General features: G+C 44.0%; 3 protein-coding genes and 1 non-coding gene across 7 annotated transcripts in view; 1 reads left to right on the forward strand and 3 right to left on the reverse strand.

The window, feature by feature from the left end:
* The first annotated feature begins 11,461 nt into the window (after positions 1-11,461).
* EIF3D (eukaryotic translation initiation factor 3 subunit D) lies at positions 11,462-48,939 on the forward strand. Of its 2 annotated transcripts, none has more exons than XM_040359446.1 (17): positions 11,462-11,644; positions 16,888-16,984; positions 22,868-23,000; positions 23,261-23,306; positions 23,939-24,075; positions 26,413-26,498; positions 26,588-26,660; positions 26,846-26,967; positions 31,115-31,247; positions 38,074-38,221; positions 40,168-40,298; positions 40,387-40,472; positions 45,020-45,149; positions 45,289-45,431; positions 45,620-45,812; positions 46,009-46,099; positions 48,822-48,939. In XM_040359446.1, coding segments are annotated over exons 2-17 (1,668 nt in total). In that variant the 5' UTR covers positions 11,462-11,644; positions 16,888-16,982; the 3' UTR covers positions 48,836-48,939. The 2 variants fall into 2 exon arrangements, with proteins under 2 accessions (XP_040215380.1, XP_040215381.1); XM_040359447.1 differs by having other exon boundaries at positions 11,464-11,644; positions 26,852-26,967.
* A 15,147-nt stretch (positions 48,940-64,086) lies between these two features.
* LOC120945342 (store-operated calcium entry regulator STIMATE-like) lies at positions 64,087-166,037 on the reverse strand. 3 transcript variants are annotated; one of them, XM_040359450.1, is made up of 11 exons: positions 165,735-165,983; positions 126,966-127,014; positions 122,862-122,957; positions 120,743-120,864; positions 117,301-117,413; positions 117,017-117,097; positions 109,982-110,131; positions 95,337-95,447; positions 71,683-71,700; positions 70,569-70,683; positions 64,087-65,607 (listed from the first exon to the last, which is right to left on the reverse strand). In XM_040359450.1, exons 1-11 carry the CDS (start codon positions 165,880-165,882, stop codon positions 65,498-65,500), a joined length of 1,113 nt encoding a protein of 370 aa, XP_040215384.1. In that variant the 5' UTR covers positions 165,883-165,983; the 3' UTR covers positions 64,087-65,497. The 3 variants fall into 3 exon arrangements, with proteins under 3 accessions (XP_040215384.1, XP_040215382.1, XP_040215383.1); XM_040359448.1 differs by lacking the exons at positions 64,087-65,607; positions 70,569-70,683; positions 71,683-71,700 and having other exon boundaries at positions 92,834-95,447; positions 165,735-166,021; XM_040359449.1 differs by lacking the exons at positions 64,087-65,607; positions 70,569-70,683; positions 71,683-71,700; positions 95,337-95,447 and adding an exon at positions 104,747-105,090 and having other exon boundaries at positions 165,735-166,037.
* Positions 149,600-149,706, reverse strand: LOC120946344. The gene has a single exon (XR_005750679.1). It is a non-coding gene; the product is annotated as a U6 spliceosomal RNA (small nuclear RNA).
* A 49,053-nt stretch (positions 166,038-215,090) lies between the features above and the next one.
* SFMBT1 (Scm like with four mbt domains 1) overlaps positions 215,091-288,358 on the reverse strand; it is a 144,261-nt gene continuing 70,993 nt past the window's right edge. The window contains exons 7-22 of the mRNA XM_040359451.1: positions 286,918-287,158; positions 286,368-286,462; positions 283,775-283,876; positions 283,325-283,478; positions 272,577-272,659; positions 268,420-268,546; positions 260,115-260,228; positions 258,172-258,211; positions 256,728-256,783; positions 252,049-252,185; positions 251,028-251,137; positions 249,416-249,591; positions 238,246-238,424; positions 224,261-224,455; positions 221,452-221,580; positions 215,091-216,520 (exon numbers count right to left, since the gene is read on the reverse strand). Coding sequence (XP_040215385.1) covers positions 216,380-216,520; positions 221,452-221,580; positions 224,261-224,455; positions 238,246-238,424; positions 249,416-249,591; positions 251,028-251,137; positions 252,049-252,185; positions 256,728-256,783; positions 258,172-258,211; positions 260,115-260,228; positions 268,420-268,546; positions 272,577-272,659; positions 283,325-283,478; positions 283,775-283,876; positions 286,368-286,462; positions 286,918-287,158 — 2,079 coding nt within the window. The 3' untranslated portion in view covers positions 215,091-216,379. The remainder of the gene's footprint in view (positions 216,521-221,451; positions 221,581-224,260; positions 224,456-238,245; positions 238,425-249,415; positions 249,592-251,027; positions 251,138-252,048; positions 252,186-256,727; positions 256,784-258,171; positions 258,212-260,114; positions 260,229-268,419; positions 268,547-272,576; positions 272,660-283,324; positions 283,479-283,774; positions 283,877-286,367; positions 286,463-286,917; positions 287,159-288,358) is intronic.

Raw genomic sequence — 288,358 nt, forward strand, 5'->3', positions numbered from 1 at the left:
CTTTTACTTCCTTTCGGACCCCTCAATGAGTTAAAATGTATGAGCAAATGGGAAAATTAAACAGGGAGCTCAATCTCATTAGTTAAATGGAATAAGGCAATTTCCTTGACACATAAAATGTCGATAGCGGTTAAACATCAAGAAAGAAACTATAAAATTATGATTAGATGGTATTGGAGCCCAGTAGAGTTACATAAAATAAACAGAGACAACTCGGAAACATGTTGGAGATGTCTTAAGGATAGAGGAACAATGACACATATTTGGTATAATTGTCCAATGGTGAAGGATTTCAGGTATGAGATATTTAATATTTATCAGACGATGTCGGAGCTCTGAGATACAACCAAGTATTAACATCTCAACATTATCCATTATTTCAGGATCAAGGCAAACTATTAATACAGACATCCTTCACCATATAACAACTGCTAGGACAATAATAGCTTGAAATTGGCGAAAAGTAAAAAGTCCTACAATAATAGAATGGGTTTTCGAGATGAGCGAAATACAACATATGGAGGAAATGATAAGGGTTGAAGAGAATTTATGTAATCAAATAAAAAATTTGGCAACCAAGGGAAGAGTTTAGGTCCTCTGCAGTTTTTATACAGTATTTATGAAAGTGAACGTACCACCCCAATGGGGTTTTTCTTTTTCTTTTTTGTGTGTGTATATATATATATATATATATATATATATATATATATATATATATATATATAATGAGATAGTGTTTTATCAAAATGTTTGTGATGAATGGAAGAGAGACGACGTAATGAATTGTATATATGATTAAAGAATAATTGATTGGTATATAATCACAAGATAGAAATGACTTTGAGAAATGCTTGCTCTTTGTTAAAGACATAGGGCCAAATCCACAAAAGGGATACGACGGCGTAACTACTGTTACGCCGTCGTATCCCTGTTCCTAACTATGGAACTGATCCACAGAATCAGTTTTCCATAGTTAGGCAGAAGATCCAGCATGTGTAAGGGACTTACACTGTCGGATCTTAGGATGCAGTACCGCATCCGCCGCTGGGGGCATTTCGTGTCGAAATGCCGCCTCGGGTATGCAAATTAGCACTTACGGAGATCCACAAAGCTTTTCAGCTTCGTTTTTTCTCCGTAAGTTTTAGTTTGCAAATGCAAAATTAGGGCTGCTTTTACAAGGTGTAAACTGTTTACACCTTGTAAAAACAGACCTTTCTGTCCAGCGACGCAATTTTTTTTTAATTTTTTTTTTCGCGCCGTATCTTTTTTTTTCCCCGACGCAACTTTATTGACCCGTCGCAATCCACAAAGCTCGGCGTAACGTAATTTCGCGCTATGCACGTCGGGAAAATTACGTCACGAGCATGCGCAGTACGGCCGTCGCGGGAGCGCGCCTAATTTAAATGGGAATCGCCCCCATGAAAATAGGAACGCCTTGCGCCGTCGGAATTTAAGTTATACAGCCCAAAATTTCTAGGTAAGTGCTTTGTGGATCGGGCACTTAGGTAGAAATTTTAAGGCAGTGTAACTTAAATGGAAAAAATTAAGTTACGCAGGATCTTTGTGGATTACCCCCATAGGGTATTTTTTTACTTTATAAATGGAGGAATGTGTATGTATTTGTATTAACTGTTCTTAAAATTAATAAAAAGAGATTTGAAAACAATCACATTTGGATTCCTTCTGCCATTATCCTATTTTTTTCAGCTTTACTATGAATTGGGAAAGAAGTATAGAGAAACATGTCCCAAGAGACCGGTCATGAGATCCCTTACCAAAACTCCATTTACAAGTTCATCTGGGGGGGACTTCACCAACCAATTGTTGGACTATTAAAGATTTAAATAGAAACAGTAGGGGAGAGAGTTCACCAAAAATTGAAGCACTATAAGAGAAGGTAAAAATAGGAATGCTGTGATTGAGAGGGGACAAATTCATGGATAAACAGTCCTATGAAGGTAGATGGTGCAGAGACTACCCATCAGTTTTCTGACAAGGAGCTGACAGGAAAGTGGAATTTCAAGCAAAACGTTTTTTGCCTAGGTAGATTGGGAAGATCTGGGTAATTTAGGGAAGACTGAAGTCCTGTCTGTATCTCCATTTGGGTAGCTTACTACCCTGGTGGTAGTTGTCACCAGGACAGAAGTTGAGACATTTTTTTAAGGCTGCTACCAGAGCAGATGTAAAGGGTAAATCTAACAACAGAGACACCTGCTTAAGTGAAAACTGTTTGAAGATTTTAGGGGAAATTCTTACTTTGGTAAAAGCAAATCAGCCATTTGAGGTAAAATAAAAGCTGGTATGTGTAGCAAAAGCATATTTGCCAAATGTACTAGATCATGCAGGACAGTCTTGTGATTTTTGCACATGATCCCACAGTGTTTGCAATTGCAAATATACTCATACATCTGGCAGAGTTATGTCCTTCCTGACAATGACAGCATAGTTGAGTTGGAGAGGAGAGGAAGAGCAGCAGTGTGGGAAGATGTGATGAGGTAAGTAACCAATTAACACCAATGCCAGAATGGTGCTTAATTTACCGTACTTTCAATGCCACCAATATTTTGCTCCCATTGATAAGAATGATGGGCTTATTTTACTCCCAGGTACTCCAATGATGTATTATGCTAGTTCTGACATCACTGGTGGTACCTATTTTACTTCCACTTTTTCCTTGGTGACCCAAGAGCCTATTTTGTCTAAACAGAGATGAAGGGTGTTAGACAAAAACCCATGTTTCTTCTTGAACCTGAAAGGTGGTTTTCGTATTTTTGTATTCAAATGTTGGAAATTTGTCAAAGGTTGAAGCTCAGCTCTGGGCTCCCCCTCCTGCCCCCAGTCATACTCCATGGACAGACTCCCCCCGTCATTGTATGTGATGGGAGTGCCAGGTACCATGGTGACAGGTTTATGAGGCTCTTCACTCACAGGGTGCCCTCTTAAGATGTACTCACATTGGCAGCTGTAACCATACCAAGCCCGACTTACACCTCCCCCACCCCCCTTTGGGTCTTTTTGTGTAGTGCGAGTGCAACTGTGCCCCCGTACAGTTAAAGTGGTTGTAGCCCTGTTAAAAAAAAAAGAAAACCCTGAAAGACAAAGGCATAATGAGCTAGTATGCATAGCATGCATTACTTACCTTAGATCGAAGCCCCCGCAGTGGTCCTCGTCCCCCCTCCTCCGCCAACATTTTTTGCGGGGGTTACTTCCAGCGCTTTGATTGTCCGGAGCTGAGATGACATCACTCCCGTGCATGCGCGCGGGAGCCACCGGTAACGGCACACTGACTGAAGCAACGGCATATATGCTTCAGTTTGCTTTTGCCATTGCTTCAGTTTGCTTTAGTGAGCATGTGCCGATGAGATTGGCACATGCAGAGGACAGGGGATATCATTTAGCCCAGAACACACCTAATGGTAGAAAGGAGTTAGTGCTGGGGACAGTGCAGAAGAGGTGGTGAGTAGTGTTGGGCGAGCCCATGCTCGGGCCGAACATTGGCTGTTTGTCCCATTCGTCCAACACCCGAATATGCAGGGCGTTCGGCAGGTATTCACCCCGCCAATCGCCCTGCAATGCACTGCACGCTACACAGTTTTTTGCGCCCTGATTGGGAAAAGCTTTGCCCAATCAGGGCAAAATATAAGCTGGTTGTTAAAGAGACACGGCCAGGAAGCCGACTGTGGCATCCTTAACAACCGATGAGTCAACAGCTGTCAATGGGTTTCCCGTTTTTTTTTTAGGTTGCCGGTTAGAAAGTAAAAGAAAAAATTAGCATGGGGTCCCATGTTTAAGGGGAACCCCATGCCAGAATCCACACCAGACCCTTATCTGGCCATGCAGCCTGGCTACTAAATCATACCAGGTCACATGCCCTCAACATTTCCAGACCTCCATACCCCTTTTATGGCCAATTACTTGCATATAAGCCTTCAAAATGGGCACTTTTGTTTTTTTCTGTTCGGCTCCCATAGGCTTAAAGTGGTTGTAACCCCCCCCCCAGGAAGTTACACCTACAGGTAAGCCTAGATTAAGGCTTACCTGTAGGTGTTTGCAATATCTCCTAAACCTACACGGTTTAGGAGATAATTTCCAATAGGTATAGACTGTTGTCTACGGTGCATGCGTGAGAATCCCCTTTGAAAAAAAAAAGGCAATGTCGTATCTGCCGGCTCCTGCGCGGAGTGACGTCTTCGCCACTCCAGCGGCGATACCCGGAAGTAACCTTCCGGGTATCTGTGGAGAGATGTCTGCGGCCGGAGGGGGAGACGAGGACGGCTTCGGGGGCTTTGATCTAAGGTAAGTAATGCATAATGAGCTAGTATGTTAGTCATACTAGCAGCTCATTATGGCTTTGTCTTGCAGGTGTTTTTTTAATTTCCGGGTTTACAACAACTTTAAATGGGGTTCACTGTTGAGGTTCAAACCAGGGGTGTGTTTGGGCCATCTCTAGTGGTGAGTATTGCAGCCAGAGCTGCTTTGTTATTTTAAAATAAAGTATAACTAAAAGGCAAAATGTTTTTTTCTTTTAGTTTTGGATACAGTGGAGAAGGATTAAAACACCTGAGTTTTTCCAACCAGCCTAGGCCTTGTCAATTGACCCCCTCTATCCTCCCGACCTGGGGGGAACCTCTCTCTCTCCCTTTCTCCCACTTTTCCCATTTGTTTTTCCTTTGTGTTTTTCCAGTTTTATTTTGTTTGTGTGTCCCCGATTTTAGTTTTACTTCCCACATTTTAGGGGATTACTCCATGCCTTACCCTCTGAGCAATAATGCTCAGTTACTCTATGTTGACCCCCGGTCTAGGCCAGAGGGCTGTTGATGCCTGATAACTCCCACTATCGAATATGTTTTTAATGTGCACTATTTAGCTGTGCCATGTTATGTTTATTGTTTATATCCCCTGCGTGGGATTATTGCAGTTGTTCTCACTTCTCAAAAATTTTAATAAAAAAAGATTGTAAAAGATAACACCCGAGTATTTATTGGTTTATGTGCTCCCCATTAGAGAGGTTCATCCTCTCTATTGAAAGTGAAAAAAAAATACCAAATTTGGGATTGTAATCAGAGTAGAAATAGAGGGGAAATCTTCCACTAGTTCTGGTGACAACCAAGGATTCCATCACTTTCGTAGCATTCCTCTCATGTCCAGTTTTAGCTATGGGACCTGAAGTGACAGGAAAACTTCCCAATGGGAGACAAATGACAAAAAAATTACAGGGGTTATAAAACATTTGATATTATTGGGATCTGCATAGAGAATATAAACTTCCATCAAGTAGATGCAAAAGAAAAGGGAAAGAGCAAATGATTGTAGGATTATGTGTGTTATTCTTGTCTTTTTATAGGGAAAATATTGTGCACTAACTACTTGCCGACCAGCCGCCGTCATTTTACGGAGGCAGGTTGGCTCCCCTGCGCGAGAGCCCGTAGCTATACGTCGGCTCTTGCGCAGGCCTCTAGGGGCGCGATCGCTCGTTACAGAGCGGGGACCGGGAGCTGTGTGTGTTAACACACACAGCTCCAGGTCCTGTCAGGGAGAGAAATGCTGATTTTCTGTTCATACAATGTATGAACAGAAGATCAGTCATTTCCCCTAGTGAGGCCACCCCCCTACAGTTAGAACACACCCAGGGAACATACTTAACCCCTTCCCCGCCCCCTAGTGTTAACCCCTTCACTGCCAGTGGCATTTTTATAGTAATCCAATGCATTTTTATAGCACTGATCGCTATATAAAAATGCCAAAGGTCCCAAAAATGTGTCAAAAGTGTCCGAAGTGTCCACCATAATGTCGCAGTACCGGGGAAAAAAAAAAAAACCGCTGATCGCCGCCATTACTAGTAAAAAAAAAATATTAATAAGAATGCCATAAAAATACCCCCTATTTTGTAAACGCTATAACTTTTGCTATAACTTTTGCGCAAACCAATCAATAAACGCTTATTGCAATTTCCTTTTAAGAAAAATATGTAGAAGAATATGTATCGGCCTAAACTGAGGAAAAAAAATGTTTTTTTTATATATTTTTGGGGGATATTTATTATAGCAAAAAGAAAAAATATTATTTTTTTTCAAAATTGTCGCTCTATTTTTGTTTATAGCGCAAAAACTAAAAACCGCAGAGGTGATCAAATACCACCAAAAGAAAGCTCTATTTGTGGGGGAAAAAGGACGCCAATTTTGTTTGGGAGCCACATAGCACGACCGCGCAATTGTCAGTTAAAGCGACGCAGTGAGCCCACTGTTTTGTTGACGTCTCCTCCGGAACCTTTATTTTATCTAAACCTCCCACCCTTTCCCGGGTAACTTGGCTTACCCGGCTACATTTCTCAAAGTATTGTAAATTACTTCATGATACAGGACAAATTCATAGACCTCTGACTGATTTTGAGCAACTTTGTTTGCTCCCAGTTACATACCCAGTTACATACCCTCTCTCAGATCTATAAATTGATCCTGGACTACACACATAAATCCCTACCTAGGTTCACTGCAGCTTGGTCGGAGGACCTTGGCAGAGATATTAGTGAGGCAGATTGGCGTAAATCTTTTTTTTACACACATAAGTCTTCCATCTCAAGTTATGCTCAAGAAAAGAATTATAAAGTATTGTCAAGGTGGTATCGTGTTCCGGTCGCCCTCAGGACCATGTTTCCATCTGCTTCTGACTCTTGCTGGAGATGTGATAAGACCATAGGTACGTACTGTCACATATGGTGGGAGTGTGACTTAATTCGCCCTTTTTGGGATCTCATCTTCCAGATCTATGTAGACCTCTACGATAAACCACTTGCTCCTTCCCCTTTTATAGCTCTTCTTTCCATTCTTCCAGGCTCTTTTAAGTTTGAAAAAGATACCCTTTTGAAATTTTGTTTGAGTGCCGGCAGACAATTGATTTCCAGACATTGGAAATCCCCAACTCCCCCAACCTTAGCCGAATGGGTATGTGAGATGAACAATATTATGCTTATGGAGGAGCTACAGGCCAAATCCTCTGACACCTATGCCCATTTTTTCTCTACCTGGAGTCTATGGAAGTATTATTCCACTTCAGATAAGTTAAAATCTAGACTGAATCTATTTTAAATTTTTGCTTAGCATAATGTGTCGGTCTACTCCACCCTATGGGTGTAGTGGGCCGTCCCGAAAAGGAGCACGCCGCTCCCCCTTTTTCTTTCCCCCCCCTCCCTTTTTTTTTTTTTTTCTCTCTTACTCTTTCCTTTTTTCTTTTTTCTCTTTTTTTTTTTTCTAAAAATACTTGATATGGTAATTTAAATGTTTCTTGTTTTATCGATATTATGATATTTATGCTTTTTCCATTATTCCATTATCAATCGGTTTACCCGCTGTCGGGTTGATGCTGACATGTTTGTCAAAAAATCTTTTGATAATAAAAATGTATTGAACCTTAAAGCGACGCAGTGCCGAATCACAAAAAGTGCTCTGGTCTTTGACCAGCAATATGGCCCGGGGGTTAAGTGGTTAATAGCATAACATTACTGAGCACATGATGATATTTATCCTCAGGCCCCATTCACACCTGCAGGTTTTTTTTTTTTTCATGTTTTTCATGTAACAGCATGGGGCAGCTCATATACTTATGCATGACAAAAGCACCAAAAGAAGCTCCTGCAGCTTTTCAGGCGTTGAGCGCCGTTTGGCAAAGCACACATTTCCGAGCTGCATTTGGCATGCCATTTACAATAAGGTCGCATTAATACTTGCACAACACATTGCTTTTTTTTTTTTTTTTTCGTATTTATCATACAACAGCCCATTCACTTGAATAAGCTGCCATATACGAGACTAATGCAGTAAAGTAGCTCCTGCACTTTTTTTTTTTTGGAGACGAGCTTCACACGCTTGTAAAATAACAAAACACACATTTTCTAGTCATGTTTGCAGCACCCAGTGTTGCCAAGCGCCTGTTCATTTACGGGCAGCCTGAAAATATCAGCCCATTTTCGGGCTGCCCGTAAATGCCCATAATGAGCAGCGGTGCCCATAAACAAGATGGCTTGCGTGCCGACAGCGCAATTCTGCATGAAAGAACCTGCGTCTCAACCATGGGAGCCAAACTCTTCTATATGGGAGAACTGAAGGGATTCCTCCTATGCACTGGTGGCCACTAATAAGGAGGTAATGAGGAGGGGTGCTCCAGCCCAAAAAACCTGGTCAGGGTTTTATACAACATACAAAACATATTTGGGGTGCACGCTCATTCTCGGCAGTCACGCCTCGCCACAGCAGAGGACATCGGTCTCTGCCTGATTGTGACCATCCAGGGCAGACGTGTTGTGTGATGATCAGCCTCCACTATACTGAGTCAAGTATGGAGGAGGAGGGAGGAAAGCTAGAGAGAGCAGAGCCTCCGACCCCTCCTGTACCATGTCCACACAACCTCCGACCCCCTCCTGTACCATGTCCACACAACCTCTGACCCCCTCCTGTACCATGTCCACACAACCTCTGACCCCCTCCTGTACCATGTCCACACAACCTCTCACCCCCTCCTGTTCCATGTCCAAACAACCTCCGACCCCCTTCTGTACCATGTCCACACAGCCTCCGACCCCCTCCTGTACCATGTCCACACAGCCTCCGACCCCCTTCTGTACCATGTTCACATAGCCTCCAACCTCCTCCTGTACCATGTCCACACAACCTCCGACCCCCTCCTGTACCATGTCCACACAGCCTCCGACCCCCTCCTGTACCATGTCCACACAACCTCCGACCCCCTCCTGTACCATGTCCACACAGCATCCGACCCCCTCCTGTACCATGTCCACACAATCTCTGACCCCCTCCTGTACCATGTCCACACAACCTCTCACCCCCTCCTGTACCATGTCCAAACAACCTCCGACCCCCTTCTGTACCATGTCCACACAGCCTCCGACCCCCTCCTGTACCATGTCCACACAGCCTTCGACCCCCTTCTGTACCATGTTCACATAGCCTCCAACCTCCTCCTGTACCATGTCCACACAATCTCTGACCCCCTCCTGTACCATGTCCACACAACCTCTCACCCCCTCCTGTACCATGTCCACACAACCTCCGACCCCCTCCTGTACCATGTTCACACAGCCTCTGACCCCCTCCTGTACCATGTCCACACAGCCTCCGACCCCCTCCTGTACCATGTCCACACAGCCTCCGACCCCCTCCTGTACCATGTCCACACAGCCTCCGACCCCCTCCTGTACCATGTCCACACAGCCTCCGACCCCCTCCTGTACCATGTCCACACAGCCTCCGACCCCCTCCTGTACCATGTCCACACAACCTCCGACCCCCTCCTGTACCATGTCCACACAGCCTCCGACCCCCTCCTGTACCATGTCCACACAGCCTCCGACCCCCTCCTGTACCATGTCCACACAACCTCTGACCCCCTCCTGTACCATGTCCACACAACCTCTGACCCCCTCCTGTACCATGTCCACACAGCCTCCAACCCCCTCCTGTACCATGTCCACACAACCCCTCCGACCCCCTCCTGTACCATGTCCACACAACCTCTGACCCCCTCCTGTACCATGTCCACACAGCCTCCGACCCCCTCCTGTACCATGTTCACACAGCCTCCGACCCCCTTCTATACCATGTCCACACAGCCTCCGACCCCCTTCTGTACCATGTCCACACAGCCTCCGACCCCCTCCTGTACCATGTCCACACAGCCTCCGACCCCCTCCTGTACCATGTCCACACAGCCTCCGACCCCCTCCTGTACCATGTCCACACAGCCTCCGACCCCCTCCTGTACCATGTCCACACAGCCTCCGACCCCCTTCTGTACCATGTCCACACCACCTCTGACCCCCTCCTGTACCATGTTCACACAGCCTCCGACCCCCTTCTGTACCATGTTCACACAGCCTCCGACCCCCTTCTGTACCATGTTCACACAGCCTCCGACCCCCTTCTGTACCATGTCCACACAGCCTCCGACCCCCTCCTGTACCATGTCCACACAGCCTCCGACCCCCTCCTGTACCATGTCCACACAGCCTCCGACCCCCTTCTGTACCATGTCCACACAGCCTCCGACCCCCTCCTGTACCATGTCCACACAGCCTCCGACCCCCTTCTGTACCATGTTCACACAGCCTCCGACCCCCTTCTGTACCATGTCCACACAGCCTCCGACCCCCTTCTGTACCATGTTCACACAGCCTCCGACCCCCTTCTGTACCATGTCCACACAGCCTCCGACCCCCTCCTGTACCATGTCCACACAGCCTCCGACCCCCTCCTGTACCATGTCCACACAGCCTCCGACCCCCTTCTGTACCATGTTCACACAGCCTCCGACCCCCTTCTGTACCATGTCCACACAGCCTCCGACCCCCTTCTGTACCATGTCCACACAGCCTCCGACCCCCTTCTGTACCATGTCCACACAGCCTCCGACCCCCTCCTGTACCATGTCCACACAGCCTCCGACCCCCTCCTGTACCATGTCCACACAGCCTCCGACCCCCTTCTGTACCATGTCCACACAGCCTCCGACCCCCTCCTGTACCATGTCCACACAGCCTCCGACCCCCTTCTGTACCATGTTCACACAGCCTCCGACCCCCTTCTGTACCATGTCCACACAGCCTCCGACCCCCTCCTGTACCATGTCCACACAATCTCTGACCCCCTCCTGTACCATGTCCACACAGCCTCTGACCCCCTTCTATACCATGTCCACACAGCCTCCGACCCCCTCCTGTACCATGTCCACACAGCCTCCGACCCCCTCCTGTACCATGTCCACACAGCCTCCGACCCCCTTCTGTACCATGTCCACACCACCTCTGACCCCCTCCTGTACCATGTCCACACAGCCTCTGACCCCCTTCTGTACCATGTTCACACAGCCTCTGACCCCCTCCTGTACCATATAAATGGAGAAATGTTTTTTTACTTTTGTTTACCTTAAACACATTGCTATAGCACTATCTACGTGTTTATAGTTTAAATACTGATATTTGCACTGACTGAAAACTAACATTTTAGGTACTTTTTTGGAGTGTCAGTAAATTTCATGATTTTTGCCAGTAATTAATGGGTGCTGTTTGTAAATTTTACTTCGGAGTGTTGACAACACCATTAACAAATAATTGCACTGCAAGTACAAAACACGTTTTCAGGCATTTCTGTGTGAATCCTGCAACGCACCAATGTGAAAGGGGCCTCCTAGTTCTCTATTGCTGATCTCCCTGTCTCTCCTTTACACTGCCACAATCCCTGTCCCAGTCATGTCCAGCCTCATTCCATGAAATACATTGTAATTGATCTCCTTCCACAGAACGCTCAGCTGACATCACACCATCTCCTCCAGCTGCAACTCCTCCTCCCTCTCCTTCTCCGCCAGCTCCTCCTCCACACGATCCTCAAACTCGATGGTTCGCACGCTGGCCGCTCTAGTATAGAGCTACGCTGTCTATAGTTTGCACGTAGCGTTGAGCGTAACACCTTCTCACGACACTCCTGGCACGTTTTCCAACTTTGCGACAGTACTGGCGTGTCTGCCGACGTAGCGCGGCCTCTTGGATTTTCCTGTGCAAAGCGCCGGTATGCACCGGTATCAGGGACCGGCCTAGGAAGAATCTACAGCCATCCGGAGGAAAGCACGGCGGGAATAGGTAAATGCGGCGGCAGGGAACGGTGGGAGAGACCGGCGCAGGGCTCTGACTGGTTATTAGTGTGATGTGTGTGTTCTGAGGTGATATACGGATGCCGGAGGCCTAGTCTTCCTCACAGGCGCTGGGAGCGGCCATGTTCCTCCGAGGTAACAGATGTGAGGTTTCGGGTGGAGATGAGGGAAGGAGTCCGTTCTCTGTGAGGAGCAGTCTCTGGTCTATACGGTGTAGGCGCCTCATCTAGGGACAGGACTAGTGTCCGGAGGAGGAGGGGGGGTGTGAGTTGTGTTCAGGTGACAATCACTTTATCTGCTTGGTCATTATCTGTATAGGAAGTGTGCAATTTAGGGGTGAAAGAAATCACTGCAGGTAAATGTGATATTTTATGTGCTGCTTGTCCTTTGCTCTCCTCCTGCACAGGCGATGTCCTGACAAAATAGGCAACTCAGCAGAAAACTGAACCCACGTCACTTCCGCTTTCTTTAAACCATCAGTAATTGCTGATTTGGACGATTTGGTGTATGGGAACAACAGCTACCCAATACAGTCTGGTAAAATATGATTTTTTTTTTGCTCTTTTCACAGCACAGCTGTTAAGGAGGACAACGTTGTCGCTGCCTCGGAGGCGGCCATTTTCTCGGTTTAGGAGCGGAGTAATAATCTCATGCACCAGACTCTACTCTTTTACCGGTGTTTTGTCAACATGGTTCCCTATGGGATTGGGTCCGTCCTCGACTGTGCAGTCAGATGCAATGGAAATCTCTGAGCCTGAACAGCTGTTCGTCAGCTGTAGAAGGAGCATGCGCGATGAACACAGCGATTGCTCGGGGCTGGTTCTACACGCCGCTGTCCGCTCGCGCTATACAGCAAGGGGCGGATATGGTTATAAGATGCTGCATGATGGCCAGTGCTTTGTGATGCTCAGTACTTTTCTCAAAGGGGCACATGTAATATTGAGCAGCCCTTTTAAAAAAAGCGATGCCCTTCATAAAGCACTGGCCATCATGCCTCTTCTAACCATATCCGCCCCTTTCAGAAAACCATCCGCCCCTTGCTGTATAGAGCAAGCAGAGAGCGGCGTGTATAACCAGTTCCAAGCATCAGGAGCGAGCGCCCTGTTCATTGCGCATGCTCCGTCTACAGCTGTTCAGCCTCGTAGATTTCCATTGGCTCGGATTGCGCCTGGGCACTCCAGCCCGGACCCTATCCAATAGGGGAACCATATCGTTGGAACACCGGTGTTGTGTCCAAATAGCAATTTGTCAAAATATGCAATTTATGTTGGTTTTTAAACAGGGATCTCAAACTGGCGGCCCTCCTGCTGTTGAGAAACTACAAGTTCCATGAGACACTGCAAGGCTAACAGTTGCAAGCATGACTCCCATAGACAGAGGCAGGATGGGACTTGTAGTTTTGCAACAGCTGGAGGGCTGCCAGTTTGAGACCTCTGGTTTCAAAGAAAACGGAAGTGACGCGGGTTGCTAATTTTGTCAGGACACCATCCCCCAGCAGGGTCCTGTGGTGACCCCCCTGTGTGTGCGTACTCCTCATGTCCAGAGAAAGCTGGATGGGGTGTGCAGGCTCAGTGGTGCTTGGTATTATGGGGCATGTAGCCCAAGGGGGGGGGGGGGTACAGAGACTTTCAAAGATGTACAGATTGTGCTCTTAGCTGGAAGTTTGGCACAGACCCAGAGGCTACGCCAGCGATCACTTGTAGGGCCTGTTCACATACAAACGTGTATGAAAATGCTCACAAAATGGATGTGCATTTAGGTATCTTGTGTCTTTGAAGCAGTATTAAACCCAAGAGCAAACTTTTATTGTATTGCAGTTCGCCGTGGTGGCTGCGTTTGGTTTTCTGTTAAAGGAATTGTAAAGTCTAGAGGTTTACCTTAAAGGGGTTGTAAAGGTTCGTTTTTTATTTTCTAAATATGTTATTTTAAGCTAGTGCATTGTTGGTTCACTTACCTTTTGCTTTGATTTCCCTTCTAAATGTTTTTTTCTTTGTCTGAATTTCTCACTTCCTGTTCCTCCTCAGTAAGGTGTTCAGTAAGCTGTTCTAAATGACTTTCCACCGCTCAGATGATGGTGGAAAGCTTACTGAGGAGAAACAGGAAGTGAGAAATTCAAACAAAGAAAAAAATTTAGAAGGGAAATGGAAAGAAAAGGTAAGTGAACCAACAATGCACTAGCTTAAAGGAACCTATTTAGAAAATAAGACGATCCTTTACAACCCCTTTAATACATTAAGGTGAAAAACCTTCTGTGCTGCAGCTCACCAGTGCGGTCAGTTCCAGTGCAGAAAAATGTAGAACATACTGCATTCTTTCAGCACAGTGCTGTACTGGCACACATCAAAATGCTTCAAAAAACGCATTACAGGGAGAAAAAAATACAGGAATCTTTGGGGGGAAATGCATTGAAAACACAAAGTATAGTATACAGAAACTCATCCGGGCTGCGTTTCTGTGGTGTCAACCGGCCCTTAGGCTTTTTTATCCACCTAGTGATCTGCCCAGTAAGTCTGTTTTTCACAGGAACAAGCTGCTCTGCCAATGAGTGTTTAGACAAACCATTTACTGCTGTTGGGGGTGCTTTTATTTCACCTTAATGCATTAAGGTGAAAAACCTTGAGGCTTTACAATCCCTTTAATACAGAGCAGCAGTTCCCAACGTTTTTGGACCGGTTTCACGGCAGCCAATTTTGTCTGTGGGCTGGGGTTGGTGGTGTGTCATCAGCCCACAGCCTCCCTTTTTAATATCGGTGTCCACAGTTCCCCTTCACATCACAGCCACCCTTTACATTACAGTGCCATCCCCTTTACATTGATGAAAAGGGGGGCTGTGATGTAAAGGGGACTGCGCTGTAAGGCCCCTTTCAGACAGTGGATCTGCCTGCTCAGCGGGCTATCTCTACGGGTCCTCTATGCGACGGTTGGATTGGATGGAATCGGACTGCATGTCTGGTTCCATTCAATTGCCTTTCCCGTCCACCCCTGACAGATGGCAAATCTATCCACATTTGTCTGTTAGCTGAGTGAATCCGATGTTGGTGGGTGTCGGCATACACATGCCCGCCACCCCAAATAGATCAATGGGTGGTCCAATTGGGTCGGCCTGATTATTATTATTTTTTTTAATAGGCAGACCCAATTCGGTCCGCTGGTGTAAAAGGGGCACTGTGATAGTGTGATATAAAGGGGACTGCTGTCCCCTTTACATTAAAGTGCCCCTAGCCCCAGCCTCCTCCATCACAGTGCCCCTGCAGTCTGCCCCCCAGTCGGACTCCCCTTTCTTCTTGCAGAGGCTGTGATCAGTCTGTGTGTGTCCTCTCCCAGCTCCCCCACCCACCTGGTTGATATGTCATTTTATCTAATCTGGGAGATGGGACACAGGCATGGCCCCACAGTAGGAGGTAAGTGGCAACCGCAGTCTGATATCACTGTGCAGACCATGGTCGCTGCTCATCTCCTGTGGCCCGGTCATCAACAGGCCGCAGACCGGCTCTGGTCCGTGGCCTGGTGGTTGGGGACCTCTGCCTTAGGATTGTAGACCCAGAAGCATACAGAATCCTCAAAGGGTGTGTGGTTTTGGTTAAGGTAGTAATTGCCAATGATGACACATAATCGGGTTGAAAAAAGACACAAGTTTATCTATCGACCAATAAAAAAAAAATACAATTCCATAAATAGCAACTTCTTCATCTCCTGTTGAGGGATTCCCTTGCTGTGGTGGCTCCCTCGCCAAACGGAAAGCAAGGACTAAGGACGTAAATGTTGTATTGCAACATACAACTCGTCTATACCCTTATGGTGGTAGTAGCCAACAGGTGGTAGAAAAATAAAATAAATTCCCAGCAAAGCAATGTTTTATAATGTGCTAGTATGCTTTGCATACTAGCACATTATGATAGTCTTACCTTGGAACAAAACCCCTCCAGTGCAGCGATTTCACCTCTGAGACGGTTGACCTCTTCCTTTGGGGTGACGTCACTTCCGTGAATGCGTGTGGGAGCGTAAGCCGGACCTTTAGAGCGCATGCGCCAGTGATGTCATCGGCTGTGTGCACTTTGAATATCTCCTTAACTGTGCAAGTTTAGGAGATATTCACAGGACCTAGAAGTAAGCCCTATTATAGGCTCACTTATAGGGTAAAAGTGGTGTAACAGAGTTTACTACCAATTTAAAGTGGTTGTGAAGGCAGAAGTTTTTTGGTCTTGATGCATTTTATGCATCAAGATAAAAAACCTTCTGTGTGCAGCCCCCCCTAATACTTACCTGAGCCCCATCCCTATCCAGCAATGTGTACGAGTGTCTTGGCCGCCTGGGACTCTCCCTCCTGATTGTCTGAGACACGGCAGCGGCGCCATTGACTCCCGCTGCTGTAGGTCAGTTAGCCAATCATAGTGAGAGGGGATGGGGCCGAACAGCAGAATGGACACGTGGAGCTACGGCTCAGATGCCCCTATAACAAGCCGCTTGCTATGGGGGCACTCAGGAGGAAGAAGGGGCCAGGAGCGCGAGGGACCCAAGTATACAATTTTTATTGGGGGGGACAAGGGACATTACTTTAAAGTGTTTGTTTACCTAAATAAAAAATCCTGTTCCCTTAAAGCAGGGGTCTCCAAACTGCCGCCCGGCGGCCAGATGTGGCCCTTTGCTTGTTTTTATCAGGCCCTTGGGGCACTCTTGCATCCACTGATTCCAACAATAAGGTGTAATCCCTCCTCAGTGACACCAATGAAGGAGCACAATTCCTCCCAATGATGCCAATAATGGGGCACAATTCCTCCCAATACCATTAACTGGGACCAATTCCTCCTGCTGACACCAACGATAGGGCATTGTTTTTTCCCCACTGCCTTCTGACCTGTTCCACTCCCAGTGACCACAGTCCGGCCCCCCTAAAGTCTGAAGGCCTGTAAACTGGCCCTTTGTTTAAAAAGTTTGGAGACCCCTGCCTTAAAGCAATGTTGTACAGCGCAGTGTGTTTGTGCTGTGTCATTTGATGCACTTATCAATGTATAAACGAGACTGGCAGGGAAGGGGGACAATTAAAGGGTTAACTGTGTTCACTGTGTGTGTTCTAACTGTATGGGGGATGGGCTTACTGAGACAACAGAGATCACTGTTTCTGATCACTAGGAACAGCAAATCTCAGTATTGTCCCCTGTCAGAACGGAGATTTGTCTTGTTTACATAGGCAGATCCCCAGTCTGCCTCTCTGTGTTTTTTTTTTTCCCGCAGGCTTTCTGTCGTCAAGTTCCTGAGAAAACGGTAATCCATTACGTCCGTGTGCAGTCGTCCTTCATTCACCCGTGTGCAACCATCCTTCATTCACCATGTATGTCAAACTTTTTGTTTTATTTTTTTGCCAACGTTCCTAAACTCAACTACATAAAAGCCTGTGTCTCCATGTACACATGGGCTTTTAGCAGCGTTTAGGAGTTACCATGTTTAGGCGAGGTTAAACCTCCCTCCTGAATGTGGAAGAATTGCATTCAGGACAGGAACATTTTGGCTGCCGGCCACGGGAAAACGCAAATTGTAACAAAATCACGTTTTTTGTTGTGTTTTCCCACAGCCGCGGTCCGGGTAGGCCAGTATACATGTAGCCTTGAAATTATTCTATAGCTTTTTACAGCGCTTCCAAACCACCCCAAATATGTTGCTTACAGGACTTTTCGTAATGTCCCGCAAGCGCACCGCCCCCGTGTGAAAAGAAGCACTGCAATGAATGGGAGGTTGTTTTCGGAGGCCATTTCTAGCGCTAAAGTGCCTGCAAAACCACCTCAGTGTGAAAGTAGCCTTTAGGTAAGGAATCTTGCGCCTTTAGAATCATTTTAAGCAGTGAAGGTGACAGTTCAGAGGCTGCATTGACCTGCTTTGTGCTGTGCTGTATTTTTTGAAAGGAGCATGTGCTTATTCGAGTATCAAATGAAGGCAGAGCAGTTCAAACAGTCTTTTGTCAATCAGTGTTTGAAAAGAGACCTAAAGCTTTGTGTACACAGGTGTATTAAAATACTCCTATCTACGCTGGATCTTTCTGACCGTAAAATACATTTTATAAAACTTGTTTTGGCACATAGTTGTGCAGGTTTACAGGCATATAGTGTTTTGATGTGCATAACCATAAATTCACTCTGGCCTGAATATTTCTTCTAGCCACTAGAATAGATTTCTGTGCATAAATTATGTAGGTACAGTCCTCTCCAAACACCACATTGTACAAGAAATGGAGCTGCAATTGGAGGTATAAAACAATTAAAAATCCTTTCTTTCGTTCATTGACGGACACTGCAATCCATATTTAGAACCATAGGCTTATATTGCCCCCTACAGGGGTTCCTCCATTCCCCTAGTGGCTACCTGCTCCCAGAATGCTTTCTGAACGTGGGTCTTGTGGCGCTTCTACTGCTGTCGCCACGGCGCTGGTGGACAAACTGGTTACCTCAGTGCAAAAGACCTTAAAGATGGCTGAGGCGGATCTGGCGTTTCCCTTTGGCATTCACAAACCATCTCGTACGGCTAAAGTGTTTCCTTATCCATCATATTTTGACGAATTTGTCTACAAAGAACGGAAGCGCCCCTTTGTGGTCCCTTTTTGAGGAATTTCTTCTGAAGCAGTAAAACGTTTCACTAGTGGTAAACAAACAAAGCAACCATGATCCCGGTCAAGGAATACCTGGCTTTTAAGGACCTGGAAGTTGCACATCTATGATGCCCTGCTGCAATAAATGGAATGGCAACCTCAACCTGGACTCTGACCAGGCCAGACTCCAATGCGTTTCACTTTGCCTTCTGGAGCTTAGCCGGAGCCAGGACGAGCTCTATCCACTGTCGGCACGCTAGCAGCAGCTGCGGATGCACTGTCTACATACCCCCTCCCTATCAAGCCTGAGCGATGCACACTTTTTCTAGGTGACAAAAAAGCATTCTGGCCTGCAACATGTTTACCATGCTAGCTCGGCATTGCGACCGGTCCTGGCCACTGCCCTGGTGTCTCAAACTTTAACTGGGCAAAAACTGTTTTGCCATGGTCTGGGTAGTGAACAGATTTCCCCTGCTTATGTTGAGTTAGCGGATCAGTTGGTCCAAGGGCTGCAATTTGTGTGTGATGCTTCTTTGGATGCAGCTTCCTTTCCAAGATCAAACCTCCAAGAAGACTCTCACTGATTTGGCCTTTTTAAGGCGATCACTTGTTTGGGGCTACTGTGGATGACAACATTAAGAGTCTCACCGGGGGGGGGGGGTGTGTACTTTCGTTAGGAGCCTCTGATAAGGGTTCAAAACCTTTCAAGTCCTCGGGAGGTTCCAAGTGGCCCTTGCCAGGCAAGACGAGAGTGGGTCTCTCTAGACCTACGGACAAGGCCCCTTTTGGCATGAAGGTGAGCCCTCACCCATGTGCCTTGGTTTGAGGGACGTCTTCGCTGGTTTCCAGGCCCATGGACCTCCTTGGTGAATGACAAATGGATTCATAACATGATAGTTTCGTTTTTTTCCTTCCAATGTACGTCTGTCAGTGGATTGGCTGCAAGCTGATTCCAGTATTGGAACAGTTTCAAGGTTTTTATTCAAACCTGTTTATGGTCCCAAAAAAGGTGCACAAGGCCCTGAACAGTTTTCTGCGGGTACAGAAACTCAGAATGGAGTCAATTTAAACGGTGGTGGCATCGCTACAACAGGGGGATTTTTTTAGCCTCTATCAACATCACAAGTGCTTACTTTCAATATGTGCCCAACGCCAGCATTTCCTCCTCTTTGCTGTGGGAGAGGAGCACTATCAGTCTGTGGCGTTACCATTTGGTATCGCCTCCGCTCCTCGGTTCATCACAAAAGAATTGGCCCTTGTCTGCATTGACGGACGACGTGGAGATCACTATCCAGACCTTGCAGGAGTTTTGTTGGCTTCTGAACTTCCTGAAGTCTGCCTTGATACCGTCCAAGAAATTTGATTATCTGGGTCTGACTCTGGATTCAGCTCTGGCCAGAGTGTTTCTTTCTCTGGACAAACTCCAAAAGTTGCATTCTGTGATTTTTACCTGTTGCTGTGCCACAGGTGGTCCTCCCTCCAGGCTTGCATGCGAGTGCTGGGCCTGATGTCTATCATTCGAGGTGGTCCCGTTTGCACAGTTCCATAGGGAGATCCTGGTAAAATGGGACAAGTGTCCAATGTCTCTGGACAATCTGATTTGTCTGAGCTGGGAAACAAGGGGTTCCCTGGTCTGGTGGCTTCGTTCTCCGAACCCTTCCTCTCCTTATATTGGACAGTGGTCATGGCGGATGCCAGCCTGTCTGTGAGGGGAGGTGTCCTGGGGCTGAGCTGAGCTCAGGGTTGCTGGACGGATAGGCTCTGGGGGCTCCTGGTATGGATCCAGTCGGACAATGCCACAGCGCTGGCTTATGTCATTCACCAGGGCGGAACCAAAAGTGTGTTTGGCTCTGAAGGTTTCTGGCATTCTTTGGTGGACAGAACGCTTTATTCAGGCCCTCTCTGCCATGCACGTTCCAGGTATGGAAAATTGGCAGGCATTGGACCAAGGGGAGTGGCTCCTTCATCCAGATGTTTGACATGTCTGCAGTGTGGCACCCCCGAGGTGGGCCTGTTGGCGCCTCGACTCAACAGAAAAGTTCAGAGGTTTGGGGCAAGGTCACAAGATCCTTCTGACAGATGCTCTGGTGGCCCAGTGGGTCAGTATTGTCTGATTTAATGCTTTCCCTCCTCTCCAAGCTTCTTCCACGGTTTCTGCGCAGGATCGAGGCCAAAGGGATTCTGGTGGCCCTGAACTGGCCTCCCAGGTCTTGGTACGCCAATGTCCCTTGGAGGCTGCCTCTCAGGGCCAACCTTCCATCCTGCTTTGCAATCGCTGGCTTTGACAGCCTGGCTGTTGAAAGTCAGGTGCTGAATAATAGAAGTTTGTCTGGGTCAGTGGTTCTAACTATGCTGAAGGCGAGGAAGTCTACCTCTCTAGAAAGATTTACCATCTTGCGTGGAAAGCATACATTTTGTGGTGTCAGTGGATTACAGTTCATCCTCCTATCTTTCTCGATCACTAAAATTTTTACCTTCTTGCAACGTTGAGTAGAAGTTGCCCTTGAGTGCCATCAAGTGCCAGGTGTCTGCCTTGGTGGTCTTTTTTCAGTGACACCTGACTCTGCCAGTGCGGTCTCTTTTAGCGCCCTGGGATTTGAATTTGATGTTGTCAAGAAACCTCTTTGAGATTCCTCTGCTTGCACTGTCATAGAAGGTAGTTTTTTTTTATTTTTTATTATTATTATTTTTGTGGCTATCGCTTCTGCTGGTAGGGTATCGGAACTGGCGGCATTATCTTGTACTCTCTACTTGGTGGTCCACAAAGATAAGGTGGTTCTTCATCCACGCCCGTCGTTCCTACCTAAGGTGGTCTCTGACTTCCATTTGAAGACATTGTGTTGCCTTCCTTGTGTTCCAGGCCTTCTCACTCCAAGGAATTTGTGTTGCATGCCCTGAATGTGGTTTGGGTGTATCTGGCAGCCACAGAGTCTTTTCGGAGGTCAGAAACTTTTTATTATCAGACGGGCAACCCAATGGGTTATCCGCTTCTTCTGCTACCGTTTCCAGGTGGATCAGGCAAATGGTGATTCAGTACAATAAAATCCCACTAGATGGCTCGACACCATGTAACAGTGGCAAATGGTAATTCAGGCCTATTCTATCGAGGGGTGGGTTCCTCCCTTCCCTGTGAGGGCACTCCTCTACTCAGGCACATAGTTCTTCTTGGGTCTTCTGTCAGGCGTCCGTGGTGCAGTTTTGCAAGGCGGCCACCTGGTCGTTGGTGCACACTTTCTTGAAATTCTACAAAGTGGATGTTTTGGCCTCTGTGGCTGCTTATTTTTGCCGGCTGCTGTTTTAGAGGGTCTGTTCCCTCTTTGGGGGTGTATTGTTCAGAGGGTGTGTCTTCTCCTCCCTCTCCATGTTTTTGGCACTGGAGCGTTGTCTGTCAATGAACTCATAAACTCAGTAATTTTTTTTTCTGACTGTTTTAATTAGCGTAGTTCCACCCAAAAATGTAACTTCCGCTTTTCGGAACCCTCCGGTGTCACATTTGGCCTCTTTCAGGGGAGAGGGGGGTGCAGATACCTGTCTAAGAAAGGTATTTGCACCCACTTCTGGGAACAGACTCGTGCGGGAGTCGCCCCCCTACGCGCACTCCTGCTGTCTTCTGGAAACCGCACTGTTCCCGAGCGAGCAGGGAACATGTGACGGCGCGCAGCGCTACTCGTGCATGCACAGTAGGGAACCGGGCAGTGAAGCCGCGACTCCTTGCTTCCCGATTTCCTCACCCAGGATGGCGGGGGCAGCTGAGAGACTAGCGACTATGTTGGTACACACTGCAGCAGTGCGTACTAACATAGTTGCTGGCCGTGTTACATTGCAACTTGGCAGTGCAGCAGAATTTATACAAACGGTCCTTTTTGGCAGGGAGTTCCGCTGTCGTGACAGATTCAGGTGAGTGGGGCCTTGCTGCAACCAGGTTTATTGGACGCACTTGCAGCATGGTGCTGTGGGCTTTCAGTGGTTAACACAGGTGGTGAGGAGATGACGTGTCTCCCTGAGTCGCCTGTCAAATGCAGTCGCACAATTAAATGAGCGCTAAAAGCTTGGGGAGCAGGATGGCCAGTTTACCGGTCACACGAATGGTGATTAGTCATGAAGAACAAATTGTCTATGTATTACCAGAGCTGAAGAACTACTGGTAGAAGCTTTAAAGTGGTAGTAAGGGTTAACTTGTTTTTGTCCTAAAATTAAAAAAGATGTTATGCTTTCCAGCTGTGTGCAGTGATATTGCACAGCCCTTCCTATGGAATGCCCCCTCAGCAAACCATCTCCTAAGCACTTGTGCATGTGCTCCTGAGTCACTTTGTGTGTCCAGCTTTATTCGATTTGATTAAAAATAAATTTCACTTTAAAAAGGGCATTTCTGCTTCTCCATCACCTTCCTCCTCCTATTACTAGTGGAAGCTTTTCTGGTAGCCGGTATGTATTTTCTGGCAGGTACTTGCTCCCACTTCCTTCGACTTGCCTAGGCGAGCATAGTGGAAGTTGCCCCCCAAATTTGTAACTGACCTTTTTTTTTTTTTTTTCCAAACTAGAGATCCTCTTTAATTTAAAGTAGCACAATAATGCAAGTTTTGATCATTTGTTTAATTTTTCGTTATATATGTTCATGTATTTTATCTTTTTCAGGTCTTCTCCAATGGCTAAGTTTGAGGCGCCAGTAATCAATGATAATGCGTTGGGCTGGGGTCCCTGTGCTGTACCTGATCAGTATAAAGACATGCCTTATCAACCCTTCAGCAAAGGAGATCGTCTAGGAAAGGTACTTTTTTTTTTTTTTTTTCTCCTGTTTGCCTTACATGAGTTGGAAGAATTATATTGTGATGTCTGTGGTGGATATAACGCAGTGCTCACCCCATTTCATTAAAAGCATGCAGAGCACGTACATGAACAATGTGAGAACTTGCCTGTTCTCTTCAGGCTCTTAACTGCTGCTTAAAACTGTACATAAAGTATATAACAATGTTTTGCAGCTGTTTAAACTTTAATGGGGAGTTTAATTTTGTGCTTTTCATTGATCAGGTTGCAGACTGGACAGGAGCCACCTATCAGGACAAGAGATACACCAGTAAGTATATGTTCTTTCTTATCAGTTTTCTTATTGTGTTGGTAGATGCTGTTTGCAATGACTGTCGCCTGTAATCATTGTGATACTGCACCATTTACAGGTTTGCCAGCTTTGTTCTAAATGTTTTTTTGTGCTTGTAGTGCTGGGGTGTTAGTGAATGTTTGTTAGAGATAACAAAAATTCTAAGTAATATCTGTCTTCACAGATAAGTATTCTTAGCCTCATGCACACTGGACATTAATAAACACCAATAGCTTTAGCTGTAAAATGAGATTAGTGTGTTTTTTGCAATAGTGCTCTTCAGCTTTTTTTTTTTTTTTTTTTTTAGTTGGAGCGTTTTTACAGCTGGAAAACCTCCTTAAAAAAAAAAAAAACACTAATTGGGGGGGGCTGGAGTTCTTATGACAGAAAATTCTGATAACAGCCTATGTGTGCATGGACATATAGGCTAACATGCTGGGGAGTTTATTGGCTGCAGAGAAAATGCCGGAAGTCAAAAACGTTCAGTGTGCATGAGGCCTTGTGTAGATATTTGCAGTGACTGTAACCTGTGATCATTTTTTTGTGCTTGTACTGTGGGGTTATTTGTTTGTTTGAATAACTAAAATTCAAGGTAATATCTGTCTTCACAGATAAATATTCTTCTCAGTTTGGTGGTGGTAGTCAGTATGCATATTTCCACGAAGAGGATGAAACCAGCTTCCAGTTGGTGGACACAACAAAGATGCAGAAGACTGCATACCAGAGGAATAGGCTGCGATTTGCCCAGGTAATTGAGCAGTAAAAGTGTTTGGGGGGGGGGGGGGGACGACTACTTCTAATGTCACATCACTCATTGTCCAAGCATATTTAAGTGTCTTAAAGGATATTCACTCCTTTTTTTTATTTTTCTTATTATGTTTTTTTTAATGAAAATATTTTATAGTACAGTAGAAAACAGTACAGATAAATTCTGTTTTTGGTTTTCACTTGTAAAATTCTACATTTTACACCCGTGTTTAAATATCCCAAAGCTCCACTGTCTACTTCAGAACTTCTTAAAGCGGGGGTTCACCCTAAAATACAACTTTCTACCATGCCATTCAGCATACTAGCGTGAGCTACAGTATGCCTTTATTTATTTTTGCGCTGTACTCAGTTTAATCGATTAGTTTTGTTTCAGACTCCCCGCGGGGAGTAGGCGTTCCTATGAAGAGGGGAACATGATTGACGGCCGGCTATGGCGCGTCACGCTTCCCGAAAGTAGCCGGAGTAGGACTCGGTTCTTCACGGCGCCTGCGCACAGACTAGGAGCTGACTGCGCAGGCGCCGCGAAGAGCCAAGTCCTATTTCGGCTATTTTCGGGAAGCGTGACGCGCCATAGCCGGCCGTCAATCATGTTCCCCTGAGGGCTTCATAGGAACGCCTACTCCCCGCGGGGAGTCTGAAACGTAACTAACGGATTAAACTGTGAGTACAGCTAAAAAAAAAAAAAGGCATACTGTAGCTCATGCTAGTATGCTGGATGGCATGGTAGACAAAAACAAAAAATCTTTTTTAGGGTGAACCCCCACTTTAATGCTAAATAACGTCCAGTGTTAGTATGGAGTGTATATATAACCGCGCACAAAATTTGCAGTGTTGCGGAGTATGTAAAGTATTGCACAGTGATTTGAAATGGGCCAATTTGGAGCAATCTTTAAGTGGTTGTAAACCCTTACCGACCACTTTAACCTACAGGTAAGCCTATATTAAGGCTTACCTGTAGGTGCAACAAATATCTCCTAAACCTACACGGTTTTAGGAGATATTTGCAGAAAAGACTGCAGCGTAGACAACTGCACAGGCGCACTGAGCGAGTGACGTCATTGCGGCTCCAGCCAATCACAGCGCTGTGATCCCCAGAAGTCACTCTGGTATCATGGCGGCAGACGAGAGGAACGAGAGTCGCTTCAGGAGCTTCGATCTCGGGTAAGTCATAATGAGCTAGTATGCTATGCATACTAGCTCATTATGTCTTTCTCTTGCAGGTTTTTTTTAAAAGAGGGTTTACTTCCTCTTTAATTTTCTGTGGCTTCTCTGATATAAAGCTCAACCCACTTCCTTGATATCACTCCCCTGCCACTCAGTGCTAACCGTTTTCAGACTATTCTGTTTCGATGTCGACCGATGTGGGGGTTTTCTCTGGCCGTTGCCGATATTTAGAAATTGCAGCGGCCGATTATATGATGCCTATTATAAAATCTAAGTTAAGTAATAAGTTATACAGAAAATGTCTTAAATGAAACATTTATTAAACACAACAAGCCTCCAATCAGTGCACTTGTACGTATAATTTAGATTAAAAAAACGATGATGTAAATTAAATACACAAACGGGTAATCCAAAACTTTTGTACAAAACAAAATGGGCTAACTACTGTTTTTAATGAATAAAAAAGAAAAGTGTATTTTTACCCCAAAAAATTGCATTTGAAAGACCGTTGTGCAGATGCTGTACAACATAAAATATTGCAACAACCTCCATTTTATTCTCTAGGGACTCTGCTTAAATATATATGTTTGGGGGTTCTAAGTGATTTTCTAGCAGAAAATACTGGAGTTTTACTTGTATGCGACACATGCCAGAAAATATTTGGTCTTTTAGCCTGGGCTCACACAAAAATCGGCCAATATATCGGTCGACCTCTAATTAGGTTATATGATGGGTGGAGTTGTTACTTTTCACTTCTGTTTTTTTTTTTTCTTAATGTATAGTGGAACCTCGAATTACGAGCATAATCCGTTCCAGGAGAATGCTTGTAATCCAAAGTACGTGCATATCAAAGCGAGTTTCTCCATTGAAGTCAATGGAAACTAAAATAATTTTGTTCCGCATTGACTTCAATGGCATGCAATACCGCATGTGGCCATGGGTGGGGGGCGCCGGAGAGCCTTCGGAAACGGACGGAAAGGCCAGAGGAATGTCTCAGGAACTGAGTATTTCCGCTCGTCTCCAGCGTTTCCCCACCTCAGGCCAAACCCGGTACTGTCATTGGGAGACAGTGAGGGTAGTATAAACATGTCCAGAGTGGCTTAACCACTTAAACGTCTATTTAGAAGGTAATTTTCACACTTTGTATTTACAGAGAAATATGCGCCGAGATAAAGACAGAAGGAATATGCTTCAGTTCAACATGCAGACCTTACCCAAGAGTGCCAAGCAAAAGGAGAGGTGAGTGAAAATGGTAGAAAAATTGAATGGGCCTAGGTGGTATTTTGGGTAATAAAAGTTTAGCCATAACACTTTATTTGTCATCTCAGGGATCGTCTGAGACTGCAGAAGAAATTCCAGAAACAATTTGGCGTACGCCAAAAATGGGACCAAAAATCTCAGGTAACATTCTGCCTTTACATTTTTTAATTTACCAGTAATTTTTTTACTTGTATTGATCTGATCTTCCTTCTTTCTTCTTTCTTTCTTCTTTCTTCTCCTTTCTTCTTCCTTTCCTTCTTTCTTCTTATTATTCTTCTTCTTCTTCTTCTTCCTCCTTTCCTTCTTTCTTCTTCCTTTACTTCTAGGCACAGCTTAAACCAAGAGACTCCTCTGTAGAGGTGCGCAGTGACTGGGAAGTGAAAGAAGAGATGGATTTTCCCCGCCTCATGAAAATGCGTTATATGGAGGTTTCTGATCCAACGGACATGTGAGCTGCTTTTTTATTTTATTTTTCTCCTCCCTGTATTGAACCATAAATGTTTAAAATGGACAGAATAGATGCGCAGTTTATTGATTTGCCTTAATTTGAATACTGTGCTACTGTATTCTGGAGGCAAGTTTACAGCGGATCCCTTAAATTTGGTTTGTCATACATCATGGCACCCCATATATTTCCAGTGCTCACACATTCTCGAGTTTTTTAGGATTAATGATGAAAAATACAGCTTGTTATATTATCCTAAATAAACCTTTTATCCACCATCACTGAATGTTTGACGTTTTAACCACTTAAGCCCCGGACCATTTTGCAGCGAAATGCCCAGGCCAGGTTTTGCGATTCGGCACTGCGTCGCTTTAACAGACAATTGTGCGACGTGACTCCCAAACAAAATTGGCGTCCTTTTTTCCCCACAAATAGAGCTTTCTTTTGGTGGTATTTGATCACCTCTGCGGTTTTTATTTTTTTGCGCTATAAACAAAAAGAGCGACAATTTTGCTTTTTGCTATAATATCCCCCAAAAACATATCTAAAAAAAAATGTTTTCCTCAGTTTAGGCTGATACGTATTCTCCTACCTATTTTTGGTAAAAAAAATCGCAATAATCGATTATGGGTTGGTTTGCGCAAAATTTATAGCGTTTACAAAATAGGATAGTTTTATTGCATTTTTATTAATTTAATTTTTTTACTACTAATGGCGGCGATCAGCGTTTTTTTTCGTGACTGCGACATTATGGCGGACAATTTTGAGACATTTTTGGGACCATTGTCATTTTCACAGCAAAAAATGCATTTAAATTGCATTGTTGTGAAAATGACAGTTGCAGTTTGGGAGTTAACCACAGGGGGCGCTGTAGGAGTTGGGGTTCACCTAGTGTGTGTGTGCTTACAACTGTAGGGGGGGTGTGGCTGTAGGTCTGACGTCATCGATCGAGTCTCCCTATAAAAGGGATCACTCGATCGATGCAGCCGCCACAGTGAAGAACGGGGAAGCCGTGTTTACACACGGCTCTCCCCGTTCTTCAGCTCCAGGGAGCGATCGTGAGGGGGCGGCTAGAAACGAATAGCCGCGCCCTCGTCCCGGATCGCTCCCCGCGGGTTACCGACCACCGCATGTACGGGGGGGGGGGGGGGTCCCGATCGGACCCGCGGAAAGGCGGGGACGCACATGTACGCCCATATGCCTGTACGTGCCATTCTGTGGACGTATATGTACATGCGGCGGTCGGCAACCGGTTAATGACTAAATATGGGATGTAACACTACATTAGGTGTCTCTTGTAGTGCCAAGTGTAGAAAGAGTGTAACCCCACTCAGATTGAATAAAGATTTCCTCGTGGGTGCTGGACTCGGCTCACCACCGTCAATAGTAATTGAAGAAATTAGATTGGTCGCAGACCATGGAAGGAAGAGCTTCTGTAGAATAGTTTGTCAAGGTGCCAAAGGATGTTAAAGGAACATTGGTAGACCAGTTTCACGCGGATAACTCGTGCTAGTTCACAACAAAAAATGTAGCCCCAAACCTGAGCTGTTTAAATGCTCCACCCAAAAGTGATACAAAAAGCTCAGTTTGATTGGCTGACCAACATGTGTAGCAATTGGGTATAAAGTAGGGCTGTTACTGATTACAATTTTTGTGTTTGATTGTAATTGATTTTTTTTTTTTTTTTATCGATCGACTAATTTCGATTAATTATAACTCGCATACAGATCCAACTACTTTTAGCTGATCTCCTTGCAGGCTGATTTCCAGTGCAGCTACCAACCGCTGGAAAAATGAATAGCAGGATACAAAAAACACACAAAGGCAGCGCTCGATGGAAATAGCATTTAAACTTTTATAGTCTTCAAGCAGATAACAAAATAAATATTGCACTGGAGATAAAATCCATTTAGCTACATAAAATGGTGCGAGTAATACCAAACGGTAAAAACATGTAGCTCAGTATGACGCTGGTATAAAAATGTGTACGATACCACTGCTGAATCTAGATGAGGAGGGGTTAACATCAGTCCATCAGCATGTAGATGTCCCGTGAAGGGAACTATCACAACTCCCAGTGTAACAGCCCTTGCGTGTGGCAGATGGTAAGGTCCCAGATATGACGGCACAGCAAAGGAGCCCTTCAGATGGACACGGCAAGCCCCGCTGTTATCCATGACGTCACCGGATCTCTGACAGAACTCCCTGAAGGCCGGAAGCCGGCGGAGAGCTGAGTAACAATCAAAGAAGAATTTTGATCAATCAAAAAAATTAAAGATTAATCGAGGAATTAATAGTTAATTGCCACAGCCCTAGTATAAAAGAGTAAATATATGCGCTAACCTTTACAAAGTATATAGAACCGGGCGCTGCAGCTCCCATATAGCCTAGATACTGAAGCTAAAATACATATGGATAATGGAAACAAGCACGCATTCACTACTATTCTATTTAAAAAAATGAATAAATGAAAAATAAAGATACCATAAAGGCCCATACACACGATCAGACTTTTTGACAACAAAATTCACAGGTTTTCAAAAAAAAAAAACGACCGTGTGTACGCTCCATCGAACAAACTTTTTCGCTTTTCATCAGACAAATGTTCGCTCTGCAAACGGACAAACTTTTTGGCAGCAAAAGTCCTACCGTGCAAAAATCCTATCGTGTGTACAGAAGTCCATCGGACTTTAGTCCAAAGTACAAACACGCATGCTCAGAACCAATGTTAAAATCAACCAACAATAGCAGAAGTTGTCTAAAGGGTGGCGCTAAAGAGCATAAATAAACACGTGATTTGGTGAAAGTTGGCTGAAAGTCCTGCTGTGTGTATGCATACCATGGCCAACGCCCTGTGAACAAAAACTTACGGAAAAGTTTGTTTGAAGTCCGATCGTGTGTATATGAGGCTTAAAGGGGTTGTAAAGGTAAAAAAAATGTTTCCCTAAATAGCTTCCTTTACCTTAGTGCAGTCCTCCTTCACTTACCTCATCCTTCCATTTTGCTTTTTAAATGTCCCTTTTTCTTCTGAGAAATCCTCACTTCCTGTTCTTCTGTCTAACTCCACACAGTAATGTGAGGCTTTCTCCCTGGTGTGGAGAAAGCCTGTTGAGGGGGAGGGGGCGAGCAGGCAAGTCAGGACACTCTCTACTTTGCAGAGAATGGAGCTGTGTGTTAGTGGGCGTCCTGACACTCCTTCTCGCCCCCTCCCAACTCGAGGCGTTCTCCACACCACTGAATCTAAAAGTGAGAACATATATATGGATTGTGGAATAGCGATCGAATAAAATTGCATAACAAAAACCCATATATATTTTTTTATATACATCTCTAAATATATGTAAAAGTACACACAGGAATATAGACGAGTGTTTGGACATATGAGACCAAACAACCATACAAAAACAATTGCAAGAAGCAGAGATGTAAGAAATGGTATACTAAATAAAAATGAAGCAATGGATATCCAATATTCACAAATGCTACATTAAAGCAATAAATATCCTAAGGAAAATGAGGGCAATCTAAAACCATCCAAGCATCATGATTGATAAAATATTATGACTACCTTGTGGAATCCAATAATGTATGAATACTTAAAGATGGCAAAGAATGACATGACCATAAAAAATAAATCCTGGGAAACTGTCCAGCATGATGGCAAATATCTGTGCAAAAACTCAATGACAACATATCAGTGTCTAGTGTGCCTGTAGTATTTTAGTTTACTGCTGCAAGCTCTAACTTCAGTCTCTTATGCATATTTGAATTCCCAGAGAGTAGGAAGAGCAAGTAGTCCCCGGTCCTTTTAGCTGCCATTTGAGAATTGTCAGGGTTTTGCACAGAGCACCGTAAGCTGCAACAGTCTTCAGCCGCACTGCAGCTTTACGTACAATACAGCGTTAATGTCTGGAGCTTTGGGCAAAGTAGAGCGCTGGAGAGAGGAATAGGGCAAAAGTGATGGAACAATCCCAGCAAGCATTTACTATTTATAATGGGAGGTAGTTTTTATTTTCATGGAGTTTGGCTTTAAGCCCAAATCTTGGGATGCTTCCTTTTTTATCATTTTCTGTTTAAACTAATTTTACATCTCAATATAAAACATTTTGCGGTGTTAATGCTTAATATTTTATTTTTTTTTCTGTGCCAGAGAGTGCTGCGGTAACCTGGAATATTATGACAAAGCTTTTGATCGGATCACCACAAGGAATGAGAGACCCTTAAAAAGTATTAAAAGGATCTTCCACACTGTAACCACCACAGATGACCCCGTTATCCGAAAGGTGATACTTTCTATATACATTTCAAACTTGCCAGTACTTGTAAACTGTCCAATCTGATTTACTGATTATATATATATATATATATATATATATAATCAATGGAAAAAATACTGTGCATACTCTAAAGCATAATAAAGTGAAAGCTGCGACTCAAAAATGTTATAGAACGTAAACGGCAAACAAAAAAGAGAAGGAGTCGCGCTAATAATGATCCTTAATGTGGCAAGTGAAATACACAAAAAATAGACCACTGACTAGTGTGGTCAACAATTATATAAAGTGAATAGTACAGTTGTGGGAGACCACAATGAAAGAGAGAAAAAAGTCCAACGGTGTCATGTATTGACAATTGGTATCCCCAGTGAGGAGTTGATCCACAAACAGTCCAGAATAGTGATGATATAGAACCTCCACCACATGAACACACTGACTCTTACCAAAGCGAGATGATCTCTACATTAGAAGAGATCAAATAAGCATAAAACCAATGGGATCCTTACGGTGATGCCATCAAGCCAAACTGTGAAAGCTGGTGTAATCCTCAAGCTGAGCCTCGATAAAGGTATATGCAGAAAAAGAGGGAACTCGCATAGCGTAAAAACGTAAGATACTTTTATTAAAACAAACAGATTTACACTTACATCAATAATGAAGTCAAGGAGCGTTAAATAAGCCGGCCGGCCGGCTTCCAGATTGTTCAGCCCGTAGTCAGTGTGTTCATGTGGTGGAGGTTCTATATCAGGGATATGCAATTAGCGGACCTCCAGCTGTTGCAGAACTACAAGTCCCATGAGGCATAGCAAGACTGACAGCCACAAGCATGACACCCAGAGGTATGATGGAACTTGTAGTTTTGCAACAGCTGGAGGTCCGCTAATTGCATATCCCTGTTCTATATCATCACTATTCTGGACTGTTTGTGGATCAACTCCTCACTGGGGATACTAATTGTCAATACTTGACACCGTTGGACTTTTTTCTTTCATTGTGGTCTCCCACAACTGTACTATTCACTTTATATAATTGTTGACCACACTAGTCAGTGGTCTATTTTTTGTGTATTTCACTTGTCACATTAAGGATCATTATTAGCGCGACTCCCTCTCTTTTTTTTTTTTTTTTTAATGTGTGTGTGTGTGTGTGTGTGTGTGTATATATATATATATATATATATATATATGTATATGTATATGTATATGTATATATATATATATATGTATGTATGTGTATATATATATATATATATATATATATATATATATATATATATATACATACAATCTCACACACACACACACACACACGTACATAATAATTTCTCTTCCGTTCATGGACAGACACAGCAGCAATTGACCTTAGGGTTATTATCCTCCCTTTTAGGAGATTGACTAGGAAGAAAACAGCATGTTAAGTGTTAAAACACTCCACACAGTACCTCACAGGGGGCGGATCCCCTGGGTACATCCCTCACTCTGCATCATGCAGCCTGTTTTTTTCTGCCTAGCAAAAGGAGATTACATGGCTCCTCTGGGCCCATGTGCTCTGGAGATTTTTTTTAATTTTTTTTTTTTTTTCCCTTGCTTTCCTTTTTTCCCCCCTGCATTTTTGGATCCTGAGATCTTCAATCAACTGCCGACTGGGTGACAGGCTGGATCCTCGATTCTTGTAGTCACCCCCATGCTCGGCCTTCGAGCGTGTTCCGGCTTTTAGCTACACGCTGGGCCGTCCACGACATGCCCTGTTGCTCCAGGGGTGGCCGGTGAGCTATACGCTCCAGGGCACACATATGACTGGGCTCTATGTCCGTGTCACAATGTGCTGGGCCGACACCCATGCCTTAACTGCACGGACGTTGATTCTGTCCGGGATGCCTCCAGCCGGTGGTCGCAGGATAGGTAAGTAGTAGTCCCCTTGCTTTTGCATGGTGGTGCGGCTGGTGCATTCCTGGGGATGTCGATCGGGGGTCCGCCCTACTTTCCTCTTTCCCTTCCTCTCCCTCCTTCCCTGCATTCTGGGTGGTTGGCCGTGAGGTGGGGGGTCCGCCTGGGGGCTCCGTCCTGTGGCTGGGGGCTGTTGGGGGTGCTGTGTGGTTTTTATTGATGCCGTGTGTGCGGGGGGGAGCCTGCCCGGGGATCCTGGGTGTTTTACTGTGTTTCTGCACTATTCACGGCCGCCATTTTGCCGGCGCCGGGCGCCTTTGATGATCGGTACTCAGAAAATTAAGGATTCGGCGGAGACATCGGAGATGTCGGTCCCTTTTGGGTTCCGCAAGCCGCAAAAGTGTTTCCTTGTGTTCCTTATCTGGAAAATAATTTGTACAAGAAATCGGATCGGCCACAGAGTGTTTTTTTCTGTTCCGAAATGCATTGCGGTCCGTTATCCGTTTGAGGAGGACTTCCTAAAAAAGTGGACCTCTCCTCTGTCGGTGGACCCCCCTGTGTCCAGGCTGAGCAAGGCGACCACGTTGCCTGTGGAAGGGGCTCCCGCCTTCAAGGACCCCGCAGATAGAGCGGAGGCTGTGGCCCGCTCCATGTTCACAGTAGTGGGGTCGGCGGTGAGACCTGTCTTGGCCCGGGGCTTTAGTGTCAGACACTTACCGAACAGGCAAAGTTGTTGCTTCAGGAGTTGAAGGCACATGGTGCCCCTGAGGACTGTGTGGCGCTGGCCGACCAGTTGGTGCAGGGCCTAAAATGTGTCTGTGAGTCGGCCCTGGATACGCTTCCCTTGTTCTCCAGGGCTTCGACCTACGCGGTAGTGTTGTACCGCCTTGTCTGGCTGAAGTGTTGGTCTGCGGACCAGTCTTCAAAGAAGGCCTTGGTGGACTTGCCCTTCAAGGGTGAACTGCTTTTTGGGGCGTCTCTGGATGACATCATAAAAGATGCCACGGGAGGTAAGAGCACTCTGCTCCCAACATCTGATAAGGGTAAGGAGCCTCGCTGTAGGCAAGGGCCCTCCTTTACCGCCCCCAATCGTTTTTTTCGTCCGCCCGGTGCGGCAGTTAAACGTTCCCAGGGCGCTGAAGCGCCCCTGGTTCCACAAGCCTGCAGAAAAGCCTGCTTCAGCATGAAGGTCTGCCCCGCCCGTCCCTCGGGTAGGGGGGCCGACTTTGCGGCTCGGTGGAGGTCTCTTGTTCCCAACCCCGGGATTTTGCGAAGTAGTTTCCTCTGGGTGCACGATAGTTTCTCTCTTGTCCGCCAAACAGATTTTTTTCCTTCCAACCTCCAGCTTCCTCGAACGTCGAGAGGCCCTGTTTGGGGCTCTTCAGGATCTGCTGGTCAGGGGGGTGATCGATCCGGTTCCTTTACTGGAACGGTTTCAGGAGTTTTACTCCAATCTGTTTGTAGTCCCCAAGAAGGAAGGGGTCCGTCCAATCTTGGATCTCAAGGCCCTCAACTGTTTTGTTAAAGTGCAAAAGTTCAGGATGGAGTCGTTTCGCTCTGTAGTAGCGGCACTCCAAGGGGATTTCCTGGCGTCCTTGGATATCAAGGACGCGTACTTGCATATTCCCATATGCGCAAAGCACCAGAGATTTCTGCGCTTTGCGTTCGGAGAGGACCACTTTCAATTTGTGGCCCTCCCTTTTCGGCCTGGCTTCGGCACCACAGGTTTTCACCAAGGTGCTCGATCCAATTCTGGCCCTGCTGAGGCAGCGTGGGATCGCTATTGTAGGATACCTGGACGACCTTCTCCTGAGAGCTTCTTCAAGCTCAGAGTTGGAGGTGGATGTGTCTATCGCCTGCCAGACCCTCCGGGAATTTGGTTGGCTGCTGAATGTCCAGAAGTCAGTATTGGTACCGTCTCAGCGTCTGGAATACCTGGGGTTGGTCCTGGATTCCTCGGAGGCAAGAGTTTTCCAACGGAGAAACTACAGACACTGCAATCGGGGGTGCAGCGGTTGGCAACCCAGAAGTGGTCGTCTCTTCGCTTTTACATGCGAGTTCTGGGTCTGATGGTGGCCTCCTTCGAGGCGGTTCCATATGCTCAATTCCACAGTCGCGTTGAGACAAGCTCCCTTAGTCTCTGGATTACCAGGTCCGGGTGAGTCGCCTGGTCAGGTCCCCCCTAGTGTGGTGGCTGACATCTCCGGTACTTAGGGCCGGGAAATCGTTTCTGTCGTGCCATTGGACGGTGGTCACGACGGATGCCAGTGTCTCCGGATGGGGGGGTGTCTGTGTCCAGTCAGCCCAGGGGCGCTGGACTCGGTAAGAGTCCCGCCTGCCAATCAGTGTCCTGGAACTCCGGGTGATCAGGCTGTGCCTCTCCAAGTGGTCTCTGAGACTGCAGGGCCGCCCGGTCAGGATCCAGTTGGACAACTCCACAGCTGTGGCGTATGTCAATCATCAAGGGGGCACACGGAGCTCGGCTGCAGCGGCGGAAGTCGTGCACATCCTCCGGTGGGCCGAAAAAGTACGTTCCGGGTCTGTCGGCCGTGTACATTCCGGGGGTACAGAACTGGCAGACGGACTACCTAAGTCGCCAAACGCTAGACCAAGGAGAATGGTCACTACACCCGGATGTGTTTCAGAGTCTGTGTCTGAAATGGGGCACTCCAGACATGGAACTTCTGGCGTCCTGTCTCAATCGGAAGGTGTCACGGTTCGTGGGCAGACGCGTCGGTGGGGTCACTATCGCCTAATCTACGCCTTCCCTCCTCTGAAGCTTCTTCCTCGTCTGTTGCGAAGAGTGGAAGCCGAGGGGATACCAACAATCCTGATTGCTCCGGATTGGCCTTGCAGTCCCTGGTACGCAGGTCTGGTGGCAGACGCTTCTTGGCGCCTGCCCCTGCGAGAGGATCTTCTGTCGCAGGGCCCTATCTTTCATCCTGCTTTACAGTCGTTGGCTTTAACGGCGTGGCTATTGAGCCAGGTGCTGAAGGATCGAGGCCTGTCGGATCGTACGTGGAAGGCTTACATCTCTGTGTGAGATTAATTGGCTCCCCCGTACATACATGATGTCCCGGATTCTGCTGTTCTTACAGCGTGGAGTGGAGCAGGCTCTCGCCTTAAAGCGGAGTTCCGGCCACAATTTCACTTTTTAAATCTAAATACCCCTGTAATACACAAGCCTAATGTATTCTAGTAAAGTTAGTCTGTAAACTCAGGTCCGTTTTGTTAGGTTGTTACAGCATTTAGACACTTTATAAAATAGAAATTGACTGGGGCCATCTTAAGTGTGGGCATCATGAAGCCAGACTGTATGACTTCCTGGATTTCAGCCTTGCAGATCTCGCACATGCTCAGTGCTGCACAAGCAGTGTACTAGGTTTCAGATCAGGTTTCAGCACCTGTACTGTCCAAGTCACATGATTCTTCGAGACTGGGGAGTGCACAGACTCCTGGAAAGTTACACCCACTACATTCCCAGGAGTCTGTGCGGTGTAGGTTAGGAAGCTTAAGTACCTAGGTGCAGGAAGAGGGAAGATGAACTATTCTGCCTAGCAACAACACTTTGAAGAAAAACATTTTTTTTTTTTAGATGCTTTCAAGGACTGACATTTTTTAAAACTACTGATGTAATGTTATGTTTATGGGTGGAACTCCAGATTTAAGGGGCAGATTTCGGCTTTGGCTGTTTTCTTTCAGCGACCCTTGGCGGCGCACTCTCTGGTGCGTACATTTGTGCAGGGGGTTCGACATGTGGACCCTCCTGTGCGGCTTCCACTGCCTCCGTGGGACTTGAATTTAGTTCACTCGGTACTTCCAAAGCCTCAGTTTGAGGAAAATCCCTTTATTGACTCTTTCCCAGAAGGTGGTTTTTCTGGTGGCAGTTACATCGTTTCAGACGGGTGTCTGAATTAGCGGCCTTGTCTTGCAAGGCCTCTTACTTGGTCATCCACAGGGATAAGGTGGTGCTGCGTCGCAGCCGTCATTCCTTCCTAAGGTTGTTTTGGCCTTTCACATTAATGAGGACATTGTTCTTCCATCCTTGTGTCCTTGGCCGGCGAACCCAAAAGAGTCTGTGTTGCATTCCTTGGACGTGGTTCGAGCTCTACGGGTGTGCCTGTCTGCTACGGCTCTGTTTCGGAGGTCGGATTCACTGTTCGTGTCAGTGACTGGTCCGAAGAAGGGTTTGGCGGTCTCGTCGGCCACCATTTCTAGGTGGATCAGGCATGTTGTGCTTCAGGCCTATGCCCTTAAGGGGCGGGCGCCTCCCTTCCCTGTTACGGCGCAAGCGACCAGTGCAATTGGTGCCTCTTGGGCTTTCCACCATCAAGCGTCTGTTTTACAGGAGTGTAAGGCAGCGACCTGGTCGTCAGTCCACACCTTCTCAAAGTTTTACAAGGTGGATGTTAGTGCATCTTCAGATGCCTCCTTCGGCCGCAAGGTGTTACAGGCGGCTGTTTAAGGTTGAAGTTCCTCCGTTGAGGAGCTCTGGTTTGTTTGGGGGTGAAGTTTAGTTTGCTGTGTTTTCCCACTCCTCAATTTTTGACACTGCTTGGGGACGTCCCTAAGGTCAATTGCTGCTGTGTCCGTCCATGAACGGAAGAGAAAATAGGATTTTTGTAAAATCCATTTCTCTGAGTTCATGGACGGACACAGCACCCACCCCTCCTTTTGTTTTGTACTGCTTGTTTACTGAGGCTGCATGATGCAGAGAGGGATGTACCCGGGGGATCCGCCCCCTGGGAGGTACTGTGTGGAGTGTTTTAACACTTAACATGCTGTTTTCTGCCTAGTCAATCTCCTAAAAGGGGGGATAATAACCCTAAGGTCAATTGCTGCGGTGTCCGTCCATGAACTCAGAGAAATGGATTTTACGGTGAGTACAAAAAACCTATTCTCTAATAGATGACTTGTAATCTGATGACATTCTTGTTTGTCCACAGCTGGCTAAAACACAAGGCAATGTCTTTGCAACAGATGCTATTCTGGCAACCCTTATGTGCTGCACTCGATCTGTCAATTCTTGGGACATTGTGGTTCAGAGAGTAGGATCCAAGATATTCTTTGACAAAAGAGACAACTCGGACTTTGGTAAGCATTTAGCACTTTTATTTCCCAGTTAACTTCTATCAAGCTATTATTGCAATTATTTTGAAGCTGGACTGCAGGAAACTTGAACATTCTCCCCTGCAGGGGTTAACTGCTGGTTTAGTCCAAGGGAACAGTAAACACTTTTTTTCTTACCTGATCCTCTGTCATGCTTTGGCATTGGACTGTCCATTTCCCCCATCTAATGCAGACCTATGGGGCCTGCATTGGTCTTGATGACGTTGGGACCTTAGTCCACCGGAGCATAAGGGAGACGAGGAGCAGTCGATTTTGTAGCTGCAAAGAAGAACTCCGGGATAGTGATAAAATTTGCACATTTAACTGTGTATTTAAGGAGAACTACAAATGTGAAGCGAATGGGCTCACTGCATGGACACTCTGATCCGTGTTCCTTGTTGAACAGGTACACTAGATCAGTGTCCATGCCTGACGGCACGGCGATCTGCTTGTTTACATCGGCAGGCCGCCTTTCTGTCTCTGCGGGGAGCGGCCGCAGGAAGTTGGGCTTTGGAGTACATAAATTCCATCAGACACTGGTTGTTCAGAATGGATAGCACTTCTGTTGGTGTAGAGAAGATTTCCATCTTTCTAGCTATTTCTAGGCGAGTGGCTGTAAGGATATGGGATACGATTGTATGGGTATAGCTAGGCCAGAGATCAAAATCCAGACCCAAAATGACCATCTCAGGGGAACAGAGGTTGAAGTGATGAGGAAAGAAATTTTGTCAAGGATAGACTTTAAGGCTTGGACAATACTACCAGATGTGTAGAGAAGTCTTGGTGTCCAAAGTTTGCATCGGGTACACACATGTAAATTTGTGCAAGTTTAGAGGGAGTTGGGTATCAATTGTGTAACTGTTTTTCTGAGCGCATTCCCAGTGGAGTATACATCGGGAGACCTTTAGTGGCCTTTGTAGGGACTGGTACCATTGTTGAGGGGAAATAGTTGAGAAGCTGTTCCCAATGTAGCATTGCGGGAGATTTTGAGCTGTGGAGTTTGTAGATGAATGATATGTAACTTTGTTGAGGGGGGGTTTCCTGATCATAGAATGTTATGAGTTGCCAGTAGAAGGGGTTGTGGAGAGGAGGGGGTGAATGATGTCCTGATCTACTGTTTCATCAGAGGATGCCTTGCATTCATTGAAAGGTGCCAAGTGATTGATTGTTTTATCAATGTAAGAGGAGGAAAGTTCCTGCAGCATTGTTGGATGTTTAAAACATGCTTTACATTTATTTTCTCCATCAGCCCATCCCCGACAGTTATTAGCTGTTGTATCTTAGGCCCATTTCACACAGCAAGCCCACTTGGCTCTGCCTGTCCACTTTTCAGGCAGATCCAAGCAAGACATCCATTGACTCCTATGGAGAGACGGATGTCACAGATGTGTCATGCTGACACCCTTCTGGCATCCGATCCGCTAAAATCAGACGTATGGTGATACATTCGCCATATATCTGATTGGGTAAGATGTGATGAAAATGGACTTGCTGTCCGCTTTCTCCAAATGAATCGGCAGTGCTCTGACAGGCCCCCTCCCCGCTCAGCGGATCCACCTCATGTGAATGAGGCCATAGATTGTAAGCTCTAACAGGTAGGGCCTTCTGATTCCTACTGTATTGTAATTGTACCGTCTGCCTTTTGTTAAGCACTGTGTAAACTGTTGACACTATATAAATTCTGTATAATGGGTAACTACACTGACCCAATTAAAATGAATCCCCCTCCCAATGTGAGTGCTTCTCTGGGATGCTTTTGAGGACTGAAATGAAGACTGATTCAAATGCTAATTCTGTATCCATGAATCCTAGGAAAATTATACCTTTTAGTATTTAAAGCGGAACTTCACCCAAAAGGGGACGTTTTTGCTCTTCCCATTCCTGAAACTCCCAAGCCTGCCCTGTCATAACTGTTTAATGTTCCTGTATAGATCTTCTGACAGTCAGTGAAACAGCCAATGAACCTCCTCAAGATGAAGTGAATTCCCTGAACTGTCCTAGGAATTTGGCCATGGAAGCCACATATATCAACCACAACTTCTCCCAGCAGTGTTTGCAGATGGTGAGTGAAGTGGTGCGCTCGAATGGCTGTTTTAATGGCTTGTTGTGAAAGACCAACATTCTGACTGTATATTCGATTTATCCCACAGGGCAAGGAAAAGTACAAATTTCCCAATTCCAACCCCTTTATGGAGGATGATGTGGATAAAAATGAGGTGGCATCTGTAGGTTACAGGTTAGTGACTTCTCCTTCCTTCCTTCCCTCCTCTCTACTAGGAAAATCCATGTATGCGCTAGTTAAAAAACTTCATATGCTTAAATGGAATATATGCTTATTATACATGGTTATTTACTTCTGAACTCATAGCGAGAGATGCAAATGATTAACAGACTGCTTTTCCTTGGGTGTTGGCAATTTCAGGCAAGAAGTAAAAGTATTCAGGCAGGTTTGAATCTCATTCATGACTCTGCCCAAAACGCCTAAACACCCAGAACTCCAGCTATGTTATCCCAGAGTTTAAAAATGTAAGTCAAACCTGCAAAATGTTTCTTTTTGAAGCTTTGACTAAGCACTGTTGAAAGAGTGAACACGTCGGCTTTTTTTATCCTGTACCCTGCTGTGGTTTGTACTTTATTTTGCACAATAAAGGCATTTTTATTGTAGTGCGGCTGTCCAGACCTTCCCTCTTTTTAAAGTAAATCAGTGTCTGTAGCGTACATAATGTACACAGGCATGAGTAATTGCCTGAATATATATACTCGCTGGCTCCTTTTTTTTTTGGTATACATTTTTCAGTAAAAAAAAAGCATGGCAGCAACAAAATTCATTTATGCGTCTAGATGTATTGAAGACGGCTTTCTGAAGTTATTATTGGTGAAAAATGGGGCATGGGTTTTGGTGCTAGATAGGATGGTGGGAGTATTTCAAAAACTGCTTATATACTGCTATTTTTACGCATAGTGTTCTCTAGAGCAGGATTCCCCAACCCCCTGTCCGCGGCCCACTGCTGGGCCGTAGCCTATTTGCAGCCGGGCCGCCAAGGCTGCACTGTGTGAGGTGCGACGGCGGGCAAGCAGAGAGATGATATCTCAACGCCCGCCCGGATCACGGCACTTCCGCCCACACACTGCAGCAGCCTGAGCTCTACAGCCAGGCAGTGGAGACTGGAGAGAGAGGACGGAGCCGTGGCTCTGTAGGTGTCCTGGGGAGGAGGCGGGGCCAGCACTATGTTGTCCGGAGGAGACACATTCCAAGCAGCAAAAAGTCAATGGTTCCTGCTACTCTGGAGACGCAGATCGCGCCCCCCCCCCCCCCCAATGTGCCACTGGAGTGCTGCGCTGAGCAATCCCCGCTCACCCGGAGGAGGCGTACGGCACCTGTTAAGCTGAGGGCCCCGCGTGGGAGGATGCCTAACCAGGGCTGTATGAAGCCGATGTGAGGCAGGAAAGAAGGTGTCATGCCACAACCCCCTTCTGCAGCCAGCTACCATCATCGGAGAGAGTCAGCCCCCACCCCTGCTCCTCCAGCATCCCTCAGCCATTGGTCTTTATAGCCACCTCCGCTCCATCCCCCTACTCCCTTCCTCCTGATCCTCAGTGCCACACTCAGGGCAGCACAGTTCTGTGCCAGTGTGTCAACCTGTGCTTGACAGCCCCTGACCCCTCCACCCTGCACTTACCCCCACCTATGCAGGGCACCACTGCAGGGGTCGGGAGGTCCCAACCCAGTCCTGTGCTGATGCTCGGTTGTGGTGGGCCGGGGGCGCTCTGCATCCTATGTTGGCACTGCCTGCTGATTGGCTACCTCCTTTACTGGCACCAGCACCACGATAGAACACTGACACCACCCAGATAGTGCTCTGTATCTGGGTGCCGGTGTCAGTGCTCTGTATCTGGGTGCCGGTGTCAGTGCTCTGTATCTGGGTGCCGGTGTCAGTGCTCTGTATCTGGGTGCCGGTGTCAGTGCTCTGTATCTGGTGGCATGCGACTGTGGCAATCTGCATCTGGAGGCATGACTGTGGCATGTGGCAATCTGCATCTGGTGGCATGTGGCAATCTGCATTATGAGTTTAACTATTTCATTTTATATTACAATTATAATTGTAATAAAAGTAATGCGCTTCAATCATCCTGACACCATATTAACCATGGTGTTGTGGTGATTGTGGTGATTGAAGTGCCAACACCAGCCATTTCCTGACAAATTGGCCGCGAAAAACCGCATCGTCGGTCCGCATCATGATGCGGGCCTTGGCACAATTTTCATCCACAATGCCGGTCCCCGGTGCCAAAAAGGTTGGGGACCACTGCTCTAGAGTATAGAGATCATGGTAAAATTGAGAAACTATCCACTGAGCGACAATTATGTGCAGTGGCAGCTGTTGCAAACTTTTTGGGGAGGGGGGTTAGCAAACTCCACCCACACACCCCATCGCTCTCTCGATCCCTGCTTTGCTCGCCTGCCAGTTTGCCCGCCAGTCCCACTTACCCCATCAACATTGCCACTACTGCCCCATCATAGTACTCTTAAAAATCATTAGTACATGCTGTGGCGGTGCTGTCCCTTAGCCTCTGTAAACAGAACTCTGATGCTGCCCTTGTATGCTCCAGCCGCCTCCACCACCGCTGATCACTGCATAAGGGACTTTGGTAGCAATGGCAACAAAAGATTGGCTACCCTTTATTTTTTTAGTGGCGCTGGACGCCTCCTTGCATTGCGTCAGGATACAATGCAAAGCTGGCAATGATGCGAGGGGCTGCAGAGCAGTAATTAAAAAAAAAAAAAACTTCAATAAAGTAAATTTTGGTCTCCTCTGACCACCTTAAATACACCATGAAGATTCTGAGGCCACATGGAAAAAAGTGTTGTGGTTAGATGAGACTAAAATTGGATTATTTGACCTCAACACCAAATGATATGTCTCGCAGAAATCCAATACAGCGCACTATCCAAATAACATCATGACTACAGTAAAAGCACAAAGGTGGTAATATCCTGTTATGGGGCATTTTTCTGCAACAGAGACTGGAGCACTTATGTATAGAAGAAAAATGGATGGAGCATCAAATTCTTGACTAAAATCTGCTGCCCTCTGCTAGAAAGTTGTCAATGGGAGGGTTTACCTTCCAACATGACTGGCCCAAAACTCACAGCAAAAATGGCCACACAGTGGTTTATGGAGAAAAGGGTGAATGTCCTTGTATGGCCTAGTCAAAGCCCAGACTTATTCCACAGATTTTCAGACGTGGTTTGACTTTAAGACTGCAGTCCACAATCGGTCACCATTAAATGTAACTGTACTTGAGCAGTTATGCAAAGAGTGGGCAAATTGCAAAGTCTAGCTGTGCAACGCAAGTCAAGACATATCCCAACAGACTCGGCTCTGGTTCACATTGCAGCGATTTGACATGTCAAATCGCATGCCAAATCGGCGACTATTAATGGCAATGGCATTGTGTGAATTGGTGCAACGCTGCACCAATTCTTAAAAGTAGTTTCTGTACTAATTTTGGCGACTTTTTTTTTTTTTTGGCAACCCGCACAGATGTCTCTGAAAACGGCCCCGAAGTCGGGACTGACATGCGGGAATGAATTGTGCGATTTCAGCTCAAATTTCATTACCACTGTCAAGCCTCAAACACACGACCGGTTTTCCCGTCGGGAAAACTCCCATGAGAGCTTTTGGCCGGGAAAACCGTCCGTGTGTGCTCCACACGCTCCATCGCCGTTTTCCAGACAGGAAAACTGCCGGAAAAAAAAAAGAACCAGCTCTTTATTTTTTTTACCCTGCGATGGAGCATACAATGGGCCGGTATTCCCGACCAAAGCTCTCATGGAACCCCAGTCGTGTGTAGGGGGTTCTCTGGATTCCCGGAGGACTTTTTACCGCCGGGAATCCCGTACGTGTGTACGAGGCTTCTGTGTGAACCTGGGCTTAAGGCTGTAATTAAATCAAAAATGTTGTCCAACAAAATACTGGAATAAAGGGATGATCCCTTTTCCAACTCGGTGTTTCTGTTTTTAAATGGGGTGGGTTTTTCTTTTTCCTTGACATTGTGGTATATCTTTCACTTGGATGTTATAAGTTGCACTAGTAAATTCAGCTGGATAAAACAAAAATGGTCCATCTTTATTTCAGGCTGCGATTCTTTTCTATACCCGCTGTACATTTAACTTTCAGAAAATTATTTGAGTTGGGTATTCCGCGGTTCCACCTCACTACTAGAAGGCTTTTGATATGGTAGTTAACCACTTGCCAACCAGTCACATACCGGTACATCACTGGACTTCAAGTGGTTATACTGGGATAACCTAGTGGCTAACTAGGAGCTGGATAGCTTTTACCACCAATGGGAGGGGATATTAGTTTCTAATTCTGCTCATCTGAAAACTTAGAGAGGCAGCATGTTTCAGTCTCTGGCAGATCATAGCTGGCTCTGTTTGGTTTTGTCAGTCTGGCTAAAACCAGCTTTTTTAGGCTTGGTTCACACGATTGCAAATTGGATGCGAGTTTCACCACATCCAATTCGCATAGCAAAAGATTGTGACTGGCTCTCTATGGAGACGGTTCACACATTTCAGCAGTGGGTCCGGAACAAATTGCACAGGAGCCCTGTGTGTTTCTTGATCCGATTTGTGCTGAAATCGGACATGAAATGGTGGATGGAGACGCACTGGACTCCTGCTGTGAGCTGATGCATTCTCCAGTGTGAACCCAGCCTAAATGCATTGCTTCTTCTTCAGGAAACTGGCTCATTAATTGAATTTGTTTATGTAAACAGATATCGACGCTGGAAACTTGGAGATGATATTGATCTGGTGGTGCGGTGTGAACACGATGGAGTGATGACAGGCGCAAACGGGGAAGTGTCATTTGTGAACGTAAAGACCTTGAATGAGTGGGACTCTCGGGTAAACAAAGCCACATTTTTAAACTTATTTTTTTTTATTATTTGTCTGTGCCAGCTGTGAAAAATGCATGATTTATGGCCATCAGTGTTGTGGTTTTATTATTATTATTTTGTTATTCCCCCCCCCAATCCATCTTTAGCATTGTAATGGTGTAGACTGGAGGCAGAAGCTGGACTCTCAAAGAGGAGCTGTGATCGCCACCGAGCTGAAGAATAATAGCTACAAGCTTGCAAGGTGGACTTGCTGTGCTCTGCTGGCAGGATCAGAATACCTTAAACTGGGGTATGTATATGCATTTATATTGATTTTTCTATAAAATTTGTAAGGTACAAGTGCTTGGTTCATTTTTATAGCCAACGTGGAGTAACAACTATCTCGGATCTGGTTGCTAGCTGCTGCAAACTTTTTTTTTTTTTTTTTAAGGTTCCCTGAAACAGTCAGGTAAACACCAGTTTTGTTTTCCCCCCTAGATATGTGTCTCGTTATCATGTCAAGGATTCCTCTCGTCATGTTGTTCTCGGTACTCAGCAGTTCAAGCCCAATGAGTTTGCCAACCAGATTAACTTAAGCATGGAGAATGCCTGGGGTATCTTACGGTGTGTGGTGGACGTTTGCATGAAGCTTGATGAAGGCAAATATCTCATCCTGAAGGACCCCAACAAGGCAAGTATAGATTCTAGCACAGGGCCTGCTGTATTTTTGCTATGCTCCATGGTTTGCTAATCCTGTTTCTAACACGTTGGAGCCGATTTTTAAATATATGATTTAGTGTGGTTTCTGGTCTAACTATGTTATTGCGTGTGGTTTCATTAAAAGAGTGGTGGGCTTTATTTTTGTTTTCCCCTCTCTCCTTTTACAGCAAGTTATTAGAGTATACAGCCTGCCTGATGGTACTTTCAGTTCAGATGATGACGATGATGAAGATGAGGAAGAGGAGGAGGAAGTAGAAGGTGAGTACTGTGAAGTATGAACATTTAACAGATTTATTAAAACCAGGAGTCTTGTGAGTAGACCTGAAAGTCTAAGCTGCGCTGCATACTTTTTTTTTCTTGTTCCGGGTCACAAGATTCATAGACTTTTTTTTGGTTCTACTGCTGCCTACAGGGGGATTTGGACACTGGCAGACAAACAGTGACCAGCCTAGTATAACCCATCCCAATCCCAGTTTGTGTGTGTGTGTGTTTTTTTTTTTTAAGGTTATTTTTTTTATAATTTCACAAGCTGCTTGGGCTAATCTTTTTGCAGCTATTTGGATTGGTATATCCTTGGCAATAGTTTTGGAGGTTTTACCCAGACCCTGTTGGAATGGACATTACCTAGGCCTGCCTGTAATGGGGTATTTTTGGCATTGGGCTCTCCATTGTGGCACTTTCCAGACTATTGTGTAGCCACGGTTCTAGGTCCGCAGACAACCTCTGGTATGGCCCTTTCTCTGAGGACTCGTTTATAGGCCCTTATCGACTGAACAATAGGGGCCCTTTATTTTATTAGAACCATTGGGAGCCACAGTGTGTGTGTATGTGTATGTATATATATATATATATATATATATATATATATATATATATATATATATATATATATATATATATATATATATATATATATATATATATATATATATATAAAAATATATTTATTACAAGAGATGCAGTTTCACCTTGGTTAGTCCTTGCTAAAATGGCCTGGCCACCTTCCAGACTTCTGAACCTTTGTGTGCTTTTAACAGCTGGTTTGTAAATACTGAAGGTTTTACCTGATATTCTAAGCCAAGTATTCCTTTTATGTGGCTCCCCTCCTGGGATCCCTTAGAGCCCCCAAGACTTTCTTGCCTGTGTGGCTATCAAGGATGCACACTTGCATGTCCCTATTTTTCCAGCACATCAGTGATTCCTTTGCTCTGGGCCCACCAACACTTTCAGTTTATGGCCCTGACATTTTTGATCACCAAGGTTAGCCCCTCTTACATTCCAAGGACCTTCCTATTGGGATATCTGGACAATTTCATGGTAAGGGAGCAGCCAACACAAGTCTTGACCAACAATGTGACACAGACAATTGAAACCCTGAAGGTTTTGTTGGATCTAAAACCTGCAGAAGTATTGGCAATGACTTATTGTTTGGAGTGTCTGGGTGTTCTAGCCATAGCTCAGTTTCAGACTCTGCTCCCAAACTCTTCTATCCAAGAGTCTTGCAAGAGATTCATTGGACTGAGGGCAGCCTCGTTTAAGGCATTGCCATTTGCGTGGATCCCTCCAGACCCTCCTAGCTGAATATAATGTGATCTTGGGACATTTTGGTTCAGTCTCTAAACAATTTGTTGTCTGTCATCGAGGTCCGTGCTGTCTGGGCCTAGTGGCTTACAAATTCAGTGCTGAGGGGTGTTGGGGAAATCTTTTCGATAGGTTGGCATCTGTTGCAATAATCTTCGCCAAGATATCAGTCTGGCTAGTCCTGGGCACCTTGCTCTTAGACGTGGGAGAAATTTGGTCTGTCAGTCAACATTTTTGGAGCTCCAAGTGAGTTTCTGCAGCACTGCACATCCCGACAGGCGAGTCATCTGTTCAGGATCTTTTTTGATAATGCCACAGCTGTGACGCACTTACTAATTGGGAGAAATCAGACGTCTAGCAGTGGCAAGAGAAAGGAAGGATTGCATCCTAGGTGGAATTTCAAGCGATATTAACAAAGAACTGACATTGATGCCAAACTCCAGTTAACATTTTATAAGAAGTTGGAGCAGTTTTGTTTATTTTTTTGGATTAAAGGTTTTGCATAAATACAGACTAAACATTGTAAGCGCCCCCTGTCAGTGTAACTTTTTTGTCGCAACCATCTGCTACATATAGATAACGGGTGATTTCAAAAGCCTAAAAAAGAAGCAAATGCAGTCATTCCATCTAATTGGTAAGCTGCAATATGATACAGGTTTAGAGAAAGGGTATTGTTTAGGGATTATAACGGTGCCATGTATAGAAGGTTTTTTTCGTTTTAGAAGATTTTATTCTTATAAAAGTATTGTACATGGAGACACAATCGGGTACAACGTTTTTTTTGTAGATACTGCCCACGGTATCCCATTTACATCAAATGGTTATTGGTGCGTATTGCGTCCCTACATGTTTCGTCAACATTGGCTTCCTCAGGGGATTCCATAGTCTCCAATACAAAGGCTCTGGCAATGATAAATACAAAAACAAGTATCAGTCAACAAACGAAACGGAAACAAACCTGACCTCCATCCAACTCGCCAAAGGGAGCCCAAGAGGGCTCACATCCGGGCCAGTCCAAGTAATGTGGCATATAAGTACCGGGCTACAAAAGAAGAGTTTTAGACTAACAACTTTGCTGAAGGCACAAAAAATGAATACAGTTGGAGGGCTAACATGGCCTCAAATTACTTCCACAAACTCTGCTTATCAAAAAGTAATTTGAGGCTATGTTGGCCCTCTACAATGGACTAATCTATGTCCAATTGTATTCATTTGTTGTGCCTTCAAAGTTGTTGGTCTAAAATTCTCTTCGCTTGTAGTGTAGCCATTTTATTATTTTTTGTGGTGACTGGTTCACTTTTAAGCAGTTAAATGTTTTTTGTAGCTTTTAAGAAAACAAATTACATGTGGACTACTTCATAGATAGTTGGGAAGATCTAACCTTTATTTCTCATTACAGAGGAAGAGAGCTGAGTTTATGGGTGAATCTGAACAAATCCCTCTTCAGTATGCTTCATATACCTTTTGGACCTTCAAGAAAACCTATAATAAAGAACGTACAAAGATTAAAACCTTCATCGCTCGTCTTGTGTGTTTCTTATTCTCCTTGGTGTATCCACTTATAAAAGGCCCCATTGGTGGCGTTCATGTGTTCCTAACAGACAGAACTAGGAAACAAAAACTACTAGTCTGTATATTGGGTTTAATTTAAATAGGGACTTTAATCTTTTTTTTATTAATTTTTTTTACGTTTTGTAACCGCAATTGCAAAGAAAACTGAAAAATATAGCCTGAAACCAGGCCACATAAAGTTCTTCAGCACTGGTCTCTCTGTAAAACTTCACAAAAGGGGCAAATACTGGCTTCACCCACAGTGTGAACAACAGATCATCAAACCAGCAGACCCCAGAGAATTGAGTACAGGCCCACTCCCACTCGGTGTAGAAAGAGACAGGCAGTTTTCCCATATCTCCAGACATATTATACATTGCATCTCGTAGACACTGTAAGGTAGCCATTTAACCACTTAAGGACCGCCTCCTGCACATATACGTCGGCAGAATGGCACGGCTGGGCACATCAATGTATATGTACGTTGATCTATAAGCCCAGTCGGGTCCCGGTCCGAAACTCCGGGACCCGATTGCTGCCGGAGTCCCGCAATCGGTCCCCGGAGCTGAAAAACGGGGAGAGCCATGTGTAAACACGGCTTCCCCGTTCTTCACTGTGGCGGTGTGATCTCTTTTATGGAGAGCCACAATCAGTGACGTCACACCTACAGCCACACCCCCCCCCTACAGTTGTAAACACACATTAGGTGACACATAACCCCTTCAGCGCCCCCTGTGGTTAACTCCCAAACTGCAACTGTAATTTCCACAGTAAACAATGCATTTTAAATGACAATGGTCCCAAAAATGTGGCAATTGTCTGAAGTGTCCGCCATAATGTCGCAGTCACAAAAAAAATCACTGATCGCCGCCATTAGTAGTTAAAAAAAAAAAAAATTAATAAAGATGCAATAAAACTATCCCCTATTTTGTAAATGCTATAAATTTTGCGCAAACAACCGATAAACGCTTATATATATTTTTTTTTTTTCCACCTAAAATAGGTAGAATACGTATCGGCCTAAACTGAGGAAAAAAAATAGTTTTTTATGTATTTTTGGGGGATATTTATTATAGCAAAAAGTAAAAAATATTGATTTTTTTTTCAAAATTGTCGCTCTATTTTTGCTTATAGGGCAAAAAATAAAAACCGCAGAGGTGATCAAATGCCACCAAAAGAAAGCTCTATTTGTGGGGAAAAAAGGACGCCAATTTTGTTTGGGAGCCACGTCGCACGACCGCGCAATTGTCTGTTAAAGTGACAGTCCCGATTTGCAAAAAAGGGCCTGGTCCTTTTAGCTGCATTTTGGTCCGGATTAAGTGGTTACTCTGACACCGTAGATGTACTATTTATCCAATTACCCCACACTTTATCGAACTTCTGTGGTATGCCTCTAGCATATGTAGCCTTGTATAAGGCCCCTTTCACATTGAGGAGTTTTTCAGGCGGTACAGCGCTAAAAATAGCGCTGCTATCCCGCCTGAAAAACTCCTGCCCAGCTACCTCAATGTGAAAGCCGAAGGGCTTTCACACTGAGGCGATGCGCTGGCGGGAGACAAAAAAATCTCCTGTCAGCAGCATCTTTGGAGCGGCATGTATACCGCTCCTTCACATTGAAAACAATGGGAACCGCGGCAATACCGCCCGCAATGCGCCTCTATATAGGCGCATTGCGGGCGGTATTAACCCTTTATCGGCCGCTAGCGGGGGTTAATACCGCACCGCTAGCGGCTGATTTCCACGGCAATCCCGGCGGTATAGCGCCGCTCCTTTTAGCGGCGTTATACCGCCACCGCAGCTCCCGCCCCAGTCTGAAAGGGGCCTAAGAGGATGGCTTTAATAAGTGCCTTCCATGCTGGAATAGACGGGAGGCAGTCTTTTTTCAGGAAAGTTTTGCTAATTCTTGGCATAAAAATATCGTTCACAAAGTACGAGCCACTCTTTTTGGAGCAAGAGCATCAACAAGTCCTAGGAGACACGCCAACAATTGGCTGTACACTGATGGCAGTAACTTCCTCCACACACTCAGTGATTTCAGAATCGTGTCCTAAGACTCACTTAACCCCTTCACTGCCATTTTTACAGTAATCGGAGCATTTTTATAGCACTGATCGCTGTAAAAATTACAATGGTCCCAAAATGGTGTCCGATGTGTCTGCCCCAGTCACGATAAAAATCGCTGCTCGCCACCATTACTACAGTGTTTCCCCGAAAGTAAGCCTGGGTCTTATATTTTGGCAACAAAAGACACAGTAGGACTTATTTTTGGGATAGGTCTTACCATGTTGCTTTCTGAAATCCCCAGTGTAAACGGATTAAAAATGCTTATAAAAAAATCGTATAATCCACGATTACCATAGTATACAATGTGTTTCTGTAATATACTGTATTTATTGGCGTATAACACTCACTTTTTTTTACCCTGAAAATGGAGGGTAAACTGCAATTCAGTTAAAGCAACACAGTGCTGAATCGCAAAAAGTGGCCTGGTCCTTGGCTAGCCAAATGGTCTGGGGCTTAAGTGGTTAATACTGAATTTAGTCTGAATCATGGTGATCAAAAAAAGGGCCAGGTTAGGATTCCTTCATAACGGTTTATGAGGGGAAATCCCTGCATCATCCCTAACTTGGTCACCGCCCACGCTCTACCAGTTGCACGCATGGAGTTGGTGACATTGTACAGAGCCCGGCTTCCTCGTAACAATAAATGTGATAATGCTTCATAGGAGCCAACTATGGCTGCCTCCAGACCAATGGCCGCATCGTTGTCCGAGACACTAACCCACCTGTGAGCAAAAACCAACTGGCCCGCCAGGAAATAATGATAAAAATACGCTAGCCCCCCTTTGTTTTCATGGCAGTTGCAATACCTGAAGTTTGATCCTGCCACAGGAACGTTGTAACCAGCTGTTCTATACTCTTAAATATATCTCTCTGTATCCAGACGAATTCTGAAATACGAGCGTTAAAGGTAAATTCTGCCAGGCCTGTGACATTTAGTGCAATAAAATAGGACTTAGAGCTTTGCAGACCCAAATATTTAATCCTGTCCACCTATTTTAAGGGACAATTAGCAGGAACCCTACAATTAGGAGATGGTGTCCTGAGCAGGATTATTTGGGATTTTTTCTAGTTAACCTTCAGTCCCGAAAAAAGGATAAACAAATTCAAAATATCTAATGCTGCTGACAGATGAATCTGAGACACGTAAGAAAAGGACTGCATCGTCGTATAGTGCTGTGGGTTTTTTTTTTTTTTTTTTATCAGACTGCCCACTTGTATCCCCTGAACTGCAAAAGCCCTCAAAGCTGCTGCTAAGGGTTCAATCAGTAATGCAAAGAGACCAGGAGAACACAGGGCAACCCTGGTGAGTGCCCCCACCCACAGGAAAGGATTCCAATAGAAGTCCATTTAATGGCTGTAGTTGGGATCTGGTAAAAGTGTGTCGATCCACCTTCTAAATTGAGGGCCAAAACCATACACCTCCAACACTGTCATATTTCCAGTTAACAGAGTCAAAAGCCTTGTCCAAATCCAGAAAGACCCAACATCCCTCCACTGGGGGCCTAACTGAGTGTGTGTAAGTTAATGGGACTTCTTTACAAAAGGAAATCCACTTTGCACTGGAAGTACAGTCGCTGTAGATCTAAAATGAGGGGAAGCTCTGCTGATTTTATCCAATCGTACAAGCTAAAATGCTTTTTTCTCCAGTCATCTTCCAGGATGGCACAACTGAGATGACGGTCCCACCTGACAGGAAACGCAATCAACAGAGTTTAAAAGGCCCCACCCTTCCCTCTGTCATTGATTGTGTTTCCCACAGGATGGCAGCGAAAGTTTGCTTGTTTTTTTTGTTTTTTTCTGAAGTAGACTAAGGTCTGGGACCAAGGTCTTCCCTCCTTGGATATTCTGAGCAAAACAGTGGGGTTTGCGTGGACAGATAAAGGCTCTGGCTTTATTCCAAGGAGGGTCCCCCATTCTATATTTTCAGAAAAGCAAGGTATGCTGGGCTACCGCAAATCTTCCTGAAAATGCTGGAGGCATTTTGGTCACGGTGACGGTGTCCATGTCTCCAGGGACCATCTATCCCACTCTCTCCTCCTACTTGTTAGTGGTGGATGGTAAGGAGGAGCTGCTCGGATGTCCCATCGGGCTGGGGAGGAGTCGCGGGGTCTACTGCTGTCTTTCCTCAGTGTCTCTGGTACAGGCTCTGTGAGGATTAGGCACAGAGAAAACTTTTCTCAGAGCTGTGCGGGCTTCAGCGTTGTCAGGATTCCACTGCGCATGTCTGGAAGCCTAACGAGTGGTGCGCCACGATTACGTCACTTCCGCACACCTGGGCTACGCCAAAATGGCCGCGACCAGCGTGCTTCAGGCCTCAGAGCAGCAATGGAGCGTGGGTTCACAGTCCTACATCTCCCCCCACCCTACACTACAGGCAGTGATCCTTTGCCTACGGCGGGGTTGCTTTGAGCAAGATGGAGGATGGATCGATTCCAGCAACACAAGTCGCCACAGGGGGTGAGTGACTTGGCTGGTGGGGGTAGTGATTCTGGGGTGGCCCTTTATTCACTCTCCCCCAAGGGTATCTCATGGGTAACAGGGTTTCTTATGGTTTGTTTTTCAGAAACTGAATGCCCTGCCCAGGAGACTACCAATAAATGTAGGGGCAAGTCATCTGGCAAATCTAAGCGCTGTGGGAACTGTGGTGATAAGCTCCCACAGGACCATACAAAACCCTTCTGTTTTAAATGTATTTATAAGTTAGCAGGTAGGGAGACAGCGCAGGCCATGAAAGAGTGCAGAGCTTTACAGACTGAAATGCTCGCTACTCTACAATCCTTTAAAGCAACGGTGGCAAAAGGGGATTTAGCCCCCCCCCTAGGTACGGAAGATTCCCCTTCATTGGTGGAGACCCAAACTAGTATTACAGATGGGTCTCGGGGGCCGTCTTTGACCTACTCGGATGAAGAGTTAAAATCCCCGAGTCAATCATCTCAGGAAGAGGGGGAAGATTCTGACCAGAGTAGCCTCGGGCATACTAGACCTGGCAGCCACCTCTTTTCTGCGGAGGATATGGAGGATCTCCTCAAAGTGATTTATACTTCTGAGGACATCCAGCTGCTGCCCACGCAGATCTCGGTACAAGATAAATTGTACAGGGGACTTTGTAAAGCACAAACCAAATCCTTTCCTGTACATCAATCTCTTAAAGATATTCTCTTAAGAGAATGGAAGGAACCGGAGCGCAGGGTGTTAAGACTTAAGACCTAGAAGCGTAGGTGCCCCTTCAAAGCAGAGGAAGAAGACAGATTCTTCAAAGTCCCGCGTTTGGATGCTTCTTTAGCTCAAGTATCCAAACACTCGGATCTATCCTTTGAAGATTCCGGTAACATTCGGGATCCAATGGATAAGAAATCCGAGACTCTGCTGCGCAGAGCATGGGATGCCAATGCAGCTGCTATGGGCCCTGTGTTGGCCTCTGCATGTGTCGCTAGAAATGCAGACGCTTGGGTCTGCAGATTAATGGACCACGTAGCACAGGACAGCAAATCCAAAGAAGTGCTAGACTCCCTAGAAGTGGTGGGGAAAGCAGTGGCCGATATAACAGATGCCGCAGTGGAAACAGTCAGAACTACCGCCAAGTCAGCAGCTCTTTTAAATTCTGCCAGAAGAGCCCTTTGGGTAAAGACATGGAATGGAGATTTCACTTCCAAGTCTCGCCTCTGCGGGATTCCCTTCGAGGGATCTCTGCCCTTTGGTTCTGCCTTGGAGCAGGTACTGTCTCGTTCCACAGAGAAAGGAAAAAAGTTCCCTGCCAAGTCCAGTAAAGATAAAGGGAAGACATTTTTTCGAGGCCCCTCCTTCAAAAAAATTTTTCAAGGGTAAGAAGGAGCCAAAGAAAAAGTGGGGATTCGGTAAAGGCAAGGAAAAAGGCGGAATCCTTTTTTTCGGAGCCTCTACTTCCAACAAAGAATCCAAATGACGCCAGCATAAAAGTTGATGGAAGGCTCTCATGGTTTCTCCCTCAGTGGGAAAATATCACGCAGAGGCCTTATATTCTCAATCTAATAAAGGAAGGGTACAAGTTAGAATTTCTGTCTCCCCCGCCACTAAACTTTATCCTGACCCATCTCCCCAAGGACCCATTAAAAGCAGAGGGGACCTATTGAAGAGTGTTTGGGAACTAGCGGAACAGCGGGTTATCATCCCTGTTCCAGTAGATCAAATCGGCCAGGGGTTTTATTCCCGCATATTTGTGGTACCAAAACTTACGCTTACACAAACGACGTTAGCGACGGTTAAGCGATGCAATTTTGTTCGGGAATCGGCGTATCAGGCTCATTTGCATAAACAAATGAGACCTGAACGTAAACGCCACCTAGCGGCTGGCGGCGAATTACATTTAAGATCTGACAGTGTAAGTGACTTACACTAGTCGGATCCTAGCCTAAATCCGGCGTATCTTGTTTTGTGAATACAAAACAATGATACGCCGGTGGGAAATTCGATTTACGCCGGTGTATCAGTAGATACACCGGCGTAACTTGTTTGAGAATATGGCCCTAAATTCTTAAGGTTTCTTGGCAGTCACTTGGCAACTTGAAGTTTTTAGCTTCCTCCATACATTTTTTGGCTAGGCCACTTATTGTGCTTCTTAAGCCACTCCTTTGTTGCCATGGCAGTATATTTTGGGTCATTGCCATGCTGGAAGACCTATTCACAACCCATCTTCAGTGTTTCTGGCTGAGGGAAGAATGTTCTCATCCAAGATTTTACAATACCTGGCCCCCGTCATGCGGCAAAGTCGGGGCCTGTAGCTTTAGCAGAGAAACTGCCCCTAAGCATAAGGTGTTCCTAGGTTCATAGACCGTATTTATCTTCCTCCAAACACAGTGGGCCAGATTCAGGTAGAGATACGCCGGCGTATCTCCTGATACGCCGTCGTATCTCTGAGTTCCGTCGGTCGGATCTATGCGGCTGATTCATAGAATCAGGTTCCGCATAGATCTCCCTAAGATCCGACAGGTGTAAGTGACTTACACCGTCGGATCTTAGGCTGCAATCTCACGCTGGCCGCTAGGTGGCGCTTCCGTTTGTATACGTGAGGAATATGCAAATGAGGAGTTACGCCGATTCAGAAACGAACGCCGCGACTTTACAGGCAAGTGCTTTCTGAATTAAGCACTTGCCTCAAAAACTTGCGGCGGCGGATCGTAAATCAGATCTAAAGATCCGCTAACCTATCTGAATCTAGCCCAGTAAATTGAGTTAATGCCAAATAGCTAAATTTTGGTCTCCTCTGACCACAGTACTTTCTCTTAAAGGGGTTGTAAAGGTTTGTGTTTTTTCACCTTAATGCATCCTTGGCCTTAAGTTGAAAAAACACCTTACTGTCACAGGCCCCCCCGAGCCCCAGTTTTACTTATCTGAGCCCGTTCACCTACTGTGCGCCTACCCTGGCGTCCTCTTCTTCACTGAGTCTGGCCATTGATTGGATAGACTGATAACAGTGCAGCCATTGGCTCCCACTGCTGTCAATCACATCCAATGATGTGGCCGCCAGGGGGGGCCGAGTCATACACTTGACGTCTATGAATTCCAAGTGTATGACACAGGAGCCCACCTGCCAACTAACCCCCTCAGGATAGAGCTTCCCAGAGGGGGTTAGCTTTATCGGGGAGGAGCCGAGACAGCTGCCGTGGGCCCCCAGAACAGCAGGATCCAGGCCACTCTGTGCAAAACGAACTGCACAGTGGAGGTAAGTATAACATGTTTGTTATTTAAAAAAAAAAAAAACCCATACAAGCCCTTTAATCCAACTTCAGATGGGCCTGTACATGTACCTTTTTGAGGAGATGGGACTTTGTGGGCACTGCAGGATTTCAATCCATGGCAGCATATTGTGTTACCAATGGTTTGTTTGATGGCTGTGATCCCAACAGCCTTGAGATCATTCACAAGCTCCTCCAGTGTAGGGATGAGCCGAACACCCCCCGGTTTGCTAATATGCAAGTTATTGCTTTAAAACGTGTTTGGGGACCCGGGTCTTGCCCCAGGGAACATGTATCAATGCAAAAAAAGTTTTAAGAACGGCCGTTTATTCGGGAGCAGTGCTTTTAATGATGCTTTAAGTGAAAATATTCCTTTAAATATCGTACCTGCTGGGTGTCTGTAGTATGCCTGTGAAGTGGCATGTGTTTTCCGTGTTTAGAACTGTCCCTGCAGAAAATGACATTTCTATAGAAAAAAAAGTCATTTAAAACTGCTTGCGGCTTTAATGTAACGTCTGGTCTCAGCAATATGGATGAAAATCATTGAGAGTCATTACCAGCCCCTTTGGCCCTATATACTTTGAACAGCAGTATACATATTCGTGCTATCAAGGAGAGGGATCATTACTGGCTGGCAACCCTCCTTGATCCACGTTACAAGAGTAAGGTTGCAGACCTTATCTTGCCGGCACAGAGGGAGTAGAAGATGAAACATCTTCGGGAGGCCTTGCAGAAAGGTCTGTGCAACGCGTTCCCAGAGACTGGGAGGTTACAAAATCCTGGTCCTGGACAACGTATTGCTGAGGCTTCGGTCAGTCACAGAAGGAGCGGTGGAGAAAGTGGCCGTCTGACCGATGCGTTCAGCCAATTTTTTAGTCCGCAGCCCCAAGGTATGACCAGTTCCAGCAACCATCACCAGCGTCTGTTTTACATGGTGCGGGAATACCTAGGGGCAAGATTAGACTTGGACACCTTTCCCACCGAAAATCCTCTGGCTTACTGGGTCTTGAGGATGGATCACTGGCTAAAGCTTGCACAGTACGCAATTAAGCTGCTGGCTTGTCCTGCATCCAGTGTTCTTTCAGAACGCACATTCAGTGCTGCTGGAGGCTTTGTAACCGATCACAGGGTGCGCCTCTCCACCGACTCGGTCGATCGACTGACCTTCATAAAAATGAATCAGGCTTGGATTTTTCTGCCCCTGTTTAACAGGAGCATGTAATTACAATTTTTGATGCAATACTTTGCAGCGAGCTCATTCCTGCACTCCAACTAGAGTATCTGTGAGGGGTTGCAGTGTTGTGGCACCATCAACACCACCACCACCAACAAAGGCCCAATTTTTCTGCCCCTGTTCAACAGGGGCATGTAATTACAATTCTTGATCTAATATTTCACAGCAGGGCCCATTCCTGTGCCCACCAAGAGTAAATGTGAGGGCTTACAGAGTTGTGGCACCAGCACCACCACCAACAAAGGCCCAATTTTTCTGCCCCTTTTCAACAGGGGCATGTAATTACAATTCTTGATCTAATATTTCACAGCAGGGCCCATTCCTGCGCCCACCAAGAGTAACTGAGCACTTACGTTGGCACCAGCACCAGTGCCTAAGGCCCAATTTTTCTACCACTGTTCAACAATGGCATGTAATTACAATTCTTGATATAATAGTTCACACAGCAGGGCGTTCCAGCGCCCACCAAGACTAACTGTGAGGGCTTACAGTGTTGTGACAAGACCAACACTTAAGCCTCGTACACACGATAGGTTAACCAGAGGACAACGGTCTAAAGGACCGTTTTCATCGGTCAAAACCGATCATGTGTAGGCCCCATAGGTTATTTAACCATAGGTTAAAAAAAAGACAACTTGCTTTAAAATGAACCTATGGATTGGTAACTGATAGGTCAAAACCGATCGTTAGTAGGCACGACCATCGGTTAAAAACCCACGCATGCTCAGAATCAAGTCGACGCATGCTTGGAAGCATTGAACTTCGTTTTAGTAGTATGTTGTGTTTTACGTCACCACGTTCTGACACGATCGGTTATTTAACCTATGGTGTGTAGGCGTGACGGACCATTAGTCAGCTTCATCGGTTAACCTATGACAACAGTCCTTCAGACCGCTGTCCTCTGGTTAACCTATCGTGTGTACGAGGCTTTAGGGCCCAAATTTCTGCAGAGTATATACGGCAGGCCCCTACTTTCAAACATTCAACTTACAAACGACTCCTACTTGCAAACGGAAGGCGACAACAGGAAGTGAGAGGAAATCTACCCTTAGGAAGGGAAATTCTCTTCTGTAAGAGATGTCTCCTGTCCTCTGATGCTTTATCACCAATCCTTGTTTCACTAAAAAAAATTTTTTTCAAAAAATCATTTGTCATTGGGACAGAAAGTGAATTGCAATCTTCTGAACAGATGCACACAGACAGCAAAACAAATGTTACAGGGGTGATAACCCTTCTCTATGTTTTCAGAAAAGCTTTAAAATAGATTTTATGGCTGGCGTTACACTGTAAAGAAGTACCAGTTCAAAATTATAAACAGATTTTACTTAACAACAAACCTACAGTTCCTTGTCTCGTTTGCACTGCCTGTATACTGCTGTTCAAAGTATATAAGGCCAAAGGGGCTGGTAATGACCTGGGGGAGGGGGGCGGGGAAACCCATGCTATTCTTCTCAATGATTTTCATCCATATTGCAGGGACCAGACATTAAAGCCGCAAGCAGTTTTAAATTACTTTTTTCTTATAGTAATCTCATTTTGTGCAGGAACAGTTCTAAACATGTGCCACTTCACAGGCATACCATAGACACCCAGCAGGTACGATATTTAAAGGAATTAAAAAAAAAAATGTTTTTCACTTTAAGCATCATTAAAATCACTGCTCCAGAAAAAACAACCGTTTTTATAACTTTTTTTTACATTGATACATGTCCCCTGGGGCAAGACCCAGGTTCTCAAACCCATTTTACGACAATAACTTGCATATTAGGCTTTAAAATTAGCACTTTTGAATTCGAACAGTCGAGTCCCATAGACTTCAATGGGGTTCTAAATGTTCGCGCGAACGTTTGGTCCGTTCAAAGGTTCTGGTGCGAACCGAACGGGGGGGGGGTGTTCGGCTCAATCCTAATGAGGATGAGGACGGCTTGGTCATCCACTCTACCAAGTGTTCGTCATGTTGCGGCTCAACACGGTCAGCATCCGAAAAAAAGGACGAGCGTGTCCCACGGCCATGTGCTGATGAGGATGCACCGTGTCCACGATCAGCACTGCTTGCCCTCTTTTATCAGCTTGTGACTCTCTGCCTCTCCTTGTTATCCTTCAGGACATACTAATGGCCTGCAGGGAGATGTAGCTGCACAAATACTGACAATACTTGCTGATCACTGCCTGTTGTATTAATATGAGAACATCAGCAATTGTATTCACTTAGCTTTAGGTGCACACTGTGCAGAGGACACACTACACCAAGTGAAAAGACTTGCATATCCCTGCCTGTGGTATTAATAGGAGAACACCAGCAATTGTATTCACGTAGCTTTAGGTGCACACTGTGCAGAGGACACAGTACACCAAGTGAAAAGACTTGCAGATCCCTGCCTGTGGTATTAATATGAGAACACCAGCAATTGTATTCACATAGCTTTAGGTGCACATTGTGCAGATGAGACACTACACCAAGTGAAAATACTTGCAGATCCCTGCCTGTGGTATTAATATGAGAACACCAGCAATTGTATTCATGTAGATTTAGGTGCACACTGTGCAGAGGACACACTACACCAAGTGAAAATACTTGCAGATCCCTGCCTGTGGTATTAATTTGAGAACACCAGCAATTGTATTCACGTAGCTTTAGGTGCACACTGTGCAGATGAGACACTACACCAAGTGAAAAGATATGCATATCCCTGCCTGTGGTATTAATAGAACACCAGCAATTCTATTCACATAGCTTTAGGTGCACACTGTGCAGATGAGACACTACACCAAGTGAAAATACTTGCAGATCCCTGCCTGTGGTATTAATAGGAGAACACCAGCAATTGTATTCACGTAGCTTTAGGTGCACACTGTGCAGAGGACACAGTACACCAAGTGAAAAGACTTGCAAATCCCTGCCTGTGGTATTAATATTAGAACACCAGCAATTGTATTCACGTAGCTTTAGGTGCACACTGTGCAGAGGACACAGTACACCAAGTGAAAATGCTTGCTGATCACTGCCTGAGGAGGATGCCAGAGGTGCCACACAGGGCCCCGGTAACCATTTTTCAGCCCTCCCTATCCACCCCACCCCCCCTTTCCTTCTTCTCACCCCCTAACCTCCTCCACTTCCCCCTTCCCCAAAAATGTTCTTATTAATAATCATTCTACAGTCTTGTCAATCAATTTTGTAGGGTCCTCTTATTTTTATGCCTCATAGTGTCTCTTGACCCAACCTGGCAGGTCTGGTACCTGTAAATTACATTTATTACAAAATCCTGCTAATTCTTCTGGGAACCTTAATCTGGCTGATTTTCCTTCTGTTTGGCCTATAAGACAAGCCAGGAATCCCCAGTTATATTTAATGTTCTGTGCCCGCATTTGCTCCAAGAGTGGTTTCAGGTATCGCCTCCTTGCAAGTGTTTCTGGTGCCAAATCTGTGAACATTTGTAACTCAGTTCCTTGGTACTGAATAGGTGGTTTTCCCCTTAATTTCATCCAGATTTCAGTTTTTACTTCATAGAACCGGAACCTTACTATTATATCTCTCGGCCATTCAGCTTCCGCACTCCTTGGTTTTCCAACCCTGTGTACTCTCTCGATCTTAAGGGAGTCCTCTTTTCCTTAATCTAAAAGGGGGTTAAAGATTGTATTCACAATTTTCCTCAGGTCTTCCCCTCTTTCCTCTGGGAGCGAGCGGATTCTCAGGCTTTGTCTTCTGTTTCGATTCTCTTGATCTTCTAATCAGTATAAAATGTTCCTCTGGTTTTGTTGCGATAATTTATTTATTTCCTGTTCGTGTTTGTCTGTTCTCTCTTCTATCACTTCTACTCTTGTCAGGAGGTACCCTAGGTCAGTTCTTAATGTATTAATTTCTGCCTTGATTGCGTTTTTCCAATCTCATGAGCATTTCGTTAATTTCCCCCTTTGTTGGAACTTGTGCATCTGCTCGATGTTCATCCGTTCTACATGTTTCTAATTCACTTTCTGATGTTAAATCGTCCCTGGATTGATCTAATGTACCCCCTACAGTCAGGCCCTTCCCTCTGGACACCAGCGTCACGTCCTCACGTCCATCCCTCAACAGATTGTATTCTGATCTCTTTCTGTAAATGCCCCTTCATGTTAACCCAAGTGTCAATGCACAGAGAAAAAAAAAAACACTGCCAGCGCGTCCAGCAGTGCAAACTTTTGGCAGAAAAAATGTTTGATACATGTAAACGCTAGGCGCGCGTAGCGCTTGAGCATTAATTCATTTATGGGCAGAATAAATTATTATTCTGCCCAATGAAATTAATTAACGTCTAGATGCGTGTCAAGTGTTTTTTTCTGCCAAAACACTGCTGCCAGGAAAAAAGGTATTTAAGAGAATTGGGTAAATGTTCTTTGTGCATGGGGACCAAACAGTTGTGTTTTAGGTATGGCCTTTGAAGATTAGGGTAGGAAAGGCTTAGACTATACTATAGTATGAGATTGTGTGACTTGGGCCTAGAACACGTGGGCTTCAGTTTGTGTAAGAGAAGTGTGAACACTAAGCTTTCAGCAAACGTTTGCAATGAACTTGTGAAGTTTTCAGCATGTTTGGTTAAAGCTTTTAAAGCACCAATCAGCTCCAGTTTGTGAATGTTAAACAAGTAGCGTGTCCGTACAGCTGCTGCTGCAATAGACATAAATAAAACTGCCTGCACACGGGCAAATATGGACCTATGCACAGATGCTACGCTTAGATATGCCCATGTGAAGGAGACCAAATTGTGAACTATGGTATTGTTACGAGAACATTTCAGGGGATGTGTGTGTGTGTGTGTGTGTGTGTGTATGTATAACATATTTATTACACACACTTATATTCTTGTAGCCCTGATAAGCCAAATGTGTTGCACTGTTTGGAACATTTAACGTATGTTGATGACAAAGTCCTTGAAATATTTATAAGTCTATGACCATATTATTATTATTATTTTAGGCACTTTTATAGCGCCGTCAAAAAAATTTACGCAGCGCTTTACATATACAATGTACATTCACATCAGTCCCTACCCTCAAGGAGCTTACAATCTAAGGTCCCTAACTCACATATACTAGGGCCAATTTAGGCAGAAGCCAATTAACCTACCAGCATGTCTTTGGAGTGTGGGTGGAAACCGGAGTACCCGGAGGAAACCCACGCAGGCACAGGGAGAACATGCAAACTCCAGGCAGGTAGTGCCGTGGTCGGGATTCAAACCCGCAACCCTATTTACTGCTGGTTCGAGTGGCTACACCACTGATTTACATTTACAAATACATGCAGATATTGGGTTAAAGTTGTTTTTCAGAACTGTGCCAAGAGTTCCCCAGTGTATTCTGTAAAGCATTTTATTTTGGTATAATGTAATTACGGAGAGCATGCTGAGCAGAAATTGGCTGGCCTGAGAAATATTCCACCTGAGGTTTCCCACATATTTAGCCTGCTTCTCCAGCTGTTTATTCCCATCTACATTCCATCTAATGATCACACGATCCCCAAGAGACTTGTTTTCTTTGGGGCTGACTGGAATGTCTGTTAGGCTAAAAAAACACATTAGAAATAAATAACTATATAAAGTCTTGATCATTGGAATAAAAAAAAATGTTTAGGACCCTAAACCAAAACGAGTTAGTCATATAAATGTAACAATAAAAACATTTGAGATGTCTGAAAACAGAGAATTGAAAATCAATTACATAATCAGACCTAGATCAGGAATCGTAGAGCGATGCCAGAGAGATGGTCCTGTAGAAGTTTGTGGGACTTGTAAGGAGTTGGGACTTCCCAAGCATAGAGAAGATGTTCAGCGAAGGATGTAAACATTGTGGGAGACCGTGGCAATGGAATGAAGCATGCAATCTGGGATGGGTGTGCTACTTTACATTGGCGGAGGGCAAAAAACCTAGAGGCACCTTGAAAGTGTACTTGTTCTATAGGCCTATTGTAAAATCAAGTTGCTGTTTCACACTGAAATATAATGTGAGTACCAATCTGTATAGGAATATTTACATGAAAGGTAGGGAAAGGACATAGATGTTTTATCAACTTAAATATTAAAAACTAAAAAGAAAAATGATTTGATATTTGTAATGATAGATTGATGGCACACATTCACAACAAACCAAAAATGTATTTATTGTCATATGTAGAAAAAACCACTTAGAAAGTAAACACACAATAATGAATGCATTTAATTAGGCAAGTACATTTTATATAAAGTGTATTTCCATGTTTGCAGCCAGGTTGGGATAACACATACCTTATATTTGTTAAATGTTCCCATTCACATAGTATAACATGAAAAGAAAAAAAAAGTTGCAGTTTACCTTTTTTTTTTTTTTGCTCTGAGGACTCCAGCACTGAAGTATCATACTTGGTTTTCTGTTGTTTATGAAAAATCTGGGGAGCAGTGCATGCCATCATTAACACTGTCCTATCTCATTATAATTTGTAAGCTGGATTTGAACACTGTCTGTCCTTCTTCACTGTATGTTAATGAGAGGGAGTCCAGCCTGTCCTATAGCCCCATACACATGATAAAAATAACATACAAAAAATACCGCTTTCGAATCGATTATGCGATAATCTAATCGTTGGTACACCGCTTTCGTCTGAAATTTTCCAAAGGAACAAACACGAAAATTTTGCTCGTACGACACCAGATCGTATGCTTATCGTTTAATGCACACAGTTTTTGTCCAAAAATACAATCCAAATACATTACATCACTTCTGAATTTGTATTCTGTCGTACGAGAATTTTCATACTTTACTAACCTATTACTTTTCCATATAGTGACTAAAATGCAAAAAAATACGATCATTCGTCCGATTAATCTTATCGTGTGTACTAGGCTTAAGCTTTTCATAAGCCTAGTACACACTCTTCACTCCAAACTTCAGAAATGCTTGTACTCTGCCAACACCTTCTCATTAGAAACCTCTAAATAGTAAGAAACATTTTTTTTTTTTTTTTTAGGTATGTTGTGTGTATGGGAACATACAAATATATAGTGGGGTATTCTCAAATCTGACTGTAAAAATGGAAATACACTTTAAATTCTTGAAATAATAAACAGTGACCTTAAAGTCTGGATATGGATTTACAAGCTTGTAGCTGTGACGTAACCAAAAACCAATAAGGACTTCACTTCACTATGAATTCTGTCGAACATTGGCATGAGCGATTGCTTGGTAGGTTTACCTTAACCTCCACTTTTCATTACTAAATCACTAACCTGAGACTTCATCAATAATCCTGCATCTATAGTACTGCAAATTAAAAAAAAAACTTTTTTTATTTTTATTGGCTTACCTAAATGTATGGTTATAGGTCAACAACTTCTTCCTATACTCAAAATGAGATTGACTGGTATCATATCAAACCATGGGGTGCAAAACGCATTTCAAACTTAAAAAACAAAAAGTAGAAAATATTTTTTTAAGACTTGATAAATGTCCATTTCAGTTAGAAGTAGGAGGAGGTTACGATGAAAGAAGCTTTTAATTTATTTAATGTCCATCAGCCAAATACACTCTTCGCTGGTCCTTCATTTTGGGGCTTGTCGAAGGCTGTTTCGTCTCCTGTCCTAACTTGACTAAACACAGATGGAGCTGCACACCCAGCTTGCTCTGGAAATAAGAGACACTATTAGAAAACATATTTTCTCTTCTCCATTTGCTGCTGCTTTTAGCCAACAATTTAAAAAAAAAAATATATATATATATATATATATATATATATATATATATATATATATATATATATATATATATATATATATATATATGTGTGTGTGTAAATGACAGCTTTAACAAAGTATCCCAACTTTTAAGAATTGTGATTCTAGAAGTTGGGATACACATGACCACCTCTATCTATATATTACACACACAGTATCTCACAAGAGTGAGTACACCCCTCACATTTTTTAAAATGTTTTATTATATCTTTTCATGTGACAACACTGAAGAAATTACACTTTTCTACAATGTAAAGTAGTGAGTGTACAGCTTGTATAACAGTGCAAATTTGCTGTCCCCCTCAAAACACACAGCTTTTAATATCTAAGCCACTGGCAACAAAAGTGAGTACATGGGATACACAACTCAACACTATACTTGTAACTGTGCTTGTCAGATAAAGCTTGTATATAATAAGATTGTACATTGTTGTCACTACCCTTGTAGTATTAGTCACTGACCTAAATTTGTTTTTACGTCTGTTTGATTTTATGATATTTCATATTCAATAAATTTCTAGTTTTCTATACCAAATCGTACTGTGTGCCCTCAAAGCCCAATCAATAGCTTTTTCATCCAAATTCTCGATATATCGGGGCGTTGGCACATTTTATACAAGTGCATTCGCGGTATCACCACGCGACATATGCACATTAAAATAGGCTTTTTCTCTTTTTGCAAAAGTGAGTACACCCCTAACGAAAAAATTTCCAAATTGGTCCCAAAAGCCACCATTATTTTACAGCACTGCCTTAACCCTCTTGGGCATGGAGTTTGCCAGAGCTTCACAGGTTGCCACTGCAGTCCTCTTCCACTCCTCCATGATGACATCACAGAGCTGGTGGATGTTGGAGACATTGTGCTCCTCCACCTTCCGTTTGAGGATGTGCCACAGATTCTCAATAGGGTTTAGGTCTGGAGACATGCTTGGCCAGTCCATCACCTTTACCCTCAGCTTCTTTAGCAAGGCTGTGGTCGTCTTGGAGATGTGTTTGGGGTTGTTATGTTGGAATACTGCCCTCTGGCCCAGTCTCCAAAGGGATGGGATCATGCTCTGCTTCAGTATGTCATAGTACATGTTGACATTCATGGTTCCCTCAATGAACTGTAGCTCCCCAGTGCCTGCAACACTCATGCAGCCTCAAACATGGAGGTGGAAACATTATGCTTTGGGGCTGCTTCTCTGCTAAAGTTGCAGACCGACTTTGCCGCATTGAGGGGCCAATGCGTGCAAACCTGCCAACAAGGATTTCTCCACCAAGTACTATTTTGCTTGGGGATCAAATACTTAATTTAGTTAGTGAACTGCAACTTAATTTGTAGCATTTGTTTTATTTGTTTTTTTTTCTGGATTTTTGGTTGATATTTTGTCTCTATGATTTAAAATTATAGTCCCTTCATTCCTTTGTAAGTGGGCAAACTTACAAAATCTGCAGGTTATCAAACAATTATTTTCCCAACTGTATATATAATACACACACACACAAAGGACAAGGAGAACTCTGTTCCTTAACCACTTCAGCCCTGGAAGATTTTACCCCCTCCTCATTTTTTTAACTTAACGTGAGTTACGTCCATCCCTATTCACGGACGACTTACGCAAAAAAAAAAAAAAATTTTGACGCGGGAACGACGGCCATACTTACATATGCAAAATACCAGCTTTAACTATACGCCGGAAAAAGCCGACTACAGACGACATTAGAAAATGGGACAGCCGCGCGCACGTTCGTGGATCGGCGTAAATCGCTAATTTGCATACCCGACGCGGAAAACGACGCAAACTCCACCCAGCGGGCGCCAAAGTATTGCACCTACGATCCGAAGGCGTACGAAGCCTTACGCCTGTCGGATCGAACCCAGAAGCCGTCGTATCTTGGTTTGAGGATTTAAACTAAAGATACGACGCGGGAAATTTGAAAGTACGCCGGCGTATCAGTAAATACCCCGGCGTACTTGCTCTGTGAATCTGGCCCATAGTGTCTACAAACTATGGAAAAGATTTATGGCATTTTTCTTATTTATTTTTTACTAGTAATGGTGGGGATCTGCGGTTTTTAGCGATACTGTGACATTGCGGCAGACAGATCGGACACTTTTGACAAATTTTTGGGACCATTGACATTTGTACAGCGATCAGAGCTATAAAAATGCACTGATTACTGTGTAAATGTCACTGGTAGGGAGGGGTTAACACTAGGGGCTGATCAAGGGGTTAAATGTGTGTTCCCTGGATGTGTTCTTACTGTATGGGTATAGGACTGACTGTGGGAGGAGACATATCCTTGTTCCTACTTAGTAGGAACAAACAATGTCTCCTCTCCCCTGACAGAACAGGGATTTGTGTGTCTTGTGCCCGCCGGCCATGAGCATGGGTTCCTCCTAAGTGTGGTGGGCGCGTCTAGCGGCTCGTAAAAGGAAACAACGTACCCATACATTGTTTTGCCCAGCCGTGCTATTCTGCCAACATATATCGGCAAGCGGTTAAAGTATAACTAAAGGCAAAACTTTTTTAGTTTCAGTTTTGGACAAAGTGGAGATGGATTTGAATACCTGCCAGGTTTTTTTTAGCCATTTTTTCCCCTGTTGGGGAGATTCACCCTCTTTATTTTTCCTGTTTACCATTATTATTCAAAGTGAAAGTCCCAAATCCCAAACTTTGGGTTGTCCCCAGAAAAGTAATAGAGGGGAAATTTTCCAGTGGGAAAACTGATTCTGCTGACCTGGGGGTCCCCAAGGAATTCCTTTCATTTGGAGAGATTTTCTCTCACTTCCTATTTTGGCTATGGGACAGGAAGTGAAGGTATATCTCCTTAATGCAACACAGATGGGAATAAAATTGACAAGGGATATAATCCACCCCTCTATCCAAAATGAAAATGCCTATTGTTTTACTTTAAAGTACTGTATACCCAAAAACATTTTTTGTTATTTATTTTGCATAAATTTTTTGTTCTGTCTGTCTCAGGATGATTTACTTTCACTTCCTGTTTTGTAGACTCATCAGGAATTGAGAGAGAATCTTTCTAGTGTAAGGGATATCCCCTCTTAGGAAGTTGTTATAGAAAGAAATGTCCCAACCGGATGATTTCTCATTCTCATTTTAAGTGACATTGGTGATCGAACAATTAGAGAGGGCAAATTGTCCTAACCGGTAAACAGAGAGCCATAAGAACCGGACACCAGATCTAAAGTCTCACCACTTTATCCAAATCTAAAAAATTTGGCCTTTCATTATAATTTAAAGTGCATCTAAAAGCAAAACTTTTTTTTAGCTAATTTTAAAGTTGTAGGGGTGGTTGTAACCCTTGTTGAGTTTTATTTTTGCTGTGTTCCATTTGGAGAAAATGTCTTTACTTTCTATTCTAAACACACCACGGGAAGTAAACAGAAATATTTCCAAAATGAAGGGAAATTTTCTTTTGAAGTTGTCACCAAAACAGGTGTCCCTGGTCCTCACTGGGATATTTTCCCTCAGCTCAACCATACAATTTATCTTTTTCCATCACTTTTGGATAACTCTTCCCCACCATATCTAAACCCCAAAAAAACACAAGTTTTAGGTTTACATATACTAACATTGCCTTAGGAGATTTTGCTATGCCACAGAAAGAAGCAAATTCATCCCATAGTTAGAGCAGAAACAGACTGGTAATTACTCATTCTACCAAAATGTAATGAATTTGTTTTTACTTCTGTAACCCAATAACTGAAGAGCCAGGATCGTGATGGTCTCTTCCATGCTAATATCAGCACACAAGTACTGTTGCCTTTTTAAAGTGATTCTGTTTTAAGCATAAAACATGCAATTTTGGCCACTAGATGAAGCTGATGGTTATAGGAACTCAGAGTATTAGAGAAAATGTGGGAAAAGCTCAACTCTGTGTTAGATTTATTTATTTATTTATTTTTGCCTCTGCCCCAGGATGCTATTCCCTGAAGTAATTCTTTTTCGCCACTAGATGTCCCCAAGGTCAAATTTTGCCTTCAATTGACCTGAAGAAAAATAAGTAGGTTCAGGGGAGTCATGGACCCACCCCCTGTGGGCATTACGTGGCACCCTGCACTCTTAAGCAGTTAATCAAAAAATTTAAATGGCGCATACAGTTGTGCCATTATTTGTTTCATTTTTCTAAACAAAATCCAGCATGTTGGATCAGGCATTTTCGATTGTGACACGAAAATCGCAGCTGGCACACTATTGATGCGAAAAACGAGCGACCAAGAATTTTAATTTGGCTTTCAACTCATCTTTGGCAAGCACCTGAGAAGACAGAAATATCTACAAACCCACTTGTTTTACATTCATTAAAGTGGATGTAAACCCAATTCATGAAATTTGAGCTGGGCACAGATATCTGCAGCTCTAACAGTTCCTCTGTTATCAGCCTGATAACTCCTGACAAATTCTCAGGGCACATCAGATAAAAGCAGCCTGAAATTTCTGTCAGGGGGGGTTGCTATAAATAGATTAGCAGGGAGCTGGACCTGTTACAAAGCACCTCTGAGATTGTCTGTCTATGTGGAGAGGGGGTGTGTGCCTTTCCTCCAATCAGCAATTTTAGCCATCATGGCTGTATGCCCAGACATCACACTCTGTTACACAGAAAAAGAGAATTTCTTAAGACGATCTGGACTTTAACAGTATATAAATGTGAAGACAGCAGATATGGATGTAAAACCTATGTAGGGAGATTTTTTTCATCTCTGTGTATCATCTGAGGCTGTTCACTTCACTGGATATATGGAGGGTTTACATCCACTTTTGTTTTTTATATTTTTCCTCAGTGATTTTGTACAATGCTATTCTGTCTGAATAGTGAACAGTAAACCTATGGGCTTAGACTCACCACATTGTTTCATAACTTGGTATGTTTTGGACTTAATAGGAGTTTGTTGGCTAAGCTTATTCCTTGCCCCTTTGAGATCTTCTTCCTTCACTGCAGGCCTCTTCTTTTTAACAGGCTCATTCTTGAAGAGAAAACAGAATCCAAAATCATTATTTTACTAATGACACAGGTATGCTAATCCATAACCTAAACATAGCACATAGTTAGTCTGGTTGACAAAAAAGACACAAGTCCGTCCATTTCAACCAATAGAAGGGGGGATTTTTTTTACACAATCCTATATCCCCAGTTGATCCAGAGGAAGGCAAAAAAAAAAAAAAAACAGCAAATCATGATCCAATTTGCTCCAGCAGGGAAAAGTTGTCCTTCCTGATCCCCCAAGAGGTAATCGGAATATTCCCTGGATGAACTTTACCTATAAGTAATGGTATACAACTATATCATGTTATTTGTGGTTATTTAGATACACAGATAAAAGTATCTTGCAAGCTGCACACAGGTGGATGTGGATCACCAATCAAGCAGTCAGCCGTCACAAAGGATGAGAAGACCACTGTGGGGATAATTTCAGACCTGCCGTATGGAGGTATATAACCAGCAGCATCTCCAGCTCTCACACCTGCTCTCACAGAGCTAGCAAGAGACCAAATCGGTACAGGGGGCGGCAGTGGTGTATTTAGGTTTTGTGCTACCCTAGGCCTGATTAAACTTGTGCACTCCCTAATTTAAATATGACCCACCCCCTTCCTGTCAAGGCCCACCCTGACATTTTCGAGTGGGGACTCTAGTTCTCAATGCCTGGGTGGGGGGAATGGATTCCCTTAATTTGCACAGATTTCCTATCACTTCCTGTTTAGCTATGGGGCAGAGAGTGAAGGAAAATCTCTACAATGGGACAGGGATGGTAAAAAAAAAAAAAGTGTTGCCTATAGTTCTACGTCAAGCACAAATTTCTGATAATTTTATGGAGAGGACTAAGAAGATATAACCATGCCAATGGTACAGCAGAAAACATATAGCACAGCGAGGAAGGTTTGTGGTCCAATATGATAGGACAGTCAAAATTAGAAACAGCTTGCATTACACCTACAGTGTAGCACAAGCCAGCGGGGACACTTTCCGTGCTGCCCCCCTGCAAAGTGCTGCCCTAGGCCTGGGCCTTGTTGGCCTAGGCCAGGATGCAGCGTTGGGGGGGCGGACCGAAATGTGTTTCCGAAGTACCGCCTCCTTCTTCGGGCAAAAACTTGCAAGATACTTTTCTGCAAGTGTATTTGAATAAAGTGTTACTTGCTTTTACTATCACACTGATCCAGGCACTTTCTTTGTGCTGTTTTTGCTTGTCTGAGGGAACTCCCATTTCCTGCTGAGGAGCTGCCGGTGACTGTGTGTGCAATCCCCATCCACCTGTTGATCCATGCGTCCTGTGGACTTCTCCTTGAAATCCCTTACTACTATGGACTGTATGGACAAATTCTTATTAATTTATTTTGGGTACAGTGCAGTGCAACAATATTCATCCCCCCCCCCCACCTTTGGCTTTTTACCTATTTTGTTACATTACAGTCTTTAGTTCAATGATTGAATTATATGTGATGGATCAGAACACAATAGTCTAAGTTGGTGAAGTAAAATTAGAAAAAGATATACATAAAACAATTTTTCAGAAATAAAAAACTGATAATTGGCACGTGTGTATGTATTCACCCCAATTGTTACGAAGCCCATAAAAAGCTCTGGTGCAACCAATTACCTTCAGAAGTCACATAATTATTGAAATGATGTCCACCTGTGTGCAATCTAAGTGTCACATGATCTTTCATTACACATACACACTTTTTGAAAGGCCCCAGAGGCTGCAACACCTAAGCAAGAGGCACCACTAACCAAGCACTGCCATGAAGACCGAGGAACACTCCAAACAAGTAAGGGACAATGTTGTTGAGAAGTACAAGTCAGGGTTAGGTTATAAAAAATATCTACATCTTTAGCATTAAAGGGTCACTAAAGGGAAACAATTTTTTGCTGAAATGACTGTTTACAGGGTATAGAGACATAAAAGTTAACTGATTCCTTTTAAAAATGATTAAAAATAGATTCAATTCAATCATATAATGACAAAATCAAAAAAGAGCCTCCGCGCTACTGTAGACTCCTAAACAGTAATAACCCAAAACAGATACGGTGCTGCAAAACCTAATAGTGTTTACAATACACAAATCAGAAATCGTACATATAGGGGTTCTGCGCGAACCAACACAGTGATAAAAAGGTAAATAATCTAGATATATAAATATATAAATATAGTGAATGTGAACAAAGAAAGTGGGATAGTGAGTGCTCACACTTTCCAAAATCAATTATGTGTAAGTGTAACCTCGAAAAGAATAAAATATATTAATTATATTAATTAAGTGGTTAAAATAATATGAGCAAACAGTCCAAAAAAGTGAGGTGATCAAAAAATATAAAAATAGAACATATGGAATATGAAAAAATGAGGTGAAAAAAGTGAAAAAAGTGAATAAAGAGTGTCCCAATAATGGTGTGCCAAGCTGTCAAATGGTGGTCGCAGTGTAGCTGGATATCCACTAAACGGGTTGTTGACAGATGTATAGTTCACTCCCTCACCAGGCTCCCAGAACTCTTACCTCAAACCATAAATAAATGTGCATCCAATGGATATTGAATCACCATAGAGATCTTCTCTCTTGTTAGTATCAGCTGGAACGTCTCCTTGGCCACTTCCTAATACAGCTCCAGTACAGGGAAAAGAAAGGAACACAAGGGCTCCAATAGTGTAATATTGTAAGACTCAGGGGGAATTTATTAAGGAAAAAACCTGTGCTTACATCAAAACATAAAAACGAGTGCAGTGAATAAACATACGAGCGGCGTCTTCAGCGCCGGCTTACGTCACTCCAGGTGTACGCTCTGACCAATCCCTACGCGTTACGACACGGGATCACGTGTCTTCATCTGGGGACACAATCATATAATGTGCCTACAGTTTAACTTTCGTTTTTAAACTGGTTTCATGTTTCTGTGAAGTAAAGAGACCCACAGAACAAAAACAAACAAATCCAGGGCAGTGTTTTGTTTTTAAAATGAATCTGATTGGTTCTGTTAAGTTTTAGACACACAGTAATGACAGCTTAGACCATCGTGAAAAGCTCCCAGTATGATGGTTATAAGGAAATAGACAACCAGGAAGTGTGGAGATCACAGCAGAATTACAGCAACTTCAAAGCAAAAACGAACAATGAGGACATGAAACCAGTACTGCAGTAAGGTAAAGGAAGCTATTTTGCTAAAAAAAAATTCCTTTAGTGATCCTTTAAATCTATCATAACCAAATGGAAAGAACATGGCACAACAGCAAACCTGCCAAGAGACGGCCGCACACAAAAACTCACAGACCGGGGAAGGAGGGCATTAATCAGAGAGGCAGCACAGAGACATAAGGTAATCCTGGAGGAGCTGCAGAGTTCCACAGTAGAGACTGGAGTATCTGTACATAGGACAACAAAAAAGCTGTACGCTCCATAGAGTTGGGCTTTATAGCAGCGTGACCAGAAAAAAAAGCCATTACTTTCAGCAACATACAAAATGGCACGTTTTGAGTTTTTACGAAAAGGCATGTGGGAGAATCCCAAAATGTATGGAGGAAGGTGCTCTGGTCTGATAAGACTAAAATGTAACTTTTTGGCCAAGAAAAAGCTATGTCTGCCACAAACCTAACACACCACATTACCCAAAGAACACCATCCCCTCAGTAAAACATGGTGGTGGCAGCATCATGCTGTGGGGATGATTTTCAGCAGTTGGAACCGGGAAACTGGTCAGAGTTGTGGGAAAGATGGATGGTGCTAAAAATTTACCACTCTGTATGTGATTTGAGGCTAGGATGGTGGTTCACCTTCCAACAAGACAATGACCCCAAACACACTGCTAAAGAAACACTTGAATGGTTTAAGGCAGTGGTCTCAAAGTACCGGCCCGCGGGCCATTTGCGGCCCGCGGACCAGTTATAAATGGCCCTCAGGCAGGGTGGAAGTGAGGGGAGCAAAAAAAAAAAAAAAAAAAAAAATTTTTTTTTTTTTTAGCTGGTGCCATCTGGTGGTGAGCCGTTGGTATTACAAGTTATTACCACCAGATGTGAGCTGGCGCCATCTGGTGGTGGCCGTTGGTATTACAAGTTAAGCATTACAAGTTAAACAGCAATTCTAATGTCATTTTACACTATTTTCACTGCCATATTCTTCCCTCTAATTAGAACCCCCAAACATTATATATATTTTTTATCCTAACACCCTAGAGAATAAAATAGCGATCATTGCAATACTTTCTGTTACGCCGTATTTGCGCAGCGGTCTTACAAGCGCACTTTTTTGGGAAAAAATTACACTTTTTTTAATTAAAAAATAAGACAACAGTAAAGTTATCCCCATTTTTTTTTTATATTATGAAAGATAATGTTACGCCGAGTAAATTCATACCCAACATGTCACGCTTCAAAATTGTGTCCGCTTGTGGAATGCCGACAAACTTTTTTACCCTTTAAAATCTTCATAGGCGACGTTTAAAAAAATCTACATGTTGCATGTTTTAAGTTACAGAGGAGCTAGAATTATTGCTCTCACTCTACCAATCGCGGCGATACCTCACATGTGTGGTTTGAACACCGTTTACATATGCGAGCGCTGCTCACGTATGTGTTCGCTTCTGCGCGCAAGCTCGTCGGGACAGGGTGCGTTTTCTGGCTCCTAACTTTTTTAGCTGGCTCCTAGATTCCAAGCAAATTTGTCAAACCCTGACTTACACCAGTGCTGGTGGTAATAATGCGCTCGCTGACACCAGTGCTGGGGGTAATAATGCGCTCGCTGACACCAGTGCTGGGGGTTAATAATGTGTTCGCTGACACCAGTGCTGGGGGTTAATAATGTGTTCGCTGACACCAGTACTGTTGTTTTTGAAGTTTGAAAGTTTGCATGCGGCCCCCCATGGCATATGAAAACTTGTCTTGTGGCCCTCAGGTAATTTGAGTTTGAGACCCCTGGTTTAAGGGGAAACATGAAAATGTGTTGGAATGGCCTAGTCATAGTCCAGACCTCAATCCAATAGAAAATCTGTGGTCAGATCTAAAGATTGCTGTTCACAAACGCAAACCATCCAACTTGAAGGAGCTGGAGCAGTTTTGCAAAGAGGAATGGGCAAAAATCCCAGTGGTAAGATGTGGCAAGCTCATAGAAACTTATCCAAAGCGACTTTGATCTGTGCTAGCCGCAAAAGGTGGCTCTACAAAGTATTGACTTAGGAGGGTGAATAGCTATGCACATTGACTTTTTCTGTTATTTTGTCCTATTTGCAGCTTGCTTCACAATAAAAAAAAAAAAATCTCGAAAGTTGTGGGCATGTTCTGTAAATTAAATGATGCAAATCCTCAAACAATCCATGTTAATTGCAGGTTGTGTGGCAACAAAACACGAAAAATGCCAAGGGGGTAAATATAGGTTTTGCAAGGCACTGTATATCTTGTCATCGGCCACCCCCCGGCTATAAATTCCTTATGGTCCACCTTATAGCTGCCAGTGAGCGCTGACTCACACACTACCTGACAGTTCTGTGTAATATATTACTTGTAGTCATAGTACTAAAGTTGGTAGTGATTAATCTTTAGTAACAGCAATACATCACTAAATATATGGATCAAAAAGTTCTGTATTGAGTAAGTTACACAAATATTATGTACCGGTACTAGCATTTTATAGCAACCAATTGCATATGACTGGAGCATTGTTTTATCATGGAGGATAGATCACTATTTCACGTTTCACACTGTAATTGAGGTATATCTGAAGCCAAAACTTTTTTTTTCAGTTTTGGATAGAGTAGGATAGAGTAGGGGATGGTACCACTCTTCCTAGTAGGAACACAAACAGCAATAATCCGACAGGGGCTGCAATCCCTCAACACTTTGCCTAAAACTAAAATAAATGTTTGGTCTTTACATGTACTTTAAGAAAAGAATGATTGTAATTTGGAGTTGGAAGGAGGCTTTAAGAATTCTATACTAAACCATTCTGTGCCCCATCTCTGGCCATGTGGGCTTCGTCTGTATTTGCTTCCTTATTGACACTATCACTGTCTAAAGAAAATCCTTGCTAATGTCCAACAAGGATTTCTTAAAAAGAACAGTAGAGTCAGGCCGCTTGGACTAGTCAAGTATCCACTAACTCCCTAAAAAAATATATTAAAAAGAAAAAAAAAGTGACATGGCATATTATTCATCTGTGGACTCTTCACACTCTCATATTTGCAGGGGAAAAGTAAAAAAGCAACAACTTTAACCAAAACAACCTTCACAGCAGAAGTATAAGAGCTAGAAATAATAAAAAAAAAAAGACTGTGCAGACGTGTAAATGATGGATAGCATGCATTTCAAATTACACAATGTGTTTATGCAGCATAAGTGACTACTTTATAAACACAGGCAAAAAAATGTGCAAGTGCTCAGATAACAGACTCCCTTTACATAGGCATTATGGCATGCTGCAGTCATTCAGAAGGGAAGAGGTCAAAGCTTAATACTGGAGCTGGCACAAAACTGGTCATGAACCTGCCAGCAGCTCTTGCATATAAAGATCGACATTCTGTTGTCATATAACTGAAGAGCACGAGTGACAAAGATGACAGTGCCTTCTAATTTAGACTTGGTGAGTCACAAAGTCACCTTGAGAGAGTCTGCACCAACTCAGAATCTGTATGTGACCAGTGCCTTAGAATACCAAGGACTAAGCTTTGTGAATCATAAGGAATTTACAATAGGCTTCTCAATGAAATTCCTAGAACTGGACAATATACTTTTTTGCTTTAATGGATTACCAGGATCCGAGCAGTTTGCCTTATGTGGCATAGAAGAGTCCCAGAAATTCAATCTGGTAACCTCCAGCATTCAAAATCTAAAAAGTGCACAAGTTCATTAAAGTTATCAAAAAAGCTGCCCATCGCATAATTGCTCTACCCAGAACTGATGTTTGTTTTTTCACTGGAATTTAAAATCTCAGTTTCTTATATCTTGTGGGGTCCACACTCCTGTGATCTCCATATGTAGTTGTGGTGCCATTTATGGAAAAAGTGGTACTCTCCCTGGTGGACTTGGAGCATACAGTAAACAGTAGAACTAACCATACATAGGTGGGTGGCAGATCTCACCCCTGGAGAAGCCAGCGGAAGATTTAGCCTACCAAACTCGGCTTGTAATTAAAATCAGTTTTTACTGGCCCTTTAAGGAATATGTATAGCTTGTCATAAATTATTCACTAGCACTTGGCACAATTCAACACCTTATAGTACATAAGTTAACAGTAAGTACCAAAATATTCTAAACAAATATCATTGTTGTGAACAAATATATAGCTAATGGCAAAGCAGCCTTAAAAGGCCATACAAATGTATATGAAATCAGTTTAGGTATATAGTAGATTTATACAAAGAAAATAGTATGTAAATGAAAAAAAAAACATGTTACAAAACTGTTATAGTGGAGGAGAGGGGGAAAAAAAGTCAATACTACTGTTTGCATTTAATAAATAGAAAAGTTGTACAAAAGTAATGAGATTTAAAACAAACTTAAACCTAAAATACTGGACAAAAAGTAAATATGAAAAGCTTACCTGTGGCTGGGACATCTTTGCTTGCTATCTTCCTAACACACAGACAGACACAATGCCTCCGTGCTTTCTGTTCCCAGCCTGGACAAATGTGTCTATATATAAGAAGGGGCTGACGTTTGGGGTGGGTGTCACATTAGTATACACATACAGCCTTTTCCAGAGCAGCTAGACACTCAGGATTTGAATCCGAAAGATGACTCCAGTTCAAAGAATTTAAGCAACTGTTTCTTAACTTTGGGTACAAGCTAGAGCAGTAACCACATTTATAAATATATATACATCACTGTTTTCTATATATTACACAGACAAGGCGCCTACAGGCATTAAGGCATTTAAAAGCCTTATTTTTATATTAGGATAAAATCTGTTTATACCAGGGGTCCTCATACTTTTTAGACAAAAGGCCAGTTCACTGTCCATCAGGCTGTCTGTGGGCTGGACTGTTGCCAGTAGTAGTAATAAAATGCCCCCTCATCAGTGGTCAGTAAAATTAATAAATGTCCCTGCGTCAGTGGGAGTAATAAAATGCCCCCGCATTAGTGGTCAGTAGTAATACAATGCCCCTGCATCAGTGGTCAGTAGATGTAATCAATGCCCCTCCATTGGTGGTCAGTGGGAGTAAAAAATGGCTTGGTGTCAGTGGTCATTAGGAGTAATAAATACACTGTGGCGATGAGGATACCAAAATGCCCCAGTACCAGTAGGAATAAAATACCCCTGCATCAGTGATTAGTAGGTGTAATCAATGCCCCCACCATTGGTGGTCAGTGGAAGTAAAAAATGTCTTGGTGTCAGTGGTCATTAGAAGTAATAAATGCACAGTGGCAATGAGAAGATCAAAATGCCCCAGCACCAGTGGTCAGTTAAAATAATACCCTTACATTGTGGACAGTAAAAGTAATGCCTCTGCATCAGTTGAAGTATTTTATCCCCCTATTTTAATGGTCAGTAAGAGTAATAAATGCCATTGTGTCAGTGGTAGTAGTTTATGCAGATATAAGAATGGTGCAAGAAGTATGATCTATGCTGGGCAATACATAGGATATATAGATGTAAAACGAAAGTCTATAAAAGTCCATTAACGTACATCAAGGGTTAATTCTGTTAAGTGCAGAGAAGGGCAACCAAACTGATAAGAGGCATGGAGGAGCTCAGCTATGAGGAAAGATTAGAAGAACTACATTTATTCACTCTTGAGAAGAGGAGAATTAGGGGGGATATGATCTACATGTACAAATACATAAGGGGGTCCATATAGTAAACTTGGTGTTGAGTTATTCACTTTACGGTCAACACTGAGGACAAGGGGGCAGTCTTTGCGTCTAGAGGAAAAGAGATTTCACCTCCAAATACGGAAAGGTTTCTTCACAGTAAGAGCTGTGAAAATGTGGAACAGACTCCCTCTAGAGGTGGTTCTGGCCAGCTCAGTAGATTGCAGAGGGAAACTCTGTGGATAGAACATCTCAATGCCACCATAGTCCCGGGATTGAATGAAAAATTATCTCATACAAACCTTTTCTGTAAATATGCTACTCCCCCCCCCCTTTTTCTATTGGTTAATGTTTATGCTTCCTCTGCTGCGGTCCCGTTTTCTGGTGCTTTGTGCATGTCCATTTGTTGTCCCTTAGTGCCCTGCAGGACCTCCGGGTCTCTATGCCCTCTTATGAATGCCCCTAATTGTATTCCTCAAACTCGTAATATGGTGATACTTAGAGTTTATTTCTCTAATGGTTCCAATTGTCAATTTGTTATACCCTTTTTGTGTACCTTTTATCTAAATGTCTCTATGACTGTCTGCTGTCTTTGTTTATCTGCTACCTATAGGTCATGTGACACCACCTCGGCTCTACACTTCACCCTATTGGCGAACGAGTGTCCATCCTGATCGAGATATCCAATGGCTATTCCCGACTTGCATCAGCAGACCTGGCCCCACGGCCAATGGGTTCTGCCGTTGCGCACTAGCCTTCACATGCTCTGCGCAGTGTGGATGAGCTGACCCTGTCACGTCACACGCTGCACACTCCAGCAGCATCAGTGTATGGCAGGGTTGGTAAACACATTTAAACGGCTCCCATGTGAGCCGTTTCTGTGAGTCGTGACGGTCTCTCCCTGGGGTACTAGTGCATAGGTAAGCGCTATGCTATGCTGCCTGTTTATCCATTGTAGACTATCCCCTATACATTAATAGATGTGTGTTTATAACACCGCTTTGTGTGTGCTTTTTCCTCTGCGTCCTTTAGCCTTTGGTCCCTTTTGGCGGCGTATATTGGTGCTTGTGGTGTCAGCCCTGTACTTCCATTGTCAGCTGCACCTTTAATCTTCATATTGTGCCTGCCTTTACATTGCTGCCCCAGTAATCCCAGCCTCTTCTAGACTGTGGCAAGACACAGTAACTGTATGGTGGTGGTGGCCTTCTCATTGTATGGTTATGGGTCCTTCCTCCCCCTTCCTCCCTCCCTCCCCCACTCTATTTCCCCTCCCTTCTCTTTCTTCCCCCTTTCCATACCATCACGTGGCGGCCCCCTATAACCTTATCTTTAAAATTGTGTAGCTTAATATGATTAATTTATTTTCATTAGAGAGTGTGATGCAATTGCCTATATGCTTCAGTCTAATGCTCTCCCTGCTAACTTAATGCTGTGGGTTACAGGTAACAGGTGTTTTCATGTGTGATTCATCTCTCTCTGTGAACACTGTTCATATGTTAAATAAGGCTAGCTTTTGAAAGGCCTTTAATTGTGTGATAACCCTGTCTACAACCTAGTGATTCTCAGAGGTGTTAATAGGTGTCAAACTGGATACAGACGAAACGTCTGCTTAGGAAACTCAGTGTGTGAAGGTGGTTTGTTGTTTAAGGAATGTGCAGTGATTAGACATGATAATTGTCGGTCGGTGCCGACCTGCCTGGAATGTTTTAGTAATTAGCCTTAGTGTGTGATTAGGGGGGGTGGAGATTTCATTGTTGCTTCAATGTCTTGGACTGTATAAAAAGCTGAGAAGAAAAACCATTAAAGTCTTGGTTCCAGCATCCAGTCTTGACTCATGTGTGGGGGATCCTGTGATGTTCTTGTATGGAGAGGAGGGAATGTTTGACGGGGATATCACACAATCCCCCTCGTTCGCCGCGGGGGGTACTTTTTGAGCCGTTGCGCAGTCCATGAGCCTTATCTGGTGAGCAGACCAATATAATGCTTTTGACATTGATCATATTCATGATGTTAAAATGCTTCATCTCTATATGTATTATGTTTGTGTTCTTGCTAGTTTATATCTATTGCATTATGTATTATACAGACCTGCCTGAAGAAGTGGTGTTAACCGCAAAACCGGTTGAGGCTTTCACCTTTCTCCACAACAGACACGTGACGGTATTCCATTATTAACAAATGCTGTTTCCTATCGTGGGGTTTGGCTCAAACGTTTTTAATTCTGTATAGTTCATGTGTAATAAATATTTTTTATATTATTTACTTGTGTTATCAGTACCTAGAAAAGTCCAAATCAACATCCCTATGCTTGGTGACCATTCATGGGTTAGACGGCACTAGCAGCCCTAGCCCTATGCTCATCCGGTTCAATTTTCTATCACTTATCATGGATGATGGTACTTGTTTACTTTAAGATTGACAAGTTTTAACTGGGGCTATACTCCAAAATTTTGGTGTACTAATTAATCTGTGGCACGAAAAGTTTCTGGCAGAGTCTTCTACAGGTCCTGGTATGAGGGTTTTCTCGAATGGAACCCTTGATAAACCTGAAGGTTGTCACAACTTGCCCGCCATGATGGGTGAAAGCTGGAACTACTTTTAGTAGCTTTTCCTGCAGCGTGGATAAGGTAAGAAGAGGATCATTTATTTTGTATTATCTTCTGTGAGTAGGAGGTCTTTCCTGGTTTTCGCCACTGGAGGGAGTAAGTGCATACCTGGTGTATTCTTACATAAGCCATCCAGGAACAAGCTCCGTGAAGTCGGTCAAATTTAAAACACCACTAATCTCCTTCCGCTGCAGGCTCTGCCACAAAAACGCATACAGGGGTCCACAATGATGCCCCCAGTAATATCTCCCCCCTTTCCTCGTTCTCCTGGGCGCTACCATGACAAAGGCGTCAGGAGCGCGCTTTTAGCTGTCTTAGTGAGACATGGATAGGGGAAGGGCTGTGGTTGCTAGTCCCCGTGCGCAAACGAGGAACACCTGTGTGCAGGCGCCAAAATGCTGGTTTAAAAAGCCCAGCACACCAGAAGCCTTCTGTAAAGCGGTATGGACACAGAGCTGTGGGCTGCAAGCATCCCTGTGGATTGAACCAGGCAAACTTAAGACTCATAATCGGCATTAGGTTGTGCAGTGAGCTGATATTTTGTGTATTGTAAGACTATAGCACAACAGTGATTGCAGTAAGGACTATGTGCCCGAGAAGAGGTTCAAGGGCTAGTAAAAGAGGCACCAGAAAATTCCTGCGTACGGTTAAGGATTCTGAGCTTGCCTGCAGTTTACCATCCCTCTGTGTCAGCCCGATAGCAGCCTCACAGGATGAGCCCCTGTCTGGTTTTGCAGCTTCTCCTCTGGCAGCTCCTGTATACGTCACTGAGGATGCTTTAAAAGTTGCTTTGGATGGCTTAGAAGGAAGGACTGCTACTATTATCGCAATCGCCTTGAAAGATAGCAGAAAACAGGGTAGATTCCCTTCATCTGCTCTGACTCTCTCATCAAACGAGCCTTCTGAGGGTGAAAAATCCCTCTCTGGAGATTTGCAGTCCGAGGATGAGAGGATTCCTGCTACCTCTCAGTCACTAAAGATGCAGGTGCAATATTATGCAGAGATGATGCATGCCACTTACAAATTGCCTCCTGTTGAAGCTTCTAGGCCCTCTGTTTCCTCTTTGGGATCTCGGAAATCCCCACAGGCTGCATACGCGTTTCCAGTTCATCCCTTGCTGGATAAACTGATGTATGATGACTGGGTTCACCCAGATACACCGTTTTCTCCTCCTAGGCAGTTTTCCCTCCCTTATCCTATGGAGGAAGGTTTCACTAGGAAATGGGGGTTACCTGCTATAGATGCAGCTATTTCTTGTGCAAACAAAAACCTGACCTGTCCTATAGACAATGCGCAGGGTTTTAAGGATCCAACTGATAAAAAGCTGGAGTCCCTATTAAAAGCCTCCTCTTCCATGGCTGGGGCTGAAGTACAACCTGCAGTTTCAGCCATTGGTGTATGTCTGTTCCTCAAGGAACAAATTAAGCAGATTATTAACTTCCTCCCTACAGAGGAGATTGAGGTTTACAAGGACGTTCTTAAGGCCTTGTGTTTTGCGATTGATGAGCTTATGGACTCTGTTCAGCAAGCATCCCGCTTGAATCTCCTGCAGGTACACATGTGCAGGTCCCTTTGGTTAAAACAGTGGGAGGCCAAGGTTTTTTGCAAGAAATACTTGGCAGCGTTGCCCTTTGGGGGAGGATGCCTGTTTGGGGATGACCTGGATAAATACATCCAAAAGATTACCGGAGGCAAGTCTACCCTGTTGCCGGTTAAGAAGAGTAAACGTCCATCATTTAAGCATACTCTTTCTCCAGCCTCTGGGACCTCATTTTCCAGGCAGTGCCGATGGCCTCCCCGGTCTAACACTAGGGGAAAGGCCCAGAGCCAAGCCCAAGGGCAGAAACGAACTTGGGGTTCAAAGTCTAAGCAGACCCCCAAAACTACCCTATGAAGGGATGCCCCGCTCGGCCGAGTGGGGGGAATGCTGCTGCAATTTGCAAACGCCTGGCAGAACGAAGTTCAGGACAAGTGGGTCATCTCCACAGTGTCCTAAGGCTACAAGCTAGAATTCAGAGAACTTCCACCACCCCGTTTTCTGAGATCAAGAGTTGCCAAAGATGCAGAAAAAAAGAAGGCCTTTACTCTTGGCCTTGGAACACCTGTTGTCCCAAGGGGTAATCTTGGAGTTAGCCCCAGAGGATCGGGATGTCAGACCTATTCTAGATCTGAAAAGCCTGAATCAGTTCCTGAACATTCGTTCCTTCCGCATGGAGTCTGTCCGTTTAGTTGTTTCCACCCTTCAGGGAGGAGAATTCCTGGCATCAATAGATATCAAAGATGCATATCTACATGTGCCAATATTCCCCGGTCACCAAAGATTTCCAAGGTTTGCGGTGGATCAGTGCCACTTTCCGTTTGTGGCCCTTCCTTTTGGGCTGGCTACAGCACCTCGAGTGTTCACAAAAATACTGGCCCCGACCCTAGCAAGGCTAAGGGCACGAGGCATAGCAGAAACAGCCTACCTGGACGATCTGTTAATCATAGATCAGTCCGCCGCACGCTTGGGACACACAATGTGCACAGCACAGTGGAATATTTAGAGTACCTAGGCTGGGTCCTCAATCTGGAAAAATCCTCCTTGCAGCCTCAAAGAAGGCTGGTGTACTTGGGCATGATTATAGACATGTCCCAAAGCAAGGTATTACTTCCCAAGCCAAGGGCAAAACCCATAGGAGACTTGGTCCGAGTGATAAAGGCCTTCTATCCATCTATGCATGAGATTATTGGGAAAGATGGTAGCCTCATTCGAGGCTATTTCTTAGGCCCAGTTTCACTCAAGACCATTACAGGGCAGAATTCTGTCAGCTTGGAACAAAGATGTTCAGGCCCTGGATCTTCCTATAATCTCCAAAGGTTCGCCAGAGCCTTAAATTGGTGGTTACTTCCCCAAAATCAGTCAGAAGGGAAATCCTTCACTCCCAGGGGAAGTGGTCTGGGGCAGAAAAGCTCCTGTCCATCAACATTCTGGAGATTCAGGCAATTCATTTGGCCCTCAAAGTTTGGTCTTACAGACTGCAAGGTTGGCCTGTTCTGATTTAGTCTGACAATGCTACAGCCGTGGCCTATATCAATCACCAAGGAGGCACCAGAAGTCTGGATGCCCAAAAAGAGGTGAATCACATCCTGGCCTGGGCAGAAAGGCATATTTCTCGCATGTCTGCGGTCTTCATTCCAGGGGTAGAAAATTGGCAGGCGGATTTTTTAAGCCGCCAGCAGCTGAGTCCAAGAGAATGGTCTCTACACCCCGACATTTTTCAAATCATATGTCAGAAATGGGATGTGGACCCGTTGGCTTCCAGGTTCAACCCAAAGCTGGACAGCTTTGTGTCAAGAACAAGAGATCCCTGTGCTTAAGGTTCAGATGCCCTGACAATCTTATCCGATCAGCATTCCCTCCAGTTTCGCTTCTCCCACGATTCCTTCAGAGAGTCAAGAGGGAAAGAAAGTCTGATTTTGGTCACCCCGGCGTGGCCCAGGAGACTCTGGTACGCAGAAATCATAAGGATGGCAGTAGGAATGCCCTGGGTTCTCCCACTACGCTCAGACCTACTGTTGCAGGGTCCAATATTCCATCCTGCCTTACAAAGTCTAAATTTGATGGTTTGGCTGTTGAGACCCACATTCTGAGGAAATGTGGGCTCTTAGGGCCAGTTCTATCCACTCTGGTTAATGCTAGGAAGCTGGCCTCCAGGCTCATCTATTACAGAATCTGGAAGGCATATGTTTCCTGGTGTGAACCCAGAAGATGGCATCCTAGGAAGTATGCCATTAATAAGATTCTTGCCTTTCTTCAGTTGGGCTTAAATATGAAGTTGGCTTTGAGCACGATCAAGGGCCAAATCTCAGCCTCGTCTGTATTCTTTCAAAAACCGCTTGCCTCTCATTCCCTAGTCAGGGCCTTTGTTCAGGGTGCACTGCGTTTGAATCCGCCGGTTAAGGCTCCTGTGTGCCCATGGGATTTGAATTTGGCTTTATCTGTTTTACAGAAACTACCTTTTGAACCTTTACACTGGGTTTCTCCAAGTCTGTTGACATAGACACAGTTTTTTCTTGTAGCCATATCCTCAGCAAGGAGGGTATCGGAATTGGCAGCTCTTTCATGTAAAGAACTGTATACAATTGTTCATGATGACAGGGTGGTGCTGCGTCCTCATCCAAACTTTCTTACCCAAGGTGGTTTCAGGTTTCCATCTGAATCAAGATATAGTCCTACCGTCTTTTTTCCAGATCCGCAGTCTACGGAGCAAGAGAATCTACACTCTCTAGATATTGTAAGAGCGGTAAAGGTTTATCTGCAAGCTACGGCTCAGATAAGGAAGACTGATTGTCTGTTTATTCTGCCACAAAGAAGGGCCAGGCAGCGTGAAAATCCACTATTGCACGATGGATTCGACAAGTCATTATTCAGGCCTATGGTTTAGAAAATAAAATCCCTCCTTTTCAGGTGAAAGCGCACTCGACAAGAGCAGTTGGTGCTTCATGGGCAGTGCATCACCAGGCCTCCATGGCTCAGATCTGTAAGACTGCTACTTGGTCTTCGGTCCATACATTTACTAAATTCTACCAGGTAGATGTGAGAGGGTACGAGGATGCTGCCTTCGGGCGTAGTGTGCTGCCTTCGGGCGTAGTGTGCTGCAGGCAGCAGTATAGATCCTCTGGCTCGATGGCAGTCTTATTTTGGATCGGTCTCCCTCCCTCAAATTTTAGCATTGCTATGGGACATCCCATTAATTAAGGCTCTGTTTCCTGTGTTGCATGATCAAGAAAATATAATTTTTTAATACAGCTCACCTGTAAAATTATTTTCTTCGGAATACATCACGGGACACAGTGCTCCCACCCCTCTTCAGAGGTAAACATGGAACACTTATTGCTTTTCTACAAAACTGAGGTACTCTCCACTTGGGAGGGGTTATATAGGGGAGGAACTCAATTTTATTTGGGTTTGCCAGTGTCCAATAACCTGTGGTGACTACATTAAGTAATTAAGGCTCTGTGTCCCGTGATGTATTCACAAGAAAAGGATTTTACAGGCAAGCTGTATTAAAAAATCTATTTTTTCCCCCAGGAGCAACTTTAAACTCTCAAATCTGTCCAGAAGTCGATTAACTCTTTTCTTTTGCATGATAGTCATCAGTCTGATGACAGTCTCCTTCCAGGCCTGCCTATTTGCACAGTTCCACTTGAGACCCCTACAACTCAACATCTTGTCATTGTGGAAGAAATTGCTTTAGTCTCTGGACAAAGCAATTTGCTTGTTGCCAAGGATCAAGTTGTCTCTGTTCTGCTGGCCCACTAATTCAGCTTTGGATTTTGTTAACACATATCCTTCCGATCTCTTCAAGAATCCTCACAATTGAAGGCAGCCTTGAAGGCTCAGGAAGATTCAAAGAGGCAAGAGATGTAGAAAAGATTCTGTTGCTGACAAGACTTCAAGTTCCATACTTGTCAGCATTTTACATCCAAAATGTGGAAATTAGGCAGGCTGACATTCTCAGCCTCCAGTTCCTGGACTTGAGGGGACAGGGCTCTATATCTGGAGGGGTTTTAGGGAGTGAGATGCTATATGTGGACCTGTTGGCCTGCACATTCAATGACAAACTGGACTGGTTTGTCTCCAGGGGCAAAGCGGCTCAGTGGCATCAGTACAGCCTAATCTACAAATTTTCCTCCCCTAAAATTCCTCATCTGCTACACAGGATAGAGATAGCAGGAATTCCGGAGATCCTTATAGCTCCAGGCTGGACTAGGTGGATGTGGTTCTTTGACCTGATCATACTCCCAGCACACTGTCCATTGGGCCTTTCAAACTTTCATCCTAGAGAATATTCTGTGGGTCCTTTCTTGACCATTTTACAATTTGGCCTGGATGAGAATTTTGCCCCGAATACCATTAAGGGTCAAATCTCAACAACTGGAATCTTGTTCTAGAGGCCGCTAGTCTCCTATTCTTTAGTACAAGTTGCCTCATGTGGCTCTCCCTGTACATTTGAACTTGATTTTCTCAACACTTCAACAACCACTGTAACGGACCTATGAACTATTCTGAGCTCAAAGGGTTAATTGTAGAGTGACTTTTTCCACTGCTGAATGCTAATATTCCCTTTGCATAGCTAATGGGCTCTCCTTTGTGTAGTTACAGCCTCCTGCCAGGTGTATGCTAACGTGATGATGTGTGAGTGTGTATTGTTCTAAAGGTTAATTGAATTCTATTGAGAAAGGAATGTGCCTGGCCAGGTCATGTTAAGTGGGTCTCGGTGCCGGAATGTCTAGAGACTGATTGATTCAAGGAGATGTCATTATTTCAAAGTATCTGTGTGAAGGGGGGCGGAGATTGTCATTGTTCCTGTCACAGTTGTAACCACATATAAGCTAAGGAAAATGTCCCATTAAATCAGTCCTGCTTGACTCTTCAAAACGTAGCCCCGTCTCGTTTCTTGAAAGGGCGTTCGATGGGATATACCGGTGGTACCTGCATATCGCCACTTGCCAGGGAAAAGGACTTCTGCAACGGCTGATACCCTCTCACTAGCCCGGGTAGCCGTTACATTGGTTGGCAGCAGTGGGATGGTCCTTTTAGCCAAAGAGCAAGTGCTGAATGGAGTCGCAGTACGCCAGGCTGAAAAGATCCACACTAAAAGATTTATTAGAGAGTCGTGGTAGGAGCGCCAGCAACAGACCACGGAGGGAGCTGATAGCGGACCTGCTGGAGCTGGACGAAATGGATGGATCCATGGAAGGAACTGAGCCTCTTGCACCAGTCAGCGAGGAAGATGTAATTACTGGGATTGTACAGCGGAGATTATCCTTGTATCCAGAAACGTCTGTGGAACTAATCAACCAGCTGTTCCCGGGAAGCAAGGGAAGAGATACAAACTAAGAGGGGACAAGAACTGGAACTGGTAAGAGCAAGACAGCCAATTACACATGCAGTTCCTACTCCCCCACCCGCGGCTACAGGAAAGAAAATACCGTTCACTGCATTTAAAGCTTTTGTAGAAAGTGAGGAGGAAATCGATGGATATTTGGCGGATTTTGAGAGGCAGTGCTCACTACACCAGGTACCACCCAGACCAATGGGTCACTATTTTGTCTGGGAAATTGTCGGGCAAAGCCAACGAAGCATTTCGGGCTCTCGCTCCAGAGGATATTTTACAATATCAGCAAGTTAAAAAGCCGCTGCTAACCCGATATGCCGTAACGCCAGAAGCCTACCGCCGGCTCTTCCGGGAGTCCAAGAAGAAGGCTGTGGACTCCCACATGGAATGGGCCAACCAGTTACAAAGGGTGGCATCCCTTTGGGTCCAAGGGTGCAAGGCCAACACCGGGGAGGAAGTATTGCAGCTGTTCCTAATGGAACATTTCTTCCCAGACCTGGCCGCAGACATACAAGACTGGGTACGAGATCGCTGTCCCGCTAACTTAAACGAGGCGGCTCGGCTAGCAGATGAGTACGCGGAGACAAGGAAGGTAAGCCAGGATACTACACGGCTGGCTCAGAAGATAGAACCGCGTACTCCAACCGTCACCCCACGCCCAGAGTTTCGGGCTTCAGTCCCACCACGTCCTCGGGGGCCTAGCAACTACCCCCGGGATTCGCCTAGGGTGACGTGCCATCACTGCAGCGACACGGGACATATTGCTCGTTATTGCCCTTTGAGAGCTACAAATAACAACTGGAGACGCACAACACCCAACACAGAGGTCACTCCATCACGTCCCTCTGCGGCCCACTGCCTGGAGACCGAGGGGGGCCCTGAGGAATGTCTGGGAATTTGGTATGAGGCAGACCCAATACAAGCTGCCTCGCCGGATAACCGTCAGCATCACCGTCAGGAGGTACGGGTGAATGGACAAGTAGCACAAGGCCTAAGAGATTCCGGGACTACTATCACTCTGATTCAAAAACACCTGGTAAAACCAGAGAACGTGTCCACTCGCACAGTTGCCGTCCGGGTCGCAGGGGGTGCTGTATTTCGCGTACCCACCACCCGGGTGCACTTAGACTGAGGAGCCGGGTCAGGAAAGACCACAGTTGGTATCATGGACAACCTACCTGCCGAGGTGGTGCTGGGCAACGACATTGGCCCTCTGACTTCAGCTTATTTACCTACACCTGCTGCTGCTTGTCCCGTGACCACCCGCGTTGCTGGAATCAACTCGCTTGCTGCTGAGACCTGGGTAAGACTACCTTCCCTGACATGTACTGTAGATCCGGCACAATATCACAGTCTAAAATGGGAATGTGACAAGTTGGCCAGTGAGAAATCAGAGATGCAACGACACTGTCATGTATTATGAGATGTCCCGTGGCTTGAACATTGAAATGCACAAACAGGCGGAAATTGTCAAAAGATTAAATGGGATTTGCATCCAGGTGGTGCCGTATCTGTCCCAAGAGCATCAGCAACAGGTTTTGGGAGCCATTGAGAGAGCAAAGCAAGTGACTGTTCCAGAACTGAATTCTATTATTCACCGTCACCATCAGCTACCGACCTGGTAAGCCAATGGGAATGCCGACGGACTGTCCAGGCAAACGGAACTTTTACCTTAACAGCAGACCGGACATCCCCAAGTTGACCCGAAAAGGATCAATCCGGGTCTGCCGGAGTAATCCACAAAAGGGGAGTAGTGTAACGGACCTATGAACTATTCTGAGCTCAAAGGGTTAATTGTAGAGTGACTTTTTCCACTGCTGAATGCCAATATTCCCTTTGCATAGCTAATGGACTCTCCTTTGTGTAGTTACAGCCTCCTGCCAGGTGTATGCTAACGTGATGATGTGTGAGTGTGTATTGTTCTAAAGCAGGGATATGCAATTAGCGGACCTCCAGCTGTTGCGGAACTACAAGTTCCATGAGGCATAGCAAGACTCTGACAGCCACAAGCATGAAACCCAGAGGCAGAGGCATGATGGGACTTGTAGTTTTGCAACAGCTGGAGGTCCGCTAATTGCATATCCCTGTTCTAAAGGTTAATTGAATTCTATTGAGAAAGGAATGTGCCTGGCCAGGTCATGTTAAGTGGGTCTCGGTGCCGGAATGTCTAGAGACTGATTGATTCAAGGAGATGTCATTATTTCAAAGTATCTGTGTGAAGGGGGGGCGGAGATTGTCATTGTTCCTGTCACATTTGTAACCACATATAAGCTAAGGAAAATGTCCCATTAAATCAGTCCTGCTTGACTCTTCAAAACGTAGCCCCTTCTCGTTTCTTGAAAGGGCGTACGATGGGATATACCGGCGGAACCTGCATATCGCCACTTGCCAGGGAAAAGGACTTCTCCAACGGCTGATACCCTCTCACTAGCCCGGGTAGCCGTTACATTACCACCAATTGAACCTATTAGGGATATTCTTCTTTCTAAGCTTACAGGGTTGATTTTGTCGCAATGACCTCTGCAAGGTAGGCATCTCAACTGGCAGCCTTGTCTTGTAATGAACCTTTTATGATCTCACACAGAGACAATATGGTTATGAGCCCTTGTTTTTCTTTCTAAGGTGATTTCAGCCTTTCACTTCAACCAATACATTGTTGTACTGGAGATTGACAGAGGGATGGAAATACATTAGAAGGATTTTTACCTTCATTGTCTTGATGCAGCTGGTGCATCATGAGTTTTACCAGGTGGATTTTTTAAACCTTGTGTAATACCAGCTTTAGACACAAGGTCCTTTGAAGCAGCTCTGAGTTACAGGCCGTCTCAAGTTTTTTTTTTGTTTTTAGTTTAGTGGACCTTTTCGTTTTCTGTTGCCCGCCCCACAGCTGGACTGCTTTTGGACTTCCCAAAATGTCTCCGAATTCAGTGTCCCTTAATTGCGAGAAAGGAAATAGAATTTGTGTGTCCACCTAAAAATCCCTTTGTTGGCGTTTAACCCTCTATGTTTATGGTCATGTTCTTTGTAACACAATTTAAACATGGAGGGGCATGTCAAAACACTGGGAGGGGCAGTGAGGAGTGCCCCAGCCAGGGACAAGTGCACTGCTGCATGGCATGACAGCTCTAGAAATCAGGTCAGTTCAATGGCAGCAAAGGAGATCGCTACATCCATCACTGTGTGATCAGAACTACAGGTGACATTGAGGGTGTGTCCATCTTTTTATTTTATGCATATCCTGGAAGAAACACCCACGGCCTTCACCTGCCCTTACATAAAATGGCTGCCCACACAGGACAGGTAAGCAGTGTGCTATTAAATTACATTAAAAAAAATACAAACGGCTTTTAAAAATAAACTTGTAACCATATCATTGCCAATATCTGTGGATTTTTCACTGAAAATCCTTTATAAAGCCTTAAAGCATTACTTAGGCCAAACGTTTTTTTGTTGTTTTATATAGAAAAGGAAATTATTAAAAGCCCTATGAGTGATTCTTTCTGCTGTCTGTGTCCCATTGGGGAAATCCCCCTTCATAGTTTTCACCAAAACTAGTATCCTTGCCTATCCAGATAACAAATGTAAATTCTTTGATTTCCCATCACTTTCTGCTCAGTGACAATGGTCATCAAGAGAAATACAGAGGGCGATTCTCCCCAAATGTGGAAACAGACAGCAATACACAAGCTTGACAGATGTCCTGCCTATCCCAGAGTGTAACCATATACTATTAGTGTGTTTTACACGTGCAGATTTGCCATCAAGCCAACTTTCCTTTATGTCGCTTATTGGTGTATTATTACAATATTTAAAAAAAATTCAATCATTTTACCTGAACCTTAATTTCGTCTAACATGAAAGCAAAAAGTAAAACATGCAAGAAATACGAATAAAAAAAATAAAAAAAACAATTTAATGACCAACATTTGAAAAGTTGTATTTATAATGAAGAGACAAAAAACACCTCTGTTCATCACACTTCACTGATTTGTTTTAAAATGCATACATCGGCTACAAGGATCTTGTAAGTATTGGAAAACTTTACTCTTAACAGCATTCTGAAAAGCTTTTGGGGCAAGTGTTACAAGTTCATAAATCTTTCCACTATTTGACCTATTTACATTGTTGCATTCAAAACCTCCAGTTATTCTCCGCATATCCTTTCTTGCTGCGATAGGCAGACAGCACTCAATTGCCCAGCACTTTTCACTGCACTGCCGGAATGCCATTTAGGAAAAATTAACCTCTAACTCACTTAGCATTGTGACACATTCCCTTCAAATGTAGTGACTTCACTACATGCACATTTAATAATTTTGTAGCAAAAGAATAATTCTTAAAATGTCTTCTCAATTTCAACACCGTGAAATTAATGTATTGCATTTTGGGATTGGGGGCTGTCAACAAGGGTTAATCAGATGCTACTAAAATCTCACTTATAGCTGAACCCTCGTATAATAAACAGTATGCCAATATTCTTGTAGTACATTGTAACTTTAAGACCTGGTTGTCTTTGGCAGAGTAAGGATTAATCCCTGAAGACCAAACATACGTTGAGGCCGATTTATAAAAACTTGAACATTAGAAAAAAACGGAGGCTGATGTCCATGACAACACATCAGAAATCCAATTTCACTTTCCACACTTATTGAGAAACCGAAAGTTAAAATCTGAGTGCTTATGTCAGCTGCACTTTTATTCGTCCACATTCTGATAAATCGGCCTTGTTATACACAAAACATTAGCATGTCCTGTAAAATGGGTTATGTAAGCTGCATGCAGACTGCCAATCTTGGACAGAAATACTGCTGACTGGAAACACAAAAGGAAAAAAACAGAACTGTATTTTGTACCGCCAATGTATTTCTTGTAACAAGCACATCATTTTATATGAAAAAATAAACAAAAACGTTTTTGTCACCCTTTTTGACCTTTAGAAGAAAACACTCATTTGTATGAAAATATAAATTAAAAAGGCGCAAAAACACACTGGACACACTGCAGAACAATAAAGGAGCCAGGGAGGAAAGCAAAGCATTGCACAGCAATAGCTTGCTGTCAGCCCTGAGAGCAAAGGTATATGGGAATGGTCTAACGCTAAAGTGACTAACAGTAAAAACAAAATTAAGGCAAAGTCTTCCATCTGGGGATGGGGGAAGGGGGTTAAGTAGTAACGCGATACTGTGGCTCCCTCAGGCTGTAGATAGGATAAAACAGGTGCTTAAGTTGTTGTTCATAAGTTACATTTGATCTGAACATAACAGATGGTCAGCATCAATCCATATCTTCAATGTCTGTCTCTTCTTGAATACATAAATTAGTGTTTGTTGTTAATAGGAGGTGACATGTTAGACAGGTAAACTGGAATCCTAGTATATGATGTCAAGATCCTTTCCAAATATTATATATACCTTTAAGTCCAAGCAAAGGCGCATTTGAAAAGTCTAAAAGTCAGTTAGAACTGGATGAGTTCAGTTTGATTGATACCTACTGAAGAAGTTATTTTCTTAAAACATTCTGATTCCAAAAGACAGATACAAAGTATACCTTATTTTCTTGACCAACAGATGCAGCACATACATCTTAAAAGTCATAAAAACAGAAAATAAGTACCTAGAGTTTTCAAAAATAAAAGATCCAAATCGATAATTCTGACATTGTCCTGTAACATAGGTATTGGATGGATACGTTCATCATAGCAGCTAAGAGGTTTGTGCTGCTTACTGCAGATGCCAGCCATGTTAAATAATGTAATAATGCATAGAGAGAATTATATTGGAATGCTCAGAAAGAGATATGTCTAAAACACCTGCAATGCCCAAAAATCATTTGGGTCATCTTGAGTGCACAAATTCAACATTTGCATGTAGCTGTAAGTGGCTGCAGAGCTTAAAAGAGAGTTAGCTTGCAAGAGATTTCATATAAAGATAAAATAAATTGAGAAACTTCAACTTTGTTAATATGGCAAAGAATAGGAGATAGAAACAAAAAAAAAGTAATGGCCAAAAGCAAAAACCTCAATTAAAAAAGTATAGTTTGCATTACCTAAATTTGGAATGAACTGCCATATTGGAAAGGGTTACTGAACAGATAATAACCTGTGTTTGCTTTAAAAACAAACAGGCAGCTGCACTTTCTCCCTTGTATTGCCTGTATAGGGTGTGCAGGAGGGTGGCAGCTTGTAGTGCAACTTAAGTTTTGTGCCCAACCTTAGCACTCTCTATTGGGAAGAGTGACTGTTAAAAAACAGTCTGCCATCACCCCAAACCATGAAGCCAACAGAACATTAGAGGTAGCAGCTTGTAGAGTTTCTGTGCCAAGATGCCAGATCATCTCCTCCTGCAAGCCTCAGTTCAGTAGAGGCATTATTGTGCAAACACCGTAAGTGGTATCATACAGGTAGGCCAAAGCGGTGCTTCTTTTTCTTCACAGACTTTGAGTTTGTTAACCTACGTAGATCCTCCTCACCGTCAGATTCTTCCATTTCATCATCAGCCGATATGAGAATCTAGTATAAAGAGAGAATAGCGTTAGGGCATTGAGCGTCACAGTTCCAAGATATACTTCACCTCCTAGGCAAGCAAATATCAAAGTTTAAACTATGGCCAGAATAAAAAATGTCATACATACACCACTTGGCTATTATTTAAGACCACCAAACCAATATTGTGTAGGTTCCATTTTTGTAACCAAAACAGCCTTGACCCGCTCAGGCATGACACCACTAGACCTCTGAAGGTAAGCTGTCAGTTGCAGATTCTTTATAACTTGTAAGTTGGGAGGTGGGGCTTCCTTAAAGCAGGGGTTCACCCGAATTTTTTTTTTAACATTAGATTGAGGCCAATTGTGGGAAGCACAATCGGGTGTTTTTTTTTTTTTTAAATCAATGCAGTACATACCCTTTTAGAGATAGATGTTCTCCGCGGCTTCCGGGTATGATCTTCGGGACTGGGCGTTCCTATTTGATTGACAGGCTTCCGACCGTCGCATACAGCGCTTCACGAGTTGCCGAAAGAAGCCGAACATCGGTGCGGCTCTATACGGCGCCTGCGCACCGACGTTCGGCTACTTTCGGCAACTCGTGACGCGCTGTATGTGACGGTCGGAAGCCTGTCAATCAAATAGGAATGCCCAGTCCCGCAGTCCATACCCGGAAGCGGCGGAGAACATCTATCTTTAAAAAGGTACCAAAAAACACCCGATTGTGCTTCCCACAATTGTCCTCAATCTAATGTTAAAAATTTGTTTTTTGGGTGAACCCCCGCTTTAAATCGGATTTGTGTTTCCAGCACATCCCACAAATGCTCAACTGGATTGAGATCTGGAGAACTGGGAGATCAAGTCAACACCTCAAACCATTCTTTACCATTTTTGCAGTGTGACAGAGTGCATTATCCTGCTGAAAGAGGCCACTGATATATCAGGGAATACCCTTTCCATGAAAGCATGTACATAGTTAGCAAGAATGTTCAGGTAGATGGTAAGTGCCAAGTAACATCCACGTGACTGGCAGGACCCAAGGTTTCCCAGCAGAACATTGCCCAAAGCATCATTCTGCCTGCCTGTGTCGGCTTTCCTTTTTCCCATACTGCATTCTGGGGCCATCTCCTCCCCAGATAAGCAACACACTTGCACCTGGAAATCCAAATGATGTAAAAGAAAATGTGATCCATCAGACTAAGCCTGCTCTTTTTTTCTCAAAGTATTTTATTAGGAATTTTTCCATTACAGTAGCAAAAACAGATACAGTAAACATAATAAGGCAGTACCGCAAATAACATACAGCCATACAAGAATGAATCGAGTAATAGATGCAGTAACAGTACTATCATTCACATTAAGCGTACATATGGTTTGTAAGACAGCAAAATGCATCTTTAACTAGTGAAATCAATAGACCGCAAGGCCCAACTAGCAGAAAACAGAGTAATGCTCTGGGGACTAGACGAGGCGTCCTAGTGTGGGCTCAAGACAGTGAAAAACTGTAAAGGGGATCGTGTTGTTGAGGTCATTTACGGGAACCTAGGGCATGTTCCCCATACCCGCCCACCCCTAAAGGGATCACACTGTGAGCGGGACGAGGAACCCCTTGTAGCGATCAGAACCCAGAGTATACAAGGTTCCATCAAGCAAGCTATCCTTCGATCCCAGTGCATTTCAGAGTACAGGCCCTGAGAGCGTGAGTCTCCCGTGCAACAGGGGAAGTTGCACAAGCAGGGAAGAGAAAAAAAAAAGGGGGGGGGGAGGGACGAGAACGGCATATGAGGTGGGGAGTCAAGCAGGTAAGGAGGTCGTAACCGAGAATCCCTCTCACACAGCTGGTGTATTGCGGGTATCAGCATCCTGGGAGTTCCACGATTCCCTGTAGTGCAGCCAGCAGGCCCAGGTAAACCTAAATTTGTCATGTGTATCTTTGGCCTGATGGACGATTCTTTCCATTTCTTCAATCTTTGCAACCCGAGAATGCCAATCCTCTACCGAGGGGGGGGTAGTGGACTTCCATCTCAACGGGATGCATTGGGTGGTCGCATTAATGAGCTGCAGCATGAGGGACTTCTTGTATGCCCTCTTGGAGCAGGACGTATGATGGAGTAGATACTGTGCAGGGGTAAAATCGGGGGAGAAGGTGGTAATCTGGGCAATGAGGTCGTGTACCTGCCTCCAAAATGGTTGAAGTATCGGGCAACTCCACCAAACGTGCAGGAAGAAGCCCACCCCCGCGTTTGCACCTCCAACACGTGGGTGGGACCCCCGGGAAGATCTTATGGAGTCTTTCTGGCGTGCGATACCATTGTGAACAAATTTTGTACCTATTCTCCTTTGCCGAGACATTGATGGACCCCTTGTGAGTATACTCCCAAATGTGGTCCCAATCCTCAGAAGATAAATCAAGCGACAGTTCCGCGTTCCACTTGCGGTGGAGGGCAACGTTTGGGGCGACCTTAGCCAGCTGGAGGGCGTACAGTGCAGAGACCAGGTGCGGTTGGGGGCTCGTCTCACTGCAGATGAGTTCAAACGGGGCAAGGTCCCTGTGCCATTGTGCTGGATTCAGTGTACTATGCAAGAAATGTCGAATCTGCAGAAATTTAAAAAATGGGATGTGCATGTCAGAAATGTTTTCAACCATTTCAGGATGGGAGAGAAGAACGCCGTCGGTGAAAAATCTATCAGCCCTAACTGTAGGCCTACAGGGGTCCATCGACCCCGGGGCTGGACCTATGTCAGGGGGAAAGTCCGGGTTCTGTATGACTGGCGTCATTGGGCCTGGATAAGGAACTAGCGCCAAGGACCGACAAGCTATCCTGAAAGTGGCCATGGTGGGGCCAATCAGAGGGTGATCACTGCACGTTTTAGGGATCGCCGACGGGTTGATCCAGGGAAGGTGGGAGATAGGGAAGGGGAGATACGCATTTTCAATCATAATCCAATCTTTATGGAGGGCGTGTTTATGCCAGTCCACGATACGGGTCAATTGGCTAGCCCTGTGGTACAGGGACAATTCCGGCAGGCCTATGCCTCCCTTCAGTTTTGAAAGAATGAGTTTATCCCAGCCAATTCTGGGGGGGTGACCTGCCCATAAAAAAAATTCTGCAAATTCTCTTGAAGGATGCGAAAAAGGCGGGGGGAGGGGGGTATACCAATCGGGACCGCCTGAAGGATATACAGGATCCTGGGAAGTATGTTCATCTTTAAAATTGCCGCCCTGCCGAACCACGAGAAATGGCCCCTCCACCATTTGAGTAGATCATCTCCCATGGTCCGCAGGACAGGCAGAAAGTTGAGAGTACAGTTTTTTCAAATCCGTCAGGAGCCTAATCCCCAGGTAGGGGATTAGGCTCCTGACGTACCCTCCCAACTGAAGGGAAAATTTTGTTTACAAAGGGCAACCATTGATCTAGGAAGGAAAACATTTAACGCCGTGGATTTGCCAAAGTTTATTTGGAGGTTCGAAAGTTGATTAAAGAGCTCGAAAACTTTTAGGAGGTTGGGTATAGTGGTAATCGGGTTCGTCAAGAATAGCAGCACGTCGTCGGCATAGGCAGCCAATTAACAACATTTTTGCCCGACGGGGACTCCAGTTATATTCTGGTTGTCATGCAGTCGACGCAGTAGGGGCTCTAAAGTAAGGACAAATAGTATGGGGGATAGGGGGCATCCCTGATGGGTACCATTAGCCACGGAGAAGGCGTCCGACACCCGTCCATTCACTCTGATCCTCGCAGAGGGGGCGGAGTATAGGCGGAGTATAGGGCCATAATCAACTGGATGAGGCGACTCGGTAGTCCCAGCTTGCCCAGTGCTGCGGCCATGAAGTCCCATGCCACACTGTTGAACGCCTTCTCCGCGTCCAGCAATAAGAGGAAGCCTTCGGTGTTGGTCGACGTTAGCCAATGGTGGACATTGATGGCTTTGATGGTGTTGTCCCTGGCTTCGCGACCGGGGACAAATCCTACCTGGTCAGTGGACACCATATCTGGAAGGAATGGGAGCAACCTATTTGCCAAGATCTTAGCATATAACTTAACGTCCACATTCAGGAGCTATATGGGACGATAGTTAGAGACCAGCGTGGTGTCCTTTCCCGGTTTTGGGATAAGTGTAATATGGGCCTCCAAGAGGTCAGCGTTGAGAGAGGGCGCGTCCGGGAGCTCATTAAAAGGCTTTCACCAGTTTCGGCAGAAGTTTGGTTGCAAACGCCCTGTAATATCCGGTTGTCAGACCATCGGGGCCCGGGCTTTTACCCGCCTTTAATTGCTTCAGGGCCTCCTCAACAGTGAGGGGCGAGCCCAGGTGGGATAAGTCATCCGAGGGGACGTCAGAGCGGCCATACTTGGTGAGAAAGTCATCAATGAGCTTCAGACGGTCCCGAGGGGACCCGACGCCGGGAGCTTTGGGCAAATTATACAGTCCCGAAAAGTAATCCACGAACTGTCACGTGATACAGTCAGTTTTAGTGGTCTGCATTCCCGACGGGGAGTTGAGTGTATTGTGTGGGCGGACTTCTTTTTTTGCAGTGCCGACGCTAACAGTTTGCCTGCTTTATTCCCGAACTCGTAGAAGAGCTTATGGGTAAAAGCAAATTTACTCTTCACGGTGATTTGGAGTTCCTCCAGCAAGTCTGTCCTAGCCTTGACCAAGTCTGAGTGAGTTTGCGTCGCTAGCGTGCGTTTGTGTACATTTTCAAGGGTTTTGACGCGTTTGGAGAGATCGGCAATGCGGGCATTCTTACACCTACGTGTTTTTGCCGCCAGGGATATGAACTCACCCCGGAGGATGCATTTATGTGCAGCCCACAGGGTAACAGGGGACATCCCCTCGGTGTCGTTGGTTGTAAAGTAGTGAGAGATAGTCATCTATCAAACGTGCATAACTGATTGGCGTGTATATATACAGTGCCTTGCAAAAGTATTCACCCCCTTGGCATTTTTCATGTTTTGTTGCCTCAACATGGAATCAACATGGATTGTTTGAGGATTTGCATCATTTAATTTACAGAACAGGTCCACAACTTTGAAGATTTTTTTTTTTAATTGTGAAGCAAACAACAAATAGGACAAAATAACAGAAAAGGTCAATGTGCATAACTATTCACCCCCCTAAAGTCAATACTTTGTAGAGCCACCTTTTGCGGCCATCACAGCTCCAAGTCGCTTTGGATTCTCTATAAGCTTGCCACCTCCTACCTCTGGGATTTTTGCCCATTCCTCCTTGCAAAACTGCTCCAGCTCCTTTAAGTTGGATGCATTGCGCTTGTGAACAGCAATCTTTAAGTCTATTGGATTTTCTATTGGATTGAGGTCTGGGCTTTGACTAGGCCATTCCAACACATTTACATGTTTCCCCTTCAACCACTCAAGTGTTGCTTTAGCAGTGTGTTTGGGGTCATTGTACTGCGGGGAAGGCGAACCTCCGTCCTAGCCTCAAATCACACACAGAGTGGTACACGTTTTGCTCAAGAATATCCCTGTATTTAGCACCATCCATCTTTCCCTCAACTCTGACCAGTTTCTGAGTCTCGACTGCTGAAAAACATCCCCACAGCATGATGCTGCCGCCATGTTGCACTGTGGGGATGGCGTTCTTTGGGTGATGTGATGTGTTGGGTTTGTGCCAGACATAGCGTTTTTTTTTATGGCAAAAAAGTTAAATTTTAGTTTCATCAGACCAGAGCACCTTCCTCCATACATTTTGGGATTCTCCCACATGCCTTTTTGCAAACTCAAAACGTCCCATTTTGTTTTTTTGTTGAAAGTAATGGCTTTCTCATGGCCACGCTGCCATAAAGCCCAGCTCTATGGAGCATACGGCTTATTGTCTTCCCATGTACATGTAGCAAACCCCTGAGGGAGCTGCTTTTGTTTGTTCAGTCCATTACTCTGCCTTTCAACCCCAATGAACCAGACCCTCTGGCACACCTAGCAATGTGATTAATGGAATAACTCAGCAGGAATACACAACACAGTTCTTCTTGTAGTTTACTTGAAGAAAAGTAAAATTCAGGTCAACATTAGTCAGCCAGGACCTGTGTAAGTACCCAGGACTTGGTTGAAACCGTTTAAAGAAAACAGTCAGGAACACTATGCAAAACAACAAAAGCAATAGGTAACAATATGTACAGATTAAATAGACTCCCCAATAACTTTGGTGTGTGTGGGATGCTGTGGCTAAGGGGAAACCCCAGGCCGGTCTACAATACCTCCAGTACACACCCAGTGAAATTATATCAATACCCGTGGTGTGTCCCCTTTAAGTGCAACCGCGGTAATGTCCTGGAGGCAAAGCTTTGCATTTTATTATCTTCACCGGCAATGTAGGAGCTCTGTGGACAATATTTGGATGTGGTATTCTATGAAAAGCATTAAAGGTTCCTGGGCAAAGCCCCCGCACCAAATCCTGTACACAGTTAGCAGTCCTCCCCTGAGCAACCGATGGATCTTAGATGCAGGTGTGTCACAGTGGCATTCAGTCCTTGAGCTGTTGCAGGGTGTCCTCCTTTAGCATGGACAGTCTGTTCGTCTGGGCTGGAGCTGCATGAACAATCTGTTCCTCTGGGCTGGAGCTGCAAGAACAATCTGTTCCTCTGGGCTGGAGCTGCAGACTGTGTCCCTTGGTAGGCTGCGATTACACACACACACACAGAATGCAGATGCTCTCCTGATGGGGTGCAGGCAAAAAAAGGCTCTGGCCTAGTTCCTCTGGCTTTCTATCTCCTCCCCCACAGTCCTTTGCTGCTGTCTCATGATTGTCTGTAAACTTCCTACTGGAAGAGCCTGAGCCAACCTCCAATAGGGAGTTTCCAAACAAGCAGTTCTGAGTGAGAGAGAAAGGGGGGGGGTGAAAAAGCCCATGCTGCTGCAGCAGACAGCAGTCCCCTAATAGATTAGATCAGTCTGGAGAAGTACCTGCTACATACAGATACTCCAGTATCTGCTGTGGGTCTCTGCTGTGGAACTCTGCAGCTCCTCCAGGGTTACCTTAGGTCTCTTCGCTGCCTCTCTGATTAATGCCCTCCTTGCCCGGTCTGTGAGTTTTGGTGTGCGGCCGTCTCTTGGCAGGTTTGCTGTTGTGCCATGTTCTTTCCATTTGGTTATGATAGATTTGATGGTGCTCATATGGATCATCAAAAATTTGGATATTTTTTTTATAACCTAACCCTGACTTGTACTTTTCAACAACATTGTCCCTTACTTGTTTGGAGAGTTCTTTGGTCTTCATGGCAGTGTCTGGTTAGTGGTGCCTCTTGCTTAGATGTTGCAGTCTCTGGGGCTTTTCAAAAAGGTGTGTGTATATGTAATGACAGATCATGTGACACCTAGATTGCACACAGGTGGACATCACTTCACCAATTATGTAACTTCTGAAGGTAATTGGTTGCACCAGAGCTTTTTATGGGCTTCATAACAATAGGGGTAAATACATACGCACATGCCAATTATAATTTTTTAGGAAAAATTGTTTCATGTATATATTTTTCTAATTTTACTTCACCAACTTAGACTATTGTGTTCTAAAATAAATAGGTAAAAAGCCAAGGTGGGTGAATACTTTTGCAAGGCACTTGTAGGTTCGGTCACTGGCATTAAAACAGACTTTTGCCGATAATAGCGTGATATTAATTAATGTTCTTTAAAAATGTATTAAACACAAAACCAAAAATGTAATATACTGCAGCTTAGCAATCATTAGATTGGTAAATGTGTGGGATTCCTCAAGATCATTCAGATTAAAGTGGTTGTAAACCCTTTACAACCACTTTAACCTACAGGTAAGCCTACATTAAGGCTTACCTGTAGGTGCTTAAAATATCTCCTAAACCTCCACGGTTTAGGAGATATTTACTAAATTCACAGGCGCTGTCTACGGCGCATGCCCTGTAGACATCGGTGCAGGCGCACTTTAGAAACTGCGATTGTGCCACTGCAAAGGGAGGCCGTGCCGTGACTGGTGGCTCCTGCGTGCATGCGCGGGAGCGACGTCATCGCTGCTCCGGCCAATCACAGCACCGAGCCGGATGCAACCCCTGGGAAAGATGTCGGCCGCCCGAGCAGTGTGCGAGGACGGCTGCGGGGGCTTCAATCAGAGGTGAGTATTGCATAATGAGCTAGTATGCTATGCATACTAGCTCATTATACCTTTGTCAAGCAGGGTTTTTTGTGCCTTTACTTCCTCTTTAATAGGAGTAGGCTAGAAATAACCAAAACACAACACAACAGTTTTTACCACTGCTGTACTGGAATCCAAAGCAGTGCAGTCAGCTCTATTCAGTTCTCCATTTCTCTGTATTTGCAGTGTTATTAAATGGCTAAAGCATGGGGAAATGTGCATGTGCTCCAGAGATGTACTTTTTTTTTTTACAGCTTCCTGGATCACTTCTCACTGTAAAGAGGTGTAGGTCAGAGGTCTCTAAACTTTTCAAACAAAGTGCCACTTTATTGTCTTTCAGACTTTAGGAGGGCCAGAGTGTGGCCAGCAGGGGCAACTAATGTTACAGCATTAGTGAGACCCTCAGGGTTGGTGGTCAATAGGAGTATTTCCCCTATTAGTAGGAGGAATAGCATTCCATGATTGGTATCGGAAGACATGGTGCCCCATTGTTGGTGTCAGTGGGAGGAATAGTGCCTCATATCAGTGGAAGGAATTGTGCCCCAAGGGCCGCATAAAAGGCTAGCAAAGGGCCACATCTGGCTCTCGGGCTACAGTCTGGAGACCGCTGGTGTAGGTTGTACTTCATAGTTCATTGTAATAAATACCAAAAATTAACCCAGAAATAGGAAAGTTTCCAGACCAATTGCGACGTTTGGGAGGTGTGTACAAGTCACAACAGCTGTACAGTATTGCAAATAATTTCACACATAAATAGTTTGCATGTATGTATGGCAGCTGTATGATTTAGCCATTAGGCTTTGCTTACACGGGCATACTATGTTGTACACCAATGCAAGGGCCGAGCTTACCCACACAGATGCACAGGCATTCCATGCATCCCCATGCATCTAGTCATATTCATTTCAATTGAGAAGCAGTGATTGCAGGTGCACAGCCCTGAACGCAGACAGCGTGTTCAGGAAACTGCAATTCCACCCAACACTGCTGTCAAATCTGGATCAGCAGCTGTGCTCATGCAGCTGCTGCATGGGACACCTGCGCATCCCCATGTGGGCAGAAATGGCCCTTGCACAGGCATACTATAATGCTATTAGTGATTTGATATAGATTACAGATCCTGAGGCAACTATTTCCTAATTTTTTAACCATTGTGCAGACATGGAGGTTATTAATTTCTTATCTAATAGACGCACGCCCATGTGAATGCGACCGTAGCCTTTATTTTTTGCATAAAAATGATTCTGCATCGTTTCAGACAGTTTTGCATTACTGACACAATTGCTGTACAAATTAGATCACAAATGGGTTAAAGCACAAACCAAAATGGTCCTGTATAAGCATCACAAAAAAGTGTTTCTAACAGGTGGAAAGGGTAAGGAAAAAGCAAAAACGGTGACTGAAATGTACAACACATTATGCTTGACACTTCAGCTTGTAGCCTCGCTCTGTACAGTCGTAACAGAGAAGATGGCACAATTTATATTAATGTAGAAAAACTTTGCATGTAGAATTAGAATGACGTGGCTCTTCTTTACCAACACCACCTACAAAGAAAGAAAGAGGCTTTGTCTATAGAAAAGTGAGGAGGCGGTAATAAAGCTACAATATCAGACACTCATAATAGGAATGTGCAAAAGCCCAATTTGCATTGGAATACAATGACAACAGTGAAGAAAAAAAAATACCTTTCCTTTTTTAGGTCTTGAGCCTTCCAGTAAGAAATAAAGTGGCAGTGGAAAGTGGATTGTGCCAAGTGCATGTATGCCAATAAGCATTACAACATTGATGCCACCGTTTTATGAAACACAGATGGTACCGTTTATATATGCATAGCCAGAAAATTTGAAAGAGTATTACTAGGTCAACAGCAGTGAACTTCCTCTTTAAAACAGCAAGTACATCTAAAGAAAACAATATTAATACAAGCACAATATGTGCAAGTAAACATGCGCTAGGGACCTGAAGACCAATGAAGAACCAGTTCAGATGAGGACTGCGCTGGACCCCTGGACAGGCGAGTGTCCTTTTAATAAAAAAAAGTCAGCAGGTACATTCTTTTTAGAATTTTTTCAAAACAGGGCAAAGAAATGCTTAATTCGGTAGTCAGTTTTTCTTAAAAAACAAAGAATATTTTCAAAAGCACAGCAAGTCTAAAAAATTGCCACAGGCCATGAGTAATGAGAAATCCCAACTAAAGCATGGTATACACAAAGAAATTCTATTTATTTTCATTCATTCAACTAGCAGGCTCTATTAAAAAAAGCAATGTGAATGCAGGGATCTCACCCGCAGTGCTATTGTATTCCAACACTGGGGACACCCCCATCTCATCAGAATACAAAAGATCAGCGCTGTTAGCCATTGGCTGCATGCTTTTAGAATGTAGGTTTGCTGGCAGGACCGGCAGACCAGCTTCTGTTGAACAGACATGGGTACATGTGCTGAAATTTTGCCAGTTCCTGCTGGTCTGGACATATTTCAGTACATGTATACCCAGCTTTAAATCCTGGAATTGAAAACTGCCATCGCTCAGGTGACTGATGATCTGTACCGTTATGTCAAATGTTAATGTTATAAGAGCTTTTTGACTTTTGAAACATCTTTTGCCTTCAATTGTTTTTCACCTGAAGCCAATTAAAAAGCAGAGCTCCACCCTAAAGTGGAACTCCCGCTGATCGGAACCCTCCCCCCTCCGGTGTCACATTTGACACCTTTCAGGGGGAGGGGGGTGCAGATACCAGTCTAAAGACAGGTATTTGCACCCACTTCCGGCCACACAGTCACCTTCCTCCCCCCCCCACACCCATTGTGTTCTGGGAACACTCAGCTCCCAGTACACAGCGGGAGCCAATCGGCAGGCATAGCGCGACTCGCGCATGCGCCGTAGGGAACCGGGCAGTGAAGCCGGAGCGCTTCACTTCCTGGTTCCCTCACCGAGGATGGCGGGGGGCATCAGAGTGACGAGTGATCGCTCGTCCTCTGCTGCGGACGGCGCTGGACTCCAGGACAGGTAAGTGTCCAAATATTAAAAGTCAGCAGCTGCAGTATTTGTAGCTGCTGGCTTTTAATATTTTTTTTTCAGCGGACATCCGCTTTAACTATCAATTACCGTATATACTCGAGTATAAGCAGAGTTTTCCAGCCCTTTTTTTAGGGCTGAAAATACCCCCCTCAGCTTATACTCGAGTCAGTGTACTTAAAGGGCTGCGAGCGTCTATTGTTTAAAAGTCTCGGCTTCCCCCTGGTCACTTCCGTGATACGCACTGGGTTCACTGTGTTTAGTGTTCCACCTATCACGGATGTCCTCTCATCCTCGGACTCGGTTTCCCAGCAGACATGGTGTTCAGTGTTCCATTAATCACGGACGTCTTTTCATCCTGGGACAAGAGAACGTCCGTGATAGGCGGAACACTGAACACAGTGTCTGCTGGGAAACAGAGTCCGAGGTAGGCGTTTCCCAGAAGCCCATCACGGAACGGGACCAGGAGGAGACCGCGACTTTTAAACAAGGTATTGACACCTGCAGCCTGTAAAAATTTCAGGTACACCGACTCGGGCACAGCGAGGTGGCAATGGGCACAGCGAGGTGGCAATGGGCACAGTGAGGAGTGCAAATATCATTGTTGACCCTCTTTTCTGCTTACAGTGGCTGCTGCATTCTCACACTTGGCTTATACACGAGTCAAAAAGTTTTCCCATTTTTTGGGGGTAAAATTAGGTACCTCAGCTTATACTTGGGTCGGCTTATACTCGAGTATATACGGTACTTGAGATCATACTATATGTACAAAACCAAACACTGGGGGTGCACTGAATGGAAATTTTGGTCCCGAAACCGAAAATGCATGATGCACTTAGCCGAAAACGAAAATTACAGTTTTAAAAAATATATATTTCTATGTTTATATACAATTGTATTATGTTCGACTTTTTGACTAATATGAATTTATTGTTGGCCATTATTGCCACCTTTAGTGCAAGCAAAACTCAAGAAAAATGCAGCCTGCAGTCTCTGACCATCTCTTGTATCATGTCCTCAGTCTCTAACCACCTCCTGTAGTATGTCTGCAATCTCTTACTTAAAGGAGTTGTAAAGGAAACAATTTTTTTGCCCAAAATTAATGTCTGCAAGGTAGACAGAATAGTGTAATGATTCTGTTAAAAAACTAGTAAATACCTAATAAATTCCTTTATCTATATCACCTCCGGCATTCTAGTTTCTGTTCTCTCATTCACTTCCTGGTTTGCGGCGCTCGTTCATGTACATTTCCCAGTATGCATTGCGGCACGCCCAGTAATTCACACCTCCTTGAAGTCTCTAACATGTAGAGAACATCCTGCCGCACTGCTGTAGTTCCCAGGAGGGGGCGAGCACGTCACTGACCACCACAGTAAAGCCTCCCGTCACGGTGGTGAGTAAAAATCAGACAAGCAGGAAGTAAACAGAGAAGAAATAGAGCAACTTCTGAGCAAAAACGAACAATGAGGAAGTGAAAAGAGGAATGTCTGCAGGTAAAGGATTCTTATTATGAAAAAAATAAAATAAAATTCCTTTACAACCCCTTTAAACACACTGCTAAGACTGGGTTCACACCTATGTAAATTGAATTGGATGCAGGGTTTTTCCGCATTCCAATTCGCATAGCAGAAGATTGAGACCGGCTCTCTATGAAGCCGGTTTCACATATCTCTAGGGCGGCTGCGGAGTGCACTGCACAGAGGAGACACTGTGGGTCTTTGGCTCTGTTTCAGGGCCGAATTCAGGCAAAGATTCGGCTCTGATTCAGCCCTGAACAGAAGAATGGGGATGCACAGCGTTCCTGTGCGACTCGCAGCCGGTTCCAGTGTGAACTGAGCCTAATAGTATTAGCAAAATCTCCATTTGGTGCACCTCTAGCAGACATGATACAGGAGATGGTCAGAGACTGCAGACATGATGCAAGAGATCAATGAAGCCTCACCAGGGCCCGGAGGAGGGAGAAGGAGTGAGTGGAAAGGCCTAAGACAGCAGGATGTCACCCATGCAATGTGTGGCAACAGGGGGATGACGCCAATATGTTTCGGCAGCCGAAATTTTGGTGCACCACTAATAAAAACAGTTAGGTTCTGTATTTACAGAATCAACTTCACCAATTTGACCCAATATGCTCAGCCCAGTCCATGGTTTCATGCTTTGAACATGTTCAATGAAATTTTATATAACCATCTTTCCCTACACAAATTAAGCAAATATTGAATTATTATTTGATTTTTCAAAGTGCACGTTGTCTATTCACCGTTTAACCAAATAGTTCAAGTGTATTTAAATAAGTCCACCAAGTGAAAACAGTGAATCATCCTTGATCCCTTCTCATAAATGTGCACCATTTTTTAAATACACTTGGACTATTTGGATCACTTTGCATTCTTCACTTAGTGAACTTTTTTGTTAGATATTATACAATTTCATTTTGTAGGATTCACTTTGATTGTATGATATATATTTTTTGAGATAAGGCTTGCACTACTATTATTTTGTGCCCTGTGTTCATTTTTGGCTTGAGTGTAGTTATTATTCGCTGTTTAATATAACCTCTTCTAACCAGGACCGTCGCATAATCAACTTTATTTCAAAGTTCTAGAAAGTTCGGGCTTCATTCTTCATGTTTGAACCACCCATAATCTTTAATAATGCCATTTTGCTTCATGGTTGAGTGGATTAAAAAGGTTATGGTTGTCTCCTGTCCACACCATTCATTCGTTTGATAATTTTCTCCCAGAAGATCTTTCTCAAGGCCCACTTTCTCCACTGTGTTCAGTCTCCCACTTTATATAGGGAGGTTGTAAAGATAATTTTCACTTAGGGCCTTCTATTCAAACCCTATAAGTAGGCATCCTTGATGTCTACAGAGACCAGAAGGTCTTCCGGTTGACCAACCTGGTGGATTCTCTTTGAAACTTTGAACCTGGAGAAAAGTAGCACGAATGTCCGCCATTCTTTGCGGGGGTGTTAGCAAGTTGGACAACATGAAGTGGGGTGGCAGTAGAGACTGAAACTACAGGTTTGTAGCCTCTATATACAGATCTCTGCAACCAAATGTCTGAAATGTCTTAGGAACCTGACTAGTCGCAAAGGCCAACATATGTTCCCCCGACTGGTGAGAGCAGCCCTCATTGTAAGGACTACTTGTTCATAGACTTAGAGGATTTAGGTGCTTAGGACATATGGCAGATCTGGCTTCCAGGATTTGCCTTGGAAGAATCAAATGACCTCTTTTAGACTCTGAAGTGGAGAGCTTACAAGTCTAAAGCTTAGCATACTTTTGTTGGGGCAAAAGAGTAGTCTTTCCTCCAGTGACATAAATTTGTCCAGGTATTGACCATTGTTCCATCTAAACAAGAACACGCACCATAATTTTATTTTGGTATAGGGTAAGCTTTTCTTTCTTTGCCTACCTCAGACTCAGATTCATCATAAGAGGCTGCCCGCCGGTATCGCACTTTGTTACCATTACGGGAGTCTGGACTTCCTTCCTTCTCTTCCATCTTGGCTTTTGTTTTCCCTTTCTTCATCAGAAAGTTGTCCACCACCCAGAACATCAATGCCTGTTGAACAGAAACTAAGGAGTAAAAATGTACCCAACAACCAACAGAACTAAACCAAAATAATGAAATGGGTTGCATAAATAAAAGTATATAGTCAGAATATGGACGTCCAACAAATTTTTGTTAATGTGTTCCGTTGCCCAGGGAACAAGTTATATGCAGTACTTTGTCCAATCCACAAGATAGATTTAGGAACTTTTATTGTTATTTAATTTGTTTTACCGGTAATGGTGGCGGCATCGATTCTTACCAGGACTGCGACATTGCAGCAGACAAATTTGACAAATTTGACACTTTTTGGGGACCAGTGACACTAATACAGTGATCAGTGCTATAAAAATGCACTGATTACAGTATAAATGGCACTGGCAGGGAAGGGGTCAACAACAGGGGCGATAAAATGGTTAAATGATCCCTAGGGAGATGCTTACTGTGTGGGGCAGTGTCACACTGAAGGAAAAGATATCCGTAATTCGGCTTAGCTGAATCACAAGTTCTTTTCCCTTCCTGACAGATCAGCCGTTTGTCTTGTTTACACAGGCAGACTGCTGATCTGTCTCTCCTGTGAACGATCGGCGGGTCGCGGCGGCCATCGCAGCCCCTAGACCGATGATTCGCTCCCGCTGTGATCAATCAGAGCGGGAGTGGCGTGCCCCCTAAACCACATGCACAAAATCACATACAGGTACATGATTTTGCACAGCCGGGCCGCCCTGCCGCAGTAAATGTATGTGGAATCAGTTAAATCATCATGCACTTTCCGACGTCGTCACCCATGGGTTTTGGTTCATGCGAGACGTCAGCTTGGTGGAGCACCTGTATTGTATCAAATTGTAAATAATTGGAGATCATTGAGCATGAACTTTTTAAATAAAATGGTGAGATTTAAACAATTTTCACTATGGAAGTCTGTCCTTTTACCCTTCAGTTTTATGTCACAATCTGCTGCTGAGCGGCAATCTTTACTGGATGCTGGTCCTTTCACATTTTGATGCGAGTTTGACCATTATAATTTTGATCAAACCTATTGGGTAAGAAGCGTCTGTCAATTGTCAATGCCTAGTGGATTTCTCCTCATCTACATTGCACAAATTGCACTTTTTGGATCACTTTATGTTATTAATCTGTATGTAACAGACCGTTTGCATTTATTTTTATGGACTTTATATTGACCGATTTGGGTCTGCATGTTTGTGATTTGACTTTTATACACTCATTTTGTTGCACTTTACGTGTGGCTATTACTACAGCCAACATTATTTAATTGGATTTATTATTAACATTGCTTATTTAATTTTTTTATCTGGTATGAACTGGTATTACAGTTAAGCAAGTAGCTGCTTGCCGTGCATTTGTTTGACCTAGCACAGATTGTCAAGGATTTTACTATGCAATTGTGTTCTGACAGAGGGACAACTATTGGCTGAGAGTGCTGATCGGGAGCCGAACGGCAGACCTTTTTCAGTCATGCAGTACACACGTCGAATGTTATCTGGTTTCTATTGAACCAGCCAAAGATGCCCCATTTAGCCCCTGTGTACTAGGCTTTAGACCAGGGGTCTCAAACTGGTGGCCCTCCAGCTGTTTCAAAACTACAAGTCCCATGAGGCGTTGCAAGGCTGACAGTTACAAAGCATGACTCCATCAGGCAGAGGCATGATGGGACTTGTAGTTTTGCAACAGCTGGAGGGCCGCTAGTTTGAGACCCCTGCTTTAGACAGATGGCACTTGACTCCACCTCCAAGCTCTTGCCCAAGACAAGCTCCTCGTAAGGAATGCTGGGGGAGAGGGTTGTGTCAGCTAAAATGGAAGCAGGTAAGCGCTTGGAGAAAAGTGACATCTGGTGAAGCAGCAATCTTCTCACCAGCTGCATTGTCAGATGGCTGTACAAAAGGGGGTGTGGGGATGGGGGTTGCCCTGTCCAATCTCACAGCCAGCCATTACAGTACAAAAAAAAAAAAAAAAAGGGTCCTGCTTTAAACAGTACCTATGAGGATAGGACAAAGTACTATATGTACTTTGTTCCCTGTAGTGAGACTTTAACATAACTCAATTTTATTCACTTGAGATAATGTACAGTTGTGCTCATACGTTTACATACCCTAGCAGAATTTATGATTTCTTGGCCATTTTTCAGAGAATATGAATGATAAAACACAAAAACTTTTTTTTACTCATAGTTAGTGTTTGGCTGAAGCTATTTATTATCAATCAACTGTTTACTCTTTTTAAATCATAATCACAACAGAAACTACCCAAATTACCCTGATCAAAAGTTCACATACCCCAGTTAATACTGTGTATTGCCCCCTTTAACATCAATGACAGCTTGAAGTCTTTTGTGGTATTTGTCAATTAGGCTCTTTATCTTCTCAGATGGTAAAGTTGCCCATTCCTCTTGGCAAAAAAGTCTCCAGTTCCTGTAAATTCTTGGGCTGTCTTGCATGAACTGCACGTTTGAGATCTCCCCAGAGTGGCTCAATGATATTGAGGTCAGAAGACTGAGATGGCCACTCCAGAACCTTCACTTTATTCTGCTGTAGCCAATGACAGGTAGACTTGGCCCTGTGTTTTGGATCATTGTCATGTTGGAATGTCCAAGTTACTTATATACATAGTTGACTAGTTGTAGAGGTTGAAAAAAAGACACAAGTCCAACCTGTGTGTGATTAGGTCAGTATTACCTTGTACAGGGTTTGACAAATTTGCTTGGAATCTAGGAGGCAGCTAAAAAAGTTAGGAGCCAGAAAACGCGCCCGTCCCGCCGAGCTCCCGCGCAGAAGCGAATGCATACGCGAGTAGCGCCCGCATATGTAAACAGTGTTCAAACCACCACATGTGAGGTATCGCCGTGATTGCAATAATTCTAGCCCTAGACCTCCTCTAACTCAAAACATGCAACCTGTAGAATTTTTTAAATGTCGCCTATGGAGATTTTACAGGGTAAAAGTTTGTCGCCATTTCACGAGCGGACGCAATTTTGAAGTGTGACATGTTGGGTATCAATTTACTTGGCGTAACATCTTTCACAATATAAAAAAAAATAGGGCTAACTTTATTGTTGTCTTATTTTTTTTAACTAAAAAAAGTGTATTTTTTCCCAAAAAAGTGCGCTTGTAAGACCGCTGCGCAAATACAGTGTGACAAAGTATTGCAATGACCGCCATTTTATTCTCTAGGGTGTTAGAATAAAAAATATATATAATGTTTGGGGGGGTTCTAATTAGAGGGAAGGAGATGGCAGTGAAATCACTGGGGAAGCTCCATTAGAATTGCTGGTTTACTTGTCATGCCAACGGCCACCACAAGATGGCGCCAGATCACAGAAGGAAGCTTAGGTCTGCAGAAGGCCGCAAAGCCGCGGCCTCAATTACCGGCAAGGGAGGTGGAGGCGCATGAAGACACAGAATGAGGCACAGAGACACAGGTAATTGAAGCCGCGGCATTGTGGCCTTCTGCAGGCCTAAGCTTCCTTCCTCGGGCACCAGGTCGCTAATTCTAGTCGTAATTGCGACCGGGCACCTGGATTTTGTCGAACCCTGACCTTGTATTTCCCTGTATGTTGTGGTTGTTCAGGGGCTTATCTAATAGTTTTTTTAAACTATCGATGGCCCCCGCTGAGACCACTGCCTGTGGAAGGGAATTCCACATCCTTGCCGTTCTTACAGTAAAGAACCTTCTACGTAGTTTAAACCTCTTTTCTTCTAATTTTAATGAGTGGCCACGTGTCTTGTTAAACTCCCTTCCGCAAAAAAGTTTTATCCCTTTTGTGGGGTCACCAGTACAGTATTTGTAAATTTAAATCTTATCCCCTCCTCTCAAGCGTCTCTTCTCCAGAGAGAATAAGTTCAGTGCTCACAACCTTTCATAACCAATATCCCCCAGACCCTTTTATTAGCTTTGTTTCCTTTCTTTGTACTCGCTCCATTTACATTACATCATTCCTGAGGGCTGGTGCCCAGAACTGGACAGCATACTCCAGGTGTGGTCGGAACCAGAGTCTTGTAGAGTGGGAGAATTATCGCTTAATCGCTGGAGTTAATCCCTTTTTTAATGCATGCCAATATTCTGTTTGCTTTGTTAGCAGCAGCTTGCATGCCAGTGATCATCTACTAGGACCCCCAAGTCCTTTTCCATCCTATATTCCCCCAGAGGTCCTCCTCCTAGTGTATAGATTGCATTCAAATTTTTTGCCACCCAAATGCATTATTTAAAATTTGTCTATATTAAACCTCATTTGCCATGTAGTTGCCCACCCCATTAATTTGTTAAGATCTTCTTGCAAGGTTTCCACATCCTGCAGAGAAGTTATTGCCCTGTTTAGCTTAGTATTGTCTGCAAATACAGAGATTTAACTGTTTACCCCATCCTCCAGGTCGTTTATGAGCAAATTAAATAGGATTGGTCCCAGCACAGAACCTTGTGGGACCCCACTACCCACCCCTGACCATTTCGAGTATTCCCCATTTATCACCACTCTCTGAACTCGCCCTTGTAGCCAGTACTTTTTTTTGGTCTTATAGCAGCACCATCTTGAATGTAAAGCATTTTAGGGTGTGCCCCCAAGTATGTTTTTGTATATTGTATAGACCGTGACCAGGTCTCTTGGGCTGGAGCACCCCTCCTCATTACCTCCTATTAGTGGCCACCAGTGCATAGGAGGAATCCCTTCAGATGTCCCACATAGAGGAGTTTGTCTCCCATGGTTGAGACACAGGTTCATTCATTCTATTACTAGGGTAGGACCCACTAATTCGGGGTACTGTGTTGCAGTAAGTGGGCTTAGCACTATATGACCATATGGTGTGACCAATCCCCGGATTTTTGAATAAGTTCAGGTGTTTTTAACAAGCCTTGCAGGATAAATGTCATTTTTGCATGCGTGCGCTATAATCTGTTTTTTTTTTGTCTTGTAGCCAGTACATCCCATGCGCAGCTTCCTGGCTGATAAATGCAAATGTTCCTTCAGTATTTTTTGATACATACTGCATTCAATTTGTCATTAATTTTGACCAAATTTCTTGTGACTTTGTAGCTCACACATCCCCAAAACATCAGCAATCCACCTCTGTGTTTCACAGTAGGAATGGTGTACCTTTATTTCATCATAGGCCTTGTTCACACCTCTCCAAATGTAGTGTTCATGGTTGTGGCCAAAAAGCTCAATTTTGGTCTTTCAAATGACATTAAGCCAGAAGGTTTGAGGCTTGTTTCTGTGCTGTCTGGCGTAAGCGGGATACTTTGTGGCATTTGCGTAGTAATGGCTTTCTTCTGGCAACTCGACCACGCAGTCCATCTTTCTTCAAGTGCCTCCTTATTGTGCATCTTGAAACAGCCACACTACATGTGTATTTCCCCTGAAGTTATTTGTGGGTTTTTCTTTGTATCCTGAAACTCATTGACCTTTTAAACACACACACTAATTACAAGCAAACAAATTACAGGTGAGGATGGTTACCTTTAAAAGCCATTCAAACCCCTTTGTGTCAACTATTGTGCATGTTATCAGGCCAAACTCACCAGGGTATGGAAACTTTTGATCAGGGTCATTTGGGTAGTTTCTGTTGTCATTATGATTTAAAAAGAGTAAACAGTTGATTGTTAATAAATGGCTTCAGTCAAACGGTAGCCATGAGTGACAGAAAAGTTTTTCTGTTATTCATATTCTGTGAAAAATAGCCAAGGAATCATAAATTCTTCTAGGGTATGTAAACGTATTTTGTTTTTGTACACTAAAATTAATTTAGGTGTATTTTTTTCTTGAAAATTTGAGCTAGATAAATGACTGTGCAAAAATTTTGTGACATAAAATATTGCAACAGCCACCATTTTAATTTTCTAGGCCCTCTACTTTCAGAAAATATACAATGTTAAAGGTTCCAAGTAATTCTCTGGTAAAAAAAAAAATACTTAACAAGTGTGAAAAAATATTGACCTGGTACCAAGACAAGGTGGTGTTGAAATGTGCGTTTAAGCAGGCCCCTCCATGCTCTAGTCACTTGAACAGCAAGTGACTGCTATGTACACATTGTAAAAAGTTCTGGTCTTAAATCTATCTAAGACCAATAACACATTTTAAATATTGCAGATGTGGTTGCTGCATTTTTTTTTCAGGTTTTTACACCTGATGATTTTGTCAGTAACACACTTTCTGTCGTAGCTTGAAAACCTTCACTCAATGTACTGTAGCCATGGAGGAAAAGCCTTGTTACCTAGACTACTTTCTGGATTTGCACTACAGAAACCTTCCTCTCCTCATGTCCATAATATAGGAGGGAGGTCTTCTTTGGGTCACTGAATAGGACTGGGAGGTCTGATAATGACAAAACTCAGTTCAGTTAAAGCGGTGGTTCACCCTCCATAACAACTTTTTAGCATAAAATGAGGCATAGTAGCGCGAGCAATCGTAGAGACAAGATTACGACTGCCAGCGGGGAATGGGCGTTCCTATGGAGAGGGAAGGTGATTGACGGCCGGCTCTGACACGTCACGCTCCCCGAAGACAGCCGGAACAGGTCTCGGTTCTTCACGGCGCTATACGGCGCCTGCGCACAGACTATGCGCAGGCGCCGTGAAGCGCCAAGTCCTATTTCGGCTATTTCCGGAGAAGCCTGACGTGCCAGAGCCGGCCCGCTTTAACACAAAGAAGAAGAATACTGGATTTCTGACGGGATCAACGGGTATTATGCTGTACTTGAAGAAAACGTAATAAGGCTTATAGAAAAAAAATGCAGCCACCACATCTAAAGGCTGGTAAATTGCAATAGACTGCATTTTTTCTTGGGTTTAGACATACTTTAATGGCAAACCCCTTATTAAAAATATGTCTAATATTTCAACACAGTTAGGAATTCATTCTTATCAATAGACTGAAAAACAACTCACATTAACAAAGAAGGGTACAATAAGCATCACGATGGCCAGCTCCAGTCTGGGGCTATTAGATGGTAAATTTAACATGGCAACCTGCAGAATAGAAAAACATTTTTTTCATGTTTGTTGTGAAATGTCAGAAAGCACGAGTCATATGCAAACTGACTGTAGAAATTGTTTATGTACACAAGAGAAATCTTAAAAAAAAGTCACATGATCAAAGTTACTTAAAATATTCAGAAGAAAACAGTGTACAGTACACACGCTCACACTTGTATACATTGTAAAACGAATACCTCCTTAAGTCTGGGTATAAGCAGGACTAGAACTATTGCAGTTTTCTCGAACATCATGATGAGGATGTAGAGGGCACATTGGCCAACCCAAGCTTTACACTGGATAGGATCACCTGTGGTACAAGAAATGATAGTAAGTACAAAATAAAGTGCATCTCTAGGACTGGTCTCCAAACATTCTAAATAAAGGACAAGTGTACTGCCCTTCGGACTTTGGGGGGGGGGGGGGGGGTGGGTGTGGACTGTGCCCAGTAAAAGTAGAAAATTCCCCAACATCAGTGCCTCGGGCTTGGTGTCTAGTGGGAGTAAAAATAAAAATTGCACAGCGCTTGTGGTCAGTAGGTGGAGTATTAGTGCCCCATCATTTGGGTGAGTGTGAGGAATAGTGTCTCACCATTTTCAGTGGAAGGGTGTCCCACCATTGGTGTCAATAGGAGGATTACGGCCCCATCTATGGTGTCAGTGGGTGGAATTGTGCGCCATCTTTGGTGTCAAGGGAAGGAAGAATGTCTTATCGTTAGAGAGTGGGGAAGGGTTAGACTTTCTGACAAGTTTTCATTGCTGTCTGTGTCCCCACTATGGAGATTCATCATTCGTGACTATTGTCACCGAAAGAAAAAATGAGGGGAAATCCAAATTTTGAGAGCTGCCCCAGAACAAGAGACAAGGTGAAATCTGTCTGAAGGGTGGTATACAGATTAGTGCATCAACACAACTGATGTTGATGCAGGGATCTCTCCCACTGTTCTACTATATTCTAACCGGGGGACCAAGCGTTGAGCTGATTGGAGGGAAGGGACACACCTCCTTCCACACATCACACAGAAACAGAGCTGAGGCTGTCAATCAGCTGAAGGTCTCTCCCGTGTCACCATTTTTCTCTTGGTGTCACGAAAACTTGTCAGAAGTGATCCCCGATGATAGCTGGGGAATCAAGCAGCAGAAACAAATGGCACTCCGTGCTCATAATTGAGAGAAGTATACACTATAGAGGGATATGCTTTGTTCATAGTCTGAGGTTTACAACCACTTTAACATAAAAATTCTAACTTAAACCTCTTCCCCCCCTCCTTATACATTTCCCCCTTGTTACTTTTGTCTTGTTTATAGAGGAGGAAGAAGGAAAAACAAGGTTGTTCATTGTGTTGCATTGCACATTTAGACTTCATTTAATCTAAGACTGGTATGGTTGCCATAGGTGCAGTGGCTGATTACACTTCCCAAGCATACGCCGGGTGTTGCTGGGCTGTACCAGGTTACGCATGTTCTGCACCTCAGAAGTGGTGCACATTTCTAGGGTGCATTCTAAGTTAATGGCTTTTTTGGTTCTCTCTACGGTTTGAAAACGTATGTGATCTGTTGAAAAAATGTCTATACGTGATGTTGACATGCAAATTGCAATGTATGTATACTTTATTATATTTGCACAAAGTCTTATATCTCTCAATAGCAAGATTTCCCAACAGAAATTTGTGACCCCCCCCCCCCCCTAAATTGTAACAGTTAGTCACTAATTTACATCCCCAATAGATTTTGCCATTCTGTGATTTATCTCACCCAAAACTGATATCCATTGGCCTTTGTTCCATGTTAGCTGTGTATTTAAAAAGGGGACAGCATTTCTTCCCAGAAACATAACATTGCGGTTATACACTAGCAATGCTTCAATTTAATGTTCTATAACTGCTAAACACTAACAGTTGTAAAAAAGAACCTGCATCTTCACAAATATCTTCAAAATAAAATATGTTCACAAATACCAAAGCCAAGCACAGCCACTGAGTAGCTCTGGGCAATGTCCCTTCCTCCCATTCTACAGAATCAAGCATTATCAGTGCTATAAAGTGGGTCACAGATCTCTTCATTTCCTGAAGGGAAACATAAGAAAGTGCTGAGTTTAATTTTAAATCAGCCACGGGCCAGTATCCTTTTCAATGTGAACAGCTATACCACATACAGAGACTGTTAACATAACATGTGCTTACTACACAACAGCTGACATTGTGCCAGGAAGCACAACAAATCTTAGAGCAAGGAACAAGTGACTCAGACACCCAGAAAAACATTCCTACTTAAACTGGTCAGTATCCAATGCATTTAGAATGAAACATCATTTTGACTGGTCTTCTGGGAATAAAGTGACACAAAACTATACTATATAAATAGTCGATGAACATCTCTGCTATCTATAGTTCAAAAGATAATATAACATTTCCAGTTGTGGAAATGCTGTAAACATTGCAGTATGTTTGGTATTAAAAGTGAATCATTCCTCTAAAGAGAACATGATACAATAGCTACTTTTGGCGATTGCACACATGCAAAAAAAAAAAGGGGGGGGGGGGAAACATGCACACGCACTAAACGCCGACCCAGGGGGAGGTTTGCCCCGAGCAACAATGGAAAGTACATTTTTCAATGAGCACAACGGCAAAGGAATAATATTTCATATTTATACTTTTGCCGATTATTATTTCTACACATACTATAGGTTATAACTACAGCAACAACTATCGCGCTCCATGAGCTGTGGATCAAAAAGTTATTTTAGGGGTTCTCCTGAGATCCGAGAACATTTTCAACTGTATCACCAGGAAAGAGAGGCTGAAAACGACTGGACTAGTGTGCCCTTGTATTTGTGAGGTGGTTTGAACATACAGGTTTTAATAATACCACACCCAAATACAAATATGGACTTAATTGCCTTACATTCTTAGACTTGAATTTTAAAATGAAGTAGAAAAGGGAAGTGTGTACCCTATTCTCAGCCTCATTGCATGCTCACTTAAACTCCACAGCAAAAACGTTGGCAGTAATGTGCAGGGAGCTGGAAGATATGAACATAGGAGCGGGTCCCTGCCCAACACAGAGAAAAAGGCCTCCATCTTTGTGCTCTCTGCTGCCAGTATCACAGCTGTGGAAGTGTGGGGGAAGTATTCCATACCTGATCCAGCAAGTAAATCTATGAGGATAGTGCAGTGCTAGCCCCTCCTTCCCAACACAAACATCCAATTGCCAGCTGTCAGTCTGAAGTCAGTGGGAGCATCTGTGCGGGCAGCAATTTAAGCAATGGTTGGTTTATGCTTGTCCTGTAGACATATTGGAAGTGCTTTGCGGAGGGTGACTACATTTTCACATTAGGGCTATGTAGAGCAAGCACAACCACTCTTTTAGAGGAGCAGGGGAGAAGTACTTTTTTGAACGTGCTGTCAGGTGCTACTATTAGAATATGGGTATGAGTATGTATAGTATTAGTATGGGAATATTAGAACACATGGGTCCAAATAATAGGTATAGGGTATGTATTTTTTTTTAAATATTGGGTCACTATTGTCACTTTAATTTCTGATGAAAACTGGTAACCAGCTCCAAGGAAAAAAAAAAAAAAAAAAATGTACACATAATCTATCATAATTCACAAAATGTAAAAAAAATTATGTACCATATTCTCCAAAGCGTAAGGAGTCCCACTGTCTCCATTCCACTACACAGCTTACCACTCTCACACCAGCATAAATCAGCAGCATGCCCAGAGTGGCATCAAGAAGGAAATTTATTAAATACCTGCAACAGATAAACCATGAAGAAAAAAAAACTACAGGTTATGCAACATACCTATAAAAATAAAAATGGATTTATACAGTAAAGTGTACAGTATGTTGATAACATCTGCATCTATTTGTTGCTTTCTGCATATAATGCATGTTTCTTACTATCAGATCAATGGCTAGAAGAAAAGGCCAGTCTGCTTTGGAAACATGCACTACAATCTTTTTAGTCAATAAATGGCATTACCATAAATCCAAACTTCTACTTTTATCAATGGCAAACATAGTACTCTGCTCATGATGTAATGGTAACTGTAGCTTGTTCTTTATTTTGTGCATTTGCTCAGAAATACCCAGTGATTCGGCTAGTTTCTCCCTGCTTCCTGTCTGGATCTGACCATGCCCAGCACAAAAGGATGCCTGTGCTGGTGTGGTCAGTTTGTATCCTTGGGATCAATGCTAGGAGATACAGGACACTGTGCCATTGTACGACATGTCTATCTTTCATTATCAAATTTACAGCCAAGCCCCTTTTGACTGAGACCAGCTCCGGCAGGATTCTTGCTGCCAAAAACTGCAGCGTACACAGACAAAGAATGTACTTTTCTGCTTTGTAATGTATAAACAGTGCCCTTTCCCTTGCTATGCTGACACAACAAGCATGTCCAAGTAACGTCACAGGAGAAAGCTATAGCCTCATGCAGTTAAAGCAACGTTACACCCAAGAGAAGTTCTGCTTTAAGGACTCACCCCAGTACATGCCACATTTGGGATGTTTTTTTTGGGGGTGGAGTGGGTACCTAGTTTTGACAGGTAACCAGCTCCCACTTCCACTGGGGCCTCCTAGGTGACTCGCATGGAAGTTCTCCTCTTCCCCTCCCTGCCTGCAATCTTCTGGGACACATCACAGGTACTAGAAGTTTGCCCTCGCGTGAAGCCGCAAGCTGTCATAGCCGGGTGCCCACATTTGTGATGTAGGGGAGAGGAGATGAAGAGAACCGAGGGTTCGGGTGGCCGCATCACTGGATCATGGGACAGGCGAGTGTGTGTTTATTAAAAGTCAGCAGCTACACTTTATGTAGCTGCTGACTTTTAATTAACACAAAAACGAGCTGTGTGTCCCAATAGAAGGATGACAAGCAGGTGGTGGTAGAGATCCCAGGGAGTACCAAGGACCATTCAGGTGAGGGAGGACAGCAGGGTGAATGGACTGAGACATTCCTTCATACATACATGGGCAGAGAGGCCCACTGAGTGTTTTGAGCTGCAGATAATCGAAGCCTGGGCCCAAGCCATGTTCTACAGAGAATGGCTCTTGCCAACTGTGGGTATTGCCCTCATGACAGGCCTCCCTGCACTTATTTTCGGTCCTTAGCAATGGCATTATGGCCATCAGGTCCGTCACTATGTCACACTGCAAAGTGTGCACACAGTACTCCCCGTTTACTGGCATTCACAAGCTGTTACCAAGGTCTTAATCTTTGCCTGAAGAGGGCACTATTCACTCACTTAATACACACTGAAAAATCCCTGTAGGAACAGAAAGTCAAACCCACTGCCTAGAACAATAAGATTTCATCAGAAAGGCTCTATGCACACTGGGATAAAAAAAAAAAAAAAAAAGAAGTCTGTTCTCTCGGGAGTAAAAAAAAAAAAAAACTTTGATAGAGCATTTTTTGTACAATTTTTTTCTGCCTCCAAACTCCAATCAGAAACGCAAACTAGAAGGGTTTTGTTTCTGCCTCTAAATGTTAAATTAAAAATATGCATCTTAATGTCCTAATGTGCATGGACACATAGGATAACATTGAGCTGCTTCTACAGGCAGAACACAACACCTCTCTGGAAGCAATGTTTTTTAAGCCAGTGTACATGGAGCCCAACTTTGCTAGCAATGAACAGATAGTAAAATGTACCAGATGGGCTGCACTGAAAAACAGACATTTCAGTTTTTATGTGTCCATCTTTTTCTTTCCCATTAAATCTCCACATATGAATTACCAGAATACTTACAATGTACATGGATCCTCCCTGGTGAGGTCTGATAAGTAGACATTCGCAAAATGGATGAAAAGCATTCCTATAGCCTGCTTGGATGTATCCAGGAACCTGCAGAAAGGAAAAAATGTGTGAAGAAATTATAGCTTAGTGATAGTTTATATGCTTTGAAAAAAAGAGAGAGACAATTTGGGTGCATACGCTAAGGCTCCATGCACACTGAAGCTCATAAAACGGCTGTTTTTTGGAGTTTGGAGCTTTAAAAAAAAAAAAAAAATGCCCACTCTGTTATCCTATGTGTCTATGCACACATGGACATTTTTTGACGTTTATTAGCAGTGGAGTTTATGGGCTGTTTTCTGAACGGCCTAAAATCGCATTCAAGAGCAGTCCTGGAAAGGCCAGATGCCGGTAAAAGGTGTAAAACGAGGATTAACGCTGTAAAAGAGCGTTAAGCCTTGTTGGGCGTTTCTCTGCCTCTATACAAAATAAATGGTTCCCTATGGGAGCCCACTGATTTGAATAGAAGTCGCACCAGAAGTCGGATCATCATTAAGGATGAAGAGGAACCCCGCCAAAATGAAAAAGAAAAATCGGACGATACCAGACCCTTTGGTCTGGTATGGCTTTTAAGGGGAACCACTACGCCAAAAAAAAAAAAAATCTGAGCACGCATCCTGGCAGGTCAGGATGGGGGGGGCGAGCGCTGTAATGTTGTGTGCGCGGTGTGCAACGACTTATATTGGCATGGGGCGGGGCCACTCACTCACGTAATCTGGGGGCCCCGCCTCCTTGTGATGTCATCGTCCCATCATGCCCCGGGTAGTGACATTACGCAAAGGTGGGGCCTCCAGATGACATCAGCGGGTGGCCCCGCCCCATGCCAATATTAATATAAGATCAATGCCAGGGTGTTGGGTGTAATCCTTGACTCTGACCTCTCCTTCAGCCCCACATCCAATCACTGGCTAAATCCTGCCGCCTTAAGCTCCGCAACATCTCCAGAATTCGACCCTTCCTGACTAATTACACCACAAAGCAACTTATTCACTCCTTGATTATTTCCTGCCTTGACTACTGCAACTCTCTCCCTAATGACCTACCCTTAAAGCGGTAGTTCACCCTCCTTTCCATCATTAGACCAATAAATTCGGCATCGTAGCGCGAGCTACGGTATGCCGGTCTTAAATTTTTAATCCCCGTACTCACTGTGGTATCGCCGATTGAAGAAATCGACTCCCGCGGGGAATGGGCGTGCCTATGGAGAGGGAGGATGATTGACGGCCGGCTCTGGCACGTCACGCTCCCCGAAGACAGCCGGAGTAGGTCTCAGCTATTCACGACGCCTGCGCACAGGCTATGCGCAGGCGCCGTGAATAGCCAAGCCTATTTCGGCTATTTCCGGAGAAGCGTGACGTGCCAGGGCCGGCCGTCAATCACCTTCTCTCACCATAGGAACGCCCATTCCCCGGATTCTTCAATCAGCGATACCGCAGTGAGTACGGGCATAAAAAATGTAAGACCGGCATACCGTAGCTCGCGCTACGATGCCGAATTTAATGGTCTAATAAAAAAAAACTTTTTTTTTTTTTTAACAGGGCGAACCCCCGCTTTAAGCAGGCTATCCCCCCCTTCAGTCTATTATAAAGTCTGCTGCTAGACGAATACACCTCACTAACGGATCCGTAACTGCTGCTCCTCTCTGCCAGTCCCTTCACTGGCTTCCCCTACCCCACCATGTAAAATTCAAAATGCCAACCACAACATACAAGGCCATTCACAACATCGCCCCATCTTCTTTATCACCAACCTCATCTGCAGATATCGCCCAAATCGATCCCTCCACTCCTCCCAGGACCTCCTGCTCTCTAGCTCCCTTGTTACCTCCTCCCATGCTAGCCTCCAGGACTTCTCTCCAGAGCCTCTACCATCCTCTGGAACTCCCTGCCCCAGCATGTCTGATCAGCTCCTACCCTGTCCACCTTTAGGAGATCGCTGAAAACTCATTTATTCAGGGAAGCCTATCCCACACCCACCTAACAACTGTCCCCGAACCACCCACATCAAATTATTCTCTGCAGCCATTACCTTCTGTACCACCACCCCCTCCCTTTAGAATGTAAGCTCTACAAGCAGGGCCCTCCTGTACCTTCTGTATTGAACTGTACTGTAATTGTGCTGTTTCTCCTATACATTGTAAAGCGCTGCATAAACTGTTGGCGCTATATAAATCGTGTATAATAACGTTTTTAAGCAATTTTATTTACATCCATTAATGTATACAACTTTAAACTGCTTGCATAAAACCTTAATTTTCAGAAAAATAAAACCGACATGGTTTGTCCGTAGCACAGTGTTTACAGAGCACAGTGGCCATTCTAAAAAGATAGGCAAGCAACAACTGTTCACTAATTGATACATCATACAAAGCCAAATTATGCTCCACCTGTTTTCCAAACTTGATAAATATGAAATATTGATAATTAATATTTCATATTTACCTCCCCTTAAAAACAAAATATGTATTGTTTAAATGTTTATTCTTTAGTCCTGGGCTAATAAAAGAATATTTGTGTATACAGTACAATCCCTTTAGAAAACTATGCTTGACATATAAAATTGTGGCTTTATGTTATAAGGGCTATTTAGCCTACGTGGTACCTTTGGCCAGGACCTTTTTTGCATCGGTCAGCAGGTGAAGCAGAATTTTTGCCTTTCTAATGAAAGATAGAGGGCATCATATTCACTGAGGGAAAGTCAACTCAGGGATGCACATTGGCAGACACCATAATTGAACTATTGCAGTTTGAACCTGTCAAAAGTATTCAAGTACTAATTGGGACAGTGTGTAAAAAGATAAGAGCTTTGTCTGCAGGCAAATGTTAAAACAGAAAGGGTGAACAAGGATCACTAAAGACAAAACCAATTTTTATTGCCGTGTCCACACTGGGAAGATGTTCTCCTCTATTTGCACTGGTAACCACTGTCATATACCACCAGGCCATATAGAAAAGTGGTGAACAAAGCAACCCTTAAAGCGGAGCTCCACCCTAAAGTGGAACTTCCGCTCATCGGAACCCTCCCCTCCTTCAGTGTCACATTTGGCACCTTTCAGGGGGAGAGGGGTGCAGATACCCGTCTAAGACAGGTATTTGCACCCACTTCCAGGAAGACACTCTGTGGGGACCTGCGGTTAGTGCATCACTTCCCGTCCCCTCCTGTTGTGTTCTGGGAAACACACAGCTCCCAGAACACAGTGGGGACAAGAGAACACGGCGCAGCGCGACTTGCGCATGCACAGTAGGGAATCGGGTAGTGAAGCCGCAACGCTTCACTTCCAGATTCCCTCACCGAGGATGGCGGTGGGGGCAGCGAGAGACGAGCGATTGCTCGTCTTCTGCTGCTGATGTCGCTGGACTCCAGGACAGGTAAGTGTCCATTTATTAAAAGTCAGCAGCTGCAGTATTTGAAGCTGCTGGCTTTTAAAAAAAATTACGGCGAAAACCGCTTTAACCACTTCCCATCCGGGCGAATTCTGGCACTTCGCTCCTACATGTAAAAAACTTTTTTCTAGAAAATTACTCAGAACCCATAAAACATTATATATGTTGTTTTGTTTTAGCAGAGACCATAGGGAAAAAAATGGTGATTGCAACTTTTTATGTGACACAGTATTTTGCGCAGCAATTTTTTTAAACGTGTTTTTTGGGGAAGTTAAAAAAACAAAAATTGCGCACACATGTGGCATGGCAACAAACTTTGGTACTTAAAAATCTCCATAGGCGACGCTTTATTTTTATTTTTTTTACAGGTTACTTGTTTAGCGTTAGAGGAGATCTTAGGCTAGAATGGTTGCTCACGCTGTAACGCACGCGACGATACCACACGTGTGATTTGAATGCCGTTTACATATGTTTGTGCGACTTACGTATGCGTTCATGGGGACGGAGGTGCTTTAAACATTTTTTTTTTTTACACTGTCTTTAAATTATTATTTTATCATTTTTATTCCTATTATAAGAAATATTAACATCCCTTGTAATAGGAATAGTGTACGACAGGTCCTCTTTATGGGGAGATGTGGGGTCATTCTCTATATGTAAAACCTACAGGACTTACCATATTTTCCAAGGACGTCGCTCATGCTTAGGTTCTCTTAAACGTTTCACTGAAAAATAAAATAAACACAATAAGAGTACTGGAGACTGCCAAAAATGCTACTGCTTTCAAACAAATATTTGATCTGCATTGGTTTACAGGGGGGTGTTAAAGGTAAACCGTAACTAATGCATCAACCCTTCTAGGCACATAAGCAGACTCCAGCGATTTAAATAACTTATAAAGCACAAGCAACTTTGAGAACAACTGAGTATTTATTTAAAGGATGTTTGCAGATTTGCACCATATATACAGTATGCTGTGGCACTGTAGTGCTTTTACTGGCTTTGAAAACTCAGGAAAAGAATGTAGGCATATTAGGCACACATTTATGGAATGTCATTTAGGTTCACCTAGACATGCTTTGATTTCTAGAGTACAGGACTAAAGGGAGGCCAACATCTATGAAATGCCATAAAAAGCAATTATATTTTGGCATGCTGGAAAGCACCGTCCATGGTTAACTACTTCAGATCTGTGCTATAGCCGAAAGATGGCTACAGCGCGGACCTGAATTGCCGGGAGGGCGTCCCACGCTCGAACGGCCTGCGTGCCCCCTGTGATCAGCGAGTCAATGAGACTCGGCTGATCGGAGTAAGGGGTCGATCCCGACCTCTTACCACGTGATCAGCTGTCAGCCAATGACAGCTGATCATGTGATGTAAACAGAGTAGGTAATGGTCTATTTTTTCTCCTCACGGAGAAAAAAAAATAGCCGATCACCGGCGGCTGTCAGAGGGACATCGGTCCCGATGAAGGAGAGGTGTCACCTGCCAGTGAATACCAGCGTCCACCTACCAGTGCCGCACATCAGCGTCCACATACCAGTGCCGCCTCATCATCAATAAAGGAGAAAAATTACCAGTTTGCAAAATGTTATAACAAACTATGAAACATGATTTTTTTTTCAAATTTTTCCATGTTTCTTTTGTTTGTTTAGCAAAAAATAAAAACCCCCATCAGTGATTAAATACCACCAAAAGAATGCTCTATTTGTGTGAAAAAAATAAAATGATAAAAATTTCATTTGGGTACAGCGTTGTATGACCGGGCAATTGTCATTCAAAGTGCATCAGCGCTGAAAGCTGAAAATTGGTCTGGGCAGGAGGGTTTAAGTTCCCAGGAAGTGGTTAAGTATGGGTTCACACTGAAGGCAGGTTTGAAATCGTACGCGTTCAGTTGAATTTTGCACAATTTCAAACCCGCATTTTAGTCCGACTTTGGGAGCGAATTTAGAGACATCTCTACGGGTTCCTGCACAAAGTCACCAAAAGTAGTGCAGGAACTTCTTCTAGGCGGCGATTTGACATGCGACTTACATGTCAAATCGGCACGATGTGAACAGGGGCTGAAGGGGGCGGATGAACATAAAGACACACCCAAGTGGTGAACTCTTTACAAAACAAATATATTCTAAAATAACATTTATATTATTCTTGTAAAGCAGAGTTTAGCAACTTAAGGAATGAGTGTCACAGTGGGCATGCAAAGCCATTTTCAGTGGCACAACAGATAAACAGTAATTACATTATTATTATACAGGATTTATATAGCGCCAACAGTTTTCACAGCGTTTTACAACATGAGGGCATACAGTACAGTTGCAATACAACACAGGAGGAATCAGAAGGCCCTGTTCATTAGAGCTTACAATCTAGGAGGGAGGATAAAACAAAGAGGTAATAACTATGGGGGGATGAACCGATGGAATAAATGGAAACACAGTGGTTAGGTGTGGGTAGGCTTCTCTGAAGAGGAGGGTTTTCAGGGATTGTCTAAAAGCTAAGAGTAGGAGATAAATCGGACAGATTGTGGTAAGGAGTTCCATAGGATTGGAGAGGCTCTGGAAAAGTCCTGGAAGGCAAGTATAGGAGGAGGTGCCGAGGGAGCAAGAGGTCTTGAGAGGAACGAAGAGAAGACAGTTGCAGTAGTCGAAGAGAAGACAGTTGCAGTAGTCGAGGCAAGAGATGACCAGGGAGTGAATTGGGAGCTTTGTTGTGTCATTGGTTAGAAAGGAGTGTATTTTGGAGATGTTGTGGAGGTTAAGGTGGCAATATTTGGACAGTGCAATAGTGAGAGGAGTCTGCGCTGTGATTAAACTAGTGACAAAAAATATTTTATATTATGGATAAAAAGTAAAAAATATATAATTAATAAATAATGGTGGTGAAGGGAGGGGGGTGAATGGTGGAATGAAAGGAATAAACGTGTACAAATGCAGCAAAAATGTCTTACACAAAGGTGAAACTAATCCTATTTGGACCAAGTAATAGACCATAAAAGGGAAGTAGGTCTGATAAGGAGTGATCTACTTCATGTGTGCACAAACACAAAAGGTGAAATAAGTGAAGACTTAAAACAATAATATTCACAGTGAGGAGATGACTGATGCAAACAGCAAATGGAAATGGTGCCAGAATACAGTCAGTGGAAGGGTGCAACCCAATCTACAAATCATGCAACCTACACCATAAAGTGAAGTAATCAGCTTACCTCCAAGTATACTCACACAAGAGGTAAGTAGCTGATACTTCTGGTTGGTTGGATGTCCTCTTTGGCAGATTGCAATGTTGGACCATACATATGGAGAAAGAGTGAATGGATATTGTGGGTGGTCTTTCTGTCACTCCAAGGACAGAGAACGGAAACTCTCTAAGATGCAATATGCAGGTGTGCACTTACACAACTCACATTGAATTGAAGGTGGAAATGCCTATCTCCACGAACGCCGCGCTCGTATCCCGATCCTCTCGTGGTAAGCGCTCAGCACTCAGCTCTTCATAGGTCCATAGAAGCGGCCGCTCATGGTTAAGGTGGGGAGCAGAGAAGGGAGAGGAGAAGGAGGGAGGGCGTGTAGCGTGAGCAGGCACAGCACAAAGGAAACTTTTAATAGCCGATAAAATAAAATACAATAAAAACCTTACAGTAAGTAGATAAGGTACGGTCGCATCTCCCACGAGCACCGCACTCGTCTGCCGTCTGTTAGGATGTTGTTCCCGGTCAGTACTCTGAATGTTCCCGACGCGTGTTCGTCACATCACGTGACTTCATCAGGGGATCCCCACCTTAACCATGAGCGGCCGCTTCTATGGACCTATGAGGAGCTGAGTGCTGAGCGCTTACCACGAGAGGATCGGGATACGAGCGCGGCGTTCGTGGAGATAGGCATTTCCACCTTCAATTCAATGTGAGTTGTGTAAGTGCACACCTGCATATTGCATCTTAGAGAGTTTCCGTTCTCTGTCCTTGGAGTGACAGAAAGACCACCCACAATATCCATTCACTCTTTCTCCATATGTATGGTCCAACATTGCAATCTGCCAAAGAGGACATCCAACCAACCAGAAGTATCAGCTACTTACCTCTTGTGTGAGTATACTTGGAGGTAAGCTGATTACTTCACTTTATGGTGTAGGTTGCATGATTTGTAGATTGGGTTGCACCCTTCCACTGACTGTATTCTGGCACCATTTCCATTTGCTGTTTGCATCAGTCATCTCCTCACTGTGAATATTATTGTTTTAAGTCTTCACTTATTTCACCTTTTGTGTTTGTGCACACATGAAGTAGATCACTCCTTATCAGACCTACTTCCCTTTTATGGTCTATTACTTGGTCCAAATAGGATTAGTTTCACCTTTGTGTAAGACATTTTTGCTGCATTTGTACACGTTTATTCCTTTCATTCCACCATTCACCCCCCTCCCTTCACCACCATTATTTATTAATTATATATTTTTTACTTTTTATCCATAATATAAAATATTTTTCTTTCTCGTACATCACGGGACACAGAGCGGCATATTCATTACTAGTGGGTTATATGGAGTACCTTCAGGTGATGGACACTGGCAATCTCAAACAGGAAGTGCCCCTCCCTATATAACCCCCTCCCATAGGAGGAGTACCTCAGTTTTTTCGCCAGTGTCTTAGGTGTTGGTGCACGTTGAGGCTGTGCCTGTAGTAGTCCTTGGGACCAGGGCCAGCTGACCGGATCCGTCCAAGGTGCTTCATAGCCAAAGTGGACGGTACCCGGGCCCCAATTCGTGGATGGGGTTTTGCCTATAATGCCTCTCCTTGGAGGGCTGGACCCTGGGTTCCAGGTCTGGTTTCTAACCCAGAGAATACCTGTTGCCAGTGGTGCTGTATAGGTCCAGGTTGTGGTGTTCTTTTAAGACCCCAGTCCCTGAAGGTCAATGACCATACCCACGGTGAAGGGTGAAGATTGGGCCTCTTGCAGAGCAATACCCTGCGGCGTGGAAAGGTAAGCAGGGGGCCTACGGAACTTGGTTTGTCAGTAGGCTTCCTACAGGGGATTCTTGGGCAGCCTATTTATGCCTCTGTGCATGGGCAAAGGAGAACCACAAAGTTTTCAAACGGGATGGCTCAAAACACCCAGGTATAGTTCCCCTGGCTGGGCTAGTAGGCTGCTGCTGCTTCTGTCACAAGGAGGGCCTTTTTTTTTTTTGGGCAGGGTGTTCCACAGAGAAGGAACCATACCATTAGGGAGACAGTTTAAAGCTTCCCTTTTACCTGTGTCTGCTGCTCCAGCGTCTAAGGTCCTGGTGTCTCCTCTCCACATGGCTTCCTGCTTCCCCTAGCGGCGTTTGACGCGCGCGCGCTTTTACTTATCTGTGCATGCGCGCGCGCTTGCGGCGACGCCGCGGGGAGGGGGCGGTTGACGCCGGACGGCTCCTCCCCCCTGCACACAGGGAGGATAAATCCTGGAGGGCTGTTCAGTCTGTAAAGGCTGTGAGGGGACACGGAGCAGCAATGCTGGCTACAGCATAGGAAGGTTTGACAGAGCTTTCTGGCACAGTGACACCCGGTGGCAGTTGTGGGAAGTACACCTTACTAAGGAGCCTCTGGCTTAAAAATTTGCATTCAAGCCTGTGTACTAAGCAGCGCCTTTGAACACTTAGGGTGCTCACCTAGCCCAGCATTAGGGGGTCAATACCAGACAAAAAAAAAAAAAAAAGGATTTTTTCTGGTTGAAGCCCTTGGGGCTCAGTATTGATTTTCCCTTTTTATAGGTTATGGGAGGTTTGGAGTCCCTCTAACATTACCCTATCCTATTGTTTCACATTTATTTGATTATATGTGTATTTTCTCCAGCTATTACAGTCAGTTGTATACTAGCGGAGTGCCTCAGAATTTGTATATTATGGCTCCTAAGGGTGCAGGTAGCGCTAAGAACGCTAAAACGGTTAAAAAACCAAAAGGTTCTCCATCGGGCTCTGAGGATATCCAAAATCTAGTGGCCCCTACTACTCCGGAATGCCCGGAAGTTGTTGTCCTAGGTGAGCCATCAGGGTTGCTAGGTGCTATGGCTGGCCCTACTCAACCAGCTCCTTCCTATGTAACGGAAGAGATGTTAGCCTCCACCTTGGGTGGATTGGAAAGGAGGATGGCCGCTCTAATTACGGCATCTTTGGCAGGGAAGAAGCGGGTTAGATTCCCGTCTCCCAGGTCTGAGTCTCTGGAGGAGGATATCCTCTCCGACTGACGAATTGGAGGATCAAGGAGACCAGACAGAGGGAGGTCAGGATCACCTTGACCATTTAGGTTCTGAGGATTCTACAATAGAGGAACCTTTTTTCAGCTTCTCACGCAGAAAGACTGTGGGTTCAGTCCCTAACGGATATGGTGCGGTTGGCTTTTAAGATACCTGTGCCTAAGCCTCTGGCCTCCGCGGTATCCTCATTGGGCTCCCTGAAAGCGCCCCAAGCCAATTTGGTATTCCCGGTATATCCTTTGTTAAAGGACCTGATTTTTCAGGACTGGGCTAAGCCAGACAGGTAACCCTTAGAGGAAGAGTTTTCAAAGAGATGGGCTGTCCCTACTGTGGACGCAGCCATCTCATGTGTGAACAGATCTTTAACTTGTCCTGTAGAAAACTTGCAGGTGTTTAAGGATCCGGTTGATAAACGCTTGGAAACATTACTTAAGGCCTCCTTTACTTCAGCAGGGGCGATAGTTCAGCCCGCTGTGGCTGCTATTGGAGTGGCCCAAGCATTATCAGATAAGACTAAGCAAATGCTTAAACTTATCCCTGCCCAGCAGGCAGAGGAATTTTGGATATACCCAGGGCTATACTCTTTACGGTGGATGCTATCAAGGACTCCATCCAGCAGGCGTCACGTTTATCCTCATTTCTAATCCATATGAGAAGGCTCTTATGGTTGAAGAATTGGGAGGCTGAGCCCCGTGCAAAAAACTCCTGGTAGGGTTCCCTTCCATGGAGGACGTCTCTTCGGAGAAGACTTGGATAGATATATTCAGACTATATCAAGCGGCAAAAGCACTCTCTTGCCAGTCAAGAAGAAGGCCCGAGGGCCCGCATTTAGGCGCCAGCCCTCTCCGGGGCAGGGGCCCTCTAATACCAAACAGTATCGACGGCCTCCTGCAAGATCAGGCATTAACAATAAGCCGCAGGGCCAAGCCACTGGGGGCAAGAAGCAGTGGTACTGCAAGCCTGCGAAGCCAGCCCCCAAGTCGGCCCTATGAAGGGGCGCTCCCACCCACGATGGTGGGGGGAAGGCTGCGTCTCTTTGCAGAGGTTTGGGAGGCCACCATTCCCGACTGCTGGGTACGGTCTTCCGTGACCACGGGCTGCAAGCTAGAATTTCTAAAATTCCCTCCTCCTCATTACCAGGAGTCAAGAGTACCAGGCGACCCTGTGAAAGGAGCCGCATTGATGGCGGCATTGAATCATCTGCTATGCCAGAAGGTGATAGTAGAAGTACCAGTCCGGGAACAGGGATTGGGGTTCTACTCCAACCTGTTTATCATCCCAAAGCCCAACGGCGATGTCAGGCCAATTTTGGACTTAAAGGGAGTAAATGCGTATCTAAAGGTCCGCTCATTCCGGATGGAAACTATTCGGTCAGCTGTCGCCATGCTCCAGAAGGACGACTTCATGGCGTCCATAGACATAAAGGATGCTTACCTTCATGTGCCAATTTTTCAGCCACATCAAGTATTTCTATGCTTCTCGGTGGCTCAGCGTCATTTCCAATTTGTGGCGCTCCCCTTCGGGTTGGCTACGGCCCCCCGGGTATTCACGAAGGTCCTAGCCCCAATCCTAGCCAATCTAAGGATCCAGGGGGTCACGGTCCTGGCTTACCTGGACGACCTCTTGGTCGTAGACCATTCGTCTCCTGGCCTGGAAAGAGCAGTGGCCCTCACAGTTCAGTACCTCGAGAGGTTCGGCTGGGTCCTAAATCGAGACAAGTCAGCATTCCTGCCCACAAGGCAGCTGGATTATCTCGGCATGAGATTGGATACAGAACAACAGAGGGTGTTTCTACCCCTATTAAAGGCCATCAAAGAGCTAATACAAATGGTTCTAAGCAAGAGAAGGCCAACTGTTCGCCTATGTATGCGGCTACTAGGCAAGATAGTGGCCACATTCGAGGCGGTTCCGTACGCTCAGAGCCACACTCGCATCCTGCAGGCAGCCATCCTGTCAGCCTGGAGCAAGAGGCCTCAGGCCTTAGAAATTCCTTGGCCACTCTCACCAAGAGTGCGGCAAAGTCTAGCTTGGTGGTTAAACCCTCAGAATCTCCTGAAGGGAAAGACTTTCAGTCCTGTGACCTGGAAGATAGTAACCACAGACGCCAGCCTCAGGGCTTGGACGTCCAAACTACAAGGGTTCCCGGTGAAAATACAATCGGACAATGCCACGGCGGTGGCATATATATAAATCACCAAGGGGGAACCAAGAGTCAAGCCGCTCAGAAAGAAGTGAGCTTGATTTTCTTGTGGGCAGAAGCCCATGTGCCCTGCATATCGGCTATATTCATTCCCGGAGTCGACAATCTACAGGCGGACTTCTTAAGTCGCCAGACTCTGTTGCCGGGGGAATGGTCTCTGCATCCACAGGTCTTTCAGACACTCTGCCAGAAATGGGGAGTGCCGGACGTGGATATCATGGCATCGAGACTGAACAAGAAGCTAGACAGGTTCATGTCCCGCACAAGGGATCCCAGGGCCTGCGGAACCGATGCGTTAGTTTGCCCTTGGCATCAGTTCAAACTTCTTTATGCATTTTCCCCGCTCCAGTTACTACCCCGCCTGCTGCGCAGGATCAGGGTGGAGCACATACCAGTCTTCCTGGTAGCTCCAGCATGGCCCAGAAGGGCATGGTATTCACTAATCCTAAGGATGGTAGTGGGAGACCCTTGGACTCTTCCTCTACGGCCAGTACTGCTATCGCAAGGTCCGATCCTCCACCCTGCCTTACGGCATCTAAATTTGACGGCCTGGAAGCTGAATCCCTGATTCTCAGGGGTAGAGGTCTGTCTCAGAAAGTAATCTCTACCCTAATCAGAGCCAGGAAACCGGTCTCTAGGGTGATTTATTACAGGGTCTGGAAGGCCTATGTAGGCTGGTGTGAGTCCAAGCTATGGCTTTCTCGCAAGTTTACCATCGATAGAGTATTAAGTTTTCTCCAGCTAGGAGTGGATAAAGGACTGGCATTGAGCACAATCAAAGGACAGATTTCAGCTTTGTCAGTGTGGTTTCAGCGGCCGCTGGCCACCCACTCGCTAGTTAAGACCTTCCTTCAAGGGGTCTTACGTATTAATCCTCCAGTTAAATCCCCGCTTTGCCCGTGGGATTTAAATCTGTCAAGTTTACAGAAACAACCGTTTGAGCCGTTGGCTGAAATTCCTTTGGTTTTACTGACAAGGAAGTTAGTATTTTTGGTCGCCATAGTTTCCGCCAGAAGAGTATCGGAACTGGCAGCCTTATCCTGTAAGGAACCATATCTTATTTTTCATAAGGACAGGGTCGTTCTCCGCCCTCATCCTTCCTTCCTACCGAAGGTTATATCCAGTTTTCATCTAAACCAGGATTTGGTATTACCATCCTTCTTTCCTAAACCTACTTCCAGAAAGGAAGGGTTGCTGCATACCTTGGATATTGTCAGGGCCATGAAGGCCTATCTTAAAGCTACAGAGAAGATCCGGAAAACAGATGTGTTGTTCATTTTACCGGATGGGCCCAAGAAGGGGCAGGCAACTGCAAAATCCACCATCTCGAGGTGGATTAAACAGTTAATCACTCAGGCCTACGGCTTGAAGGGGTTGCCTCCTCCGTTATCATTAAAGGCTCATTCTACTAGGGCCATGGGCGCCTCCTGGGCAGCACACCACCAGATCTCTATGGCTCAAGTTTGCAAGGCGGCAACCTGGTCTTCTGTCCACACGTTTACAAGGTTCTACCAGTTGGACGTAAGAAGGAATACTGATGCAGCCTTTGGGCAGGCAGTGCTGCGGGCTGCAGTTTGAAACCCTCGGATTCCGGGGGCTCCCTTTTGAGTAAAATTTAAAATTTAAATTTATTTTTCTCAACTAACTTGGATTTATTATGATTTGAGTATATCTCTAAATTAAATCCTTTTGTCTTGGGAAGATGTCTCCCTCCCCTCATTGTAAGCATTGCTTTGGGACATCCCACTAGTAATGAATATGCCGCTCTGTGTCCCGTGATGTACGAGAAAGAAAAAGGGATTTTTAATACAGCTTACCTGTAAAATCCTTTTCTTGGAGTACATCACGGGACACAGAGCTCCCACCCCTCTTATGGGGACCATTTTGGGAGGCATACTGCTTGCTACAAAACTGAGGTACTCCTCCTATGGGAGGGGGTTATATAGGGAGGGGCACTTCCTGTTTGAGATTGCCAGTGTCCATCACCTGAAGGTACTCCATATAACCCACTAGTAATGAATATGCCGCTCTGTGTCCCGTGATGTACTCCAAGAAAAGGATTTTACAGGTAAGCTGTATTAAAAATCCCTTTTTTGTCACTAGTTTAATCACAGCGCAGACTCCTCTCACTATTGCATTTATCTTTTGTCCTTCATTGGAAAGACTCTTTTTTGTCTGCTGCAGTACCCCACTCACAGCCCTTCCCTTTCCCTCTCCACTTGCCACTCTCCCATCCTCATTATCCACTATAGCGCAGGAGTTCCACCTAGTACAATATTTGGACAGTGATTGGACGTTGGGTTTAAAAGGAGAGGGAGAAGGAAGGGCCCTATTACATGGGGCGGATCAGTAATGATCCGCCTCCGTGTGTCCGTAAGCTCAGCGGGGATCGCTCCGTATATCCCTGCCGAGCCGTCGGCTGACAGGGCGGTCCCCGCACACTGTGCAGGGACCGCTCTGTCTTTTCTCCGCTCTCCCCTATAGGGGGGGTTTGGATGAACACTGACTGTGTGTCCGTGTTCATCCGATCTGATGACGGTAGAAAAAAAAGGGATTTTTAATACAGCTTACCTGTAAAATCCTTTTCTTGGAGTACATCACGGGACACAGAGCGGCATATTCATTACTATGTGGGTTATATGGAGTACCTTCAGGTGATGGACACTGGCAATCTCAAACAGGAAGTGCCCCTCCCTATATAACCCCCTCCCATAGGAGGAGTACCCCAGTTTTGTAGCAAGCAGTATGCCTCCCAAAATGGTCCCCATAAGAGGGGTGGGAGCTCTGTGTCCCGTGATGTACTCCAAGAAAAGGATTTTACAGGTAAGCTGTATTAAAAATCCCTTTTTCTTTCTCGTACATCACGGGACACAGAGCGGCATATTCATTACTATGTGGGATGTCCCAAAGCAATGCTTACAATGAGGGGAGGGAGAACATCTTCCCAAGACAAAAGGATTTAATTTAGAGATATACTCAAATCATAATAAATCCAACTTAGTTGAGAAAAATAATTTTTAAATTTAACTCAAAAGGGAGCCCCCGGAATCCGAGGGTCTCAAACTGCAGCCTGCAGCACTGCCTGCCCAAAGGCTGTATCAGTATTCCTTCTTACGTCCAACTGGTAGAATTTTGTAAACGTGTGGACAGAAGACCAGGTTGCCGCCTTGCAAACTTGAGCCATAGAGATCTGGTGGTGTGCTGCCCAGGAGGCACCCATGGCCCTAGTAGAATGAGCCTTTAATGATAACGGAGGAGGCAACCCTTTCAAGCCGTAGGCCTGAGTGATTAACTGTTTAATCCATCTCGAGATGGTGGATTTTGCAGCTGCCTGCCCCTTCTTGGGCCCATCCGGTAAAATGAACAACACATCTGTTTTCCGGATCTTCTCTGTAGCTTTAAGATAGGCCTTCATGGCCCTGACAATATCCAAGGTATGCAGCAACCCTTCCTTTCTGGAAGTAGGCTTAGGAAAGAAGGATGGCAATACCAAATCCTGGTTTAGATGAAAACTGGATATAACCTTTGGTAGGAAGGAAGGATGAGGGCGGAGAACGACCTTGTCCTTATGTAAAATAAGATATGGTTCCTTACAGGATAAGGCTGCCAGTTCCGATACTCTTCTGGCGGAAACCATGGCGACCAAAAATACTAACTTCCTTGTCAGTAAAACCAAAGGAATTTCAGCCAACGGCTCAAAAGGTTGTTTCTGTAAACTTGACAGAACAAGATTTAAATCCCACGGACAAAGCGGGGATTTAACTGGAGGATTAATACGTAAGACCCCTTGAATGAAGGTCTTAACTAGCGAGTGGGTGGCCAGCGGCCGCTGAAACCATACTGACAAAGCTGAAATCTGTCCTTTGATTGTGCTTAATGCCAGTCCTTTATCCACTCCTAGCTGGAGAAAACTTAATACTCTATCGATGGTAAACTTGCGAGAAAGCCATCGCTTGGACTCACACCAGCCTACATAGGCCTTCCAGACCCTGTAATAAATCACCCTAGAGACCGGTTTCCTGGCTCTGATTAGGGTAGAGATTACTTTCCGAGACAGACCTCTACCCCTGAGAATCAGGGATTCAGCTTCCAGGCCGTCAAATTTAGATGCCGTAAGGCAGGGTGGAGGATCGGACCCTGCGATAGCAGGTCTGGCCGTAGAGGAAGAGTCCAAGGGTCTCCCACTACCATCTTTAGGATTAGTGAATACCATGCCCTTCTGGGCCATGCTGGAGCTACCAGGATGACTGGTATGTGCTCCACCCTGATCCTGCGCAGCAGGCGGGGTAGTAACTGGAGCAGGGGAAATGCATAAAGAAGTTTGAACTGATGCCAAGGGCAAACTAATGCATCGGTTCCGCAGGCTCTGGGATCCCTTGTGCGGGACATGAACCTGTCTAGCTTCTAGTTTAGTCTCGATGCCATGATATCCACGTCCGGCACTCCCCATTTCTGGCAGAGTGTCTGAAAGACCTGTGGATGCAGAGACCACTCCCCCGGCAACAGAGTCTGGCGACTTAAGAAGTCCGCCTGTAGGTTGTCCACTCCGGGAATGAATATAGCCGATATGCAGGGCACATGGGCTTCTGCCCACAAGAAAATCAAGCTCACTTCTCTCTGAGCAGCTTGACTCTTGGTTCCCCCTTGGCGATTTATGTATGCCACCGCCGTGGCATTGTCCGATTGTATTCTCACCGGGAACCCCTGCAGTTTGGACGTCCAAGCCCTGAGGGCTAGTCGAGCAGCTCTGAGCTCCAAGATATTGATGGGCAACTGCTTCTCTGCCGCTGCCCAAGTGCCCTGGCGCGTGCAACCATCCAAAATTGCTCCCCAGCCGATCAGGCTGGCGTCTGTGGTTACTATCTTCCAGGTCACAGGACTGAACGTCTTTCCCTTCAGGAGATTCTGAGGGATTAACCACCAAGATAGACTTTGCCGGACTCTTGGTGAGAGTGGCAAAGGAATCTCCAAGGCCTGAGGCCTCTTGCTCCATGCTGACAGGATGGCTGCCTGCAGGATGCGAGTGTGGCTCTGAGCGTACGGTACCGCCTCGAATGTGGCCACCATCTTGCCTAGTAGCCGCATACATAGGCGAACAGTTGGCTTTCTCTTGCTCAGCACTATTTGTATTAGCTCTTTGATGGCCTTGACCTTTAATAGAGGTAGGAACACCTTCTGTTGTTCTGTATCCAATCTCATGCCGAGATATTCCAGCTGCCTTGTGGGCCGAAATGCTGATTTGTCTCGATTTAGGACCCAGCCGAACCTCTCGAGGTACTGAACCGTGAGGGCGACTGCTCGTTCCAGGCCAGGAGACGAGTGGTCTACGACCAAGAGGTCGTCCAGGTAAGCTAGGACCGTGACCCCTTGGGTCCTTAGATTGGCTAGGATTGGGGCTAGGACCTTCGTGAATACCCGGGGGGCCGTAGCCAACCCGAAGGGGAGCGCCACAAATTGGAAATGACGCTGAGCCACCGAGAAGCGTAGAAATACCTGATGTGGCTGAAAAATTGGCACATGAAGGTAAGCATCCTTTATGTCTATGGACGCCATGAAGTCGTCCTTCTGGAGCACGGCGACAGCAGACCGAATAGTTTCCATCCGGAATGAGCGGACCTTTAGGTACGCATTTACTCCCTTTAAGTCCAAAATTGGCCTGACATCGCCGTTGGGCTTTGGGATGATAAACAGGTTGGAGTAGAACCCCAATCCCTGTTCCTGGACTGGTACTTCTACTATCACCTTCTGGCACAGCAGATGATTCAATGCCGCCATCAACGCGGCTCCCTTCACCGGGTCGCCTGGTACTCTTGACTCCTGGTAATGAGGAGGATGGAATTTTGAAAATTCTAGTTTGTAGCCCGTGGCCACGGAAGACCGTACCCAGCAGTCGGGAATGCTGGCCTCCCAAACTTCTGCAAAGAGACGTAGCCTTCCCCCCACCATCGTGGGTGGGGGCGCCCCTTCATAAGGCCGACTTGGGGGCTGGCTTCGCAGGCTTGCGGTACCACTGCTTCTTGCCCCCAGTGGCTTGGCCTTGTGGCTTATTGTTAAAGCCTGATCTTGCAGGAGGCCGTCGATACTGTCTGGTATTAGAGGGCCCCTGTCCCGGGGAGGGCTGGCGCTTAAACGCGGGCCCTCTGGCTTTCTTCTTGACTGGCAAGAGAGTGCTTTTGCCGCTTGATATAGTCTGAATATATCTATCCAGATCTTCTCCGAAGAGTCGTCCTCCCTGGAAGGGAAACCCTACCAGGAGTTTTTTGCATGGGGGCTCAGCCTCCCAACTCTTCAACCATAAGAGCCTTCTCATATGGATTAGAAATAAGGATAACTGTGATGCCTGCTGGATGGAGTCCTTGATAGCATCCACCGTAAAGCGTATAGCCCTCGGTATATCCGAAAATTCCTCTGCCTGCTGGGCAGGGATAAGTTTAAGCATTTGCTTAGTCTTATCTGATAATGCTTGGGTAATTCCAATAGCAGCCACAGCGGGCTGAACTATCGCCCCTGCTGAAGTAAAGGAGGCTTTCAGTAATGTTTCCAAGCGTTTATCAACCGGATCCTTAAACACCTGTACGTTTTCCACCGGACAAGTTAAAGATTTGTTCACATAGGAGATGGCTGCGTCCACCGCCGGGGGCGCCCACCTTTTGGAGAATTTCTCCTCCATAGGATATAAAACAGAGAATTTTTTAGGTGGTAAAAAGACTCTATCTGGCTTAATCCAATCCTGAAACATGACCTCCTCGAGTAGAGGATGGATCGGGAAAACTGCGTTGCTTTGAGGCGTTCTTAATGAGCCTAAAGCTGAAACCGCCGATACTTGAGGTTCTGGTATGGGTAACTTAAATGCCTCATGGACCATGTCCGTTAAGGCCTGAACCCACAAACTTTCCCCTTGGGAGGCTGAACCAGACCCCTCAGTATCCAGATCCTCGATCTCTGAACCACCCTGGTCCAAAGCGTCAAGTCTATCCAATTCCCCTAGGGAAAGGATCTCTGTGTCTGAGGCTTCTTGCTCGGGTGACGGAGACCTAGTCCGCTTTCTACCCGATATAGCCTTAGCTATCCTTTTTGCCATTCTTTTCTCTAGTTCACCTAAAGAAACAGCAAGAACCCTCTCAGTGACAAAGCCGGGGTTGGACTGACCTGGATCAGCCCCAGCACCAGATCCCCCAGGTCCCATCAAGGCGTGCCCTGATATGTCCTGTGGGGAGAGCAGCGGCATAGCCATGTCTGAGCCCTCGGATTTTGCGGGGGAATCCCCACCCTTTGTACCCTCTGACCCAGAAGGCATGGTACAATACCGAGGTACACCTGCTATCACCCAGCCACAGACGTAGCTAAGGGGATCTGTCGGTTTGGGAACGATAGAGACTAACGCCCAAACTGAGAAGGGAGATCAGCAGTTCTTTCCCTTCTTCTCTTTTTCTTTTTTTTTTTTTTTTTTTTTTTTTGAAGAGGAAAAAGAAACCACTCTGTCTCCCACTAAGTATTGCCAATAGCCATCTGCTGAAAAAAGGAAAAGAAAACCTATCTGTAGGCTTGACAGTCCTTAGAAAAGACTGCAATTCTTCCTTTCGCCACCGGGTGTCCTCGGCGTGCTCCGCTCTGTGTCTTCCTCTCCTCTAGCTCAGGATGACATTTTTTTGTGATTCGCCTCCCATAGGGACGCGCCCCCTACCACAGAAACGGCGCGAAAATCGTTCATATCTCGGGCACGCGCGCCCGTCGGCGGGGGCCATCACACATGGAGGAGGACGGAGCAGCGCAGGCACCCAGGCAGGTAAGCCCTTTAGGTAGGTCACAGACCTCCTTTTAGCATGGGAAAAAGGCTCCCCTCTTACAGAGATCCCACACCTAGCGCCAGCAGCCCAGCTAAGCAACACTTACCAGGGAGGTCACATTTTACTGGGGAAAAAAGATTGAATCATCCCGTCTCTGTCATAGACATAGTGATTCCTTGCCAATGCAGAGCATACCCAGGCCTGTCCCCCTGTGCACCCCCCGTAGGGAACCTGCTAAGAACCAAGTTCCGCAAGCTCCCCCAATACTTACCTGCTCCATGCCGCAGGACTTTTGCACAGCAAGAGGTCCAATCTTCCCCCATCTCCGTGGGTAGCGTCTAGACCTTCAGGCCCTGGGTTCCTATGAAGGAGCCACTGTCCTGGGCCCATATAGCACCCTGGCAACAGAAACATTAGGCCCCCAAAGGTTTCTAAGTTCTGGGCCCAGGGTCCAGCTCTCTGAACAGAAAGCATTATGGGCTACACCCCAATGGTTTGGGGTCCGGTTGCTGACCACTTTAGCACTGAGGCCTTTGGACAGAACCGGTTAGCCCACCTTAATCCCAAGGATGTGGAGGTAAGCTAAACCATGACCAACACCTAAGACACTGGCGAAAAAACTGAGGTACTATAGGGAGGGGCACTTCCTGTTTGAGATTGCCAGTGTCCATCACCTGAAGGTACTCCATATAACCCACATAGTGATGAATGAATATGCCGCTCTGTGTCCCGTGATGTACGAGAAAGAAATAGGACATTCTTCCGTCTGCAAAATCGGATGTTTGCGGAGGCAGGCGATTACGGGTGTCAGCGGATTATCCGCTGACACCCACAGTCACATAGGGACCAATGTATGCCCCTTTTTCATCCGCAAACGGATGGATGAAAAAGCAGACATACGGTCCACACGTCTGAAAGGGCCCTTAAGCGCGAAGGGTACCGCAGTGTTATGATAAAGAGGTCATGGAGAAAGGAGAGTTTGTTGTTACAGACAGAGCGGGCATTTCAAAGGGCCCAAAAGAAAGGGAGTCTGGCCTTAGGAAAAAGAGAAATGGAAACTAGATTGTGTACATTGCGGCTGCAACCAGAGGGTGCAGGGTAATGGATGTGAAATGGTGGAGGCCCAGGGTTTGGGCATATATCTCCAGAGGTTAGGAAAAGCAGAAGTGTGAGGGAGGTAATATGGGAGTGAGATTTGTATGTGTAGAAAAGAAGTAAACACCTATTTTCAGGCTGTCCGGTCATGTTATTCCCTGTTTGAGCCAGTGGTGTATGCAGGGGAGAGGAGGGAGCACCAACAACAGATGGGACATAGGAAATCGACCACTCCAGGCTTTACCAGTCATTGATGAGCACGCTCTCCTCTCCCCTGCAGCCACCGCTGGCTCACACAGGAAGATCATGTAACCAGGCAAGTCTGCGAGTCAAATTACCCCGGGCGCCGACAACCCACGCTACACCACTGGTGTGAGCGCATGCGCGGCGGCCGGTTGGTCTGCAAGTGAACATCTCCCGATCTCCCTCTCCTCCTCAGTCCCTCTAGCAGCGACAGCCGTTTGTAAGCGGAGTGCATGCGCGGTCCTCCTGGCATTGCTGTCAGTGTCCGAGGTTACAGAGTGCTAGATTTTTCTTTTATCCAGCGGGCTGCAACCTGAGAGCTGGGTCAGGTAGGAAGGAGAGAGCATAGATGTCAGAGTTTTTTTTTTTTTTTGGGAGGGGGGGGGGGGGGCGGTGAGGTCAGAACCCAGGAGGAGGGATGAAATCAGTTGTTGCACACTGTGCATAGCACACTCCTGAACCCTGCGCTCCCTACGCAGCACACTCCTGAACTCTGCGCTCCCTACGCAGCACACTCCTGAACCCTGCGCTCCCTACGCAGCACACTCCTGAACCCCTCGCTCCCTACGCAGCACACTCCTGAACCCTGCGCTCCCTACGCAGCGTAAGAAAACTTTATTGGAGACTGCTCAGACTGAACACTTCGGTGGAGTGCAGGTACAACTGACCCTTTGAGGGCAACCAAACTGCTGATGTGGCCCCCGATGAATTTGAGTTAGACACCCCTGTTTTAGAGAGAACGATAAAAAAAAAAAAAAAAAAAAAAAAAAAAAAAGTTGTCACTTTAAAGTACATCCAAACCCAATCACTAAAATCTTGTGAGATCTTTTAAATGTCAATATATTTAAAAAAAAATAATGTTTTAACCACTTGAGCACCAGGCCATCGTCAAATGACGGCTTCACGGTGACTCTGAATATTCAACAGGACGTCTTTTGACGTCCTGTATTCCTCCGGCCACTGGGGGGCGCGCGAGCGCGCGTCCCCGAGATGCCGATGCGCGTGCCTGGTGGTCGCGATGTCCGCCAGGTACCCGCGATCGGTAACGACAGAGCAGTGTATCGTGGAGCTCTGTGTGTAAACACAGAGCTCCACGTCCTGTCAGGGGACAGAGGAGACCGATCTGTGTCCCTTGTACATAGGGACATAGATCGGTCACCTCCCCCAGTCACCCCCCTTCCCCCACAGTTAGAACACAATACAGGTATACATATTAACCCCTCCCTCACCCCCTAGTGTTAACCCCTTGAATGCCAGTCACATGTGTACAGTAATTAGTGCATATTTGTCGCATTAATCGCTGTTTTTAAAATGTAAATGGCGCCAAAAACGTGTCAAAAGTGTCCGATGTGTTCGCCGCAATGTCACGGTGACAGTAAAAAAATTGCAAATCGACGCCAATACTAGTAAAAAAATTTATAAAATAAAAATGCCATAAATCTATCACCTATTTTGTAAACGCTATAACTTTTGCGCAAACCAATCAATATATGATCATTGCGATTTTTTTTACCAAAAATATGTAGAAGAATACGTATCGGCCTAAACTGAGGGAAAAAAAAGTTTTTTTTTTTAAATTGTGATATTTATTAAATAAAAAATATTGTGTTTTTTTTTTAAATTGTCACTCTTCTTTTGTTTATAGCGCAAAAAATAAAAACCGCAGAGGTGATCAAATACCACCAAAAGAAAGCTCTATTTGTGGGAACAAAGTGATAAAAAGATTGTTTGGGTACAGTGTAGCACGACCGCGCAATTGTCATTCAAAGTGCGACAGTGCTGAAAGCTGAAAATTGGCTTGGGCAGGAAGGTGCGTAAGTGCCCGGTATGGAAGTGGTTAAACACTGTAGCTTCCATTAATATTTTACCTGGTAATTTTTTCATGCATGTCCTTGTTCAGAAACTTCCTGTTTATGGGGTGATAACAAATTGCTCTGTGTGTTTTGTCACTCACATGTGCTTCCAGTAAAGACAAAAAGCAGGCATGTTCTGTCAATGTCACCACCAGGAAGTCCACCCTGAGCAAGGACATGCAGTGGTTACTGGGGCACATGCAAGCAGACAGGAAGAGGTTGTAAGAAATCAGAACTACCGAGATAAAAAAAAAAAAAAAAAGAAGAAAATATGGCAATGGGGTTCATGGTACTTGGTACTTTAACAAAATCAATGTCATCCAGCTACTTATCAAATGAATCTGTGAAACCCCTTTGATATAAAATTTAAAAGGAAGATTACTACTAGTTATATTGCCCAAAAGTTATTTACTACCAAACAATGATTAACTTTCTGACATCGTTATTCTAGCTTTAAGGTGCACATTCGCCTAAAGAATTTACTATCCCAGTCAGTAAAAACCTTATATAAAAGGTTTAACAATGTAACGCAATTTCAAAAACGACTTATATTCTCAAACTACCTAGTGATCCTGGTTCTTTGCTCATGAACTTCTTGTTTTATGATGACAACATACTGTTTAATTCTCCCTATTGTGCTCATGTATGGTCACCCTGTCACATGTGTTTCCATATAGTCAGAAAGAGGCTGCAGGAGATCAGGATGAAAAAAAAAAAAAAAGTATTTTATTTTAATGGTGACTAAACTAAATAGCATTCATTTAGGATTTATGACTACTGAATGTAATTTAGTAATCTGACGTTACCTTGCAAAAGCCGGCAATTCTAGCCATATTCAGGGGGGCATGTCCTGGCTATGGAGAAGAGCGGTTGCTGCAGAGCCAAGCTCTGTACCACCCAGGCTTTCTCCCATCTTTACCAGCTCTTGATACAAGGCTACTCATTTATGCCTGCATCGGGCAGGCAGCAGAAATCCTCTTCAGACCTCCATCAGCAAGATCTGACAGACTACTTTATTCTACACATGCTATCCCAAGACATCCCTAAACTTGCCAACAAGGCACCAGCCAAAACGCCCATCAAGTTGTCTCAATGTAAAGAGAGACAGCACAGACCAAGGATAAAGCTGCCACTTCTGGGCTCAGTCTTTCCTATACTAGCACATAGACGGCTCCATCCTCCCCTGAGTATACCAATCTCTCTCAACCGACTGCAGCAGCATCTGTAACGGCGGATCATGAACTCTGGTCCTTACTCTGCGCTACCCACTATGGATGATCTTGGGTCTTGGGCAGTAGAGATCAAAGAGGCTCCAAGATCCAAAGTTGATTCTCTCAAAAAGCAAACGTGCCCTCACCTCATTATGTCAGAAGGTGAAGAATGGGGAGAACTGCTCCCACCAAAATAATATCTGCCTGAGGGGCATCCCAGAGGCTACTCCCAGATAGGAGCTATGGGTGACTGCTGTAACACCAATTTCCTTTAAAAAGTTCTGGATAAACCACCAACCGATCCACTGGAACTGGACAGAGTGCACCAAGTGACAGGACCTGGAGTGAAAACCAAAGCCTGCCTGAGAGATGTACTGTGCCATGTGCACTTTGACTCAATAAAGGAGGACATAATTCAGCGAGCATGGCGGGCAGGACCTATTGATTTTGATGGAGTGCACATACCACTTCTTCTAGACCTCTCCAGGCTCATTTTTTCTTTCAATGTGCAAAACAGCGAGACACCTTCTTGATCTTATCTGCAGCTCCGGAGTGACCTACAATTTCTGAGAAACTTCCTTCATTACTTTTCAGACCAGCTCATGGCTCTCTAAGTTCCTGGAAGTGGACCCTATCGTCATACCAAATTGGATGGACCAGCCAGAAGAGAGAAATGACCATCCAAACTTACCTGCTCTCCCACAGTGCCAGAGAAGGTCTGGGTCTTGGAAACAGAGAGCGACCTCCACCGCTCACCTAACTTGGTTGGCAATGAACTCCGATTCACTTTTCCATTAGAGTGGCCCACTCATTCTGTCCTCATACCTCCTTTTTTTGTAAGTCCCGGGGCTCTCCTGCCACATCAGTGGGGTCCAACTGACTTCTTCTCAATGCTACAGCTCTCTCCCTGCTTGCCCCATCTTTCCACAAAGTAAACATCTGTTATATATCTGTTTGGGAGTCTGGCGCACAGATACGACGGCGCACATTTGCACTTACGTCGGCGTAACTTGTTATACGCCGGCGTAAGTGCTTTGTGAATCTGGGCCTAGAACTCCAGGCAGATACAGAGATAGATAGATCTATCTCTCTAAATGCATTTTTACATGTAATTAGTGCAAGAACCAGAATCTGACCTGATCCTAAAACCCCTGTGTGCCCCTACTAGGGAATGGCTACAAAAATCCCCCCCCTGATGACCCATAGTGCCATATGTAGTGTAGAGTATCCCAAGGCCTCTTGGGATTAGTGACGTCAGTCACTGTCAAGAAACCCATAAAAAAAAAAAAAGTAATTGAGGAAAAATAAATAAAATGTACAATTGTGAAAAAAGAGGAGGGTAGGAGTGCAATAAGGGAAATTGGGTGGGGAGTATGAAGGTCCACTTTAAGTTAACGTAAACCCATTTTTTTTTTTAACATTATGAATAGAGTAAGCAAGGATTAAAACTTCTGTTAAAAGTTGATATTGCTGTATGTGTACCCTCTAGGTAGAATTAACCCTCTATCTGCCATGATGCCCATTATTTAAAAGACAAATAAATGATTAAAGTGTAGTAAACTCTCTTCTGAAAAATTCCACCAACAGGCTTTTTTATAACATAAGAGATCCTCGAGGGCGCATTTTTTACCTTCTTATGGAGACTTTACTTCCTCTTTAAAAATCACAAACAATTGTGTGATGGGGACATCTGTTCCGTGGGAACAAACTAAAAGGGAGGTCCCCTCATTTTGTAGAGATTTCCTCTTACTTCCAAATGCATCTGTACAATAGGAAGTACAGAGAAATATCCCAGTCAATATACCAGTCAAGCATGGTGGTGGGAGTGTCATGGTCTGGGGCTGAATGAGTGCCGACGGCACTGGGGAGCTACAATTCATTGAGGGAACCATGAATGCCAACATGTACTGCGACATACCGAGGCCTGATTCACACCTATGCATTTGTAGTGCTTTTTGCATTTTACAGATTTGCACTGCGGTCCATTTAACATTGTTTCCTATGGAACACGTTCTGTTGTGCAAATCTGCAAAATGAAAAAGCACAAAAAAAATGCCATAGGTGTGAATCCAGCCTAAAGCAGAGCATGATCCCCTCCCTTCAGTGACTGGGCCGCAGGGCAGTATTCCAACATGATAATGACCCCAAACACACCTCCAAGACGACCACTGCCTTGCTAAAGAAGCTGAGGGGAAAGGTGACAGACTGGCCAAGCATGTCTCCAGACCTAAACCCTATTGAGCATCTGCGGAGCATCCTGAAAACAGAAGGTGGGAGGAGCTGAAGGTCTACAACATCCACCAGCTCCGTGATGTCGTCATGGAGGAGTGAAAGAGGATTCCAGTGGCAACCTGTGAAGCTCTGGTGAACTCCATGCCTAAGTGGGTTAAGGTAGTGCTGGAAAATAATGGTGGCCACACAAAATATTGACACTTTGGGCCCAATTTGGACATTTTCACTTAGGGGTGTACTCACTTTTCTTGCCAGTGGTTTAGACATTAATGGCTGTGTGTCAAGTTTTTTTTGAGAAGACAGCAAATTTACACTGTTATAGAAGCTGTACACTCACTACTTTACATTGTAGCAAAGTGTAATTTCTTCAGTGTTGTCACATGAAAAGATATATTAAAATATTGACAAAAATGTGAGGGTGTACTCACTTTTGTGAGATACTGTACATATGATAAAAAAAAAAAAATATGGACACACAAATCTGTGTGTGTCGTCCTTGCACAGGGGCCATGCTAATTTTCTCTGCATCGTTCCAATTGTAGAATATGTCCTGCTGAAGAAAGGACTTTAGATTTAATTTTAATTAGAAAAATATCTGGTGATGCTGCCGGAATTTAGTTCTTCATGCCTAGGCATGACAACACTATTCCTATGGTAGTTATTGATTCAGTCTACATGAAGCATCATCATCAGACTCTACACGATCCAAGATGGAACTGAAAATACTCAAACAAGCACTGTACAAGCAAGCATGTGCACTGTGGGTAAACATGCATGTTTGTTCTTACAATTGCAGAGAGAATATCCTCTGTTGACACTCCCATCACTAGCCAATCTTAGAGACAAACAGTGACAAGCCAGGAAAAATCCACTCTGGATTACAGAATGGGAAAAAAGTAATTCTGGATCAAGGGTGCCCTTTCACTAGCATGATGATCAGCACTGTGCTGCCAGTAAGCCTTACCACACCACTGGTTACCCCTTTAATGAACGAAGGTTAATACAAGTCATATCACATATGCGTTTGTGGTCCACTGATGGGCAGACTTGCGCCAACAGATGATATGCCCTGCAATAATATATGTTCATCATAAAGATAAACAGGGGTGGGCGTGTTCACACAGTGGGCATAAATCGGTGTTTTTTTGCCATCTGTATCCCGTTGCGAAGATTTCCCTTTACTTCCTGTCCCGTAGCCAAAACAGGAAGTGAGAGGAAATCCCTCCGAAGTGAGGGAATCCGGGGTATCATCAGGGTCACCAAAACTAGTGTCCCCGTTGGAAGATTTCCCCTCTATTCCTGTTCTCATGTCAACCCCAAATTTTGGATTTTCTTTTACTTTCGATAATGGGACAAATAGAGAGGGTAAATATCCTTAATGGGAGCACAGACAGCAGTAAAATGGACAGGGGGTTCTAAATTCCTCTCCAATCCATCCAAAACTGAGGAGAGAAAACTGTGGAAGGATACAATACTTCTGAGTTATTATCGCTGTCTGTGTCCCCATTGGTTAGATTTATCCGAAGGTAAAGTAAACTTCACATTTTGTGGACAGTGTGCTACAGGGACAGGAAGCAAAAAAAAAATCTCTCCATTAGAGAAATGGACAAACATTTTTGGGAAGTATTTTTTATTGAAGTCTGTATCTTCCTGTCCCTGTGATGCCCGCTATCTATATTTCTTGGTGTCATAGGGACAGAAAGAATAGAGTTCCCAATAATATAGAATCATGCATTATTATGTCATTTAAGACAAATAAAGGCGCCCAGAGGCGATTAAATTCGCATGTGCTGCGCTATATAAGTTTTCATTCATTCATTCAATATAATGCCTTTCAGTATGACTGAGTATTCTACTATTTACTACACTCTTGTCTTTCAGGGAAGTTATCCAGCTGGCCATGACACAAAGGTCAGATAACGCAAGTAAAGATCTCTAAATTAGGCTGCTCACATTTCCAGCTTCCTTCTTAATAATTTAAAGATCTCAATAGCTCTGACACATTCATCAAAACCCCTTTTTAAAATAAGAGGGCTTGCAGAAGACAGATCACTGTAGTCTGAATAAAGTAAACATTTACCCATCGGTTGGCTTAGGCTAGAGGGGCTAGAGATGTGAAATGTGAGAGGTTTTGATGGAATTGGTGAACCTATAGCGAGTCTAGACACAGTCATACAACTAGTAGTTTTAGAATAAGTGAGCAGCAATGGGAAAATGTAGTTTCTCTCATTACAGATTTACTTTAAATCCTATGAAAATAAGGGATGGAATAGGAACGGCTAGCAACAACCCTCTATGACCTTCCACAACAATGTGAACATCCGGGTCGCTGACAAATCAAATAACAGAATATGACTGATAAGTTCTGGAAACCTACGACTTTGCATTCAGGCATGACATACTGTATGCAGTACACCCATATGCTAAGCACAGGCCCACACTCCTAACAAACAAACTATTATTACATCAATGTAACAGAGGTTACAAAGCTGCAACGTAGTGTTTGCAGATCTACACCCAGCTAGTACACAGAGATCACACCACTGTACAAAGAAAATAAATGTCAATGCTCAGATTTAGTTTTAAAAGTGACTCTGTCATAACAGAAGTACAGGGACTGCACTGCTAGCCTCCTTTTGGGAATGGTGCTTGGCCGTTTCTGACTTAACCACATGCAGACCGCCCCACACACATATGGTGCGGCAGGGCAGCCGCTCTGTGCCAGATCACGTACCTAGTATGCGATCTTGTGGTGGTAGGTTAAAGGAGTACCCAAAATCCGATTATAAGCAAAATGCAGGTTAACAAGTTGTTGTTTTATTGAACATTGCAAAACATGATAAAGACAACGTGTTTGGGGGGAAGACTACCCCTTCTTCAGGACTATCAGAGACAAAATATAAAGACATACAGAAACACACACAATATATATATCTCATGATGTACATATCTAAAATAGGAAAGTTAAAAGATGGGGGGGGGGTGACAGTATAATAATGTTGTATCTGAAATCCATTCAAAAGATACATCATTCCTTCCCAATCTTCCCTCCCCTCCCTTTTTCACTTTCCCTTTCTCTCCCCCACCCCCTACATCAGGGATATGCAATTAGCGGACCTCCAGATGTTGCAAAACTACAAATCCCATCATGCCTCTGCCTCTGGGTGTCATGCTCGTGGCTGTCAGAGCCTTGCTATGCCTCATGGGATTTGTAGTTCTGCAACAGCTGGAGGTCCGCTAATTGCATATCCCTGCCCTACATCATACTGTAATTTCTCCTTCAGGCTAGAAAGACAGAGATCGAAAAATAAAAATAAACGGTCTCTGCCTTTGCAGCCACGTCCCCAGCATTATTTACTTCTGCTGGCCTGAACGTGACATCATAATGTCGCGCCAGGGCCTCCGAGGGTCGTAGAGATAACTCTATGCTCAAATTCCGGTGGCGACCGATTCAGTCTCTGGCACACGGATCGCACGAGCGAGCCGGCAGAAGCACCGGATGGGGGAGGGACGTTTCAGTTTTCCAATTTAGGCTCAAACAGGAGGAGATGAGATGCCCTTTATCTCCAATTATTTTCATTCTTACTTTAGAACCTATCCTTAGGAGAATTCGAAATAACCCTGATATTAAGGGTGTCAATATCAATAACAAAATATATAAACTGGCCGCATACGCAGATGACATCTTGCTATTTTTGACAGACCCCGTCAATACTATACCTAATCTATTGAAGGATTTTGATGTTTTCTCTAAAATTTCCAACTTGAAGATTAATTTTAATAAGTCCAGAGCTTTAAATATCACTCTAAAAAATGACATAATATCTCAATGTAAACGTAACTTTCCATTTAAGTGGGAAGAGCATTCATTAACCTATTTAGGCATACGAATTCCTCTTCACTTAAAAAACTTATACTCATCCAACTTCTTACCAATTCTTAAATCCATTCAAGAAGACCTCCTAAAGTGGGACAGGGACTTTTTCTCCTGGTTTGGAAGGGTAGCCATTATCAGAATAAATGTCCTCCCTAGGTTGCTCTATCTCTTGCAAACCATCCCAATTAAGCTGCCAGCTTCCTTCTTTAATTTGTATAAAAAAAATTGTGCTTAAAATTTGTATGGGACTCTAAGCAACCTAGGATTAAGTGGGATACGCTGGTTAACCCCAAACTGTTGGGTGGGGTAGGATTACCAGATATACAGAAGTATTATTGGTCTTGTCACTTATCACGCATCATTGACTGGAACATTCATAGTAAGACAAAAGATTGGGTTGATTTGGAGGGGCTATCATCTAAAATTCCTTTACGTCACCTTCCTTGGACTGACCCCCGTAAAGTACCCCGTGAAAATAGTACGCACCCCCTTACGGGTCCCTCGCTAAGTATCTTTAGATCACTTTGTACTAAATTTAACATTTTGTCTTCCCCGGGTCCGATGACGCCTATCCCTGTGATCCCTAATCTTTTTCCTGACTCCTCTAACCTCCATCTCGTTCATCCTGCTTTATCCCCTTCACTAAGAGCGGAACTCTTTCATTGATGGTAAAATGTTATCTTACGATACCTTTGTCTTACATTTTCGGAATTCAATAATTCTAGGATGGACTATGAAATTATACTAAACTCTATTTTGAACTTAAATCCTCCTCATCTATGGATTAGACGCAAGACCCCCTTTGAAAAAATGTGTTAATTATGCCCCCCAAAGACATATTATTTCAAAAACGTACTCGCTGTTGTTTTCTGATGTAGATCTTAAGAAGGATGAAAGGATCCTACATTGGGAGAGAGATCTTGATTTACATCTCTCTACCAGTGATTGGCGTCATATTTTCTCTCACATTCATAAGGGTTCTATGAATGTTCTTACTCAAGAAAATAATTATAAACTTTTTTCCAAATGGTATAGGACGCCCTATGTCATCCATAAATTCAGCCCTACCACTTCACCTGCCTGCTGGCGCTGCAAATCCTCTTTGGGTACTCTCTTACATATTTGGTGGGACTGCCCCATTATACAACCCTTTTGGAAAGAGGTTCACCGCATTATCCCTCTCATCACTTCTTATTCTCCGAAATTCACAGCTGCCCAATTCCTACTGCACCACATTTACAAAAATACGATAACGATACAATTGATTAATGCAGCCAAACTTTGTATCCCGAGGCACTGGAAGGACACTTCCCCTCCTAGCGTTTCGGAATCGTTAAGAAGAATTGAACGGATTGTGGAAATAGAGGATTTGATTTGTCAATCTTTGGACTCCCCCACTAGATTTCATGATAAGTGGAGTTGTTGGACTCGCTTTACTGAATCTGCAGAGTTTCTGGATCTGTCTCGCCATTCATCTCCTACTTGAAATCGTTCTTATTTCATACGCGACCTTTGTTTGCAGTGTGACCCCCCCCCCTTCCCTTTTTATGGTTTCTTTTTTCCCCCCCCTTTCTTTTACTGGTCTTATTGAATTTCATGTAGAGAGATATAATACTCTATCTGCTATCTGATCTTATTTTAACTATCTAACAGGTAGCATTTATTGTAAGTGATTTATACCGTATATGTTTTAATATCTTATGCTATTTCATGGACAGTGATGATTCACTTCATTTCCTCTGTTCCTTGTTTTGATATATTTACACATATGTCTTGCTTTGTAATATGATTTATTCTGAAATACCAATAAATTCTTTGAAAAAAAAAAAAAAAAAAAAAAGTTTAGGTGCAGATTTTGTGACCAAGTCATAAGCCTCCAGGCCCTATAGGACAAATCAAGGCAGAGGATCTGGCAGGCATCCTACAGATTCTGTGGAGGTATCAGCTTTAAAGCCCACAGTCTTAAAAATCATAGGGAAAGAATCGCACATTCTAGGCTTCTGAGGTGCCTGCTTCTGGGTTAGATTTCAATTGAGAGAGCCAAAATGGAAGATTCCTGGCCACATGCCTATATCTTCAAATGCGAGATGCACCTTTTTAGACACTTTGCAAAAGGGTGCAGTTGTCTTTTTGTTCCATAAGCATTGTAGAGCCGTTCAATCTTGATGCAAAGAATGGCTCTTTTGATTAGGATCCATTTTCTAATGAAGTTTAGGATTTCTTTTACTGGAGATCCTAATACATGTGATCATGCAAAAGAAACTGAACTTTTTCTTCTTCCTGAATAGAATAAATTGCATTTAGCAAATTCTCCACACCTACAGGGTCAATTTCAGCTTGGAGGGTCTGGAAGCATCATCTTTTACCAATTCCTTCTAGGCAGGGAGATCCGCCTGGGAAATAGCATGGTTGCTGTGCAAACTCTCTAGGTCTACCTTAAAGTGGAGTTCCGCCCACCCCTTCAAAAATTAAAAGCCAGCAGCTACACATACTGCAGCTGCTGACTTTTATTATTATTAGGACACTTACCTGTCCTGAACTCTAGCGATGTCGGCACTGTAGCTTATGTTTCCATCAGCTGTTGGGGGGTGCTGCTGCCGCCGCCATTGTCATTAAGGGAACCCGGCAGTGAAGCATTGCAGCCTCACAGTCGAGTCCCTACTGCGCATGTGCATAGCGTGGCTGCGCTCTCTTACTAGACCGGCGGTGGGGGAAGAGGAGGGAGTCAGACTTCTGACGTACCTCACCCTGGCGAGGTCCAGCGGAAGTGGGGACAGGTTACCTGTCAAAAACAGGTACCTGCTCCCCCCCCCCCCCCCGAAAGATGACGAATGTGGCACCGGAGGGGGCTAGGAGACAAATGAGCAAAAGTTCCACTTTTGGGTGGAACTCCGCTTTAAGAGGAGCATCCCTAACTGCAGATACAGAGGTAACAGGAGACAGGCACTGATTAAGGTAGTGCAGGGGGATTAAGGCCAGTGAACTGAGATCTAAAAGACTGGAAAGATAAGTCTTCTTTCACAGCCGATATCAAGTTACAACAATAGGCAAACAAACAACTTTCCAATTCTGTGAACATAGCACATTTCTGTTTAGAAGCAGAACCTCTGTTTCTTGGGAGCTTTGCCTTGGTTCAGGTAACTAAACTAAGAAATGCCAAGCATCAAAAGTGCCACACAGCAACACTGCAAGCAAAATAATTTCACAGTGCCCAAAAAAATACACATAGGAAGGTCCAACACCAAGGTACCCCTTGTGCACCAGATAGGCCCTGTCAGCAGAGGAGAAAAAGACACATTACCCGTGCAGAGCTGATGCTGGTGGCACCTGTCTCCATCTGAGCCATGGTAAACCTGCTGCATTTTAGAAAATAGTGCCCTTAAATCAAAAGGACACTGGAGGACACCTTCTATCCCCCTTCATTCACTGCTTTGGAGCGCAAGCCCCATCATCTGGTCACAACCCAAGGAGGAAAGTGTTTTTCCTTCCAAAACAATGTGTGCACCACCTACCCTAGTGCAGTCAGGAATGTAAGTCTGGGGCCGCCACTACTAATCAAGGAGGAGACAGCAGTAAAGGAGTGCGCTTGTAGAGGGGTCAGCCTTACCCGTACAGAGGAGGGGTTTGGAGGATAGGAAGAAGACATCAGAAAGAGAGGGCTCTGACAAACTCTAGCCTGGAAAGGGTGATACAAAGCTTGGCAGCATGAGAGAGGCAGAATCTCCACCATACTTTCCAAAATGTGACTTCTCCGGAAGAAGGGAACATGAGAACTGAGGAAGATGTCAGAAGGACCTACTTTTAGCTTTTGACTTTTCAACGTGTTTTCTGTTGCAGTGTAAGGAGCCTCCATCTCCTCCCACCAGGACAGGAAATGCAATTGGAGAATAATTAATAAATGGCAGGGGTACTAGCTATTCACTACACTATAGAAAGCAACCGGATTTTACTTTAATTTAGGTAATTTTCAGTATTTGAGCTATAGGTTACGTCAGGATTTTTTTTTATATATAAAGCAATGCTTCTACAACACCAACTGCCCAGCAACAATTTACGACCTTGTATTATACTAGCCAGTTGCTGGAAAGCCAATTTGTATGTTGGCTTCCTATATGTAATAAGAGAGGTCATTAGAAAGCCAAATTATGTCAGCCCCCCAAGTGGTCTCCATATTAAAACAGAATAAAGTAGGAAGTCCAAAAGCCACAGAGTAAAAGTAGCAAAAAGCCTCGAGAGTAAAGTATGGAAGAGAGAAATTAAAAAGGCGGATGGGAATTATAAACACAAGAATCAGTATTTGGATTATGTTGGCCTTTTAAAAAAAAAAAGTTTTTTTTTTTTGGAAAGCTAAAAATCATTATGCAGCAAATATAGTGGGATTTGTTTACATACAGTGAATAAGAGCCACATATTGGAAAAAGCCGCCCCCCCCTCCCCCCCATGGGATTACACTAAGTAGTATGCCTTTGCCTGGGGGAAATGATACGCACAGCTGTGCACAACCATGTACACATACCCAGACAATAGTCATGGGAAAACTACTTGCTGGAACATGCAATATGCAAACAAGGCTTCCTACATGCAACAGTATCAACTAGATTTGATATAAGATGTCCCCTAAATATCTTAGGACTTTAGTGCTTAAAAAAAATAAATTAAAAAAAACACACACACACACACACTGAATCTAAACTATGTCCTGTTAATTGGACACTAAACTTTTTTTTACAACAATCTTTCTAAGATAAAAGATATCAAGTATACCATGGCTGTTTTTTTTTTGTTTTTTTCCCTTCTTCTTCTTCACAGTCTTTTTAGCAAAGTTTTTAAACTACTTTTGTCCTGTGCACGCTACCTATCCCCCACTGATGTGCCTCACTGTTACTAGATTAGATTGAGCAGTGCTGGTATTTCTGTTCACATGCACCACTGTGTGTGCCACAAGTCCCATAGAGCTAAATGTGTAGTCAATCTCGAGGACAAAGTAGAGGGTGGCATTGAGAATGTAGCCAATCTAGAACAGGAAGTCTGAGAACAGCAGAAAAAAGCTTGCATTTGAAAGATAAAAAAAAAAAAAAAAAAAAAGAGAGAGATAGAAAGTACATATTAGTTACTGTTATTCATAATGTATTTATTTTATTAAAAAAAAAAAAAAATTGGATTTAGTGTCACTTTAACCACATCAGCCCTGGACCATTTGGCCGGTTAAAGACCAGGCCACTTTTTGCGAATCGGCACTGCGTCGCTTTAAGGCCCCTTTCACATGTGCGGACCCCGTATGTCCGCTTTTTCATCCATCCGTTTGCGGATGAAAACGCGACATACATTGGTCCCTATGTGATTGCGGGTGTCAGCGGATAAACATCCGCTGACACCCGTAATCACCTGCCTCTGCAAAGATCCGATTTTGCGGACGGAAGAAAATCCTATTTTTTTCTTGCTATAATAAATATCTCCAAAAAATATATAAAAAAATTAGGGCTGTGGAAATTAACTATTAATTCATCGATTAATCTTAAATTTTTTTGATCGATCAAAATTCTTTAGATTGGTACTCGCCTCTCCGCCGACTTCAGGGAGTTCCGTCGGAGATCTGGTGACATCACGGATACCGGCGGGGCTTGCCATGTCCATCTGAAGGGCTCCTTTGCTGTGCCTTCATATCTGCATGCCGGCGGGACCTTACTATCTGCCACACGCAAGGGCTGTTACACTTCATTCTATCGATCTGGGATTCTACAGCCATCCACTGGGAGTTGTGATAGTTCCCTTCACGGGACATCTACATGCCGACGGACTGATGTTAACCTCTCCTCATCTGGATTCAGCAGTGGCATCGTTGTACACATTTTTATACCAGTATCATACTTAGCTACATGTTTTTATGACTGCTTTTGCTACCGTTTGGTATTACTCGCATCATTTTTACAGTTTATGTAGCTACATCGATTTTATCTCCAGTGCAATATTTATTTTGTTACCTACTTGAAGAATATACAAGTTTTAATGCTATTCCCATCGAGCGCTGCCTTTGTGTGTTTTTTGTATCCTGCTATCCATTTTTCCATGGGTTGGTAGCTGCACTGGGAATCATCCTGCAAGGAGAACAGCTAAAAGTAGTTGGATCTGTATGTGCGTTATAATTAATCGAAATTAGTTGATTAATCAATTACAAAAAAAATTGATTAATCGAACACAGAAATTTTGATCAGTAACAGCCCTAAAAAAACATTTTTTCCCCGTTTAGGCCGATACGTATTCTACATATATTTTTTTTTTACCAAAATCGCAATAAGCGTTTATTGATTGATTTGCGCAAAAGTCATAGCGTCTACAAAATGGGGGATCGTTTTATGGCATTTTTATTAATGTTTTTTTTGTTTTTTTTTACCAGTAATGGCAACGATCAGTGATTTTTATTGTGACTGCAACATTATGGCAGACACATCGGACACTTTTGACACCATTTTGGGACCATTGTCATTTTTACAGCGATCAGTGCTATAAAAATGCACCGATTACTGTAAAAATTGCACTGGCAGTGAAGGAGTTAACCTGTAGCTGAAGGGGTTAAGCGTGACCTGGGGAGGGCTTCTAACTCTTAGGGGGGTGTGGCTTGCCATGACACGTCACCGATCGCTATTCCCGATGACAGTGAGCACGATCAATGACAGTGTCACTAGGCAGAACGGGGAGATGTTGTGTTTACACTAACATCTCCCTGTTCTTCCTCTGTGAGACGATCGCGTGTATGCCTGCGAACATTGAGTCCGTGATATCCCGCAGTTGGCCTGATGCGTACACAATGCCGTTTCTTAAAGGGGGGCGTATATATACACGTCCTTCTGCCTGTCTGTGCCATGCTGTTGACGTATATCGTCGTGCACTGGTCGGCAAGCAGTTAAGACATTGTTCACCCTTGCTTCAAAATGTGCAGTAAAGCTGCATTTTAAAAGCATTCTGAACACCAAGCAAAGCACCTCTCGCTTAAAGGGGTGGTTCACCCTAAAAACTACTTTTTCTTATTACACTTGCCCCCCACATTACAATACGATTAAGGCTATTATTATTTTTTTGATGCTGTACATACCTTTGTACAGCATATTCACCCGTGGCATCCGGCTTGCGAGTCCCGCGGGAGTGGGCGTTCCTGTGATTGACATTTTGACCAAAAACGAGCTCCCCCCCCGTCGCGTAAGCCACGTCACGATTGGCGAAAGGAGCCGAACGGCGATGCGCATGCGCAGTATAGCGCTGACTCGCCGTTCGGCTCCTTTCGCCAACCGTGACGCGGCTTACGCGACGGGGGGGGGGGGGCGATGTTCGTTTTTGGTCAAAATGTCAATCACAGACATGTTAGGAACGCCCACTCCCGCGGGACTCGCAAGCCGGATGCCACGGGTAAATATGCTGTACAAAGGTATGTACAGCATAAAAAAAAAAAAAAAATAGCCTTAATCGTATTGTAATGTGGGGGGCAAGTGTAATAAGAAAAAGTAGTTTTTAGGGTGAACCACCCCTTTAATAAAATGGTTAACTTACAATTCTGTACACACAGGCGAGTTTACGTTGCTTTGCTTCAAAATTTATACCCAATGTCACTTTCATTGTGCTTTGCCACATCTTAAATCCATGTAGTGGTTGAGGGGCCCTTATTCAGTTAGCTTTGCTTTGGAGATATGAGAAATCCCAGGATCTAGGTCATCAGCAGCCATTTACAGTTCATGTGTATATACACACAGGGAGTGTCTGCTGCAGATGTCACATCTGGCAGGTTTAAAGAGGAAGTAAACTCAAAAGGAATACTTTGTACCTATAGGTAAGCCTTATTATAGTACTGTAAATATCTCCTAAATATATACATTACATGCAGTCAATTACGTCATTGGCACATGTGCTCTGAAGGAACGACCACCCATGTCATGCCTTCAGACACCTGTGCCGTGAACATTGGCTCCCCGTGCATGTGTGGGAGTGACGTCATGACAGCTCCATAATTCCAAAAGATATTTTTGGCGCAAAAACAACACTGCACCACACCAAAAGAATACCATACCCATAGTGAAGCATGGTGGTGACAGCATCATGCTTTTGGGCTGTTTTTCCTTCAGCTGGAAAAGAGGCCTTAGTCAAAGTAAAGGGAACAATAAACAGTTCCAAATACCAGTTAATATTGGCACAAAACCTTCAGGCTTCTGCTAGAACAGTGGCTCTCAACCTGGGGGGGGTCGAATGACGATTTGCCAGGGGTCACTAAATCCTGGGCTGTTCCTGAAGCCCGCACTGCTCTCCCAGCCTTTTCGCAGCCTCCCAGCAGGGCTGTCTCTGGAGCCTATGGCCGCCCAACTGGGCTGTTCCTGGAGCCCACGGCTGCCCACTCAGCCTCTTCGCAGCCACCCATTCAGTTCACAACCTAGCTGGGGGGCAGAGACTAGAGGTCAGCTGACTAGTAAGAAATGTAAAGTGGGAGGGGCTGAAGGAGATCCTATCTCCTGATTTTGGCATAGGTGTCACTGCTGCGAGACACTACAAAGTTGGAGACACAGTGAAGCCTGAGACACAGTGGGCTAGATTCACATAGATTAGTGGATCTTTAGAAATTTCCCAGTGCGCATGCTCCAAATGACGTCGCTAGAACGTCATTGTTTTCGGCGGCTACGTAAATTCCGGCCATCCGTATTCCCGATCAAATTACGCAAACGACGTAAAAATTTGAATCTCGGCGCGGGAACGACGGCCATACTTAACATTAGCTACCCCTCATATAGCAGGGGTAACTATCCGCCGGAAAAAGCCGAACGCAAACGACGTTAAAAAAAAGCGACGGGCGGGCGTTCGGACTTGAATCGGCAGTGCTCCTCATTTGCATATCCGACGCGTAAAAAAACGCGACGACACCTAGCGGCCGGCGGTAGATTGCAGCCTAAGATCCGACTGGTGTAAGGCACTTACACCAGTCTGATCTAAGGGAGATCTATGCGCAACTGATTCTTATAAATCAGTCGCATAGATCCGACCGTCGGATCTCAGAGATACGACGGCGGATCAGGAGATCCGCCGTCGTATCTCTTCATGAATCTGGCCCAGTGAGTAACACTACCTGTGAATATAGTTGCCATTAAAAGTCACCACTACAGTTCTCAGATCAGCAGATGACCTGGATCAAGAGCATCTAAGTTGGCTGATCAGAACTCCCAGCACTGTACTGATCCCATCCCTCATCAGCACTGTCACTCATCCCAACTCCCACCAGCACTGCCAGGCATCCCATATATGGAAGGGAGAGGAAAAGAGAAGGAGGCATAAAGAAAAAGGGAGAGAAAGAATAAGAGAAAGAACAAGAAAGACAGCTAGAGAGGCATGGGAAAAAAAAAAATTAGGATAAAAAAAAGATAGAAGGGAAAGAATGGAGAACAAAGAGAAAGAGGAGTGGTATATCCTAAAATGTACCATAAGGGGTTTTAATACTGTACGAGTGGAAGGTACTCAGCACTAAATGTCTGAGTTAGGGGAGCAAATTACTTGTCTTGCCTTGGGTGCTGACAACCCACGCTATGAAAATAATTTTACTCTTAGGGGTCCCCGCAACTTGGGAAATTTTATCAAGGGGTCATGACACTAGAAGGTCGAGAACCACTGTGCTAGAAAGATGAACATGAAGAGAAACGTCATCTTTCAGCATGACAACGACAAAAAGCATACATCCAAATTAACAAAAGGAATGGCTTCACCAGAAGATTAAAGTTTTGGAATGACCCATCCAGAGCCTGAATCTGATTGAATCTGATTGAAAATATGTGAGGCGATTTGAAGAGGGCTGTGCGCGGGGGATGCCCTCACAGGTGCCCTAAGAGGTTTTCAGTGTTTTTGCAAAGAAGATCGGGCAAATATTGCCAAGATGTGCCATGCTGATAGACCAGGGTTTGAAAAATTTGCTTGGAATCTAGGAGCCAGCTAAAAAAGTTAGGAGCCAGAAACGCACCCTGTCCCGCTGAGCTAGAGCGCATTTTTTTATTTTGGATAGAGTGGGGAGGGATTAGAACACCTATTAGGTTTATTATTGCTGTCTGTGCTCATTAGGGAGATTCATCCGTTTTATCATTATCGCCGAAAGCGAAAGTAAAATAAAATCCCGATATCTTCCAATGGGAATACTAGTTCTGATGACAGCCAGGGACTCTCAGTTTAGAGGTATTTTCTAATTTCCTGTTATGGGACAGAAAGTGAAGGAAAATTGCCACAATGGAACAAAGATGGCAAAAACCAACCTTACAGGTCTTATAACCCTCCCTTACTGTATCCAAAAAAAAAGAACTTTTGCCTTCATTTCTACTTTTTGAGATGAATTCCAGATATGGATGCTTTTAAATAATTACATTGGTTCAATCTGCTGGGTGCTCGCTCCTCCAGCTGTGTCAGCGGCTACCATGCCACTCTCTTTCTCCTCCATCCCCGGGTCGTCTTGATCCCCGCTGCCAAAGTCAGGCTGTGTGCATCCATAGGCACACACTGCACAACTCGTCCATGTCCCCAGGTATCTCCTCACAGGATTTGCCTGGCCTATGGTTCCCACTGCTCTAAGGCCCCTTTCACACTGGAGCGTTATTCTAGCGAAGCCTGATCTGCAATCCCTATGTGCTGGTAAAGCACCGCTAAGTCCCTAACGTTTTAGGGCGTTTTGGCAGTGCCTCAGTGTGAAAGGGTAAGGTGTTTTACAGTCCTTTCAATTCATTTCAATGGAGAGGGGCGTTTTTGGAGCGTTTTTTTCAGTGTCCAAAAGCTGCTCCAAAGATGCTGCTTGCAGGACTCAGTGTGAAAGGGTCCATTGCATGGAGAGCGTTTTATGAGCGTTTTAATAGCACTATTTTTAACTCTAAAATGCTGTAAAAACGCTTCAATGTGAAAAGGGTCTTAGAGTCTCCTGTGAGACTAGGAAGCGGAATCAGTGCTGCTGCAGAAAGGACCACGTTGGATCGGCTGGTGACTGTTTAGGGAGTAAGGATGAGCTCAGGTGTATTCGCAATCCGCACTTGCAGAGCCTGCCAGGAAGTTGGCACTGCGCATCACTAATCGCAGGCAGAGACATTTTTCCAAACCGTGGCTGCAGAGATTGGGAAATGTCTCACTGTCTGCGATTAGCGCTGCGCAGTGCCGACTTCCTGTCGGGCTCTGCATGTGCGAGTTGCGAACACACCTGAGCTCATCCTTATTAGGGCGCAGGTTTTTACCCTTACGCAAGGAATGCATGAAGGTAAAAAACATTTGGACTCTAGTGGACTATCTGACCTCACAATCTGATGGTACAATCTCGTTTAGAGCTACTATCGGCCACTGCCTGATGCATTTAATACACATTTCATGGATTGTTTCAGGTGGCCTCATATTATGGTCAGATTGTATAGAGCAGGCATGTCCAAAGTCCGGCCCGCATTCCGGTTTTGAACGGCCCACCTGATTGTTTGGACATATATATCTTTTGTGACCCCCGATGATCTCCCAGCGCTGAGGCCACAAAGATGTATATGCCTTGGAGGACAGGGAGGAGGCGGAACGAGCGCCGTACACACACACACACACAGGAGAATTTCCTGTTTACGGCCGGCCTCTGCAATAGAAAGTCCTGTCTCCGGCACTGCCATTGGACGACTGTTCTGTCCATCAAAGAAGGCGGGACTTTCTATTAAAGAGGCCGCCGTGTAAACAGGAAATTTTCCTGTAGATAATCTTTGGCGCTCGCGAGTGCATTCCTGGCAATGGTGGGTGCATGCCTGGCAATGGTGGGTGTACTCCTTGCAATGGTGGGTGCATGCCTGGCAATGGTGGGTGCATGCCTGGCAATGGTGGGTGCACGCCTGGCAATGGTGGGTGCACGCCTGGCAATGGTGGGTGCACGCCTGGCAATGGTGGGTGCACGCCTGGCAATGGTGGGTGCATTCTTGGCAATGGTGGATCTGCAGATGTGAGGCTACAGATGTACACTAACCCTTATTTTGCTTCACAGTTCTTTATTTAAAATGAAAAAAAAATCCTGAAACTTCCCTCTTAAAGTGAAGGTGTGTGTTATACGCCAATAAAAACGGTATATCCAAATACTTCGCCCAAGCTCATCTCCTTACTCACACAGCCAAATAGGCAAGAGAATTCTTGTTGGGAAGTGTATTAGTGCGCAAATGAACACACTTAGACCGAATTTTTATGGTTCAAAGAATGTCAGGCAAAATGGTAAGCCCTCACGCATGTTCACTTCATCAAATCTGTCCCTCTTTGAAAAAAGTTTGGACACCCCTGGTATAGCGAATGGGCAGCTTGACAAGTAAATCTTACCACTGTCCCACAATCTTCCTCCCTAGTGGTTTCAGTTGTGAAATCCGGTCCCCGAAGCAACTTTCCTTGCCCCTCTCTGGTCAATGTCACCAGAGATACCACACAGAACCAGTGCTTAGATAGTCCAGCATTCTACATGATGACATGGGAGTTGTGGCACCGCACAGATATAGGACTGGAGTGTCTGCGGTCACAGGGCAGTTCTTTATGAACCATTATGTATCCAGAGTGCTGCTTTAACTTGGTGAAGGATCTGTAACACAGGCTGACTTCTTCCATATACAGCAAGAAGGTTCTATCTACCCAACATGGAAACTTTCTTGTCAGCACACTGAATGTCAGGAGCTGTCCATCCCTGCCCAGTACAATGGAACACACACTGACTATACTCACACATCAGGATGCTGAAGGCCATCACAGCAAGCAGGCCCTGCAGAAAGATCCCGAAACTGTCCATGAAAGCTCCATTGCCGCAGCCCTGAGCTGAGCCCGGGATGTCCGTCGTGGCTGTCATGTTCCTGTTCCCGGTGCTGAGGCCCATGACTTCGTTACCGGGCCAGGAGCCAGCCCAGCTGGTCACCGCGGCAACCACAGGACGGTAGCCGGGAGGGGACGTGTCACATGGGTGTAGACACGTGACAGGAGAAGGCGTTCTGTCAGCCGTTCATGAGGCGGAGCTGTTGGTCTGACAGGCTAGGGGCGGGAACGCCGTCGTGACTGAAATGTCCTGAGGGGAAAAAAAGATGTAATCCTGTTCCATGAGGAGAGCGAGACGGCGAGATTTGTGTGTGCTGCGAGCTGCCGTCATACCAGATTACCTGTGACCTGAGAAAAGTGTGTGTGCCGCATATTACCTCATGACCAGGATTGTACAATACTAGCCGGTTCCTCCTGAGCAGCCTCAATAGTTTTACCCAGAGGAACCCTCAGAATAAAGTTCAGGTCTCAGGGAACAGAAACGGAAATTAATTCATTGGGGGGTCAGTGAGAAGTATGTGCCTTGCAACCAAGGAAGTTTTGAAATTTCTCACATGCATGTTAAAATCATCTGATTTTTTTTTTGTTTTCCTTGTTCTGTATTACGTGTTCCGAATTCCATATTCGGTGTCCTGTATTCCAAATTTTGTGTTCTTTATTCCAAATTCCGTGTTTTGTGTTCCAAATCTTAAATTCTGTGTTCCAAGTTCCAGTTTTTTTTCTTTTATTTTTTTTTTCAAATCATTTTATTTATATAAAGCAGTTTACAGTAAAACACAGACATTAACCACTTAAGACCTGGACCATTATGCAGCTAAAGGACCTTGCCCATTTTTGCGATTCGGCACTGCGTCGCTTTAACTGACGATTGCGACGTGGCTCCCAAACAAAACTGGCATCCTTTTTTTCCCACAAATAGAGCTTTCTTTTGGTGGTATTTAATCACCTCTGCGGTTTTTATTTTTTGCGCTATAAACAAAAATAGAGCAATATTTTTGAAAAAAATTCAATATTTTTTACTTTTTGCTATAATAATTATCCCAAAAAAGATATAAAAAAAACGTTTTTTTCCTCAGTTTAGGCCGATACGTATTCTTCTACCTATTTTTGGTAAAAAAAATCGCAATAAGCGTTTAACGATTGGTTTGGGGGATAGTTTTATGGCATTTTTATTAATATTTTTTTTTTTACTACTAATGGCGGCGATCAGCGATTTTTTTTGTGACTGCGACATTATGGCGGACACATCGGACAATTTTGACACATTTTTGGGACCATTGACATTTTCACAGCAAAACGTGCTATAAAAATGCATTGATTACTGTGAAAATGACAATTGCAGTTTAGGAGTTGACCACTAGGGGGCGCTGTAGGGGTTATGTGTGACCTCATATGTGTTTCTAACCTTAAGGCGCGGGGCTGGACTTGTGACGTCACTGATCGTCTTTCCCTATATCGGTGAACAGACAATCAATGACACTGCCACTGTGAAGAACGGGGAAGGTGTGTTCACACACATCTCTCCCCGTCCTTCAGCTCCTGTGACCGATCGCGGGACACCGGTGGCGATTGGGTCCGCGGGTCCCGCGGCTTCGGACCGGGGCGCGCGCGCGACTCACAGCTGGGCACTTAAAGGGGACGTACCCTTACATGATTGTGCCTAGCCGTGCCATTCTGCCGACGTATATCAGCGTTAGGCGGTCCTTAACCACTTAAGGACCGCCTCCTGCACATATACGTCGGCAGAATGGCACGGCTGGGCACATGTACGTACAGGTACGTCCTGTATTAGTACCCAGTCGCGGGCGCGCGACCCGGTCCGAAGCTCCGGGACCCGATCGCCGCTGGAGTCCCGCGATCGGTCTCCGAAGCTGAAGAACAGGGAGTGACGTGTGTAAACACGGCTTCCCCGTTCTTCACTGTGGCGGCAGCATCGATCGTGTCATCCCTTTTATAGGGGGACACAATCGATGACGTCACACCTACAGCCACACACCCCTACAGTTGTAAACACACTTCAGGTCACATATAACCCCATCAGCGCCCCCTGTGGTTAACTCCCAAACAGCAATTGTAATTTTCACAAAAAACAATGGCCCGGATTCAAAGAGCAATTGCGCCTGCGTAACCATAGTTACGCAGCACAATTGCTTACTTGCGCCGGCGTAACGAATGCTCCTGATTCAGGAACCTCGTTACGCCGACTGCAGCCTAAGATATGCGTGGCATAAGGCTCTTATGCCCGCATATCTTAGGCTGCATTCTTGCGATGGCCGCTAGGTGGCGTTCCCGTTGTGCTCAGCGTATAGTATGCAAATTGCATACTAACGCCGATTCACAACATTACGCGAGCCCTGCGTACGCAGTTTACGTTGTTTGCGTACGGCGGTTTTCGCGTAAGGCTGCCCCTGCTATTAGCAGGGGCAGCCAATGTTACGTATACCCGTCGTTCCCGCGTCGCAAAATTTAAAATTTACGTAGTTTGCGTAAGTGAATCGTGAATGGCGCTGGACGCCATTCACGTTCACTTTGATGCAAATTTTGTTTGGGAGCCACGTCGCATGACCGCGCAATTGTCAGTTAAAGCAACGCAGTGCCGAATCGCAAAAAGGGGCAAGGTCCTTTAGCTGCATTTTGGTCCGGGTCTTAAGTGGTTAAAAGGTCAAGGCAGACATGTATCAGGGAGTGTGAACACTTTTCCCACATACAGCAGGTATAGGAGGGATTGGGCCATTGGTAAATGGGGTATAGCTATAAGAACTAGCTCCTCCAGTGACCATGTCAGTAAACATAGCATAATGTACCGCAGTCTACATTTTAGAGCCCATTCACATCTAGGCGACAAAACGCCCGACGCCGGACTCTTGTGCCGCTAGAGGGGAGAATTCCCATTGCTGTCTATGGAGATGGTTCACATCTCATAGACGCCGTACGCCTGTTGCCTGAAAAAAAGTCCTGGACCCTTTTTTTCAGACGACATTGGCGTTCGGCCATTGACAGCAATGGGAAGGATTTGAAAAAAAAAGAAAAAGATACACTATTCGCGGCAAAATACGCCGCGTACGCGGCGTTGCTTGTCGCGGAGGTGTGAATGCAGCCTTAGTGTTGAAAACGACATTGCAACAGTAGCCTGTGAGAAAGAAGGGGAAAAGAGAACTGAAGAGAGAAAGAAGGAAAATACAGAACAGGAATAGGTTTTAGGTTCCTGCATCTGCTCCCGCATCTGCCCCCGGCGTGTCCTCCCGCCAATGCCACTCCCTCCAGACCTCACGTATCCTGGCCGTCATCTTCTCTATCAGCTCCACATCCTTGACCCTGGTGTACAGGTCCTCCTGAGATGGGGGTGTGGATTTCTTCCAGTTGAGGGCTATCAGGCACCTAGCTGCCGTTAAAATGTGCCTAAGTAGTTTTTTGTATGGTTTGGCAATTTTGGGCTGAGAGATGCCCTACAAAAACAGTTTGGGGGTCAGAGGAAATGGCGTCTCAAGGAGACGGGTAAGTAGCTGTTGCGTAGATTGCCAGAATGGAACAACGAGGGGACAGGCCCAGTAGATGTGGAAGAGAGAGCCTCTGTGTTGATGGCAGCGCCAACAGCAATCAGAGGTGGAAAAGGGAGTAACCGCTCCAGGTGGTTGTGTTGAGAAGATCAGCAACAGTTTAGGAAATCAAGGGTGCTGGCAATGCACAAAGCAATTGATATGAGAAAAGACGGGATGGACAGCCGCACTCCAGAAAAACCATAAGGTTGTCTTTATTGTAAAAAGGTTAAAAAATGCACTACAAAACAAGCCAAACTCAAGGAAAACAGCCTACGCGTTTCACATTCCAATTAGTGCTTAGTCATGTCCATGACTAAGCACTAATTGAAGTGTGAAACGCGTAGGCTGTTTTCCTTGAGTTCTGCTTGTTTTGTAGTGCATTTTTTATCCTTTTTACAATAAAGACAACCTTATGGTTTTTCTGGAGTGCGGCTGTCCATCCCGTCTTTCCTCATATCAATAGCGATCAGAGGTGGAGGGGTAGATTTTGTGGAGTATATCCGGGGTCTGGTACCAGAAAAAAAGGATCTTGTATGAGTGTTCTTTATACAGAGTGCACAGGGAGGATTTAGCAGCCTGCCTCCAGATGGCCCGCCAGGCCTCCATCGGCAGCGCCTCTCCTAGCTCTCTCTCCCACCGCAACATGTAAGCATGCTTCCCTCATACTGGCAAATCATATGCATTTAAGGTCAGGTATATGTCCGTGTTCAGTCCCTGTCTGTAGCGCCCCTCCAGGACAATACGTTCAAATGGGGACGGCTGTAAGAATTGGAGCCTCGGGGCTATGGTTTGGGCATAGTGTCTTATCTGCAAGTAGCTGTAGAACACCTGTCTGGGCAGATCTAAGGAAGAGAAGAATTCTCCTCCAAATATAGGGATTTTTGAAGTGAGGTGCTGTTCGTGGTATATAAGGTAAGCACACCAAACACAATGGTTTTGAAAAAGTATCAAAAAGTTTTAATTTTAATATATAAAATATATGAATATAAACCACTTTACATAATATGACCACTATACATCATAGAAACATGAAAAAGATGATGTATAGTGGTCATATTATGTAAAGTGTTTTATATTCATATATTTTATATATTAAAATTAAAACTTTTTGATACTTTTTCAAAACCATTGTGTTTGGTGTGCTTACCTTATATACCACGAACAGCACCTCACTTAAAAAATCCCTATATTTGGAGGAGAATTCTTCTCTTCCTTATATTTGTTTTTGTTTTTATGTATCTTATGATGGGATTGTGAGTCACTGTTGTTCGACTTAGGAAACTATTCACCTACCCCACCTTTTTCTTTATATGCCTGGGCAGATCGTTTTTCGTTTGGAGCTCCGAGAATGCTAGCAACCTACGGGACCTCGGCTCGACTAAATGGCCAAAGTGGAATAAATTCCGAGAGGCCCAAGGCCAGGACATCTGGTGAGTTAGGCTGTCTGGTAATTTATGGTTACAGATAAAGGAGTTCATCAGGGAACACTCGGACTTGAGTGCCGCTTCCCGGGACAGCTTGCGCCAGAGCCCTCGAAGCAAGGACATCAAGCCCAGCATGCGGTCGGGGTCTACCTCCACATTTGCGTCCCATAAGAGACTATTTGGGTGAACCGGGGCTAGCCAGATTTTTTGTATTTCTGTCCATTTGTTGTAGGACCTCTGGGGGAACCACGAGACTATGGCATGCCAGCTGGGCGGCTTGATAATATCTAACAAAGTTAGGGAATGCCAGGCCTCCGTCCCCACGCGACGCCGTCATGACCGAACTGGGGATCCTATGTTTTTTATAGTTCCAGACATACTTTAGCATGTCGCTCTGGAGTCTGCGTAGGTGGGCATACAGGATTGGGATGGGCAGCATCTGAAATAAGTAAAGGAGCTTGGGAAGGATGATCATTTTAATGGACGCGATTCGGCCTAGGAGGGAAATGTGATGGGCCTTCCACTTTTGGAGGAGATCTCTAACCATCCGGAAGAGGGGGGGGGGAATTAGCTTGGTAAAGGGATCCGAAGGATGGGGTGATATGCACCCCCAGGTATTTAAGGGATGAGCGTTCCCATGTATAGGGGACATTTGACTGCAGATGGCAGACCTCGGCCTCTGGGATGTTGACTGGGAGGGCTGCGGACTTCGACGCATTTGTTTTATACCCCGAGAGTGTGCCGTAGTTATCTAGTTCGGTGTGAAGGTTGGGCAGGGAAATTCTGGGTTGGGTCAGGGTGAGAATAATATCGTCTGCAAATAAAGACGTTTTGAATTCTGTGCCCCTTACCGAAATACCCCTGATGTCCGGGTTCCCCCTAATGGTCGCCGCCAGGGGTTCTACACACAGGGCAAAGAGCAGGGGTGAGCGTGGGCATCCCTGGCGTGTGCCATTAGTTATTTGAAAGGGGGGTGATGTGGCAAAAGGGGTTTTAACTTGGGAGGTAGGGTTTGAGTAGAGATGTTGTACAGCCCGCAGGAAGGGTCCCCTGAAACCCATGTGTCGCAAAGTGGCAAGCATAAAGGGCCAGCTCAGGCGATCAAAGGCCTTTTCTTCGTCTAGGCTCAGAATCAGGGCTTCCGCCTTATCCCTGTTGGCGACATCGATTAAGTCTATGACCTTCCTGGTATTGTCCCCCGCCTGACGAAGAGGAACAAAGCCCACCTGATCCTTATGGATCAGGGCGGGGAGAATAACATTCAGTCTAATCGATAGTAGTTTTGTAAATATCTTAAGGTCCGAATTTAGCAGGGCTATGGGTCTATAACTAGCGCAAGAGGCAGGATCTTTGTCCGATTTCGGTATGAGGGTCAAAAAGGATCCCTGCATGTCGCTCGAGATTGGGGTCTGTTGTAGGAATGCATTGCATAGTTTGGTCATGTGGGGGCTCAGGAGGGGGAGGAAAGCCTTGTAATACTCGTAGGGTAACCCGTCCGGGCCAGGGGATTTTTGGGCCGTGAGGTCTTTTACAGTCGCTGCAAGCTCTTCCGTCGATATGGGGGCGTTTAAGTCCTGTAAGTCCACCTCTCGAAGTCGGGGCAGACCTGCCTGTTCTAGATATCGAGTCAGGTCGGGCAAAGGGGGGGTTGTGTGGTTTGTTATATAGATCTGTGTAAAAATCAGCAAAGGTGTTTTCTATGTCCTGGGGGTGAGTCAACAGGTCGCCCCCTCTGTTCTTTATCTGGTGTGGGGTGGAGGCGAGAGCCCAATCTGTCAGCTTCCTGGCCAAGAGCGATTGCACCTTGTTGCCCTTGTCATAGTAAAGTTGCTTAAGCCGGATCAGTGCCTTCTCTACCTTGCCTAATGCGAAGTCCCGGAGTGTCACCCGCGCTTGAGTGCGGTGTGGAGCTGAGTAAAATGTATATTGGCGGTCACCCGGGTGAAGACCCTGCCAGGCATCAAATAGCGCATGTCTCCTAGTGAGCTAGCGTCCCTGAGGGTCCGGGTCTGTGATGCCTGGAGACTCGCCACCAGGCGGTCCCAGGTAGTGGAATGAGCTAGGTTAAAGTCTCCCCCAACCACCAGGAAGTCATGGGACTCCCGGGAGAGGCGGGCGTGCACCCTGGCCAGGAAGCAGTGCTGGTGTGTGTTCGGTGCGTACACCACGCAAAGGGTGATGGCCTGTGACTGCCAGGAACCCCTAAGGATAAGGAAGTGCCCTTGCGGGTCGAGATAAGTGGAGGAGCAAGTAAAGGGGGCTCCCTTTTTGAAAAGAATAGCGACGCCCGCCCTCTTACTCGGGCCGAAGGCCTGGTATACCTGGGGGAAGTGTCTAGAGGCAAATGTAGAGTCCTTTTTGTCAAAATGTGTTTCCTGCACCATTATGATGTCTGCCCCTGACTGCCTAAACTCTCGGAGTGCCAAATGTTGTTTTTTGTTGGAGTTGAGTCCGTGGACATTCCGTGAAAATATCTTAGCCATGGTAGAGAGGGGGGTGTACTACAGGTATACTTATCTAGTTAGGTTGATGACGTGACCAGGGCAGAGAGTGCGACATCCACACGAGGAGGGCCGGGTGCAGACTGCGGGAAACAGAAGTAGAGAACTCTAGAAGGTAGAGAAAAGAACAGAGTAAGAACATTTGCAATAAACACGTCAAACATTTTCAAATACGCACTAATCGACCAAGGGGTCATGGCCCTAAACAGTTCCAATCGGACTCCCCAACTGGAAGGTTCAGGTCGGGAAGTCTCAGATGGACCAAGGTCCAGGAGGGAACTTTCTAGTGGTAAACCACAGGGGGGAATCTGTAGCCTCAGATTCGACCAACTTGGAGGGGGCCAGTCCAGGGCAGCCCAAGAAACAAAAACAAAAATTAAGCAAGGGCCTTCGGGGGAAAAGTCATGTCATTTAGGCGCTTATGCTTCCATGAACAAAAAGTAGTGTTTGGCATTGCCCAGCCGGGCAATTTAAGTTATATAGGCTGTGTAGCCGGTCGCCGGGGGGAAGGTCCCCCAGTTGGATGCCCACCAGTCTTGTGATTGTCGGGAGGACTCCGGTCCTCTGGAACGCTTGGTCGGTGGGACCTTCTGCCAGACCACCGGTGGTGGAGGAGGGGTGGCCACCAGGTCCCAGTCAGGCAGTTGGGGGACGGGGATGCCTAAGGCGTCGCAAAAGGGGTCCAGATCTTCTGGGTAGCGCAGGACCGCCGACCTCCCCTGTTTGACAGTCAGGCTAAAGGGTAATCCCCATCTATAGGGAATGTCCTTGTCTTGCAATGTGCGAAGGTGTGGCTGCAGGAGCCTCCGTTTCTGGAGTGTGATCCACGAGAGGTCCGGGTAGATGTGCACCGGGGAGTTGTCGAACACTAAGTTGCGGATGTGGCCCGCCTTGCGCATAACGTCTTCCTTCAATGGGTATGATTGTAGTCGGCAGATGACGTCTCTCGGCTTAGAAGCGGGGCCTTTTGGGCGGAGGGCCCTGTGGGCTCTGTCCATTTCGATGTGTTTGTCTGCGGGTTCCCCCAGGAGATCGTTGAACATCACCTGCAGTGTTTTTTGCAAATCTTCGGCGTCCTCTGCTTCTGGGAGGCCACACACTCAAATGTTATTCCCGGCGCCCCCTGTTATCCAGGTCTTCTACGTGGCGTTGCATGTCTCGCAGCAGGAGACGATGATCTGAGCCTTGAATTTGGGTTCAGTGCACCGCCAGCTTAATCTCCTGTATCACCTCCTCAGCTATTTCCACCCTGTCAGCTAGGTGTTTAAGGCCCGCCTGAATGTTCTGAATCTCAGCCCGGCAAGTGTCCTTTACGTCCGCTATCAGCTGCTTAAAGTCCTCTTTGGTGGGGATGGCTTGTAGGTAGGACTGCCATGAGGGCTTTCCTCTCTCGTCTGACCCCCAGGGAGGGGATGAGGGGCTCAAATGATGGCTCCCTGCGGAGGCACCTGAGGCCCGGGGTGGGGGGCGCTCAGATGATGAGTCCCAGGGTTCAGCCCAGGACATTGCAGGGGGGAGCTGCAGGGTGGGTATCGGGGAGGCATTCCAGGGGGTGGAGGCCGGGTCTGTGCCACCTGGGTGTATGAAGGAAGGGTTTGGGGGGTTGCCGCATGTGCCCCGGATTGGCTGAGCTCCCTGGAGTATGAGGCCCTCTGGGCCTGTGGTGGATCCGGGGCCCACTCGGTGGGGGGAGAAGGCCCGCCGCTCGTGTCAGGCCCTGACATCGCAGGGGGGTGCATGGGGCTCGGCAGAGCCGGGAAATCAATCAGCGTGTCTGGGGGAGAGGGGGACATAGAGCCAGTGTCCTGTGTGTTCGGATCCGGTGCGGTGCGCAGCAGCTTGGGGAAAGCCTCTGTGTACTGCGACGGAGGCTGTGTTGCGACCTTCTCGCCGCATGGTGCGGGTGGGACGTGGAGGGGGAGTTGGCGGTCACTCACCGTGGGATGTCGGCGGATCCTGTGGCGGATGAGGGTCCTGCAGGATTGGCGGTGTTTGGGCTAGACGGCGCGAGGCCTCGGCATCCGGTGCCATCTTGCTGTGTCCACCCGGCGGCATGTCGGGCAGTTTAAAGTAGTCCCGGAAGGACGAGGAAGCACCCGGAGGCAGCAGGGATGATCCTCTAGCCGACGAGGATCGAGTGGTGCGGGTGGAGCTCATGGATTAGTTTAGATTTCCCCCGAAATTGGCCTAATAGCTGCGGGCTGGTGGAGAGCTCTCAGGCTGAGCGTCTGTCCAGGTCGGCTTCCGGTCACACCCCCCAAGTTCCAATTTCAATGTTCCAAATTCTGTGTTCCGAATTCCGTGTTTCATGTTACAAACTCAATATTCCAAGTTCCAAATTCTTTATTCCAAATTCCATGTTTTGTGTTTAAAATTTTGTATTACAAATTCCGTGTTTCATATTCTAAATTTTGTGTACCAAATTCTGTATTCCTAATTCCGTGTTCATACTTCCGTGTTCCGAATGTATTTTAAATTTCAAATTCCGGGTTCCAAGTTCCAAATTCAATGTTCTGTGTTCCAAAGTCCAACTTCCATGTTCTGAATTCCATGTTCTGTGTTGCAAATTCTGTGTTCCCCATTCCGAATCCCATGTTCTGTGTTTCAAATTTTGTGTTCCAAATTCTGAAATCCCTTGTTCCGTGTTCCAAATTCTGAGTTCGAATTTGAATTTCGGCTTTTGTATTCAATGTTCTGAATTACAGGTTTGTGTTCCAAATTCCAAATGCCATGTTCCAAATTCAAAATTCCATATTCCAAATTCTGTGTTCTTTGTTCCGTGTCCCAAATTCCGTGTTTTGTTTTCCAAATTCTGCGTTTCGTATTTTAAATCCTGTGTTCCCTGTTTTGTTTTCCAAGTTCTGTGTACTGAATTCCAAATTCACAAGCTCTATTTTCCAAATTCCATGTTCCAATTTCCATATTCCGTGTTTCAAATTCCGTTCTTTGTTCCTGTGTTTCAAATTCCGTGTTCCAGGCTCTGTGTTCCAATTTCCAATGTTCCAATTTCCGAATACCATAATCCAAATTCTGTATCCCAAATTCCATGTTCCAAATCCCGTGTTCCATGTTCTGAATTCCGTGTTCCTAATTCCATGTTTTGCTTTCCAAATTCCACGTTTTGCGTTTCAAATTCCATGTTTCATGTTACAAACTCTATATTCCGTGTTTAGTTCCCCAGTCAAATATCATTGATGTATCTTCTTCACATGATAGTCCCTGTATGTTGATTACTATAGATCTCATTCTCCCCCCACCAGGCCAAAAAGTGGTTTGCCAAACTCAGGCCAAACTTGCCCTCCGTGGCAACATCAGTTTTTTGTAGACCAAATTTATTTTCATAACAAAAATGATGTGTCATAGCAAAAGACAATACCTCTAAAATATGAAAACAACTTACTGCGCTTAGTGTTAGTCAGATTCATATACCGGTATACACATAAAAAACAAATACAGTGCCATTAAGTGATGGTATAAAGTGCTTGTGCTTAATTGACGTCTCTTGTGCAGATGTCCTCAGACTGGGTGCCCCACATACATGTGCACTCACCCCTGGATGTTGACCACCTATCTCTAGTATGGTCTCTTAAGCGTGTGGGCATACCCCTTTCGAAGTCTGAAATGACGTCTCATGCAGAGATAAACCTCATAAGGATGGATGGAAATGACAATGTAAGATCCTCCATGTGCAATGCTTTATGATTAATATGGGTAATTGGCCCTTTCATGGAAAACCGCCGTTCACAGCTTTCTGCTCGATTCCTGGATAGTTTTGTATCGGCGGAAATATTGCGATGAATGCGGTAAAACCTCGATGTTTCGGCCTATCACAGAGTTATCATCAGGAAGTTATCATTAGCCCATATTTTTTGAGGGCTTTTATACCCTAACTTCGGATCTAATTATATTTAGCACCTGCTAGATACTTTAGGGAGGCGTACAATCTGAGTTTCATAATAAACAGCATCTACAGAGACTGTACTATTATTGACTACATCACATGAAAAATAGAATATATATATATATATATATATATATATATATATATATATATATATATATATGTCCATGTGAAAAAATAAATAGATGAGAAAATAAGGAAAAAAAGAGAAAGGTAAATGGTAGGAAGTCCTCTGCTAGTCATAAGGCAAATAGCATTTAAGCTAATGCTAAACAATTTTTAAAGGGGCCACCTAGTGGTGTAATCTAAATTTGCACTTAACTAGAAATAAATAGATAAATAAGTATTATGAATTTGTCCTATATAAATTTATTAGATTTATATCAATACTAAAATAGTACATTTAGCCTGAAATGTATTAGTGTTAAATTTATATTATGTGACACTGTGAATGAAGTGACACAATACATTTAAATTGTGAATTATACTTTAATAATGAAATAACATTAATGTGATTAATCTCAAAATATGATGAGTGAAAATTAGTGACTCTACTAATCATCATCTTCTGAGGACTCTACATTCGGATACTAATATCCAGAATGTATCAGAATTTTTTAAAACAGTCATCAATAATAACAAATTCAAAAAAATTCATTATTGAGAAATTAATCAGTAAAAATCTATCTAATCATCAATAATCTAGAATGAAACAATTTAGATCTAATTCTACATATAACCCTAGACCACTATGTTTTGTAATTCAAAAATACATTTTTTTTCATTCTGGGATATCTTTTGGATCATATTGGTTACCCCTCCAGGGTCTACTAATGGTGTCAATTGCATAAAAGCATAGACCAGCTAGATCTTTGTGTGCCATCCTGAAGTCGTTGGCCTTTCTATACACACTGGGTGCCAGGACTATAAGACACTTTTAAATGTGAGTGGAATTATTTTATTTTTGTATTGAATAAACTTGTTTTAACCACTTCAATACAGGGCACTTTTGCCCCTTTCCATCCCAAACCAATTTTCAGCTTTCAGCGGTCTTGCACTTTCAATGACAATTGCTTGGTAATGCTACGCTGTACCCAAATGAAATTTTTATCATTTTGTTCACACAAATAGAGCCTTCTTTTGGTAGTATTTATTCACCACTCCTTTTTTTTTTTGCAACATAAGCGGAAAAAGAGCGGAAATTTGGAAAAAATATATATTTTCTTCTTTCTATTTTAAAAGAAATCCAATAAAATCGAATGTTGTCATACATTTAAGCCAAAATGTGTTCTGCTACATGTCTTTGGTAAAAAAAAAATCCTGTTAAGTGTATAATAATTGGTTTGTGTGATCACAGACAGATGTACGCAGATGATCATTGGGACATGTAATTTTACTGTTACATATGTGGGGGGACAGGTGTTTTTACTGTGTGGGGACATGTGTTTTGGGGACACTATTTTAGGGACTTTGTGTGTTTACACTGTGTGGGGACACTGGGCCGGTGATCGGTGTGTAAAAAGCTGAAAAAAACAGCTCATACTCACTGATCACTGGCCAGCTGCAGAGATTTGCTCTCCTCTCCTCACTGACAACTTCCGTGTGAGGAGAGGAGAGCCGACCTGAGATAACCCACCCGGCCGTATATATGTGCAGTGGCCAGGTGGGAAGTGGTTAATGGCTAGGGATGAGCTTCGAGTTTGAGTCAAACTCATGTTCGACTCGAACATTGCCTGTTCGGCGAACAGCGAACAATTTGTGGTGTTCGCAGCAAATTCGAAAAGCCGCGGAACAGCCTGTAAAAGTCTATGGGAGAAATCTAAAGTGCTAATTTTAAAGGCAAATATGCAAGTTATTGTCATAAAAAGTATTTGGGGACCTGGGTCCTGCCCCAGGGGACATGTATCAATGCAAAAAAAAGTTTTGAAAACTGCAGTTTTTTCAGGAGCAGTGATTTTAATAATGCTTGAAGTGAAACAATAAAAGTGAAATATTCCTTTAAATTTTGTACCGGGGGGGGGGGGTATAGAATGCCTGTAAAGCAGCGCTTGTTTCCCATGCTTAGAACTGTCCCTGCACAAAGTGTAATTTCTGAAGGAAAAAAAGTCATTTAAAATCACTCGCGGCTATAAGGAATTGTCGGCTCCCAGCAATACAGAGAAAAGTTATTCATAAAAAAAAATGCGTGGGGGTCCCCCCAAATTCAATTACCAGGCCCTTCAGGTCTGGTATGGATATTAAGGGGAACCCTGCATCAAATAAAAAAAATGATGTGGGGTTCCCTCTAAATATCCATTCCAGACCCTTCAGGTCTGGTATGGATTTTAAGGGGAGCTCCACCCCAAATAAAAAAAAATGGGGTGGAGTTCCCTCCAAAAATCCACACCAGACCCTTTATCCGAGCATAAAACCTGGAAGGCCACAGGAAAAGAGGGGGGACGAGAGAGCGCCCCCCCTCCTGAACCGTACCAGGCCACATGCCCCCAACATTGGGAGGATGCTTTGGGGGTCTGTGACCCCTCAAAGCACCATGTCCCCATGTTGATGGGGACAAGGGCCTCATCCCCACAACCCTTGCCCGGTGGCTGTGGGGGTCTGCGGGCGGGGGGCTTATCGGAATCTGGAAGACCCCTTTAACAAAGGGGACCCCCAGATCCTGCCCCCCCCCTATGTGAATTGGTAATGGGGTACATTATACCTCTACCATTTCACAAAGAAAGTGTAACAGTTGTAAAAAAAAAAAACAGACACCGTTGGGAAAGTCCTTTTATAAATAAGACTGGTAATCCACTCTCGGTCTCCGCTCCAACGCTGTCGGTATCCTGCGATGGGTGATCTCCTCTCTGGGGTCCAGCGCTGAGAAGATCTCCTCTTCATCCAGGTCCAGGATCCAGCGATGAGATGTCCATCCAGCGCACGCATCACCTGTCTCCACCGGAGACAGTCCGAGAATGACGCGGCTTCAGTAGCAGCTCTTATGTAGGTGAGGGCGAGGCCACCCATCACGCTAAACCCCCTCTGACGCAAGGGAAAGCCCAGGCTTTCCCAGTGATGTGCAAGTGACCCCGCCCCCCTCTGATGTAACGCAGGTTTGTGCAGGGACAGTTCTAAGCATGGGAAACAAGCGCTACTTCACAGGCATACTATTGACCCCCCAGGTACGAAATGTAAAGGAATATTTCACTTTTATCGTTTCACTTTAGCATTATTAAAATCAATGCTCCCGAAAAAACGTCAGTTTAAAAAAAAAAATTGCATTGATACATGTCCCCTGGGGCAGGACCCGGGTCCCCAAACACTTTTTACGACAATAACTTGCATATTAGCCTTTAAAATGAGCACTTTAGATTTTAAACAATCGAGTCCTATAGAATTTAACAGGGTTCACGCAAACTTTTGGTCTGTTCGCAGGTTCTGGTGCGAACCGAATTTGGGGGGTGTTCGGCTCATCCCTATTAATGGCATTGCGCAATGAGGATCTTCCTTTGTCATTTCCATCCATCCTTATGTTTATCTCTGCATGAGATGTCATTTCAACAGACTTCTACAGGGGTAAGTGGTCAACATCCAGGGGTGAGTGCACATCTATGTGGGGCACCCAGTCTGAGCACATCTGCACAGGAGACGTCAATTAAGCATGAGCACTTTATACCATCACTTAATGGGACTGTATTAGTTTGTGTGTATATATGAATTTGACTTACACTAAGCTCAGTAAATTGATTACATATTGTCCATTGCTTTTTAGCAAGTTTTCTACAGCAGCTTGTGTTTTGTTGATCAGCTTTGTATTATCCATAAGCGCTAAGGTTTTTATTTTTTCTAATACCTCTGAAATGCTTTCTGCGGCTGGCTTTAGAACTGGATCTGCAGATAAAAAATGTTAACTGATCGTAAACCTTTTTCATGTGGAATGATTGTGTAGAGAGATGATACATTGGCAGTGACAAGAAGATGGTGGTCTTCAGCCACTAATTGCAAAAGTTGAATAGTGTCCTTAGCGTCTTTAAGGTATGAGGGTGTCATGTTCACCAAGGGTCGGAGGAAAAGATCCACATAATTATCCTCTCTTTAGGTAACCAAATTTACAATTGGGCACCACACTGAGGGTTCTCTAAATTCCTATGAATTTTGAGCAAATAATAAATAATCTGTATCTTCAAAGCTGAAGGTATCAAATGTGCGTTCTTTTTTTTTTTGTCAAAGATACCTTTCTCAAATCCTTTGTTGTTTAGCTTAGTCAAATCCCTTTTATATTTCTGGGTAGGGTCCTTGTTTAGGAACTCATATGATGTTGATCTCAAGTCAGATTGGACTATACAGCGAGGTAAAAATAATTTATGGGAACATAATCATTTGGTGATTTTGTCTGATGATAAAGAGGGAGGTGTGGTTTTGTTAGATAAGTCAGAATGTTTGAAGGAAATTGAAAAAATCTAAGGCGATCAACATACTTATTGAGGACCCAAACAAGGACCCTACCCAGAAATATAAGAGGGATTTGAGAAAGATGTTCATGGAATCCATGTCATTTTCACATACTGTAACACTAGGGGGAGTCAGTTCATTAACACGGAGTAGACTTACCTTTTATAAAACATTGTTCGTGATTTGTTTAAACCACATTCTAAATAGAAATTTGATTGCAAATTATTCATTTCTGTGTCTGTTTTGGTACAGGGCTCTATAAGAAGCAATAGTAGAAGTCTCCTACCAATCCGTTTTCTCTTGAGGACACCAGTGTGCGAAACGCATGAGTCTCGGTGGTGACGTGATTGAGCACGGCTGTAGTCCAGAGCGGCATGCAAGCATTGTGTATTGGATGTGTAACGCTTTATACCTCGTTGTCTGAAATACATTAGCTTTCTATTTTTATGCACCTTAATTGCGGATGTGCCTGTTGTGTGGTATATAGTGGCAAGTGGCTCATATACAGTGCGTTTTTGAACCTGCAAAGGGTGTATTACCCCTTGAAGCCAGTCTGGACCCATGTTTGGTTGCTGAAGGAATACACTTAAATGCGCTTGACCTGTTTTTGTAGGCCTTGATTTCTGGTAAGCAAGCTCTGTGCTCACTGGGTTGGTAGAAGTGCACCAAGGTAGCTGCTAAGAGCCAGTGGGGGATCCGCTTTGATCATAAATTCTGAATGTGAAAAAATAAATGTAATACCGCGCTAGACTGTCAAGCATCTGGCAGCAGCTAGCACGACAAACAGACAATCTATATATATAAAACTCAAGTGTGTGTATGTATGTACGGTATGTATGTTCCAGCATCACGTCCAAACGGCTAAAGATATTAACATAAAAACTTGGCACACATGTTACTTATATATCAGCAACAAACATAGGATAGGTGGTTTAACCCTTACCCACCCCCATTTGCCATGGTCGGGGTTTTTCTTTAAAGTCCCATTCAACTCTATGGGAAATACATGTTACTTCATGTTCCAGCATCACGTCCAAACGGCTAAAGATATTAACATGAAACTTGGCACACATGTTACTTATATGTCAGCAACAAACATAGGATAGGTGGTTTAACCCTTACCCACCCCCATTTGCCATGGTCGGGGTTTTCCTTTAAAGTCCCAGTCAACTCTATGGGAAATACATGTTACTTCATAACTTCCAAACGACTGTAGATATTTCGATAACACTTGGTCACATGTTACAAAATGTGAACAACATAAAACTGTAAATACACAGTGCTTGTGACACTTATGAGGTAATAACTGTAAAGTCCATATGTGAAATAAAACAAACAATCTAAGTGATAAGTCCACACAACCCTTAAAGGGGCTTCTGCAAAATGTTCATAGCGGCACTTGTGTTGGAGATTCAACAAACTACAGCTTAGAATATATCAGATGCAGTTTAGATAAAGGACACAAGATGTTGCTAATGCTCAATGATATGCTATGCTGTGTTCTTTATGATTAGGGATGAGCTTCGCGTTCGATACAAACGTATGTTCGACTCGAACATCGGTCGTTCGTCGAAACTGGAACAAAACGGGTCGTTCGCGCCAAATTCGAGTGACGCAAAACGTCCCATAATTCACTGCGGTGTTGAGCGCTGATGATTGGCCAAGCATGCTGTATGTCCCGCATGCTTGGCCAATCACAGCGCGCAAAAAACGAAGAGCCATAATTGGCCAAAGCCAGGGTGGCTTTGGCCAATTATGGCTCAGGGGGATTAGTACACGCCCCACTCTATAAAAGGCAGCCTGCACGGCGGCCTCGTGTAGTGTGTTCCGGCTTTGTGAAAGAGAGGAGCAGTCAGACAGTTAGATAGAGACACAGTGGGGGACATTTACTAAAACTGGAGCACACAGAATCTTGTGCAGCTGTGCATGGGAGCCAATCAGCTTCTAACGTTGGCTTGTTCAATTAAGCTTCAAAAATAAAACCTGGAATCTGATTGGTTTCTATGCAAAGCTGCACCAGATTGTGCACCTTCCAGTATTAGTAAATCTCCCCCAGTGTCTTTTCTACCAGATAGATAGATAGATAGATAGATAGATAGAGCAGGAAGGCTAGTCAGTATAGTTAAATCTACAGTTTGTAGAGAATATATTCACATCCCTAGGAGTTGTCAATATATTTATAAACTGTATAGCTCAGCTAGATCTGCTATTAGTATCTGTCAGGCAGGAGATTGTTCTTCATGCAGCGCTCTAACGTGTTGTATTGCCTGCATTAGGGATTAGCTTAAACATAGTACTCCGTGTTATTCAACGTGTGCTAGTTAATTGCACATACACGCATTACCTGTTACTGCACATGTGCAATTTATTTGCACAGAAACGCAGTCGCTGTTAATGCAAGTGGGCTATTGAATTGCACAGAAACGCAGTCGCTCTTACTGCGCGTGTGCTGTTTAATAGCAACTAAACGCAGTTGGTGTCACTGCGTGTGTGCTGTTACATAGCACCTGAACGCAGTCTCTCTTACTGCGTGTGTGCAGTTTACTAACACCTGAACGCAGTTGGTGTGACTGCGTCTGTTTTGTTAAATAGCACGTGAACGCAGTCGCTGATACTGCGTGTGTGCAGTTTACTAACACCTGAACGCAGTCGGTGTCACTGCGACTATTTTGTTACATAGCACCTGAACGCCGTCGCTCTCACTGCGTGTGTGCAGTTTACTAACACCTGAACGCAGTTGGTGTGACTCCGTCTGTTTTGTTGCATAGCACCTGAACACAGTCGCTCTTACTGCGTGTGTGCAGTTTACTAACACCTGAACCCAGTCGGTGTGACTGCGACTATTTTGTTACATAGCACCTGAACGCAGTCGCTCTTACTGCGTGTGTGCAGTTTACTAACACCTGAACGCAGTTGGTGTGACTGCGTCTGTTTTGTTACATAGCACCTGAACGCAGTCGCTCTTACTGCTTGGGTGCAATTTACTAACACCTGAATGCAGTTGGTGTGACTGCGTCTGTTTTGTTACATAGCACCTGAGTTGCAGTGTTGTGTTGTGCCTACGGACAAATTTTTGTGCCCCTGTGTGCAGTTTACTAACACCTGAACGCAGTTGGTGTGACTGCATCTGTTTTGTTACATAGCACCTGAATGCAGTCGCTCTTACTGCGTGTGTGCAGTTTACTAACACCTGAACCCAGTCGGTGTGACTGCGACTATTTTGTTACATAGCACCTGAACGCAGTCGCTCTTACTGCGTGTGTGCAGTTTACTAACACCTGAACGCAGTTGGTGTGACTGCGCCTGTTTTGTTACATAGCACCTGAACGCAGTCGCTCTTACTGCGTGTGTGCAGTTTACTAACACCTGAACGCAGTTGGTGTGACTGCGTCTGTTTTGTTACATAGCACCTGAACGCAGTCGCTCTTACTGCGTGTGTGCAGTTTACTAACACCTGAATGCAGTTGGTGTGACTGCGTCTGTTTTGTTACATAGCACCTGAGTTGCAGTGTTGTGTTGTGCCTACGGACAAATTTTTGTGCCCCTGTGTAACAGGGGCGCCTAATAACAATTTTTGATGCAATACTTTGCACGTGGCTCCTTGTTGCGCTCCAATTACAGATATTGGGAGGGGTTGCAGTGTTGTGTTGTGCCTACGAACACATTTTTGTGCCCCTGTGTAACAGGGGCGTCTCATAACAATTTTTGATGCAATACTTTGCACGTGGCTCCTTGTTGCGCTCCAATTACAGATATTGGGAGGGGTTGCAGTGTTGTGTTGTGCCTACGGACACATTTTTGTGCCCCTGTGTAACAGGGGCGCCTAATAACAATTTTTGATGCAATACTTTGCACGTGGCTCTTTGTTGCGCTCCAATTACAGTATGTTTGAGGGGTGCCCTTTTTTCTACAATTTTGCTTTCACCAAAAAATAATGGCCCCCCCCCCACCACCCCTAAAATAATCGAGATATTGTTGCCACACAGCACATGCGCAAGCAGTATTAAATTACTTTGTTCTTATAATAATTTCATGTTGTGCAGGGACATTTCTAAACACGTGCCACTACTATAGACACACAGCAGGTGTGATATTTGAAGGAATTTTTCATTTATTTTTTTCACTTTAAGCATCATTAAAATCGCTGCTCCGGAAAAACGGCCATTTTTAAAAAAAACATTTCCATTGATACATGTTCCCTGGGGCAAGACCCGGGTTCTGAAAGACGTTTTTCAAAATTAAATTGAATATTGGTCTTTAAAATGAGCGTTTTTTAATTCGAATGTTCGAGTCCCATAGACTTCAATGGGGTTCTAAATGTTCGTGCAAACCCGCGGTCTGTTCGAACGTTCTGGTGCGAACCGAACCCAGGTATGTTCGGCTCATCCCTATTTATGATATGTTGTATTTTCTGTCCCACAGTGATGTACTTGTTGGTTTCTTCTTCCTGCTTGTTGCCTGTGTGTTTCTTCTTACCATGATGCAGAGAGACATCTTTGTCTGTGTGATGATGTTCCAATAAAGAAGCCAGTTCCTGTTACTACACAATATGTCTGATCTGAATTAGACTCCGCTGGACCTATCCATCATACTCTGCAACAGGTTATGGGCCCAGAGTCCGGATAAAGTCTTATGACCAGGTGCGGCCTAAGCAGAACAAAGCCTTGAACGGAAGACAGCGTGGCGGATGCGGAGATCGACATAAAGAAGCTTTCCAGTGACATCTCCTATAGACAAGTAAGACTGTTTATATATAAAGGAGGGATAAAATGGCCGGAAACTCAGCGCTTAAACTCTCAGTGGCAAAGCTGAATAATGACAATTACCAGCTATGGAAGTTTAAAGTGGAAATGCTGTTATCCAGAGATGACTTGTGGGAGGTTACCACTACAGAGAGACCACAGGATAATAATCAGGACTGGGACAAGAAAAACAGACAAGCACGTGCCACAATAAGTTTACTAGTAGAAGATGATCAGCTCATTCATATACGCAATGAGGACACAGCGAAAGGCATGTGGGATGTACTGAAAAGACTGCATGAAAGATCCAGTTTAAACAACAAGCTGTTTATGCTGCGGAAACTTTACAAAATGAGACTTGGCAGAGAACAGGACATGTAGGAGCATATAAACGCAATGCTGGAAGTGATTGCGCAACTCAGATCAATCGGGGAGAATATAACAGACAGTCACATTGCAGCCATGTTGTTATGCAGTTTACCTGATACATACACTGCATTAATAAATGCACTGGAGACACGAGCTGAAACAGATCTGACGGTAGCATTTGTAAAAACCAGGCTCATAAATGAGTATCAGAGAAGAAAGGAATTAATGCATGACTCCACAGAAACCAAAACCAGCACCGCTCTTAAAGCTACAGACGCAAGGTTACACAGAAAAGAAACCAGAGTGTGTTTCAGATGCCACAAACAGGGACACATAAAGAAAGACTGTACTATATGGAGAGCAGAGCAAATGAGACAACGTCCCTCTTATGCTAAGCAAAAGGTCAAAACAACAATCCATGACCCAAGGGAAGGCAACTGGAATGCCACATTTAAAGCGACAGGCAACAATAAATGCCAAGACTGGTGCATCGATTCAGGGGCAACCAGTCACATGACGAGTGATAGAAGTTTCTTCACAGAACATGATCTGAACAACAAAGAAACTATTTACCTTGCAGATGGAAGCAAAATACATGCAGAAGGATGTGGGCATGGAACCCTTGTATGCCCTGATGATGCGGGACACAATTTAACCATACCAGTGAAAGATGTGCTTTATGTTCCTAATCTAGAAGGAGGATTCTTATCTGTGAAGCATCTAACAGCCAGAGGACTCACTGTGAAATTCCAAGGTGACAAGTGTTCCATTCTAAATGGCAGACAATAGCAAGTGCCAAGCTGGATGATCATCTATATCACCTCGACACAGTGAAGGAAAAGGTGAGACTATGTACACACAAGCACAATGACTGTATACATATATGGCACAGACGTCTAGGTCACAGACACCCAGAATGCATACAGGAACTACAGAGGCGGAATCTGACAAGGGATCTGATATTATCCCCTTGTGCAGTCACTGTCAAATGTGAGTGTTGCATCAAATCCAAAGCTACAAGAGCAACACTTCCCAAAGTCAGTCAAAAGAGAGCTTCAAGACCACTTGACTTAGTTCACAGTGACGTATGTGGTCCCCTGAACCCACCAACACCTGGAGGCAACAGGTACATAGTGACTTTCATAGACGACTATTCAAGATATACAGTCACCTACCTAATGCAACACAAGAGTGAAGTTTTCGACAAATTACAAGACTATATAACAAAGACAAGTAACAAGTTTCAGAGGAAGCCTCTCATACTTCGGAGCGATAATGGAGGTGAATTCACAGGAGGTAAGATACAAGAGTACTTAAAAAGGCATGGAATAGAACATCAAAAGACAGTTCCGTATACACCAGAACAAAATGGAGTAGCTGAAAGAAAGAATAGAACTCTGACCGAAATGATCAGATGTATGCTGACAGATTCTGGACTACCACAAAAATACTGGGGTGAGGCAGCCATGACAGCTACATATTTTCAGAACAGACTTCTTTCCAGAACAGTGGAGAAAACCCCATATGAACTATGGCACAATGAGAAACCAAGTGTAAAACATCTAAGAGTTTTTGGATGCAAAGCATTTGTCTACATACCTGAAAGAAAAACGCACCAAACTCCAAAACAGAGCATTTGAAGGTATCTTCGTTGGATACAGTGACAATGTCAAGGGTTACAGAATCCTAAATCCCAAAACAGCCAAGGTTACCATTAGCAACAGCATAACTTTTGTTGAAGATTTAAGAGACAATGTAATGAAAACAGTAGAAGCAAGAATACAAGAGACAACGGACATTGACCAACCCATCTCTGTAACTTCTGAACAAACAGTTGAAGTGATTGTAGACTCAACCAGTACTGAAGAGCAGACACAAGAAGGCTCAGACACAAAAATGAGACGGTCAACAAGAGAAAAAAAAGGTAAACCACCTATACGTCTCTCATACAAAGCAAGTACTGCCAGTATCAACGAACCTGTAAACTGGGAAGACATATCTCAACTTTCAGAACAAGAAGCAACTAATTGGATAAAGGCTGCTGAGGAAGAGATAAAATCCATGCATGACACTAAAACATGGACACTTACAGAACTACCACCCAGAAGGAAAGCCATAGGCTGTAAATGGACTTTTAAAGTGAAATACAACGCAGATGGCACAATTGAATGATACAAAGCAAGACTAGTAGCCAAAGGCTATTCTCAAAAATATGGAGAGGACTACGATGAGACGTTTGCACCAGTAGTCAAGCACACTACAATACGGACTTTACTGACAGTAGCCGTCACAAGGAAAATGCAAGTGAAACATTTTGATGTGAAAACCGCGTTTCTACATGGCGATTTAACAGAAGAAATCTACATGGAACAGCCGCCAGGATTCAAAGATGCTGTGATGTAAAGAAAAATTCAGCGCTGGAATAATAAACAAAAAACAAAAGATTGCAAGCCAGCACTCAGGATAAATTCAAATAAAAAGTCCCAGAGTCAAATAGTGTATAAAATAGTGCAGCGCAAATAAAATCTAAGACAATATAATAATAATTTAAATATTGAAGAAATTCCATATAGTGCACAAGTGAAAAATCCAAATAGTGCTCCAATGTAAAGTGATTAAGTGCAGTTGATCAGAAATTCTGTGATCCACAGGTAAAGAATCCTCCACCGATTAACTAAATAGATAGATGGCCTCTCACCTCAGCCATTCGACCATGGCTAGGTCACAAAGCGTTTTACACCTCCCAGGTGTGAGCAAGAAAACCTTCAAATCCCAATAGGCAGGCAGCTACCAGCAACTCAGCTCAGCCAATATCCAGGTCAGCAGGAGGGTATATGTGAATAAGAGAGGAAACAGACTAGTGCTCTCTGTCTGATAGAACTAGGTATTTATTGAAAAACAGGTAACAACTTACAATTAGTGGCACTCAAAGCCGAGTGTGAAGCATCAATAGCATGTATCAGAGCTGCAGGCTTCCGATTCTATGATCTGTTCACACACCAGCATGTGAGACGGCGAGCGCGGGTGACGTCACGTAACTCCTCCCCCTTTCGTACGTTACGTCCCAATAGGTCTAGTATGCAAAGACCTTGAAAATCTTCGGATTAAAAAAGTGAGGGACTCACAGTGTATCCAGCGAGGCATTGTCTCTCTGGAGAAACGCAATGATATTGTGATCCGCCCGGCTGATAAGGGGGGGGGCCTAGTTGTCCTCAGCAAGGCCTACTATTATGAGGAGATGTGTAGGCTGCTGGGTGACCGCATTACCTACCTCCCTCTTAGGGGTGACCCAATGGTTACGCTTAAAAATAAACTCCATGTGTTAATAGAAGAGGGCAAGGAATCAGGTGTCCTTAACAAAAAGGAGGCTGCATATCTAGATCCCTACCATTGTTGGACCCCGATAATATATTTTTTGCCCAAATTACACAAAGATGCAGAAAGACCCCCGGGACGTCCGATAGTAAATGGAATCGATTCCGTTACATCGCGGCTGGGGCAGTATCTGGACGTTTTTTTTACAGCCATTAGTGTGTAAAGTCCCCGCCTATTTGCGGGATACCAAGCAGATTATTCAAATTTTGAACTCTATCCCATGTACAGCTAATACTATACTGGTGACCGCAGATGTGGGATCTTTGTATACAATAATTGGTCATGATGCTGCTTTGGCATCAGTTGCATGGGCTCTGGAGGCTGCTGATCTAAAGCCAGAGCATGTATGTTTTCTTTTGGACAGTTTGAGATTTTGCTTGGAGAGTAATTACTTTTGGTTCAACAAGGAGTTTTTTCTCCAGCGGTGCGGTGTTGCGATGGGAGCCCGTTTCGCTCCCAGTGTGGCCAATTTGTTTATGGCCCGCTGGGAGCGAGACGTGGTCTTCCTGGACATGCCACCACAATTACTTTGCTATCGCAGGTATATTGACGATTTTGTGATGATTTGGGAGGGGGACCTGCCTGCATTGGAGTTGTTTATGAACAAACTCAATTCCAATGATCAGGGGATTGTCTTAACGTGGACGGTCTCTTGTGAACAGGTGACCTTCTTGGATCTTGAAATATTCAAATCTGGGTCCAGATTAGTCACCAGAAATCATTTCAAAACTGTAGATAGAAATGGGTACATCCCATTAACCAGTTGCCACCATCGATTGTGGTTGTGCAATATTCCTCGAGGCCAGTTTGTTAGGCTGCGTAGGAATTGCACACTAGAATCTGATTTCACAGTGCAATCTCAGGAATTGGCTGCTAGATTTGTGGCAAAAGGCTATTCTATGCCTGTGATCAAGGAGGAAATAGAAAAAGTCAGAAATACTGACAGGAGCTTGATCATAAAAGATAGACCCCCTGATGTTAATTCAGAAGTAGCCAATTACAAAATGCTATTGGATTACAACATACAACACAAAAAGTTTGAGAAAATAGTGGCCAAACATTGGCCTGTGTTAAAAGGAGATATGGTCCTTGGCCCTGTTCTCCCTGAGCGTCCTGCTTTTGTGTACAAGAAGGCCCCCTGTCTTAGGGATCGCCTGGCCCCAGGAGTGATAGACCCGCCAGTTATCCCTCGGCCAAAACTTTTTAATTTTTTGTCAGGCTTTTACGCGTGTGGCAGATGTGCAACTTGCAAACATGCTAAATTTAATATCAAGAAGCACAAGTCCTTTGTTTCTACTGTCACTGGGACAGAATATCCTATTAAAGATTTGATCACATGCTCGACTGTAGGTGTGGTGTATATGCTCGAATGCCAATGCGGGTTGCAATACGTAGGGCGCACCTCTCGAGAGTTACACGTGAGAGTGGGAGAACATGTTAGTACAGTAGGTGAACCCGATTTTGTGTCAATCTCGCTCTCTTTCTCGGCGAGATTGAGCACCTACGAGCCCCATCGCGGGAGCCAGCGCCGATCTGGCTTGCCGCGATGGAGACAGAGCCGTCATAGAAGCGACGGGAGATCCGACTTGGATTCCCGCCAATTCTACACGTGTGCGGCGTTTGTTATGAATCCTGAGGGGGACGTCCCCGCCGGATTTTAAATAAAAATCCGGCATGGGTCCCCCCCTCAGGAGCATACCGGGCCCTTAGGTCTGTTATGGGTTGTAAGGAGAGCCCCCCCTACGCCGAAAAAAACGGCGTAGGGGGTCCCCCTACGATCCATACCAGACCCGTATCCAAAGCACGCTACCCGGCCAGCCAGGAAGGGAGTGGGGACGAGCGAGCGCCCCCCCCCCTCCTGAGCCGTACCAGGCTGCATGCCCTCAACATGGGGGGGTTGGGTGCTCTGGGGCAGGGGGGCGCACTGCGGCCCCCCCACCTCAGAGCACCCTGTCCCCATGTTGATGAGGACAGGGCCCCTTCCCGACAACCCTGGCCGTTGGTTGTCGGGGTATGCGGGCGGGAGGCTTATCGGAATCTGGGAGCCCCCTTTAATAAGGGGGCCCCCAGATACCGGCCCCCCACCCTAAGTGAATGAGTATGGGGTACATCGTACCCCTACCCATTCACCTGCAAGAAAAGTGGTAAAAACACAAATAAACCACACAGTGTATTAAAATATTTTATTAGTCTGCTCCGGAGGCCGCCCCCTGTCTTCTTTATTAGCTCTTTTACCAGGGGGGGCTTCTTCTTTGACGTCTTCGGGTGGGTGGGGGCCGCCGTCTGGTTCTCTTCCACCGCCGGGGGGGGGTGGCTTTTAAAAAAGCCCCCACCCCCCCGGCGGGTTTCCTCCGGCGTCTTCGGCGGGGCTCTTCTTCTTCCGCTATCCCGACGGGTCTTCTCCGCTATCCGGGGGGTCTCGCCGCTCTCCGCTGTTGACTCGTCGCACCCCGGTTCTTCGTCTCGCAGTCCGGTCCCTTCTTCCGTGCTGTACGTCTTCTTCCGCGCTGTGACGTCATGTTCTTCACTTCTCTTCTTCTCCCGATGTTGACTCGCCGGTCCTCCTCGCTGAAATGACGGATGCGCGCCTTGCATCGGACCTATATAGGCCTCACAGTCCCATCATGCTCTGTACCTACCCATGTGATACCTACCACGTGTCTTCTCCGCTATCCGGGGGGTCTCGCCGCTCTCCGCTGTTGACTCGTCGCACCCCGGTTCTTCGTCTCGCAGTACGGTCCCTTCTTCCGTGCTGTACGTCTTCTTCCGCGCTGTGACGTCATGTTCTTCACTTCTCTTCTGTACCTACCCATGTGATACCTACCACGTGGGTAGGTATCACATGGGTAGGTACAGAGCATGATGGGACTGTGAGGCCTATATAGGTCCGATGCAAGGCGCGCATCCGTCATTTCAGCGAGGAGGACCGGCGAGTCAACATCGGGAGAAGAAGAGAAGTGAAGAACATGACGTCACAGCGCGGAAGAAGACGTACAGCACGGAAGAAGGGACCGTACTGCGAGACGAAGAACCGGGGTGCGACGAGTCAACAGCGGAGAGCGGCGAGACCCCCCGGATAGCGGAGAAGACCCGTCGGGATAGCGGAAGAAGAAGAGCCCCGCCGAAGACGCCGGAGGAAACCCGCCGGGGGGGTGGGGGCTTTTTTAAAAGCCACCCCCCCCCGGCGGTGGAAGAGAACCAGACGGCGGCCCCCACCCACCCGAAGACGTCAAAGAAGAAGCCCCCCCTGGTAAAAGAGCTAATAAAGAAGACAAGGGGCGGCCTCCGGAGCAGACTAATAAAATATTTTAATACACTGTGTGGTTTATTTGTGTTTTTACCACTTTTCTTGCAGGTGAATGGGTAGGGGTACGATGTACCCCATACTCATTCACTTAGGGTGGGGGGCCGGTATCTGGGGGCCCCCTTATTAAAGGGGGCTCCCAGATTCCGATAAGCCTCCCGCCCGCATACCCCGACAACCAACGGCCAGGGTTGTCGGGAAGGGGCCCTGTCCTCATCAACATGGGGACAGGGTGCTCTGAGGTGGGGGGGCCGCAGTGCGCCCCCCTGCCCCAGAGCACCCAACCCCCCCATGTTGAGGGCATGCAGCCTGGTACGGCTCAGGAGGGGGGGGGCGCTCGCTCGTCCCCACTCCCTTCCTGGCTGGCCGGGTAGCGTGCTTTGGATACGGGTCTGGTATGGATCGTAGGGGGACCCCCTACGCCGTTTTTTTCGGCGTAGGGGGGGCTCTCCTTACAACCCATAACAGACCTAAGGGCCCGGTATGCTCCTGAGGGGGGGACCCATGCCGGATTTTTATTTAAAATCCGGCGGGGACTTCCCCCTCAGGATTCATAACAAACGCCGCACACGTGTAGAATTGGCGGGAATCCAAGTCGGATCTCCCGTCGCTTCTATGACGCGCTTGCTGGGATGTGCTGTCACTATTCCAGTGAGTGCAAGATGTCGGCGAGATCTCGGCACCATGTCGCCGAGTATCAGCGCGACGCTGTCGTGCTAAAAGCACAATATCACAAACACCTACTGTAATATACGACGGGGTATTCGAAACCACAGTGTATCAAAGCACTTTAGAGAATGCCACAATAGAGACCCCAAAGGTCTCAAATTTTGGGGCATCGAGAAAGTTGCTAAGCATTGGAGAGGGGGACATTATATCCGGCAACTTAGCCGACGAGAATCATTCTGGATATATGAAAACTAAAGTTTCCTCCCCGGCCGGCCTTAACGTGGAGTTTGATCTCAATTGTTTTATTTCCAATCGCTAAGTAATCTTTTAATAATTTTTTAAAATTAAAATTTTATTTTAATAATTTAGTAATTTTAAATCTTGATTGTGTATTGGGGAATCTTACATGAATTTTATATGAATCATTTATGAAATAATTTTTTATATATGATAGAAGCTTTTGTTTTTATATATGATTCTGTATGGATTACATATGAATTTTATATGAATTTTTAATTTTATTTATATACTGTATATTATACTGTTTTAATATGCTGGTATTGACGGATTGAGATATTATCTTGTATTGGTAATTTGTTCCGTGCTGCATGATTTTGCTATGTTATGGAGTAAATGAATGTCCTTGGTGTCATTCACAATATTTATGTGTTAGTGAGAAGGCGACCGTGGCTGATGTCACCTAAATCTGATTATATTTATTAATTAGTATTAATTTTTTAAAGAATATCGTATCTGCCCCCATCTTTCCACTTTATGTTGAGCATAGAGTTGTTTTTAGTCTGCTTGGCAATCTGTTAAGTATGACCGGCTGTCTTCTATTATATAGACACAAGATGGCGCTGTTGGCAGGTCTTTATTTGTTGTGCTAGGTTGCCGAGGCAACAGCATACTATATAACACGCAGCTGGACGCACACGTTAATCTCCCCACCCTATGCTGATGAAGTCCCGCCTATTGGGACGTAACATATGAAAGGGGGAGGAGTTACGTGACGTCACCCGCGCTCGCCGTCTCACATGCTGGTGTGTGAACAGATCATAGAATCGGAAGCCTGCAGCTCTGATACACGCTATTGATGCTTCACACTCGGCTTTGAGTGCCACTAATTGTAAGTTGTTACCTGTTTTTCAATAAATACCTAGTTCTATCAGACAGAGAGCACTAGTCTGTTTCCTCTCTTATTCACATATACCCTCCTGCTGACCTGGATATTGGCTGAGCTGAGTTGCTGGTAGCTGCCTGCCTATTGGGATTTGAAGGTTTTCTTGCTCACACCTGGGAGGTGTAAAACGCTTTGTGACCTAGCCATGGTCGAATGGCTGAGGTGAGAGGCCATCCATCTATTTAGTTAATCGGTGGAGGATTCTTTACCTGTGGATCACAGAATTTCTGATCAACTGCACTTAATCACTTTACATTGGAGCACTATTTGGATTTTTCACTTGTGCACTATATGGACTTTCTTCAATATTTAAATTATTATTATATTGTCTTAGATTTTATTTGCGCTGCACTATTTTATACACTATAGGATTCAAAGATGAACAAAGGTCAGACCTACTATGCAAACTTCGCAGGAGTATATATGGCCTAAAGCAAGCCGCCAGAGCGTGGAATATAAAAATAAATGAAGTGCTTACACATCAAAACTTTCAAAGGAGCAAAGCAGACCCCTGCTTTTACACAAAGAGATTTGCAAACAGATGGGTCTATATGCTTATTTATGTGGACAATATCCTGATTTGCTTTGAGCAAGAAGGGGATGAAGCAGAAATATTGGAAAAACGAAATCAGCACTTTGACACCAAAGACCTTGGCAACATAAAGAATTACCTCGGCATCCAGATCGAGAGAGAGGAAGATGGTAGCTTCCTTCTGAATCAAAGACACAAAATACAAGAAATAATTGAAACTTTTGGAATGGAAGACGCCAAACCAGTGAAATCTCCCATGGAAACCAACTACCTAAAGGAGATGAAATGTCAAGATAACCCATTACCTACTAATACTCAATACAGGAAAGCAATAGGGAAATTGCTGTACCTTACCACAGCTACAAGGCCTAAAATTGCAGCAACAGTTGGAATCCTATGCAGAAAGGTTTCAATGCCAAATCAAAAGGACTGGAATGCTGTAAAGCGAATCATTCGCTATCTTAAAGGGACTTTGCACTACAAGCTCAAGTTACCAGCAAGCGATGAAAGCACCTTAACAGGATATGTGGATGCTGACTGGGCAGGAGACACCAATGACAGAAAATCTACCAGTGGCTACTTATTTTTCCTGTCAGGAGGCGCCATCAGTTGGACTAGTAAAAAGCAACTCACTGTTTCACTGTCGTCTACTGAAGCAGAATACATTGCTGCAGCGGAGGCAAGCAAAGAAGTTATATGGTTGAGACAGCTATTAACAGATTTAGGTCAACCACAGTTGGGACCAACAGAAATCTATGAGGACAATCAAGGATGCATTATACTCGCACATACGGAAGGAGTTAATTCAAGAACCAAGCACATTGATGTGAAGTTTCACTTTCTTAGGGGTCTTCAAGAGCAAGGTCTTCTTGAGTTACTTTATTGCCCAACCGAGAATATGACAACAGACATCCTTACAAAGCCTCTGACCGCCGAAAGACATTCAAAGCTCACGAAGAAGATAGGTTTAACGGACTAAGCCTTAGTTGTTGAGAAGGGGTGTTGGAGATTCAACAAACTACAGCTTAGAATATATCAGATGCAGTTTAGATAAAGGACACAAGATGTCGCTAATGCTCAATGATATGCTATGCTGTGTTCTTTATGATATGTTGTATTTTCTGTCCCACAGTGATGTACTTGTTGGTTTCTTCTTCCTGCTTGTTGTCTGTGTGTTTCTTCTTACCATGATGCAGAGAGACATCTTTGTCTGTGTGATGATGTTCCAATAAAGAAGCCAGTTCCTGTTACTACACAATATGTCTGATCTGAATTAGACTCCGCTGCACCTATCCATCATACTCTGCAACAACTTGGACATCCAAAATTGGTGAGATAATCGTGAATAAGTGAAAATAAATGATCCACCACTGATAAGGTAAAAGATTACCAGATGGCTTGAACTCAAATAGACATGGCTTGAACTCAAATAGTGGTGCCAAAAAATAGGAACATCCACTCTGGAGGCCTTTTCATAAATTAAGCAACTCCACCACCGAACGGCGATGCGCAGACGCAGTATAGCACCGACTCGCCGTTCGGCTCCTTTCGCCAATTGTGACGCGGCTTACGCGACGGGGGGAGCTCGTTTTTTGTCAAAACGTCAATCACCATCATGTTAGGAACGCCCACTCCCGCGGGACTCGCAACCCGGAAGCCACGGGTGAATAGCTGTACGAAGGTATGTACAGCATCAAAAAAAAAGTAATAGGCATAATCGTATTGTTTTTTTTTTTTTTTTTTTAACTTCAGACTCCACCTCATAGAGTGTGCATTTACATGCTCATGTTCTGCGTACCAGCCCATTGCATCTCTATTTAGGTTTTGCATCATTAGTGTCTCTGTTTCTTGTGTAAATTGTTTTTGTTTTCCCTCTTGTTTTTTTTTTTTTTTTTTTTTTATATATATATATATATATATATTATTTTCTTGAATACATATTTAACTTCTTTTGCTAGACATATACAAAAGTTTTTCCCTTAATACTTCACCCCCCTTACCCTTCCCCCCCCCCTCCTATCTCACCCAAAACAATCTCCATATACCTCTACTTCTCTCTGATTTTTCTATGGTGGCCTTAAATATCTTCTCTTAACTTTTCCGCGTAACTCCATGATTTCTTAAAGGTTCTCCAATTTTCCCATTTCATATTTTGTAACATATTGTTGCCCTCCATGTCCTCCTGCAGTTCCTCCATTTTATAAGTTTCTTCAACCGCATCGATCCATTCCCAGATTGATGGGCATTCCACCTCTTGCCAGCCCCTTGGAATTAATCTTTTGGCAGCATTCAGTAGGTGCGGTACTAGCGATTTTTTATAACTTTTGATGCCTTCTTCCCCCCCGTGGAACAGGACAACCCAAGGGTCCATCTTTATCTTTTTCTTTGTAATCTCTTCAACGCAGGCCAGTATTTTTTCCCAGTACCTCCTTATCTTAGGGCATCCCCACCACAGGTGCGCCATATTTCCTGGTGAACCGCAGCCCCTCCAGCACTCTCCAGTCTGTCCCTCTTTAAACTTTTTTAATTTGTCTGGTGTCATGTACCATCCGGCTATGCATTTAAAACACATCTCTGCTGTGCGGCTGTCGACCGCGGAGGAGTGTGTCAGAGTCAGCATTTTCTCTATTGTGGTCCTATCCCGCTGTGTCCCTAGTTCCCTTTCCCATTTTTTAATGAATGGAGGTATGTTCTGCTCTTCCATCTTCAGTAACATCCTATATAGTCCCGAGATAGATCCTCTGGTATTTTTTGTAGAGCATATTTTTTCCAATTCCAATAACTGATCTCCCGACCTCAGTGGGTGTGGAAGGTCTTGGATAAAATGGTTTAGTTGCCGATATCTCCATTCATTAATTTCCAGGAAAAAGTTTTTTAATTTCAACTCCTGTAGTGTTAAAATGTGACCTTTCTTCATTATATCCCTTAATTGTATAGTGTCCATTTTAATCCAATTTCCCCCCACTTGTGTTTTACCTGGTGCAAAATAATCGTTATTCTTTAGTGATATAAGGGGTGAATTGTACTCCTTCACAGTTTTCTTGTAAACAGTGTCCCAAACTTTAAGTGCATTTTTAGTTCTCTCGTGTGCGTTTTTATCTAATGTCCTAAATTGGGGAGGGTTCCAAATTATCTTATCTAACCTTGCCTGTGATAATTCATTTTCTACACTAACCCACCTTTTTTCTTTGCTAGCTCTGGCCCACTCCACCACTCTTGTTAATATCACAGCCTCATAGTATCTCTTGACATCGGGCACCGCTAATCCACCCTTTTTTTTTGGTTGTTTTAGTGTCTGAAGTGCTATCCTGTGTTTCTTATTTCTCCATATATAATTCATTATTAATTTTCTAAGGGCAGAGAGCAATGTCCCGGGGAGGGCAATGGGGATCATCTGGAATTTATATAAAATTTTTGGTAGAATGACCATTTTGCAGTAATTAATTCGTCCTATCCATGATATTGCCCTGTTTTCCACCCTTTTTGTTTCTGTCTTAATTTCATTCAATAAAGGGATGAAATTTATCGTATACATCTCCCTAGTAGATTTTGCTAGCAATATCCCTAGGTATTTAAGTTCTTTAACCCAAGCAAATTTGTACTTCATTTTCAGGAGTTGCTCTTCTATCTTGCTTATGTTTATACTCATGATCTCCGTTTTTGTAATGTTTAATTTAAAGTTTGAAATTTCTCCGTATTCGTTACATAGATTTAGAAGGTTTGGGATTGATGTTTTGGGTTCCATTAAATAGAAGAGGACGTCGTCTGCGAAAGCTGCAAGTTTATGTTCTTCCTCTCCTATTTTAACCCCTTTTATTTTTTGAGAGTTTCGGATCCTAGCCAGCAGGGGTTCTAATGAGAGCACGAACAGTAGTGGCGATAGAGGGCACCCTTGCCTTGTACCGTTTCTCATTAAGAAGGTTTGAGAGAGACTTCCGTTTATTTTTATTTTGGCCGTGGGGGACCTGTAGAGGGTGCCAATCCACTCCATCATCCTCTGTCCGAACCCCATTTCCTTCAGGGTGAGCAACATAAGTCCCCAGTCCACCCTGTCAAACGCTTTTTCTGCGTCTATCGACAGGAGTAGACCTGGGGACCCCGTTGCCTTCATTTTCCGGAGGATTAACAGTGTTCTAACCCCATTGTCTCTCCCCTCTCTTCCCTGGACAAACCCCGTCTGATCCGGGTACACCAATTTCGTCATTTCCTGTTTAACTCTCCCGGCCAATACCTTTGCAAACAGCTTTAAATCTGTATTGAGCAGAGATATCGGCCGGTATCCTGTACAATTTCCGATGTCCTTACCTTCCTTAGGGATAACGGTGATAGTTGCCTCTGATGCCTCTTTACTTAGTTCGTACTCCTTTCCAAGCCCATTAAAATACTGGCATAGCCTTGGCAGAAGTATCTCCTTAAATTTTTTGTAATACATTACTGTAAAGCCGTCTGGCCCCGGACTTTTACCTGAGGCAGAACTTGATAGTGCTAATTTAATTTCGTTTTCCGTAATTTGCCTGTCCATCCCCTCTACGTCTATTTGACTGATTTTTGATAACCCTGCTTCTTCTAAGAATGCTGAGATTTTATTTTCTTTCTCCCCTTTTTGCCAGTTTTTTTGTTCTACTGAGTATAATTTTTCGTAATATAATCTAAATGTTTCGGCAATATCTTTTGTTGTATGCAAGACCTCTCCTTTTTCATTTTTGATTTTATCTATATAATTCCTTGATTTCTTTTTTTGTACCATCCGAGCCAGATGTTTACTTGTTTTATTTCCCCACCTGTATCTCTCCCTTGCCACCAAGTTGAATTCCCTTCTTGTTTCCCGGTCAATAAGTTCTTTAAGTTCGTTCCGCTTATTAACTAGGTCCAAATATATATCTCGTTGTTTACCATTTTTCTTATGTGTTAGTTCTAAATTGAAGATCTCATCTACTAATTTTTCCTTTTTACTGTTCATTTCTTTTTTCCTCCTTGCTCCTTCGGAGATTAACACCCCTCTAATCACCGCCTTATGGGCGTCCCATAATGTTGCTGCCGAAATTTCATCTGTCTTATTTATCTTAAAATATTCCTCTAATTCTTTTTTAACCCTCATTAAACTTTTCTCTTCTATTAGTAGTTTCTCATTTAGTCTCCAATTTAGATAGGTCCTTTGGTTGCCTATAATATTTATGGATATGCTAATTGGGGCATGATCGGAAATCGTCATGGTCTCTATTTTTGTCTCGACCACCGCATCTAACATTCTATGCTCGATGAAAATGTGATCGATCCGGGAGTAGCTCTCATGTACATGAGAGTAAAATGTATAATCTCGTTTGCTTGGGTTAAAGATCCTCCATGTGTCTACTAATTGGCTTCTATGTAGACTACCCTTTACCTTTCTCAATTGCCTTTCTTGAGTTTCTAATGTCTGGTGTGTTTTATCGGCCTTTGTGTCCATACAGAAGTTTAGATCTCCTCCCAGTATTATCTTTCCCCTCCTGAAGTCTTTTAATTTCCCCAGGATTCCCAGGAGGTATTTCATCGGGGAGGTATTCGGTGCATATATGTTTACAAGAGTATATTCCTCCTCCTCTAGTTTTCCCCTTAGAAAGAGGAATCTCCCTTCTGGGTCTGTCAATCGGTCTGTTAACACAAACCTAATCCCCTTAGCTATTCCGATTGCTACCCCTCTGGCCCTTTTAGTAATGGTGTCGCCATAGTACCATATGGGGAAGTCAGGGGAGTATAGCTTTATGTTTGATCCTAATGTAAGATGGGTTTCTTGTAGGAAGACTACATCTGACCTATACCTCTTTAGTTCCTTTAGTACCTTATGTCTCTTTGATGGACTATTGAGGCCTTTTACGTTATAGGATAGGCATTTAATTACCGGCATCTTGGTTGTTGGTTACGCTTTCTTCCGATTGTTTTGGTGAGATAGGGTATCTTCCCCCCTCCCCCCCCCCTTCCTCCCTTCCTCCCACCCTCCCCCCACCCTCCTCCCACCCTCCCGTTTGGTTCCCTCCCCCTATTTGGCCTAATAAAGACCTCTGAACCTACTTCCATCTCTTGGTTCAGATCATTCTGGGCGGGGTCTGGGATTGCCTCCCCTCCTCCCGGTTTTTCCACCCGGAGGGGGGGGGGAGTAGAGACCCAGTCCTGCCGGACGGTAAGGAGACCGAACAAAGAACCAAGAAAACACAAAACCAGAAAAAGGAAAAGGGAAAAAAAAAAAAAAAAAAAAAAAAAAAAGACCAAAAGGGTCTCCGGGGTGGCCCAGGAAAGACCAAGGGTGCACCCAGGGACAGACCAAGAGAAAAGGGGGGGGAGGTGAGTTTCCCCTCCCCCTCTACCCCCAGCCTGGCAAGTCAGGGATCTGAATATCTAATTTCCTACAAAATTCGTTTAAGTCCTCTGGGAACCTCAGCGTCGCAGATCTCCCCTCTTTTGTTCCGATTAGGCAAGCAGGAAAACCCCAGTTATACTTAATATTCAGATCTATCATCTGTTTTAGGAGCGGTTTTAACTGCCATCTCCTTGCCAGAGTTTCTGGGGCCACATCGGTGAATATCTGCAGGGCCATTCCTTCAAATACTATTGGGGGTTGTCCCCTCAGCTTCTTCCAGATTGCTTCTTTATCTTCGTAAAACTGGAACCTTATTATGACATCTCTTGTTCGCTCGGAGGTCACTCTTTTCGGATTTCCTACTCGATGGACCCTTTCGATCCTAATCGGGTTATCAATTGTTCTTTCCAGTAGCGGATTAAATATTGTCTGCATTATTGTCCTGAGGTCCTCTCCCCTCTTCTCTGGTATTGACCTTATCCTCAAGTTTTGTCTCCGGTTTCTGTTTTCCTGGTCCTCTAATTTGTAGAGAATATGCCTCTGCTGTAACTGGATCTGGTCCATCTGGGCTTTAAGTGTATTTGATTCTTGTTCATGTTTCTCTATTTGTCCCTCTACCGTTTCTATTCTGGAGAGCATATGGCCAAAATCGGTTCGTAAATTCTGTATTTCACTTTTTATCACGTTCTCCAGTCTTAGCAACATCTCTGCCATTTCTCCTTTTGAGGGGGCCTGAGTGTCTGGACTCCGTTCTAGCCTCCTGCTGCTTTCTAGATCACTTCCTATGGGTCCTTCTCTTAATTCTATAGATGTTTCTCGGGGTGCATCACTTTGGGGTTTCTTATTTTCGATCTTTTTTGTTTTATTCCCATGTTGTTGCTTTGTTGCTCCCTGACTCCCGGAGGTACACGGGCTTTCCCCTCTGGTCACAAATGGCCTTATTGAGCTTGTTGCTGTTATATTACTTGGGGTAGTTGGGGGTCCCCCTTTTGTTGATCTACTCGCCATTCTGCTCATATTAGTCTCTTTCCTTCTGATTCTCTTCCCCAGCTTGGCCTCTTACTCTCATCAAGATTATGCAAAACTCCAAGATAAAGGCCCTGTCCGGTCAGGTTCAGATATATGATGTCCGCGTCCAGAGAGGGTATGGATAGGCCGGATTCCCCTATCTATTTATTCACTTAAATGGATTTCAAGGAAAGTAGGTAAAGTGGTCCGCGGATAGACAAATTTCCTCCCCTTTCCAAATTCCCCTCCTCCCCCTCCCCTCCTCTTCCCCCTCCTCCCCCCTCCCCCAACATGTCCTGTGGGGAAGGGAAGAAAAAGGAAAAAAGGGGGAAAGAGAAAAAAAAAAAAAAAAAAAAGGAAAGGGGGGGGGGGGGTAGTTGCCGGAAAGTTACAGGAAAATTCCGAACCAGTGGGCGATTCGTAGTCTCCGGGAGAAAAAAAGAAAGGGGGTGACTATTATTATCCTGCAGTCAGCGGGCCTGGAGGGTTCAATGGGGTGAGCCCCCTTTTGGATTTGTATATCACGGTGAAAGAAAAAGGAACAAAACTGAAATTATACAGCCCTGCCTATTCTGATCCTTCCCCATTAATACATATAGAGTCCTGTTTTATCCGTTAATGTGGCTTTATCCATCCCCTTTTTACTTGGAACCTTTGGGGACCTTTAGGGAGGGAGCAAAAAAAGTTTTTTTAAGTTTGTGCGGGTATGTCAGATTTATCTATTCTAGATATTTAGGAAAAAATATATATAGTCCACTCCATCTAGTGGCGTATCCATGAGCTATACCGTCCAGTTACCAATGGTAACGATCTTCCAGATGGTTTTACAATCTGACTGATTTTCTTGGGGTTCTCCTCCACCTGAGCATCGATCCTCTATTCTTATGTACTATAATCACTTATGTCATACCATACTTTACGGACCAAAGTAATCCGTTTTTGCCTTCCTGGGATTTGAGATATGTACCAGACATTTAGATTAACCTCTTCCCCCCGACTGGTTCTCCTTAGCCGTTAGGTCAATGTTTCTAGAGCCCACTCGGCTAGAGGGGAGTAGATGCAGATAAACTCTGTCTAGCCTCCGCTCACTCCCTATCCCAGCTTATTTCCCTCAGTGTGGTTCAATTGTCCTTCCACAGACTTTTCCCCTGATTTTATGCAGCTGTGTCATCTAGGGTAATAGACCAGGGGAATCCCAAAAAAAAAATTGGTGGCTAAGGATATTACATACGTTGCAAGCATTCCAATCTGTACTTGTGCACAGTTTTATCACATCTTGGCGGTAATTTAGCAAACTTTACTCTCCAGGGATTTAGGTGACATCTAAATAGTGCCAGATCGTTTACAGCATTGACATTTTTCTCATACCTTCATGATCTTCACCGCCTGGGGGTTTCCCCCACCTTACCTCTATTCTTCCAAGGGAGTGTGTGAGCCTGAGCACTGACCCTTTCATCTGTGTTATTTGGAGGTGGGTGTCTTTAAAAGTAGACCTGGTGGTTTCAATCTCCCCTTCACTGCTCTCTGTCTCCGTCCGTCGGCTCCGGTCTTTACCAGCTGTGTGTCCCGATGGGACTACACAGCACTGTGAAATGCGGGCTGCTGCAGTCCATGTGGTACAGCATCCCGCTCCTTCCGCGCTGAAATGGTGTCTGTGACGTCCGAAGTGTCAGCCGGTTTGTTTAGGCAGCGTGCGGTGTGTGGATGGAAGACACCGTCGCTGCATCCAGTCAGCGCGGTTCAGCGCAGTTCATCCGTCCTCCTACCCGGCAATCCCACAGATCTTCACACCCCCCGCCCTCGACTCGAGCGCGTCACGTCCTCAGGTGCACGTGCACGCCATCCTAGAAGATGATTACCATCAATCCTATTGGCGAGGGGCATAATCGTATTGTAATGTGGGGGGGGGCAGTGTAATAAGGGAAAGTCATTTTTAGGGTGAACCTCCCCTTTAAGCTCTGTAGCTGCAGCCACTATGCAGCAATTCATCTTAGAAGTTCAAAGAAGAAGCCCTGAACTAATTGTCTCAACAGCTCAGCTCACCCCCTCTCCAAAGGAGTTAATTTAGCAGCTTTCAACTCTATTCTCCGTCCACTCTATTATAAACAAAGCAGGAGCTTTGCAAGAGTGGACGGAGAAGGGTAAGCCGCTGCTGAGAAAAGGATTTTAAAAAGTTTACTGCTTCTACCATGAATTCATCTACCATGTATACAGCTATACACGTCAGTGAGGGCTTGTTGGAGTGTAAGTAAACTCAACTATCCAACTTTTTATCATCAGGAAGCTCATAATACATACTATTAGACAGCATCAGATTTCATCTACATCCTTCCCCATGCTGAGATACCACTTCTGGTCACATCACTGGTGCAAGTGCAGTTGAAAGTTCAGACCTGGCATACTGGCCATGCCCAAGCGAGATCCTTGCCAGGGATAGCGATAACAATCAGGGAAAGGCATTTGATTTTACAATTTTTCTCATGCTTTCTAAAATCCTACTTAAGGAGGGATGTCACTAGGTATGTATACTCCTTCTAAAGTGCCATCTCTCTTTTTTTTGTTATACAATTGTCCACTTAGTCTCAGAAACCCCATGTGACCAACAGCGTTATTGGCTTTTATACACTTTGCATTGAAAGGGAGGCTTGAATCTGTCTGTCTGTGCATAGATAAAGGTTAGTGGCAGCAGGAAGGAGTATGGTAAAGGCCAGACATAATCCAAGATGGCCCCAGCAAGTGTGTGTGTGTGTGTGTGTGTGTGTGTGTGGGGGGGGGGGGGGCCTACATCGGAAAGCACATTAGGCCTAGTAACAGGTGTATAGAGCCTTTAATAATGACATGGTAAACTTGGTAAATGGTGTCAATTTTTAGGCAGGGTTTACTTCTGCTTTAAAAATACGTCCATAGCCTTATCACAGGTCCACTTGAAGGCCATGCCACATGCTTACAAGTGCTTAGCCTTTGATAATGCCAAACCAAGCCTATCTAAATATTTACTCATTTACAGTGCATACAGCATACTACATAATGGGCTAATAGAAGTAGACAGCTTCTATTTATTTTCACAATGTAGTGCTTCAAAACTGCATGCCATCATGGGTCTGTCATACTACAATTCTTCTAGTACTAATATAAATGAACACAACAGAGTTAAAGAATCACAACAAAGATTAAATATTAAAAATTTATTAAAAAACAAAAATGTATGGAAAGCAAGTTCATAGAATTAAGTTGTGTTTTCTTTTATACAGTGCTATATACATAGATTAACTATCCTCCACAAAATAATAAAATAGGAACAACAGAAACAAATGTTACTCTTTAAAGTCAACCTTTCCTTAGAAAAACATAAAGGCTGCCATTGTCAAATTATCCTTCTAACAAATTCTTGCTCCCTGGCTGTCATGTGGATATTATAGCTTCAATACATTCTTAGTCACTGACCCAGCCTAAGTTCTGATTTTACTTGCTGCATGCCAATTATGGATCATTAACTCAAAGTACAGATGGCAAAGCATCAGCAAGACTGCCACAGAGCTAGTATTTTCAAAAAGAGGTCGGCAGTAGCAGCCTTTATATTTATTGCAGCTCTGGTTTCCTTTCATGCCAGGTCCAAATGAGCCATTTTATTCTCGCGCTACTAAGATTTAACCACAAAGACACAAATCATCCTACTTACAGCACAGTAGAATTAATTTGCTGCCAATGAGGTGACTGTCAATTGGTTTAAATCTCTCAGTAGAAAGAGTAAGGGTCTGTGTTGATGGGCTTTTGTTTGCTTCAAAACATGTTTTACAAGTTTTTGTGAATGCAAAACTAATTTAAAGAAGTTCAAATGCAGGTCAACCGCAGGTAAATGCCCCTGTATTTGAATTCTAAATGCTCTCAGAGTCCCTTCAGATGCCATCCACACAGACCCTTAAATTGCCTGGAGTATCCCCAGCCTTTAATTGCCAAAATGTAAAAGTATCATTTCAAGCTTCAAGTCTTTATTTCTGCTGAAAACATACATCAGTATGAAAAGTTCATCCTCACACTGTAAAATGTTAAATAAATAATGTAAAAGACGCAGTTAATTTCTCTAACCAAAAGGAAGTTGAAATGTACATCATTCTGACATTTTATAAAATACAAATGAGAACAAAAATTTGAATGAAACAAAACCACTACTTAATAGTATGCACATAAAATAACAACCTGTTTAGTTAAAAACCTGTGTCTAAGTGAGATTTAATGCTCTGCTGGTTTGCATTTTGTGACAAAAATCATAATAAACTTCTACTAAAGGAATCAGATTTATGGAAAATAAAGAAAGTATAGGCGTTTATATTCTCACTGCTGGTATAAGAATATAATCTAAAAGATGGATGGTTGTGTAGAACTTAGTCATTGCTTTTTTTATAGTTTTGCTTTGTGCAGGTTCCAGTTACTAAAGATCTGATATTTTTGTGCAAAAGAGCATGTAATGAAAGATTTGCATGTAATATTCTCTCTGGCTAATTGAGATGTGAGCTTTCTTCACAGAGTTGCAATAGTAGCCCTCCTTTTCCCGTACCTTCAGTTTTCACAAATAAGCCCCATCTTACAGAATGAAAATAAGGGAGCTGCTAATGCTGACCTGTTTTTAAAGGTGTGAACTTACACCTTTAAAAAACAGGAGGTTGTCCCTATTGATTCAAACCATGAGTTCAAACCATCAGAGACTCGGTAGTGAAGTAAGGTTTGGTAACAGCTTCAGCACTTGCACTTTCAGGATCATTTCACTTCTCTTTTTTTGTTATCCTTTCTACTTTTGCTACCTACATGTTATATAGCAGCAAAAACTCCATCAGACACACTCATAATTTACAAAGTAATGGCTCAGTAAAAAGCACTACAGATTGCAAGATTAGAAAACTGTCTAAAAATATAGAATAGCATATCTAACGATAATGTTAAAAATCTCTTTGCTCAATGACTCAGTTATAGCATCCAACAGCCATATCAATGAGTTCTGACTCAAAGATCCTCCACAGAAGGTTTTTGGATCATTAATTGCATTCTTCTGACATTGCTATCAGGCCAAAACAAAAGTCTGCTTCATACAAGAGGTTTGCGTTCTGTGGATCTGGATAAAGGTGTCAAAAGGAGTTACAAATTTTGGGGTACTTCGAACATGGGCAAAATGGAACTGGGTTAAGACACAAGTGACTCGGAGCAATGATACATTTAGTATGTACAACTTTATAAAGTGAGGGGAGTTTTTTTTAGTCTGCAGTTTTTCTAGTCCTTTTATAGGATACTCAATGGCGTAATTATAGCAATAGCAACCCACATAGCTACTATAGGGCCTGGAGTTGGGAGGGGAAATCGGAAAGGCTGTAGAGGCAAATTATACTTACATATTCTGTGTGCATGTTTAGATAACACAGATCAAGTACTGTATCAGGGGTATGGGTGGTAGCAGTTGATAGCGACACTGGACTGAAGACTAGAAGAGCCAACTTCAGATACACAGCAGGCTTATTCAGGATCTTTGTTGCTAGTCTCAAAGACCCGTGGCTTTCTCAAGTAAGCAAACAGCATTTTTAGCTGCCTATGTTAAGATTTATTGCCCCAAGAACCCGTAGGCGGATTGGTTTCTATGCATAGCTGCCCCAGATTTTCCACTCCAGTTCAAGTAAATCAACCCCAGTGTCTCTTCAGATAAACATTGAGAGGGCAGGAAAAGATGTGTAGTTGTGCAAAAAATGTTTTAGTTCTGCATGAAAAACCAGAGCGTAAAGTGCGCCCCCCCCAAAACGCTTGTCACCACTCTCCATCCAGCTCTTTCTCCACTGGCACCCTTCTCTTGTCCTGCTATGCTATGAAGAGGGAGTGGGAGGGGTAATTCAGGGCCGCGCCATGCTGAGTGTGTCTATGGACGCAAACAGCCCAACTCAGGGAGCGAGCCTGCACGAGTGCACCCATAGCACATAGGAGGAGCAGCTGAAAGTGCTGACTGGGGCCGCGGCATAGCAGGTATAACATGTTTATTTAAATGAAGTAAAAAAACTGAAGGTTTACAATCTCTAAGTTTGTATAAGAGATACAGAATACGTATAATCAGTAGCATTAACAATGATGTAAGAATATAAAATATGGTTAATATAACTGCTACTACAACTCTTTTCTAAACAGATTATTAGACCACCTCTTCCAGCACATGCTAGGAAGGGGTGATAGGGCTCAGAAGTTACATTAAAGCCCACTGAGAGAAGTGATCTGTAAAATGAGGGTTAAAAGTTAGCTCTCTGCACTGCTGCCTCTTTTTTGTCAACTTTTAGCCACAGCAATGGTTCCTTGCAGTGTATTGACTGTTGACAACTTTTCTGCTACCTGTTCTTAATTTAGACATAGTGGGGGGGGGGGACGACTTACAAAAACTGGAGTGGACAGAATAGAGCAGCTGTGCATAGTAATCAATCGGCTTCTAGCTTCAGCGTTTTCAGTAACATTTTTCTCACTGTATGTTCAGAAAAGTGAGAGTATTGTCTCAGTTGACAATGCCAGGTGCCAGAGAGGTCACTGGGGGAGACCATCATCCCAGTTGGTCTGCACCAATGATACTCCAAATTATAATAAATGACTAAAAGTTTGCATTGGGTGGATCATCACATCCCTCTTTTGCAACTATAAAGACTTTCTACAAGATTTTAAAGTGTGTCTGAGAAATTGTGCCCATTCACCCAATACATTTATGAAACCAGCTGATGATGTTGATGTTGAACGAGAAGAGCCTCTTGAGTTCTCCCACACCAAACTAAATAGATCGGAAACTGGTTACATAAACCGGTGTAGTGATAACGGCGTCATTCTCTGAAAAATAAATATAAGTTGTGAGCATGTCCCATGTCTTGTCTTGTAGCCAATGCTGTTCAATATGTTTAATAATGATATAAAGTTGGAATTAAGAGCTCAATTTCAGGGTTTGCTGAGGATACTAAATTATAGCTGAGCTCTGCCCAAAAGGGGAAGCTCCACTTGCCTTGCCTCCACCCCCCCCCTTCCGCTGCCACATTTGGCACCTGTTGGGGGAGAGAGGGGAGTAGGGTGCCTGGTTTTGACAGGTAACAGCTCCCACTTCCTTCTCAGTTTGATGCAGCGAAGTGAGCCGGAAGTATGGCCCCTCCTTCACCCCCGCAGTTGGGGAGAAAGCACAGCGCGATTCACACAACAAGCTGTGAAGCCGCACAAGCCTGTTTCCCTTAGCCAAGATGGTGCCAGCAGCTCCCGAGAGCCGATTCAAGAAACGGCTCAAGTGAGGACACCGTTAGATAATTGGACCCTAATAGTAAAAGTCAGCAGCTACAGTATTTGTAGCTGCTGAATTTTGACCACTTCAGCCCTATAAGATTTTCCCCGTAATGACCAGGCCATTTTTTTGGATATGGCACTGCGCCGCTTTAACTGACAATTGCATGGTCATGCAACGCTGCACCCAAACAAAATTGACATCCTTTTTTTCCCCACAAATAACGCTTTCTTTTGTTGTTTTAGTTGCCATAAACAAAAAAGAATGCACAATTTGGAAAAAAAATATATATTTATTAATTTTTGCTATAATATCCAAAAAATAAAAATGTCTTAATCAGTTTAGGCCAGAATGTATGTATAGATTTATGGCATTTTTATAAAAAAAAAAATTCTAGTAATGGCGGTTTTCGGTAATTTTTAGCGGGATTGCTACATTGCAGCGGACAGATCGGACACTTTTTTGGGACCAGTGACATTTATACAGTGATCAGTGCTATAAAAATGCACCGATTACTGTATAAATGACACTGGCAGGGGAAAGGTTAACACTAGAGGGCGATCAAAAGGTTAAGTGTTTTCTAGAGAGGTGTTTCTAACTGTGGGGGGAGTGGACTGACTGGGAGTAGAGAGATCACTGTCCCTGATCACTAGGAACAGCAGATCTCTCCTCCCCTGTCAGAACATGGCTCTGTTTGTTTACACCGACAGATGCCCACTCTGGCTCTCTGTGGAGCGATCACAGGTGGCTAGCAGACATTGTGGCTGCCGGCCACGCGCTTAGGCTCCCCTGCCGTGCAGCGGACACACGCCTGCTATAGCTCTTAAAGTAGCAGACGTATACCTATGGTGATTTACAGGAACGAGCCGACCTGCCCCCAGTATAATGACGGCTGCTGGTCGTCAAGCGGTTATTTTTTTGGGGGGGGGGGGTGGTGGGCGGAACTCCCCTTTATGCAGGGAACTAAATTGGGCACATGATGTAGCATCATTACAGAGAGATGAAATTCTAGATTGAGACATTTTAAGTTATGCTAAAAAATAGACACAAAATACACATTAATAGGGACTCCCATGAGAGAATCAGTGATGTGAAAAGTCTTGTTGTGCTTAATGTTTACAGACTTAGAAATCGCAAGTAATGCCAAGCTGCAGCTAAGAAAAGTAGTAGAATACTCTCATGTAGAGGTGCTTAACATGGGATATGAGAACAGTGTAAAAATATTATTAAAAGTTGACTCCAGCAACAGATAAAAATGCTTACTCCAAGGTCCCTGAAGAGGACATGAAGCCATTATTTGAGGTTAGAGGAAAAGGGGTTCAACCTTAGACTGCAGAACGAGTGCTTTACTTTCAGAGCAGTGAAAATGCAGAACTCCCTCTTCCCGGAAGTGATACTAGCAATAAGGGTAGACAACTTTAAAAATATGTTTAAAATGTCTTCCTCAGGAAGCAGCTAACACAGAACTATAGGGATTGCTGGAGAATATAAAAAAAATAAAAAAATCACACACACACACATAGGCTAAACTGGATGGACCTTTGACTTTTTTTGTAACTCATCAAACCACGTCTTTATGAACCTAGTTTTGTGCACAAGAGCACAGTCAGGCTAAAACAGAAAAATGCCTTCCCCAAACTTTTTGCAATGGCACACTTGTCTAAATGTAACACTTTAGCATTACAGTAGTACCCTTCACTGGAAACCCATGAACCCAATTTGAAAGAGTGTCCACATCATTTTTGCCATATTCTGTAGGTGTGATGGTCAGGTTTCAATAAGATGGTTCTATTGTTCTTCTCTAGAGAGCATGAGGATTATACAAAACCGATTCCAAAATAATGGCTACAAGGCTCTATTACAAAAACATATATGTTAGTGGCGGCCCCTGTATAGAAGAAGAAGAAGAAGAAGAAGAAAAAAAAAAAAAAAAGCTAACACTAGGCATCTCAAATCTAAACAATATGTCATGTACCTCATAATTCTAACATAAATATAAGGATTTAGCACCAAGGCTTCTTTCACACATTCGTATATTAGGGTGCTTCATACAGTAAAATATGCTTGTTGTCGCTCCCAGGAGCCACAGCTTTGTGTTTTTCTCTATAGAAATACATTACAAAAACGCAATACATGGTTATGTGCATATGAACACTGGCATATAGCATGTTTATGCTTGCTTGCAGCCATTTAAGCGCACATAGCCACGCATGCTGTTTTTTGTAATGCATGTCCATGGGCGAAAATACACTACATCTAATATACAGCCATATGCAAGCAACTTCCTTAACTTGGGATCTACATAGTATTTTGGAATATATGCCAATTAAGACCGATTTTTTTTTTTGCCTCCCTATGCTATACCTTTTATTAGTACCCCACCAGCTGAAAAAATATAAACACTGCTTTTCAAGTGGGAGTGAAAGTATAATAGTATGACCTGATGTCCAATCACGTTGGAGAAAAAATATGTCATTTTAATGGGTTCAGCACATACTATAAATAAAATCAGCTCCACCTTTAATTTAATCACATGTTTTAATTCAAAAAAGTTTCTTGCTACCACATTGGGTTTTGTTTAACCGCTTCCCGACCAGCCGCAGTTATTATACTATACCATCGTAGCTGTACGTCAGCCCGTTAGGTGGAGATAGCAGGCGCCCCTGCTGCACTGCGGGGGTGCCGATGCACGTGGCCGGAGTTCGCGATCACCGCCGGCCACGAGCGATCGTGGGCACGAGAGCCACAACAGGGACGTGTGTGTAATCACACAAATCCCTGGTCTGTAAAGGAGAGACAGATCGTGTGTTCCTACTATCTAGGAACAACGATCTGTCATCTCCTCTAGTCAGTTCCATTCCCCTACAGTTAGAACACACTTGAGGGAACACAGTTAACCCCTTGATCGTCCGAGTGTTAACCCCTTCCTTGCCAGCAACATTTACAAGGTAATCTGTGCATTTTTATAGCACTGATCACTGTATAAATGTCAATTGTCCCAAAAATGTGTCACGAGTGTCCGATCTGGCCGTCATAATGTCGCAGTCCTGATAAAAAAAAAAAAAAATCGCCAATCACCGCCACCATCACTAGTAAAAAAAAAATACAAGTAAAAATAAAATGTTTGTTTGGGTACAGCATTACACGACCGTGCAATTGTCATTTAAAGCGAGGCAGTGCCGCATTGCAAAAAATGCCTGGGTCATTAAGCAGCAAAATCTTCCAGGGCTGAAGTGGTTAAATAGATGTCATAATTCTAGATTACATTTTTTCCTTTATATCCAATTTGTAAAAATACAGAAAGGTAACGGTTTTGCATATTTTGCCCAACTCATTTATATGATGGCACTGGCTAATAGTTTTTCAGAGCTCATGGTTGTGTGCAAGCTCTTGATTACTTAGTTCTTTCCCCCCTGTCGTCTTTGTTAAATGAAAACCTGTGCTGGGGTCTCTTAATACAGGTTTCCTTTAAAGCAGCAGTAAAGTCCACTTTTAGCCTTATTATAGGACATGCACTGTTTAGGAGATATTTCTGTCTGCTTAAACCTGTGATGTCACCGGTGTATGTACACTGTGCTCTGAATGAATGGCACTCGAGTGTGCTGTCCACTCAGAGCATTGTGCCGCGATTGTGACTACCATGAACATGCGCAGGAATTTCGTCATTGCAGTTCAGACATTCAAACAGCTGAAGCGCATGAACCCAGAAGGAACCCCTGTGAGGTGAGAACAAGCCACTGGAGGGATGCTCTTTACAGGAAAGTTTGTCATAATGTGCAAGCATGTGATGTATACTTTATCGATTATGACATTAACCTGCAGGAGGACAAGTGAAATGGGGCATAGGATACAAAAATATACAGGTTACAAAAAGCCTAGTACACGCTATCATTTTTATTTTATTTTATTTCTAACCCAGCGGGTCAAAGGAAAAACATGGCAGATCAAGTCGGAGCCGCTGTACTAAACTATCTGACGTTAGTACAGTGATCTCCTCCGCTAAGATCTTGTGTTCTGACAAGGGAAAGGCTCACCCCCGGTTGACATACACATGGGCCTAATGTCACCCAACATTCGGCCCATGTGTACTAGGCTTAAGGCCCCATTCACACTAGTGTGATTTCTCTTATGTCTGCTGCAGTGCTGCCATGCATGACAATGGAAAACACATTATTCTTTATGGTGCAGTGTGATTATTTGAAAAGGTTCAGGTGTTTCTTTTGGTGCAGCATAGTGTCTTTTTGGCACCATAAACTTCAAGGGAAATGCATGGAAAGTGCATCAAGAATTCGACTTTAGTGTGTTTTTGATAGTTTTATGTATAAAATCAAATCTCCTCCTCCGCCTATAAAAAAAAGCATGAAGAATAAAACATCAAAAACACACTACAAAAATGCACAGAAAAACCTAGGTGCAACGAATACCGCACATTAATATTTAGTAGATCCAGAGCTATATGCAGCTGAAGTTGTCCTGATGGGGATTTCTTTCATATAATTCAGGGATCAGAGTTTTTTTTGCAGTGTGACTATATATTTAGGTGTGCGGTAGCTGATGTGTGCTTTTTTTTCTAAAGCTACCCTTGACTACTTTTTTTATTCACGTACCCGAATTGATTTGGTTAGTTAATTTGTTTAAATGTATTAAAAGCTACACCTAAGGTATACATTTAAATACTCAGAGGCAAGGGCACGCTCAAAGCAATATTTAGTAAACCCATTACTAAGTAAAATACAGAAATGGTAATTGGCAATATTATGCATTATAAAAAGTTTCATAGGGCAAGCATACTTCTCTTTGATCCAGTCATATATGACCAATGAAAACAGGAAAACACACAGGATGATCACATGATTTTTGCATCATATCCATCCTTCTGTCTACATTCAGCTACCAAAATCATTTTAAAGCAACTGAAAATATATCTAACAATCTACTGCGTGTTCAATAAAAAAAAAAAAAAAAAAAAAAAAAAAGAAGAAGTGACAGAAATTGTTTTTCATTTCGACAACTATAAAAAAAAAAAAAAAAAAGGAAGATCAACTAAATGAGTTTAAGTCATACTTAAATATAAATTATACAATTTGTCAGTAGTGTCAGATAAATACATATTGATTTTCAATAGTCTGACAAAAGATATAAAATGAATCATTTGCCATGTACACATTTTGCATTTTCAAACAAAGAATTATGTACCCTGTTGCATTATAGTCACATCACATTTTTAAAGGTAAATACACTTTGTCATGAAAGTCAACCATAAATACCTCCCCCTGCCATCATCAATACCTATGGCAAGCGACTTGGTTCACAAGCAGACTGCAGCTTCATTTTAAAGTGATATTTATCGCCACGTCCTTTTGCACTTTCAGTTTTTTACCTGGAAATATGATGCCTCGGCATGACAGAGCATGTGCTCCCCGTCAAAGAGAATAATAAATAACTAGATAATGGGGGGTGTATGGTGCACTTTTATGAGAAACTGCACTAAATCTTTAGGCTGAAACCCCATTTGTGCAGTTTTGCCAGATGCATTTTCCACTAAAATCAATAAGAGTGCAATGGGAGTTAATCTGGCATTCAAGGCATTAGAATGTGTGCAACCCATGTCGATGTGTGTTTGGTGCATATCCTTTATTACAATAGCATACACATCATGCCAAAGTGTACAAGTGTGGCTCCAGCATTAATTGAACACTTTGGTTTCAAGTGAGATAAATCTCCAGCTGTGCTGAGAAACTCTTTAGAAGGTCATTATTAGGTGCTGCAACCACACCTAAATAATTAGGTAGCAAACATTACAAGTAACCAATTATTGTCTTTTCTCAAGTTTTCAAGGCCTGGGCGGAAATTTCTGTAAAGACATGTAAACAAAATGACAATTCTATACAAAGTGCAATTCACTTAAGGCTCGTACAAGTCCGCAGAGGTCCTACCAGGCCCAATCAACTTGTCTCCACCATCATACAGCACAGCAACCTAGCTAGATAAGCTTTGGTAGAAAGCTAGTTTCACTCTTTCAATGTGATAGCACAGTTTAATTGCCATTGCAGGCTTCAGATCCATACAGTCTTGTACAGCAGGTAGACTGAGCAACAGTAGTGCTCTCCCATCTATTTCCTGATTGAGAAAACAGAAAAAAAAAGCATGTAAAACACAAAATAATTTATTGCTATACAGTACAAGATCAGTAAACTGCAATGCTGAAATGATCTGTCTTACCATTTTTACAATGTTAAAAATTTCTCTCATGTCCATGCATCTCTTCTTCCAGATAGTGGAAGATGGGGATACAGGACACTGTGCAGACACACAGGGGTTGATTTACTAAAACTGGATAGCGCAAAATCTGCTGCAGCTCTGTTATAGAAATAAGCTTCCAGTTTTATTGTCAAAACGTAATTAAACAAGCTGAAGCTAGAAGCCGACTGGCTACCATGCACAGCTGCACTAGATTTTGCACTCTCCAGTTCTAGTAAATCAACCCCACAGTGTGGCTTTATTCCAAAGTCTGTTCAGCTCAAAGTGGTTGTAAACCCTTTCATGTTGCACAGTGAAGTGACTAGCATTGGGTGATACATAGAGATGAACAAATCTTGCTACACGTTGTAGCTAGGGTTGCCACCTCATCCCTTTAAAACAGAACACATATGAATTACACAGGTTCTGAGGCTAATTTAATTTAGATAAGGCTCCACTTGAGTTCAATTACCACCTTAATCAGCCACAGAACCTGTGTAATTCATATGTGTTCTGTTTTAAAGGGATGAGGTGGCAACCCTAGTTGTAGCTGAGTATCTGCAGCCATTTCTTCTGTAGATCTATCTGAAAACATAAATAGGAAAGGATTTCTCTCAAGTTCTAGGCGCGTAGATAGGGATCAGAAGTCTTCACACAGGTGACAGCTCTGAGCCCTGATCGGAGAGAAAGGACACATGCCTCCCCTGCCTCCTTTCACCAAGAACAGGGAACAAGCACAGCTGTGAATAAGGCTCCTTTCACAAAAAGGGTCTGATCAGGTTCGCCTGTCAATTTTTCAGGCAGACCTTATTGGACTCTCTATTCAAGGACTGGCAGATTTAAAAGAAGATGTGTCTGTTTACACCCGCCTACCTCCAATTCAGTCTACTTAAAACAAACAGAAGTGGATCTGTACTCCTTTGTCTAGACTCTAGACCAGTGGTTCTCAACCTCAGTCCTCAAGTACCCCCAACAGGCCATGTTTTCAGGTTTCCCTTCATCTTGCACAAGTGCTTTAAATCAGAATCAATGGCTTGGTATATTGGACAGCCATTTTATCTAAGAGAAATTCTCAAAACATGGCCTGTTGGGGGTACTTGAGGACTGAGGTTGAGAACCACTGCGCTAGACAGATCAAAGAGCAGTGGAGCCTAAATGGACAGGTGGAGTCTGTTTACACTCGGCCACCCATAGAGAAGAGCCGGTTTTGTCCATATTGGTTCTACAGAAACCAAGTGGACACAAACTCGACATCAGCCAGCTCTGCTCTTAAAGCAGAGGTTCGCCTGAAAGTTCCCTGCTGATCTAAACAGAGTCTATCCCATATGAAAGGGTCCCAACAGTCACAGGCTGTGCTGCAGCACCCTCCCCTGTCACCATTGCAATTCTTGGTGTCGCAAGAAGCTGCCAGTAGTGACACATGTGGATAACAGGGGAACCAGCCAGTAGTGAGAAATTACACTTTTGAGGAGAGACAAGTACACAGTATAGAGGGATGAACCGTTCTTATTTCAGCCCTGTGGTTTACATTTTATGTTGAATCTGTTTTATTGAGTTTCAGTCATTTGTAAAACATATCGACTAAACATAGTCCAGGAATAACATATGTTCATTGAGTGTACAAGTCTACATTAGGATCGGAAGGACACTAAAAGAACACGTATCACGTATGCATAGTCGCGTAGATATCCTTAATGAATATAGAAATAAGTGAAATAAACAAAGTAATGGTAAATCAAGTAACCAGTAGACCACTCTAAACAGTGGTGTAGAAAACGAAAAAAAAAAAAAAAAAGGCTCAACACATATGGCCTAAAAGTGTGGTGAATCTACCGGTAAGATTACTATAATCTTATAAAAAGGTACGGGAAGAGGAGGAATAAGGAGATTAAAAAAAGGGGGGGTATTGGGAGGGGAGGTGGGGAATGAGAAAAAAAAAGGAAAGTGGGGAGAAGGGATAACACTCTACTCATGAGAGGGCCCCGGGGAAGTGATAGGAGCTGTATCCACTATAAAAGAGTCAAAATCAGCAGAGACCTGGAAGTTTAACCAAACAGTCCACGTAATAGTATGGGCCTCACTCTTATCGCCATCCCACGCTAACATCCTTTCAATATGTTCGATCCTGTCCATTTCACAGGCCCAATCAGTTAGAGAGGGGACCACAGGTTGACGTCACGCTCTGGCAATAACTGAGCGCGCAGCCATCAGCAAATGGCGAACTAAGCTCTTCTTAATTTGTTTGTATGTCTCGGTAACATAGATAGGACTGTTAAGCGGAGTTGATTGGGATATTTGTCCGCTACTTGTTTGTCATATAGCTTGAGAATCCTGTCCCAAAAGGGGGCAACACATGGGCACGTACCCCAAATGTGTGTCATGTTTCCCGGGGCATGCAAACATCTCCAACATACGTCAGAAACATTAGGATCAAACCTGTGTAGAATAGTGGGGCAACGGTACCACCTAGAGAAAATATGGTAATGCCTTGTACACACGATTGGTTTTCCCAGCGGTAAAAAGTCTTCCAGGAAAACCGAGAACCATAGATTTTTCCTCCTACACGTGGCTGGGTTTCCCAGCAGGAATACCGCCATGAGCGATTTGGTCGGGAAACGGCGGTCGTGTGTATGCTCCATCGCAGGTTTTCCCTATAGGTAAACTGCCGGCTTAAAAACCGTCAGGAATCCCCACGTTCTCATTTTTCCCAGCGGTTTTCCTGCCGGGAAAACTGCGTTGGTGCATACACGCGGCCAGTTTTCCTAGCCAAAAGCGGTCATGGCAAACCGGTCATGTGTACGAGGCATAATTCCGTTCTTGGGCGTGAGATGAGATAGATCATTTTGTGGTTTACATTTTAAAGGCTCATTCACACCCAAACATGAGTGTTTCCAGCACCATGTTCAAACTGCACTGGGTGTGCAATCTGCTGCAGGTGTCAACATAATGATACCCCAAACGCAGATCACAAAACACTGGCAATGCAGTATTATGCAATTTGGTGCATTTTTGAAAAATAGCGCTTGCACTACTTTTTGTGTGATCCAGTGCGATTTTAGCCCAATCAAATGAATGAGGTGAAATCTGCACCACACTGAGTTGCAAAGGAGTCACACAGGAACAAGGACCGCTTTCCATGTGTGATTCAGGTGGGAACCTGTCCCGAGGCAAGATGCAGACTGTGCTTGAGCAGGGCACATGTTGAAGAGGCAGGCTCTGATTGGGAGGGGATGTGTGCTAAAGGCAGGCTGTGATTAGTCAAGCGGTGGGGGTCGCTGAACAAACTACCCAATACAGTCATGCTGTGAGTCTGCATCAGCTTCTGTGCTTTGAGTGGTCAGTTTAGAACATGGAAGAAAGGTGACCGACAGGATAAACCAGGTACTTAAGATGAAAGTCGTACATGAAAAAGATAGAGACTCTAATTTATAAAATACACATATGTGAACACACATATTGAAAAAAAAAATATTTAGGGCAACACACTGTAAACCCTTTGTCATGTCCGGTTGGCAGTGCTGCATTTCTGCCCTTTTCATATTGCCTCCTAGCTGTCTACCAGCCTTCCTTTAAAAAGTGATTCACCATGTATCATTTTGCACAGGGGAAGCAAGGGCTACAGCCCGAGTGATTGAAGGCTTGATGGTAAAACAAAAACTAATAAAAATATAAATATAAAATAGCCGACTTGATCATTTCAACAGTGGGAGTGCCCTTTGGTCTTGGGTGTGTCGAACAGAAAGTGAAGACAGAGGAAAATTTACTAAAACTGCAGCAATTTGAAGCAGCTGTACATGGCAACCAATCAGCTTCAAGATTATATTTTCAAAACTAAAAGGGTAAGCCACTTTTGTGGGTAAAAAAAAAAAAAGAGCACATAAAAAATATATATAGCGTATACAATTGCGACAAGTCATGTGTTAATAAAAATGACCTTTTTGCAATGCAATATGGCTACCTGGAGGCATTTTGCACACAGATGGTGTACATAATGCCTCCTGAAAATTTAATTTACAGCTTCGATTTACTGATTTTCCCAGAAGTCTGCACTAAGATACAAATCAGATTTTAAGCACCCCCTGCAATAAAAATGTCATTCTTGGTAAGATCCTTTCAAAGGGAAATTGTGTCTAAAGGGATCAGACCTTGCCAATTTCCTCATATGAGCCATGCAGGTACAGCAGCCGGTTGATAATTATAAAAACCATTGCCATACAGATACACATGGACACAGACAAGCAGCTAAGGCCCCATACACACGAGAGGATTTATCCGCGGATACGGTTCACCAGTTCGTTTCCGCGGATAAATCCTCTCGAGGATTTTGATCCGATGGAGTGTACTCACCATCGGATCGAAATCCCATCGCGATGACGTGTCGCGCCGCGATGATGACGCGGCAACGTGCGCGACGCTGTCATATAAGGAATTCCACGCATGCGTCAAATCATTATGACGCATGCGGGGGATTGATTCGGACGGATTGATCCGGTGAGTCTGTACAGATAGATTTGAAAGCATGTCTTCAAATTTTTATCCGCTGGAAATCCATCCCAGGGCATAAAAATCTGCGGAAACAGATCCGCTGGATCGTACACACCAGGGGATCTATCCGCTGGAGCCGGTCCGCGGATCAATTCCAGCGGATGGATCCTCTCGTGTGTATGGGGCCTAATTCTTCAGAATAACAAAAGTTAAAAATCTGCAACAAAGTTTGTTAAAAACCCTGCAATGTACAAAAATCACCCAGGGGGTGGAGTTACAATTTAAAGTGTAACTAAACACTATTAATTTAAAAAAAGTTACCTCACCTGGTCTTGGAAAAGTTTAGCCAAATGTGAGCAGTCCGTCGACTTGATGTACTCTACTACATCAGTGACAGTCCAGTCCAGCGGGCTTCCATTCAGTGCCAAAGGTTCCGTAACTTCAATACGGATATCCTGCAAAGAGATAACCATAATACATTGGATACATACAACTGACCTGGAACAAGTTTGCAGCTAGTAAAATGTGTGGATTCCTATATGTTCATACTCTTATGTGACTCAGCTCTCATACTTCTGTGTTTTAAACTTTATTAAAAGATAAGTTGCACTTGTTACTCTTGCGGCTGCTCGGGGATCCGCTGACTCTGTCACTTTTTGACAAGAGTGTGGCCGCGAGGCTCCTCCCAAATGGTCACGTAATTTATTCACAGAGATTTGTGAATAAAAGAACTACCGAAAATCCTATGAGGCTGTTGGCTTGTAGTTCTCAATGAACTACCAGGGTGCTGTTGAGCACTGTGGTAGTCCATTGATTCTTCCTATCTGTGTGAAAGTGTCTTCCCAAACGATGTACGGGCAGACAGCTTACACTGACAGTCTGCATGAGTTCTGCATGACACCAGTGATCTACTTTCCAGGCTTCCGAAAAAAAGAAAAATTGTAAATGCACATTGTTTTACCTGCAATTTCTTTTTATTATTATTATTATTTTTTTTTAATGGTGAACTCATCCTTAAAAGTTAACCCATCATATGGGCATCCCTTGCAATGCCCACCCAAGTAAATACATTTATAAAATTAACTAAATTATATTTGCAGCATTAATGCAGTAATAAGCCCACCGGTCCTGTGAATGTGCACCTGCTTTGTTTTTAAGTTAGCTAAAATTGTATTTATTTATTTTTTAACCACTTAGAGCCGGTTCACACTGGGGCGACTTGGAATCCGACTTGAAGTCGCCTCAAGTCGTGCTGTCGAGAAAAACAATGCAAGTGAATGGGAGCGGTGTTAATACACACGACTTGAGTCGCTCCGACTTTAAAAGAAGTTCCTGTACTACTTCAATTCGACTTGTAGGCGATTTGTACCCATTGATTTCAATGGAAGTCGCCTCCAAGTCTGATCCAAGTCTGATCACTGTCTTAACTGAAGCGACTTTCCAGGAAGAGAACATACATTTCTCAGGCAAACCTCTCCCTCCCCTAGAGCTGATTGTTGTTTGATTGGCCACTGGAAAGTCTCCTGTCCTGGAGACGACTTCAAGTCGTGTTGTAAATCGCCCCAGATCGCCCTGTGGTTCATGCTCAAGTCGTGTCGGAGTCGCCCCTGAAAGTCGCGCTGAAAGTCGCGTAGCCCTAGTGTGAACCGACTCTCAAAGACGGAGCCTGTTTTTCAGACTCAGTGTTTACAAGTTAAAAACAAGTTTTTTTGCTAGAAAATTACTTAGAATCCCCTAAAAAAAAATCTAACACCCTAGAGAATAAAATGACAGTCATTGCAATACTTGGTCACACCAAAAATGAGACAAAACTAAAGTTGGGCCAATTTTTTTTATATTGTGAAAGATAATGTTACGCAGAGTAAATTGATACCCAACATGTCATGCTTCAAATATGCGCCCGCTTGTAGAATGGCGTCAAACTTTTAACCTTAAAAATCTCCATAGGCTACGTTTAAAAAATTCTACAGGTTGCATGTTTTGAGTTACAGAGGAGGTTAAGGAATATAATTATTGCTCTCGCTCTGACGATCGCGGCGATACCTCACATGTGTGGTTTGAACACCATTTTCATATGCGGGCGCTGCTCACGTATGCGCTCAGTTCTGCGCGTGAGCTTGTCGAGACAGGGCACTTTAAAAACATTTTTTTTCTTATTTTACCTTATTTTATTAATTTTAAAACTGTTTTTAAAAAAAAATGGATCACTTTTATTCCTATTACAAGGAATGTAAACATCCCTTGTAATAGAAAAAAGCATGACAGGTCCTCTTAAATAATATGAGATCTGGGGTAAAATAAACATACGTTTTGGCGTTGCTTCCGTCCTGCAGTGATATGGAGACAGGTGGGGGCCATCTTCCCCTCATTCGTCTCCATACACAGCAACTGAGAGGACCGGATCACCTCCGTCGCAGCCGACGGCTCCGGTAAGCGGCAGAGGGCACCGGAGAGCGAGGGGGGGCCCTCTTCCGCGGCCGATAAAAGTAATCTTGCGGCGTATCTGCCGTAGAGACCACTTTTATCTTGTAGTGGACCGCCCGCTGAAGAAGAGGATACCGGGGTTATGGTAGCTAGCTGCTACCATAACAACGATATTCCTCTTCAAACAAAGGATCTAAAACTGCGGCGGACGGTCCGGAAGTGGTTAATTAAATGTTCTTATTTCCTCATTCTATTGTGTTTGAGGGGTATAGTTTTCAAGTACAGTGCATCTCACTTTATCAGAAGCCTATGCTTCTTGACAGTTTTTCTAGCAACATCAGAACACTTCAAACCCACCTCTGAGAAAAGACCACATAAGGTCTCAGTGAGGCAGAAAGTGCCATTATCAGTATACTTGGCACAGTGGTTAAAGAGGAGCACAAGCTGATATCTTGGCAAACCCCACTCTTGGTACCTGTATCTGAAAAAATATTTTGCCTCTCCATTGGCCAACACTGCTGCACTAACTTTGACAGCGAACGTATGAGAATAATGCCACGAAAACAAGTTTTTTTTCTAAAGTTAAGAAGTCTGCATCGTCTTCCTTTACCATGCTAGTTATACTTCCTTGCATTTTTTCAATGTTTCTTATGCAAATATCATCACTATGAGGAAAAGAACCTCTGTCCCTGGAATCCCTTTGTAGAATACCTTAGCTGAAAGAAGTTTATCACTGTTTAGGAACCATGGTTTCACTTTCTTCTCACAAGTCAGTGAAAGTTCACTGCGAGTTGGCGAGGCAGATGAAGACCCTTTTCCTGAAGGTTCCGAGCCCTCCTGGTGCTCCTGGACACTCTCCTCACTAGGAGAATCATCTTCATCTTCCTCCTCCTCATCACCACTCCCCTACAGTGGATGAAACAAATATAAAACATTTACATTAGGCAGACTGTAAGGAAAATGTAATCTTCATCTACAAGTCACACACCATGGGGTTTTCAAGAGTTCATTACACAAATGCTAGCATCACATAATAAATACAAGTTACAAAAAATATGGTATTGCACGTCTATTCCTTTGAAACTAGGACATTCAGTCACACCTGCATGTGTCATATGATAATACTAAAAACTACGCAAAATTTGTACTGCGCAATTTTAGGGCCTCTGTTACAGTCGCTCATATCTTTGTAGACAGATGCACACCAGGGTCTAATTTAGGAAGAACCGCCACACCAGCATGATTTTAGGAAGGATGAGAAGCCAAAAGGCAAATAAAAGAGTCCTGAAGCAAGGACTTTAGTGTTGTAAGGCAGGAGTACTTACCACTGTGCCACTACACTATTTGTGATATATGAAGATCAAGCAGTAAAGTCAAAAAGCAGTCCTTAGCATACAAGCACTATTTTTCATCAAGTTTAAACACCAGTTTGTTCAGCTGTTCCTATTGATTGTTGCTTTGTACAAGTTTCTCTGCAGATTGTATTTTGAAGGCATAGAATATTGACAATCCTCCATAGCAACCCCTCTCACAAGCTGTTGCATTTCTGGGATCATTCTTCTCTGACTTCACCAATGAGTACAATAAATGTGGTGTAATTGCACAAGAGGTCCGTTTCCTTTTCTCAATAGAAAAGGTAATTATTGGCATCTGGATATTAAATATGTTTTTTCCTTGGGGGCACAATCTGTTTATTATATAAAAAAAGAGATTTTTAATACAGCTTACCTGTAAAATCTTTTTCTTGGAGTACATCACGGGACACAGAGCGGCATATTCATTACTATATGGGTTATATGGAGTACCTTCAGGTGATGGACACTGGCAATCTCAAAAACAGGAAGTGCCCCTCCCTATATAACCCCCTCCCATAGGAGGAGTACCTCAGTTTTGTAGCAAGCAGTATGCCTCCCAAAATGGTCCCCAAAAGAGGGGTGGGAGCTCTGTGTCCCGTGATGTACTCCAAGAAAAAGATTTTACAGGTAAGCTGTATTAAAAATCTCTTTTTCTTTATCGTACATCACGGGACACAGAGCGGCATATTCATTACTATATGGGATGTCCCAAAGCAATGCTTACAATGAGGGGAGGGAGAACATCTTCCCAAGACAAAAGGATTTAATTTAGAGATATACTCAAATCATAATAAATCCAACTTAGTTGAGAAAAAATAATTTTAAATTTTAAATTTAACTCAAAAGGGAGCCCCCGGAATCCGAGGGTCTCAAACTGCAGCCTGCAGCACTGCCTGCCCAAAGGCTGTATCAGTATTCCTTCTTACGTCCAACTGGTAGAATTTTGTAAACGTGTGGACAGAAGACCAGGTTGCCGCCTTGCAAACTTGAGCCATAGAGATCTGGTGGTGTGCTGCCCAGGAGGCGCCCATGGCCCTAGTAGAATGAGCCTTTAATGATAACGGAGGAGGCAACCCTTTCAAGCCATAGGCCTGAGTGATTAACTGTTTAATCCACCTCGAGATGGTGGATTTTTCAGCTGCCTGCCCCTTCTTGGGCCCATCCGGTAAAATGAACAACACATCTGTTTTCCGGATCTTCTCTGTAGCTTTAAGATAGGCCTTCATGGCCCTGACAATATCCAAGGTATGCAGCAACCCTTCCTTTCTGGAAGTAGGTTTAGGAAAGAAGGATGGTAATACCAAATCCTGGTTTAGATGAAAACTGGATATAACCTTTGGTAGGAAGGAAGGATGAGGGCGGAGAACGACCCTGTCCTTATGCAAAATAAGATATGGTTCCTTACAGGATAAGGCTGCCAGTTCCGATACTCTTCTGGCGGAAACTATGGCGACCAAAAATACTAACTTCCTTGTCAGTAAAACCAAAGGAATTTCAGCCAACGGCTCAAAAGGTTGTTTCTGTAAACTTGACAGAACAAGATTTAAATCCCACGGACAAAGCGGGGATTTAACTGGAGGATTAATACGTAAGACCCCCTGCATGAAGGTCTTAACCAGCGAGTGGGTGGCCAGCGGCCGCTGAAACCACACTGACAAAGCTGAAATCTGTCCTTTGATAGTGCTTAATGCCAGTCCTTTATCCACTCCTAGCTGGAGAAAACTTAATACTCTATCGATGGTAAACTTACGAGAAAGCCATAGCTTGGACTCACACCAGCCTACATAGGCCTTCCAGACCCTGTAATAAATCACCCTAGAGACTGGTTTCCTGGCTCTGATTAGGGTAGAGATTACTTTCTGAGACAGACCTCTACCCCTGAGAATCAGGGATTCAGCTTCCAGGCCGTCAAATTTAGATGCCGTAAGGCAGGGTGGAGGATCGGACCTTGCGATACCAGGTCTGGCCGTAGAGGAAGAGTCCAAGGGTCTCCCACTACCATCTTTAGGATTAGTGAATACCATGCCCTTCTGGGCCATGATGGAGCTACCAGGATGACTGGTATGTGCTCCACCCTGATCCTGCGCAGCAGGCGGGGTAGTAACTGGAGTGGGGGAAAAGCATAAAGAAGTTTGAACTGATGCCAAGGGCAAACCAGCGCATCGGTTCCGCAGGCCATCGGATCCCTTGAGCGGGATATGAACCTGTCTAGCTTCTTGTTGAGTCTTGATGCCATGACGTCCACGTCCGGCACTCCCCATCTCTGGCAGAGTGTCTGAAAGACCTGTGGATGTAGAGACCATTCCCCCGGCAACAGAGTCTGGCGACTTAAGAAGTCCGCCTGAAGGTTGTCCACTCCTGGAATGAATATTGCCGATATGCAGGGCACATGAGCTTCTGCCCATAGGAGAATCAAGCTCACCTCTCTCTGAGCGGCTTGACTCTTGGTTCCCCCTTGGTGATTTATGTATGCCACTGCCGTGGCATTGTCCGATTGAATTCTCACCGGGAACCCCTGCAACTTGGCCGTCCAAGCCCTGAGGGCTAGTCGAGCAGCTCTGAGCTCCAAGATGTTGATGGGCAACTGCTTCTCTGGCTTTGCCCAAGTGCCTTGGCGAGTGCAACCATCCAAAATTGCTCCCCAGCCTGTCAGGCTGGCGTCTGTGGTTACTATCTTCCAAGCCACTGGGCTGAAAGACTTCCCCTTCAGTAGATTCTGAGGGTCTAACCACCAACACAGACTTTGTCCGACTCTTGATGAGAGCGGCAAAGGGATATCTAAGGCCTGTGGCCTCCTGCTCCATGCTGACAGGATGGCTGCCTGCAGGATGCGAGTGTGGCTCTGGGCGTACGGTACCGCCTCGAATGTGGTCACCATCTTGCCTAGTAACCGCATACATAGGCGAACAGTTGGTTCTTTCTTGCTTAGAACCAGTAGGATTAATTCCTTGATGGCTTTGACTTTTATCAGAGGCAGAAACACCCTCTGTTGTTCTGTGTCTAATCTCATGCCGAGATATTCCAACTGCCTTGTGGGCTGGAATGCTGATTTTTCTCGATTTAGGACCCAGCCGAACCTCTCGAGGTACTGAACTGTGAGGGCCACTGCTCGTTCCAAGCCAGGAGACGAGTAATCTATGACTAGGAGGTCGTCCAGGTATGCTAGGATCGTGACCCCTTGGATCCTTAGATTGGCTAAGATTGGAGCTAGGACCTTCGTAAACACCCGGGGGGCCGTAGCCAACCCGAAGGGAAGCGCCACGAATTGGAAATGATGCAGAGCCACCGAGAAGCGTAGAAATCTTTGATGTGGCTGGTAAACTGGAACATGAAGGTAAGCATCCTTTATGTCTATGGATGCCATAAAATCGTCCTTCTGAAGTGCGGCAGCTGCTGACCGCACGGATTCCATCCGAAATGAGCGGACCTTTAGGTATGCATTCACCATTTTTAAGTCCAAAATTGGCCTGACATCGCCGTTGGGCTTTGGGATGATGAATAGGTTGGAGTAGAAACCTAGCCCCTGTTCTTGGACTGGTACCTCTACTATTACCTCCTGAGAGAGTAGATGATTCAATGCCGCTATTAATGCGGCTCCCTTCTTCGGATCGTTTGGTACTCTTGACTCCTGAAAAAGAGGAGGATGAAACTTTAGGAAGTCTAGTTTGTAGCCTGTAGCCACGGAAGACCGTACCCATCTGTCGGGAATGCTGGCCTCCCAAACCTCTGCAAAGAGACACAGTCTTCCCCCCACCTTCGTGGGTGGGGGCGCCCCTTCATAAGGCCGGCTTGGGGGCTGGCTTTGCTGGCTTGCGAAACCACTGCTTCTTGCCTCCGGCGGCCTGTCCCTGCGACTTGTTAAAGTTTGATCTTGCAGGAGGCCGTCGATACTGTTTGGTATTGGAAGGCCCCTGCCCAGGGGAGTACTGTCGTTTAAACGCAGGCCCCCGAAACTTTTTCTTGGTGGGCAACAGAGTACTTTTTCCGCTTGAAATGGTCTGAATGTATTTATCCAGGTCTTCTCCGAAGAGTCGTCCTCCATGGAAGGGGAACCCTACCAAGAGCTTCTTGCATGGGGGCTCTGCCTCCCAGCTCTTTAACCATAAGAGTCTTCTCATATGGATAAGGGATAACGATAAACGTGGCGCTTGCTGGATAGAATCCTTAATCGCATCTACCGTAAAGCGTATGGCCCTAGGGACGTCCGAAAATTCTTCTGCCTGCTGGGCAGGAATAAGTTTAAGCATCTGCTTAGCTTGATCCGATAATGCTTGTGCAACCCCAATTGCAGCCACAGCTGGCTGCACTACTGCCCTTGCAGTAGTGAAGGAGGTTTTAAGTAGCGTTTCCAAGCGTTTATCAACCGGATCCTTGAACACCTGTATGTTTTCTACAGGGCATGTTAAAGATTTGTTAACACATGAGATGGCTGCGTCTACAGCCGGGGCTGCCCATCTCTTGGAAAATTTCTCTTCCATAGGATATAAGGCAGAGAATCTTTTTGGTGGTACAAAGATTCTATCTGGCTTGGCCCAATCTTGGAACATAACTTCCTCTAGTAGAGGATGGATCGGAAAAACCGCATTGGTTTGAGGCGCTCTTAGTGAGCCCAAAGCTGAGACCGTTGATACTTGGAGATCTGGTACTGGCAAGTTGAACGTCCTATGGACCAAGTCTGTTAAAACTTGAACCCACCAGCTCTCCCCTTGGGAGGCTGCGCCAGACTCCTCCGTACCCGTATCCGATCCCTGAACCTACTTGGTCCTTGTCCAAGAGGTCTTCCAATTCCCCTGCGGAAGGGACCTCCTCATCTGAGGGTTCACGCTCGGGCGACGGAGATCTATTCCGTTTTTTGCCCCGCATAGCCTTGGCTATCATTTTTTCCATTCTTTTTTTTTTTTTAAACCAAAAGAAAGAAAAACCATTCTGTCCCCCTTTAGTAGTATTTGCCAAAAAAAACTGCTGAAAAAGAAACCCTATCTCTAGGGTAAAAGACAGTCTTTTTGAAGACTGTAATACTCTTCTTTGGCCACTGTGTGTCCTCGGCGCCCCACGCTGCCGCTCTGGTCCTTCCTCTCTCAGTTCCAACACTTCACTGAGCTGGGAACTTTTTGGAAGGGCTGCCCCTTCCTTTTACCTACAGGCCCGCCCTTCCCCTGTCAGCAAACGGCGCGAATTGCGCCCATATCACGGGGGGGGGGGGCGGGGGGGGGGCCCACACGAGGAGGTCAGAGGCTGATCCTGCCGTCCAGGCCAGGATCCACAGAGCGGCATTTTTTCCTGCAGCAACCGCCTGGACCTCTCTGAGCAGGCTTGCAGGTAGGAGCATTCACTCCCTTTTACATAAGAAACCTCAGTAGATTCCCAGGGGCTTCTCTTAGAGAGAATTGTCACTATACACACAGGCCCTTTTTCAATGCTTTCTAGCACCAGTTGCAATACTACCAGGGAGGTCACGATTATGGGGAATATATACATACAGAGTCATCCTATCCTAAGATATGTGACTCACCTTGCCAGATGCAGCGCATAAACCATAGGCATGTCCCACTGTGACCTTCCCCCAGAAAAAAACTGCTGCGAACCAAGTTCCGCAAGTTTCCCCTTCACTTACCTGCTCCATGCCGCAGGACTTTGCACAGCAAGAGGTCCAATCTTCCCCCATCTCCGTGGGGCGTCTAGACCTTCAGGCCCTGGGTTCCTATGAAGGATCCACTGTCCTGGGCCCATATAGCACCCTGGCAACAGAAATATTAAGCCCCCAAAGGTTTCTAAGTTCTGGGCCCAGAGTCCAGCTCTCTGTGACAGAAAGCATTATGGGCTATACCCCAATGGTTTGGGGTCCGGTTACTGACCACTTTAGCACTGAGGCCTTTGGACAGAACCGGTTAGCCCACCTTAATCCCAAGGATGTGGAGGCAAGCTAAACCATGACCAACACCTAAGACACTGGCGTAAAAAACTGAGGTACTCCTCCTATGGGAGGGGGTTATATAGGGAGGGGCACTTCCTGTTTTTGAGATTGCCAGTGTCCATCACCTGAAGGTACTCCATATAACCCATATAGTAATGAATATGCCGCTCTGTGTCCCGTGATGTACGATAAAGAAATTAGGGCTGTGGAAATTAACTATTAATTCATCGATTAATATTTAATTTTTTTGATCGATCAAAATTCTTTTGATTGGTACTCACCTCTCCGCCGGCTTCCGGGCCTTCAGGGAGTTCCGTCAGAGATCCGGTGAAGTCACGGACACCGGCAGGGCTTGCCGTGTCCATCTGAAGGGCTCCTTTGATGTGCCTTCATATCTGCATGCCGGCGGGACCTTACTATCTGCCACACGCAAGGGCTGTTACACTTCCCTCTATCAACCTGGGATTCTACAGCCATCCACTGGGAGTTGTGATAGTTCCCTTCACGGGACATCTACATGCCGACGGACTGAGGTTAACCTCTCCTCATCTGGATTCAGCAGTGGCATCGTTGTACACATTTTTATACCAGTATCATACTTAGCTACATGTTTTTATGACTGCTTTTGCTACCGTTTGGTATTACTCGCACCATTTTTACAGTTTATGTAGCTACATCGATTTTATCTCCAGTGCAATATTTATTTTGTTACCTACTTGAAGACTAAAAAAGTTTTAATGCTATTCCCATCGAGCGCTGCCTTTGTGTGTGTTTTTTGTATCCTGCTATCCATTTTTCCAGTGGTTGGTAGCTGCACTCGGAATCAGCCTGCAAGGAGATCAGCTAAAAGTAGTTGGATCTGTATGTGTGTTATAATTAATCGAAATTAGTCGATTAAAAAAAAATCGATTAATCTAACACAAATATTTTAATCAGTAACAGCCCTAATTAAAATATAAATAAAAACACTTTACAATATATGGTGAAATAAATGAATATTATCCAACCACTCTAAGATCTGCGTTTGTTGCTGCTAGTTGCCTGAATATAAGGAGCAGCAGGAACACCAGATAGCTGTCCTAATATGCCCTCATGTCGCCACCTGTAGGAATACCTTCAGAGCCCCATCATATTCTACGCCTCCCTTATTCCATTGCTAACATGCAGGTTGCTAACTTCCTCATTTATCAGCCTAATCAGTTTGGTCTTATATATGAATCCATAACTTATTTAGAGCTGAACTCCAGCCTACCTCTACAGCCACAGCTGTAGAGACCTTTTCTTACTCAGATTTTACTGTACAGTACACAAAGCTTCTCACAATGTGCTTTAAAAGCTGTAGCAAGTCAGAGCCTGTCTTATTACCTGACTGAAGGATGTCTAGATGTCTTGTTACCCCTGTCCCCCTCCTTTTATTCATTGGATTTCCGTTCTTCGAGGTCACATGGTTGTTAGGGCAGTCTGCTTGCAATTTCAGCCAGCCTAGGAACACCCAATACGCCAGACTGACACCCATTTACTGATATTTGCATACCTTCAAATAGGCAGCCCACTGCTTGCATCAAAGCTGAGGGTTTGTGAGAGGAGTGCCGATTATTATTGTTTTTTATTTATTTTTAGGAAATGCACCCTGTCAATCTCTTCCACTAGTCATGATCTTCTTGCCTTGCACAGAGAAGTAAAGAGGCCCAGTCACATTATCACTGGGTCTAAAATGAGGTACAGTATGGGATATAAAAACTGAAAAGTTTTATTTAAAATGTAATTAAATAAAAATTCCATGTGACGTTGTATCCCCACCTCTCCACCTTATCCAATAGGAGAATGCTTTGCATTCATCGAGAAAAACACAACACAATCTATGAATGGCGCCCATGTTAAGTGGGCGACCTCCTGTGTTTAAAATGCAGCAGGGTAACGGGGTTTACTACAGCGATTTATACAGCAGCTTCTAGAGGCAGATATGGTATATACAAAGTTACACACACACACACACACACACCTGTTAAAACGTCTTCAGTGATGTAAAAAAAATTGATGTAAAAAATAAATAATTTCAGAACTTTTTCCACCTTTAATGTGACTGAAAAACTGTACGACTGTACAGTTGGATAACAAACTGAAATCTTTTAGGTGGAGGGAAGTAAAAATAAAAAAATGTAATAATATGGATGCATAAGTGTGCACACCCTTAGACTCAGGCCTCGCACACACGATACGAAAATCAGAAGGGAAAATTTGTAAGACGAGCTGTCTGCGGATTTTCGGATCATTGGTACAGTGCTTTCGTCAGCTGACAGACTTTCGTCAAACAAAAACTGGATGTGCAGGCTATAAAATTTTTGTCGGATGTGAACTCAACGTCTGATTTTCGGATGGTCAGTACAGAAATTGGCAAACAAGAGTCAAAAGTACAAACACACATGATCGGAATCAAGGAACAACCGGGAAGAGTTTGGTCTTCTAAACTACTTTTAGTAATCTAGAATTAACATTTGTAAAGCGGCAATTGATGAAATGTCAAAATTGAGTGCACATTCTCTTCTTCTTTAATGGGATAATTAGGGTTGTCCCGATACCACTTTTTTAGGACTGAGTACAAGTACCGATACTTTTTTTTATGTACTCGCCGATACCGAATACCGATACTTTTTTTAAATGTGTCCCCATATGCAGCCATGTCCCCCCTCCCACATATGCAGCCATGTCCCCCATATATGCAGCCATGTCCCCCCCTCATATTCTAGCCATGTCCCCCACATATTCTAGCCATGTCCCCCACATATTCTAGCCATGTCCCCCACATATTCTAGCCATGTCCCCCACATATTCCAGCCATGTACATGGCGATGATGATGACAGGAGGCAGGGTGGTAGGATGTCAGATGTGGGGTAGAGGATGATGATGATGACAGGGGGTGAGGTGGTAGGATGTCAGATGTGGGGTAGAGGATGATGATGATGACAGGAGGCAGGGTGGTAGGATGTCAGATGTGGGGTAGAGGATGATGATGATGACAGGAGGCAGGGTGGTAGGATGTCAGATGTGGGGTAGAGGATGATGGTGATGACAGGAGGCAGGGTGGTAGGATGTCAGATGTGGGGTAGAGGATGATGGTGATGACAGGAGGCAGGGTGGTAGGATGTCAGATGTGGGGTAGAGGATGATGACAGGAGGCAGGGTGGTAGGATGTCAGATGTGGGGTAGAGGATGATGATGATGACAGGGGGTGAGGTGGTAGGATGTCAGATGTGGGGTAGAGGATGATGATGACGACAGGAGGCAGGGTGGTAGGATGTCAGATGTGGGGTAGAGGATGATGATGACAGGAGGCAGGGTGGTAGGATGTCAGATGTGGGGTAGAGGATGATGATGACAGGAGGCAGGGTGGTAGGATGTCAGATGTGGGGTAGAGGATGATGATGATGACAGGGGGTGAGGTGGTAGGATGTCAGATGTGGGGTAGAGGATGATGATGATGACAGGAGGCAGGGTGGTAGGATGTCAGATGTGGGGTAGAGGATGATGATGACAGGAGGCAGGGTGGTAGGATGTCAGATGTGGGGTAGAGGATGATGACAGGAGGCAGGGTGGTAGGATGTCAGATGTGGGGTAGAGGATGATGATGATGACAGGGGGTGAGGTGGTAGGCAGCTGGCAGTGGGTACAGCAGAGATGATTGTAGGGTGGTGAGATGCCAGGAACAGGGGGATTAGGATGAGGATGGAGATGACAGCCAGGGGTAAGTTGGTTGGAAGCTGGCAAGTATTACAGGAGGTAGGATGCCAGGAACAGGGAAAAGGGGAGGATAATGATGGCATGGGGTCAGTAGGTGTCATCATATGCCGGATAGTATGCATATCATCACTCAGGGCTGTGAGGACATGAGAGGAAAGCAGCGGTAATTCTCGGGGCGCCCTCAGTCAGGAGGTGACATCACGTGATGCCAGTGTCAGGCATGGGCAGGACTGTACCTTTGAGGCTGTTAGCAGACTGGCTCCTGGATGATCGCCGGGCGTCAGCTGTGATGACAGGTCCGTCCTCCATTTCAGATCCTCCTCCCTGCAGGCATTATTCAAGCTCTGCACATAGCCGGAGTGAGAGATCCGCGGTGCACGGCAGGTGGGAGGAACCGGGGGAAAGGAGTAAATGGTGCCACCCACTGACCCTCCGACCTCAGGAAGTGGTCAGTGACAGACAGTCCGCTCCTGGGTGGGGAAAACGAGTTGTGGCCACGGACGCAGATATTACAGCTTTGAATAGCTGTAATGATTGGAGCCGCGCTGCGTATAGACACTCCCCCTCGCTCGGGATTGGACAGTTCACCCGAGCAAGGGGGAGTGTCTATACGCGGCTCGAATCATTGCAGCTATTCAAAGCTGTAATGTTCCCGGCGCGTATTACACAGTCGGCGGTAGCGGGGATGCGGCGTAACGACGGCGGGATGCGGCGCGACGGCGGTGCGGGGGGAAGTATTCTATTCCAGTATCGGAGGTATTTGCGGGAGTACGAGTACTCCCGCAAATACTCGGAATCGGTCCCGATACCGATACTAGTATCGGTATCGGGACAACCCTAGGGATAATAATGCAGCTGCTTTGCTGGTGATACTGATGTAATTATGCCAAACGTATTTTAAAAGACATTTGTGTTGTTTGATCTGAAAATTGCAAATCAACGCTCACCAAACTTCTACAAACACAAAAGGGGCCCAAAGGGTGGCGCTTGAGAAATTAAATTCTTCTTTATACTCTCATGTGTTTGTCAAATGACCACTTGTGAATAGTTAGTATGCTAGACAAAATCCTGCACACGTGCTTTTGACAAAAATCCAGACATTCGGTCGTACAACAATCAAACCGTGTGTACGCGGCCTAATACTTTGTTGAAGCACCTTTTGATTTTATTACAGCACTCAGTCTTTTGGGGTATGAGTCTTACTTATCAGGATGGCACATCTCGACTTGCCAATAATTGCCCACTCTTCTTTGGAAAAACATCTGTCGGATTGCGAGGGCATCTCCTGTGCACAGTCCTCTTCAGATCACTCCACAGATTTTCAATCAGATTCAGGTCTGAGCTCTGGCTGGGCCATTCCAAAACTTTAATCTTCTTCTGGTGAAGCCATTCCTTTCTTGATTTGGATGTATGCTTTGGGTGGTTGTCATGCTGAAAGAAGTTAATTTTCATGTTCAGCTTCCTAGCAGAAGCCTGAAGGTTTTGTGCCAATATTGACTGGTATTTGAAACTGTTCATAATAGGGGTCCACCGAATGGAAATTTTGGTGCTGAAACCAAGGATGCACTTTGCCGAAAACCGAAAATTACAGTTTAAAAAAAAAAAAAACTATTTTTATATACAATTGTATTATTATTATCAACTTTTTAATTAATATCATCAATTTAAATGAACATGAATTTTTTTGTTGCCCATTATTGGCACATTTAGTGCAAGAAAGGTCAAGAAAAATGCAGTCTGTAGTATCTGACCAGCTCTTGTATCATTGTCCGCAGTCTCTAACCATCTCTTGTATCATGCCCTGTGCCCAGCAGCCTCACCAGTGCCCACGATATGCAGCTTGCCTGTATTTAGCAGTGCCCGTCATATGCAGCCTGTCTGTGCCCAGCAGCCTTACCAGTGTCTGTGGATGCAGCCTACCTGTGCCCAGCAGCCTCACCAGTGCCTGTGTATGCAGCCTGCCTGTGCCCAGCAGCCACCCCAGTGCCTGTGGATGCAGCCTGCTTATGCCCGGATCACAGCAGCAATCTCTGTGTGTCACGGAGCGGATTTGAATTGCCCGGGCCACAGTAACAATGTCTCGCCTCCTGTGATCACGTCACACTGATTCAATGTCCCGCCACTGGATCAATGTGCCGTCTATCACAGGAGGCAGGACATTGTTACTGCAGTCTGTGCAATTAAGCTCTGAGACACACAGATTGTGGCGAGGAGGAGGGAGGAGAGGGGAGGAGGAGGGATGACACTCCCGCAATGGGCAGCACCCGGGGCGGACCCCGCCCCTTTCGGTATCTACTTTTTCTCCTTTGTCCGATACACAAAAACACAGTTTTCGGACGATAAATTTTGGCGCACCTCCATTTCAGAATTCCCTTTACCTTGACTAAGGCCCCTGTTCCAGCTCAAGAAAAACAGCCCAAAGCTTGATAGTGGCACCACCATGCTTCACTGTGGGTATTATGTTATGTTAGTGATGTGCAGTGATGCTTTTGCGCCAAACATATCTTTTGGAATTATGGCCAAAAAGTTCAACCTTGGTTTCATCAGACCATAACACATTTTCCGGCAAAATTTAGCCGGGCTTGGAGGTTTTTCTTCGCAAAAAATAGGCTTTTGTCTTGCCACTCTACCCCATAGCATAGACCATATGAAGAATATGGGAGATTGTTGTCACATGTATCGCACAGCCAGAACTTGCCAGATATTCCTGCAGCTCCTTTAATGTTGCTTTAGGCCTCTTGGCAGCCTCCCTGACCAGTTTTCTTCTCGTCTTTTCATCAATTTAGGAGAACCGTCCAGTTCTTGGTAATGTCACTGTTGTGCCATATTTTCTCCACATGATGATGACTGTCTTCACGGGGGTTTTAATGGTATATCTAATGCCTTGGAAATTCTTTTGAACCCTTCTCCTGACTGATACCTTTTAACAATGATATCCCTCTGATGCTTTGGAAGCTCTCTGCGGACCATGGCTTTATTTGGGGTTAATCAGAGGCACTTGATGATGGCAGATGTGTACTGACTCCTATTTAACATGAGCTTGAATGTGATTGCTTAATTCTGAACACAGCTACATCCCCAGTTATCAGAGGGTGTGCACACTTATGCAACCACATTATTTAATCCCCCCCCCCCCCAAAAAAAAAAGGTTTCAGTTTGTTAATCAATTGAGTTGTACAGTTTATATCACATTAAAGGCAGAAAAAGTTCTGAAATGATTTATCTTTGTCTCATTTTTTTTACATCACAGAAACCTGACATTGTAATAGGGGTAAGTAAACTTTTTATATCCACTGTACATTGGTGCACAATGTAACTATGAACACATTTCTATACCTTCTTTAATATGTTGATGAGAACACACACACACACACACACACACACACCAATGAACCAATATAAAAGGCAATAACACCTTAGCTTAATTTGGCCTTGGTATTGGAAAAGTTTACTTTCGCAGGTCTGTCATTTAAAGTGTTGGTTAAAAAATGTAAGCAATTTTAATACACCATTAATGTGCAATGGGTGATTTAAACCATTGTTCTAAAAAGCAAAACCTATCCCAAGAGCACTGACCAGAAGCCGTTTGTTTCCATTTATTGCCTCAGTCACTTGAGCAAGCCACATAAGTTAAAATTGTAATGAACCAGGCTTACATTTATCTGTGATGACCTTTGGAAGTGATTACCTGAGGGCTTCCTGCAGGAGTGTTGTCTAGAGAATTGGATGACCGCTTTTTCTTATGGACGAAGAAATGCTTCTTCCTTCTTCTCCTCTTGGTAGGTTTCTTTAGTGCAGCTTCTATGCTACGTAAAATTCCAGATGGATTGGTTAAGTTCCGCACACGGCGCTTTCCATAATAATGAGCTAAATAAAATGGTGAATTAAATGAGTAAAAAAAAATAAAAAATTTAATTACTGAATACACTACTTCCTATATAGAGCATACATCCTAAAAATTAAGTGGTAGCTGCTTTGTGGACAAACCAAACCCTCACAAAAAAAGCAAATGCAGCAACCTCTAAACTACGGTTATACAAATAATGGGTCGTTACTACCACTGTAGTTTATAATAGAAATAGGAGCGCTGTCACTGCTGACTTGAGAGACACAGACCTAGAACTAGTATGCAGGCAAGAAGTTCAGACTTCACTTGCTCCATGCTTATTTCATCTCAGTAACTCAGTTAGTGAAACCATGAGTTAGCAATGATAGCTCCCACAGCTCTTTTCTCACAAGGTCACTTTGAAAAAGTCTACATTGTCAGAATGTAGTTGTATGGGTTACGTTACAAGATGTCAAATTTATTTCTTTATCGTACATCACGGGACACAGAGCAGCATAGCCATTACATATGGGTTATATAGTGCACCTTCAGGTGATGGACACTGGCACTCTCTGACAGGAAGTTCCCTCCCTATATAACCCCCACCCATAGTGGGAGTACCTCAGTTTTTTCGCCAGTGTCTTAGGTGTTGGTGCATTGAAGAGCTCTGCCTATAGTTGTCCTCTGGACCAGGGCAAGCTGACCGGATCCGTCCAAGGTGCTTCATAGCCAAAGTGGACGGTACCCGGGCCCCCAGGTCCTGGAGGGGGTTTTGCCTATAACGCTTCTCCTTTGCGAGAGCTGGACTCTGGGTTCCAGGACTGGTTTCCTGCAACCAAGTAATTCCTGTTGCCAGCAGTGCTATATAGGTCCAGGAGTGTGGTGTTCCTAATTGGACCCCGGTACCTGAAGGTCTATGACGTTACCCACGTTTTAGGGGGAAGATTGGGCCTCTTGCAGTTGGCAATACCCTGCAGCGTGGAGAAGGTAAGAGGGGGCCTGCGGAACTTGGTTTGTCAGCAGGCCCCCACAGGGGACTCTGGGTTTAGCCCGCTTTATGCCTCTGTGCATGGGCGCCTCATTCCACAAAGTCTGAATGACAGGATGGTTTCTATGTACCCATTAATGTTTCCCCTGGCTGGTTCTGGTAGACGGCTGCATACCATAAGGTTTACAATAAAGAGCTGCTATTGCGCTAGGGGGGGTCACTTGTGTAGCATGGAGGTCTTACCATCCGCGCAGCTACATAGCTCCCCCGTAAGCCTGTTCGGGCGTCTCACTCCCCTGCAGCCCACGTGTGTCTCTGCTCCTCCAGCAGCGTCCGGAACGGGCGCGCGCGCGCACGGTGTAAATAGACGCGGCGACGCTGCGTGAGGAGGCGGAGTTTTTTCGGGGCGGTCCCTCTTCCTGCTCTGAGAGCCTATATTAGGCTGGCAGTCGATCTGGGTCGCCGTGGGACACGGAGCAGCGGCAGGTTAACTGCGTGAGAGCAGTACCTTGCAAAGGGAGAGTGACACCCGGTGGTGGATCTGGTGAAGTACACGTTTTTCTTAAAGAGCCTGCGGCTCGTTTCTTGTTTAAAAGGCCGGTGTACCTGCAGCAGTCTGAGCCTTGCTACCCACGGCTCTATCCCAGATCAGCATAAAGGTGGCTTTACTTAGCTCATTTTGTGTGAGTTGCAAGCCCTTGGGGCGTTGTATTGTCCATCTTTATTAGGTTATGGGAAGTTTAATAATCTAACAGCACCCTAACCTATTAATTTTTTTGACACTTTCAAAGAGGTGTTTTTGGTGTCTCTGCTGATTAAAACAGTCAGTGGTGTTTAGCGGAGTACCTTGGGTTTGTATAGATGGCTCCTAAGGGCGCGGGAAGCTCCAAAAATGCTAAGGCTACAAAAAAGCAGAAGGGTTCCCCATCAGGTTCGGAGGATCTTGGCCAGACCTCTGCAGTGCCTTCCTCCCCGGACAGACCAGAGGTCGTTAGCCCAGTTGAGCCTTTGGGGTTGCTAGGTGCTACGGCTGGCCCTACCCAACCAACTCCCTCCTTTGTTACGGAGGAGATGTTAGCCGCCACCTTAGGCGGATTTGAGCAAAGGATGACTGCTTTATTAGCCGCATCATTTCCCGGGAAGAAACGGACTAGGTCCCCTTCCCCTAGGGTCGACTCTCCAGATGAGGAGGTCCTTTCCCAAGAAGAAATTGATTTCTTGGCGGAGCAGGGGGATGACCCCCTGGAACAGGGTTCGGAAGAATCCACAATAGAGGAACCGTTCTCAGCCTCTCAGGCAGAGAGACTATGGATACAGTCCTTAGCGGACATGGTGCGGACGGCATTTAAATTACCCTTGCCTGAACCTCAGGCTACCGTATCCTCCCTTGGTTCCTTAAAAGCTCCCCAAACCAGTGCGGTTTTTCCGGTCCATCCCTTGCTGAGGGACCTAATCTTTCAGGATTGGGCCAAACCAGATAGGATCTTTCTTCCTCCTAAGAGGTTTTCAGTTTTATATCCTTTAGAAGAAGGGTTTTCAAAAAAATGGACTGTCCCTACTGTGGACGCAGCCATTTCATGTGTCAATAAGTCCTTGACGTGTCCGGTAGACAACATTCACATGTTTAAGGATCCTGTCGATAAAAGGCTTGAAACTCTGCTAAAATCTTCCTTTGCCACCGCAGGGGCTGTAGTGCAACCAGCGGTAGCCGCCATTGGAGTATGCCAGGCATTGAAGGACCAGGCCAAACAGGTTCTAAGAGACCTTCCGGCGCAACAGGCACAGGACTTGGCTGATCTGCCTAGGGCATTATGCTTCGCCGTAGATGCCATTAAGGATTCCATCCAGCAAGCTTCTCGGTTATCCTTATTCCTGGTTCACATGAGAAGACTTTTATGGCTAAAAAATTGGTCGGCAGAGACTCCCTGTAAGAAACTCTTAACTGGGTTTTCGTTCCAGGGGGAGAGGTTGTTTGGAGATGATCTGGACAAGTATATCCAGAAGATTTCCAGTGGCAAGAGCACTCTCCTGCCTGTTAAAAAGAGGTTTCGAGGGCCAACCTTTAAGCGCCCAAACTCTCCAGGTCCAGGTCCCTCACCCTCCCGGCAGTATCGACGGCCTGCTGGCCGTTCACCCGCAAACAGACCGCAAGGGCAAGCTTCAGGTATCAAGAAACCGTGGTTTCGCAAACCAGTTAAAGCTGCCCCTAAAGCGAATCTGTGAAGGGACGCCCCCACTCTCTCGGGTGGGGGGAAGACTCCGCTTTTTCTCTGAGCTTTGGGAGGCCAGAATCTCCGACGAATGGGTTCTGTCCTCAGTGGCTCAGGGATACAAGCTGGAGTTTTTGGGGTTTCCCCCTCCTCACTTCCAGGAGTCCAGGCTCCCAAGCGATCCAAAGAAAAGGGTCTCGCTTCTAGCAGCCCTAGATCGCCTCTTAGATCAACAAGTGATTATGGAAGTACCATCTCAGGAGCGCGGACAAGGATTTTATTCAAATCTATTTATAGTCCCAAAGCCCAACGGCGATGTAAGACCAATATTGGATCTAAAAACCCTGAACCGTTATTTAAGGGTTCGCTCCTTCCGTATGGAGTCCATTCGTTCAGTGATGGCCGCCCTACAGGGAAAAGAATTTCTCGCATCCATCGACATCAAGGATGCATACCTGCACGTGCCAATCTACCCCGGCCATTTCAGGTACCTCCGGTTTGCCTTAGGCCATCGGCATTTTCAGTTCACGGCCTTGCCCTTCGGGCTAGCCACGGCTCCCCGGGTCTTCACCAAAATCTTGGCCCCGGTGTTGGCCAACCTAAGATCCCAGGGGATCCTGGTTATGGCTTATCTAGACGATCTATTAGTCGTCGATCTTTCAGTAGCCAGCCTAAAACAGGCAGTTTGCTTAGTGGTAAATTATCTGGAATCCCTGGGTTGGGTTCTAAATCAGGACAAGTCGGCCTTGCAGCCCACAAGAAGGTTGGAGTATCTTGGGTTAATTCTAGATACTATGCAGCAGAAGGTCTTTCTTCCCCAGTCCAAGGTGGATTCTATAAAGGAATTGATCCAGGTGGTTCTAAGCCGCGCAAGGCCAACAGTTCGCCTGTGTATGCGCCTCTTGGGCAAGCTAGTGGCCACCTTCGAGGCAGTGCCCTACGCCCAGATCCACTCCCGAAAATTGCAGAAAGCAATTCTCGCAGCTTGGGACAAGAGAATCCAGGCCTTGGATCTTCCCATATCCCTGTCCCAGGCAGCCCGTCAGAGTCTGTGCTGGTGGCTGGTCCCACAGAACCTTTTGAAGGGAAGGTCGTTCTGTCCAGTTTCATGGAGGATTGTGACTACAGACGCGAGTCTTTTGGGGTGGGGCGCAGTCCTGGACGGATTGACTCAGCAAGGGAAGTGGTCAAGAGCAGAATCGATCCTGTCGATAAATGTTCTGGAGATACGAGCAATCCGGTTAGCTCTAGTTGCATGGACAGATGTATTACAGGACTCCCCTGTGAGGATACAGTCCGACAACGCCACGGCTGTGGCCTACATAAACCACCAGGGCGGCACCAGAAGTCAAGCAGCCCAGAAGGAGGTGGACCGGATCTTTGCTTGGGCAGAGTCCCATGTTCCCTGCATTTCAGCAGTGTTTATCCCCGGGGTGGACAATTGGCAGGCGGATTTCCTCAGCCGCCATCAGATGTCTCCGGGAGAATGGTCCCTCCATCCCGAGGTATTTCAGGCCATCTGCCAAAGATGGGGAGTCCCGGAGGTGGACATAATGGCCTCCAGATTCAATACGAAATTGACCAGGTTCGTGTCACGGACAAGGGATCCATTGGCCTACGGGACGGACGCCCTAGTATGTCCTTGGCATCAGTTTGCACTGATCTACGCCTTCCCTCCGTTACGGATGCTACCCCGTCTTCTTCTCAGAATTCAGGTGGAGCACAAACCGACGATTCTAGTAGCCCCCGCGTGGCCCCGGAGGCCTTGGTACTCCTTAATAATAAGGATGGCAGTGGAAGAACCTTGGGTCCTCCCGTTAAGGCCGGACCTCCTCTCACAAGGACCGTTCTTCCATCCTGCCTTACAGGCCCTAAATTTGACGGCCTGGCGGCTGAATCCCTAATTCTTAGAAACAGGGGCCTCTCTGGCCGGGTCATTCCCACCCTGATTAATGCAAGAAAGCCAGTCTCTAGGCTTATATACTATAGGGTGTGGAAGGCTTACATTACATGGTGTGAGGCTAAGAGATGGCATCCCCGCAAGTATGTCATTGGGAGAATCCTGGAATTCCTACAATTAGGAGTAGAAAAGGGACTGGCTATTAGCACAGTCAAAGGACAGGTCTCGGCCCTATCCATTTTCTTTCAGAGACCTCTGGCCTCTCACTCCTTAATGAAGTCTTTTTTGCAGGGGGTCATTCGGATTAACCCTCCGATTAAAGCTCCCCTATATCCTTGGGATCTAAACTTGGTTCTCTCGGCTTTGCAAAGCCAGCCCTTTGAACCGCTGTCTGAAATCCCGCTGGTCTTGTTGACTAGGAAACTAGTTTTTTTGGTCGCTATGGCTTCCGCCAGAAGGGTATCAGAACTGGCAGCCTTGTCATGCAAGACACCGTACTTGATTGTACATAAGGACAGGGTTGTTCTTCGACCACATCCGTCCTTCCTACCAAAGGTGGTATCTAGCTTTCATTTGAATCAGGACTTAATTCTTCCGTCCTTTTTTCCTGAACCTTCTTCTAAGAAGGAGAGACTCCTACATTCCTTAGATGTGGTTAGGGCTGTTAAGATTTATCTAAAGGCCACAGCCCAGATTCGCAAGACTGAAGTCTTATTTATTCTGCCGGAGGGACCTAAAAAAGGTCAGGCAGCGTCTAAAGCCACCATTTCCAAGTGGATTAGACAAGTGATTGTACAGGCCTACGGCCTGAAAGGTAAGAGCCCGCCCTTGTCGATCAAGGCTCATTCCACAAGAGCCGTGAGCGCCTCTTGGGCAGCGTATCACCAGGTCTCCATGGCCCAAGTCTGCAAGGCAGCGACCTGGTCGTCGGTTCATACGTTCGCTAAATTTTATCAAATGGACGTTAGGAGGAACGCTGATTCAGCCTTCGGGCAGGCGGTTCTGCAGGCCGCAGTATAAGATCCTCTTGTCCTATGGCACCCGCTGTTTTTTTCTGTGCATGGTTGTTTTCCCTCCCCTCATTTGCATTGCTTGGGGACATCCCATATGTAATGGCTATGCTGCTCTGTGTCCCGTGATGTACGATAAAGAAAAAGGGATTTTTAATAACAGCTTACCTGTAAAATCCTTTTCTTGTAGTACATCACGGGACACAGAGCTCCCACCCCTCTTATGGGGAATTTTGGGATGCATATTGCTTGCTACAAAACTGAGGTACTCCCACTATGGGTGGGGGTTATATAGGGAGGGAACTTCCTGTCGGAGAGTGCCAGTGTCCATCACCTGAAGGTGCACTATATAACCCATATGTAATGGCTATGCTGCTCTGTGTCCCGTGATGTACTACAAGAAAAGGATTTTACAGGTAAGCTGTTATTAAAAATCCCTTTTTTGTGCCTCTGCTGAAAAATGAAGCATGCCTCAACATAAGGGCTTGTTTATATTTAACCTTACAGGACAAGTTAAAAGGCCGGCCGGAGGGAATTCCATGGCATGCCGAGTCAGGTAGGGTGGGCGCTCCACTCTCCCTTGGTGGGCGCTCGGAGGCAGGTAGGTGAGGGGCCAGTCAGCCTGTGGGGGTGGAGAGTTTAGGCACCGCTGCACAGGGGATCTGGAGGATGTTGCAGGCCCCCAGGCAGGAGGGCAGCCAGGTCTGTGCACCCTGCGCTGTACTAGGAGCATGATAAGGGTTGCAGCAGCAAGTTGGGGGTCACTGCAACTCAGTGGAGTTGGGGCTCTGTTCTGTTGGGTGCTGTGGAACTAGGAGCATCAGTTTAAAAATAAATAAAAAACTGCTAGACTGGGACTTGTAGTTCCACAGCATGGCTGCACAACTCCTCATCCATCATCTGCAGGTCCATGTTGTGCATCAGCCTCATGTTGCCGCATGCAGGCACAATTTGTGGGGGAGGGTTCTCTTGTTAATCTCAAGCTCAAAGAGTGGGAGGGGGGGTTGTTACTCGGCATCCTATAGCCCAGGGAGGGGAGCAGTACTACAGGGTCCTTTCACAACCCTTACTATGCTGGACCATCACCTGTCTGCCATACCACACTGTCCATATTGTGGGGGGTTGGGGGATGGGAATCATTGGTTCAGTTTTATTTATGTTTTCTGCGCAACATAAGTGACCATTTCTCTATACCTCCATTTCTCTATTATGTTGTTATATCCCTTGCTGATAGGATGTAGTTGCATATACCTATGGTAAATTTACAGGTGGACTTCTGCTTTACATTAAAGTCAGCAAGGTGGGGGGTCTTCTCAGCTTTCATAGCTTGGTAATATTAAAGTGGATGAAAACCCCCAATTTTTTTTTTTGTCGTCACAATGTATAGTATAAGATTTCCTATCATGTGCCCAGTCTTGTCACAAAGAGTTAATCCAGCTCTGAGCAATCCTCTTTTCTTTTTTCAGTGAGATAAACGGACAAACAGGAGAAAACTTTTGTCTGTTCTTCCCCCTTGCTGTGAATGACAGGTTACTGTATTTACATAACCTTATGCACTAGCCTGAGACAGGCATTATTTTTTTAATTCCCACCCCCACTCCTTTTCTGAAGTCATGTGGTTACTTTTCTGGATTTTGACTGGATGTTAGTGATCATAGCAGAATTCAGTGTAAGGAATACACAGTAAAAAATGCATGTTGACAAGGGGAGTGTAGAGGTGGGCGGGGAGTCTACTGACATCACGACTCCACCCGCCGAGCTCCAGACAACAGATCCACCCACAGAATCTGCAGTTTTTCAGGTCTCATAATAGACAGAGGGGAGACATTTGACAGGCAAGGATACATGCATAAGGCATGTATATCCTTAGAGATCAGCACAGATGGCAGTAGTTTAGAAAGGATGAGAGTGTGTTTACATCCACTTTAAGGGTCAGCATGGGTAGGTTAATTTCTTATTCATTGCACAATGGACGTATTTTCATTTCTATGTGTCGGTCATGACTAGAGGCAGAAGTGTCCAAGGGGTTTGTGATTGGTCCATTTGTTTTGCCACCATTATGCATGTGGAGGGTCAGCACCATCGGGGTGGTTTGTAGCAAGTTTTCTAATAAATATTGGTTGATTTACGATTTGTCTGTGCCTCATTCATCTCACACCCCAAGTCTCAATTCCCTGATTCCCTCGGAGGAATTTTCAATTAAGTATTCATCCGTGGATTTGGCTATTCAGCATATTCTACAATTAGGCAGAGGGACTGGGTTATCCAAAGCGCATATTGCTGATGTGTTTAAGCTACTTCCTATCAAACCTGCCTTCTGGCAATGGCATTGCATCAAATGGTAAGAACGTTATTATTTTGCCAACAGTTTAACATTCAGGTCAAAAAGCAGTCCTTGCTTGTTGGACATCTTTGCCCTCCAGGTTGTCAGGGGATAGTGCATTATCTAGATGATTTCCTGCTGTTAGAAGACCCTGTTTTTTCCGGTGAAGGATCTGCAGTCTCTTACAGGGTCGTTTTCTGAGTTAAACATCCCATTGGCTGCCCGTAAAATTAGAAGGTCCGGCCAATATCATACATTTTTTTGGGCAATATCATACATTTTTTTGGGCATTACTCTCGACTCAAGAACTGGTGGGCAATCCGGTTCCTCCTTACTCCTTGCTGGTCATGGATTAGTCATGTTCTGGACACAGGTGATCGATCGTTCATTGGAAGATTTTTCACAAGTACATAACGCTATACCCTTGCAGTTGCCCTGAAGACATGAATTATATGATGGCTTTCACTGCATATTGCCACAGTGAATTGGCCTTATCCGCCAACACCATCACATTTTATCTGTCAGGTGTCCAGCACTTCAGGTCCCTGCAAACGCCTGACAGTCTGTGCATTTTTGAGGCTCACCCTCTCAAAGCCATGTTGTGCGGTATTCAGAGAACTCAGGGGCGGTCACATTTGTCATGTTTACCAGTCACCGGCCAGACTTTGAGGTATTTCAGACTTATTGTCTTCTTCCGCCTTTGGCGTAGGTCCCAGTTTAGTGCTCAAGGCAGCCATCTGCCTGAGTTTTTTGGCTTTCTCAGACCTCTGAAGTGTCCCAGGCTAGCTGTCATGCACCTTTTCTGCTCAATGGCAGTCTTACCAGGTTCCCACCGTAGCGCGGAATCCAATATAAACAACTTACCAGGTTCCCTGACCACTACGCTTTACAACTTCCCAATAATAAGAATAGACAGACAGGCCAGGAGTTTATGGTAAAGTATTACAGAACCAATAGCAACTGGTGTCTGGTTGAAGCATTTGACTGTCTCTGCAATCACTCTGCTGGGCAGCCCTTTGCTCCCTTTTCCCACACATCGTCTCACCACGCCAAGGGTTTTACAGGAATCAGCTAAAGCCAGCCATAGATGGTTCGAGTCTTGGCCAGTTTAGCGGGGACTGGCAGATTGTACCCAAGTTGGTCCATCAATTTGATTTGATGACTTGATTACAACCAGCATGTTGGATTTTTAAATGCGATTATTGCCAGAGCCTAAGGCCACTAGCAATAATCACTATATTCCCCCGACAGGTGCTTCACACAGATCACAGAGGTGACAGGGAGGAAGAGAGCGCGAGAAACAGACGCTGCAGACAAAGCAGGATGATGGAAACATTAAACTGACCACGCTGTCATGGATCATCAGCCATGGTTAGCATGGTCAGGACAATGATAGAGAGATAGAGATAGAGATATTATATATATTTTTTTTAAGGTTACAACCACTTCCACTCATTCTCTGCATTAAGGTATAAAACCTTTTACGTCCACCCCCCAAATACATACTTGAGCCAGATCTTGATTCAGCACTGTGCCTATAAGCAGAAGAGCTTCTCTCTCTCTCTCTCTCTTTCTCCCTCCTCACTGGACTCAGAAGAAGCAGCGGGAGCCTTTGGCTCCTGCTGCTGTCAACCAAATCCAACGACAAGGGAACAGGGTCAGGGACGAACGGCACTGCATCTTAATAAAAACAGCATGGCTCGGGATCGAGCCAGCACATATGCCATCATAAAAAGCGACTTCCTATGGAGAAGAGGAGAAACCCAGAGTGCCGGAAGAGAAGAATCAAGGCTGCTCTATGAAAAACCATTGCACAGAGCAGGCAAGTATACCATGATATTAAAAAATAAATAAATTACAATCACTTTAATGAGGTCAATAACTAACTGGCTACAATAGCATCTTAACTGATTGGCTGAACAAATTTCATAGGTTTCTGCCCAACTTTTATTCTGTTGATTCAATGTATGGTTACTTTGCACAAATTCTTTCTCCCAGGACAGTCATGGGTTCTGCAATACAAGCCCTAGCAGGCACCGACAGTGTTACAATTTCTGCTGCAAGTCATCCCATCTCTCCTACATGTGTAGTGTTTGCAGGCTTTGCTGTACTAGCCTTATCAGGCACTGACTTGGGGTTTGTATTGAAGAGCCTACAGAACAGCCAATCAGTGGAGAAGTTCCATAGATGTCATCAGTCCTAAGCAGCTTGACATCCTGGTATTTGTGCATTAAAATGATTGCTCATTGCAGGTTGCTAGTATTCTGCCTATTGCACTAGTAATCTAAGGTGCAGAAGGTATGGATTGCCACTGGAATAAGAGATTTATTTACATATCCACTTTGCACTGCAAGTGCCTTTGGAAGTGCAGTCACTGTAGATCTGAGGGGAAGATTGAAATGAGGGGAAGCTCTGCTGATTTCTATAATCCAATCATGTGCAAGCAAAAATGCTGTTTTTTTTTCTTGAATGTCACCCTCAGGTCTACAGCGACCGCACTTCCAAGTGCACGTGTAGTGTAAAGTGGATTTGCCTTTAGTAAATAAACCCCATGGTTTAAAAATGTATGCATTCAATAAAGAAATCTTAATTACTACTTACTATATTTGGTCTTTGTAAGTACAGAGCAGTTTTCAGAGCACTGATCAAGAACCATAAATGGTCCAAACAAGTTTGGGCAACATTCCAGTTTGATGCAGGTTTTCCTACAGAAGTCCGACACCTGGTCTGATGTTCTTACCAGTTCTACTGTGGCACGATATGTTTTTCCTTTATATCTGAAAGACAAATACAAAGTAAAAAATTCAATGACTTTTGACAACACCCTTGGTCTATCAATGCTGAATAAAATTGGTGTACAGAAACGAATCCATGATGCAAGGGAAATGTATTACTGCTTTTTGTCCGAATGTTATGTGACCACACAGCTGGGATATAAGGAAAAGCTAGTCTTGAGCCTCACAATCTTATAGCTGCCTGGACAGGCTATTGGCATCCTCTGCGCAAGAAGTCCAAAAAAAAAAGTCCTATCCAACTGATTCATTTTGCACCACTGCCCTAGGTCTATGACTCCAAGCTGATAAGAAAAGCTGTGTAACACTTACCTGCCAGCAGCCCCAGGCCCCCTCCTACTGCCAGCATTTGTGGTTCATATGCACTTTGTAAAATACAGTATGTGCATTTAGGATCTGTGTATAAGTAGGAACTTGAGGCTGCCAACTGGAAATGATCACACAGGATTTCTAATCAACTTAGGAAGTCATAAATGCAAGAAAGCCATACTAGTTACTTGTGAAGTGCAGAGGGGTTGACTATGTCAAAAAAGGTCTTTAACCACTTCAATACAGGGCATTTTCACACCCTTCCTGCCCAGGCCAATTTTCATCTTTCAGCGATGTCACAATTTTGAAAGACAATTGCGCGGTCATGCAACACAGTACCCAAATTACATTTTTCCCCACAAATAGAGCTTTCTTTTGGTGGTATTTAATCACCTCCGCGTTTTGCGCTATAAAACCAAAAAAAGAGCAACAATTTAAAATATATATTTTTTTCCAGTTTAGGTCGATATGTATTCTACATTTTTTTTCACTAAAAATATTGCAATAAGCGTATACCAATTGGTTTGCACAAAAGTTATAGCGCCTACAAAATAGGTTATTAATTTATGGCATTTTTATTTTTTTACTAGTAATGGCGGTGATCTGCGATTTTTACCGTGACTGACATTGCGGCAGACAGATTGTACACCTTTGAAACCATTTTGGGACCATTGACATTTGTACAATGATCAGCACTATAAATATGCACCGATTACTGTATAAATGTCATTGGCAGGGAAGGAGTCAACACTAGGGGGGCAATCAAGGGGGTTAAATATGTTACTTAGGGAGTAATTCTAACTGTGGGGGAAGGGACCAATTAGGGGAGGAGACCGATCGGTGCTCCTATATACGAGGAACACACGATCTGTCTCGTCTCCCCTGACAGGACGTGGATCTGTGTGTTTACACACACACAGATCCACGTTCCTGTTCTGTCACAAGCAATCGTGGGTGCCCGCCTGGGACGTGCATCGGCTCCTCTGACGTAGTAGATGCGCCCCCTATACCACAGGCAAGCAGAGGATGTCATGACGCCCGCCCAGGATGGGAGATCCCATCTGCGGACGTCATGACTATGGGCGGGGAAGGAAGTGGTTAAGAACACTTACTTGGCTTTTAGTATCTCAGCATGTTGAGGCCATGATGGCTCATCTTGTAATTCCAGTTCACGTAAAACCCGGCTGGGTTTGTAAGCAGCATTGATGAGTAAAGAAAGAACCTGCAGTGAAGCAAAACACAGTATGTTTATTTGCAACGGAACAAAAGGAAAAACGAATGTTAGCGGAAGATCTTCTTACATCCGATCCGCTGACATTTGTTTTTAAACCCCCCTTCCCTCTCCTTCATTAGAACACACTGTATAAGGCTGGTTGCTAAGGAGGGGGCCAGGAAGCTGGCCGCCGCGTCCTTGTCAACCGATGAGTCATCAGCTGAATGTAAATAAAAATTGTGAAAAAAAAACGGGTCTAGTATGGATTCGAAGGGGGCCCCCCATGCCAAAATCCATACCCTTAGAGCATGCAGCTCGCCCCCCCCCCCCCTGTTGATGGGGATAAGGGCCTCTTCCTAACAACCCTGGCCAGTGGTTGTCGGGGTCTGCGGGCTGGGCAGGGAACTTATCGGAATCTGATCCAGATCCCGGGCACTCCCCCTATGTGAATGGGTATTGGGTACATACTACCCCTACCCATTCACCAAAAAGGCCGAGATGTGTGAAGATTTTGCTAATTTAGCTCTTTCCCAGCTACATTCAACACTGCTGCATTCTATATATGCAAGGCAAAGCTGATTCCATTAAATGGCTTATACTCTTTAAGACTGCTCCACTGCAAGCTCCTAAAAGCACTGCTCAGGAGACAGCTCACACAATACAATTTCCAGCAATTCAATCACACTGAGAAGCATGTTAAAATCCTTTCCTAAAGGCAATGTATAATTATTGTGTTTTAGGCTACATTCATTTTTCCAAGTTCTAGCAAAATGTAAAAAACGATCATTTATATTCTGGTCAAAAGCAGGAGAATGTGATAGTATAACTATTCTCCATTTATAAATGGTGCAACCATAGTACTGGATTTTTTTTTTTAACTCTGTGCCACTTCGGAAAAATAAATTTAAATTTGAACTTACCTCCTTTAGAACTAATACACAATTGCCCGGGCCCACAGATTTGGGAAGCTCTGCTATCCTTCCTTTATTCAAATAAGGCCCTGAGAAACAGCGATGGTTGAAGTATATTTTAGGGCACAGATATTTGCCATTTGATGCTGTTGGACAAAAAAGCAATATAAAGAAGTTATTTAACTATAAACCACACAAACAAGAATTCATGTTGTTGAATAATCCTGTGTGTGAAATTAAAGTGATTGTAAACGATCACCTTGTAAAACAACCCATTCCGTTTAAAATAGAAATGAAAGGCAAAACAATTGTGTACGATTATAAAAAAAAAAAACACACATTATAAATACATTTTTCCCTTTTTTTAATAAGTAATCACATTCCCGCTGTTCTCAGCTGCATAACAGCTAGGGGGAGGAGAAGCAGCAATACAGTGAGCTTCCCACTGAATGGTTGTGCAGTTTTTAATAATAGGAAAGCAGAGACTGGCCGGAACAATATAAAGAATAGGATACAGTGCATCTGGAAAGTGCTTCACTTTTTTCCCACATTTTTTAATGTTACAGCCCTATTTCCAAAGTAGATTAAGTTCATTATTTTTCCTCAAAATTCTACAAGCAATACCCCATAATGACAACATGAAAGAAGTTTGTTTGAAATCTTTGCAATTTTTTTTTTCATTTTTTATATTTAATAAATTTGCAAAGTATTCACAGCCTTTGCTCAATACTTTGTTGAAGAACCCTTGGCACCAATTACAGCCTCAAGTCTTTTTGAGTATGATGCTACAAGCTTGGCACACATTTTTGGGCAGTTTCTTCCATTCTTTTTTGCAGGACCTCTCAAGCTCCATCAGGTTGGATGGGTCATATCGTTGCACAGCCATTTTTAGATCTCTCCAGAGACGTTCAATTGGGTTCAAGTCTGGGCTCTGGCTGGGCCACTCAAGGACATTCACAGAGTTGTCCCATAGACACTTCTTTGTTACCTTGGTTGTGTGCTTAGGGTCATTGTCCTGTTGGAAGATGAACTTTCTCCCCAGTCTGAGGTCCAGTGCGCTGTGGAGCAGGTTTTCATCAAGGGTGTCTGTACACATTGCTGCAGTCATCTTTACCAAGTAGTCTCCCAGTTCCTACTGCTGAAAAACATTCCCACAGCATGATCCTGCCACCACCATGCTTCTCTGTAGGGATGTTATTGGTCAGGTGATGATCGGTGCCTGGTTTCCTCCAGACGTGATGCTTGCCATTCAGGCCAAAGAGTTCACTCTTTGTTTCATCAGACCAGAGAATTTTGTTTCTCATGGTCTGAGAGTCTTTTAGGTGCTTTTTGGCAAACTGCAAGCAGGCTGTCATGTGCCATTTGCAGAGGAGTGGCTTCTGTCTGGCCACTCTACCATACAGGCCTGATTGGTGGAGTGCGGCAGAGACGATCGTCCTTCTTGAAGGTTCCCCTTTCACCACAGAAAATTGCTGGAGCTCTGTCAGAGTGAACATCGGGTTCTTAGACACCTCCCCGACTACGGACCTTCTCCACCGATCGCTCAGTTTGGCCAACCCACTCTAGGAGAAGTCCTGGTGGTTCCAAACTTCTTCCATTTATGGATGATGGAGGCCACTGTGCTCATTGGGACCTTCAATGCTGCAGAAATGTTTCTATACTCTTTCCCAGATCCGTGCCCTCGATACAATCCTGTCTTGGAGGTCTACAGACAATTCCTTGGACTTCATGGCTTGGTTTGTGGTCCGACATGCACTGTTAACGGTGGGACCTTATATAGACAGGTGTGTGCCTTTCCAAATCATGTCCAATCAACTGAATTTACCACAGGTGGGCTCCAATCACGTTGTAGAAACACTACAAGGATGATCAGTGGAAACAGGATGCACCTGTGCTCAAGTTTAAGTGTCAAGGCAAAGGCTGTGAATACTTTGGATATAAAATACAGTGGATATAAAAAAAGTCTACACCCCTGTTAAAATGTCAGGTTTCACTGATGTAAAAAAATTAGACAAAGCTAAATCATTTCAGAACATTTTCCACCTTAATGTGACTTATAAACCATACAACTCAAATGAAAAACAAACTGAAATATTTTAGGGGAGGAAGTAAAAATAAAAAAATGTGGTTGCATAAGTGTGCACACCCTCTTATAACTGGAGATGTAGCTTTGTTCAGAATAAGCAATCACATTCAAACTCATGTTAAATGGGAGTCAGTTCACACCTGCCATCATTTAAAGTGTCTCCGATTAATCCCAAATAAAGTTAAGCTGTTCTAGTAGGTCTTTCCTGACATTTTCTTAGTTGCATCCTACAGCAAAAGCCATGGTCCAGAGAGCTTCCAAAGCATTAGAGGGATCTCATTGTTAAAAGGTATCAGTCAGAAGAAGGGTACAAAAGAATTCCCAAGGCATTAGATATGGGACACAGTGAAGACAGTCATCATGAAGTGGAGAAAATATGGCACAACAGTGACGTTACCAAGAAGTGGATGTCCCTTAAAAATTTATGAAAAAGGAGAAGAAAACTGTTCAGGGAGGCTCCCAAGGGGCCTACAGCAACATTAAAGAAACTGCGGGAATATCTGGCAAGTACTGGCTGTGTGGTACATGTGACAACAATCTCCCGTATTCCTGTCTGGGCTATTTCTTACCAAAAATTTTGTGAAAACACATCTAAAGTCTCCCAAAAACATGTGGGAAAATGTGTTATGTTCTGATGAATTCAAGGTTGAACTTTTTGGCCATAATTCCAAAAGATATGTTTGGCGCAAAAACAACACTGCACATCACCAAAAGAAAACCATCATGCTTTGGGGCCTTTTTTCTTCAGCTGGAACAGGGGCCTTAGTCAAGGTAGAGGGAATTGTGAACAGTTCCAAATACCAATCAATATTGCCACAAAACCTTCAGGCTTCTGCTAGAAAGCTGAACATGAAGAGGAACATCTTTTAGCATGACAACAACCCAAAGCATACATCCAAGTCAACAGAGGAATGGTTTCACCACAAGATTAAAGTTTTAAAATGGCACCTCAAAAGGTACTTCAACAAAGTATTAGTTAAAGGGTGTGCACACTTATGCAACCATATTTTTGTTTTTCGTTTTACTTCCCTCCACCTAAAAGATTTCAGTTTGATGTTCAACTGAGTTGTACAGTTTATAGGTCACGTTAACTACTTCAGCCCCGGACTATTTTGCTGGTCAATGACCGGCCCACTTTTTGCGATTCGGCACTGCATCACTTTAACTGACAATTGCGCGGTCGTGCGACGTGGCTCCCAAACAAAATTGGCGTCCTTTCTTCCCCACAAATAGAGCTTTCTTTTGGTGGTATTTGATCACCTCTGTGGTTTTTATTTTTTGCGCTATAAACAAAAATAGAGCGACAATTTTAAAAAAAATTCAATATTTTTTACTTTTTGCTATAATAAATATCCCCCAAAAATATATAATTTTTTTTTTCCCCTCAGTTTAGGCCGATACGTATTCTTCTACCTATTTCTGGTAAAAAAAAAAAATCGCAATAAGCATTTATCGATTGGTTTGCACCAAATTTATAGCGTTTACAAAATAGGGGATAGTTTTATTGCATTTTTATTAATTTTTTTTTTTTTTACTACTAATGGCGGCGATCAGCGATTTTTTTCGCTACTGCAACATTATGGCGGACACATCGGACAATTCTGACACATTTTTGGGACCATTGTCATTTTCACAGCAAAAAATAGTTTACTGTGAAAATGTCAATTGCAGTTTGAGAGTTAACCACTAGGGGGCGCTGGAGGGGTTAAGTGTGACCTCATATGTGTTTCTAACTGTAGGGGGGGCGGGGCTGGACGTGTGACGTCATTGATCGTCTTTCCCTATATCAGGGAACAGACGATCAACGATAGCGCCACAGTGAAGAACGGGGAAGCTGTGTTTAAACACAGCTCTCCCCATTCTTCAGCTCCGGGGACCGATCGTGGGGCTCCGGCGGCGATCGGGACCCCGGGGTCCCGCAGCCGCGGAGCTTCGGACCGGGAAACGCGCCGCGGACACGCGCCCGCAACCCACGGCTGGGCACTTAAAGAGGTCGTACAGCTACGTCCTTGTGCCCAGCCGTGCCATTCTCCTGACGTATATGGCGGTCCTTAAGTGGTTAAGGAAATTAGTTGGGAACCCCCAGGTCAGCAGAACTAGTGCAATTGTCAGTTAAGGCAACGCAGTGCCATATCGTAAAAAATACGGGGGTAAAATCTTCTGGGCTAAAGTGGTTAAAGAGTTTGGGAGAATTCCCCTCTCTGTTACTTTTCTGAGGACAACCCAAATTTGGGAATTGTTTTACTTTCACTTTCAATGATGGTAAACGGGACAAATGGAGAAGGTGAATCTCCTTAACGGGGGCACAGACAGCAATAAAAGCTGAAAAGCATTCTAATCCCTCTCAATTCTATCCAAAAAAAAAAAAAAAGTTTTACCTTTAATTATACTTTAACCGCTTCCCGACCAGTGCACGACAATGCAAGTTTGTTTGGGTACAATTGCACGACTGTGCAATTGTCAGTTAAAGCAACACAGTGCCGTATCGTAAAAAATACAGGGGCAAAATCTTCTGGGCTGAAGTGGTTAAAGAGTTTGTTACCCCAACACTTTATATTCCTGCACAGTTTGAAAGTCCTAGTATGGCATATGAAATTCTTACTTGTGTTGCAGGCGGTAGTATCTGTACCACTTAGTCCATTCTTAGCAGGCAGATTTCTGGGGAAAAAGCAGAATATTTTATCATTTTACTTTGTTTTGTTTTTTGTTAGCTGAAATTATCTGGGAAACTAAATGAAACCCATGTTTTAGTCTGTTTTATGTAAAACTGTCACACCAGCAACCATGCAGCAATGATCTGTAGCAGTTACAAACCTCTTTTCATTATGGATTGGTAACTAGTGGGTTTAAATCTATAGCTCACTGCAATCCTTCTCTACGCAGCTACGAATTCTGGTATACCATAAACACTAGCAGCTGTACTGATTAACATAATTAGTGACTAATGTCCCATACACACGATTCGAATATCATACTAAAACTGTCGTCCGAGGAAGAATTGTACGATAAGCGGATCGTTAGTACAGAGCTTTCGAGAGCCGATCACAATTCATCCTATATTATTAGATCGGACAAGCACAAACATTTTCCTCGTACGATACCTGATCGTACCTTTTTTCGTTTAGTCAGTATAGTTGTCGTCCGAAAATACAATATAAATACATTACAACACATGACATAACTTCCAAAAAAAAATTCTGTCTTAACAGAAGTTTTGTGACTGTAGTAACCTAATCAATTTCTACTTGTGACTATTAAACGAAAAACGTTGGACGATCTGTAGTCTGATTTTCGAATCGTGTGTATGGGCCATAAAGCTGGTAATTCCGTAGCTAGCTTCAAAACACTGCAATAAAATCAACTGCTCAGAAAATGAGCCATGAACTGCTGTGACAGATTCTTTTATTGACTGCAACTTATTTTTTTAAAGTAAAAAAATAAATAAAAATTGGAGCTACCACATATTTATTTTATGAAATCATATGTGTGAGTGCTCCGTGTTTTAGTACTTTGGTTTAGTGGACAAAAGCATCCACACTGACAGCGGTTCTCTGTATTGGACAAAGCACTTATGTATTAAAGTCTATCACACTTCTAATTGTTGAAGATAATTTATAATATAAAGCAAAAAGCATTTCCAGAACATTTTCATTATGGAGTTTTCTCCAGGCATCAGTTCACATACACATACTGTAAATATTAAAAATAAAAACAAACATATCAACACCCAGCAATTTGGAAAATATGAAATGGATACCTGCTGTTCTCCACAAATTTTAGGAATCAAGACTGAACACTTGTTAAAATATCTTTAGGTAAAAGATATGACGTGTATTGGATAAACATGTCAGGGAAAAATGATCTTCCAAGGGTTTGAATGAAAACCTTACACACGTCTACATACTGTATACAGCCAGGAATAGAACTGCCCTACTTTAATACAACTGTAACATTCCTATCTTGTTTGCTGACACTGTACAGTTATTTACTCCAGATAACTTGAAAGGAAGGCAATATCAGACAAAGTGTAACATTATTCTACTTACTGCTTCTCAGAGTGATTTGTTGCTTTTTTCCGGATTTTTGCTAGAACACATAAAAAGAACAGCATATTTTTACGTACAATGAGTGCTAATAGGATCATATTCTAAAAAACTGACTCTTCTCTGGCAATATCCTAAAGCCTAATACACATGGGCTGTGTGTACTGCACCCTGTCGGGCGAGGGCATGTCGATGTATCTGAATAGCAGAGCAAGTGATGTCCAGAATTTTTCCCCCCTATCAAGAAGCAAACACTTTCAGATAAGCTCACATATGATTTTAAAAGTGAAATATCGTAATAGCAAAAAAAATAAAAAAAAACACAACGCACTCACCTAGATGGCTGCAGCATCAATCCCAGCTGCAGCGTTCACCTGCCGGCTCTACCGCGAGAACCAAGTGATCAAACACTGCTGATCACTCAGTTCACTCCCTCCACTCTGAGCAGAGAGTGGTGCCAAGTCACCAGCTATCTGCTCTGGCCCTGCAGCTCTAACTGGAACACTGGGATGTGGAAGGGGCGGGAGGCTAGGTCAGGCTAAGCCAGTTGCTGGTCCAGGATTCTTTCCTGAGCGTGGACTAGTTGAGTGACATCAGCAGACAGCGGGTCGCATGGACACAGGTTCTGCACTCCTGTGACCCACTGTCAGCTGACATCACTCAGCCAGTCCCGGCTCGAGAAAGATCCTGAGTTTACAGTTGGGATCTGCCCAGATTCCAGGACCGGCAGCTTCCTCAACCTGAGCTAGCATTCTGCCCCTCCATAGACCAGCGCTCCAATGAGTGCTGGAGGGCCAGAGCAGAGAGCTGGTGACTGACAGTAGCTTTGGCTATACTGTTTTTCCCAGAGATTAGGCTATAACAAGTGTTACATGGCAAAGCCTTGTTCCAGACCTACATCTGATCTCCATTTACACACAAGGTTTATTCAGTAAAAAGTGTAGTGTAGTAAACCCAAAGAAAACAGTCACAATTCATATTTTGGGCTGACATCGCCAAAGTAAATTCTTGCTGGTTTGGCACTTAAAGGAAACCCACATTAAGATATTTAAAAGCCTGGCATTGCTAATGCCACCTTCTGGATATGCAAGTTGTCCGGTAGTCATTCTAATCCAGCTTGAGAACTTCTTAGGGCACTGACCCATACGCAGATCAAGATTTCTACATTTACTGTAATTTTATTTGACGCAAGCCTGTTCTACATCTGTGTGAAACATAAAGTGCAGCGCTAGAATAGGATGGTCAGTAAAAACAAACGTGACCAATGGTGATAAATTGAAGTCCAAATAACCACATGAGTTAATACCCACCCACTATTTATTGATTTGAACTGTGTACTACTCACTTGCTGGAGCAATCCACCAACTTATTTGGAGATTCATTATTTGGACTTCAATTTTTCATCATTGGTCACGTTTGTTTTTACTGACCATCCTATTCTAGCGCTGCACTTTATGTTTCGCTTTATACTTTGTTTGTTTGTGTGCTAGCTGCTTTTCATTTATTAATTTTATTGCATTTGGTTTAGCGCAGTTTTTTCCCTTTTTTTCCATGTTCTAAATCTGTGGTTTAGTCAGTACCAAAGTCAGACAATGCCGACCATTAGTATTTTTACAAGGAGGTCAACTATGGCAGTCCCCATTTTATTTCTTACAGGTTTCTGATAGGAATGGACATTCAAAAGTAAAAGCAGCACTCAAGCCCATTTATTTTTCTAAAACTGGACAGATTGATGAGGTTATAACCTCTGCAAAGCTTTTATTGCTACATTTCCCTGGTGAGATCTACCTCAAAGTGAAAATCTAAAGTTTTACAGCTGTCACTTAAAACAAAAGTAGAGGAACACGGAATCCAATGATGCCTGTCAAAGGTGGGATTGCAAGTAATTGACGTGCCACCTTTGACCATCATCAAATTCCATAATCTTTAAAACAAAAGAGTCCTACCTTTAATGCAAGGTGGAGTACACAGAATATGTCCATTTGTCTCACACCATCCCATTGGAAAGATGTCCGTGGATTCCACATGCACAATGCACTCAGGAACTGGAGTCTTTACACCTGATGTAATGAATTAGAACTCAGTATTCACACATATAACACAACACCTTCTCAACAACATGTCAAACAAACTCTTTTTGACATTAAAGTGATTGTAAATATTTGTTTTATTTAAATAACAAATGGTTTAGCACAGAGCAGCCCCAGTCTTTCTTGCTGGTGTTCTTGCATTCACCAATCCCAACAACATTCATAGAAAGCCCCTTGCTATGGGGGCACTCATGTACATGCTCTGTGTGTTCATTAATACTCAGAGTGTGGCTCAGTAAACTACCACCCTCCCTCTCATTGGCTGGAATTGACAGCAGCAGGAGCCAATAGCTCTTGCTATGGCCTCTGAGCAAGTGAGGAAAGACAGAAAGAACAGTGATGCTGCTCTTGAGCACAATGCTGGATCCACATCAGACTCGGGAAAGTATAAGGGGACCTGGGGGGGGGGGGGGGAGCTACATACAGGAGCTTTTGTACCCTAATGCATAGAATGCATTAATAACATTAATACAAAACATTCTGCCTTTAGAAATACTTTAAGAGGAATTTGCTCAATTTAGTAACCCCTTTTTAGACCCATCTCCCCTATCTGTGATGAGCTTGGGCATGTTTGAACTAGAATCTAAAGCCACATGTGCAAGCCTGTCTGGAAGCAGTCACCTGTTCAGGCATTCCCTGCCCCAAAGCCAAACATATACATGTCCCCTCTGTACATGCAGCTGTGAGGCAGGGAATGCCCAGGCCCCGGCCCCGCCCACACTTCCTACTCATTGTCTGTGATTGACTGTTGTCTCTCAGCCATTTAAGAAGCAGAGATCCGTTAGAGCAGCCGTTCTTGTATACCCTCAAGGTAAACCAGAAGCATATGTACAGGAGCTTTAAATTCTACATAGAGTAGATCATACCCCTGAGAAACTGTTCAATTAAAATGGGTCTTCTAGAGGACCCTTTATGTTGCAAATTCTGCAAGAAACATGGTAACGTAATGTACTTATTATGGTGCTGCCCGAAACTTCATCTACTGTACTGTATATTAGTCAGAAATCATTCAATTTCTCCATACTGTTTTTCAGGTGACAGTTCAGACTGATCCCAAACAATGCGTTTCAGGTGTTCTGGATGGTCTTCAACTACCCAAATTTGCAAAGGAATCTATAGCCAGAGCTACATTTCAAGCACATAAACTGATCTTAACCTGCTGAAAAGCAACCAACCCACGAACAAGGAATGGATAGGGCACATGGGTGACACTCTTAGGCTGAAAAAGTATATCTATCGACACAGAGGGTGTCCTGATAAATTTGACAAAATCTGGGCTCTGTATGCTGGAACTCAGTCCGCTTGATCTAGTAACTCTTATGCCGCGTACACACGATCAGTCCATCCGATGAGAACGGACCGATGGACCATTTTCATCGGTTAACCGACTAAGCTGACTGATGGTCCGTCGCGCCTACACACCATTGGTTAAAAAAACGATCGTGTCAGAACGCGGTGACGTAAAACACAACGACGTGCTGAAAAAAATGAAGTTCAATGCTTCCAAGCATGCGTCGACTTGATTCTGAGCATGCATGGATTTTTAACCGATGGTTGTGCGTACTAACGATCGGTTTTGTCCTATCGGTTAGGAATCCATCGGTTAAATTTAAAACAAGTTGCCTTTTTTTAAACCGATGGTTAAATAACCGATGGCGCCCACACATGATCGGTTTTGATCGATGAAAACGGTCCATCAGACCATTCTCATCGGTTGAACCGATCGTGTGTACGTGGCAATAGACTTCTTTGACTAGTCAGGGATGGGACATGGTGGTGCACCGTTTCTTTATTTTTCCATTAATTGTTATTGTATGTGCCTATTTTTTATTTTTTTTAATCTTTCAATAAGCTTCTTCCTGATTTAGAAAAAAAATTGTAAGTAAGGCACAGTACAAAATATTTCACTAACATTTTGTAATCTGGCCACTTGTTTGTTTTCCAAGTCAGCTCTGGATGCTTGGGAATCATTGTTTATATGTAGCTGATACTTTGGCAAAGTTTTAACAATATGATTCCATGGCTAGAACAATAAGTACTCATGCAAGTGACTGGCAGTATGCTAGCCGGGTTTAAGGTTTACACATTGTCATAGTATTAGCAACAACACCAGACCAACATCATCAGATTATATGCCCATGACAAATCCTGGAGCTGCCTGAAGATTTCTTGGATAAACGATGCTCATATCCCAGGACACTGCAGGTAATCCAGCCAACACCATTATTGCCTAGGCTAGAAATGCGTAAGGGGAACAGTGCTGGAGTTCAATGTTGCCTACTGCAAATGATGCACCAGAAGTAAATCAAAAGGGTAAGTTGCAAGGAGGACAAAGGAGGCACAGAAGCAGGAGGTAGAAAAGGTCTTCAGGCCAGCAAGATCTTTTGCCTACTGCCTCTATCCTTGTGATGCAGCAGAAAGTAGAGAAGGAAGACAGCTGGGATGCAGGAGGTGAGGAGGAAATGGGGAAAGCTTTGAAGGGGGACATTCTAAACCCCAGGAGTGGTGTGAGATTTGTAAGGGCAGTGTCCTTATTGACACACAAGATTTTGGCTGCTACAGGCAATTTGCAGCGAATGGGGTCTTTTATGCTCAAATGCTTGCAAAAGGACCTTAGGATTTGAATCATTAAAGAGAGACCACCCTATTAGATTCCCAATATAAAAGTAAAATGGCCAATCTACTGCCACCATCCCAGTGGGAACCAAAAATGCAGCACTTGAGGAGCAGCTACATAAAAACCCTTTCTACATTCTGGATGGTGGCAGGATCCACTCTGATGACCAATGTGTCTCAAATCCTCTGATTCCTTAAAAAAAAGGTGCAGGAGAAGAGCAGCAGTGGCTGCCTCAGCTTTCAGGGTTTATTTTAAACCACAGCAGCCAGGCTGAAGCAGCATTCACAGTCATTGCCTTAACATAATCGTTGACTACATTGGATCCAGAACTGATGTAGACACTAAATGAGGACTATTCAATGTCCAGGCTAGCCCTTCTGGCTTTCCCTGCAGCCACTGTGCTGTCCAAGGGGGCTTTTAGGGCAGCAGGTGGTTTTGTTAGAGAGGACATTTTCATTGTAACACAAGCCTGCCTTGTCTCCCTCCTCCACCTTATTTTGTGGCCTTGTGACTATTGTCTCTCAAACAATAATGGTAAATTGCACGATAAAACATGTACCATCTCTCCATCATATACTGCAGCCTTACCGAGCTGATTGCATAATGTCCAGCCACTGAACAATATTTGTGGCTATTGTCTCTCAAATAATACACTCTAGCTTGTATTGCAAGATAAAACCTGTCTTGCCTCTTTTTATTTGGGTACTCACGTACTTTCCTGCTAGCCAATTTCTACCACACGTATACCTGACACCTAAATGCAAGCATTCACTATCCACACTTTAATTCATGTACTGGAACAATTATCTATCTAGATACAAATAAGGGGCCAGATTCACGTAGGAGAGCGTATATTTCTGCGGGCGTAGCGTATCCTATTTACACTACGCCTCCGCAACTTAGACAGGCAAGTGCTGTATTTACAAAGCACTTGCTCCGTACGTTGCGGCGGTGTAGCGTAAATTGTCCGGCGTAAGCCCGCGTAATTCAAATATGGAAGAGGTGGGTGTGTTTTATTAAAATGATCCGTGACCCCATGCAAATGAAGCACCGATCGTACGGCGCATGCGCGCGCATGCTCAGTATCACGTCTAATTTACTCCCCAAGATACGCCGGCTCAATGCCTGTGACGTGAACGTAACCTACGCACATCCCCATTCACGTACGACTTACATAAACGACGTAAAAAGATACGCTTGTTCCGACGTCCATACTTTGCATTGGCTGCGCCTCATATAGCAGGAGTAACTTTACGCCGGACGTAAGCCTAACGTAAACGGCATAGCAGGCGCAAGTACGTTCGTGAATCGGCGTATCTACCTAATTTACATATTCGATGCGTAAATCTACGGAAGCGCCCCTTGCAGCCAGCGTAAATATGCACCCAAGACACGACGGCGTAGGAGACTTACGCCGCTCGTATCTTGGCCAAATTTATGCGTAACTGATTCTAAGAATCAGGCGCATAGATACGACGGCTCACATTCGGACTTACGACGGCGTACGTGGAGATACGCCGTCGTAAGTCCTTTGTGAATCTGGCCTAACTGGCCCAAGGTGTTCATTAGTGTTGAATGGCCCCACCTATTTACTGTTATATATGGATTTTTGGATTTGGTTCCAAGATCCTTAAAGCAGAACAGTGAAGTACCACTCATTCTCTACCTCCCTCAGCCTGTAATGGATTTTCAGGTGTTTGGGGTGAAGTACCTTTTTTGTCTGTACCCCCTTCCACTGCCTCAATCCTTGCCTAGCCAAGAATGATGTTACCTCATGCGGCCCACAGACTCTTTGGATACATCACATGTCCTAGGAGGCAGGGGGAGCAATCCTTGAGTAGAGCAATCTTGCGCATGCACAGTGGGGATTTGGCTGCGATTCATCAGAAAAGTGGTCCTGGGGATCCAGCAGCAGTGAAAAGAACTGGCTAGACTCCGTGGGATGGTAAATAATACTTGGTTTTCAAAAGTCACAATCTACAACATTTTAGCTGCTGCTTTTAAGATATATAAAATACTGGGTGAAGTTCTTCTTTAAATGAATTCAGTCATTATACAAAATACCAAGTAGCTAGGATAAGAATCAAATCAAAATGTTATATACAAAAAATATAAAATATATATATATATAAAAAAATATATTTACTAAGGCTGTGTAGATACTTATGATAACCTTTATTATTTTCAGTCTGGCTGTTTTTCCTTGTATTATAGTTCTAGATCATATACTATATTGCTTTCAAAACGTTTGTAAAAGGGTTTGTGTCGTTTTTGCAACTTTGTTATTTAACCATGACGTATTCCCTTTACTGGCTGCGATGTCTCCATGCCTTATTTCCGCCTAACTGCAGTACTCATATTGACCACTGGGTGCCACTGTTCCCTTCTGGTCAAGTGTGCGACCTCTTGAGAGGACTTATGTATTATTATTATTATTATACAGGATTTATATAGCGCCAACAGTTTGCGCAGCGCTTTACATCAGGTATGTGGGATCCTCCGTCTGCCTTTTGCCATTTGTGCCACAGAGCGGGTTCCTGCCCAGTTTACATTCGGCATCACAACCGGCACTGTGCATGCGCAGTTAGAGCCCTTTCACACCAAAAACGCCTATAGCGGAGCGATTTTACCGCGTTTTCACAGCGTTTTCAATTCATTTCAATGGAGAGGGGCGTTTTTGGGCATTTTTTGAGCGTTTTAATAGCGCTATTTTTACCGCGAAAACGCGGCAAAATCGCACCAGTGTGAAAGGGCTCTTAGAGGTTGGGTCTGGGTGACATCGCCCAGCTGATGTGCCAGATTGGAGCAGTTATAAGGGGCCATACTACATGGGTCTGTGGAGTTATAGGCCTTATTTGCGGGCATCTATATACAGGTAACAAACAGCAGATTTCAAGCTGAGGCTTTTCCCTGCCGCCTGTTTACTTTAGTTTGCTGCTTCATTTAGGTACCTGTCATATCTAGTGAATTACCCCGAGACCACTCTGGATCAAAAAATTTATGGTAAGGGAATGTCATTTACCCAGCCAAATTAAACTAGTACTTCTTTGTATTCCATTTAAAGCCATGTTTACCAGGTTGCTATATTGATTTATACCTATATACCTTTTTTTCTACAGGCCTCCCTGCTGAATGCTAACTGTCAAATTTTTGGACAATGTGCACTGTTTTAATAATCTACCACTACTTCATGTGAGCCAAGTATGTAACACGCCTGCTTACATTTTTCATCAGAAGCCCATATAATCTTTCCACATGGCAAATAAAGTTAATGCCAAACAGCTGAATTTTGGACTCATCTGACCACAGCACTTTCTCCCAATCCTTCTTTGAAAATCAAGTAAAATAAATAAGATTTATTTTTTATTTTTTAAAGCGCCCCATACCGACAAGCTCGAAAGCAGAAGCGAACGCATACGTGAGTAGCGCCTGCATATGAAAACGGTGTTCAAACTACACATGTGAGGAATCGCCGCGATCGTTAGAGCATGAGCAATAATTCTAGCCCTAGACCTCCTCTGTTACTCAAAACATACAACCTGTAGAATTGTTTAAAACGTCGCCTATGGAGATTAAGGGTAAAAGTTTGACGCCATTCTACGAGTGGGTGCAATTTTGAAGCGTGACATGTTGAGTATCAATTTACTCAGCGTAACATTATCTTTCACAATAAAAAAAAATGGGCTAACTTTTCTGTTGTGTTATTTTTTAATTAAAAAAAGTGATTTTTTTCCAAAAAAAGTGTGCTTGTAAGACCGCTGCGCAAATATGGTGTGACAAAAAGTATTGCAATGACTGCCACTTTATTCTCTAGGGTGATAGAAAGGAAATGTATAATGTTTGGGGGTCCTAAGTAATTTTCTAGCAAAAAAAAATTTTTTTTATCTCGTAAACACCAAATCTCAGAAAGAGGCTCAGTCCTTAAGTGGCCTAGCCAGTCTACAGACCTTAATACTATAGAAAATGCATGTAGGGAGCTAAACTTCGAGTTGCCAAATAACAGCCAAGAAACCATAAGGATTTAGAGAAGATCTGTAAAGAAGAATGGACCAAAATCCCTCCTGAGATGTGTGCAAAGCTGGTAACCAACTACAGGAAATATCTTGCCCTCTGTGCTTGCCAACAAGGGTTTCTCGACCAAGTACCAAGTCATGTTTTGCTTGGGGGGATCAAATACTGTATTTATTGGCGTATAACACTCACTTTTTTACCCTGAAAATAGAGGGTAAACTATACCTGCGTATTATACGCAGGTGGCTGTGGAACGTTTTTTTCCTGCAACTTCGCTCTTAAAGTTAGGGTGCGTGTTATACGCCAATAAATATGGTACTTATTTTATGCACTGAACTACTAAATTTATAACCTTTGTATCATGCGTTTTCTTTTCTGGATTTTTAGTTGATATTCTGTCTCTGTCATTTAAAATTCACCTATGATAAAAATTAAAGACCCTTAATTTCTTTGTAAGTAGGAAAACTTACAAAATCTGCAGGGGATCAAATAATAATTATTTTCCCCACTGTAGCTCCTAGTAGCCCCCCTTGTCTGCTCGATCATCACAGCTGTTAAGAATGTATTTAGAACTATATACTATTTGTTTAAATAGATCTTATTATCCGAACTTCTCTGTTATAGGATTGATCTTTTTTCCATTTGAACTCCTGAAGATACTGGCCAAGTGTACACACCTTTGGGGGTAGACACAAAAGAGGAGGCAAGATCACCGGCGGGGGAACCCAGAAGAGGAAGTTCGGGACCGCTCTGGGCAATACCATTGCACAGAACAGGTGAGTATAACGGGTTTACTAGCTTGATTTAAAAAAAAAATTGCTTTTAGTAATAATTTATTCTACTTGCTGATCCTAATCACTTCCTCTCTTCTTTTTCAAATGATGAAAGATTTGGGTTTCAGGGTACACTGGAACAAAATTATTATTTTCCCGATTACACTGACACTTTCATCTGTCCTCTTAAAGTGGTTCTAAAGTGTTGTTTAAAAAAAATAACAAACATGTTATACTTGCCTGCTTTGTGCAGTGGTTTTGCACAGAGCAGTTCTGATCTTCTTATTTTCGAGTCCCCTGCCGACACTGCTGGCTCCTCCCCCTCGAGCAGTATCCCCATTAAAAAAGGCGCTTGCCCCGGGTGCACCACTACATGCTAACTCCCAAGCACTCTATGCATCCATAAGACACAGAGCCATGGGTCACGCCACTCCCCTCCACTCTCCTATTCGGCTCACACTGGCTATGATTGACAGCAGGGGGACCTCAGGTAAGGATTGGGGGGCCTCTGTACCATTTGTTTTACCTTCATGCAGAGTACACTTTCCTAAAGCTTTTAGATCTGTTGTGACTGCGACTCCAATTGGTAAATTCAGACTATCGCAGCTTAACAAAATGAGCCCAAATCGCCCTATACTTCTAAAACTTGATCCATGTCAGTCCACCCCCCCCCCCCCCCCCAAAAAAAAAACATTGCAAAAGTCAATATTCAATACAGTTAACTTTATACTTTCAATGTAAAAAGTGAATTTTTACAGACCTTCAAGTTTAAGCCAGATGTAGGCGCCAGTGACCTTGGTTATGGTAGCTACACAGATATCCTGGGGGTTGAAGGGATTGACTGCCTCTAGCTTCATCTTCTCTTGAACGACGTGATCACTCTGGGGCTGAGCAAATTAAAAAATATCTAGGTGAAAATCTTATAATGGTATTTGTACAGTCAATAAATAAATTATTGCTTTATCTGCTTTACCTTTGTTTTTATTATTTGTGACACCTTATAAAAAAGGGGATGATATACTTCACTGGCAGTGCCAACTACTGGTAAAATATTTAACCACTTAAGGACCGCCTAACGTCGATATACGTCGGCAGAATGGCACGGCTGGGCACAATCACGTACCTGTAAATCGCGCCCGCGACCCGGTCACAAGCTCTTTGACTGCGGGACCCGATCGCCGGAGTCCCGCGATGGGTCGCAGGAGCTGAAGAACAGGGAGAGGTGTGTGTAAACACACCTTCCCCGTTCTTCACGGTCACACGTCCAGCCCCACCCCCCTACAGTTAGAAACACATGAGGTCACACTTAACCCTTTCAGCGCCCCCCTAGTGGTTAACTCCCAAACTGCAATTGTAATTTTCACAGTAAACAATGCATTTTTATAGCACTTTTTGCTGTGAAAATGACAATGGTCCCAAAAATGGGTCAAAATTGTCCGATGTGTCCGCCACAATGTCGCAGTCACAAAAAAAAAAAAATGCTGATTGCCGCCATTAGTAGTAAAAAGAAAATTATTAATAAAAATGCAATAAAACTATCCCCTATTTTGTAAACGCTATAAATTTTGCGCAAACCAATCGATAAATGCTTATTGCGATTTTTTTACCAAAAATAGGTAGAAGAATACGTATCGGCCTAAACTGAGGAAAAATTTTTTTTTTATATATTTTTGGGGGATATTTATTATAGCAAAAAGTAAAAACCACAGAGGTGATCAAATACCACCAAAAGAAAGCTCTATTTGTGGGGAAAAAATATGTAAATTTTGTTTGGGAGCCACGTCGCACGACTGCACAATTGTCAGTTAAAGCGACGCAGTGCCGAATCGCAAAAAGGGGCCTGGTCCTTTACCTGCATATTGGTCCGGATCTTAAGTGTTTAATGTGCATCAACAGCAAAAAACAGTGGGTATCCATCACTATATGGCAGTAAAATATTTTGCACTGCTGTTGTCTACAGTGGCTGTAGGGTGCATGAGAGGAATTCTCTTACGTAACCTCATTAGAATGACAACAAATCTTTCCAATTTACATCAGTTAATTAATTAGGAGATTCTACCATTTGCTTAGGCCCCAATGCGAAGAATTCACTTTGCTATTCAGTGTCTACTGAACTGCACCGATATATTATTTATGCTGGAATATACAGTACCATACTACAATTATTCAACAGGGAATACAATATAACCAGATTCAAGTACATTTTTATTTTAATTCTTATTTTTTAGAGTGAATTTCGCTACACGACAGGGAACAACATTCCCAAAAGTGTCTCAATGCTGAACTAGAAGAATTAAACACAACAAGCAACCAGCTGTCCATGGGTGGACCAGTCTGACTTAAGCTAGCCATACATTATACAATTTTCTTGTTCAATTTCCTTTAGATTTACATTTAACTATGTAGAACAAGGGCCTGCCTGATTGCATACACAATTGAAAGTGTTTAGGTTTGACCTCATATTATATGGTTTTGGTAAATCTAAAGTAAAGTTGCAGAAGAAAATTGTATATTGTATGGCCAGCCTATGCCTAAATAATATATTGTACTTTTCAATGTAAGGCAATTTAACAGTTGCAGACAACACAATTTTATTAGGGACATAATACAACTGATCACTAGAGGGCACCAGTGGCTATCCTGTCTAGTCTGCACTACGACAAGAAAGGGAAACTAAAATGCTTTTGGGTCAGTTTTATTTTAGGAATTTATTCTGAGCTTACATCTGCACATCTACCCCTTAGGCAACAGAGACAATTTTATAGCAATAGGCTTATTGATTTGGTGTGTATATATATATATATATATATATATATATATATATATATATATATATATATATATATATATATATATATATATATATATATATATATATATATATCTATATCTCCCCATTATCTATATCTATAATCACATTTTTGATACAAAGCAGGTCACAAGTATTTTGTAGTATATATTTTTTATAAAGCAGTTCTACAAAAATCAAGCACATTTTTTATGTATGAATGGTGACATTTAAAATTTGAAAAGCATTTTTATATATATATATATATATATATATATATATATATATATATATATATATATATATATATATATATATATATATATATATATATATATATATATATATATATATATATATATATATATGGAAATATAAAGTTTGTGATTTTCTGCAGTAATTTGCCGTAAAATGTGATCTGATCCTCACCTAAAGCAGGTCATAGAGCATACCAATTCTTTCTTGTGACCACTGGTTGCAGGAAAGAAAACTGCTCAAATCCCCATCAACACAGTCAGTGTTGATGGGGGAATACCTTTTAATGACACCTAAAAATGTGGTGCAAGTCTGCCTCGATTGTCACGCAGTAAATCACACTGAAATCACGGCATACAAATCTTGCAAAGCTTGTCATCCCAAAAATAGTTGCTGAATAGTTTTTGGGTGACAAGCTTCACAAGATGCGGTTTGCCGCAACTGGAGCACGATGTATCGTGCAACAATCGTGGCAGAACCACGCACATTTTTTAGGTGCCACATTGTGCATTTTGACATTTTACCAGAGCGCTTTGAAATCGAGGGTAGAATCACAAATTCTGCCAGCGATTCAAAACACCCAGGTATGGGTGCAGCCCAAGGCTGGGTTCACACCAGTCCCGTGCGAATTCCAGCTCCGTTTCCCCTGCAAAGAGAAAAATCAGTTGCTCAGCGTTACATGTCAGTATCAGGTCAGGTTTGGATCAGGTCAGGTTTACATCGGGATCGGGTCAGGTTTACATCGGGATCGGGTCAGGTTTACATCGGGATCGGGTCAGGTTTACATCGGGATCGGGTCAGGTTTACATCGGGATCGGGTCAGGTTTACATCGGGATCGGGTCAGGTTTACATCGGGATCGGGTCAGGTTTACATCGGGATCGGGTCAGGTTTACATCGGGATCGGGTCAGGTTTACATCGGGATCGGGTCAGGTTTACATCGGGATCGGGTCAGGTTTACATCGGGATCGGGTCAGGTTTACATCGGGATCGGGTCAGGTTTACATCGGGATCGGGTCAGGTTTACATCGGGATCGGGTCAGGTTTACATCGGGATCGGGTCAGGTTTACATCAGGATCGGGTCAGGTTTACATCAGGATCGGGTCAGGTTTACATCAGGATCGGGTCAGGATTTTATCCTGTTCACAACGGAACACATCAACGAATCAGGTGCGTACCCATGGAGTGGCCTAGTCAAAGCCTAGACTTAAATCCAATTGAGATGCTGTATCATGGACCATACACAGGCCGTTCATGCTGGAAGACCCTCCAATGTGGCTGAATCAAAACAATTCTGCAAAGAATAGTGGGCCAAAATTGCTCCACAGCAATGTAAAAGACTCATTGCCAGTTATCGCAAATGCTTGATTGCAGTTTTTAGCCCCCAAGGGTGGCACAACCAGTTATCAGGTTTAGGGGCAATTACTTTTGCACATAGCCAGACAGGTTTGGACAGTTTTTTTGCATCAGGAATTTTGACTTCACTTGATGCATGCTTGATTCAAGTCAGTAATTCAAACTAATAAAGCCAGGGACAGATAGGTAACCAGCCTTTTCAGAAGGAACACAATGGCAACCGCCTTATTTCTCACACGTTTCTTGGTTTCTTTTAAATAAAATTAGATCTGTGTACAAAATTGTAACACTGGGTGTTTCACATAATTATTATTATCATAGCTACATTTATTTTCTGGGGAGATGACCAAACATGTGCTACTAGTGACTGTGCAATATATATGCTTTGTACATTATTTTTGCTTCCAAACCAAACTACTTTAATAAATCTCTAAGTGCATATAGCTTGGCATACCAGAATGTCAGGGAGTCCTACTAATTATTAACACAGAGCAAGCTACAGAGATGAAATACTCACCTCGGGGAAGCAACTGTCAGGAGCAGCGTGAGCATTGCAATGAGTCAGATATTCATCCCAGTCAAAAGCCTGTTCCGAGTATCCTGCAGAAAGAAAATGATGAGTGACAGTGCAAGACATGTTGCCTAATACAAGAACTGTATAGCAGGCTTGAGAACATTGTGTGTAGAATAAGTGAAATGAAGGCTTCTAAAGGAATGCTAATCTGCATGCTACAAATACAGAACTGACACAATGAAATAGGACACAACTGCCATTGCCATGACAAATTGGATGCTACTCAGTAAAAAAAAAAAAAAGAAGATTCTTGCATGTCTGTATTTATCATCATGAGAAGGAGATACATTGATTTATCTGGAGGGTTTTGATAAAATGGTGGCCATATCTCCTAAAGGGATTTTCTTGTAAACCAGTACCAGAAGAGCATTCTGAACATCATGTAGTAACACAGAACTGTTCTCGCATCTTGCAGCTCAACTGTAGGCAAAATCTGGGCTGTCTTTCTGCAGTCTACCTTTTTAGCAAGTTTACATTTTCAGCTGAAAAAAATGCATCTGTTCCAATACAGTTTTGCCCATAAAGCACCATCTAATCAGTATACACAGCCTGCAATCTTACCAACAGGTGGTACAGCAAATTCATGTTTTAATTTGTTAATGGTGCCATTTACTGAGTGCAAGCTGAAAGAGGCATGGATTACAATGGGTTATTAAAAATAATAGGAGAAATAATCTTCAGGAGACTTTGGTTCTAGCATCTCCACCGTTGTAACACATCTAGAGCAAAGATAACTGCAACTGCCCATTGCACTTAATTAGATTGCTTATTTGATGTGCCCATGGTAGGATGGAGAACGAAAGCCAAACATAAGAATTTCATATCTTGGAGCACAGTACAGGATAAAACCAGTTGATTCATAGGCCGTGGGTTTTATGCCTCCATCTTAAGGGCAATGAACATTGCCAAAAGCTTTACTGGGATTGCCCCATCCCACTGTATCCATATAGCCCCACCCACTCAGCGAGATTGCTTGCAAAAAAAACAATGAAGAGATTACAGAAAAAAAAAAAAGAAAAGGGCACGAACCTCCTGTACTCCTGTCCTGTACTCCAATATATACCTTCTATCTTTATCGTACAATACAGCAATCGATTAATAGACCATGAAACATCCAAGCATAAAACGAGGAGAAAAACTACAAACCAGCTGCAACAACCCACGGGAAAACCGTAAAAAAAAAAAAAAAAAAAGAAAGCTCAAAGTTAACTGCATAAACACTGTGCAGCTAAATTAATCATCAGTGGAGGCTCAAACAGCCACCTGGCAAACAAATGGGTTTGAAATAAAATGTGAACCAAAGATCAGGCCATGGCTCCACACAAGTGAGAGGGACAGATTTTACACACTGTATAGGTCCAAGAAACTGAACTTAATGGGAGAATGGGCTTGATGCACTTGTCCCTAGGGCAGAGGCCCTATGAAAATGCAAGATGACCACCCAGCCAGGTGAAAGAGCAGGAAGGAATCCCAAAGAAGGACCTCCCTAAAAAAGAAGTGATGAGAAGAGGGGTCAGGTACCAAGGAGAGACGTAGCTGTGGATACAATGCCTGACCCCAATCCCTAAGGGAAGCAAAAAAAAAAAAAACTTCTGTCTTTTGGCAGGACATGGGAGGGAGTAATTGAAATTTCAGTAATGGAATATTTCACATAAGGAAGAGCACTAGGGAGGTATGGAGAACTGGCTTTCAGGATACCAATCCTCAAACAGCAAAAGAAAAAAGGGACAGCCAAAGCAAAACTATTGCTGCCAGGGTTGATGGAGAGAAGAAAGTTACTTCTTTATACCAAATCCATGAAAGGGGTAGTCCATTAGAACAGGAATGAAGGGCTCCGCTTGTCAAGAAGCCCTGCACAAGCCACAGAGGGATACATACTGCAGGGGCACAGCAGGCAACAAGGCAGAAAGTGCACTTGAAGGGCAAAGTGGATAGAAATATGATAAACACAATCAAACAAGGACCCACAGGGTTGTCTTACCATTAAAAAAAAGGCAGTGGAAGGGGGAGCAATCTGCATACACAAGAAATGGGGAACATCCATCTCAGAGGTTGGGGTGTACCTAACTGGGAAATATCTGGAAATTAGGGATAGAAGGAAATCACAGCAAAAAACATCTCAGAGTTAGGCCAATCATTGTATGAGGCCCAACTTGTATGATCTAGAGTAGAAAATGCTTTCTACAAAAGGCCCTCTTTTTGTACTTTGAGGAACATATGAATGCTGTGCAGTCCTAGGTGAACCTATCCAGAGACCAATATGCACTGCCCTCAATCAATGAGTCCATAGTACTAATCTAAAAAGGAGTAGTAGTAAAATGTCAGCACCCCCATGTTTTCTACCATTGTAAGTGTGCTAGACAATTCTGGTTGTGGCCCATAAACATAGTGGGGTGGGGGGGGGAGGGGCAAAAAAGCGTTTACGACTTATAGCCACTGCTGATTCCAGAAGTGGCAAAAGGCACTGGAATAGATCTGATATAGTGGCAGAGAACTCCACTTTAGTCGGACAAGCCACAATGTGTGTGCATCTCCGAGGGAGACTGAGTTAGGGGGATAGAGTGGTGTTGGTGTTAGGCCTTGCTCTGGAACAGAGGACTAGTATTAACCTGACATGCTCTCTTCCTCAGAGCTACAGAACTAGTAGTTTGTGCCTTAACAGGAGAGGGTGGAATACAATCCTTAAGACCATATGCTTGGATTATGATCTGCCCGAGTCACGATGGGAACAATAAGGATTGACAAATTCAGACCTTCGAATGCAAGCAATGGCTTGCATTAAGCAGCCAGAAGACAATCATTTTTTTTATTCAACCAGTGGGTTAAAAAAAAAAAAAAAAAAAGACTATTCCCATATCCATTCTTTTGAGGTGTATGGGGGAGACTTCCCCATCATTAAAATACACTGATCAGTACTGGCGGCAGGGCGGTTCTACAAAAGTCAATCGGTATATTGACTTCTATACAGCCACTTTGCCCATACATGGATCGAATGTCAAATGATCTCTGCTGAACTGGATGAATTTTGATCCATGTATGGCCAGTTTGAGGTAAACATACACAGTACAAACTAAATCCAGACAATGAATGGAAATCTTTTAAATGTACTGAAGCTAGACAGGGGGAGGGAAGAACAAAGTCCTAGGTTAGGTGAAAGGCTGAAACCACTTTAGGAAGAAAGAAGGCTTTGGCATTCAAACACCATGCAGTCCCAGTTTAAGACAAGAAATTTACGGGAACAAGGCCACCAGCTCAGACACACTTCTCACAGAGGTGATGACAACAAGGAAAGCAACCTTGTGAATAAGAGTGGAAAGGGGATATCACTGATAGCCAGGGCCGTCTTTAATATGGTTTGGCCCTGGGCAAACATTTTTTTTGGGCCCCCCTCCAGCTTATTTTGGGCCTGGCTGGTTCACATGTATGTGTTTTGGCGGCCCTCATTTGTGCAGGCACAGCAGCCCATTGATTTGAATGGGCTGCCATGCCTTTGTTTCCTGCAGAAAAAAGGTGCATTCAGCATTTTAAAAATACAGTTGCCTTGAAATCCATTTCTGCTTTTTCACCATGCTACTTACCTGTTGTTCCTGCACACAAACGCACTGTGTTTTTAAAAGCGTGACCTAAACGCCTAAAAATGCAGCAAGTTTGATAGTGCAGGAACTGCAGATAAGTCACAGCAGACAGCTGTATTTCATTGCTTGATGGACATAGGTGTGCCATGAGGCATGCGCTTTTCTTTGCAGGAAACAAATTCAAATGAATGGGCTGCTGTGCCTGCGCAAATGTGGGCCGCCAAAACACATACATGTGAACCAGCCAGGCCCAAAATAAACCCATCAATCAGTTAAATACAGACAGTAATGCCATGTGCTCTGAGGCCATACTCGGCCTGGACTGCAGGTCTGGTCTGTGATTTAAAGAGTTTTACACATGGCATGGCATAGGGTCCCATGGTGCTAAAGCAGAATGGACAGATGGTGCTGTGACCCCATGCTATGCCATGTGTAAAATAGAGGAACTTTTTAAAACACTGACCACCAGACCTGCAGTGAATCATCAAATTATATAAAGACTTTGGCCACACTCTACAGAAAACTTCTATTTGTAATATAGATTAGCAAACAGTGACATAATACCTTGAGGTGCAGGACATGAAGAAGGAGTAAGCCTTGTGTAGATCAAACTAGGGGTTGCTCTAAAATCACATTCTAATTCACTTTTATATACAAGCAGCACCCAGTGGCAGGAAGGGAGAAGTGCACGTCTAAAGGGAAGCCAGGGGTGCTGTACATTTTATAAACACTGGGAAGGGAAGCAGTACTGCGTGCCGCTGATGATTTTCAGCGCTGATTTGTGGGCAGCACAGGGGCTTAACGGGCCGCTCTGCTTTGGCCCCCAACAGTGACAGGGCCCTGGGCAGCTGCCCCCGTTTGCCCTATGGTAAAGACGGCCCTGCCGATAGCTGCAAAAGGTAGTTTATGAAATGCTACAAGAACCAAACAAATGTACAGGAAATACTACATGAGAAACATCATGTTCAAAACTTTTAATTAAAGAACAGGAGACTAACAGTCAATGGAATAAGATCAAAGTCACTAAGATTTAACCCTTCATGGACCAAATGCTGATCCATGCCCGATTGAAAAAAGATTTTCAGCCCACAGACTACTTCCTGGGATGAAAGCTTCTTAGCTTGCACCAGCCAGCTTCCATGTGCAATGGTAGACCTTGCAGAAAGTAGACTTCTTAGCTTTTAATATTGTGGGAATCCAACAGCCATGCTGTTAAAGTGACTGTAAAGCAGGATAGTAAACTGGTCCTTGGGACAGAAGATTTTAGTTTAAATGTATTTTTATTAGGAAGCCATACAAAAGCCATACAAATATATGGTTCAGCAGGATTTAAAATTCAGCCTTAAAGAGGTCTTATCTCATAAGCAATAATGTGAAGCACAGTAACACATACTAAATAGTATAGAGGGTAACGACTTCTTCAGAGGAGTCAGTGAGTCAGAGCATACATGTCATGAAGATTTAACCATATGCTCCTGAAGAAACTGTAGATGTTTTCAGTAAATATAAATGAGGGACAGAATATTTTGACAATCTGGGAGAGCTCACAGAGCATCTGCCAGTGGTCTGATCAGGTTGGAATACCATACATCTCCAAAAGTAAAAATTCTAAAAAAAAATGCTCTAAATATTCAAATGAAATAACAAATGGCAAATGGAGAAATTAAAACTAAAAACGGTGCAGCGCTATCATACATGATTAAATTGATCTATATAAATGAATGTGCCAATCAAAAGAATATTATCTAAAAAAGTTCATCAATAAAAAGTCCATAAACCATGAAGGAGGAGTATTCAAAAAGGAAAAAAAAGGAATGGTGAAGATAAAATCCTTTTTTTCGTATTAAATCCAGCATATAAAAGGGTGAGAAAACGTAAAAGGAACAAGGGGTGCACATAGGAAGAAAGTCCAGCTTCCCCAAATTCTCTGTGTAACCACCTCTCTAGTGAAAAGGAAGGATGGCAGCTTACTAGAACAAATTGGCTTCCAACCTAATGGAAAAGCTGAGAGTAGTAGGGAGAAGTATACCAATGAATCCACAGAGGTGCTGTCAGTCCTAGTGTATCTTTTTATCCAAGCCTCTCACAGTTGAATATGCATAAAAACAAAAAGAGAACCATAGTGCGATACTGTATGAGCAATTTATTAGGTAAAAAGGCAAAGTACACTCACATGGTCAACGATACAAATGAGCATGGAATCAAGAAAATGCTGCAGCAATTGCGAGACAGTGTGTGGAGCGGCCGTAGCAGCCTGGTAGCATCACGCCAGGTCCCACCCAATGAGTTTCGTCATATGGTTGATGTCGTCAGGGGCGTGGCTACCAGCTGCGCATCTCTCTCTCCCTCTCCATATATATATATATATATATATATATATATATATATATATATATATATATATATATATATATATATATATATATATATATATATAGATAGATAGATAGATAGAAATGACATGAATGCAAAAAGGGGGGTAGCGGCTGCTTATACCGCAAGCTCACACAGACTATTACCCAGACAAAAATATCAATTGGATTTTCTCGGTACTGATGACATGAATCAATGTAATAAAAATTCATTTATTATACATAACAACATACAGTTTTAATATAAAACAGAGCTAGGACCAACCACCTCACTTCAGATACAGAATTGTTATTACAAACGGAAACCGTGGGGTATCAGAGATTGTAAGGAGGAGTCATAGAAGAGTAGAGGTAATAAGTAGAGGTTTGTAATAACAATTCTGTATCTGAAGTGAGGTGGTTGGTCCTAGCTCTGTTTTATATTAAAACTGTATGTTGTTATGTATTATAAATGAATTTTTATTACATTGATTCATGTCATCAGTACCGAGAAAGTCCAATTGATATTTTTGTCTGGGTAATAGTCTGTGTGAGCTTGCGGTATAAGCAGCCACTACCCCTCTATTCCTGGTCCCCCCTTTTTTCCTAACTAATTCCGGATGATGGTACATTTTATTTTTGATTTAATTAATTCAATCTGAGGCTACACTCACATTTTTTGCATGAATGCAAAAAGGGTGGAAGTTACCATTTATCCTGCTCAGTAAATACACAGAAGTTGAATGCAAGAAGGGGAGAAGTAATCACTCATCCCCGATCTATACATACACAAAACCCGAGTATAGAAAGGGCAGAGTTTTTCATTCCTCCCCGCACATAACCATCCAGAGGGAGAGCAGAAAGGAGTGAAAAGGGATAGCAACAGATTGAAGAAAAAGGGAAAAATGTCCAAATGATCGAACATATAAGGTCAGGTAGCAATAAAAGTTGTGGCGTGTGTCATTGAGATTAATAAAAGAATAAAAACGGAATTACGCCATCTGGAGTTTCTCTCCTTATGCGAGTACCTATGGGAGATGCTGTACAACTGACACCCTCCATGTATACCACATTAAAAAACTCTAAACATGTAAAAAGAAAATATTTTAAACATGAGATCATTACATGATCAGAGGTAACCAAATCCCATTAATGCCATCTAGTGGACAAACACCATAATAGCTACCAAACTACATGTACAATTATAGTATAAGGAAGTAGAATCTATTTTCAAGGCCCATTGGCATATTCTAGATAAAACCCTTAAAACTATACTGCCTGATACCCAAATTTTTTATTTTAAAGACCATAATGTGTCGCTGCATTTCAAACTCCATCACAATCAGGACCCCCTCAGGTCTGAAATTTTGGGGTGTAGACCATGTAAAACCAGTGTGGAGTGGTTCCAATATGGTAAGGTAACTCTCCGAACACGAAACTCACTGGATTTTTTTTAATTGACACACTTACCCCTAAAGGGTTAAACGTGGAGTTGGATATAAATTGCTTTATTAGGGACTTTTGAAGTTTTCATTTTTTTTGGCTCATTGTTGACCACTTTTTAAACTGTTAGAAGTTTTAGATTTTGAATTAAAATTTTAAACTTGTAAATTTGTAAAGTCAAAAGTTCCTGACTCAGGTTTGCTCTATATTTTTTTTTTTTTATATATATATATGTTTATAAAAAATTTCATTTTAACATAGAGTTTATAATATTCTGAATAGTGTGATTTTATATTATGGTAATGATATTATTGATTCAATGGTCTCAATACACCACTGAGAAGCAAATCTAAAGGCTTATTCATGAATTTTATAAAAAGAGAGATGCACTTTGAATTTGTAGCTTTTAAATGAGCAATATTTCAGTTTGAGTACAGATATGACACACTGTATCAGGTATATATGTTATATAAAGATGTTCTGCAGGCTGTTTATTAACCCGAGTATTGTATTAATGGCCGCCTGTGTGTATCTTATGAGATTGAAACAATTTAGCACTATGATGGTTAATTTATGCTGCAGTCTGTTGGTAAAAATACCGGGACGCTGTGCCATAAGGCCACGCCCTCAAAGAAAGTCGTGATGAAACGCGTCAACACGTGACCTTACAATGTCAGGAATTGACATTTGCGTTCCGCTGCCAGGAAAAGACAATCGGAAGTAAGTGGTGGACGCTGTCTTCCTTATGTTTGTGAGTCTCATGTCCATCCTGTGCTGTGAATAACGCTGCTGTTTTATGATGATATAAGAACCATCTTACTGTCAGATTTTATGGAGTGTGTCATTGAGATTAACAAAGGATAAAAACAGAATTACGCTATCTGGAGCTTCCTTCTTTATGCAATTTTGCAAATAAAAAAAACCCCAAACCAGAAGAAATTATTCTGAGAAATGATTGTGTATAGAGATGCCACATCGGCAGAAACTTTAACAAAAATTCTCTTTCCTTGAAATCTCCTGCAGAAAGTTCAAAGTATGTGTGGTATCTTTTAAATATGAAGGAATTTTAGATACAAGTGACTGTATAAATATATGTGGATGAATTTCTACAGCCACTTGTATCTAAAATGATGTTACCACGCTCCATGCTCCATTGCTGCAGCATTTGCTTGATTCCATGCTCGTTTGTATTGTTGACCATGTGAGTGTACTTTGCCTTTTTACCTAATAAATTGCTCATACAGTATCACAATATGGTCTCCTTTTAGTTTTCATGCATATTTATCTATGAAAGGCTGGGATAAGAGAGATACACCAGGACTGACAGCACCTCTGTGGATTCATTGAGATACTTCTCCCTACTACACGGTCTGAATTTTCTATTAGGTTGGAAGCCAATTTACTATCCTTCCTTGTCACTAGAGAGGTAGTTGCATGGAGAATTTGGGGAAACTGGACTTTCTTCCTATGCGCACCCCTTGTTCCTTTTACATTTTCTCGCCCTTTACATGCTGGATTCAATTGGAACACTGGATTTTATCTTCACCATTCCTTTTTGTCCTTTTGAATACTGGTTTATTGATGAACTTTTTTTGATTGCCATATATATATATATATATATATATATATATATATATATATATATATATATATATATATATATATATATATATATATATATATATATATATATATATATCAATTTAATCATGTACAATCGCGCTGCACCTTTTTTATTATTATTAATACCATATATCTGCCCGGGCCAATCCAGAATTATGAAATTCACTGGAAGGCTTTCTGTCACGTCAGTCAGGCACAGAGACCAGTAGTTATAACAGTAGAGAGACTCCCAACAGCCAGCAGGATAAGTATAGAAACAGATCACCCTGGCAGATGAAGCAGGTCTAAGTACTAACCAGTATTTCCCAGAAACCAGCAGAAAGCAGATGGGTTTTTCTGAGTGTAATGTTAGTACCAGGTCACAGTCTTCAGGACCACCCCACAAGTAGATGATTAGGTTGGGGTCCAGTAGCAGATATAGTAGGTAGGGATCAAGCAGAAGCGTAGTCAATAAACAAGTCAAAGATTGGTAACAAGTGGCTGTGAAGATAAGGAGGGCAGCAGGAGTGACAAGAGCGAGATATTGGATGGAGGGGTCGGCAACCTGTGGCCCACACCCAGTCCGCCACCGCTAGATGTCAGTCTCGTCAGCGCACGTGATGAATTCACGTGCACCTGGCCCATGGACATTTTAAGAGAAGAGCAGGAAGGTGAATGAGAACATAGGAGAGACACACAGCAGCGCTGATAAGACAGCGGGAGCTTTCCGAAGTTAACTTTCCAGTTTAACCAATCACCAGCTTGTTAATATGAAGAATCAACTCCGGAAGCTCCCATTGTCTTATCAGGGCTGCTGTGTGTCTCGCCCATGTTCTCATTTAGCTTCCTGCTCCGCTCTGTCTCATTCTCTACATGGGGCATGGTAATAAAGGGCAGAGTTGTAGGGGGGGGGGGGACTCCAAGCCAGAACAGCTCAGATGATGGGGGTAAGCGTACCGAGGAGAAACAGGAAGTGAGAAATTCGGACAAAGAAAAAATAAAATTAGAAGGGAAATTGAAGCAAAAGGTAAGTGAACCAACAATGCACTAGCTTTAAGGAACCCATTTAGAAAATAAAAAAACAAACCTTTACAACCCATTTAAACTGCTGTGTAGATGCCCCTATCTGCATTATTTTAGATTTTTTTTCCATAATTCACCTTTAAGGTATTTGAAGCGGCCCTGTAGATGTACAAGGAGATTACAGGGAAACCTGTGCCCTGCCCTTGTATTATCCACCATCAGTAGAAATAACCTTCATACTCACCGTCTACAACAAATATTTCATACACGTCAACATAAAAAGCCTACAAGCCACTTGAGAGATTCATTGACTTTTAAATTTGTCTGTAAATGCTCCAATTATAAATCATTTTATGGCAATCTAAAAGCGGCCATATAGGTTGCTATGGTGATAGTTCCACAAACTACCTGTCACTTGCCAATCTTTGTGTCAAATCTGCATCAGTTATGGCAGACATCAAAGTGTATGGAGTCAGGCGCCAATTTTTATGTTCTGAAAGGGTACAGATTGGGCCTAATGGTCCTTATTCATCTACTAGTAATAGTATTTAAGGCATGTTAAAGATGTTTCTCAAACTATATTATCACATTTGGTAACATGGCCTGAGAGGTCACTTTACTGAATGTACACATTTCCAAACCATACCCAACATGGCTGCTATCTATTCAGACATAGCACTAAACTCCATACACATACCTAAAGGAGGGTGGACAGACAGGCCCATCTTCTGACTCCAGCGGACAGGAAGAATTCCTGGGCAGTTCTTATGGCAGATCATAGACTGTTGGCTAGTAGAGGCCTCAGACCGAAGATCGTCCAGTTCAACATAGAAATACTGCTCATTAAAGACCTGCAAGGCAGTGGATTTGGTTTAAACAATTCTACAAAATCTGGGAACAAAGATCAGGATACAAGACTGTTCAAAAGGAACTCTGGTCTAAGCAAAACATTTTCTCATAGTTTGTAACGACCAAAGTGTTTTAGGTTTATATATTATATTCAAGTTGGGAGATCTCCTCAACCCAAAATCGTTGTCAGAGGTTGCTCTTTTTTTTAAATCAATAGAAAACTTTTCTATTTTTTCTCCACATACAAATCCTGAACCAAAGATTATCTTTAATGAAGGAAAAACAAGAATTCTGTTACCTTAGTGACTGATGCAGGTACAATACAAGAAGGGTCTTTAGGATTTATTGCCTCAAGTTTCATGCCAGATGTGAATGAGTGATTCTGTATCTCAGGTTGCTCCTGTGGAATACAGCAAATTTATGTTTCACTTCATCATAATTCAACTGAAGAATGCAGCCCCATCATTGATGAAGACACCTCCATTTTATTTACAGGGAATAACAGTTTAACTGTGTCAATGTACTTAAGTATCACAACAGCAATAGGACACAGAATGCAGAGATTATTAATTGCTTCTTTTCTCTAACATCTCATACCAAGACATACAACTTTTATCCCCAGTCCCCAGTGTAAGTGTACCACCACCATCATCATCATCATCATCATCATCATCATCATCATCATCATCATCATCATCATCATCATCATCATCATCATCAGTATCTAAATTCTTAAAGGGGTTAAAAACCCTCATGGTTTTTCACCTTAATGCATTCTATTCTATTCCTTCTGTAGTGATGCAGCCCCTCAGCCCCCCCCCCCCCCCGTTATACTTACCTGAATGCGGTCATCCTCCGTTCGGGAACGAGCACTCCATCTTTAGCTGGTGGCTCGTGTCCTAATTGGATAGATTTATAGCAGTGCAGCGATTGGCTCTCGCCGCTGTCAATCAAATCCAATGACATGGAGGCTGGTCCGAGTCCTGCATTCTGTGTGAATGGACACAGGTGCGGGACACGGGGGTGCAACCGCACGGGGGTCCACCAAGGAGAGTGCTTCTCCAACATGGACACTCGATGCAGGGAGGAGCCACCAGCGCCGCTGAGGGACCCCAGAAATTTAAAACTAAAGGAACACTTTGAAAACATATCAGATCTCAACGGCAAAAATCTCATGCTGGATATCTATACTGATATGAACTTGGTAATGTGTTAGGAATGAAAGGATGGCACATCATTTGATGTAAATGAAAATTATCCACCTACAGAGGGCTGAATTTAAAGACACCCTGAAAATCAGAGTTAAAAAATTATGCAGCAAGCTAGTCCATTTTGCTGAAACTTCTGCAGGCCTATGCTTCCTTCTCCAGGTGCCAGGTTGCTAAGTCTAGTTGCAATTGCAACCTGGCGCCCGGATTTCGTGGAAACCTGCCTTAAGGCACCTTTCACACTGGGGCATGATGTGCGGTGACGGTATAGCGGCGCTATTTTTAGTGGCACTATAACGTCGGAATTGCGGTGGTATTCGGCCGCAAGCGGTGCGGTATTAACCCTCGCTAGAGGCTGAAAAAGGGTTAATACCGGTGGCAATGCGCCTCTGCAGAGGCGCATTGCCGGCAGTATTACTGCGGTGTCCCATTGTTTTCAATGGGAAGGAGTGGTATACACACTGCTCCTCTCACTGCTCCAAAGATGCTGCTTGCAGGGGAAAAAAAATTCTCCCGGCAGCGCATCGCCTTAGTGTGAAATCCCTTTGGGCTTTCACATTGAGAATGCTGGGGCAGGAGTATTTCAGGCGTTATTAATGCGCTATTTCTAGCACTAAAACACCTGAAATATGCCTCAGTGTGAAAGGGGCCTAACTGGGTTTTGTTGATAGTGACAGTTAATAAATGGGTATAAACCTCAAGAGATGAGACCTCTACAGCCTTGTGACCTTAGCACTCCTATTAGTGGGTAGTTAGAAAATGTAGTAGAATTTTTTCCAAACTGCGCCTGAAGTGCATGCCTTAAAGGGTCACTAAAGGAAAAATGTTTTTTTGCTGAAATGACTGTTTATTGGGTATAGAGACATAAAAGTTAACGGATTCCTTTTAAAAATGATTAAAAATTGAATTTAATCTATCATATAATGTGCCTCTAGTTTCACTTTCGGTTTTAAAGGTACATACATGAAGTTCCGGGTGAGAGGTGAGTCGGGAAGACTCACAGAACAAAAACAAACAAATCCAGGGCAGTGTTTTGTTTTTAAAATGAATCTGATTGGTTCTGAGGAGTTTTAGACACACAGTAATGACAGCTTAGACCACCGTGAGAAAGCTCCCAGTATGATGGTTATAAGGAAACAGGCAACCAGGAAGTGTGGAGATCACAGCAGAATTACAGCTACTTCAAAGCAAAAACGAACAATAAGGACATGAAACCAGGACTGCAGTAAGGTAGCTATTTAGCTAAAAAAAAAAAATTCCTTTAGTGACCCTTTAACAGAAGATATTGGTAAAAGGTAGAACGAGGGAGATCACGTTTTCTTTGTAACTTGTCAAAAGAGGAAAGAACAATGCCAGTGTAAATGCCCTCTAGACTAGAGTGTCAAGCCAGTGTTGTTTTCCAAAAGGAATAATCTGTGTAGCAAATTGAGAAACATGGGGTCATGCCAAATAGGGGGCTCAGCATCAATATCTTTGAATTCGACTATATGCTTAGCAAACGCACCTATTCCAGAACTTTCATTGTCGCTTCTAGTGCTACTAATAAATGTTTTAGCTTAAGGACATAGGCCAAATGTGACTCCACCACTGCTGTGTAACAGGCGTCAACCAGTCAGTCAAATGACACAGTTGCCCAGCTATAATTGTATGATGTTTATAGCATTATTTTGCCAACATGCTTACCATGAAGATGTCTGCAAATACAAAATCTCCAGTGTCGTCATTGCACTTGGTCAATATTTCTCTCCACTCTTCTTCAGTTTTTAGGTGCAATATTTCTGCAAGATACAACAGATGATACTCCCTTTATACCACGTGTACATTTATTATCTCAGATGACAAGTTCATTCCACCAAAAAATTATATAAACAGTATTTGCCAAGATGGTTATGGGTTACACCGCCTAATGGCTTCTTAGATATTTTAAGGACTTGAGTGGTCCATATGCCTACATTTCCATATTAGAACACCTGCCACAGCAATTAAAAAAATATTCAACCCAATTGTATTAACAGTAGTTCCTGCAAGAGCAGGAACAGGAAAATATATGATTCAGCAGGAGGAGCGAGACTTTAAGGGTGGGTGGAAACAAATTAGGAAATTATGCTGTGTGGTCTTACTGCTGAAGTTCCAAGAGGCATAAGAAGTCAGCAGGTGACTGCAACCGTCAAATTCAAACTATAAAATTACCATACATAGGATTGGTCAAAGGAGAAACAATAATAGCCATTACCTTCGGGAGGCTTGATCTCATAGCCATTCTGAGCAGCCCATCCCATTTGATGCAGTGAAGGATGTAGGTAGTAGTACTGTAGACTTGGCCAGTCAAGGGCCCCCTCATACTGCAGCTGAAGTCTCCCACCTATGTTGTCCAGCACTCTCACTGGCCATGCACCCAGTGACCCCTGGGAATGTTGAAGCTCAAGCAAGGAACCTGGTCCAAACAGGTCTAGTGGGTCTTTACCTCTGTGTGGCTTTAAATAAATCAGAAACAGAAAAAACATTTACAAGCATACTCATAATATTACTACCATTAATAAAACAAAAATAGTACAATACAAAATAAACCACTATGAAAAATGCCCAACCTAGTCAGTTGAAATGAGTGTTCAAATGAGGCTACAAAAACTACTTACAGAACAGGTTCACTTTGAAACCCCAAAAAATCCCCAGCCTCCTAATCTATTCTATATTAACCACTACGCATTTACTTACCTCATTTCTATGGTGGCACCCTCCCGCAACGTTGACAGCCTCTAAAAATACATTTGGTCGATGCTGCCCATGTTTATACAGTAACTTTCCATAGACTTAAATAGGCGTACCAATTTGAGTAAAGCCCTATTTAACTTTATAGGAAGTTACTGCAAAGGCAGTTCTGGACAAGTTATCTACACAAAGACCATAAACATTGTGGGAGTAAGTACTCTCTCTGTGTGTGGGGGGAGGGGGTAGGGCTACATATGGCAGATACATTAGCTTTCTCTTTACTCTCTTTTCACCTGCTGTTCCTGCCGTAACACGCTTTCTGTTCTAGGGTGACAATGCTCACGCACCATATTGTAGCTATGGAGAATCAGCGTTATTAAAACACACACAAAACACCCCCACCCCTTCTCAATTGTGTAAAATACAGGAGCTTTATAGTCCTTCGAGAGAGCAGAGAAAACTAACTGATAACAGTCAGCACTGGCAGAGAACACAGGAAGCTATAAGTTGTAGCTATTTATCTGCAGCCATTTCTAAGGTGGATTGTTTCTGAAAACAAATAGTAAAGGATTTTGTTTTAGATCTAGGAGCAGGGGGTGGGGATATGAGGTCTTCTCAGAGCCGATCAGCTCTGAGCTCTGACTGGAGGCAAGGAACACGCTCCCATTCACAAAGGAGAACAAGCACAGGCCAAGTGCTGCAGCTCCCTTCCCATCACCCTTTTAACTCTTGGTGTCAGACTCATGCTGATTACAGAGGAACCAGGCAGCAGAGAGAAATGACATTAGGAGCTTTTGGAGTATAGAAAGATGTGCCGTTATCATAATTTAATGTTTGAGGATTACAACCAATCTAACAGACGAAAAGGCAGAAGCTGCAACAATCCATGTGTACCTTATGGAGCACATTATAAAAGGTGACCATCAGTTCACAGATTGTATGCTAAAATGCTACAAGAGCCAAGC

The sequence above is a fragment of the Rana temporaria genome, chromosome 7 (assembly GCF_905171775.1).
Source record: "Rana temporaria chromosome 7, aRanTem1.1, whole genome shotgun sequence".
Lineage (NCBI taxonomy): Eukaryota > Metazoa > Chordata > Amphibia > Anura > Ranidae > Rana > Rana temporaria.

Excerpts from the sequence above, each read along its gene's own strand:
- EIF3D (XM_040359446.1), top strand. Across the intron at positions 24,076-26,412 it reads ATAGGCTGCGATTTGCCCAG|AGAAATATGCGCCGAGATAA; the intron begins GTAATTGAGCAG and ends TTGTATTTACAG. Across the intron at positions 31,248-38,073 it reads ATGACCCCGTTATCCGAAAG|CTGGCTAAAACACAAGGCAA; the intron begins GTGATACTTTCT and ends GTTTGTCCACAG.
- LOC120945342 (XM_040359450.1), bottom strand. The coding sequence starts at position 165,882 with ATGGGCCTCAGCACCGGGAACAGGAACATGACAGCCACGACGGACATC. Across the intron at positions 122,958-126,965 it reads CGACGTCCTTGGAAAATATG|GTTCCTGGATACATCCAAGC; the intron begins GTAAGTCCTGTA and ends TCCTTTCTGCAG. Across the intron at positions 120,865-122,861 it reads AGGGAGGATCCATGTACATT|GTATTTAATAAATTTCCTTC; the intron begins GTAAGTATTCTG and ends TATCTGTTGCAG.